We start from the raw sequence: 288,358 nt of genomic DNA on the forward strand, positions 1-288,358 counted from the left end.
TTATAAAGAAAAAATTAATTTTTTTTCGGCAAGACCAGAATTACATATTTTAGTATGCTCTATCCAAATATGCTAGCAAAAAATGTTTAAAAAATTTTTTTATATTATTTTTTAAACAAACAACAATTGCATCAATTTCATGCAAAAGATTATAAAATTTAAATTTACTATGTTTTTGTAATTTAAAGGTTAAAATAATATTTTTGAAACTGTTTGTATCTTTCGATTTTTTCTAAACAGTTTTAAAAAACTACTTCTTTTTACAAAAATTTTAAGCCTAATCCGGTCTTGTGAAAACAATTTTTTCAATATTTTCGGAATTTTTAAAAATTTTAAACCCAATAAAAGGAAAAAACCTGAAATTTTAGATCATTTTATGGTTATCACCATAAAATATATTTATTATTGTATTTTAATATTGTATAATATTTTATTTAAATATTATATTTATTATTATTTATTTATATATTTTTTTATTACGACAGGGAAAGTAAAAAAAATCCTTTATGGAGACCCAGCTTGGGTACTGTGGGACTGTGACGGTCTACTATTGCAACTGCCCCTACCACACTAAAAAATTCTTTTCCCTGGTTTTCTGGACCTTAACTTGCCTACGGAACTACCTTCCGGCTTTAGTCTTCATAGGCAAGGTCCCGTCTACGTCGCTTGCACGACCCTTCCTTGCCGTTCTTCTCGTGGCCTACTTCCTTTTTGTCCTTGCGAGAGTCTTCTTGGCTTCCTCGAGGGCCGACCTGAAGAGTTCGCACTGCCTGCATCCAGCAATGTGGTCCGCCTTTCCTCCGTTCTGCTGCTCCTTACAGAGGAAGCAGCAGGCAGTACTCCTGCAAACAGCGAACCTGTGGTCGGCTTCTCCGCACCTAAAGCACGCAGCCGACCTGTCCTTCCCCTTACAGTCTCGACCTAGATGTCCATAGCCGAGGCATCAGTGGCATCTAACCACCATTAAACGTCTTCTAATGGGACAAGATATAAAACCCACCTTTATGCGTCCCATCCTCTCCAGCCTGTCCGCTTCTTTCTGGTCGGTGACCACAACTGCGAGCTTCATTCCTGGCTTGTTGGGTCCTAAAACCGTAACCTTTCTGCTTCCTTGCTTCTCCAAAACGATTTTCAGCACTTGTTGGATCTCTTCTTCCTGGGGTTCACCTCCTTTCGGAGCTGCCTCAAAACGTCCGCATACGTCTTACACCTGGCGCAGTGGATAACCATCGTCGATCCACTTTTCCGCTTTTTGTCCGTTTCCAGTCGTTTTTGGTTCGGTACAACCTCTGCCCGAACGTCCGCCTTCCTTGGAGGAACTTCCTCCGTCTTCCTTTTGGAAGTTTTGCTTTGAGTCTCTTCTGGACTACTGGAGCTTCTTTTCCTTTTTTGCACATCAGTGATGGCACGCTTCATTTGGCGCTCTCTTCTACTTTTTCTCATATCGCGGTTGTCCTCCGCATTACGCAGAGTCACTTCCAGGTCATAGTCGGATCTGTCGGCAGCTTCGTGCCTACTCTTCGCCTCATTGACAAGAACTTAAAGAGTTCGAAGACTATCCTTGACCGACCAGTTGACATTCTTCTGGATGTCGCAGCACTTAGTCATCTTCACGATTTCCTCCTCAATCTTTGCGAGACACTCCACTTCTTCTTTTCTAAGCCTCAGGCAGATTTCTCTAACCTCCTACCCCCACAGCAGCCAATCTTTACTAAAAATTTCGTAAAGATTTCCTTGAAATCTTGGGAATATTTAATTGCAAAGTTTAATGAAAATTGCATAAAGATTTAAATCTCCCACCAAAATAAATAATTGGCGTAAAAGTTGACTAAAAATTTAAATGAAATTTTCAGGAAATGTTCGTCGCAAAAATTGAGTAAAAATTTAAATGAAATTTTCAGGAAATGTTCGTCGCGAAAATTGACTGAACATTTAAATTAAATATTCATTAAAAATTTATAGCGAAAGTTGAGTGAAAATGTAATTTAAATATTCACTCAATTTTTGTGACGAACATTTCCTGAAAATTTAAATTAAATTTTCAGGAAATGTTGGACGGAAATATCTGTAAAAAATACAAAAATAATATTTAAGAAGTATTAATAATAATAATAATAATAGATAGATAGATAGATCTTTATTATTATTATCAATAAAAAAAATTTACTATCTGGGAATAAAAATAAAATAAATAATATACAAACATTCTTGCTCTGCTTTGATGCTTTGTTTCACATTGAATCAAGCACTGCATGCTTGTTGAGCAAGAACTTTTGAAAACAAATTGTGGGGTGCTGGGGATTGAACCTACGTTCACCGCGCGCTAGCTAAAGACCCTAACCACTACACTACAGATATCTGGCTGAGAAAAAAATATCTTCCACAATCTCTACAACTTGCTGATAGAAAAGTAATCTTAGTTATCGACCTAAAAGGGCAGGCTCATTTAAGAAGGTTTTCACGGAGATATTTGAATATTCTGAATATTCACATTGCAGGTGAATATAAAAATTAAAAGTGAATCGAAATAATACTGTAAAATCATGACTGAAGGTCATGTGAAAAGGTTATTATAAAATTAATTATTTTTTTAAATATTATCAAAGTGGGACTGTAAAGGCCCGGACCGAAGCAAGCTATGCTACAAATGTGGAATGGATAGTCACCTAGCAAAAGATTGCGAGTCGACCCCAAACTGCTTTTTATGCACAGAAGCGAAAAAGCTTAAATGGATATAGCCACAAAACAGGATCAAGACGATGTGCTGTATTTCGAGAAATTCTAGAAAAAACGTCACGGTAATGGTAACCGTTCTCAAAGGAAACCTGAATCGCAGCAAGTTAGCAGACGAACTTCTAACCTAGATTAGCTTCGAAACGAGAGCAAACATAATTCTTATAAGTGAACAGTACAGAGTTGGACCTGGGCCTGGTTGGTATAGCGACCATCTTGGTACTGCAGCCATATGGATCCCAAATCCGCGGGACTTCCAAATCACAAGTAAAGGTGCTGGTCATGGTTTCGTCTAGGTGAAACACGACAACGTTAACTACGTCAGCGTCTACCTTACACCAAACGAACGAATAAATGAATTTCAAGAAAAACTTGACCTTCTTGAGGACACTATACGTGAGATGGAAGGAGAAGTTGTGCTCGGAGGTAATTTCAATGCGAAAGCACCAGAATGGGGCGAATTAGGACCTGATTCAAGGGGTAGAAGAGTGGTAAACATGATCTCCAGATTGGAGTTAATTGTTTTAAACACAGGACGGAAATCTACTTTCCGAAGACCCGGATACAGAGAAACAATTATAGATATCTCTTTTGCAAATGAAGACCTAGCATCAAGATTTGAAAACTGGCATGTAATTGAGGACTACACAGGAAGCGACCATCAATATATCAAGTTTAAAGTACGAAATATCAGTAATACATATAAGGGAAGAACAAAAGCCCCAAGAAGATGGAAAATTCAAAGGATGGATGCGGAAAGATTTGCTTTTGCTTTAGACCACAGGCAACCTGTTATTCGTGAAGCCCTAGCCCGCACAACCCCCAACAGAGCGAGCCAAATTATGCACTGAAGTAACAATGAGAACTGTTCAACAGGCATGCGCAGAAGCAGTACCTAGGACAAAACCCCCGAGGCATAGACGTCCTGCTTATTGGTGGACCACAGAGATAGTTGAAATACGAAAAAGACGTTTGCATCTGAGGCGCCAGGCACAAAGAAGTAAAAAGCGATGTCAAAGAAACTCCGATTACCTGACAAGAGATTATAAGATATCCAAAAAAGAACTAAGACAAGCCATTAAGTACAGTAAACGAAGGTGCTGATGGACTCTTGCGGAAGACCTGAACGCAGACCCTTGGGGCCAGGGGTTTAAACTCGTAACCCGTAAACTGAACGTTTTCGCCCATAACGTAGAGCAAAAGAGTGCGGATTTCATGAAGGAGGTCGTAAATACTCTCTTTCCTGAGCATCCTATACGGCCAAAACGCCCAGTGAAACCAATAAATGGAGAAATACCCCTCTTCACAGCTGTAGAAGTTCTTAAAGCAGTATCTTCGCTGAAAAACAAGAAATCCCCAGACCCAGACGGCCTCCTATCAGAGATTGTAAAAGCAATGGCAAGAACACACGTACACCTCCTTTTGAACATGTACAACTCATGCCTAACAGAAGGTATTTTTCCCGCCCGATGGAAAATCGCAAAACTCGTCTTACTATATAAAGGAAAAGGCCCAGTGGATGCCCCGTCATCACAAAGGCCTTTATGTATGCTGGACTCAGTAGGAAAAGGCCTGGAAAAGCTTATAAAAAACAGGCTTTTGGATGTTCTAAAAAAAGCTGGAGACCTCAGTCCTCAGAGAAAGGCAATACGGTTTCAGAAAAGGAAGGCGTACAATAGATGGAATCTTGGAAGTTGTAAACGCTGCCAAATCAACCGAATGTGGGAACCACTACTCTCGACCACTGTGCTTGCTGGTTACACTGGATGTTAAAAACGCCTTTAACTCTGTAAATTTGGGTCAAGCAATGGAAGCTCTTGAAAATGATTTTAATGTCCCTGAGTACCTACTAAGGATATTGGGAGACTACCTTAAGGATCGTTACCTAATTTACGAAACGGATGAGGGTACAAAGAAGAAGAAATTAACATCTGGCTGTGCACAAGGCTCCGTTTCGGGCCCAGAGCTTTGCAATATATCTTACGACGGAATTCTTCGGATGCCTATGCCTGAAGGCGCTTTCCTTGTTGGATACACAGACGATGTGGCAGCTATAATCATCGCAAGGAACGTAGAAGCGCTTCAGATGAAACTGAATCAAGTGATGAGACGTGTGAATTCTTGGATGAAAGCTCACGGCCTTGAAATAGCGGTAGCAAAAACGGAAATCGTTCTGTTGACCAAGAAACGAATTGATAACCTGATCTTGATGAAAGTAAACAACACCCCAGTTGAAACAAAAAATGCAGCGAAATACCTAGGAATGACACTTGATACTAAGCTTAACTACGGAAAGCATCTAAGAACGGTGGCCATTAAAGCAGGAGAAGTAACTACGTCTCTCAGTAAGATAATGGCGAATGTTAGGGGTCCAAGACCTAGTAAGCGGAGGTTACTAATGAGAATCGCCGAGACAATTATGCTATACGGGGCTGAGGTTTATCCTGAAGTACTACGACTGGAAACATATCGTAAATGCTTAGACAGAGTGCAACACGCTGGAGCTCTTAGAATCGCTTGTTCATACCGAACAGTATCGGGACCAGCAGTTTTGGTTGTAGCAGGAATCATCCCAATAGATCTGCTGGCAATGGAACGTCAATATATCTACAAATAAAGAGAAACGAGTAAGAGGGAAGCAAAATTGACTGCCAGAAGAAACTCTCTAGAAATATGGCAAAGTAGATGGACAAATGAAACCAGAGGAAGATGGACAGCTAGACTCATCCCTCAGCTAAAACCATGGGTGAATAGAAAAGAAGGGGAAGTAAATTATTACCTCACCCAATTTCTCACGGGGCATGGACTCTTTCATTCATATCTCTTTAAAATGGGGAAAGTCACAAGCGCTAGCTGCCTATATGGGGAGTCTTTAAAAGATGACGCAGAACATAATTTTTTCGGCTGTAAAAGATGGAATGTGGAAAGAGACAACCTCCAGCAGAGTATTGGTAATTTTACGCCAGACAATATAATGCAGAAGATGATTGAAGACACACAGCAATGGACAAAGGTGTCATCTTTTGTTGAGAAAGTTCTAAAACTGAAAAAAGAGGACATAGATCAATTGTAGGAAGCAGAATTAAGTGAGCCCAACTCCGGCCTTAAAAGTCGCCAACTATCTTGACTTCCATCGATGTAATGCGTAAGCGGTTTCCGGGGAATCAAGTCTGGCGAAGACAAAGGAACGTTTTTTTATTATGGCAAATTGTGCAGTTTACTTTAAATATTTTTTACTTTGAATGTATTTTTGTACATTACCCTGTATCTTTTTTATCGTTGCCTACAATAAAACATATAATATTATTATTAATAATAATAATATTAATAATAATAATATTAATACTTCTTAAATATTATTTTTGTATTTTTTACAGATATTTCCGTCCAACATTTCCTGAAAATTTAATTTAAATTTTCAGGAAATGTTCGTCACAAAAATTGAGTGAATATTTAAATTACATTTTCACTCAACTTTCGCTATAAATTTTTAATGAATATTTAATTTAAATGTTCAGTCAATTTTCGCGACGAACATTTCCTGAAAATTTCATTTAAATTTTTACTTAATTTTTGCGACGAACATTTCCTGAAAATTTCATTTAAATTTTTAGTCAACTTTTACGCCAAATATTTATTTTGGTGGGACATTTAAATCTTTATGCAATTTTTATTAAACTTTGCAATTAAATATTCCCAAGATTTCAAGGAAATCTTTACGAAATTTTTAGTAAAGATTGGCTGCTGTGAGGGTGTACAGTTTCATCATCTACTTCCGAGTGAACTGGGCTAAAAGCGGACTTCCCGCTACTGACAATTTAAGACACTCAGAAGGCTCGATGTACTTCCATGTCTGCTACTTTCCTTTACCACGGTGGTCTGTGGTACTCTTAAATCTCCCTCGTTTCCTTCAACAATTATGGATAGAACATTCAAAGCAATAATGTCCTCCTGCAACGCCATGCGCTTGACGGTCGGAACCGATAAGGGATTTAGCCGAAGTATTACCCTGCAGGTAGTCCTCGGAATTTTTTCTATCGCTCATCATGTTGTAGTCCTGTAGTTTTTTTGAAACTTTTTAGAAAAAAATTTTAAAAACAAGATTTTAACCTTTAAATCATCAAAAATATAGTAAATTTAATTATATATTTTTTTGCATTAAATTTTTGAAAAGTTCAGTTAAAAAAACATTTTAAAAAACAGAACTTTTAAAATTGATGTATTTTTAAGGGGTTAAACCCTCTAGAATTTTCAAAAAACAATATCAATTATAAGTAGAAACACTTTTTAAGTGCTTGAATTTGATCCGGATCGTGGTTATCTACTGCATGCTCGGCAGAGGTATTTTCCTATATAATCTAAATGTAAACCAATACATTTAATATTTCATATCCGGAACTAATAGTATGACAATGATAATACGAAAATTTGACAATACTGTTGGTGCCCGAAAGCTATGAAATTTTTAATTTTGAGCAATGTAAAAATTATTGATTCAAAATAAAATATTTCAAAGAAATAATATTAGTTTTTCAGTATATTTATGTTTGAAATTTTTTATTGAATTCAAATTTTTAAAAAATTCAAATATATAGAAGGTTTTGTTAAAAAATACTGTTGATACGAAATACTTTCGGCGGCGCATCACTAGATTTCGGAACCTGACGAAGGCGGGTCCGAAAGCTAATATATGATAAAAGCTGTAACTTGTGTTATATGTGTTCAAGCCAGAGCACATCAAACATGTTTATGAAAAAAGTATTTTAAATAATTTTTGTGCAGTGAATAAAGTGTATATTTTATAGTGATAGGAAAAAGTGAATATAATATTTACATAGCAGTTTTTGTTCTATTTTTACATTCCAAAGGAATTTAAAACATCTTAATACGGATAAAAAATTTTCTATCCTCAAAATAAGAAACTTTTAAAAAATGACGTCGTTATTTATTTTTTTTAACAATTCACAATTAATAGCTGTGTGCGTGTGTCTCAACCTGTATGTCAAATTATTTTTTGGACACAAATACCATATTCGGAAAATCAGACATAAATTTTTTATTTTAAAAAAAATTATTACTTTTTTAGGGAATGTTGTAGCGCTGGACAATACTTTTTGAACGGCATATAAAACTTTTTGTTAAATGTTTTATGTTTAAAAATTTTCACAAAAAACAAAACCCGTCTCAACGTGCACATATCTCCTCTAAATATCAGGAAGTTATCAACGCTAACTTGCATTCGGGAGGAAATTTAAAAGTTCCCTAAACTTAACAGAAAGTTAACCACGTTAACTTCCGAACTTAACATGGTTAATTTCCGGCAAAAAACGGTGCTATCTGGAAGGTTTTCTTATGGAATCACATGTGGTTTTTTCCAGTAGAGTAGCACATCGACTCGTGTGTGTTACTGGTTATTGCTTTTCTTAACAAAAATTTTTTAAACAATTTTTTTTGTAGATTGTTTATAAACAAAACTGATTTTTTTCAAAATGTTCCCAAATTTTCAAAAAAATTTTCTTTAATTTTCTCTTTGTCATGCAAAGCGTATTTGTGTATTTTGACGATAAATATTTGATTTTTTGATTTTGGTTGAGATTTGAGCCCTGTAGGTTGCACGGCGCAAAACCAAAAATCTAAATCAATTCAATAAACTTTACTACTTTTTTGTAAAAAAAATCTTTAAAAAATGTGCATTTATATGAGTTTCTCCTTTAACATAATTCACGAGCTAAAGTTGTAATCTTTTTTTGGTAAGAAAACGATATGTATTCTCACATGATCGATTTATTTTCAGCCTTTAATAAGATGGTTAAATAAACTTATCACATCCTATCTAACTAGTTTATGAAAGTTCCGCGAACTATTTTTTCCGTTATAGGAACCTCTAGGGATCCTTTAAGGATCCTGTACAAGAATTTTTAGCTGGGTATGGTTTCTTTCACCAAATCCTGTCCGAAATTCTGATGTGCTTTTATATGAAAACATATATAGATTCCCATACGGTTCTTCTAGTAGGGTATACTTGAAGTACTAACTGTATAAAGTAAAGTTACCGACTATATGAGTCGGTTAGTCATGTAGTAAAACAAGTTATACATTTCACATTTCACTTTTTTAATTGTATTTCATTTGGTTAATCGGCATTTTTAGACTTTAGGACAATCAGACATTTAATTTATATGAATTGTGAACTCTGATAAGAAAGTCTCAATTCGATCTCTACCAGAGAAAGGAATTCCACACGAACAGAAATAATTCTGGAAACATCCCTCTGCAGTTCAGTTACGAAACCGAATTCATCCAGCGTTTTTCCCCAATGCATAACGAATATGCTGAATTATTCTTCTTTACTGAGTGACTCAAATAGTATTAATTTGATAAATGTGAATATTTATTTGATAATAAACAAGTAACTAATTATTTGAATCAAATAAAATTTTTTCAATTTATAATAAAAAAGGATATGTGTAAATTGAAATACGTGGGTCTTCTATTTGAACGTCTTAACTTTAAAAGTTTTCAGAATTAGTAATTGATACTTGCTAAACACTTGAAAGATTGTTGTTTATATCAGACTCTTTATAAAAAAAACATTAATACCAAAAATACTATTGTACAAATATTAAGTTTCAAAACTAAAAGTTATTAAAGGAAAAATTGTATTTATTTGTAATTATTATTGATTTTTCTTAGTATCTCGTGAGTTGAAATTGCAATTATTATTTTATTATTAATATAGAAGAATTGTATTTTTATGTATTTTATAAAAGAACTAGTTACGAACATATAAATAAACTCATTAGAAAAAAACATTTTTCAATGTCTCTAAAATCCTGCGCTTCTGACAAATTATGAATAAAGAAATTGATTGTGTTTTTCTGAGAATTCTTTTCTATAAAAATTTCTTAATAATAATTCTTACTTAGATCTTATTTTACACTATAATTTATTTTAAATAATATTATATAACGAAACACATTTTAAACACAATCTTTAATTTTCATTTTAATAATTCTAAAGAAAACAATACTTAGAAAATTAAAAAACAAAATAATATATTTAAAGCATTAAAAGCTAGTATGACCTTCAAGTGAAAAATTATAATCAAGTTTTAAACGGCAGTTTTTAAGAAATATTTTTGTTACAAAGGTGCACAGTTTATCAAGTAACGTCAATATCTTCATTTTCTTCTGTATCAGTCTGATCTTCTGTTAGTTGTGGACTTGCCCTTGGACTAGTATAATCAATTATGTCCATTTTTTGTCTATCTCCATCTGCATCGCTTAAATTTGGATTAGGATTATTCTTGCTTGGCAAGGTTTGTTCTCGTGATCCACCATTTGCTAATAACTCTCGCTCTTTACTGTTCCTCCATTTCATTCGACGATTTTGAAACCATATTTTCACCTATAATTAAGATATATATTAAAAATATTGAGTAATAAAATTATTATAATTAAAATTTAAAACTGCAAACGGCAAAAGTTTGTAAAGTCATATTTTAATAATATTAAAAAATGATTTTGTAAAAGAAGATTTGACTATAAGAATAACTATAGTCATTCCGCAGTAAAAATTAGTATTTATCAAAAACCTTTCACATTCTTTATTTCATATAAATTAGGAAGAATATTCTATAAAATGTTAGTTTAAGGGAACGTGTGATACTTTCACGTGACCAAGTATGGGAAAATGTATTTTGCGTTGAATTAATAAAAAATTAATTTTGAAAGTAACAGTTTTAAACGAAAATGACAATAAACATGGCGGCATATACACAGACGTTGCGTGAGTGTGTCAGTGCTCCAGGAGGCACCGCCAACTAGAGCTAGTGACCGCTGAATTAACTATAATAAAATTCTTATTTATATTTATATTTACCATCTTAACTAAAATATTAAAATTCAAAAACAAAATTACCATCCTCACTATAATAAAATACATTATTTTACTATTTATTGCTTCATTTTTATTATTTTGCTTCCTCGTGGAGGAAGCTATGTAGTCCTTTCGTTTATAAAATTTTTAAAAATGGTGAAAACAAATTTTCCTCTATATAGAAACATGTTATATGAGATCCTGATCAATTGTCCGGATGTATGTGTGTGTGTATGTGTGTGGATAGTTTTTGTGAACACGATATCTTTATTATATTATTATATTTAAGGTAATATATAATATAATCGTCTTTTTTATGTCAAGATGAATCGATTAATATATATAAAGTATAGATTTGATTGAAATTTAAAGAATTAATGAAAGAAAGTTAAAAAATCAAAAATTCTCATTTTAGCTAAAAAATGATGTGTTTATTTAAATTCATGTTTATATATGAAATAATTTTATGCCCTGCATTGAAACGAATTGGTTGGTATATATAAAGTATAGATTTGATTTAAAATTTGAGAATTAATAAAAATTGAAAAATCAAAAATTCATATTTTAGCTAAATAATTTTGTGTTTTTTTAAAATTCAAGTTGATGAATAAAATAATTGTATTCCTTGCATTAAAACGAATCGATTCGTATATATAAAGTTTATGTTACACTCAAAATTAATTACAATTTTCTTTATTTTTCAAAAAATTTAATTAATTTATAACATTTTTAACTCGAAATTTTTTAAATCAATCAATTGAATTGGACAAATTTATTGCTTCCTTCACGAGGAAGCGAATTTTTTGCTTCACACAATGAGGAAGCATAATGTTTATGAAATAAACATAAAGAACCCCCTCCTTGTTTGAGTTAAGATATAGTAAATGAACTAAAAAATACTGCGCAGCTGTACATGCCATTGAAATTGAGATCGAATAGTGCGCAACATTGAAGTTGAAGATTTCCAAAATATTTCAATGAAATATTTATGCAACGATCGCTGAAATATTTCTTATGTGCAGAAATTACCCTGGTTTTAGCAATATTCCAAGTACTTCGCATTGAAATATTTGAAATCTTTAAATGAAATATTTCAGAAATGTCATGTGCTGTGTGAAGGTCAACCAATATAAATAGTAACTACAACTAATAAATTAGCAGCAGTACAATTGGTAACCCCAACCAATCTTTTCTCTCAGTGCACTCATTAATAACTTAAGGGGGCACCTAGTCACCTCAAATCAATGCAAAAGTGCAATTTTTCGGTACACGTTTCTCAAAAACTATTTAATTTATCACTTTGGGTCGCGCTGCATTCAATTACAGATATTGTCAAGTATTCAATCAAATAGTTACAAGAATTTAGATTAACAACAAATGCTTCATTTCCTGATTTTTTATTTTTCTATAATTTCGAGTTTTATACACAAAAATTATTAATTAATAAATAAGAATAATAAATAATTATAAAAATAATAATCTATTATTATTAATTAAGATAATATATTATTAATTAAATCTATTAATATTAAACTAAATTCTTTCAATAATTAAAGAATAAACTTTAAAGGACTATCCTTTTGTCCTAAGAGGAAATCCTTTCAAATAAATATGAAAAGAATTTAAAATTATTTTTTGACAAAATATCAGACATTAGTAATTTTGCATTTGTTTTTCATTTATCTTGTCGTTATTGATAATATGAAAACTTTGATATTAGGAAAATTAAAAAAAGTATAAATAATAATAATAAATTTAACACAAATGGAGTGTAAATTTTCTAAAAATGCAAAATATTCCTGACTCAAGACTTGTGACAAAAAAACGATGATATGTAAACTCCACATTACAATAGAGGATTTATTTAAAAAATTTTAGGGGAGGGAACTCTGAAATTTCAAACTTTCGAAATTAACCCAGTGGGCAAAAAACCATAATCGTTCTAAAAACGTTTTTAGAACTAACATGGTTTTTTGCCCACTTGGAAGGCTTTTTAAGGTTGTCAATTTTTTCTTCTGTTAATATTGCATATATTTAAAACTGTAAAATTGTAAAAATTTCTGAAATATAAAAAAAGTTGTGAAATTATTAAAAATTACTTTTTTCATTTTTGATAGTAAAATATGATTTCCGGTTCTGAATTTTTTTTTAAATTGTTACTTCTAAACCAAACCAATTATGTTTGGTTTAAATTTTATCAATTATTTCTTACAAATTCAACTCCTACAATTTTTATTATTTTTTATCTGTAATTTTTTTGTAGAAAAATTCGAAGAGAGTGAAAGCTCAAGTTCGAATTTGGATGCTGAGAATATGTCAGATGAAGAGTAAAGACGTCAATAATAATTGGTATATTTTTTAAAGTTGGTTGAATGTTTTGATAAGTTAAATATCCATGACATCAATTCAATGTCTTTTAAATTCTATGTTGATTGTTTTTATTTTATACTTTCTTCTTTTTGTCCAATTCTACACAAAAACTACTATTTTTAATCGTTTCCGATATTTTTTTTAAATAATTGGTCGATATTTTTCTAGGACCTTAATTTAAATTTAAAACTTAATAATTGTTAAAAAAAATTGAAAGAGATTTTTGAAGAAATTTTTTAACTTTTAGAAAAAGTTTTTTTTTGTTTTTGAAATCGCGCAATTTGAGCTAACCTCCTTGAAAGGAAAGCGATTTTTTCAGAATTTTTAAAAACTATAATTTAATGTATGTTTACTTTTCATTTCAAAGGCATCAATGTTATGTATCTGATTATGTTTAAGTAAAATACTTTACCAAATGCAAGTGGTTAAAAGTTTTTATTACGCATACTTGTGTCTGGTGTTATTTTCGCAAAAAATTATAAGACTGGTTACAATTGTGTATGAATTTGTGTAACCTGCCCTCTCGCGTAAAAGACAACAACTCTCTCTACAAAGACAGCAGTGTTCCTTTAATTTTTTCAGTGTAATACGAAGAAATAAATTTTATTTATTTTTTTTAATGAAACTTTATCTGTAATTCTTTAGAATACTTACCACAGATACTTTTAAGGGGGGAAACTCGTGTAAAAAAAATTTACAATTTTCTTTTGCTTTAAAAATTAATTTACTATCTGTAGAATATGATCCTACATTACTAATCTATACTGCCCTACAATGGAAAAACTGCGGTCAGTGACATTTTTATCAAAAATGAGTTTTTGGTATGTATCAATGGAATCGTAATGAAAATTCGCATCTACATTGTAAAACATTGTAAAAATTAAAAATTTGATACATTTTTAATAAAAAATTAATGTTTTAGTTTGTAGAATTAGTGAAAAATGACGAATTACAGTGGAATAAATTAGGTAAGCGCTTCTGCGCTTGCTAAATATTGGAACTTCTGTAAAGTACGTCACAATATATCGAATAGAAAAGTGAGCAAAATGCTTTGCGTACTTTTCGTTTGGGAAAAGTTGTCGAAATCTTAGCTCCGTACAAATGACGAGTTTGCATGTGCTTATGCAGAGTTCTTCCATTTGTAACGAGTTGGAGTTGAACTAAGAAATACAGCGAAATAGTGCGCAAACAGCAAATAAGCACTTCGGCTGAGTTTGAGAGAGTTAGCTAAGTGTCGGTATAAACCCGGAAAATGGCGTCGATTTTCATCTTTTACGTTGACAACACAACACACAACGTTTAGTGTTACAGTAAAAATGTCAATTTCATGTCTTCTATAAATAAGTAAATAGTGATTATTAAAATATTAAACCTTTTAATTATTATTCAAAATTCATAGATTAAGACTAACAGAAATTTTACATGTCTCTCAGAAGAGGTTATGTTGTTCAAAATTCTAATAAATTATGGATAAAAATTGACATTTATATTATTATACTTTAAATTTACAAATGTAATTTATTTAAATATCATCTTTTTTAGTTCCGGAAAAAAGAGATTCTTGAATTTCAGTCATGTGGGAAGAAAATACTTGTAAGTAACTACATTTTTTAATATATACATATATACCATTCGGCTTATTATATGTGTCTCAATGGTTTCATCTTATTAAAAAGTGAGGCTAGGTGTGACGTGCCTATTCGATTTTTCTAACAATTTATCAATGTTTTTTAAAAATTATTTCTAAGATCATTTTTTTGTAAAGCCTAAGATTTGTTTGGATAAAAAATATCTTATTTAAATCAAACATAATATATATATAATATATAAATGAAATATTAATATGTATTATTCAAATGAAAAAAAAACGCTTTTAAACCAGGGACGTTCACAAAAGTAAAATTGAGTTTACTTTTGATTTAAATATTTGAAACAAAAGTAAATTTCATTCACTTTTAATTTTGATGTTAAGAACAAAACTAAAACATAAATTACTTTTATTTCGCAATACACTGATTCAAAACGAAACAAAAGTGTTTTTGAATTTAATTTTAATTTTGTAAACGTCCCAGTTTTAAACAAAAGTAGTCGATTTTTTTTCTTTATCGTAGAATGAAAATTATAACTTTAATTCAAGAAAATCACCCAAAATTTCTATTAGTGCTTCTAAATAAATAATAGAAAATAAACAAATATTCTAAAAAAGTGTCTTACTTTCAAATGCTTTGTAAACCATTTCGAAAATATTGTTATTTTCAAGTTATTTGGACTATCTTACTTGAAAATGTTTGTTAGTAAAATCTCCGTAATAACACTTATCATATTTATTATGAAAAAATTCAAGATTGATTATAAATTATATTCATATAAATTATATTATATTCAAACCATTAAAAGAAATAATAAAATAATAAATACATTTTTATTTTAGATACGTCCAACTATGATGACATGGAGTCTTCTTATAATATTGGATTATCAATTACTGGGAATAATAATAATATTCAAAGAATTTCAGATTTTGGAAACGAGAAACTTCCTAATCCTTCGAACCTATTTCAGGAATTAGAATGTACTTAATCGAAAGTTGCTTGTGACAATTACAATTTTCAAGACCCATCAAATATTCCAAACGGGAATTTCGCTGACCAATCGAACGTAATTCACGAATCAGGAAATTTTCAGTCCACAGTTTCTCACCATGGTTACAATTTTCAAGGCACATCAAATATACCAAACAGGAATTTCACTGATCCATCGAACGTGATACAAGAATCGAGAAGTTTTCAGTCGATATTTGCTGACGACAGTTACAATTTTCAAGAACCTTCAAACATTTCAAACGGGAATTTCGTTGATCCATTGAACGTAAATCACAAATCAGGAAATTTTCAGTCAACAGTTTCTTACGATGGTTACAATTTTCAAGGCACATCAAATATACCAAACGGAAATTTCGCTGATCCATGGAACATAATAGAGGAATCGAGAAGTTTTCAATCGACAGATGCTGGCGACAATAACAATTTTCAAGGCCCTTCAAATATTCCAAACCGGAATTTCGCAGATTCATCGGCTTGTTTCAAAGAAAACTCAATTGAATTTGAACCGCTTAACCTACCTTCAAAGAAAAATTATCTGTATAACAGAATCGAAAGAATTGTTGATCAACAATTACAAACCGGTGGCGATAACGATAACCACAGTAATTCTGAAATTCCCAGATCTTCAGAAAATCAAGATGTACTTAACAATAGTAATCCTGAAATTCCTACCTGCTCAGAAGATAATGATGTTCTTAACGATAAAAAATTCTTTATATCAAGGCATGTGAAAAACAAAACCATTAAACGAAGAAAAGTCTCAAATGATAAATACACAGAAAAAACTTGGACTCATTTTTGTTGCAACTCATTTTCTTTTGGGTATCGAAATGAGTATGGGACAAACTTCATGTTATTCAAAATGATATTGGCTGGAATTTCAGATTTCTAAGTTGGCATCATAAGCAGAGTAATTTTGTATTTCAATTATTGTTTCTAATATTTCAACAACACCAGAAAGATTATTTTGACCAGTACGAATATTTAGAAGTTTTTAAATAAAAATTATTTATTATTATTTACGTAGATAATAATTAATTTCATAAGTTTTTAAATTTACCGCTATTATTTAAGTTGGCAGTACCGTTCCTGTTGTCAAAACACATGTTTTCATTTTTCTAACCTAAAAACATATTTCCTTTATTATTTTATTACGCGATTACAAGCAATTTTTAATCAAATATATTAAGTCTAGCGTGTTATTTACTTCTTTGTAATTATTATATTTCATTTTTTTGTGCAAAATTATTCGTTATTTCACAATATTTTTCCATTTTTCTTTTTCTCAAAATGAAACTTGCCTGTTTCATTTTGATACTTTTACCTTAGAACTCGAAATGAGACAACCAGTTTCATTTTTGTTGCGAATCAAATTGAGTATAGAATCTATACTCAATTTGAATTCAGGTTTTTTCTGTGTATGTAAGGAATAACACAGCCCCACAAAAAAAGTGTCATGTACTTTTGACCGGAATACCCTAACCCTATGTATTTTGACGCGCTGAACACGAATCCGAAGTCCGTTTTGCTCCATCACGTCAGGATTTTTTTGTAACCTCAAAAAACATGTCGGATTTTGAGAAGTAGGCGATTTTTCTAAAAATTGATGTAATAACTTCAAACTTGGTATCTGGGGGTTTTTTGTGTCGCTGATTACGAATCTGAAGTTAGATTTTCAAAATCAAAAATGGCGGATCCAATATGGCGGACGAATTTTGAAAAAATTTTAAGATTTACTTCAAACTTGGTATCTAGGGGTTTATTGGGTCGCTGATTACGAATCTGATGTCAATTTTCAAAAATTGATAATGGCGTATCTAATGTGGCCGATAGAAGTCCATGTTGAATATGCCATTTTGAATTTTTGAAATTTGACATCAGATTCGTAATCAGTCACCCAAAAAACCCCCAGATACACTATTGCACATTAATTTTTGAAAAATTTCGTAAAATAATGTCCCCCTACCAAAAAAAAATTCAAGGGGTATTTCCCCCCCATAAATCAGCTTTTGGGGAAAAACAAAACATACGTGTCAAATTGTTTTCAAAAAACTACAAAACTGCCAAGTTTCAGAAAAATCGGCGTATGGCACTTCCCTAGTGTTACTTGTCAGCAACTTAGAAAACCTGTAGATACCAAATTTCATAATAATCTGACAATTTTTTAAAAATAATTCCTTAATATTGAATCAGACATATCGAATTTCGGAAATCTGACATCAGATTTGTAATCAGCGACTCAAAAAACCCCTAGATACCAAGTTGCATAAAGATTATAATGATAAGTATCCTTCACAGAAGTGTTCCTACGAATTGTATCGTTCGATTGTACAGAAGATGAATATATCGTTTACAAAATTAGGGCACGAAGAATGTGAAGTATGCGAGGAGTTCAACGTGCATAATCCTGATCATTCGAAGGATAATTTAAATTTAGAATGCAGTATTTGTATTGACTGGTCAAATATATATGGATCACGTCAAGAAATCTAGTGAATTACCCGATACTGCTTATTTTTCTGTGGATTTGCAGAAAGTGATCATGTTACCTCGAATGGATGAGTTGAAAGTTTTGGTATTTACAAAGAGAATAGTAGCCTTGAACGAAAGTTTCGTGCCGCTAGGATATTCCAAGGGTAAAAATAAAGTTGTGGCTGTTATTTGGCATGAAGGAATCGCTGATCGAAAAAAGGAAGGTATCGTAAGCGCCTTTCATGCATTTTTTTGGAAAATCGCGACGTAAAACGTATTGTATTGTGGATGAATAATTGCTTTGGCCAGAATAAAAATTGGTGCAATTTTTCCTTTTTAATTTACATTGTAAATTCATTTGATGTTGAAACAAATTTTATTGAAATCAACTATTTCGAAAAAGGCCATACTTTCATGTCAGCCGACTCGTTCCATCATCAAGTGAAATCATCAATGAAAAAGATGGGTAAAATTTACGATTTTTCCGACTTCCAGTCAGCTGTGGGTAATGCTAATTCCGAGAGAGTTACTGTTAAATCTTTATTGCCAGCTGATTTTTTTAAGTGGAAGGATCATTCATCTGCACAAAAATTGAAAGCTGCTGATAGGCCGTATATACGAGATATTAAACAAATTAGAGTAAAACGAGAAAGTTACAAATTAGAGTATAACTTCACTTATGAGGAAAAAACTACTTTGCCTGAACTGGACTTTTTGAAAGCTAAATGTATCAAAAATGGAATTCCTCTGCCCGAGTGCACTAATCAATCTCGTGGTATTCCCAGTAGTAAGAAGCAAAACATTGTTGACAAGCTTCTTCCGATGATGCCGACAAGCAGACATCGCTTTTGGAAAAATTTGGAGGTCTTAGATGTTTTCGATTTAATTGAAACTTATGATGATGGTGAGAGCTAAAATGTTAATTTCGAAACGAGAAGCATAAGACTGTTACGTAAGACATGATATTACATTTTCAGAAAACTTTTGTGATCGTTCTTTGTTATACAAAAAAGTTATTAAAAATGTCAACATTTTTATTAACCCTATTAAATCAAATCTGCCATCATTTTTTTTTATAAAAATAAATGTATTATTTTGTTTTCTGTAATAATTAATTATTAATTTTATTTATAACAAAGGATTGTAAATCTAACAAAAAAAACATTTGAGTCAATAAAGTAAGACGTTTTTATTTTTTTCCATTCTATTTTACTCTCTAAATCTGAATTATTAAAAAACTACTAATTGATAGTAGTTTTCTACTAATTTAAACAGTGAGAAATCGTTTACCGCGAAATAGTAGAAATTGACTTTTTAAATTAATAAGTTTATGTGTCAAATTTTCATTACAAAAGGATATTTACTTTTTATTTAAAAAAATAATGTTACTACAAAATGTAAAGTATAATTTACTTTCAGTTTTACATTTATTAAAGTTTTTGTTTACTTAATTCAGAAATTTTTCTGAAAAATGCGTTAAAACTGAAAAATTAAAAATCTATTGAAAGTAATTATTACTCTCTAAATCTGAATTAGTAAAAAACTACTAATGAAACAGTGAGAAATCGTTTACCATTTGTATGAGTAGTATTTTACTAATTTTTAGTAGAAAACTACTAATTTAATAGTCAAAAACTATAATATCATCACTTATTAATGTAGTTAGTTAAAACAAAAATATTACTAATTAATTGGTCAAATTTTCAATAACTGATTAAACTAGTAAAAATTCTACTAATTCAGATTTAGAGAGTATATGAAAAAGACATAATAATTATTAATAAACAATATTTTTGTATTACTAACGTTTTTTTTAATATTTTTTGTATTTGAAAATAACTTTCTGTTACGTAAGATAGATAATTATAAACTTAATTTTTATCCTATTTCTATATCTGCAAAAATAAAAATATTTATTATAAAATGTAAGAAAAGTTTATTATTTATAATTAATAAAGTTGTTAAAAAATAATAATTAATAGGAAAACTATGGAAATTTAACTCCTACCACGTATATTAAAGTGTGCTATGCGTAGTTCTTTCGCTGTACCGTGAGCCGGTGCTCGAGACTTTTACAGCGCAAGGTACTTTGCTCACTTTTCAAATTGTAATTCGCTTATAAAAAACTAGCATGTCCATTTTTTATTATAGATTGTTTAAATAATTAATTTTTTTTGCAGAAATGGAAAACGTTTTGTTAAGAACACATATTCACATTGCTCATAATGAAACGTTATATACAAGTATTTTTGATAAACAGTTTTCTTTGAATATCTCGTTTCAACTCAAACTGCACATGCCGCAGTTTTTCCATTGTAGGGCAGTATAATAAGATGTATAAATGTCTATAGTAAACATAAGTTTAGCACTTCAGATGCTACCAAATGCAGCTAACTATGAGCACGAGATCCCTCTATTCTTTCGGTTTCTTGTCAATATAATTTTATTTATTGTCATTAGCAAGCACCATAAGCAAGTGATAGCAAATCTTTGTTTTAGTGCAATAGTTATTTTCGAATACATAACGTCTTAAGACAATAGTTAAAACACTACTTTTACACGGAGAAACTTTAGTTTATAAAATTTGATATTATAATACTAAATTTTAAAAAAAGCCAATAGTAAACGAGGATATAGCGTTACCTTTGGGAAAATTACTATTTAAATATTATACTGAGTGAGTATTCTTAATTTGGAAAGAGTAATATATAATAATTATGGATTTATATTTCTAAACAGTACGAAATTTAAAAAAAAAATAGGAAACTAAAGTTGGTGAGTTGTTGAAAACGAGCTTTATAAATATATTAATAACTGAAAAAGAATTATGAAATTTACAAAAACTATGGTAAATATCCATCCCGTGTGAAAATAAAATAAAATTACATACATCCGGAAAATTGATCAGGATCAATGAAACATTATTGATATTTCTATATACAGAAAAATTTGATTTAGCCATTTTGAAAATTTTTATAAACGAAAGGACTACAAAGCTTCCTCCACGAGGAAGCAAAATTCTATAAGAATTACATTTTTACAATGATTTCTTGATATGAGAGATTCTTTTTCAATCGCCCCAGCCCAAAAAGTCAATGTTCTGGGATTGGCTTCATACTTTGGTAAATTGTTGACGATAGTAATAAATCCTTAAAATATAAACGCATTAAAAAAAATATTCGTAGAAAGTAGAGGGGGTTGAAGTTTTGACGTTAAGGGTAACATTGTCATTTTCAAATCCGTATAACTATGACAAAAGTTAATGGATTTTAATTTATCTATAATGAATTTTAATGCATTTTTCACGTACTTTTCAAAAATGTATACAAAATAAAAAAAAAATTTTTTGACCTCTTTTTTTCAAAAATCAACCCTTATTTTTCAATTTTCACCTCTTCGGGTATTTTTTTTATTTTCATTGGAAAGCTGAGGTTTTTTCCCATGAGCTATGTAAAAATGAAAATGGGACAACAATAATTTTTTGAGAAACAGAATATTAAAGTAGGCGGTGCCGATAAGAGGTATACCTGGAGATCATCTTTGAGGATTTAGGTAGGCACCGCCTAATTTAATATTATATTTCTCACAAAATTATTGTTGTCCCACTTTCGTATTTACATAGCTCATGGGAAAAAACCTCAGCTTTCCAATGAAAATAAAAAAAAAAAAAAAAAAAATTCCCGAAGGGGTGAAAATCGAAAATTAAGGGTTGATTTTGAAAAAAAGGGGTCAAAATTTTTTGTTTTTTAATTTCGTATACATTTTTGAAAAGTACGTGAAAAATGCATTAAAATTCATTATAGATAAATTAAAATCCATTAACTTTTGTCACAGTTATACCAGAGTTGCCAATGACCCTACCTAAACGCTACTGCGCTTGCGTTACGACAACTCTCTTATAGGTCGAAAAACGCGCGCTTATATAAAATGCTTAATAATAAGAAAACTTTAATAAAGCAATATAAAAATATTTTTACTATTGAATTTTTTTTTTTTTGTTAATTATATTGCTTCCTAATAAAAAAAATACTAATTTCCTTAATATACTTAAGTATATAATAATAATAATAATAATAATAATAATAATTTTATTTTATTTATATCATTGTTGTAATTATTTTTTAAATAAAATATTCATAATCTATTATTATTATCATCAATATAATATTTATTATTATTATCATTATTTTTAATAAATTATTATTAAATATCTATGAATGTATTACATCTATATATTTCAAAAAAATGAATCGAATTTTTTTTGTACTTTTTCCCCAATTCAAATTTTCCTCATAAAAAAGTACAAAAAAATTTTGCTAAAGTTTTTAAAAAATATATATGTCATATATCATAGACAATTATTAAATAACAATTTAATGATAATAACAAAAATAAATAATATATTACATAATTAATTAATAAATATTAAATTGATAATAATAATAATATATTATATTGATAATAATAATAATAATAGATTATATATTTTATAAAAAAGTAATAACAATAATGATATAAATATAATAAAATTATTAATATTATTATTATTATTATTATTATTATTTTTACATACTTAAGTATCTTAAGTAAATTAATATTTTTTTATTAAGAAGCAATATAATTAACAAAAAAAAATAAATTCAATAGTGAAAATAGTTTTATATTGCTTTATTAACGTTTTCTTATTATTAAGCATTTTATATAAGCGCGCTTTTTTCGACCTATAAGAGAGTTGTCGTAGCGCAAGCGCAGTAGCGTTTAGGTAGGGTCATTGGCAACTCTGAGTTATACGGATTTGAAAATGACAATGTTACCCTTAACGTCAAACTTCAACCCCCTCTACTTTCTACAAATATTTTTTTAATGCGTTTATATTTTAGGGATTTAATACTATCGACAACAATTTACCAAAGTATGAAGCTAATCCCAGAACATTGACTTTTTGGGCTGGGGCCATTGAAAAAGTATCTCTCATATATACTTTTTTTGAAACTATTTTTTGTTTTGATTTTTTATTAAAATTTTTCAATATTTGATTTTCAGACATTTTTATGAAACACTTAAAATAAATAAATTATTTTCAATAAAACACAAAATAATAATAAACACATATTTAAAAATAATTTTTTTATATGAAACTAGAAAGCTTCGCCCCCCTGAGCGCTTCTTGCGCCAATCCCGTTTTTTTATTGTTTTTTGTAGATGTTTGGCCAATTTCTGGAATTTTAAACTATTATTAATATTTTATTATTTATTTCTTTAAATTTTATTTGCGATTTTTATTAAAAATAATTTTTATTATTTTCAATCTTCAAAACCAAAATTTATCTAATTTTTAAAATTTTTTAGATAAAATTCGACCTACATTTAAGGTTATGTTCGTTTTTTAATCATTTCTCTTCAAAGTTTTACTTAAATTTTGAGGTTATATTGGATTCTTGGTCGTTTCCCACCAAAATAACTTAACCTTAAAATTTAGTTCAATTTCGGCGGAAAATCCACCTCCCCTTCAACGTAAGGAAGGAGGGGGGGCTTACGACTATATTCACAGTCTCGAAACGAACATAACCTTTAAATTCAGGTCATTTTTTGCGTGGGAAGGAAGAGGAGAGGGGAGAGAAGGGGGGGGGACTTGCGGCTATATTCATATGGGTCATTCCATATCAAGTGTTAAATTTAAATATTAAATAAAATTTTTAAAATAGTCATTTCTGATATTTGCAAACTATATGGGCAAATCCACAGAACCGGCCGATTTTTACTTATCAAGATGAAAATTTTCCAAATAGCAAGCACACCTTTTATTTATGGTTTACTTTCTTTAAAATATATTCAAGAACAATTATCTTCTTGCGTGATTCATTTTATTTTAATGCCGTTTGAGTTAAAAGCCAAAAACGAAAATATTATTTTTCTTTTGGAAATTATAATTAAAAATGGCATTTCTTTGTTTTTTTTATATATTATTTGAAATATGTGCAAAACATTTTGAATAATAAAATATGATAAAATACAAATAATTAATTTTTTAATTATCAAAAATAAATTATTTATATTCTATCATATTTTATTATATATTTTATTTATTAGCATTTAATTTTTTATTTCTGTAAATTAAATTGTTTACTTACTAATTTTGATATTAACTATTTTAACCAACAAACTGACATTATTGACATCGATTTTGATATAACTTTGAAAATAAAACAAATGAAAGGATAATTCATTTTTCACGATTAACTAGTTAAATTTCGATAAATTTTTTTTTATTTTTAATTTTTAGACGTTATAAATTGAAAATATAATTTGGCGTTTGCATACAAGAATTATAGTAATGTCTTTATATAATCACACATGTTTTCAACTCATCATATTTTATCCTGTAGTTGTGCTACTGAAAAACGGCTAAGTTGAATATGGTTCACGCTTAAACATAGAGTGATAATTATTGGAATATTTTCTTTAATTCTGATTGCACTCTATTCTATGATACATACATTTGTGCGTCTGTTCACAAGCAATAAGCTCCAATTTGAAAAATTCAAATCGAATAATCGCCGCAAAAGATATTTACAAAAATGTATAGACATTTCATTATTATAAAATAATGAGTAACGCTACTTTCAACGACTATCATTTCTTTTTATTTAAGAGCACATATTTTTTATTACTTTCAAAACATTCTTCAATAAGTAAACTATAATTCACCACAGTTTGGAATTGTTCGGATCTATGCCGAACAAGTTATACCTATAAGAATTAAAATTTATACCTGGAGTAACACCGTAAATTTCATTTTTTAAGTTACTTAATTCGATTTTGTTTTTTATAAAAGACTAGAAGGTTCACATTTATTCAATTTTCTTATTTCAATAGGTTCTCAGAGATATTACAAAATGGTTGAAGTATGAAAATAATTAATATAATACTTCTAAAATAGAAAAATATGTGAGTAACATGAAATCGGCCGGTTCTGTGGATTTGCCCATATACTTAATACATACATATTGATAATATTACTATTACGTTATGAAACCTAATCGGTTATACTCGGCAATAACCGGATATTTTTCGTACATCATCGGTATAAAGTTCGACCAATCGAATGATACTAAGAAATAAAAATTCAAAAAACAATTTTAGATGTTACAATAACCAATCTTAAGATGAGCAATATTTTTAGCACCTCTGCTTTTTTCCAATAAAAATAGTAATATTTTTAAAACAGAGTGTAATATGTGAAATTACAACTCTTACTTTACATAATTATTCTAGTCAAAATTCTTTTTGTGAATATCTCTTTTTCCTAATTTACAATTTACAAACTAAAGTTTTTCCGTGTATGTATCGAAAACATTATACGCACTTTTCTAGAAAGGTGTTTTTTCGCGTCCCAAATTTTCAAAAAAAATTTCTTTTTAGTTTTCTCTTCGTCATACAAAGCGTATTTGCGTATTTTCACGGTAAAAATTTTTATTTTGAATTTTAGTTGAGATTTGTGACCTGTAGGCTGCACGGCGCAAAATCAAAGATGCAACTTTAAACGTCTGTAACGCCGCCTTTTTGTAATATTTTTTTATAAAAAAATTTTTTTATAAAGCTTATATTGTGTACTTTAAGGTATGATTTACTTTAATTCAATAAACTTTACCAGTTTTAAAAAAAAATTCCTGAAATAACGTGCATTTACACGAGTTTCCTTCCTTAAATAATCTTGGTAAGCAAACTTCTTTTAAACTAACAATTTAATATTTCACAAACTTTTCTCTTCTTTTTTTCAAAAACTTACTCCTATAACTTTTTGGAAACTAACACGGAAAAGTCAAAAGCTTAGGACATATAGAGCTACAGGGAAGCTAACAGGAAACTAACCGTGTTAAATTCCGAACTTAACTTGGTTAGTTTCCCGTTAGCTTCCTGACAAATATGGTGCTATGTGGACAGTTCAACCCACTGATAAAAAACTGACTTTTTCTCATGTTAATATGTGGGCAGGGGCGGCGGAAGCATTATGGATGGCATGGAGAACTCCATACCTAGATCCAGGCCAGGTATGGATTTCCATACCTCGAATTCTCGAATCCTGGTTCGAACACAGAGTCTGAGTAAGTCTACATGAATGTAATGTGCATTGTGCTTATATTTTGGTGCATTTGTGTCTTTCACTCCTTACTGCGACCAAAGTTGTAACTGCCTGCTTATGGTGGAATGAGTGATGGATCGTTTTATTGTTCGCGTTAAAGGTATGAAGAAAGGAGAAAGAGAAAAATTTCGTCAGTAGCAGACGTCCTAAACACACGTGTTTCTAACCTTCAAATGTAAACAAAACCAAATATATCAAGATTTTGAATTTATGTAAATAATATCTTTTATTATTTATAGATGTACATTTTACCGAAACTTCTTTCGAGGATGGTAGAAGTTAAATTGAGAATAACAACATTGATGTTGCGAACAAAAACAGTTTTGAAAACAAAACGCAAAGTGATCCTGAAAATTGTAAGTTTAAAATGATTTAATTTTATTTTCTATAATTTGCAATTTTTTAATAGTGCTTTTAATTATTTAAGAATTAAATTTTAAATTCTACTTTTAATTATATAAAATCAAAAAATTTCTCTAATTTTATGAAAAATAAAACATTTTAATTAAAATATATTGACAATTTTTCACAAACATGAAAGCAGTAATTTACATCGGTGTTCCATAAGCGCTAAGGCGAATATTAAAGACAAGAGTGTAGTCCAGCTTATTTCCACAGTTAAGTCAAAGAAGATGAAGGCAGCACGAGTGGCTTTGAACAAGATATTAACTACAGTAAAATTTTTACTCAAAGAAGGTCTAGCTTTGAGAGGGTCTAATAATGACGAAAATTCAAAATTAATATAGGCGTTAAATATAAGATCATAAGACGTTCCAGAAATCGCAACCTGGCTTAAACAAAAGGGAATTGTTTGGCTACATCACGATATAATTAACGAAATTATTAATACGTTTTCAAATGAATTAGAGCGACACAATCTAGAAAAAGTTAGGCAGAAGAAACATTTTGCTATAACTCTCGATGAAACTTCCGACATTTCTAAATGAGAGCAAGTCTCTATTTGCTTTAGAATCGTTGATGATAATTTGTCTATTCAAGATATTTTTATGGACTTTGATGAAACAAATAAAACAAACTCAGAACATCTTTTTAATATTGTGAATGACGTACTTCTTCGATATGGCTTATATTTTAAAAGCGTAAGAGGTCAATGTTATGAAAGGGCTGCCAATGTAAGTGGTTCTTTAAGTGGACTACAAGCTCGAATAAAAGTAGTAGAATGTAGAGCTGTCCTTGTTCACTGTACTGCACACAAGCTTAACCTTATAGTACAAGATGTTATGAAAGAAGCTGTGTTATGTGAATAGCTGTGCTCGAAATTTTATCGGCATCATCAAGGATTTGATTAACTTTATTCGTGATTCACTAAAGAGACTAGCTTGGTTCAAACAATTACAGTCCGCAGAAAGTCCTCAAATATCACAGTTTTGTCCAACGAGGTGATTTTTAAAATAATTGAAAATAATTTTAAAATAATAAATATTATTTATTTATAATAACTGGAAAAGCTAATAATGCTCTTGATTTGTTTTTTAGATGGTGTCTCAGAATAAAATATCTTCTTACAATTTATGATAAAAACAATTATGAATCTGATATGCATTTCTTTGACGAAGTATCCAAAAACCGTACAGTAGATAGCATCGCATCGACCAAGGCAATAGTATTTTTGAAGCAACTTCAAACATTTGAGTTCTTTTTTTTATTAACCGTCATGATTGAAATCTTTCGAATCGAAGTACTAAAGACGGAATTACAAAAATCTGATTTAATTATAAATGAATCTCACAAATTGGTGCAAACGGTCTTAGATAGTTTTACTGTAAACCGAGAGAATAAATTCGAAAAGGCTTGGGCTGATGCAATAGAAGGTGCAAATAATCTTGAATTGGATGAGAGTCAACTACCACGACAAAGAAGAGCTCCAAGAAGGTTTCAAACAAATGGTACTGCACATACTTTTTTAACACTCAAAAATTACTACAGTAATTTTTTTTAATTTACGACCAAGTTACAAGTTCAATGGAAAATCGTTTTCAATCTGAAACAATGAATCTTTTAAATTCTTTTAAGAATTTCGTGATTGAAGAGAAAGATTCTTCCGTCGATAAAATAATTTAATTTTATGGTAATGAAGATTTTAAGGGGCTGTTCACAAATTACGTAACGCTTCTAGGGGGGAGGGGGGGGTCAAGCTATTTGTTACGGTCAGCCAAAAAAATGGCGCTAATGTATGTAACTGTGCGTTACATGGGGGAGGGGGGGGTTGAAATTTCCCAAAAAAAGCGTTACGTATTTTTTGAACAGCCCCTAACAGAGAAAGGTTAAAGCTGCATCGTTAAATGTTTGTAGATATAGTTTCGCAGAGAAGTCGAATTAAAATGTCTAAAGGATGTAGTTACATTTTTAAAAGCTAATCCTGAAATAGAAAATCTTGCAGAATAACATTCCAGACCTGAAAAATCTAGGCTGTGCTCTGTAGCGTACTAAGTGAAAAAAAGTTGATTGGATCTGGCTATAACTTGCACATAATTTAGCCCTAGGGGTGAGTACTTTAAACACGAAGTATTGTTAGGTTTTTTCAAAAACTGTAGCAGTGGGAGGGGGCTGAATTTTTTAAAAAAATGTATGTTAAAAAATATAAATATTTTACAAATAAATAAAGTTATTGCAATTCTAAAGCTATCAATTGAAAGCTGATGTAATTCCGCATCCAACAAGCCATATATGAACTATTTTGGATTAGAGGATTTGTTTTAAACAATAGAAATGCTAGCCAATTGTTTATTAACAATCGACTAATCCGAAGTACTTCATATAGGGCTCGTTGGATGCAGAATTATGTCAACTATTATTTAATAAACGTCAGAATTACGATAACTTTATTTGATTATAAAATATATCATTTTTTATTAACACTAATTAATTAATTAATTAATATCTCGAAGACAACAAAAAAGGAACTTCCTAAAAAAATTTAAAAAATAAAAAAAATACCGATTTTGAAAAAAATCAAAAATTTTTTTGATTTTCAAAAAAGGGTTAAAATTTGAATTTTTTGAAAATTTTATTGCACCATTCGAAAGAGCAAGAAAAAACCTTTCGAAAACATACAGGTCAATTATTTTTTCATCTTTCTATTTAGAAGTTATAATTCTTCAAAAATTCACTGTTTAAATTTTTCAAAAAAATTAAAACTACTCCCTCTCTTACAGTTTTTGAAAAAACCTAACAATACTTTGTGGTTAAAATACTCACCGCTAGGGCTAAACTATGTGCAAGTTACAGCCCGAACAGATCAACTTTTTTTCACTTAGTACGATAAAGGAATTTTACCTTATGTATATATCTTTTTCAAAACAAGTCAGAATCATGTAAAACTATTTGATTGGTATCTTGAAATCATATTAAAAAAAACAAATTTTAAACAGATTGATTGATTTAGAAGAGATATGTACCGACCAACCATTAGTACCCTATTGAAAATCCCCACATGGGAAACCACATGGGAAACCACATGGGATCCTATGTCAAAAACTATGTAAAACCCCATTCCCCATATGGGAAACCACAAGGGATCCCATATAAAAACTCATGGGAAATTGGGACAGGAATTGGCATAGGAAAATATCAAAACGAGGTTCCTCCATGTCATTTCCTATGTCAAATCCCATGTTAAATATCATGTTAAATACCATGTTAAATACTAATTGAGATCCTTTATCACTTTTTTGAAAAATTTTCCCATGTCAAACCCCATGTCATTTCCCAAGTAAAAACCTTTATCATTTTTTTGAAAAATTTTCCAAAGCCATTTCCTATGTGAAATCTTTTATCATTTTTTTGAAAAATTTTCCCATGTCAAATCCTCTTTCGCCTTATCGAAAATACCCACATAGGAAAGCATATGGGAATCCACATGGGACACCATATTGGAATCCACATGGGAAATGGAATACGATTTCATGTGCATTCTTCCAAATGATAAAGCAAATAGATTTAAGCATAGGAAATCATATAAGATTTCATATATAGATTCTGAAATTTCAACCTAAGATTTCACATGGATTTACATATAGGAAACGATATAGGATTTTATTCGGGAATTTTTTAGTTGTCTGCTTTATGCAGGCGGCAGATTACAAAAAAAAATAATTATTTGATTAAATATCAAATAATAATACTTCAACTCATCTGAAAATAAAAAAAAGTTTACTTTACTTCTGCCTTAGACTCTCAGCTTTTATAGTATTCCAGACTGATCTCAACTGTGAGGGAAAAAATATTTCCACCATCTGGTGGTGAAACAATGAAACTATAATGACGATCAACATCTATATTGAAATTTCCTATGTCATTTCCCATGTGAAATCTTATCATTTTTTCGAAAAATTTTCCCATGTCATTTCCCATGTGAATTCCTTTATCATTTTTTTCAAAAAATTTTCCCATGTCATTTCCCATGTGAAATCTTTTATTATTTTTTGGAAAAATTTTCCCATATCAATTCCCACGTCAAACCTCATGTCATTTGCCATGTGAAATCCTTTATCGTATTCCATTTCCTCTGTGGATTCCCATATGCTTTCCCATGTGGGTATTTTCGATAGGGCGAAAGAGGATTTGTCATTGGAAAATTTGTCAAAAAAATGATGAAGGATTTCACATGGGAAATGACATGGGAAAATTTTTCGAATAAATGAAAGAGGATTTCACATGGGAAATGACATAGGAAATTTCAATATAGATGTTGATCGTCATTATAGTTTCATTGTTTCACCACCAGATGGTGGAAATATTTTCTCTCACAGTTGAGATCAGTCTGGAATACTATAAAAGCTGAGAGTCTAAGGCAGAAGTAAAGTAAACTTTTTTTTATTTTCAGATGAGTTGAAGTATTATTATTTGATATTTAATCAAATAATTATTTTTTTTTGTAATCTGCCGCCTGCATAAAGCAGCCAACTAAAAAATTCCCGAATAAAATCCTATATCGTTTCCTATATGTAAATCCATGTGAAATCTTAGGTTGAAATTTCAGAATCTATATATGAAATCTTATATGATTTCCTATGCTTAAATCTATTTGCTTTATCATTTGGAAGAATGCACATGAAATCGTATTCCATTTCCCATGTGGATTCCAATATGGTGTCCCATGTGGATTCCCATATGCTTTCCTATGTGGGTATTTTCGATAAGGCGAAAGAGGATTTGACATGGGAAAATTTTTCAAAAAAATGATAAAAGATTTCACATGGGAAATGACTTTGGAAAATTTTTCAAAAAAATGATAAAGGTTTTTACTTGGGAAATGACATGGGGTTTGACATGGGAAAATTTTTCAAAAAAGTGATAAAGGATCTCAATTAGTATTTAACATGGTATTTAACATGATATTTAACATGGGATTTGACATAGGAAATGACATGGAGGAACCTCGTTTTGATATTTTCCTATGCCAATTCCTGTCCCAATTTCCCATGAGTTTTTATATGGGATCCCTTGTGGTTTCCCATATGGGGAATGGGGTTTTACATAGTTTTTGACATAGGATCCCATGTGGTTTCCCATGTGGTTTCCCATGTGGGGATTTTCAATAGGGTACCAAAGTTGAGCCGTCTATGGACAACAAAGTTTTACCGACCATTGTCACACATCATTGGTTGGGTACCTGTGCAGAAATTTCCATGTTTGTTCCCGATTACCGACCAAGCTGTCGTCTATTTATATTTATAAAAAAAATTTTACTCCAATTATGTAAAATGCCGACAAAATATAATTTTCTAGTGCAACCGTCAAATAACCTAATTTTGCGATTTTTAATCGTTAATTATAAAAAATAGAAACCATTAAATTAAATAAAAATATACCAACAAAGTTCTTGTAATAAAAGGGTATATACGATATATGTACCCTACAGTCGGAAATTGTCGGTACGGCTGTCGTGCGAGGAGTAGAATTTTGGTGCTGATTTTAAAGCAAGATATTTTAAGTTAGAAAAAAGTCAGAGAGTTCTAATTAAGATGTTTGAAAAGCTGATAAAATTCTGCGTCTGCGTATATCGCTGATGGGTTGTAGAAACACATACTCAAACATTTTTTAACATATTTCAAGAACTACAAAAATTTTTTTAAATTTTCAAATTTTAACACAATCTTTAAGTTATTAGCTTTAATTTTCTTTTTTGAAACTTAAAAAATGTTTTGTAGTTCCTAAAATATGTTAAAAAATGTTCGAGCATGTTTTTTTACAATCCAGCAACGAGTCGGCGAAAAGTGATGATTGCCGGAAAACATGCTCGGATCTTTTTTAACATATTTATGTCCATACATTTAATTTTTTTTCTATTCGCTTCCACGAAGTTTGAAAACAAAAAACTTTGCGCATTAAGAAAAATAAGAAGATTGAATTCTTTTCTATTAACTTATCTGTACTGGGAATAGAAAAGAATTCATTTTTTTGATATTCATACACCTTAAAAAAAGTAATCTTCATTCTAGAGGATTCCTCTAAATGTAATGCATATTTTCCTCTTAATTTTGGTATCAAAAGTAATAATCTTAATTTAGAAGGATTTTCCTCTCGAAAAATTCCTCTTAAAGGAAGAATAATATTCTAATATTTTGACAAGTTGAAAATAACCGTAATACACAGGTTTTGAATAAATTATTAGACAATAATGGTTATGTAATGATAATAAAGTACAGTTTTGATACATTGAATGAAATGTTGATATCAAAACCGCAACAAAAAAAATTCCTAGTGTTATTAATGTCAAGAGAACCAATAATTTTTTTAAATTTGAATAATATAATAAATATTTAATAAGATTTAATATATTCAATATATCCACCCAGATTTAAATCATTTAGTAAATCTTCGAGTCTCTTTTCCATTTTGGTCTTTCGATTTATATAACACAACACTATTATGACAAAATACGAAAATTGACAGTTTCAAAAAACAAAATCGCAAATGTCAAACAGGAAAAAAATTTAATCGATATCATGTATTTACTTTTCCTTGTTTCAAATATACTAAATTTAAACAGGATAATCGTAATTGAAAAGGAAAATGCAAAAGTACTCCTTTTGTCATTGTTTTATTACAACAAAGAATAAAAATATTCTACAGTGAAATGGAATATTCGTATTTTAAGAGGAAATATTCAGAGGATTTTAGAAGAGTAATTTTCCTCTTTTAAGATTACTTTTTTTTGGGTGTATGTTCACTGGGGAATTGAGTAAAAACGTAAATTTGCCTATTCAGAATAATTGGAAATGATCAACTTATGCTTAATATATTCAAAATGAAATTAAAAAAAAAGAGTATTCATCACTTAATCTTGGATTTTCCGAATGGTTGACTCTGAGACTCGAACCCTCGACCATCATTACTCTCAACCGCACTGGGAACGCCTTAACGCGCTCGACCGGGGGAGGCTATAAAAATTTTTGAGAAAATGTCTTTTATAACGAATACATTAAACAGATACTTATATTATTTTGTAAAGTCATCAAACAGCTTTTCGGATGTTCATTAAAAATTACAAATTTTTTTTATCTTCACAACACAAAAATGGTATATGAATTTTAATAACTAATTTTAATGTAAAGTTTATTAACTTCGACATTTTAATTTAGAATGACATGGACATGAACTCCATGAACATTTTCTATTTTTCCAAATACGCTGTTACGAGCATATGGGTAATATTAACGTGCAAGCGTCACATACGCACGTTGATTCGTCGAGTTCTTTACTTCGGTTAAATCCTTAAGAGGAACCGGGAATTTCAAATAAATAAAAGGCAGAATTTCCAATTTAGGCGGAATGCGCATGATCGGCTATGACGCACATTCCTTGCTGGTGTATCCAGCGTTTCGACATTAACATTACAACTATGCTTATTTTTAGAAAGTAATATATGAAATATTACAAAAAGACCTTTTTGAGTATTACTGCAATATGTTTGAAAATCTAAGTAATTTTTTGAATTTATTTTAAAGAGTGCAGATTTGTTAAACATCATCACTTTATTATTTTTTTCGAATTTTATTATCAGAAATAATTAATTGAATATTGTAATTTGAACATTATTAATAAAGTTATTTTGTTAACTTGGAAGTTATTCATGAGTTATTCAATTAGGAAATTTTCAATTTCTACCCTCCAATTTCCTACATTGGACAAAAAACAAAAATTTTGTAAACTCACAATTTAAACGGTAGATAAATTAAAAAATTTTCTTGTCTTCCGGCTATTTGTGACTACGAAGAGTATAAAAATCTACCTAGTTAATTCCAACATATTTACATTGAGAACAAAATTAAAGAATTTAATTAAAAAAGGGACAATTTTAATAGATATAATTTTTATAAACGTAACACTAATATGATTAAATATTTAAAATCTAGAAGCAGTTAAAATTTTAATCTTTTAAAATATTGAGCGATCCTAATGCGGTCCAATTTAGTGATCCGGAAACCTAATAGGGTACGACAAATTTTCAATGGCACAAATAGTATAGGGTCCACATAGATTTCCTTACACGATCCCAATTAAAAAAATAGCCCTATATGAACCTTATGCCGAATAAACTTTTTTTTACGTGTTTACTTCCATCAACTGTAACGGTGATAATTTAAGAAAGATTAACTTTAAAAAAAATCACAAATATATATATTTACGTTTTAACACGTACCTGTGTAGTATCTCCTAAATAAATCTTCTTTGTGTTGACATTGAATACTTAGGTAATTTAAAAGCGTAATATTCTTTTTACATGAAGAACTTTTCTTAGTGTGCTTTTATAAAATGATTTTATGAAAGTTGATATAAGGTTAACTCAAATAGTGCCTTGTTAATGGTTACAAATTGATTTTACTGATGGAATGTAGGAAATTCTATACATTGTAATATGAACCTTAATGGTCAATCGATCTTAAATGTCAGTGCCAGGTTCACTGGAATAACAAGATTTGCTTTTATGAAATACTTTTACTGTACAATTTTTTCAACATTAATTCACCTTATACATTAATTTACATACAATAAACTAAAACATGATTTTTAAATAAATTAAATTAATATGTAAAATTAAATTGATAAATTATTTTTAAAAATTTGTTTATTTAATTTGCTAATTTTTCATTTTTTAAAGGATTAAGAAAAAAATAATTTTTTAAATAAACAAATAACTCCTGAACCAGGTGTTCATTTCATGACCATTTAGCTTCCTCATCATGATACACTTATACATATTCAAGATTAAAAGAAGGATTACAACTAAAATAGCGATCAATATTATAATTATTGGTAAAATGTAAACTGTATATACATCAATTGATTCATTTTCATGTCAGGAATACAATTTTGACAAGAATTAATTAAAATTTCTATATAAGAAAAAGTAATTTCAAAAAAATCAAAAAACGTTTTTTTTTTTAAATTCAAAAAAAAAGATTTAATCTATAGATTTCAGTAAAATATAAAATTTATATAGGTTAATCAATTCGTTTTAATGCAAGAAATAAGTATTTTTACCAAACAAAATTAAATTTACAAAGAAAAAAATATTTTGAAAAAAAAATTTTCAAATTTTGAAAACATTGTAAAAAAAATGTTGTGAATATATTCAGAAATCCTTGTGTCAGATTTTAGGTATTAATGATTACAATAAGCATACAAAATTTCAGGACAATCCTTTAAAATGTTTCCGAGATAATTTGTACACAATATTTTGTGACATACACACACATGTATATCTGGACATTTGTTCAGAACTTCATATATATTAATTCTAGATAAAAATGAGTCCATATAACCCAATTTCAAAGTATCGAAAATCGTCACGAATGCAAAGCTTCCTAACGAGGAAGCAAAATTATTTACTAATTAGTAAAATGATTCGTTTTAAGGGGGCACTTGCAGTTGTAACTTTCAAAAAATCGATTTTTTTTTGTCTTGCATTTTCTTAGAGTATATGTTGTCAGAAATGTGTCTACAAAATTTTAAAATGATCCGGTGAAAATTGAATGAGATATACTGGCTGAAAAGGAGGCGTGTCAGGTCGTCGAGAACAGGCTAACGGCCGTGTGGGTCTTTATACCTTTATATTTGAATTGAGATTTTGGAAGCAGCTTCATCTGCTGAAGAACTTTTATATAGTCCCGGAATTTTGATGATTCTATCTGATTTCCAAAAAAAAATTTTCATCTTTACGTAAATGTAAGTTAAAACTTTAAACACGATTTTCTCATAACTACATTTTCGAAGTCGGTGACCACTCTTATTTAAAAACTACTGAACCGATTGTCTGAAATTTAACATACTTTTTCAATATATAATAATCTAGTCTTTAACCGAAGGATTGATTTTTTTATGTAAAACTTTTTTTTACAGCTGAAAAACGACCGTTTTTTTTAAAGAAAATCGAACGTTTAACTTTTGACAGGTCGCCATTTTGTCAAATATTTTTTTTAAATCCTTCGATTAAAGACTAGATAATCTTTCAATAAATGTATAACCGTTTCAATTTTTGATTTAAGACGAATCATATTTCCATAGTGTTGGTCACCGCAAACTATGTTTTTCAGATGGACGTCACTTTGACGAAACATAACTTTGGAACTATTCAATATTTTTATTCTTTTTTTTTTAAATTCAAGTTTAAATTATGTACTTTTAGTTAATAAATCGATATTTTAAAAACACTTAATGGTTACGAGAAAAAAATTCATGAAAAATGTCTATTGTTTGGCGCTACAACTGCGAGTGCCCCCTTAAATGTTAATATAACTCTTTATCAGAAACTAATTTTAAAAACTAAGTTAATTTACATTTTGTTTAAACTAGGATAACTTAAAAGGAGCGCTGGATAGAACCCTATATTTAATTGGGCAAAGAGTGGCAACTTTTGTAATGAGGGATAAAGCAGTATGAAATTGGCATGTTTGTTCCAGACCGTATATAAACATAAAGGTGCTTTTATACCTCCAGTATTTTGGTCAAGCAATCGGCTGGATTGAATTTTCACGGAGAATCACTGAATTTGATTTGCTCTAAAAATATTCAATTTTCACGGTGGAAATGGAATATTAGTTAGAGCCAATCAAATTCAGTCATACAACTGTGAAAATTCAATCCAGCCGATTGCTTTACCAAAATACTGGAGGTATAAAAGCACCTTAACATAGAATATTATTACTTTTTGTTGTCAGTAAACTGTCTGAAAATAGGGCACTTAATTCAAAAGATTATTCACCCAAAGAAAAACTCATGTTCTTTCGCATCGCAAATTAAAGACTAGTAGCGTGATCTTGACAGCCTGTCATCCCAGTGTTACCTTAAACTGACGTTTACGTCGACCTGAATTACTTTAAAGATAACAAGCCCTCCGGGTTTTTTCAATATTTCACTTGTTAATTACGCTGAACTTAATGTACTTTAAAAAAGTTTTTATCATAAAGAGTTTCATGCATTTCACTTAAACAATTCCATGTAAGAGGCATTTCCTAAAAACCGTCACCCCACCCCAGAAAAAAAGTTTTAAAATATAAACTCATTTTAAAAAAATATATAAAAATTCAGGGTTGCTACGCTTTCTGAAAACCTGGAAAAGTCAGGGAATTTTATTTGGCATGGAAAAGTCTTGAAAAAAATGCAAAACACATGGAAAAAAATTAAATCATGAAATTCATTAAGATTATTTGATTATGGTGATTTCTCATGAAAATATTCTCCATAGGTTTTTTCGCAAAAGACTTAATAGATTGAGCTAAAATTTTGTAGAGAACTCGAAAAATTATTTTTTAAAAAATATTTATTATAATAATAAACTTTACTTTATTATAGAAAAATATCATATTAAGTCCTGGAAAACCTGGAAAAGTCATGGAATTTTGTTCGAGAGAAATCGTAGCAATCCTGAAAAAGTAGAGGGGGTTAATCAATATTGTTTAACCTATTATTTGTCATTAAGGCCATTAAGAAATTCGTGTATTTTTATAAACTTTCTAGCGCAGCAATAAAAACCTTAATATAAATAAAATAGTTTTTACAAAATCCACTTTTTTTTAAATTGGTACTAACCCCCCCCAAGTAGAAATGTGCCACTGGCATAGTACTGACCCAACACTGCCAGTCAGTATAATAGTACTGACTGCCGTACTGGGCCAGTAGTGGACCAACCCTGGCTGGTAACGCTGTCCAGTACTGATTTTGTCCCGCTCACCAGTACTAACGTAGTACTAGAATAATACTGGCATAATACTGGCAAAGTACTCATCCGGACTTAAAATCTCACTTTTTTACAAAATGCTAAAACACGCTTTCCAATGCAAATTTCATCCTTATTAGCTTATTACTCCCATTTTTACCACGAACAGGTAATGTGAAGCCAATAATAGTTAATGTTATTTAGAATATATAAAATATTATTAACAATAAATAATTAAAATAATAATTATCATTTATATTAATTAAATTATTTTATATTTAATAAATTATTTTACAAAAAATAATTTGTGTTGTAAATTTTTTTATTTTTTTAAATTCATAATATTTAATTTTTTTTACTTTGCACTTATACTTCATTTAATAATTATTTAATAATTGATATTACACATGAACAAATATTGTACTTATAACACTTAAAACTAAGAACGAAAAATCTCGCACGCATGGGGGATCGAACCCTAAACCCTTAGAACGCAAGTCAGATACGCATACCGCACAGCCGCGCTGGCTTGAAGTGCTGACTTGAAGTAGTTCACCTAATACAAAAGTTTTGATTTCAAAGTTTGTATTATCTATTGATCACGAAAATAAAATGAATTTATTCTTAAATTTTTTAAACTCACAAAATTTTTTCAATTTTTACAAAGATTTAATGAAATAAAACTGGATATCAATTTCAGTTAAATATTTTTAATAAATTATTTTTACCGTAAATAATATTAAAACAGACAAAAATGATTGATGAATTACATAATTAAAAATAAGTTAATAAAAGACGACTGTAAAATATGAAATGTGAAAAATTTTTTAAATTTACTATTTAATTATTAATAATATTTAAAAATTACAGTGAAAAAATTACATTTGCTTTATTTTTAAAACTATTAGAAAAAAATTCTCAACTTATTGTTATTGTATGCATGATAAATAACTTAATGCACATATTTCAATGAGTACTAAAATAACTAAAAAAACATAAATTTATTTTATATAGGTATATAATAATACATTACAATTACATCCAAAATTTTGAGGGAAAGTATTCGAAAGAAATTAATATACATTTTTTTAAATAAAAAATCATCGTTTTCTACCTATTGGAATAATTTAAAGACTTTTTCATTTAATGTTTTTTATCACCGACATAGTACTGATTCGGTGTGAATGACAGTGTACTGCCAGTACTGGTTTTAATATTTTTTACCTCCGACATAGTACTGATTCGGTGTATTAGTCAGTACACTGCCAGTACTGAAAGTCAATACCGACAGCCAGTATTGGATCAGTACCATGCCGGTGTTTAATTACGGCGAGCTACGGATATTTCTACTTGGGCCTTAAGAACGAATGTTTGTACTTTTCTCCTTTCCCATTTTTTAATTATTAATTATAGTAAATCAAATTTTATACAAATTTATGAAATGTCAACAAAAATTAGGTGTTAAAAAACGAATACTACACGCAGAAAAAAAAATTTCTTTGACAAATTTTTCTTTTATACATAGAAAATTTATTTGTTTCAAGCAAATTATCTTTAAATAAAAAAAATCGGACAAGTGCGAGTTACACTCCCATTAAAACCGAGGGTTCCGTACCCTTAAACCTAAAATTTAAGGGAGTTAAAGTGTGAAGGCAGGTGGAAAAATTCCAATTTTGCTTAATTTCTTATAATCTACACGTAAAAATACGTAAAAATGTATTTTGAAGCCCTTTAGATAAAATTTTCTACGTTTTTTGAAGAAAATTCATGATTTGATGATCAACTCCAATCGTTCTCGCTATATTTTTTTTGTTATCTACACGTAAAATAACGTAAAAATGTATAAATTTGAATCCCTTGAGATAAAATTTTCTTCTTTTTTTATTCGAAAAATCAATGATTTTTTCTAAAAATATGAGTTTTCCTTAAAAACAATATGATCATCAATTCCAATCGTGTTCGCTATATTTTTCCTGTAATTTTCACGTAAAACTACATAAGTGTACCAAATTTGAGCTCTCTATGTGAAAAAATGTGGCCACCAGGGGGGGTACATAGTCATTTTTAGGGATTTTTCGTAAAAATTCATGGTTTTTCCTTGACAACGCTATGATAATCAATTCCTACGAGATTCGCTATATTTTTCCTGTAATCTACACGCCAAAATACATATGTGTACCAAATTTCAGCCTTCTAGATAAATTCGTGTGGCCGCTAGGGGGGGGTACATGCCTTGCTTCACTAGTCTCATTAATAGGGTTCCCCCTTCGGGTACGGAACCCTAAAAAATTACATATCTTCGGTTCAAAATTTTTTTTTTAATTCAAATTAATTTAATTTTATTTTTATTTAATTAACATACGGGTCAATCCCTTTCGTTCATAGTACTCTTACAATCTAAAAGTTGCAGAACGCAACTTGTCTTATATAATAAAGCCATTCAAGTAACGCTAGGCAATCTCTGTCTGATTTAAAAAACTAAAATATTTCTACGTAGTAATGTGGTGAATCTTAATTCAATTTTCTTAATGCTTCTTTGATCCTATATATATATAGAGATTTTCGGGGTCGCTGATTACGAATACGATGTCAAATTGAAAATTTGACAGCAGAGAACTGTTAAACTGACTGTCAACAAAACTTGTGAAAAATGTATAATTTGTATTGAGGTTTACGAAAAGGTAAACAAAGATGATTCATAAACTACCGTCGGAAATTGTGCGACTTCTGCTTTTTCGAAGACTATAAACGATTTAAACCTTCAAAAATATTAAAACTAAAATGTTTTCCTTTTTATTTTCTAAAAGCTAATAAAATTGTGAAAGAAATGACACCTTGACAAAGAGAATATGTTAATTTTTCAATTAGATATTGTAATGAAAGTTTGAGAATTAAAATGTAAATATTTGTTAAAATTATTAGCGTTCGATAAACGAATTACCGACGGATCGACAGCGTCACATAGTACTAGTTTTCAACACGCGCGGTTATACCGCAATGTAAAGTCTTTTGGAAGCTGTTATACCGCATAACGTTTTGACGAATGGTGTTTAACCATAAATTAGATTTCTTTGAAAACGGTTATACCGTATTAAATTTATAATATTTTGTAGTGGTTATACCGCGATTTAACGTTATTCGAGTTGGTGATTTCGAATTGCGTGCGATTTTTCAGGTATGATCCTTTTTAGTTCGAATATTGCGTCCCGATCCGCACCTCTCTGTGTTTGAATTGCGTGCTGTTTCCTTCCAAATCGGCTTTGTAGCTAGGCGCAAGGCGCTATTGCTGTTTTAATTCATTTATTTATTTAACAAATGACAAAGAATTATTGCATTACTGCTGCCAGTCCTAAGCATGGACAGGGTTTCTGCAAATTTCTCTTCGCGAAATTCCATGATTTTTCCATGATTTCCAGGTAATAAATGATAAAATTTTCCTGATACTTTAAAACTCACTATAAATATAAATTATGACAAATTAAAATACTGAAAATGGGTATTAAAAATTATATATATAGGACAACGACCACCGCTCGCAATTCTAAGGGTTACCCGTGACACGCAATTCAACCTATACCTGCCATCCCTTGGTACGCAAATCAACCAAGCGCACGCAATTCGATATATACCACATGTAGAGTCTTGGCGGGAACTATTAGTAGAGACCACGTAAAAATACGTAATAAAAACGAATTTGTTCTCTTTTCAATCAACAAACCCGCGTATTTTTGTAAATCGTTAATTACGATATTATTCGCGCATAATATTGTACTCATTTCGTATAATTTCTTCGCGTAGAAATTATCGTTTTTAAATTACTTTAATCGTTTGTAAATAGTTAATTTCTTGTTTTGTTAATAAATATGTATATAATTGTAATTTTATTTGTTTAAAGCTTTCTTTCGAATCCTGGCACGGCGAGCTATTTTAAAATTAATAAACAATCATTACAATATCTAAGGAAAATCAAAATTTTCAATGTTTTTACTATATTTTTTATTTCTCTGATAAAAATTAATATTTTTCAAAGTTCTTGGGCTCATTGGAATGGTATTTTATTATACAATTCAAATTATATACAACAATTCATGTCCACCCTATTGTTAATTCCTATATGAGATCCTTTATAAGATCGCTTATAGTTTCTTATATGAGATTCTATACGAAATCTTATAAGGACATCACGTAAGAAGAATCTCATAAGTGTCCATATAGGATCCCATATGGGGTCGAAATTTGAAAAATAAAATTTGTAATTATCTCAAAAACGGTAAGAGATACGCAAAATCGGACAAAATTTTGAGTTCATTTTACATAAAACAAAAATATTTTATGTTTAGAACCTAAAATATGTCTCATATTTTTTGTTTTAAAATAACTACTACATATGGACATTCATGAGATTTTTCTCATGGGTTTCCATATAGGATTCTCGTAAAGTTTCATATAGTATCTCATATGAGAAACCATAAGTGACCTTATATGGGACCTCATACGGGAATTTACAATAGGGCACATTCTTCCTTAGCGTATGCTAGCCGTGAAAGATGACTTAAAGAAAGTCAAAAAATTATTATGATTATTCGAGGTGACACTGGGTGGTTTTCACCTATCAATATTTTAAACTTTTGATATTTTTTTTGAAAATTTGAAAGATTCATGAAATTTTTCAGATAAGATGGATTTTATATTTTTACTCAAAACATAAGGAAACAGATTTTAAAAACATTTAAATGTATCCATAAATTTTTGTGGTTTCTGTAAATTAACCATTTTCAAATTACAGTCACTTAAAAATAACTAAAGATGATAACCACCCAGTGTGACCTCTGCGATCGTATAATAAAGTGTGACCTTGAAGGGTTAAATAATTTGAATTGTATGACTAAATAACATTCCAATGAGCGCAAGAACGTTTAAAAATATTAATATCATTTCTTCCAGAAGTTTATTAGCTTTTACAAAATAAAAAGGAACATTTTTTAGTTTTATTATTTTCGACGATCTAATCCGCTTTATATTCATCGAAAAAGAAGGGGTTGCACAATTTCCTACGGTAGTATAGTCTGATTTATGAATTTTAGATAAGGAAATGCGTAACTCAAACTTTGGATCTTAAATGAAAAGGTCTATTCCACACCACCCTAGAGGTTCCATTAAAGGTGCGTTAAATTTTTGAATGGTGAATCTTCGCCTATAGCACCATACTTTATAATCCCTTTTTATCAGTTTGTTCGGAATTTACTGTTTCAAAGTGGATCGTCCTTTAAATTTAATTTAACATTCTTCAACAGATAATATTTTTGATGGTCTGTAAAGTCCTTTTTTGTAAGTTTAAGGGGGAAACCACATTACGGGGTTCAAAAGTATGTTGAAAAAGTTTTTACAGCGAAATTCGGTGTCCTCTCTGTGCTACAGGCAATGAATGAAGCTTGCTCCGAGTAACGAAGCAGGTTGGTAACGGCGTCGCTGAGAAAGTCCCTTTGTGAATTTATGATTTGACTTATGAAGAAGAGGAAGAACTAATGTATGGTGCAGAAATAGCGGATTAAAGTGTAAGCACTTTAAATGGTTTTTTTGTTATCATTATTTTCAAATTTTTGATATTTTTTTTAAACGCGTTTTTCTCGAAACAGGATTTTTGAAATTGCTGTGCAGGATAGCTCAAAATGTTATTGACCGATTTCAAAAAAGAAAATTGCAAATTGTTCGTTTTTAAATTTATTATTAAGTGAATTAAACGTTAGAAAGAAAAAAAAAATTTAATACCTTCTTTTTTAATCTCAAAGACGCAAAAAATATGCCAGAAATCAAACAACTTAAAAGTAGTGTCAATTTTCAATATTTTCACTTAAAAGTTAATTCAATTAATAGTAAAAATTTTATAAAATGTGAATAACCTTTATTTTTTGCTCTTAGATAAATATTGTGGATTCCACCTTGCACAGCAATCATAAACTCAGACGGCACAACTCCAAGTTTAATGGCTGCTAACTAGGAATGTTTTTAATAAAAATGTTTTAAAAAATATGTGAGACACAGATAAACATATGTGCAACATAATGTCATTATTGCATTTCATTTAAAAAATTTTATCCCTTTTAAAAAAAATCTTTAAAAAAAATAGTCTAATATTTTAAAGAGAAAATGGAGAAAATGAATGGATGGATATTGACGATATTGATGATGGATATTTTATTCTTTTTTCCGTACTAACTTCATTTGTTTCTTCCTTCTTTTATTAAGTCATTCATTTCTTTTTTAGTGATAGGGTGTAGAGATTCTCTGTAATGCAATTTAGAATTTTCTTTTGAATTTGTTTAGTTGTTCTGTATTGATTTCATTTTTCCTAGTAAGTTGAGGAAACCGGCCGTTTATTCATTTTTTAATTATTTAGTCTAGAACTGAATCCATACTCTCTAATGCAAGTTAGAATTTCTTTCTGGTGTTGTTCATATGTTTTTCTCCGTGCCGAGTTCATTTGTTTTTTTTTGATAAGTCAAAGATATATTAACTTTAACCTGTTTTTCATTTATTCTTTCGTGAAGTGGAGTAGAGATTCTTTATACTACCTATTACTGAGTCTTGTTGATCTTGAGAAAACCGGTAATTAATTCATTTATTACTTAGTGTTGTAAAGAAGACAATATCTCTATTACAAGTCAGAATTTCTTTCTGATGTTGTTCATTTGTTTTTCTACATTTTTAGTTCATTTGTTTCTTTTTCATTTTAACGAATCATAGGTATAAGAACTTTTAACCAGTTATTCATTCATGCATTTATTCACTTATTCATTTATTAATTATTAAGTGAGGTACTGAAGACACACTCCTAAATACAAGTTAGAATTTCTTTCTGACTTTATTTGCTGGTTTTTTTCCTATTGAGTTTATTTGTTTTCTTCTGATTTTATATTTATATTCCTCGAACATTTAAAGATTGAAGGGAATGTTTTGAATATAGGTATTTAAACCGAAAGGTTTATTCTGTTTGCTGTCAAGTTTTGATCTATTTTCGATTTAATTTTGTCACAAATATTCAATTAGGAACTAATAACAAGCGCAGTTATTAAAAATGGCGTTCAGAGTACGCTTCGCGTGTTATACGTGCAATACACAATTTGCAAGGCAACAATTGCGATTAATGGTTGGTGATGAAAACATTGTTAGACGCCAGATTGCTATCACAAGAAGGGATCAGCTGAATCATCCTCCACTTCACCTGAATGAAAATTCGAGATTATGTTTCCAATGCCATATGTCAATTTCAAACGAAATAGCACAAGAAAATGAGGATCCAAATTGTTTGCGATTAAATATTTTAACTCAAACTGCTAGCAGCTCTTGTGTAGTTTGTAACGAGCAAAATAACGTGAGTAGATTATCCGTAGGCTGTAGAGTAAAAGTTTTTGTAGCAAGAGATATTTACATGTCCCAAAATGTAAGAGCCTGTCCACATCATTTAGATGAAGAAGGCAACTTATTTAATGTTTTACTACCTGGTTTTCGTTCCATTAATGGACCTTGTAAGATTAACGGACTTATTCTGGCATCATTTTTACATGGTTTAAAAGAAGAAAGCGCTAAAAAAGATATATTTTCAAATGAAAATAATTTAAATGATGATGAATTTGCGTGCATTGCACCCATCACAAAAGAATAGTTTCAGGAACTGTTTACATTTTGTGATCCAGTTCCACAATATGGTAACATGAGACACATTTCTAAAAAAGATTTATTGTTCTTTCTATGTAAGTTAAGACAAGGTATAAGTGATGACTTCCTGAAACTTATCTTTCATTACCCAAGCAGACAGTGTGTGAGTTTGATTATAGATAACGTAAGAAAGTCATTAATGCTAAGATTTGTTCCTCACAATATCGGTATCAGATCAATAACACGTCAAGACTATATAGACCGGCATGTTACTGCTTTCGCTAATGCTTTATACAATCTTCAACCGAATGAAGCCAAAGCTATCATTGCCATTGACACCACATACGCCTACATGCAAAAAAGTACAAACTTCCGTGTATTACGTCAGTCAAATTCCCTTCACAAAGGAAAAAATCTTTTAAAACTACCATCATGGTGGCTCCCGACGGATATATTTTGGCAATTTTCGGTCCATATTTCTCAGATGCCAGAAATAATGATGCACAAATATTACGCTAAGAATTTGATAATAATGTCGATACTTTAAGAGACTGGTGTCAAGACGGTGATATCGTACTTGTTGACATGGGAAATCGTGATGTTCGGCCCCTTTTGGAGCGTTGGGGAATAAACATCAAAATGCCAGCTCTGCTTAATCGAGATGAGAGGCAACTTACAACCGAAGATGCTAATGAGTCTCGTCTGGTTACGAAAAGTCGATGGATTGTGGAAGCTAGAAATGCACATTTTAGATTAGTTTTCAAGTTTCTTGCTGGAACAATTAGTATCTGTCATGCGAAAAACCTTATGTTAGAGCAGTCTCGAGTGCCCAACATTGTGCAAGCAAGAGTTGAAATAGATAATCTTCGATTGCGAAATGGCCAATGGATACGCCTAAATCGAAATCATGCGGCAGACTTCCCAATTTTAAATGTGAGTTCTTTAAAAGATTCAATGTTTGGAGTGTATCAAGTTAGCTTAGCACCGTCGTACGTTCAAGATAAAGTAGAAAGAGAAAACGACGATGAATTCTAGTTGGATGAACATCTGAACGATCCTAAATTTTTGAGGATTAGAACATTTTCTCGATTCAGAAACGCAACAAGACACCAAACATTTATTTCTTACCAAACAAATGAACCTGATGAAGAGCCAAATGATAACAATGCCCGAATTAATGGATACTATTGCACGTGTCAAAGTGGAACAAGAACACTTGGCTCGTGTGCTCACGTGGCAAGTATCTTGTGGTTCTTAGGTTATGCACAACATCAGGAAAATTTAAAATACCCAGACTCATCCCTTTTAAACCATATCTTAGACGCAGCAAATAGAGGAGAAATCAATGTTCATCAACAAGAAATCGAAGTAATAAATGAATGAAACGTGTCATTATTCTCTTCTTGCCTTTGCTGAATGGATCACCTCTAAAACTATATTGACATAAAACGAAAATGGACATATGGGTTTCGATCCTACCTTTTCAGGCAAGGTCATTTGCTGATGTCGCCTTAAATGGTTGAATCAACATCTGATCTGGCCTTAAATGGCTGAATCAGTTACTAATCTTGCTTTAAATAGCTAGTTCACTATCTGATCTGGCTTTAAACGGCTGAATCAGTTACTAATCTTGCTTTAAATAGCTAGATCATCATCTGATCTCGCCTTAAACGGCTGGATCACCATCTGATCCGGCCTTAGACGGCTGTATCATTTACTAATCTTGCTTTAAGCAGCTGGATCACATTCTGATATTTTCCCATAGAATCCCATTGAACTACAGTGAGTTTTCGAGTGGATGACAGCGGATTTAATCTATATTGAATCTGCCATTTTGTATTTTTTAAATCTTACCTTATATTCGTAATTAACAACCCCAAAAACCCCTGTGAAACTCCTCCCATTTCTGCAAAATTGCAGTTCGTGCCATTAAAAATACAAAATGGAAATTTTTTTTAAAATATAATAACATTTAGTCTCATCCCCTAAAGAGAAAATGGAGATTTTTGTCCAATAAAGATAACTTCCAAACTCCTCCTATTTACTGAAATTCGAAGATTAGAAAAAAATAGAGAGAATATTTATTCATTTATGTAATGTTTTGTGGCAACCTCCAAAGAGGAAATGGAGTTTTTTTCAATATAAAGAAGATTCAAACTTTTACTACTAACTGCTGGCAGCAAGCTTTATACTAGCAGATTGGGAAAAAAGGACATTCATTTTTTAAAAATATTAATGTTTTGTCACAACCCCCCGATGAAACAGTGAAGATTTAACCACTAATTCGTAATCAGCGACCCCAAAAACCCCTGAGTAGAGAGTTTCAAGCAAATCCAAACGATTTTTTAAAAACAAGTCCGCCATATTGAATCCGTCATTTTTAATTTTTAAAAACTGACACCGGATTCGTAATCAGCGATCCCAAAAACCCCCCGAGTAAAGAGTTTCAAGCAAATCCGAACGATTTTTTAAAAAGAAGTTCCCCATATTGGATCCGCCATTTTGAATTTTTAAAAAGTGACACCGGATTCGTAATTAGCGACCCCAAAAACCCCCGAGTAACCAGTCTTAAGCCGGTTTAATTGGAGGTCACGGTTATAAGTTTTAATTGAAAGAAGTCAAATGTTTTAGGAAAAATGATGTTTTCCCTTTTAACTTCTACAATTTTTGGCATTGGGAGCTAAAACTTAGTACACATATGTACTATTACATGCAGATTACAAGAAACATATAGCTAACTGGTGGTCATGATTAAAAGTTATAAAGAAAAGAAATCAATTTTTTCAAACAAATTCCAAAAAATGACCCTGTGTCCCCTGTAACTATGTAACGATAGTGTATCGCAGTATTATCACCCGGCGAAGAGAGAGAAAGTACGTATTCTCTCTGCATAGGTAGTTCGTGCGATAACCAAAAATGATTTACTGCGCAAGTATATATAGAGCCATAATATAGCAGAAGAGAATGTGTCAAATCGCACAAGACAATGTTATGATAGAGAGGTTATAAGTAATAATAATATTATTAATTATTATTATTATTAATCAGAATAATATTGTTATTAGTTCTTGGCGAATTTTTGAACTGTAGTTCAAGGTATTATATATAAATTTCAGATCTCGGATTATACGAGTTTTACCAAATTTTTTTATAAAATACGATTTTTTTCGACTTATATTAATAAAATGCGATTTTTTAAATAATTTTTTTACAAATATTTAAATAAAATTACGGTTTTTTATTATACAATGCAAATCTTCCTTAGATCTTCTTTATTTAAATTATTTAATAAATTTTTAATTAAAATTTTAATTTTAAAAAAATTAGCAAATAAAATTATAAAGAAATTTTAATTTAAAATGACTTGAAATTTAATTAATTTCAAAAATTTCAACTTTTTTTTACCGTCAAAACTAAAAACTGACAAAATTTTAAATTCTAATATATTGCTTAAATCATACTTCCAAAAATTATAAAAATGGAACTTTAAGAATTTATTTTAGTGTTGGTACTTAAGTCGCAAGACTTATTGCACCTAATCCCGGCAAGCTCGAACCAAGTCTCTCTAGAGTCCTGTCCTATTCCAAAAGTCCAGTAACTCTTCTACCGAGAGGTCGCGAATCCTATCTGGATCTACAAAGGCATGACCCCAGCATTGATGTCTCACTGCAACGTAAGCTGGACAGTGACATAAAATATGAGTCGAAGATTCCTCTTCTCCGTCACACAATCTGCACCTAGGTGAGACGTTTCTACCTATTTTGTGCTGATGATATTTTAGAAGGCCATGTCCTGTGAGCAGCCTGACAACTGCTCTAACTCTGATCATGTTGATTTTTAGAAGGGACTCGGCAAAGCCCCTGTTGAGTTTTAATCCCAACAGAGCCTTGGCCGGTCTACCTACAGTAGTCTCCGCCCACTCTCTCTTATAACATCCCCTAGACCATCTTTCAATGGCCCCTTTCACCGCGCCTGGCATAATGCTTACCGCCGGTTCCGGGCCTATTATAGTCATCTCAGACCCTCTACGGGCTAAGATATCCGCTTCCTTATTTCCTCTGATTCCCTAGTGCCCTGGTACCCAAATTAATGAGAGCTTATTTTTCAAACCTAGCTCGTCCAATATCTTCCGACATTCCCAAACTAGCTTTGACTCTATAGTCGGATTACTCAAGGCGTTTAAAGACGCCTTACTATCGACACAGATATTAATTCTCTTGCCACATTTTCCTTTTTCAAGACAAATCATTGCGCAAGTCATTACAGCGCAGACCTCTGCCTGCCAGACAGTGGTGTAATTACCTAAAGATAATGTCACTTTAGTTGCATTAGACTTACAGTATACACCTAAACCTGTGCCTCTTTCCATCTTGGATCCATCCGTAAACCATACTTCACCTCCAAGTGGACAGCCCTTTTCCCAATCTTTTCTCAAAGGAATAATGGTCTCAAAGCGAGGTTTGAATTTCACTCTTTTGACCATTCCATCCTGTCCCATACTGATTTCTGGGATCTTCAGTATAAAGGCCGGGAGTTTTGTGTGTCTTCCCCTAACTGTCCATTTCCCCTGTGCTTGAAGTCTGGCCATCGTGAGAGCAGCCTTCTAAACCGTTAAATTGTGTAGAGGTTCCTCCGCCAGTAAGAAACCTAACGCAGAAGTTGGCGTGGTTCTCATTGCGCCTTTCATCCCTCTAAACACCATTGCTTGCAGTTGTTCAAGTTTCAATTTCACCGTTTTCAACTGGCTTCTAATCCATCAAACAACTGCTGCATGCAGAAACCTTGGCAACAGGACCATACGATAGAGCCACTGAACCATATCCGGTTTTTGACCCCAAGATGATCCAGTAGCCCTTCTGCAAACCCAAAAAGTAGTGCAAAACATACTATATTGATACTCTAAGTGCTTTCTCCAGATCAGCTTCTTATCCAGAATCACTCCCAGATATTTGACCGAATCGGAAAAAGGCACTTCTCTCCCATAAAATACAGGTTTTCTCAGAGTGAGAACCTTGTATTTCCTAGTAAAGATAACAATATCCATCTTGTCTGGATTAACAGAGAGGCCAGTTCGTCCACACCATCTCTTAACGATCCCTAATACCCTCTCTGTCAATTCTAAGAGTGTATCTAACGAGAGACCTCTTACCATAATCAGGAAGTCGTCCACATAGCTTTGCGTATAAAATCCCTGTCCGTTGAGTTCTACTATTAACTCATCTGCAACTAAGCTCCACAATAGAGGAGATAAAACCCCGCCTTGTGGGCAACCATAGGAAACTAGGCCATTTATTTTGGTATGCCACATCTTTTAGCCGCATTGCATATTGCTTTACTACAGGTGTTAGGGAAAGCACCCTCTATATCTAAAAAAGAGCCTACCGCATAACCCCCTGAGTCCATCTCTTCCTCTATTCTGCTAATCGCTGAATGAAGGGCTGTTTCTACAGAACAGCCTGCTCTATACGCGTGCTGTCCTGGATGTAAGGTTTGATTTATTAAACATTTCTGCTTGATAAAAGTATCGATCAATTTCTCCAACATCTTAAGGATGAAGGAGGTTAAACTGATCGGTCTGCAGTCTTTGGCTGCTGTATAACCAGCACGCCCAGCCTTCGGAATAAACACTACTCTGGTCATTTTCCATGCCTCAGGAGTGTAGCCTAGAGCTATACTTGTTCTCATGATTTTAACCAAGGGTATACGAACACACGGCCGTCTTTTTTGTAAGAGAATCGGGTATATGCCGTCTTCCCCTGGTGCCTTAAATAGCTTAAACAGGCCTAAAGCCCAATTCATCTTTTCCGGAGTCACAATGTCGGATGCAAGCCCATGCCTATTGATTCCTACTTTTCTTTGCTTTATGGGGTTATATACAGTCACGATTTTCAAAAAATCGATTTTTTTTGCTGCATTTTCTTAAAGTATATATATTTGTCTGTTGTGAAAAAAATTTTTATTAAGATTCGAGAAATATTTTCGAAGTTACTGACTAAACTAGAAAGGCGTGCCGTATACATATAATATATATTATATATTATATATTATATATATATATATATATATATATATATATATATATATATATATATATATATATATATATATATATATATATATATATAATATATTATATACTATATATAATATATTATATACTATATATAATATATTATATACTATATATATATATATATATATATATATATATATAATTTTCGTATACCTGAGTATGCAATTGGAATGGAAGATACATTATATGGTCCTGGAATAGACGATTCAATGTAAGTATGAAAAAAAATTTTAACTCAATGTAAACTGTTTGTGAATCTTAAAATCGCTTTTCTTCAAAACTATGTTTTTCAAATCGGTGAACACGATTTCTCGAAAACCACTGAACCGATTTAGCTCTAATTTTCACACAAGCTAAATAACTATTTTTTTCTGTCCTTAATCGAAGATCTTTTAAATAAAATTAAAATTATAATTTTAATCAACACTTGACGTCGATTTTTTTCCATGAAAATGAATCTTTTTTTTCTAGAAGCTGCCATTTTGTCAAAAAGTGATATTTTTTTAATTCCTTCGATTAAGGACTACATTTTTTAATACAATAACAGAATCTTTTTGACTTTTTGATTTCAGATGATTCTGTCAATTGCTATTATGTTCACCGCGGACCACTTTTTTTTCGAAGACCTTTGGAAGATTGGATATCGAGGCCAAAAAGAATAATATCTTTACAAATTAAATATATTTTTTTAAACTTAAAAACATGTAAAACAATATAGAAAAACTTCCGGTTTAATAAATAAATATTCCTTTGAAAAAAAATACCGAAAAACTGCATTTTTTTGACCGCCTGACTATATATAACCCCTTATGCAGCAACTTTCTCAACTTACCCCTAAGACTTTTCAACTCAGCATTCCACCAAGTAGTTTTCCTACTAGTTTCAAGTCTTTTGAGGTTACTGTTTCTCTCAAAAGCGGAAATAATTAAATCCTGCAGATTTGCTGCAAGTTCCAATTCCTCTTCTGTACCATAACTAGTAGGAAAGCATTCCATGGAGTTCCTAATGACTTCACAATATGAAGACCAATTAGTACTTCTAGGATTACGACCCTACTTATATTCACGATCAGCTGACTCTATTCTGAACGTTATAAGTCTGTGATCTAAAAGTGAGTCTTCATCCGACACTCTCCAATTCTGCAGTTCCTCCCACATTGACCTCGAACAGATAGTAATATTCAAAACCTCCCTCCTGTTTTTAGTAACAAAGGTAGGCTCGTTTCCCTGATTAAGGAAATCTAGGTCTGAATCAACTAGAAAGTCTAGAAGTTTCATACCTCTATCATTGATGTCTGTACTACCCCAAATACCATCGTGTGCATTGGCATCACAACCCAGAATAAGAAAAGTCCCTCCTGATGACAGTACTCCACCAGTCTTATTACCTCGTCTGGTGGTGAGGGTTCATTTTCTGATCGCGGAAAGTAACCAGAGGCAAGTTTGTTACAAGTTTGTTGTTCTTTGTTACTTCTATTTTTATCTCGATACATGACTTTTATAACTGCCAGATCTCGACTAGTTAACTCTAAAAGAGGAAACGCAATTACTCCCTTATAGGCGATACACGTCCTGGCTGACAATTCTTCTCGTGAACTTTTTTTATCAAAAAATGTATTTTTGACTTTTTGAAAAAATATTCCTAAAAAAAGCTTGTGTGGATATTTTTGGAAATCCTTGTGTCGGATTTTTGGTATTAGTAAGTAGAATTAGCATGAAAAATTTCAGAGCGATCCGTCAACATTTGTTTGAGATTAACATCTATGAGTACTACAAATGCCTCAAGTTTAATCGTGATCGGAGAAAAAAATTTTTTGAACCTTGATCACTTCACTTGTGACCCCCTTTATGTATTTTTTTATGTGTAGATAACAAAAAATATATAGATAAAACGATTAGTGGTTACAATTACAAGTTATTAAGAAAAGAAAAAATTGTTGATTGAAAAATGTTAAAGTGAAGCAATTTAGCTCCCCTGAACTTTTACAATTTTGAACCTAGTAAGCTAAAAATTGGTAAGAATATGTATAATTATGTGTTGATTACAGAAAAAATATAGCACATATGATTGAATTTTGCAGTATTGAGCTAAAATTTTGTACACATAAGTATAATTACATGTACATTACAAGAAAAGTATATCCAACACTATTGGAAGTCACGGTTAAAAGTTATAAAGAAAAGAAATCAATTTTTTTAAATCCCCAAAAATTACCCTGCCCCCCTCTTAACTTCTACAAATTTAGACCTGAGAAAATACAAATTAGTATACATGTGTATTTTTAAGTGTAGATTACACGAAAAATATAGCGAACGCGAATGGAGATTACGGTTATAAGTTAGTAAGAAAGAAATAATTTTTTTGTCCTACCTGCCCGAAAAGTATGTCATTTCGGGCACTTTAAGCGGGCCCAAAGTATCTCATTGTCGCTCGGGGTTAGGCAAGCGGGCGTAAAAGTACTTTTACGCCCGCTTCTTTTGGTCAAGAAGGCCTAATGGAATTTTACTGTTTATAATATATTACAGTATTATATTCGCACACATACATACACACACACTTATGCAACTTATACTTTTTGTCTAGTAATTTAATTTATATCAGAAGGGATATAAAACTGAAAGCGGTATAGATAATTTTTTTCGATCTTAAAAGTCATTAACGATTAAATTAAGTTATAAACAATTCTTCTAAATACTTGAATTACTGTTTCTATAACTGCAATAAAACTATTTTCTTAAAATACAGAGCTGTATAATTATTTTTTTCTTGTATTTTTATCTGTACTTTTCAGAACAGTCGTGCCCTCAAACGACATACTTTTCGTCCAGGCAGGACAAACAGGTACGTTCGTATCAAGGGTGCAAAATAGGTGATTGTGGCTTAGGCGAGATTTAGGGAACCTCGGCGATTCGAAGCGCCCTTGGCTTCGCCTCGGGCGCTTCGAATCCCCTCGGTTTCCTAAATCTCGCCTGTGCCACAATCACCTGTTTTGCACCCTTGATACGAAACTAACTATTTTTAATGCCGAATAAAAGCATTTTAGCCCTCCCTAACAAATTATCGAGTTTTTATTGGTGTATGGAACCTTCGGTTTTAGAGCAAGTGCAACTCGCTCTTGCCCGATTTTTTTCTAAATTGAAAAATTATAAATTATCAAAGGGCAAAAAAAAAAACCATATAGTAATTTAGAAACAAAAATTACAGATGATATTTTACAACCCGATGTAAAATTATCTTATGATGATTCTGATAAAGATATTGAATCTAATGATGATGGATGTGATCACCTTGTTAATGATTGGAATATACCATAGTGTTAGACACTGATGGTTATCTCTAACATAAATAAATTTTTTATAACACATGCACGATTTTGTCATTTTTACGCCCCACCGAGCGAGCTTAAACTCCAGCTTTTCGAGCGGCGTGCTCGAGTGCGTTTAAATTAATAATACTCTAGTGAGTAAAAACGTGAAATCACAAACATAAAACAAATCATTTATACACACTTTGCAGTCAGTCGTTGTTGCTGTGCGCATGCTCCATACCGGCGTACGCAGGTCAATGTTTTCAGTTAGACAGTACCCGCATGTCTGCTGGATATACTAATCGGGATGTCGTTGGCAATTATCTTCATATATTCTTCAAGTTGAGTTAAATACTTTTATCAAAAGTGCTTAAAATTTTTAAAAAAATCGTAAAAATGACGATTTCTGATAGTGAAACATTTAAAGATGACATTTAATATTTGTGTTTTGCACCGACTCAAAAAACCTGAAGTTTAAACTCGCTCGACGGGGTGCAAAACTGTCGAAATCATGCATTCGTGATAAAAAATATGTTGCGTGATATGGGGAAGGAACGATTTACGGAGAGGACTTCATTTTTAGCTCTTGTCGAGCAATGCGAATCGCCCTCGCGCCTTCGGCGCTTAGGCTACGGCTTCATTCATCTCAGAGCTCGATTTGAACTAGATGAAAATAAAGAAAAACATTAGTTTCTGCAGCTCAAAATCTAGCGAAATACGTATCCGTTTTAAAAAATGCATTTTTTGGAAAATGGCATCGATATGCTTTTATATATTACATAGATATTCATTCTATCATATTCAACAGTAATAACTTTTTGAGGTCAGAATTTGATAATTGCAAAAAGAAGTTCATCGCAGAGCAGGAAATGCATACGAATATGAATATTTCCTAAAATCAAAGGCAAAACCCGAAATGCCTAAGCAATTCGGGTTTTGCCGATAACATATATATTAAAAAAAAACTGTTGAAAACTTAAAGCTTGAAAAGGCAGAACTTTATTCCAAGCCATTTTATACTTGCTTTTGTTTAAAAAGTGTACAAATGGATTTTGTAAAAATTTCCATTGTCATGCAGAGACATTTTCATGCAATATGTGCGAAGCAAGAAAAAATTTAACCGTGCCTGAAAATGTACTTGAAACAAGTAATAAACTTTAAATTTTTCTACGCTTTATACGTTTAATTAAATACAATTTAAAATACAATAAAAATAAATCAGTTTGTCAGATTGTGATTGAGGTTAGTTCTTTTGTTTATTTTTGACACATGTCATTTCTACTGTGCTACTAAAAGTACTGTTTCGATGAATTAAAGTTAAATGCCTTTAAAATAATTTTGTAACTTCATCACTTGACATATAATTTCTTTTGATCCCTAGAAATAGAAATTAATAAAAGAAATACAATTAATAATCACTTTAAAAAAAAGTTTTAACTCCTTGAAAGTGACCGGTTTTTGGAAAATCACCCATATTTTGATTCGCACTTATTAATAAAAATGCATTTACGATCAAGGTTAGAATTTAAAGATTTTTTGATTGCCTTATTGGAAATCCATGTACAAGAAAATATACATGTTTAGCAGCTGAACTTGTACCTTTTCTGGTGAGAACATGTACAAGAAAATGTACTATTTCAACACCAGAATTATAAGATTAAAGAGGCGCTTCATACAATGAAGATAGAACTTCACTTACAGGTAAGTTCGTTTAATCTTATAATTGTATTACGCGCCTCTTCCTCAAGATCAATTGTAGTTGTTTAAAGTTAAACGGCAGGAAAAATTTTATTGATGTTACAGAACGAATTTTTTGTTTATTTTAATAGAACAAAAAGAAAAACAGAGTTTTGTCTGTTAAACCAAAAAAAGAAGAAATTATGTAGCTGTACTCAAAACAGATTTTGCAAATAAAGTTTTGTCCTTTACTAAAGAGCGATCATAAAACATAGCGAATGTTTTTGAACTTTCCGTCCAACCTGCAGCCTTTTTAATAATATCTACACTTAAACCATTTCTTTTTTCCCTTTTAGTAGATGCATGGCGTGTACTATAGGCATCAAAAGTTGTGGTATACACTCCGCTATCCGACAAGGTTTCTTTTATCCATCTACTTATTGTTTGGCTGGAAACTTGCTTATGCGGTTTTTTGATACCAATGAACAGCATGCTGTGATCTTGACGTAATTCCTCCGTTTTTTGTAGATATTTCTCTAAAGTTAAAGCTGGACAAATAATCTTGTTTTCGGTATAATATGGAATATTAAGCGTTGGTTGAATTCTCTTGGCGCTTGTTGTCTTAATTGTGGAAGGAATCTTAATTTCAATGAAATCCGGGTTTTTTACAATATTTTTAATGTTAATTAACGAGAGAGTCTGCATCCTTTGTCCTGCTATTAACGCTAACAATGTAACTAATTTAAGTGTAAGTTTCTTTAATGATAGGGAATCATTTAAACCCCATTCGATAAAATGATTCAAAACTATTTGCGGATCCCATGTAGAATCATATTTAGGCCTTCCGGGTCTTAATTTCGAAATACCTGTTAATAACCTTTTAACCTGCGGGTCATCACCTATGCCAGGGCCTTGTAATAGAGAAATCGCTGATCGACAACTGTTAATAGTTCCATGCGAAGCACCACTCTGATATTCTTGTGTCAGGAATTTTAGAACTTGCGAAATCTCACACTCATATGGGTTTACCATCTCGTGATAGCAAAATCTCCACCATTTTTTCAAACAAGTATTATATTGCTTAATGGACGATTCTGTCAACGAAGAAATCATTATTGTGATTGACTCTTCGGGAACTTTTCGAAATCTTAGCGCCTCCCGGATAACGTTCCTGCAACCAGGGTAATCCTCTTCCACAACGGATTTTCTTGCCTATCAAAAGAACGTAAAAGATTAATATTAGGCTTGAAATAAATTGGTTTACAGTCTAACAAGGCAGTAAATAGAGGAAACCAAGCTTGAGCTGGCCAATTCGGGACAACAAGTATACCTCTTGCACCTTCATTTTTAATTTTACGTAACACGCGTAGGATTATTGCAAATAGTGGAAGCGCATAAAAAAAATATTTATTCCACTCAATCGTAAAAGAATCGACTGCTACCGATCCTGGATCTCTCATCCAAGAAACATACTTTGAGCATTTTGCATTAATTCTCGTGGCAAATAAGTCAATTTCCGGTCTTCCGAATGTTTCGATAATTTCTTGAAATGCTGACTGGGACAAGGAATACTCAGTCTCTGGATCAAGTCGTCTTGATTCTAAATCAGCTTCAGTGTTATCTTTAGAGCGTATATAGGAAGCGAAGATCCAGATCTTTCTTTGCTCACACCAAGTCCAAATTGTTCTTGCCAAATTCCCTAATTTTGGAAATTGAATTCCGCCCATTTTGTTTATATAAGAGATGGCGGTAGTGTTATCAATTCTTAATAGCACATCGCAGTTTCTTAATTCGGCGGAAAAACACTTGAGGCCAAAGAAAGCTGATAAAAGCTCCAAATAATTAATATGACTACTTTTTTCATCTTCATTCCAATGTCCATGGGAACGTTGGCCATTGCAGTATACACCCCATCCTGATCGTGAAGCATCGGAAAATATCTCTATTACAGCCTTGAATTGCGTGATTGGACAAACAGCTTTGTCTATATTTAACTTCCACCACTGAAAGTAAGAATCTAATTCTTCAGGAAGTTTCATGTATGCTTCGAAATCACCTTGATTTTCTTGCAGAGCTAAAATTTTCACCTCTCAAAGGTTTTCATATGCACCCAGCCATATTTCAAGGTTGCACAGCATGAACCTAAAACATCTATTAAAGCTGCAAATTCTCGAATAACGCATTTTCTTTTATTTGCAAATTTCTCAATTTGATTTTGAATTTTTTCTTTTTTATCTTCCGGTAGTTCAATAGTCATCTGACTAGAATTGTAATTAAATCCAAGAAATTTGCATGTTTTAGACGGAATTAATTGGCTCATTTTTTATTAACAACGAATCCTGATTCTTCGAGTAACCGGCGTGTTTCCTTGACGTTTTCTAGGCACTTCGAATACGTAAGACCAAACAGTAAAATATCGTCAAGGTATATAACCGATAAAAACCCTTTTTCCCTTAATTTAGATATTAAGGGTTTCATCAACTTAGTAAACGTAAATGGAGCTGTGTTGAGTCCGAAGGGCAAGCAAGTATACTCATATAAATTACCTTCAAACAGAAATCTCAAAAAAATTCTATCAGATGTTTTAACACGAATTAAATGATACGCATCTTTTAAGTCAATAGATGCCATAAAGCAATCTTGACTTATTAATTGCTTAACAATCTTACCGTCTTCTAATTTAAAATGAACCGTTTTTATAAATGTATTTAAATTTTTTACATTGAGAATTAATCGATAAGATCCGTCTGGTTTGGGGACAATGAAAATTTTTGAAATAAACTGTTGCGCCACAGGTTCACATTTTTGTACTGCACCTATTTTACTCAACTGAGCTAATTGTACTTTAATTGCTTGTCGTTCTTGCGAAGACCAACAAGTTTCAGTCGGTATCTGTGTTTGGACAACATTAGAATAAAAAGGTATTTTGTAACCTTCAATCCAACTCAAGATGGTTTCATATGAGGTTAAAGCCTCCCATTTTGTTATAAAAAGGGATAATCTTCCGGCAATTTTACCTACCTTTAATTCTTTTTCTTCTATTCTGGTTGATTCCGCTTCGTATACGGAACTTTGTTGCGAGGAAACTGTCTGTGTCCCCGACTGTAAGGACGTGTTTGCCCGCCACCCCTCGAGTTGAAGTTCCGTCTGAAAGATTTCCGTAGAGGCGGGCCGCTGTAGTTTTTTGAATTTTTCTCTTTTTCAGAGTTAGACCTTTGAGGTATCACCAAATCTTTTGTCGAATTTTTTAATACCTTGGCAGCTTTGATTTTTTCCGACAAATTTGAACCGAACAAAAAACTATCTGGTGGAAGATCTTTAAGCACATCTTTAAATGACGCTTTTATGTTTTTTAGAATTAAATTTCTTCGAATTTCGGTCTCGTCATGTAGTAAGTCTGTTAACAGTCTCATAACAAAGTTAAGGGGTTCTAAATATTTAGCCCTGTCTGGTGGATTTAATGTCAACATTAAATCTATCGTTCGTCCTAACGCTGCAAGTGAAGCAACAATTTTTTCTTGTTTTTCAATAATCCTCTCATCCCTTTTCACAATTGTATTGTCTACTACTGCTTTAACTTCCAAATTAAGCTTTGGAGGATCCATTAACGTACAATTTTCTGGTGGAGGAAATTTTTTCAAAATCTTTTTTCGTTCTTCTAAAGGAAGCCCTTTTTTAATAATTTCCAACTAAATATCTGCTAGATGAGGATGAACTGCAGGTGCTAAAACTCGATCTGCCATTAAGCGCTCACCAAAAATTTTTAAAGTCTCGTCATCTAAATCTTTATGAGCATTTTCTGTTTCCGACTTAGATTCCTTATCGTTATTACTTTTTTCCCTTTTTTCGTCTGTTTTTTCGTGTGAAATTTGTCTTTCCACGGTTGGTGAGCGACGTATTGGGGAATTTTTCTCTAATTCTGAAAAAGCATTAAAATTTTCTCGATCTCTTGATGTCGATCTACTAACTGTACGTGAACGATTGTTGTATCAATTTTCCAAATAATTATCGTCATAATTATCATCATTATTGTTGTCATAATAATCATCACCATCATAATAGTCGTAGTACCTTCTATGAGATCGGCTTCTTGATCTACTGGACGATTTACGAGACTTTTTACGAGACGATTTACTTGACGATGAGCGGCTCGAATGACGACTACGTCTGCCTAAAATAAGCATTTTTTAGAAAAGGTTAATAAATTACTAACTATTTAAAACCGTTGAACGATATTAAAATGGTTTACTAATTTGTAATGTACACAAAGCGGTTGAAACCACAGTGTGAGAGCATTGAAGTTAAACATATTAACTGAAAAATGTATTCATAATATTTATTTTTAGTAAATTATTACTACTTATATTTATTTTATAATCATTGTATAATTACAATATTTATTGTGGTACACAAAGTAGTTGAACTTCAATGTGACGAATAATTTTTTGGTTAATCAGTTGAACTGAGAAACACACTCATGGCCATAATATTTTGCTCATTTGACCATTTTAATTTTATTTTCTATTCATTAAATGATTAGAAATTTTGGTCATTATATATTCCAGAAAAAAAAATCAACTTGTCACTTCGTTCATAAAAGACGTTTTCTTTTTGAGGTTATAATATCTTTATATACTCACTGTGCTGTTTATCTTTTTCTGCTTCTGAAATTTTCTTTTCTAGTGCTTTTATTCTTTTCAATAATTTATGTTTTTCATTATCATCAGTAGGAGAATGATCTCTATGTCTTCTTTTTGGCATTTTTTTAATCAATTTTTCAATTATAGTTTCGACGATATCGGCACAAAGAGAAAAAATCGGACAAGTGCGAGTTACACTCGCATTAAAACCGAGGGTTCCGTACCCTTAAACCTAAAATTTAAGGGGTTAAAGTGTAAAGGCATGTGGAAAAATTCCAATTTTGCTTAATTTTTCCTGTAATGTGAGCATAAAAACACATAGATAGAGACATAGTCACATATAACGAAAATTATCAGTTTTTCAAGTAAATTTATTAAATATTTGTATACATAGCCTAGTAGTTTTACGTGCAGGATCTCCCTGTACACGTATAGCCACAATCGCGGGGCCAAGATTTGCTCGGCGACCATCGATGAACCTGATGTTCTGCTCATTTACCGATTCCCACAAGGCTGGTAAGGACCTTGCAAACCTTCGGTTTGGGCCGGGACCTTTCCAATCCCTATTAACGGATATGCAGACCGCTTCCCGAGCTGAGACCGCAATTATTACATCGAGACCTAGAATGTAGAGCGACTTCTATAGTGCTAAAGCACCTAAAGAATCGTCAACTTCAATCAGCCTCTAACCAAAGCGATTTGGGCTATTAACCACTGCCACCGAGAGTCCAACCCAGTTGTAGAGAAATTATTGAATTATAAATAGGAGTTGATCCGCCTGTATTTAGGCAACTCGTTTGTTTCGTTAAAATCGACAAACTTCGGCGAATATTTATGTATTTCGGAGAAACGCGTAGTGGGTTCGTGGAATCGGCTGGGTTGGGAAAAATCGCGATACTAAATAGTCGCCCCTCTAGCTCTCTGCCTCATTTTACTTTGCAAAATTATGAAGGAAATTCCGTGCCATATGCGAAGTCCGATACCGTAAGACCTCAAGTGTGGCGCTTTATGTGATAATGGTCGGAAATTAAGTCGATCAGGGCGCTAATCGGGTTCTAATGTGGAGAGCTAGAAGGGCGGTTTTTTCAAACGAGAGAAAGACAGATTAAAAGAAGGATTCCGCATTTCGTCGTCAAAACGTAATTAACGGAGGAAAATTGATTAGCCTCATCTATATTGAAACTACCTCAGAGCCCAAGCCGTCTCCGAACCCACGCCGATTCTGACTTGCAACCAAATTGGAAAGTTTGAGTATTTTTACTATGTTATTTATTGTTCTTTTCAATATTTTATGCATTTATTCGACTCAACTTCTACTTTTTGTCCGAAAACTTTATGTGTGAATGTTGAATGCTATAGTGTTAACGCGGGCAACAATTTTGTAGATATTGAGATATTTAATTGACTCGAGTCATAATTGAAAATTGAATTAAAATATTTTATTATACATTTTATATTTGTCTTTTATTATTTTATTGTTAACTTAATTTTGTATTGACATTCTATTGATTGATTTACTTTTGTAATTTATTTTTGTGATTTTTTCTCGTGATTTGTTGTATTTAATATTTATAATTTTTTCTAAATAATGTAATATTACACAGTGATCCGGATGAAGTTTAATCTTCACGGGCCCTGGAACTTATTAGTACCGTTCATACTTTGGTATGAGTAATATTTTTATACAAGAAAATGTACATATTTTTGTGCAGGTTCTTTTATGCCTTCGTTTAGTAAAAATTAAAAACTTTAAAGGTTGCGTAGTAGTTTTCTTAGGACTTTACAGCTGTGCAATAATTTTTAGCATGCATAGTTAAAGAGTTTCATGTGTAAGTACTTGTACATGAACCTGCACAATAGTATGTACAAGACATGTACATTTTTTTATACAAATATTAAATATATATTTTCAGGTACAAGATCTTGTGCAAGTTCTGATACAAGAACTTGTTCTAAAGTCAGGTGATAAAATTGTACATTTTCTTGTACATGTCCTCACCATAAGGGGCTGTCTATAAACTACGTTACCTATTTTGGAGGGGGAGGGGGTCAAAAAATCTTAAAAAAATGCATTTAACGCAAGGGTAACGAGGGGGGGAGGGGGTCTAAAAAGAATGAAGAAGTGGTAACGTAATTTATGGATGGCCCCTAACAGGTACAAGTTCAGTTGCTGAACATGTACATTTTCTTGTACAAGGATTTTCAATAGTCTGTAGACTCCATATCCTAATGTATATATAACTTTTCTCTTGCTGTCCGGAGAAGAATAATTTGATAATATATGCAAATTTTATTGAATTAGAGAAAGTTTGTGGAAGTATCTATCAAGAAAGGTAGATTAGCTAAAAGCGTTGGTAATAATGAAAATTTATTTCCAAAAAAAATTTATTTAAATTATTAGATATTGTAGTCTTTACTCGAAGGATTAAAAAAAATTTATTTTTGACAAATTGGCAAACTCAACTTTTCGATTTTTACTAATAAAAACAGTGGTTTTTCTGCTGTAAAGAGTTTTTCATAAAAAATCCTTCTATTAAAGACTAGATATTTATGTATAAAAGAGGCACACAAAATTTCAGCAAAATCGGTTCATTATTTTTTGAGCAAGCGTGGTCACGAATTTGCGAAATTCTATACAATAGTATAATAGGGGAAAACCCCGACAGGCGCCAGGTGTTTCGGAAGCCGGCCCCCTAACGATCTGTAGCGCACTTCCCAGAGACTAAATATCTCACTCATCCAATCAACACACAAACTTTCAGGAAGCTTGCTGTGCAAGTTGTGCAAGATTGCAGTTAAAACATGCAGCAAGTTTGGTGTAAGTAACAAAATGTCCTCTTACGGCAAGCTCACTCCAAGTTTGAAAAAATTAACACGGTGTGCAGTTATAAACGGAAGCTCCTACGGCTGCGCAAAAAATGTTTTAACCTCCAAAGAGGGGTGCCCTTTACATTCATTTAAAAACAAATTGTTTGTTTTATTTCTAAACAAAATTTTTTTCATATTATACAAGCTTGCAGCAAGCTTTTTGCAAGTTTGCTGCAAGCTTGCTTAACTACCAAACTGGCTATATGTTTGCACTGCAATCTTGCACAACTTGCACGGCAAGCTTGCTGCTTACTGCAAGTTATCGTGTTGATTGGTCCTAGTATTTTATTTTAAATTGTATTTTTTTCAATAAATATATGCTTACCTGCGAATCTTTAAGACCAAGTTTTTCAGCAAGTTTTTTACGATCAGGTTTACTTATGTACTTCTGTTGCAGAAACTTTTTTTCAAGTCCTCGTCTTTGTAAATCAGAAAATACTGCTCTCCTCATCATACCTCTTCGCGGTTTTCCTCGAGCACAATTAGACCAAGGAAACCCTATGGCCATGCTAGCAACATCGCTTAATGCACCCTGCATTCCTCCTGGAAAGACTGTCCCACCACCACCAGGATTAACAATTTGATTTCCAGGACCAGGGTTGGGACCTTAAAAAAGAATAACTTATTTTCTTTTATTTAATATTTAACACTAGTAGAAATTTGTAATGGCACCACTAGAATTAGTCAAGTAACTGGATAGTTTTTTCGTGACGGCCTATTCTAGCTAAACTAGTAAATTACTGCATAGTGGCTAACCAAAATTCTTGGAAAAAATTTCAAGTTAAACTTGATATTTGCACGACTCAAAGCTGTTTATTTATTTTAATGGCACTGTCCAGTGCTGCTCGAAATTATATTCCTATGCTTGTCATGGTGATGGCGCTACAATAATTCTAGTAACTGGATAGCTGTGCTAGGATTTTGTGTATTGACATTTCGCTTGCTTGGTGTAAAAGAATTACAACTTGTTTATAAAAATTAATTATTAAATAAATTAATAATAATATTAATTGGGGAGTCTGAGGAGTTGCGAAGCACGATCTCAGATATCGCCTAGTAGTGTTTTGACAGCTCTTACCTATTGTCAACATTTTTTAAGGGGGGGGGGTAAGGTTAATTCCATGAAAAAAATGCATATTTTTACGAATTTTTTGTGGCTATACAGAAAGAGTTAATATATTTATTAAATTTTTATATAATAGTACAACATTTGAACAGTATTTCACCAAAGTTTCATTGCAAAATATTGAAAATTGATCGCGTGACAGTACATTTCCTCTGGCTCCCCAAAAAAAAGTTATTTTGCGGTGTTCACTGTAACTCGCAATAGAATCATCTAAAACAAAAGAATCAAAATGGATTTGTTAAAGGAGATGTTTTTCTAGGGATCCCTGAGAGGGTTTTTTTTTTTATTTTTGAATTTTACATTTGGTCGTGCTTCAAAACTCCCTAATCTCCTCTATTATATTATATTAATGATATTTTATTATATTATATTAATAATTAATTAAAATTATTTTATTTATAAAATTTTACATATTATAATTTTTGAGAATAATAAATAAACCCTCTACGGTACCCCCATGATTTTTTCGTTAAAATTGCGAGTAGTGTTCTCCCACATAGCACGACTTCTTGCTGTGAGGTTACTGTAATGATATCTGTAGGGTTTGTAAGGTTACCGTGTAAGCCTACAGTAACTTGAGGTCATCTTAAAACTTCCGCCATTACAGTAAGCTTACACGGTAAGGTTGTTGTAAGCTTTCCGTAAGGTTACTGTAAACATAGAATGTTATTAATAAATAAATTTTATTAATATTTATGCGCAGTAGTTTTCTATGGAACATAAAGCTGCGCAGTAAATTTTATTGAACAAACCATATTGAGGTTCATGAAGTACTTTACCAAATATATAATTTTTTTAAAAAAAAATTTATAATATAATATATATTATAAAATAATTATTTTTAATATATTTTCATATTACTCTATGTTTACAGTAACCTTACAGCAACCTTACAGTAACCTTACGGGAAGCTTACAACAACCTTACCGTGTAAGCTTACCACAACCTTACCATGTAAACTTACCACGACCTTACTGTGTAAGCTTACCTTAGCTTTACTGTTTAAGCTTACTGTAATGGCGGAAGTTTTAAAATGACCTCAAGTTTACTGTAGGGTTACACGGTAACTTTACAAACCCTACAGATATCCTTACAGTAACCTCATAGCAAGAAGTCGTGCTATGTGGAACTTATGTAGAATTTTTTTTAATCCAATTCAAAATTAAATAGTAATTTAATTGTATATAATAATAAATAATTTTTTAATTTAAAAATAACACAAGCCTGCAATAAAAAAATTTCTGTTGTCAGAGATCGAAAAATCATTTCCTGTAGTTTTTGGTGCGCTGAATCCGAATGTGGCAACAAAAACCTCCCATCACGTCAGGATTTTAAGAAAAGTGGGGGTAAAAGTCCCAAATATCACGTTTTGGGTAGTTTTTGAAAATTTTTACTGAGTAAATCAAGCGTGCTAGAGACTTGTTATAGGAGTCAAATTAAAGCTTGAACCCTGTACTTTACGACGATACAATGATATTGATAACAAACTAAATTAGCTGTAAAAAATGATTTTTTTAAGGTATTACTCACACGACTGGTAACATTCAAAAGTTTTTTCTAGTCACTGTACTTAGGAAACAGTAAAACATGCGAGTTTCAAATAAAACTTTTGCGCAGGTACAGTTTCACACATTAAGCATCTCAGTTCATATACACAGACACACACATATCACGGTCTAGAAAAGCGATCATGGCAACGTCGCAAGTTTTTGATTGCAAATGGCGTCTTCTGTTAAAAGATTTTTTCGCAGTGAAAGATAAAAGTTTTTGTTTTAAAGTGCGTGTAGATGTAATATCAAAATTTAAAAGATGGAAAAACAATTGAGATACAAAGGCAAATTTATTAAACAAAGCGTTCTTACCAAAAAGACGAGTTTTCTTGCCCAAATGACTCGGGGAAAACAACTTTGCGATGAATTAAATAATGTCAAAGACGTAGACGTAAATAAAGTGACAGAAATTTGTCCTGGTCGACGAATTGTTGAATTGGACGTCATAGCAAAAAATTTAAAGTGTATAAAGTGCAAGGAAGCAATTTTCCTGAATGATATTCAAAGTGAAAAGTGTTTTGGACTAAACTCAGTTCTAACCATCCGCTGTCAAAAATGTTTGACAGAAACATCAGTTCCAACTGGAAAATTCCACAAAACCCTGGAATCACACTCTCACTCTGACGTGAATACAAAAGCAGTTTCAGGTAAGATTTGCTGGTTTGTGAATTACTTTATCATCTTAATCTTAACCTAACCTCACTTTTTAAATATGCAGGAGCTGTACATTCAGGAATCGGAAACACGGCGCTAAATAAGGTGCTAGCGTGTTTAAATATTCCTTTAATATCAACAAACTTGTATAAAAGATATGAAAGGGAAGTTGGGCCTGCACTAGAAAAAATTGCAAAAGACAGTTGTAAACAAGCCGCTACGGAAGAACGCCAATTGGTAATAAACAATGTCGACCAGCTGTGTGAGGATCTGTAAGGTTTTTTTTAGTTCTTAAGTTTATTATTTAATTTAAAACAAAATATAATTTACTAGTGTTAAAGGTTTTACTCAAAATTTAATAATGGGACAGGGAAAGAAGTTCAGTGAAAAGGTCCGAAATTGAAATGTTTAAAATGTGTTTAATATAAAGGTTTAAATTAGAAAATAAAGTTTGAATACACTGAGTTGAATAATTTGGAAACTTAAAGTCTTTAGAAATACTCGATTTAAATAAACGATCTCGCTCAAAGTTAGTTAACACGCTCACGGACAAAAGGATCGATCTGTTTCGCTCGATGTGACGATCTAATCTGACTCTACGTTAAATTGACTCTAGCGTTCAAAATTGGTAATCAAAATTCGCGGTAAAATTTAAATCTCTAACACTAGTATATTATAAACATATAATACACTTATAAAATATTAAATAGAATTGAATGCTTTTATAATTCTTCATTTGATCTACAATATGTATATTTATATATGTGTTGCAAAGGTGTTAGCTGCCTACAGAGATTACAAACACAAAAACTCAGCACCCCCTCAGTTTCTCCCATCGACTCTATCTCTGTCGTGGGACAAGACCCCTCTACAATCAAGGCAATACAAAGCAGCCAAGCAGTCAATGTTGGAGCGAGAGGAGAAGGGAGAGACCGGCTTGCGAATCTCTTATCGTCGTGGAATACCCCAAATTGTTCCAATGCGGAAACCCCCACCTGCGTCAAACCAGTAAAATCCGCTCTTGTGTCTGATACGAGTTATGATTCTGCGCGTACTGTTCATAGCGACTGTGTATTAGATTTCAACACACGCAACCCCCCACCATCTAGTTTACCAGTTGCCTCTTCTGTCAATTCGTCTGACATTAGCATTTATTATCAAAATGTCAGAGGCCTACGGACAAAAATAAATCTTTTAAGAAATTCTTTTGTATTGCATTCACATAATATTTTAATTTTTACAGAAACCTGGCTTACTACTGCCTTTAAATCTTCAGAATTAGGTCTATCTAATTATGACATTTTTCGTTTTGACAGAAGTGAGACTCAAGTGATTATTTGCGTGGAGGTGGAGTGCTTATCGCTAGTGACTCAGTGCTACGTGCTTCATTTGTCTTAACAAATATTATATCCATTGAGCATGTTTTTATTAAACTCACCCACAGTTCAAATACATATATTATTGGTACTTTTTATATTCCTCCAAATTCAAGTTTACTCATTTACTCTACCCTTTGCTCAATATTAGATGATCTATATATATTATATCCCACAGCCATTTTTTGCATCATCGGTGACTTTAACTTACCACATGTGAGTTGGAATTCAACATCTAAAGATGGACCATCATGTGTACCGGATCCTGGATCTTCTAGTATTTGCAAGAATATAGCAAATCGCTTATCTGATTCTTTAGATTACTCAAACTTAATTCAAGTAAATTCTTTTGTAAACATTACTGGTTCTATTTTAGACCTCGCTCTATATAATTCTTTAAATTACTCCCTTGAATTATCCTTAGATCCTATCCTACCAATCGACAATTATCATCCCCCGTTAATATTTACTATACATACTGCTTTAACACAAAATGTTAATTTGATCCCGGAATTTAATTATTTTAAATATGATTTTGCAAAGGCAAATTTAGGCAGTATACATACTTTTCTAGGTAACGCTGATTGGAGTTCTATATTAAAGAGTGAATCATTAGACAACGCAGTCTTGGCTTTTTATAATTATGTTTATACTGCATTTAACCTATTCGTTCCTATTAAGAGAATCCATAATGATAATTCTATGTCATGGTTTTCTCACGAATTAAAACGATTAGTGTTTCTTAAAAAAAATAGCTCATCGTAAATTTAAATGTACAAATGATCCATTGGATTACATTGAGTTTTCTAGGTTGCGAGAAAAATGCAAGTCGTTGTCTAAATTAACATTTAAAAATTACATACACAAAGTAGAGAATTCTGTAATCTCCGATCCTAAGCAATTTTGGAACTACGTTAAAACTGTTAAACACGACTCACGTATCCCTAAAGATGTTTATCTCGGTGACTTATCTGCGAATACTAATTGTGACATTGCAAACTGTTTTCGTAAGCATTTTAGTTCTGTATATACAATTCCGTCGACTAATATTTCATCTGCAAATTTTGATTATATAAATTCTTGTCATATCAATACTTTCTTTATTAACAAAAGCATAATACTATCTAAATTAAAAAACTTAAACGTTAATAAGGGAGCAGGTCCCGATCATATTCCGCCGTCCCTCTTAAGGTCATGCTGCTCTGTTTTTGTTGAACCTTTATATATATTATTTAATCGTTCATTATCTACCAATATTTTTCCTTTGGAATGGAAAAGAGGTATTGTTGTTCCTGTACATAAAGATGGTGATAAGAGGAATGTAGCTAACTACAGACCAATAGTCATACTCAGCTCTATTTCCAAAATTTTTGAAAATATAGTTTTTGACGAATTTTATAGATTAACTGAACATTTAATCATTGATGAGCAGCATGGTTTTATGAGGCGCCGATCAGTATTGACTAACATGTCTTTGTTTACAAACTTCACATTTGCGAATCTTGAAAAATCAACCCAAGTCGACTGTATATATACCGATTTCGCTAAAGCCTTTGATAAGGTCGATCACGCAATACTGGTGGCAAAGCTTGAGGCTCTTGGCTTCTCTTCAAACGTAATCTGCTGAATAGAGAGCTATCTCGCAGATAGATTTTTATCCGTTCGCGTTGAATATGATTTTTCGGAAATTTTTTTAGCAACCTCTGGTGTTCCTCAGGGTTCGCATCTGGGTCCACTCTTTTTTCTGCTCTTTATTAATGATATACACCCTTTATTCAAACATAGTTTATTTCAACTTTTTGCCGACGACCTTAAGTTATACAAATCTATCACTTCTGAACAAGACTGTATTGATCTTCAGGCTGATCTTAGTAGGCTTGTTGATTGGTCCATCTTAAATAAGCTTTTCTTAAACATTAAAAAATGTTATGTTATCTCATTTACTAGGCAGAAAAAATTTTTCGAGCATTGTTACAAAATTGGTACTGTAGATATTTCTAGAGTGACCTCGGTGTGTGACCTTGGGGTAACATTAGTTTCTAACATGGATTTTAGTACACACGTATTTCAAACCATTAATAAAGCCAATAGAGTCCTGGGCTTTGTCATCCGTAATACTTCTTTTTTTACAAATATTTTGGCTCTAAAAATACTTTTTTTCTCACTGGTTAGACCTATTATAGAATTTGCTTCTCTCATCTGGCAGCCTTATCAAGATTCTTTACTAATTGAACTTGAACGTATTCAAAATAGATTCTTACGTTTTATTGCGAGACGTGCTGGCTTGCCTTTTGACTATTTCAGTCATGAATATTCTGACCTTCGACGAACTTTGCGTATCCCATCAATTAAACAAAGATTTTTGTATGGCGACTTGCTTTTTCTCTTTAAAATTATAAATGGCATTATAAATTGCCCTCCGCTTTTGTCATTAATGAATTTTTTTGTTCCTATGAAACCGGTTAGATATCCTATATTACTGAATCAAACTTTACATGTCACAAATTATGGACAAAATTCAGTCATATCTAGAATAACTAATGAGGCAAATCAGTTTTGCACAAACTTGGATTTTTACGGCATCTCTTTAAACATGTTTATTACTAAGCTACGTGAACTCGTATACAATTATGATTAAGCTATTGTTATCTTCGCTTAATTTTTATACTTTGTTATATTTTCAAATCCTTTATTATGAGTACAACTGTACGAAAGGGCACTGCCCGTAAATATGTTAAATAAATAAATAAATAAATTACGAATTAATTTATGTTATCATTTCTACAATATTGAATTGTATAAAATCAAAATTTTTTAAGTATACACATATTTATACATATAATATACGCATATTTCTAAGTGTCCAAATTATATTAAATGTTTTCAGAATATTTTATAAGATCTGACATAAGCCAAAAGTTTTGAACGTTCATATGAACGAAATTTTTTTTGCAACTTCCTTAAGTACGAATTTTAATACAAAATATTGTTCAAAATATTTAAAAAGAAGTTATTAATTTAATAATTATTTAATTTACTGTTTTATTTTACATGGTCATCATAATTTTTAATAATTTATAGTTTGAAAAAAAAATTTGTTCATATGAACGTTCAAAACTTTCGACTAATGATCTGACTGCATATTCATATACCATAAATTGATTTAAGTATTGATTTATACTAAATTTAATTGTATAAAATTTAAGAAATTTTAGCTTGAAATGTGTAACACGTTTATAGAATTCCGTAATCTTATAAAATAAAATAATGTAACATTATTTAAATGTTAATGTCCATATTTTAAGGCATTTACATTTAAGATAAAATGTAACAAACAATAAACATTTTGAATTAAATTTTTAAATCTTTTCATTTTCTTTCTTAATATGTAAAATTTGTATTTGAATTTTTTTTCAGTCCACTTGATATTGCGAAAGATATTTATCCGTTCAAAGAGATTTTGAAAAATACACCAGAAGAATTTGACTCGGCTTTGGGAAATATTGTCAATATCATAATATCATATGATATGGGATGGAGTAAACGCGGAAACGGAAGAAGTTATAATAGTTTAAATGGATACGGTTGTATAATAGGATTTTTAAGCGGGAAAATACTAGATTTCGGGACGAGAAATCGCAAATGTAAGCTTTGCGCAATAGGACGACAGAAAGAGGATCACGATTGCCGTCAAAATTTCGACGGGAGTGCCAAGGCGATGGAATCTGATTTGGGAGCTGAGTTAGTAAACAATAGTTTAATTTTAAAAGAAACTGGTGTTAAAGTCAGAGTTGTGATTGGTGACGAGGACAGCTCAACAATTGCGAACATTCGTAAAGGGAATGAGGAAACGATTTACAAACTCGCTGATCAAAATCATTTACGCAAAAATGTTGGTAAAGAGTTATACGCATTACAAACCGATTTTAAGGAATTGAGAAAAAAAGGTGTTATCCAACACATTAAAAAGTGCTTTTGTTACGCAGTTGCACAAAACGAAGGAGATCCTGATGGAGTGTCAGCAGCGTTACTCGGAATACCAGAGCATTTGTTTGGAAATTACGGAAACTGTGGAGATTGGTGTAGCAGAAAATTAAATAATGCTACAAAATCACAGACAGTTTTACTGACTGATAAAACTCTCAAGAAAGAATTGAAACAACTTTTCAAAAAATATGCGGATAGTGCAGAAAAATTTTCCATTGCTGCTTCAAGTCAAGCAAATGAAAGTGTTAATAATATTATGGCCCATAAAGCTGCAAAAAATCAATGTCATAGTCTAAGTGAATCTGCGGATTATCGTTTTGCGAGTACTGTATGCTCCAAAAATATTGGAGAAACACATTTGTTGAATGTCCAAGAAACATTAAATCTTTCTCCTGGTAAGCATACGAAAGCGTTTACAGAAAAAAAAGATAGAATTCGATTGGCAAGGAGGATCAGACAAAAATTACCAGAAACAAAAGCAAAAAGAAATTTATTAATCAAAGAAAAAGAAAATCAACGACAACAAAAAGAAAGAAACGAAGGAATCAAATATAAATCGAATTGTGGCTTTGACATTCCAGCGGTTGCTGACAAAAAAGCTATTCTACAGTCTTTAAAGAGTTTAACAGGAATTGTTTCTAGAACAATTATTCAAAAAATAGCTAATGCAGGTCTAGATTTTGAAAAACTTGAAACAACATATAAAAATGCAGGAAGTGTAGGTTTGGTACAATTGTTGACTGCATTGAATGACCAAAAGAAGGCATTGGTCACTAAACACAAAAATATTCTTGAAAAAATTACAGATTTTTTCAAAAATCATTGCAAATGAAAGCCAATGTTAATTTTATTATGTAAGTTGTTTGCAAAAATGAAAAACATTCAATAAAACTTAAATACAAAATTATATAATTTATTTTTGTTGAAAATGTTCAAATTCTATGAACAAAACAGTATTTTTATATATTATAACCAAATTAAAGATGTGCAAATGTGTAAGAATAATATATATAATATATTATTGTTTCCGTTGAAAGTGTTTATAAACAATTTAATATGTAAAGTGTAAAATTATTAATTTAAGAATAAATAAAAATGAATTATATTTTAAAATATTTGTAATTTTTATCATTTATAATTATCCTCATAGTTTTATATATTTTTAAATCTTTTTTTTTTAGATAATTTATAAGTTAAATCTTAAAAACCAATTTTATTTGTTAAATTATAAGTTTATGAAATTTTTATATAAAAAATAATTCAAAGTTTAGGCCATATAATCAAAGATAGGAAAAACATTTTTTTAAAAACTTTTCTATTTTAATTTTCATCATCATTTTCAAGAGATTAAAAAATCTATAAACCATTTTATTACATTTTGTAAAAAAAAGCAACTTCCAATTGTATTGAAAAATTATACATAAACGTGAGAATGTATAATATTAATAACAAAATATATAAACATGAAAATACCATCGAGATGTTTAGATAAAAAATAGAAAATTGATTTTGTTTTTTTAAACATTAGAATATATGGCTTAAACAAGAAAATTTTTATAATAACTTTTGTTTATGATATTTTATATTATTATATATTTAATAAGAAGTTGTGACTATTGAAAAGTAAGACAAAGAAACAGGATTTAATTCAAATTTCGCGCCTAAATCAGCAGATCACATGTATCGTTCAACAAGCGCTGTTGCCACATATACTCATTTATCCTTCAAAGACAGCAAAAATTTTATTAATTTTTCATCTTTGAAATTATATATTTTTTGAACAAAACGGTAAAAAATTCTCATTTTTTTTATATAAGTTCATTTTTCCACCATAAATATTGTGTTAGTTTTTTTTCTAAATCTGTCGAGTAGTAATGATGCAAAAAATTGAAACCTGTAATGAATACATGGTTTTCGTATCCCGTACATGTAAAAGATTGAAACTTTGATTTCATTTTTTGGGACTTAGAAACGGTCAATTTTATTTTTTTTGTATTGCTTTGTAGATAAATACCTAAGGAATAACCAGGCAAACTTTTAAAAAAATCTGTCGAAAAAAAATCTACGTGAGTAATACCTTAAGTTATGAAGCATAAAAATTGACTCACACTGTTTGTAAATAAAACTATTTTAAAAAATACTTGAATTCGTTTGGAATTTGTCACACGGGGGTTTTCGGGGTCACGGATTACGGATATGATGTCCGATTTTCAAAATTACTATATATAGTACATTATATTTTCATATAATAATTTTTTTTGATAAAAGGAAGTTTTTTTTGTTCAATTAAAAAAATTAATTTATCTATTTTTTCAAAAGTCTTGTTGATCAATAATTATTAAGTTGTGCTGGATAATAACTTGATGGAAAAGCGTGACATGACATTCAAATTGTTAGCGAGCTAATAGTAAAGTAACTAGACAAATTCTAACACGACTTGACAGTTCTTTTATTATAGCGAAGACAAATTTATACTAGGGAAAACAATAAGCACAGAGGCATTAGTTTTGTTTGATTCACAACATTTCTTGAAAATTCTACATCACCGTGATGTGCTAATATTATATTTTATATATATATATGGGCGATTTCACGTCAAATTTACAATCAAATTTTTAATTCGGCCAAAAACATTTTTTCTTCATTCCTTATTGAAAAAAAAGGATACGTATTTTTTTTTCTTTTTTTTTATGGACAAATTTTCTCACTATGAATTTTTGAAATTTCAGATTTTCAAAAGTAGACTTATTTTCAATCACATGTATCTTTAAAACTATCAACTTTAGAAAAATTTTGCTAAGAGAAAAAAAGTTTAGTTTTCACGACTTTTAAATAATTTAAACAAAAAAAAAATTTTGAATTTTTATAAAAAAAAATATTAATTTTTTATAAACAAATTAATGTTTTTTACATTTGGGCCCGATTTTTTCTTTTTTTTCGTATACCTACCTAGAAGTGTTAAGAAGACTTTAGAAAAGGTTTCAGAGTGGGCCTGATAAGTTTAAATAAATATTTAAACTCGAATTGCAAGTTTAATGCGCGCACGGTGCTTTGTGAGTCTATCTAGTTTGAAAAGAAATTTTCTTTAAGAGGCATTTTATATTTTTTTAACTTGTTACATCTGTTTATTACAAAACGGATTTGTTAAAACTTTAAATATAAACATATTTAAACATTTCAATTGTTTATACGATTAATTAAATAGTTAGATTAATGAATTTTTGTTTTATTTAATTTTTACGTATCACAATATTCTAAAAGAATTGTTTTTCAAATATTGTCACAAAAACACATATAATAATAAGCACAAAAGGTAAAAAAAAGTTATAATTATTTTTAAAATATAATAGGTATTTTAAAAAAACATTTTGAATCTACAGTATAGAACGGTTAATCGGATAAATGATAAAATAAACAAATTTTCGATTTATAAAGTAATTATTTAAGTATTTATTTATATAAAACAGACTTATACAAAACTAAAACTCTTAAAGTCAATATAAATAAATTTTATGTTTAAAAATAATTAAAATGATTCATATAAACATTTTTTCAAAATCCTCAAATACGTAAAACGACAATATTTCTGAGGAATGTAAAATACGAAATTACGTCAATTTATCGTATCAAATAATTAAAAATAAATCCTTCAATAATTACTTTATAAATCGAAAATTCGTTGATTTTATCATTTATCCGATTAACCGTTCTATACTGTAGATTCAAAATGTTTTTTTAAAATACCTATTATATTTTAAAAATAATTATAACTTTTTTTACCTTTTGTGCTTATTATTATATGTGTTTTTGTGACAATATTTGAAAAACAATTCTTTTAGAATATTGTGATACGTAAAAATTAAATAAAACAAAAATTCATTAATCTAACTATTTAATTAATCGTATAAACAATTGAAATGTTTAAATATGTTTATATTTAAAGTTTTAACAAATCCGTTTTGTAATAAACAGATGTAACATGTTAAAAAAATATAAAATGCCTCTTAAAGAAAATTTCTTTTCAAACTAGATAGACTCACAAAGCACCGTGCGCGCATTAAGCTTGCAATCCCAAGAAGCACGTAATATATCCTCAATATCAAGGTAATATTACACGTGAGATTCGTAATATAACGCTGTAATATTACAGTAATCTTACAGTGATCTTAAAATGTCCGCCTCAAGGTAATATTACCAGGAATATTACTGTAATATTACCGGGAATATTACTGTAATATTAACTGTAATATTACAGTAATATGAACGGTAATATTACAGTAATATTAACGGTAATATTACAGTAATATTACAGACTGATTTGAGTTATTCATAAAGCATAAAAAACGTAAATATGTTATAAGTCAATTTGGCTTGTTGGTAAAACTCTGGACTCGTGTGCTTTGAGTTCGGGGTTCGATTCCCTGGATGGGTAGATTTTTTTCGTAAAGAAATGTTCCCATAATATTACTGTAATATTCTCTTGTAATATTACCTTAATAATATTAATATTAATATTAATAATAATAATAATATTAATTAATATAATAATAATATTATTATTATTATATTATTATTATTATATTATTATAATAATATTAATATTACTGCAATATTACTGTAATATTACAGTAAAATTATCGGTAATATTACCTTGGGGCGGACATTTTAAGTTCACTGTAAGATTACTGTAATATTACAACGTTATATTACGAATCTTACATGTAATATTACCTTGATATTGAGGTTATATTACGTGCTTCTTGGGATCCGAGTTTAAATATTTATTTAAACTTATTAAACTTATCAGGCCCACTCTGAAACCTTTTCTAAAGTCTTCTTAACACATCTAGGTAGGTATACGAAAAAAAAGAAAAAATCGGGCCCAAATGTAAAAAACATTAATTTGTTTATAAAAAATTAATATTTTTTTTATAAAAATTAGATTTTTTTTTGTTTTTTTTTCTAAATACAATAGTTTTTGAGCTATTCTTAATTGAAAATAGGTCTGCTTTTGACTGAACAAAATTTTGAAAATTCGTAACTCAAAAATTTGACCATAAAAAAAAAAAAAATAGAGTAGAGTGTGTGGAAGATTTTTTTTTTCAGCCAGATATCTGTAGTGTAGTGGTTAGGGTCTTTAGCTAGCGCGCGGCGAATGTAAGTTCAATCCCCAGCACCCCATAATTTGTTTTCAAAAGTTCTTGCTCAACAAGCATGCAGTGCTTGATTCAATGTGAATCAAAGCAGAGCAACAATGTTTGTATATTATTTATTTTATTTTTAATCCCAGATAGTAATTTTTTTTTATTGATAATAATCATAATAATAAAGATCTATCTATCTATGTATTATTATTATTAATATTAATAATAATATTAATACTTCTTAAATATTATTTTTGTATTTTTTACAAATATTTTCGTCCAACCTTTTCTGAAAATTTAATTTAAATTTTTAGGAAATGTTCGTCACAAAAATTGACTGAATATTTAAATTACATTTTCACTCAACTTTCGGTATAAATTTTTAATAAATATTTAATTTAAATTTTTAGTCAACTTTTAAGCCAAACATTTCACGAAACTTTAATTTAAATCTTTACTCAATTTTCGCGTCGAAAATTTCTGGAAAATTTAATTTAAATCTTCCGTCAAGTTTTACGCCAAACATTTATTCATATTGGACATTTAAATCTTTATACAATTTTCTCTAAACTTTGCAATTAAAGTTTCCGAAGTTTGCAAATAAATCTTTAGGAAATTTTCAGGAAATTTTCGGTGCTGTGGGGGAGTAAAATTTAACCCACTGGTCTATTGTAATACACTAAAACCCAGATCGCTGGGTCGCTGTTTACATACACTGTTAGAAAAATCTATATTAGAATACATGTGTATTAAGCAAATATTATGCACTACAGGTATTAAAATCTAAGATACATGTATATTAATTTTAATGTGCCAACATGGCGGCCGCAGAGTCCTTTTTCACCAAACGGTGTTTATTTCCTTGATATTGATTTATTACAAACTGAAATAATAGTGCGTAATTCTTTAATTAATATGTTGTTTGTGTCCAAATAATGTTTCACAAGGGAAATTTTTTTTAAAAAATCATTCTAAATACTAGAATTTTAATACTTAGGATGTGACATTTAGGTTAAGTACTCTAAATGTTAAATTATATGCATTGTTACAATGTAATTTGATTTAAACTTGTATTTATATGAAAAAACTGGTACTGAAAACGTCACAAAATAGTTCCTCTTACAATGGGAAACCCTTGTAGCTGGTCAATATGAGCCAAACCAGATGTGACAAACTATTCAAAACGACAAAATACTTTGAACATGAGGAAAAATTTTTCTATCTATACTTTATAGAATAAATATTTCACAGTATATAATAATATTTTATGAACTTAAATAATTTATAGTAGTGCTTATTTATAATAAAATCGAAAAAATTAATTTTTAATTGCTTATTTAATAAAAGGTTTTTATAATACTTTTCCAAAATGATAACCTATTCTTCAATATAATTAAGAAATTCTTATTATATATTGTTCTTATTATTTACTATTCTTATTATTCAAGCGGCACGTAATATTACCTGAATATCATGATAAAATTCGTTTAAAATACTCCAGTGTTATTCTAGTAATAATTCACTAATATTAAAAATTCTTGTTATTAAATAAATGTGTAAGCAGTAATTAATGTTTCAATATTCTTTAGAAAATTTTCTAGATTTTGTTAGTAAAATATCTCATTTCAGTAGAAAAAAATCTTCATTTTTCTGAAAATTAAATTACGCAACAAAACTAGACTACACTCAAAACGTTTTGTTATAATTCATATTTAGTTAAGAAAAAATTCAAATTCGTGTAGAAAAATTTCTTACATTTTTCAAAAATTATTTAATCTTACTGACTTTTTGAAATTTTTCGTAAAAGTTTCGAAATTATTCTACACTTTTCGAAAAATATCGAAGTTTGTTTATGAAAATCGTTTTCTTAACGTTTTTCGAACTATTTCTAACTATTTCATAAAAATAATTTCCAAAAAATATTACAGTGTAACATGGTATGGTCATAGTAAGCTTACATGGTAACTTAACAGGATGCTTACCTTGTAAGCGAACTGTAAGAGGTTACTATGCATGTTTTCGGCATTCACTCAGAGTTAACTCTAGAGTTAGCAGTGGTGCTCAAATGTAAATTTTGATTTTTAGTTCGTCTGTTGGTTGTGAACGTTGTTGATTGGCAATTTGGCATAGACGATTCATTTTGATTGGCGCAAGGTTTGCAATTGTAACGACATGTGAAACGGGCCTTTTATTCTAGTAATGTAATGTTAAAATAAAATTTTTTGTTTCTAGATTTCATAAAAGTCCCCAAAAATTTATTACTAGATGACCCAGAGTTAACTCTGTTTTCTTGCGAGAGTAAAGAAAAAGGGTCAGTCCTAACCAGTAACCTTTGTTTGACACACTGGGGTACAAAATACCCCACGTTTTTTCATTCTTACCGCAATTTTTCTCGAAATACCTCACGTTTTCCAATTTTTTAAAAATACTTACTTTAAATATTCTACTATATAACTTATATAGTTTTCAGAAGATACCTCTCAAGAAAATGTAAAAAAAAAATGAAGTAGATATATTTAATATTTTATTTTTCATGATGATTTTTGTCGATGGGGTACAAAAAACCCCAATGTGTCAAGTATGATACTCAGAAAAAGTGTGTCAAGTAAAGGTTAATGGCCGACAAAATTTGTGAACGGATTGTTTGTTTTGAAAAGTGTAAAGTGAAACATAATAATTTATTTTTATTAAAAATTATTTTAACTTTTTATTTATAAAAAACAACTTTAATTAAAATAAATAATCAAGTTTCTAAAACAATTCAGATTAATTAAAGTTAGGTAAATAATAAAAATTTGAAAATTATAAACTTTAAAAAAATAACACGTTTATGGGTAGCAAAAATATGTTCCATTTTTTAATGAAAAACAAAAAATACGTATAAATTAAAAAAAAGTAAGCAAATAAGGACAACTAACTTCAAACTCAGGGTGATGAAAATAGAAAATCAATTATTTTATTTAGGTAAATAAATTTTCAAAGATAATATCATTGAGCACCACTGTTAACTCTGAGTGAATGCCGAAAACACCCCTTGTAGGCTCGCTGTAAGGTTACTGTAAGATTACACTGTAAGCCGTCAATGCTATTAATAAATTAATTTCATTAATTTTTATGCGCAGTAGTTTTCTATGGTACTTACGGCTGCGCAGAAAATTTTATTTAACAAACTCTATCAGGGCCTATAAACTACATTATCCAATATATCATTATTTATTAAAAAAGTATATAATATATATTATATAAAATAATTATACTTAATATATTTTCATATGACCTAAGTTTACAGGTAATCTTACAGTAAACTTACAGCAAACTTACAAAGGAATCTCTTACAGTTAGCTTACAGGGTAAGCTTCCTGTAAGCTTGCCATGTTAGCTTACGACGACCATACATGTATGCTTACAGTGAAGCGGACATTTAAAGTTAAGAGTAAGTCTACTGATAGTTTACGATGTTACCTTACAATTCCTACATGTAAGCTTTCTGTAAAGAAAATCTTTAGGATTTCATATGATATTTTTTGTAAGATTTAATGTAGGTAATTATGAAAGAAACTGACATGGGAAATTGATAAAAAAAATGTGTAAAAATTATATAAGAATCCGCATGAAGTTCTATGTACTGACCTGACCTGATGGTGCGTTTTATTACCTTTTTGTTCATTAGAAAACTGATTGCCAAATTCTCTTACTTTTTGAATCCTTCCTTGAAATTATACTTAAAAACTCAACCAATGTTGCCATATCCTTTTTTTGGCTCCAAATTCGCTATATTGGCAACATCGGATTTTGGAAAGGGTCTATGTACTGTATACTTGACGACCAGAAAGCATTCGAAATGTGAAATGTGAAGTTATTTAAAATTGAGATTTAATTTATTAATCTAAAAACTTATCCCAACAACTGAACGATCCCATATACATCCCTTTCGAGGAGTATTAAACAGCTTAATTTTTAAAATAGAGAATTTCTATTTCACAGATAATTTATTTGACCGCAGTTTCACTTATCTGTCAGATATTGTACCTCGATCATGTGCATACGCAGTACTAAAATCGAGTAGCAACAACGCCAATCGAGTACGGATTCTGAACTGACTTGTGGGACAAACGATTTAGTACAATCTTCTTACCCAGTAAAAAATAAAAGATACAAGAACGACGGATTGCGGTTACAAGTTCAATAGCTGGTAAATGAATCCATGATTAGGTTTTTTAATCAAGAAAAAGCAATTAAATGGATGCAGAAACGATAGAAAATTAAATTAGAAGCAAAAATACATAATTATTTATTAAAGAAACGTACATTTAAACAAAAACCAATTATTCTGACTAATTCTAACCTCTCCATTAAAAACATTGTAAAATCAGTGTTTTGTTGGTAATTTTATCTTGCTATTCGGAAAATATGGTTTTCTACCTTACCGACGTTGAATATTAATTTAACGAGGGTTTTTTCCAATTTTTCTATTTTAAAAGCAATCTAAAATTATTTAATTAAAAGGGGAAAAGGTAATTAAAAATGACTACCGTATTCTGTTTAATAATATTTTGATTATTATGAATTGCTTCTGAAATTGGAAAATCGAAAAATCCACGTTAAATTAAAATTTAATGTTGGTAAGGTAGGAAACCATATTTTCCGAATAGCAAGGTAAAATTACCAACAAAACACTGTTTTTACAATGTTTTTAATGCAGAGGTTAGAATCAGTAAGATTGTTTTTTGTTTAAATGTACGTTTTTTTTTGCTTCTAATTTAATTTCCCATCATTTCTGCATCCATTTAATTGCTTTTATAGATTAAAAGATCTACAAAAATCGTCCGTTTCAGTGAGTTTACAAGCTTATGATCATTTCGGATACCGAAAAGTGCTTGTATCCGAGATTTTCATGGATTCGTTTACCAGCTATTAAGCTTGTAACCGCAATCCGCCGTTCTTGTATTTTTTATTTTTTACTGGGTATTTAAGGGGGGAAAGTTTATTGAATTAAAGTAAAGCATACCTTAAAGTACACAACATAAGCTTTATTAAAAAAAAATTTTTATTAAAAAATATTACAAAATAACGGCGTTACAGGCGTTTGAAGTTGCATCTTTTATTTTGCGCCGTGCAGCCTGAAAGTTACAAATCTCCACTAAATTAAAAATCAAAACTTTTTCCGTGAAAATACGCAAATACGCTTTGCATGACGAAGAGAAAACTAAAAAAATTTTTTTTTAAATTTGGGACATTACACAGGTCTACAAGGTTTTGTTAGATATCAGAGTGCACTGAGAAAAAAAAACGACTGAGTAGCGTCCAAACATGAATGGTTCCTATCCAAAAGTTTTTTTCATTTAGACATTACTCTTTGCTGTCTGCACATGAACCATTCCTCTCTAGAAAGTATTCAGTGATGTCTTACACATTAATGAGTCGGACAGTAGTTAACGATGTCTGGACAGGAATCACTTCTGTTCAGACATAAATGATAACGCGCCGCGGTAAAAAAAATAAATAAAAAAATATATATAAAACCACAAAAAAATCCAACATTTAACCAAATCGAACATTATGATACAGAAATTATAAACTTCATGTTTTATAATGAAAAAGAAATGAAAGTTAAAATTTATTAACAGTTTTCACAGTTTATATATGAGAGACTCTCTGAAAAAAGGCCACTTAAAAAAATTTTTTTTTTAGCAATGATATATGTTTTAATATATATGTATGTAAAAACTAAAATAAAAAACATGATTTTAGGTCCGTTTTATGCGGGGTTCCATTCTGGCAGGGGTCAAACTTTTTTGAAAAATAATTTTCAAACCGCTATAACTTTAAAATGAATGAATGAATGAATTTTAAAACACTCAGAGAGTTTTTTCTGCAGAATTTCCTAAACTTTTATTAAACTATGTACCTAAAAAAATTTAAAAAAAATATTTCATAGAAAATTTTTTTTATTTTTAATCGTTTTTCCCCCTTTTGATTTTTTTCAAAACTACCTCAAAATGTTCCTTTTTTCATCACCTTTCTACACTCAAAAAGGAATTTTGGGACAGCAATATTTGTATGAGTTATAAATTAAAAACCAGCTCAGCGCAACGCTCTCCATCTGAGCAAATGCTGTCGTGTGTAGAATTTGAATACCCAAAAATACAACTGGGTATCCTTCTTTTTCTATTGACATATTTTAGACAAGAAAAGCATTTGCCCAGATAGAAAGCGTTGCGCTGAGCTGGTTTTTAATATATAACTCATACAAATAATGCTATCCCTACATTCCCTTTTGGGGTAGAAAGGTGATGAAAAAAGGTTTTGAAAAAAATCAAAGAGGGAAAAAGCGATTAAAAATAAAAAAAATTTTCTACGAAATATATTTTTTTTTAATTTTTGCGGTACATAGTTTAAAAGTTTAGGAAATTCTTCAGAAAAAACTCTCTGGGTGTTTTAAAATTCATTCATTCATTTCCCAGTAAAAAAAAAGAATTAGGAGTAAGCGAAAAGAATTGGTGGTAACTTAAGCTGAATGCGGTTTGGCAAAAAAACCGAATTGGAACGTTACGGTGAATTATTTTTTTCTTACCGTGAATTCTTTTCTCTTAAACATTTGAATTGACGTTTGTTTATTCGAGTTTGCATTATAAATGAATAAGAATAAATGTTTCTAAGTCTAAAAAAGCTGATTTGGAATAAGAAATGTATAATTTTTTAAAAAGAAATAAAAGTGAAATGTGATAGATTTACCGACAAATTTATCATATGAACTAAATAGTGAATTTTCAATTAAAGAAGTATATTTGTTCGTGACAAGGCCATGTACTAACTAGATCAGCGGCATTTCTGAAAGTTCTGGTTAGGCGAATGACATATACAAAACAACTTGTGATTTGTAGTGTAAAGTGAATTGAAAGTTAAGCTCATGTTTTTATCATAAAGTAATGAAACTACTATTGATGGATTGGTAAAAAATAAGTTAATATTTAAATTTTTATTTTATTATTAAGGAAAACGATAATTAAAACTCTAAATTCACCGTGTGTCAGTAATCGTCAGAGATGACGATAACTAAAAATTTTAAAGTACATAAATAACTGACTTTTTTTATAGAGTGATGTTAAAAACCTTTGTTTTCAATGTAAAAAGAAATTTTGTATATTATAATATTAATAGATTTTAGTTATCGTCAACAAAAAATTGGATGAAATGAAAGTTATTTTACATTTTCTTTTATGACGATAACTAAAGCAGGAGACTGTCGAAAACCAAAACATGTCGGTTTTGTGTAGTATTTCTTAGTTAATTATTTTAAAAAGAAGTAGGGGAATAGTGTCAGGGTTGGACACTTGTCAGGGTTGGACACTTGGCTTTTTTTAACTAAGAACACTAGCGCCACCTGTGTGCGTACGTGACGAATCTTCTAGTAGTATAACCTAACTTTTTGTGGCATTACATTTTTGGAGAATCAAAAGTAGCGTCTCTTGTGACTTCGGTGCAATCGAAGAGACAAAAAAAGTTTTGTTTGACTTGTGAATAAACCTAAAAAATGTGTAAAAAAAGCAAGAATTCGGCAAGATAAGCTTATTGAATGTATTGTGGGGTACATAATTTAAGAAGAAAAAAAGTGAAAAATCGAATCGCGACACATGTCTAGTTATGGTTAGCACAATTCGAAAATGATGCTTCTAGTTAGGGTTGGACACTTTATACAGTTAGGGTTGGACACCCATATTAATTATGAATTTGACACAATTTATAAATAAATTTTATTTTATTGATATTTCAGTGCAAAATTGTGCCAAAGATATTAGAAAAATAATACTTAAATTGTATAAATTTTGTTCATTATTTCATTGAGTTATTTGGAACAATAAAGCGTTATTTTTTATAATTTGAGTTCATTCCTTTTTTAAACCCATGAAGCTTTACAATTTGTAAACAATAAGTAAAGATAAACATGAAAAAATAAGAATAAAAAACATTACAAATGTTATTTTACGTTTTTACCAATAATGCGTTTCGATTTTCAAAAAGTGTCCAACCCTGACTGAAAAGTCCAACCCTGACTAGATTTTTTTTTTTTTTTAAATGTTTATAACTTTTTTAATTTTGGACCAATCAATTTACGGTCCACAGCAAAAGTGTTCCTCTTTTGTAGATCTTTCCACCCATATACCACAATTGACTGAATTTATCTAAACAAAATATTTATAAACAAAAAACCAAAACTGTGTCCAACCCTGACACTATTCCCCTATTATTAAATTTAATTAAAAAGTAAATTAAGAAAAATATTTTTGATAATGTTAAATGTTTTATTATATTAAAAATTTGTTTATAATTTCATATTTTTGATTTTTTATAATTTTTTTCTTTTTTTCAAATTATTTATTTTATTTATTTTTTAAGAATTTTATATTTATTTATTTATTATAGTCCGTAACTTACCTCGTAAATTGCTGAATGGATTGAGATGAAATTTTGTGTAGGAATTTAAAATATGATAACGAATGGTTGTGAAGTACGAAAATATTGATATATTGTTAAATAAATATAATAAAAGGCATAAAAATTGTTAGGAAATCGGACACTCCTAACCCCACATTTTCTAATTATATAGAATTATTTTATTCAAGTGTTTTATAATAATTATTTAACAATATATCAACATTTTCGCACTTGACAACCATTCCTTTTATCATATTTGGAACTCCTCCATAAAATTTCAACTCAATCCATTCAGTATTTTACGAGATAAGTTACTGAAAATTAACATTACATACATAACAGTCACATAACCTTAAATTAAATGTAAATGTATATTAATTTTCATTTCTAGTATTTCATATTTGCTTCATATACAATATATTAAATTTAATACAGATTTTTTGAACAGTGAATTGCTATAATTATACTATAATATATAAGAAAATCAATTTAAAAAGTTTGTTTTCATATTTTAATATTACAGCTGATTAGTAATGCTTTCACGTGACGATCACTAAGGTAATCAGTATTCATCTCTACTAATATAACTAACACATTTGCATGTTACAAACTTTATTTATAAATAATTATTAACAATAATACAATTTTTAAAAAACAAGAGTTAATTATGTTTCTTTAGATTTTAATTTAAAAGGCAATTTTCTTTTCTATTGAAAATTCTAATTTACAGGATAAATAAAAAAGAATACAATTTAGTTTTGAGTTTAAACCGAAAATACACCTCGAATATGCAGGTTTTTTTAATTTGAATGTTTAAATACATATTAACAGAAAGTTTTATTTAATAATTTGTGATTATCATCTGTTACTTAAGATGCAACAAATTAGTAAATAAAAATAATTATTATAATTCTATTAACAGTTTTATTAACCAAACTTTAACTGACAAAATCTTCTGTGATGTGTTCCATTTTTTATATAAACCCGACGTGTTATATTTTTTTAAAACAAACTGATGTGTCCTTTTTTAACAAATTTTATTACAAACAGAAAGAAATCTCGGCGACAGGGACTCTCGGACCTGTCGTAAGAAAAACGAAAATAAAAGGTAAAGGACCCCAGCGGTCGACATCTGGAAGATGCACTTGTAGAGTTCCGAAAACATGTTATGGTTGTATTTTGTAATTTTATTGCTTACAAATGTTTCGGTTTCTAAGATTTTTGGAAAAAGTGCATTCTGTATATGTTGACCACTTAAGGTTCCACGTTTCATTATCTTCTTAAAAGAAATCAAGAGAAAAAGTACAGATACATTATGAAGCGGTGAATGAAAAGAAAGAACATGATTTTTTAAAGAAACAGATGTTTTTTCTTTTAAAAAGATAAGAAACGCGGAAAAATTAAATATAGAGAAAAAAAATAAAGTTGAAAAATCTGGCAGCCCCCTGCGGGGGCGGCCACATTCTCATCACGCGCTTCGCGCGCTTTGTTTGTTTATTACAATTTGAAACCTATTAGCATTAATTACTTTTTAACTACACTCTGTAATACAAAAAATTTCCTATTAAATTTAAAAATTGTATTAATTATACTACCAGAAGGTAGTTGAATGACCCAAGAATCTATTTGGTAGAATGAGATTTTGTAGTTGTTTCAGACTTTGTAATTGATTTAATTAATTTTAAAGTAAAATGTCAAGAAGAAAGAAATTATTTTTATTAATTTTATTAAAAAGAGTAAAATTAATTACACACAGAGTTAAAATAAGTAAAAAAATAGTTATTTTAAAAGGAGATCTTCATATAATCGACTTGTTTTGAAAAATTTATTAGAAGCAACTCATAGCACAGCCCCACAAAAAAAAAAGTGTCATGTACTTTTGACCGGAATACCCTAACCCTATGTATTTTGACGCACTGAACACGAATCCGAAGTCCGTTTTGCTCCATCACGTCAGGATTTTTTTCTAACCTCAAAAAACATGTCGGATTTTGAGAAGTAAGCGATTTTTTAAAAAATTGATGTATTAACTTCAAACTTGGTATCTGGGGGTTTTTTGTGTCGCTGATAACGAATCTGAAGTTAGATTTTCAAAATCCAAAATGGCGGATCCAATATGGCGGACGAATTTTGAAAAAATTTTAAGATTTACTTCAAACTTGGTATCTAGGGGTTTTTTGGGTCGCTGATTACGAATCTGATGTCAGATTTCCGAAATTCGATATGTCTGATTCAATATTAAGGAATTATTTTTAAAAAATTGTCAGATTATTATGAAATTTGGTATCTACAGGTTTTCTAAGTTGCTGACAAGTAACACTAGGGAAGTGCCATACGCCGATTTTTCTGAAACTTGGCAGTTTTGTAGTTTTTTGAAAACAATTTGACACGTATCTTTTGTTTTTCCCCAAAAGCTGACTTTAAGGATAACATTCTCATCACGGCACTCGCGTTTCACGCTCGAAAATTAGAAACATACAATAGGAAAAGGAGGCATGCATTAACCCATTAACGAAATTTTTACAGGTAATTTGAGGCTCTATCAAATAGTGTCAAAGAAAAAAACATTTATAAATCTACAAATAAATGAATTTTAACTAATTCAAAAGTAAATAATCGAAAAAATACGAAATTGTGGTATAAACAACGCAATATAAAGTATTTTAAAATAGAGGATTTTTTGAAAACAATTGCAATGTTTGGAAATGGAAAACAATAGTTGGACTTATAAAAAAAAAAAAAAAAATCGGAACTTTATGAGTAAGTCACTGTTATTTGTGTTAATTTAAGGTGGTTAAAACAGAAATAATACATAGATAAATATAGTTTTTCAAAATAAAGTAATTTTGCTCTGCATTTTACCCATTTTTCATCCGTTTTTGTCTTTTTTTGTCCTTTTTTTAAGAAAAGTGTTATAACTTTTTTGTTTTAATCGCTATTGACAATTGTCAAAGGAAAAAAGTGTTTATTTTTAGTCGTAATTTTCGAAAAAAAATTGAAATTTTTTTTTTGAAAAATGCGAATTTTAGAACTTTTTAAAAACTAAAAATTTGAATTATTTTGTTGTTTTTCAACGAAATTATCTGGCCAATGAACTCAGGCGAGATTTTGGTACCCTTAACCCATTAACGCCCAAAAACTGAAAATTCTTTGTACACATTCAGGCTACGTTATTTTAAGTAAATCGGTCAACATTTTCTACGAGAGGTACATTTCCTATAGGTCTTGAGTGTGCTCTTTCCGATTCCGGTGTCAAAAATTAATTTCGTCTAAGACTACATTAAATATGATGGTTTAAATGTCAAAAAACACAAAAAAAGTTTCATTTTTTTAAGTTTGACATTTTTTTTCAATCGGAAAAAATGTAAGAATAAAATTAAATTGTCAACCATAGGTGCATAAAAGTTGTGTACTTTCGAGAAACGTAAAGTAGAATAAAAAATTTCAAGATGGCGGAGCAAATATGGCGGATAAAAATTTTAAAAATGCATTTATTTGGTCTGAATTTTCATACTCGGGGGTTTTCGGGGTTGCTGATTACGAATTTTATCTTCATTTCTAAAAATTCAAAATGGCGGATCCAATATGGCGGATAAAAAAAATTTAAAAATGTATTTATTTGGTCTACATTTTCATACTCGGGGGTTTTCCGGGTTGCTGATTACGAATTTGAACTTCATTTTTAAAAATTAAAAATGGCGGATCCAATATGGCGGATGAAAATTTTAAAAATGCAATCATTTGGTCTGAATTTTCATACTCGGGGGTTCTCCGGGTTGCTGATTACGAATTCGAACTTCATTTTTAAAAATTAAAAATGGCGGATCCAATATGACGGATTTTGAAAAAATACATCGTATTTACATGAAATCAGTTTCTCGGGGGTTTTTGGGGTTGCTGATTAAGAATCTGAAGTCGGGTTTAACAAATACAAAATGGCGGATACATAACCACTATCTCCATAAAATCCAATGTTTGTTCATGCGCACAGAAAAAAGTTGATGAATTCGTCAAAAAAGTTTAAAAATTTACTAACTTCGTGCCCATCCAGAAGATAATATCTAGTTCATGAAAGTTTTACTAACTATTTTTTTCTGTGTGTATGTCACTAGAAATATTCAGACATTTGAATAAATAAATTTTTAATTCAGTATTAATAATTAAATCTAAAATGAACAAATTATATTTAAAAAAAAAAAAAATAAGATTCTTAATTTTGTCTACCTCCACGTGGTAAGAATTGGTAAACGCCTAAATGGGCGGATAAGAAACAAAAACTTAAAACCCCTTCAGGCTATTTGAACGGATTTTTACATTTTTCATCCGCCATATTGGATCCGCCATTTTGCATTTTGGAAAACCGACTTCAGATTCTTAATCAGCGACCCCAAAAACCCCCGAGTAACAAAATTCAGGCAAATCCAGTTCCATTTTGTCAATTTGACCAATATTGCACAAAATTTTCACATTTTACAATGAATTTGACGCCATATTTGGTCCGCCATCTTGAAATTTTTTATTCTACTTTACGTTTCTCGAAAGTACACAACTTTTATGCACCTATGGTTGACAATTTAATTTTATTCTTACATTTTTTCCGATTGAAAAAAAATGTCAAACTTAAAAAAATGAAACTTTTTTTGTGTTTTTTGACATTTAAACCATCATATTTAATGTAGGCTTAGACGAAATTAATTTTTGACACCGGAATCGGAAAGAGCACACTCAAGACCTATAGGAAATGTACCTCTCGTAGAAAATGTTGACCGATTTACTTAAAATAACGTAGCCTGAATGTGTACAAAGAATTTTCAGTTTTTGGGCGTTAATGGTGTATACCAAATTTGAAGTCGATTCATTAAAATTTGTTCGAGTTATCGTCGGACCAAATTTTGTCTACAGACAGACAGACAGAAATTTTTTTAGGACCTATTTTTTCGGCATCAGAAAGTCTCAAAACGTCGAGATTTACTAAAATTAGAAAATGCTCAAAATCAGCCAAATGTAATACCATCTCATTATGATGAGAATGTAAAAAATGACCAGATGTAACATTTATTTTATAATAATTATTTAAAATTTTGTTTATTGCAACATGAAGAACTTTAATGGCATCGTGAGATGCACATAATATTTGCTTTAAAACAAGCACATCATCTAATTCTGCACTGTTGTTCGCTAATTTTGTAATTAAAAAATATTAATTAACTAATTAATTTAATTAATTTAAAAAAAACTCTGATCTCCACTTAGTGACTGAAGATATGCAGCTTCTCGTAAACTTAAATATTCACTCGTAGGCACGTCATTTATTAATAAAACCGTAGTTTCTACACTTTTTGTATCAGTACTGGGAAACCATCCTTTTATAAAACCGTGTTTTGTTCCAATTTGGTACACGTTATGTTTGAAGTCAGTTGTGACACCAAGAATATTATGAAAGTCTAAAGGTCTACGATCAACTGATGGTACAGCCAAAGAGATTGAATCGCCAATGTGCAAAAGTGGAAATGTAGCTTCAAAAAATGTGATCATCTTCTCTGTTGCTAATTTTTGCATTGATATACAGTTAACCAAACATTTGGTTGCATAAACCAAACGTTTATTTAGCTGAATTAAATTTTTCTTTGTTCAAAAAATTTATTAAAATAAACCAAACAGTTATTTAGATCAAATAAATATTTATTTGAATTAAACAAATTTTGTTTGAATTAACCAAAAAATTGGGTAAATATAAAAAAATGGTACATTTGGTTCAAACATATCTTTTTTCTGAGTGTGTCATCTAGAAATAAAGACGTATGGATTTTTTAAAGTTATGAACAATTTATTACTTATATTTTTACGGAAAACCTCTCTCTCTTTCTCATTTAGAATTAAACAAATCAAATGTAAAAAGAATTTAAAACTAGAGTTTAATTTCGATTAAGTTAGAATTTGATGTATATGCACTAACTGTAGTATTTTGCGTATTGACATTTCGAAAAGCATTGTGTTAAAGGTATAAATTTTCTCTTGTCTATTTAACTAGAACTTTAAAAAAAATCAATTTTTATATATCTCTCATTCACCTTATCCGACGCGACGAAACGTGCGATACTGTAGTTTTGTCAAATATCTCGTTGTAGTATAGGACATAAAGTAAATATGAAATGCTCTAAAAGCTCTAGCGTATTTTATACATGTATAAATGTATGCATAAATTTATATATACTACCGCAAGCTAAATGTATACATGCAACAAGTGCGTTCAGATATCATTGAAGCAGATAATATCAGTATGCTCCGTTTGACAGTATCGGTTTGCTACCAGCTTGCAGATACAATTGTTCGATTAGCAATAAATATATTTATTTTCACACTAGGTAAGTCAAATTATATTTATTAATCTAACAATATTAATTTACTTAAACAGTAATAATTCATGATAATTAAAATTTTTGGAAAACGCAGTCTGAAATTAAGATAATTTTAAATTTTATTTAAATATATTTTGATGTCGTGTGGCGCTTTTTAAATATTAAACATAAGGGACCACAAATGTTAAAAAAACTTTCAATATTATCAAAAAAAAGTAATATTTTTTTAAATACAAGGTTAAAAGTTTTTTTTTATACGATCCTACTAAGTTTCTAAGGTACTTTATAACAAAGAATATTCTATTAAAATATTATAAGTAAGCTCTAATAAAAAAACCGTGTTTTATAAATGATGATGATAGTATTACAAATTTTCAGAGTTGATCATACATAAGAAAATGCTTGAATTGAAATCCCAGCTGATTCTTTTTTTGAAAATATCGATATTTTTCATTTTTAATCGCGTAACCCTGGCGGATTTAATTTACCTAAATTCGACCCAGCTGGGGCGAATCTAAGTCGAATTAAGGTAATTATCAAAAAAAAAAGCTTTAAATTGATGAAAATTTATAAAAATTAGTATTGTGAGGTTAAATGAACATTTATAGAGTTAATTTTTGTAAGAATTTTAATTATTAACGTGATAAATAATAAATAATCACTTGATATGTGCAAATGGTAACTGTAGATTTTAACTCGTTGTCAGTATTCATAATATTTTCAAGAAATTAGTGTAAAATGTGTGAAAAAATAATTTATATTTAATAGAAATTGCAAATTTTATTAAATTATTTTATTATTTATCGAGCACAGTTTAAAATAATTGTAATTTAATTTAAAAAAAAAGTTTTCTTAAAAGTGATAAGATCTCTACTATACCGACAGCAAGAGGATATTTTCAGGTAAGTAAAGTTATTGTAGCGTGTAGTTTTGTTGTGACTAAAAGATGTCGCTTTAGTTTCTATAGTGATCAGACAGGAACATAGAATTTCATGATCAAATATTCATGAATATTCATCACTATAGAAACTAAAGCGACATCTTTTAGTCACAACAAAACTACACGCTACAATAACTTTACTTACCTGAAAATATCCTCTTGCTGTCGGTATAGTAGAGTTCTTATCACTTTTAAGAAAACTTTTTTTTTAAATTAAATTACAATTATTTTAAACTGTGCTCGATAAATAATAAAATAATTTAAAAAAATTTGCTATTTCTATTAAATATAAATTATTTTTTCACACATTTTACACTAATTTCTTGAAAATATTATGAAAACTGACAACGAGTTAAAATCTACAGTTACCACTTGCACATATCAAGTGATTATTTATTATTTATCACGTTAATAATTAAAATTCTTACAAAAATTAACTCTATAAATGTTCATTTAATCTCACAATTATAATTTTTATAAATTTTTATCAATTTAAACCTTTTTTTTGATAATTACCTAAATTCGACTTAGATTCGCCCCAGCTGGGTCAAATTTAGGTACATCAAATCCGCCAGGGAATAAGCATTTGTTTAGTATATTAGCAAGGTGCATGTATTTATCCTATCCCCTATTATCCTATCTCCTCTCCTATAATAATTAATAATAATATAATAAATCTCTAAATGTAACGCCTATCCCATTGCAATTGGTCGGTTGTCACTGTTATGCGTATACCATTGGTCAAAGTTATATTCATCGTCATTGTCTAACAGGCACATCAGACGTTCTCTTATCTTCCTCGTATAGGCACGTTAGAAACAGACATATATACGTATAGTCGTTTTTTTGTGTTTATCATAGAAGCACATTCTTACCGACTTATGGAAATTTAAAAAGTATGCACCACAAACGATTTAATATTAATGATTTAATTGTATATCAGATCAAGAAATCTAACAATCATTTTTAAAAATATTGTAAGTCAAATAGTTGACATTGTAATTTTTCAATTAGTTCAATATTTAAAGTATACATTGCGTAGAAGATAATGCAGTCGGAAATTCATTTTGTCCAACGCCTTCGGTGGAATTGAGCTATTGTACACTAGTGGAGGAATGAGAAAAACTGAGAGTAGAGTGGAGATAAAAGGAATAATAAAAACTTCAAAATTAATAATAAATATTAACCAACCAACTGAATGTTTTAATGATCGCTAATGACATAGTTAATGTTAAATTGTCAGTTTGACAGTTGTCAAATTAACTGTCAACTTATTGCCAAGTTAACTAAACATCAAATTTTTCACCAATGACACCAAAAACCCTTTTATTAAAATTTTTATTAAAACAATTAACTTTTTTATAAAACTTGACACTTGATTTGACAGCTGTCAAATTATATAAACAATCTACTATTTTACAATAGGGATAATATTCTTGTAGCGAACTAAGTGAAAAAAAGTTGATATTGTTAGGTTTTTTCAAACACTGTCGGAGAGGAAGGGGGTTGAATATTTTTGAAAAATTTAAACAGTGAATTTTTGAAGACTTGTAACTTTTAAACAGAAGGAAGAAGAAAAATTTGTCTTATATGTTTTCGAAAGGTTTTTTCCTGCTCTTTCGAATGGTGGAAAAAAAATTTGAAAAAATTTAAATTTTGACCCTTTGTTGAAAATTCAACTTTTTTCGAATTTTTTTTTAAGTTCGGTCCTTTTTATTTTTTTTATTTATTTTTTTTTTTTGAAAGCTAAAAATGTATATTTTCACCAAAAAAAATATGGAGATGTCCTTTTTAGGTTTCCGTACTCGGTTCGGAACCCTATTAATATCGGTTTGTTTGAAATCGTGTACCCCCCCCCCCCTAGCGGCCACACGAATTTATCTGGAGGGCTAAAATTTGGTACAAATATGTATTTTCGTGTGTAGATTACAGGAATAATATAGAGAACCTGATTGGAATTGATTATCATAGCGTTGTCAAGGAAAAACCATGGATTTTTACGAAAAATACCTAAAAATGACTATGAACCCCCCCCCCTAGCGGCCACATCATCTTTTTTTTACATAAAGAGCTCAAATTTGGCACACTTACGTATTTTTACGTGAAATTTACAGGAAAAATATAGCGAACTTGATTCGGATCAATTTACATAGCGTTGTCAACGAAAAATCAAAAATTTCGAAAAAAATGGTTTAATCTCCCTAGCGCACACAATATTCAACCCAGACTGTTCATATTTGCTGGATAAATGTATTTTTGCGTGAAAATTACAAGGAAAAAATGTAAGCACGATTGGAGTTAATGATCAATTTTTATCAAATAAAAAAAAATGATAATTTTAGGAAAAAAATGTATTTTTCCACCAAAAACGAACAAAATTTTATTTAAAGGGATTCAAATTTGTATATTTTAACGTATTTTACGTGCATATTACAAAAAAAAATATAGCAAAGATGATTGGAGTTGATTTTTCTGGTGCTATGAAGAAAAAACTGATAATTTTAGAAAAAATCAAGAATTTTCTCCCAATAACAAAAAAAATTTTATCTAAAGGGCTTCAAATTTATTATTTTCACGTATTTTTATGTGTAGATTATAGAAATAATTTAATAAACATTGTAAGAAGTGGAAAAAGTGGACTTTTTCCTTGAGTTGTGGCGCGCGAAGAACACTCCGTCGCGCTACGCGCTCCAAATGTTATGCTGACTCTACCCGTGTAGAAATTGAAACGTGGTTACAATCAGGCCCTGATCTGGCAAAATAGGGGCCTGAATATGCAATGAAACGCTTTTTATGATCAGGACCTGAATAGATATTTTCAAAATAAGGGCCAAATCAGGTTCTGATCAGGGCCTTACTTAGGTTAAAATAGTTTAATGTTTCGTCAATTTAAGTTTATTTTTGACATTTACATTATGATATATACGAAATGGAGGTTAATATAAATACAATAATAAACTTATTTTTATTAATTTATTAATATTAATTAATAATAAATTAAGGAAATAACTCATCAAATTGTATACTTTTTAAAGGTTTGTTATTTAAAATATCACTTTTAATAATTAATTCTTTAAACATAAGAAGAAAACGCAGCGTATATTTTTTTAATTAAAACTACATTATTTAAGTGAACTTTTCGGTGCATTAATCTCATGTGAATTTTTTAAAAAATTTTAATTTAATAAAATTGTTTGTAATAATTAATTTTGCTTTCTCGTGGAGGAAGCTATTTTTCAATATGGAAGGAAAACGTGTCAATTTGCTTTTTCAATTAAAAAAATTTTATTTTTTTGAACTCTTTAGAGCATTTATCTCATATAGAAAAACTTTTTTTATATTTACAACATAAATAACTTGTTTATTGAATATAAAAGGACAGAATAATAAAATAATAATTTTAATTATTCCACAATTAATTTAATTAAAATCAATAAGAATTTATTTAAATATAATTATATAAAAATAATAATAATAATAATAGTAATACAATATTAAAATTATTATTTCTATTAACTTCAATCTGAATTTAGTTCTTAACCTATTAAAATAATTGTTTTTTATTTAATAGATGTCAAAATTTCCTTCTCAATTTTTCAGTGAATAAATAAAACTATTAATTAAGAAGTAAGTATATGAATAATAATGTAAGTGAATAACTTAATTGAATTTCACATAAATAAGAATATAAATTTTGTTTTTATTTCTTTACGTATATTCTTTTAGATTTCAATCCTCACAATTGTAATCATTGTTAATGAATATAATAAAAATAAAATACAGTATGAAATTATATAATAAAATATAATAAGTTTAAGAAAAAAATTGGTAGTGAATTCATTTAGTTGCATTAATAGATTTTGTATTTAATTCATTTTTAAATTTTAGGATGGAAATGAGAATTTTTTTTATTACCCTTTTTTAAAGTAACAATTTTTTTCCTTAAATCGTCGTAGAATGACGTTTAAAAAATTGATTGTAGCTAAATGTGTTGTCAAAAACTTTAATAACCCCTTTTTAGAAGTAACCTGGAACCTGATCAGGCCCTGAAGACTGGCCGTGATCAGTCAATCCTGATCAGGGCCAAACCACAAATAAGATTTTCTTCAGACAATTTCTACACGGGATATACATTTAATATTATATTACAATATTTTAATATAAAAATTATATATAATAATTATATTATTATTATATAGGATTAATTTTCTTAAAGTTCTTCGACTTTAAAGATAACATTCTCATCATGGCACTCGCGTTTCACGCTCGAATGTATGATGCGGAATTAGAAGTGTTTTTGAGTATTTGGATTTTTCAAATATATGAAACATTTGAGCGAACGAATACATTTAAGGGGTTAGTATTACATCTCCATTATTGTTTTCAAATAGTTTTTTTAATTAAACAATTTACTTTATTTACTTCAAATTTGTTATACATAAAACTAAGGGTTATATACTATTCCCAGTTGAAAAATCTTGTACTAGATCATGTACATTTTCTTGTTCAGGTTCAAGTACTTGCACATTCGCGTGATCTTGTACAAGAGCAGAAAACGAACCTGCAAAAAGAATTGGAACAAAGTACAGGTACATGCAAGTGTACTTGTTTGTGACTTTGTGTGTGCAAAATTACAAATCGATTCGTTTCGATTTACAAAAGTTATTGTGTCAACAACATTTTATGTCTACATACATACATACAGACACTTTCGTCGGACCATGATTTTTCGACTCAGGGCATCTCAAAACGTGAAGATTTCATTGAAATAGAAAAAGTCAATTTTCGACCAATTATAATACCTTCTCATGTGATGAGAATGTAAAAATAAATGCTTTTTTCATTAAAATCTCAAAAACATAAAGAGATAGAGAAAAATGTTTAATAGCAAAGTTGTAGCTGATAAAATTTTTAAGAAAAATGTTTCTGGGGTCATTATGCCAAGATGAATACATTACAAGATAATTGAGTCAGAAAGTCTGATTTTTGTGTAAAAAAATAAAAATAATATGTACCTATATAGAGTAGTTTTTTTCTAAATTGATATTTTTTTCACTTGTATCATATTTTCTGAGTCTATTGTAATGCGAATGTGTCTATTTTAAGGACTGATTTTTCCACCCCATTAATAAAATTTAATTTTTCATGAAAAATGTATTTTTTTTGGCGTTTTTTAGATGTTTTTCGACAATTTAACCACTGTAACTTTTACAATTTTATTTTAATCAAAAAATTTTATTTAAAAAAATTGTTTTCTTTTTTCTGGACTATAAAGCTGTGTAATGAAAATTTTTTTTATTTTTGAACTTTATTTTACACAAAACATTTTTAAAAAAAATTTTGCATACATATAAATTTTATACATTTGAATTTAAAGTTGGGTCAATGAGCAACCAACTATCGATCAAATGAAGATTTTATGAGTATTTCAAGTATTTTAAATTTTTATAAGATTATGATTTGAAACGGCAATTAAGTAGTCGAAACGTTATTTATTTCAAATATTATTAATTTCTCTACAAAAAATTTATTTTTTGATATTAAAAAAATGAAAATTAATTATGCAACAACTTTATATATTTTTAAAAAAATTCAACAACTCTTTCTTTTTGACTAGGTACTAAACACCAACGAAAAAGGCGCGGTTAATAAAAATATACTCATATTATCTCATCTACTCATAGTCATAGGTCAATGGAGAATAGACTCAAATTTACGTCAAAGGTCATAGGCGTGGAGGCCAACATAAACTCAAAATTTGGTCAAAGTCATAAAAAAATACTGACATAACCTCAAAATAAGGGTCACAGTTTAGAAGGACGTCATCCGTGGTGCATCTTGGAAACAAATTCATTAAAATTAAATAATAAACATTTTTCTTAAAGATTTTGGCTCAAACCAATCTTTGAAAATATATAAAAACTTATTACTTAACTAATCTGCTAAGATTTTAATTCAAGCATTTTTTTATGTATGATTAACCCTGAAAAAAGTGGCGTTTTCACTTTTTTCGCCATTTTCATGCAACCTATAGTTGCTTTAAGCCTACCATATGACTTAACGTCCGCAGGCTAACACGTTAACCACTACGCTATCCTAACATGTAAATATAAATACAAAATTGATTTGACCAGGTGCCAACCGTCGGGCCAACCAAGGCCCAGAGTTTGGCCCAACTAAAATTTTAACTCGTTTAAAATACGTCTTGAAAAGTTTTGCCAACCAAGGCTCAGAGTTGGCCTGACAGTTGACAAAAATTCTCGAAACGTATTTTAAACGACTTAAAATTTTTAATGGTTGGACATTTTCTGGCCCAAAGTTGGCACAATTGCAATTTGGTATTGAAAACTTGCTGCAAACATATGTGCAATGAACACTAACATGGTAATCTTGTGAAGTTTTTTTCTATTCTGGTTTCTACATGAGATTATAAATAATACATTTATTTCTTACCAGAAAGAAAAGATCCTCGACACAAAAAATGTTCAATCGAATGATGTTGAGGTGGTGGTTGACGCGAATGCGATGGATGGTAGGGATGATAAGTTGCAACATGCCTGGCTATCGGTTTTGCAATACTGCAGCCCGTCGAATTTTGATAATTTTGAAAAATCATAGGTATCGCCACAGCAGGAATAATCGGAAAGTTTTCTGTAAAATAAACATGACACAAATAAATAAAATAAATTTAAAAGTTGGAAGTACAAAAAGGAATTGCTCTTTTTTATTTTTCAAGAATGGTCATACATTTTTTTATTTATTACAAAGCCACAGAAAAATAAGTGTCTGAATCAAAGTATGCTTTCCCTAGATACTTGAATGCGCTAAACATGAATCTAAGGTAAGATTTGTTATATAACCCAAAAGCCGCGGTATTATTAGAGATAAAAAACCAGTATGGAAATATGTATAATTACATATATAATACAAATTTTAAACTTTTAGTCAATAGGATTAAAAATATCATGATTTTTTTTATATAAATTATTTCATTTAGAAATAATTATATTATCAGTCGTTTAATTGCATTCGCAAGCGTAAAACAAATTAAAAAAACGAAGCGATATTTGCACATTGGTCAAAGTTATTTTCAAATAATTCCATTAAATTTGTGAGATCATCAACTTCCAAATCTTCTTCTTCATTGTTATTCGATTGGTCAGCGATTAAATTTCCGGCATATAAAGGTGCTTCATTCGCAGCATTTCGAGGTGTGTACATGGTGTGACTATTAAATCTATTGAGCATATCTTTTGTGACTATAAAGTCTTTGCAGCATTGACCAAAAACCTATTTTCCAACAGAAAAAATAAACCATTTATTTTTCTATTTAAAATGAAATAAAATTATAATTGCATATTCAAATATATATACCTGAAGGTAAACACGCAAGCGTAGAAGAGCTTCCAACATTTTCAACTGTAATTTATTCCTTCTTATAGTCTTAATATTGTTCATATAAAATGAAAATGCGCTCAACTACTGCATTGCTAACTGGTAAAGTCAGACAACGAAGAGCGAAAAGAGCCAGTTCCTTGAAAGGCTGTTCTCCAATGGCATTCGAACAATTTAAGACACATGCCCAAAAGTGATAGATATCAATAGTGTCAATATTTTCGTTTACCTCTGGATGCAAACATATTTCACGAAGTGGTAAAACACTCAGAGCTTGCCATTGAGACTCTAAAACTTCAAGATTGACTGCAGGATCTGGTAATCATTAAAACTTAAATTTTATGGATCAGATGATCGAATTAAAAAAAATATAAAATTTTTAAAAACATTTCTATTACCTAATTCTAATGGCAACTGATCAAACACAGGTCGACCTATTCTTGCCAAAGTTAACTTTGGTGTCAAGTTTTTTACTTTTTCAATGACTTTAAGGTTTTCAGTCGTCCTTTCAATGAGTTGGCGACAAAGAGTTAATAAAAAATTACCACAGTTCGACCTTACAAGAGATAAAGAGTTTTGAGGAATCTCGAGTCTTCTAGAAAGCTGAGTAAAATTGTCTCCAAAATTCACTTGGTCGATAGGTTTTAAATTGTCAACAACGCGCAAAGCAGTCTTTAACATCGTTACTTCATCGTTCCTTAAAATTCCTGGCCTATACGTGTCAGCAATCACTCTATCTATTAGAACACGTTTAGCTACGTTAAACATTAAATTTCGAAGATCACTATACAGTTTAGTGATGTCAGCATTTGTGTGCTCAAAAGCTAAATTCAAAGTGTTAACTTCTTTTAGTGTCGTCTTCAAAAAAGTCAAGTATAAAAGATTAGAATTATCTTTATACAAATTTGCTAAAGTGTTCACTTTGAAATCAGGCTGAGATGCGGCTTTTTGTACAAAAAAATCACGCAAATCATCCCATTGATCTACGACGATTGATGAAACAGGCAACCAAACAAGCCAACGCGTTTTAGACAAGGTTTGCAATTTTAAAGGAGATCTTCCATCGTTTCTATCCTAAAAATTAAAATTATTTTAGAACATTTATAATTTATAAATATTTAAGTAGGTATAAAAAAACATTTTTACTTTAAAGAAGTCAGTGTATTCTCCTTGTCGTTTTGCACTGAGAGCAAACCAGTTGTAGGTTTCCGTGAGAATAAAATCAAGTTGATAAGGAACAGTTTTGTAGGCGAACTTTGTACAATTGTCAAGACTGTGACAAACGCATCTAACCAATTGCAAATGAGGAAGCTCATTTTTCAAATGAGCATAAAAGGTATTACACATATTGCTAGCACTATCAGTGCCAATAGCATGTAATTGAGAAAAAGGCAATCCAATCGAGGAAAGATAAGTTTTAAGATCCTTAGCTAGATTTTCTTCAGTACAACTGACAACCTTGATAATTCCCAAAAAATCGGTTACCATCTGTTTATGCTTCAAACTGAAGTAACGAACGCATAAACCCATAAATTTTGTCACTGAAACACCGTCGATTCATCGACTATGAGTGCATATGAACGATCTCCGATATCCGTGAGAAGCTCTTGCAGTTGCACTGGTGCAATGACATTAGCTATTAACGATGAACATTTTGTTCGATGAAGCCTAATATTTCCGGGATGAGATCCTTTTCCTAAAATTTTCAACATTTCTCCTAGGTGATCAACACCACACGTATGGAACAATGCATTGCCATGAACACAGAGAGTTTAATTTCTACAATCTTGTCATCGTCTTGAATAACAACATCTAAGAAACACGAAAATGGTAATACGTATTTTAAAAATTATCAAAGGTGATAAAGTTACTATAATGAAAGAAGTTTAAAATGGCCATCAAAAATGAAATTCTATTTTTTCCGGACAATAAAAAAATGTTTTTTAATTGAAAAAATCTAAAGTAATTAATAATTACCATAATCATGTAGGCTTTTTCGTTGTGATCTGTTTAAGGCTTTTTCATTTTCCTTATGTTTTATGCGTTTTGAGTGTGCAATTAAATCGCTATGATGGGCACGTATGTGACATTTGCATAATTTGCAAAATGCTTCCGCCTTTCCGTCTATCACATCAGTCTCAGAGGAAGGAATAAGCCAATCTAAGAAGTCAATCTTTTTATTCTTTTAATAAACTAAGCACTTAAAATTAATTTTCAAAACATTATTTATTGAAAAAACAAAAAGCTCTCTCGAATTTGTAGGTTAAGTTGTAGATTTTATGTATACTTACTTTTCAGTTCCGGTTCAGATTTCCATCTCGAATTATAGTGTTTCAAATATTTTCCCCACTTTCCCATGTCTCTTAGAAAATTAAACTTTCGCGCTCAATAAAATAAATCTTTCAAACAACTACCAAATAAGTACAGAAATACGAGTGTGCTATTGCACCTTTGACATTCGTGTAACGAAGCAAAGAGCATGTAGTGATATAAATACCGACAGGGTAAAACATACGAATTAATATAAATTACTACCACGGTACGGCGCCAACAGATTTTTCTCATTTAAATAGTTGGTCAGCACAATACAATTTTATTTTTCATTGTGTTTTTATAAAAACCAACATTCCACCGTTGCAAAGCCCAAAATCGCCGTTATATACTTAATATATAGCCCAATCGCTACTTGTAGCGAAAATGAAATTTAGGCCGCGAAAGAGGCTCAAAAGATAGCCTAAAACGCGGTTTATAGCCCAATCTGGTAACTCTGCTCAAGGATATCCTTTTCGGAACGTTCTTGGGACATTGTTAAAAAGTCGTTCTAAAGATATCTTTAGGACATCCCAAAAATGTCCCTAAAAAGGCATCCTGTAGATGTCAGAAAGAATAAAATAAAGACATCCAGAACAAGTTCTATGTCTGGTCTAGAGCAGTTACAAAAATATCCTTAAGAAACCTTAAAGATATTTTTAAAATTATGGAAAAAATTTGATTCTTTTCAGTACATTTTTTAGACATATTGAGGATAATAGAAAAAAGTCTGTTGGACATTTTTTGGACATGTTTAGTACATTCTCAGAACATAATCCTTTTTCGGCGAATTAGCCCATAAGGATCAATATATATGACCAGTAATCGCGATATACTTTTTTTGTGTATTTGGATCTTCAAAAGAACTTCGGTGTTGTGAGTCGTTTGGCGTTTAAGACTTAATACCCTTTACATTACGCACTCTTTGGCCTATGAAGTATACATAATTTCAACGTAATATTCATTTTGGTAATCAAAGATTTTGAAACATTTTAGTACATTACTTAGCCATATTCAGCATATTTTTGATACATTCTCAGGATATGGTTGGAACATTTCTAGAATACTCTGTGAACATTTTTTGACATTTCAGGGATATTTTTAGAACATTCTGGGGACCTTCTGAAGACGTATTTAACACATTTTGGGGACAATTTCAGGACATTCTTAAGACGTTTTTTGACATTTCGGGGATATTTTTAGGAAATTTGGAACGTTCTAAAGCCATCCTAAAGATATCTTGGTGCCCACTGGGTTGACATAAAATTTATTAGATATATTAGAAGCATCATTACAAATTGGTATTAAAAACCAACATGGTCAGGAAGATACCTACATTTTGAATCAAATCAAACTTTACGTTACAAAAAACGTGGTTCATAACCTAACAGACAGAGCCATCCTTTTATCACAAAAAATTTCAAAAACAAAAATCTAAAATTAATAACAAAAACATTACAACAAAATGGTTACCCAAAATATTTCAAAAAAAATATCAAAATAAGATTAAAAAAATTACAATCAACACACAAAATCACACAACATAAAAACACTAACCTCTCAACAAATAATACTAACTTACAACAAACGACAACGCAAAATGATAAATTCGTTACAACACCGTATGTAAAAGGACTTTCCGAACAAATCTGAACAATGCTTAGACATTACAACATAAAGTCCTCTTTTACAAATAAGAAAAATCTTTCTAAAATTTTTACTAACAGAAAAGACAAAATTCAGGATGACCATCAATCAAATATAGTATATTCCATTCCTTGCTCTGGTTACTCCTCCTCATATATTGGCCAAACAAACCGTACTTAAAAGACAGAATTTCACAACACAAAAATGACTATAAAAATACTATAGACAAACAAACAAAATTTAAATTAAAAAAAATAAATATAATAACAACACACTTTTTTTTTTTTTTTTTTTGCTTACGGACTATTGGGAAATCTGTATACAGATACCTTGGCTTCCGCATGCCAAGGTTATGTTGGGTTGGTAAAAAAAAGGAGAACAATAAACAAAATAAGCTGGCGAACTACTACCAGCCCCGACCCACTAAAAACCCGTCAACCCTTCTTTTTGTTTTCTTCATTAACTTAATAAAATGTTATTCGCGGGACCTGATCCGACTGTTTAAATCAGAAATTCATTAAAATATAGATCTGATAGACATGCTTCTTACAATTAGCTGATTCATCACTAAATCATGACATTAAATGATACTTCCAAAAAGTTTTAAAAACCCAACAAAAACATCTTCGATGCAAAAAGTTACGCCAAGCAAAAATTATCTTAACCATCGAAATAATTCGTGAAATGAATGTTAGCCAAGTAAACTTTATGATTATGTTAAGTTTTAATTAATTTTTTTAATATAAATAATTGAATTTAAAAATGGGAAATTATAGGTGAGACTGGGGCAAACCGGCCTCGTGGGTAAACCGACCAGGTGTTAGTTTCTCAGAATTGGTCGAACTTTAAAATATGTCAATTATAAATTTAAAAAGACTATATTAAGAATAATTTATTTCTTCAGTTTGACATTTTTTAATTGTGTTTATGCAATTTTATAAACAAAAGTTTGTTTTTTCGCTTCCGCTAGAAATTTTTACGGATCTGTTCATAAGCAATTTGTGAGAAAATCGTGTAATATTTATTAAAATTGTGTTTTAAGTTTAAAAGGTGCATGCCTCAGTTAAATTTATCGGTATATTATTTAATGATTTTACTAAGCATTTTTTTATACAGGACTTAATTGTCAAAATGGGTTTGTGGGACAAACCGGCCTATGTCTGTCTTCCTTGCAACAGAAATTCACGAAGATTATCTATCGGCTAGAAAACATCGTGCACGCTTTCGTGAATCTTTGTCAACTTTACGGAGATTTACGAAGTTTTACAAAGTTCACCGACAGACGTTTCTCCGTAAAAGACAACAATTAGTTGAAAATATTTGTTTTATAATAAATAAGATGTTTCTTTAATTTAAATTTAATCCTATCTTATTATTTTCCTTATTGGGAAGATTGTTTATTGATATTTTTATATTTAATGACGTTTTCCTTACAATTAATTTTCTAAACAAAAAAAAATAAACTGGCCGGTTTGCCCCAGAGGGGTGGCCGGTTTACCTCAGGGGTGGGGTAAACCGGCCAGTTTTCAAATTTTTTTAAAATTGATTCAGCGGCTAAACAATACATTTTAAGGTACATGTGTCTATAGGAGAAAGTAGCGCAATTAGATGACCTTTCCAACAAGCTATTATAGAAGGGTTTTTACTAGTTTCTTTAGTTACTAGAAGAGTTGCCAGATTGGGCTATAAACCGCGTTTTAGGCTATCTTTTGAGCCTCTTTCGCGGCCTAAATTTCATTTTCGCTACAAGTAGCGATTGGGCTATATATTAAGTATATAACGGCGATTTTGGGCTTTGCAACGGTGGAATGTTGGTTTTTATAAAAACACAATGAAAAATAAAATTGTATTGTGCTGACCAACTATTTAAATGAGAAAAATCTGTTGGCGCCGTACCGTGGTAGTAATTTATATTAATTCGTATGTTTTACCCTGTCGGTATTTATATCACTACATGCTCTTTGCTTCGTTACACGAATGTCAAAGGTGCAATAGCACACTCGTATTTCTGTACTTATTTGGTAGTTGTTTGAAAGATTTATTTTATTGAGCGCGAAAGTTTAATTTTCTAAGAGACATGGGAAAGTGGGGAAAATATTTGAAACACTATAATTCGAGATGGAAATCTGAACCGGAACTGAAAAGTAAGTATACATAAAATCTACAACTTAACCTACAAATTCGAGAGAGCTTTTTGTTTTTTCAATAAATAATGTTTTGAAAATTAATTTTAAGTGCTTAGTTTATTAAAAGAATAAAAAGATTGACTTCTTAGATTGGCTTATTCCTTCCTCTGAGACTGATGTGATAGACGGAAAGGCGGAAGCATTTTGCAAATTATGCAAATGTCACATACGTGCCCATCATAGCGATTTAATTGCACACTCAAAACGCATAAAACATAAGGAAAATGAAAAAGCCTTAAACAGATCACAACGAAAAAGCCTACATGATTATGGTAATTATTAATTACTTTAGATTTTTTCAATTAAAAAACATTTTTTTATTGTCCGGAAAAAATAGAATTTCATTTTTGATGGCCATTTTAAACTTCTTTCATTATAGTAACTTTATCACCTTTGATAATTTTTAAAATACGTATTACCATTTTCGTGTTTCTTAGATGTTGTTATTCAAGACGATGACAAGATTGTAGAAATTAAACTCTCTGTGTTCATGGCAATGCATTGTTCCATACGTGTGGTGTTGATCACCTAGGAGAAATGTTGAAAATTTTAGGAAAAGGATCTCATCCCGGAAATATTAGGCTTCATCGAACAAAATGTTCATCGTTAATAGCTAATGTCATTGCACCAGTGCAACTGCAAGAGCTTCTCACGGATATCGGAGATCGTTCATATGCACTCATAGTCGATGAATCGACGGTGTTTCAGTGACAAAATTTATGGGTTTATGCGTTCGTTACTTCAGTTTGAAGCATAAACAGATGGTAACCGATTTTTTGGGAATTATCAAGGTTGTCAGTTGTACTGAAGAAAATCTAGCTAAGGATCTTAAAACTTATCTTTCCTCGATTGGATTGCCTTTTTCTCAATTACATGCTATTGGCACTGATAGTGCTAGCAATATGTGTAATACCTTTTATGCTCATTTGAAAAATGAGCTTCCTCATTTGCAATTGGTTAGATGCGTTTGTCACAGTCTTGACAATTGTACAAAGTTCGCCTACAAAACTGTTCCTTATCAACTTGATTTTATTCTCACGGAAACCTACAACTGGTTTGCTCTCAGTGCAAAACGACAAGGAGAATACACTGACTTCTTTAAAGTAAAAATGTTTTTTTATACCTACTTAAATATTTATAAATTATAAATGTTCTAAAATAATTTTAATTTTTAGGATAGAAACGATGGAAGATCTCCTTTAAAATTGCAAACCTTGTCTAAAACGCGTTGGCTTGTTTGGTTGCCTGTTTCATCAATCGTCGTAGATCAATGGGATGATTTGCGTGATTTTTTTGTACAAAAAGCCGCATCTCAGCCTGATTTCAAAGTGAACACTTTAGCAAATTTGTATAAAGATAATTCTAATCTTTTATACTTGACTTTTTTGAAGACGACACTAAAAGAAGTTAACACTTTGAATTTAGCTTTTGAGCACACAAATGCTGACATCACTAAACTGTATAGTGATCTTCGAAATTTAATGTTTAACGTAGCTAAACGTGTTCTAAAAGATAGAGTGATTGCTGACACGTATAGGCCAGGAATTTTAAGGAACGATGAAGTAACGATGTTAAAGACTGCTTTGCGCGTTGTTGACAATTTAAAACCTATCGACCAAGTGAATTTTGGAGACAATTTTACTCAGCTTTCTAGAAGACTCGAGATTCCTCAAAACTCTTTATCTCTTGTAAGGTCGAACTGTGGTAATTTTTTATTAACTCTTTGTCGCCAACTCATTGAAAGGACGACTGAAAACCTTAAAGTCATTGAAAAAGTAAAAAACTTGACACCAAAGTTAACTTTGGCAAGAATAGGTCGACCTGTGTTTGATCAGTTGCCATTAGAATTAGGTAATAGAAATGTTTTTAAAAATTTTATATTTTTTTTAATTCGATCATCTGATCCATAAAATTTAAGTTTTAATGATTACCAGATCCTGCAGTCAATCTTGAAGTTTTAGAGTCTCAATGGCAAGCTCTGAGTGTTTTACCACTTCGTGAAATATGTTTGCATCCAGAGGTAAACGAAAATATTGACACTATTGATATCTATCACTTTTGGGCATGTGTCTTAAATTGTTCGAATGCCATTGGAGAACAGCCTTTCAAGGAACTGGCTCTTTTCGCTCTTCGTTGTCTGACTTTACCAGTTAGCAATGCAGTAGTTGAGCGCATTTTCATTTTATATGAACAATATTAAGACTATAAGAAGGAATAAATTACAGTTGAAAATGTTGGAAGCTCTTCTACGCTTGCGTGTTTACCTTCAGGTATATATATTTGAATATGCAATTATAATTTTATTTCATTTTAAATAGAAAAATAAATGGTTTATTTTTTCTGTTGGAAAATAGGTTTTTGGTCAATGCTGCAAAGACTTTATAGTCACAAAAGATATGCTCAATAGATTTAATAGTCACACCATGTACACACCTCGAAATGCTGCGAATGAAGCACCTTTATATGCCGGAAATTTAATCGCTGACCAATCGAATAACAATGGAGAAGAAGATTTGGAAGTTGATGATCTCACAAATTTAATGGAATTATTTGAAAATAACTTTGACCAATGTGCAAATATCGCTTCGTTTTTTTAATTTGTTTTACGCTTGCGAATGCAATTAAACGACTGATAATATAATTATTTCTAAATAAAATAATTTATATAAAAAAAATCATGATATTTTTAATCCTATTGACTAAAAGTTTAAAATTTGTATTATATATTTAATTATACGTATTTCCATACTGGTTTTTTATCTTTAAATAATACCGCGGTTTTTGGACTACATCAGCGCCTTCTGATCGCGGTTTTTAGTACTGGCAATCTGGCAACTCTGTCCTTGGGACATCCAGTTGATGACTGTGCCTATTGAGAAGGAAGGATATATCATTATTGTATTCAATTTCATGGGTGAATTGTATTTTATTTAATTTGTTATTGACAGTGTTTAATACCAAAGTTATTTAATCTTTAGGTACTGCTGTGATAATATCGTCGACATATTTAAAAAAAGGAATTAAAACGGAAGTTGTTTTATGCAATCTTGTTCTAAGTTGTGCATAACTAAATCTGAAAGTATGAGAAATAGTGGAGACCCCATTGGTAGACCACTTTTTTGTGTGTAATGTGTGCTGTTGTATTGACAGTAAGAGTTTGTTAAGCATAATCTGAGTGCTATGATAAATTGAGTTTTTGGTACTTATGTACCATTTTGCAATTCATGCCACCAGTTTTAAATAGTACGAATTGCTAGTCCTATTTGTATATTAGTGTACATGGATTTAATTTCTAGGGAAAGAAGAGTGTAATTTTCAGGAAGTTGTATGTTGTTAATTTTCTCTATTACACTGAAAAAATTTTGGTTCAGCAGCTGCCTCAAACGTAAAATTTCTACATTCAGTTAACATCACTCATATAAAAACAGATGGCAAATATTAAGTATGAAGTTACTTGAATATAGAAATTTTTCGTTTGGGGCAGTTGCTGCACCAAAATTTTTTCAGTGTAGTTAAAAGCTGTTTTTTATGTTAGAAGTGGATGCTTATAAGTTATTTGAAATTGCTTTACTGAGGTATGTAGGGGGAATGTGTTTGGCTGCCCGTAAATGATACAATGGGTCTGAGAGGTATTCATTTGTGTAATTTGGGTAGACCATAAATTCTTGGTGCAGTAACATTATGTGTTTTTATAAATTTTGATATGTCTTCTGTTATGTAATTTCTTTTATGCCAAAAATAAGCGACTTCATTAACTTGTTTTGTATTTTTTGTGTAGGATCTGTTTATAGGTATAGATAAACTTTAGTTTATCCTCTTTAGTATCATTCCAACGAGTTAACATTGTGTAACAGGAGCTGCAAATTTTGTGTAGATCCCAATTTTTATCCTGATTGGCTATCTCAAGATGAAAACAATCCGTGTAGATCTGTTTGATATTTTCATTAATTGATTTACGATTTTTGGGGAAATCGAATTGTCCACATATGTAATAAAATGCATCTGCATTGCTGTCGCATAAGTGTTCCGACGATGTTACTGCAAAATTAACATCTGAAGCCTTTGGAGTTTTATTATTGTTTTTATTTTCAGAATTCATGATTTATGTAAAAACCTGGACGTTAGGGATCCTGGCCCGTTCGCAGGTGAGTCCGCCGTCCTAGGAGTGATAACCCTCATACCTCCCAGGCCTAAAAATGAGAGCTTTTCGACTTTGACGAGGACGAAGTCAACTCGTCGTCGGATACACTACGGCATCATTCTCACACCATAACGTCCCCCTGCAGGGCAGCGCGCCTTCGCTGGCTTCGTTATTTCGATGAACAGGAAGCGAATCTTTCTACACATCCCCTTTCAGGGCAGTTGTCATTGCCTACTACATTTATCGAGAATAGTAAACTGGTTCATTCCAAAACAAAAAGTTACAGCTCCCGCTGCACAATAGTCTATCAAAGAACGTTTCGGAGTAGCCTGGGGGCCAAGTTTGAAGTAAATCTATTAATTTAAAAAAAATAGCCTACCTCTCAAAATCCGAAAGGATTTTTAAGGTTAGAAAAAATCCTGACGTGATGGAGCAAAACGGACTTCGGATTCGTGTTCAGCGCGTCAAAATACATAGGGAATGACTAGTCTAGTCTGCCGCGCATGACACTTTTTTTTGTAGTGCTGTGTTATTCATGCTGATTCTGAAAAAAAATCGAAATTGATGTCCTTAATAATTTCTGTAAATCTGGATAGTCTATTATGAAAAGTTATTTTTTTGAATAAAACTACTGTACTAGATGTAGTACAGTAGTACTAGAAAGAAAAAGGTCAAGTCAAGTCTGTAAATGACTTCACGAGAAAGAAGGAGAAAACGGAAATAATAATGAATAAACAGTTTAAAATACAGAAAGAAAAATCAAAATGTGCGTAAAAATCTAGCAAGATTGATAGATGAGATATTTTTTTTCTTTTCTTCTTTTTACAATGAGTGATATGATTTTGTCCTCATAATAATGTACTTACGCTGAAAGAAATTTTTTTCGATGACTGACATAAATCTAGCTGCTTCAAAAATATCGTATTAACAAATTACCACATAGTGTAATTTATTAAATTAAATAAATATAAAAATAAATATTATATTATTTATAATAAATTAAATAAATTAAATATTATTATAATAAATATGATTATATAATAAATATTCCATAATTACCATTGTCAAACCGTTTGGTATTGTTTGGTTATTCCAACCGTACGATTGTCAGTACTAGAATTACACAAAGCATGACAACTAGCAGCCCAGCAGCAGTCAGGTTATGTGTGAACAAACCTTAATATTCTATTCCTTCCGTACCCTGCAATAAAACGTACCATTCTTTTCGAGCCCTGCCTGGGGAAAGTGGGTGAATTGTCCACTCCAATTAACATGTGTTTGACAAACATAACCTAACTGGTGTGTTTATGTAACCAATTCAACTGAAAATTTTAACCAGAATTTTCTGGGGTTTCTTTCTTTCTTCCTAGTATATCATTCCTTATAAAACATAATGGCTTTCATTTTCTGTCTTGGTTGCGAAAAACAGAAGAAAAAAAAGAAGATAAGTTTTATTTTCTAAATGACATACTGTTGAGTATTATCAACAACATAAGAAGAGGTAATGCAACCAAGTGAAAATTAGATGAACTAAGTGATATACTAGAAAAGAGCAAAATATGCAAACCATGTTACGTATTAAGCAGTAACTTTTTACTGAAGAGGCAAATGCTTCGCGATGTGTATCTAAATGTCGCTGGGTGATAGAACAAGTTTTTGGTCGTTGGAAAAAGAAATTCAAAAGCTCCGCTTTACCACATCATAATGCAACTTTAATGCACGATTTTAAATCTCTACTTATATCATTTGCACTCCTGAATGTATTTCACAAACCAATTCTAAGTGATGCAATGTATACGGATTTAGCATAAATTCTGAAATCACGATTGAACGTTCCAAATCGTTTACAACTTATTGTACAAGAGTTTAATTTTTCTCAACTCCGAGCACCGTTTCTCCAAGTTAAATATGATTTATTAGATAATGAAGAGAATAATCGACATATCAGAGTTCCAGAACTTACAGTGATGACCTTTACTATTTAAGTCTTGGATCTTATCCAATCAGAAATGCTGTTTCTTACTACACAGAACATCAAAAAGAAGGACTGTTTCTAGTGCAGAAGTTTAATCACAATCAAAGACATCCATCTGCAGCTGTGAACTATGAAAATTATGGAATTATTGTTGAACAACTAATCCTTATTAAAGTCTATATGAAATCTCGCTATCGTGGAGGTAAGCATCACTACATTTTTGTTTAAGGGGTTACATCACTTTGACCCGACCAAAAAATACGCTTTTTCAACAATTTTTATTGAAGAATAGAAATTTTTTTAAGAAAATTAAAATACAGTATACTGAAAAAACAGTCTATTAAACATAAGTTCCTTTTGTCTGTCGAGGATTATAATTTACTATTAAAAGTACAGATTTTAACATATTAAAACAACTGTCCTTTTCACATATAAAAATTTCGTTTGAAAAACAAAAGAAATCCTTTATTATTAAGATAGATAAATATATCACAAACAAAATAAAAAAACTAAGAGGATAGATTGAAATTTGTGGCAGCTAGAGTGCCCACCGATTTTTCAAATGCAGTTTTGAGAAAAACGCGTTTAAAGTTTTCTTAACAGTTTGGTCGTGATTAACAATGATTAAATTAAAAATTACCTATAATCAGATACGCTGGGTCCATATAGCATATCATATCATAAGGTGTACTTGGTTGTTTCATTCATGTAATGACAATTATGTGGTATCTTGGATATGCACAATATCGTGTAATAAATGTACCTAATCCTGATGTATGCAATATATCTATAACGATTCTGAAGGCAAAAAAGAATTAAATTGATTGATTATCATCATAAAGCTTACTATAGTTTATTTCTTCCTTTAATTTAACTAACAGAAGACCAAAATAAAAGTTCCATTTTTTTATATTTCTTTAAATAATTCAGTGTTCTAGTGTAACTAAGAAAACCAAAGAAACAAAAAAGATATAAAATTTTTAAAACTTTCGAATAGGATGTTTCAAGTAAAACCGAGTACTTAAAAAAAATCGTCCTCCATTTAAAATTTTTTTTAAACCGTTAACGGATTTGTAATCAACGACCCCGAAAACTCCCGAGTAACCAGTTTCAGGCCAATTGGATCGATTTTTTAAAAATTCATCCGCCATATTGGATCAGCCATTTTGAATTTTGAAAAACTGACATCGGATTCGTAATCAGCGACCCCGAAAACCTCCGAGTAACCAGTTTCAGGCAATTCTAAGCATATTTATTTTTGGTACTTTAACCCCTTTTAACGCCTCTAAAACCCTATTTTAACAGTATATCCAAAATACAAAGGATATGCTCCACTCAAAATAGTAGTGAAATCATTATCTATTCATATGAAGTACTTTAGAATATTTTTGATTGCAAAATTCGCGGTCCGAAAAATGGGCTAAAAAACAGATGTTTTTAGCGTCACTCTTTATATAAATTTTAAATATATACATAACGAAGTACTAAAAGTCGTTCTTATTATTTTTATCAAAAAGAATAATGGCATTATATAACGAAACTTAACCAGTTTTTTCCAGGTAAGTTGTTTTCTTTTTGCAAATTATTTTTTAAAATAAAATTGTTATTTTTTATGCCTTGAAGAATATTATTATTATTAATATTAATTAATAATATTAATAATATTTATAATAATTGCGTAGAAACCCTCAAAAACACTGTTTTTGAAGACTTTACCCCCTCTTTACTCAAAATCCTGACGTGATACGCAATTTTCGAAAAAGGGATCGTATTCAGCATACAAAAATACATTGAAAACCACTCGGACAACTTAAAAAAGTCTTATTTTGTAGACCTGTGTAATTAATAAAATTAAATTGACAAAAATGCAAAAGAATAGAATGATCTCGCGTGTGCATCGTTAACTGTATTTGGTAGCATTAGAAGTACTACACTTATGTATACTATAGACATGTATATTTAAAATTATCTATTAATAATGTAGGATTATATTCTACAGTCTAGATAATAAACTCATTTTTAAAGCCAGAAAAAAAATTGTAAAAAAAATTCTTTTTACACTAGTTTCCCCCCTAAATGCACTTGCGAGTCTTACATGAAACTCTAAGGGCCAATTTCACCAATTCCGGTTAAAAGTAAATCAGCGATTAAATTCCTATCCGACTAATCATGAGCGGTTAAATTGGCTTTAATCGCTGATTAACTTTTAACCGGAGTTGGTGAAACTGGCCCTAAGAGTGAAATTAAAATATTGATTTTAAGGGGAATAAACCCCAACGCATGACCAAATATAAGATTTAACCTAAAGCGCTTCAACTAAATCTACTTTTAAACTTTTACTAATTGAACATAAATTAAATAAATTTTTGATAATTATTTAAAAGGGGAAACTCGTGTAAATGCACGATTTAAGATTATTTAAGATTATTTTTACCAAAAATTGATAAAATTTGTATTTTTTCAGAGATATCTGAAAAAATAAGAGACACGATGGGATACGAACCCTCGACCTTTCTATTGCCGGTAGACTAACCAACTACTTGGTTAGAGCAGTCTACCGGCAATAAAAAGATTGTGAGTTCGTATCCCACCGTGTCCCTTATTTTTTCAGAAATCTCTAAAAAAAATATCAACAATACCTACTCGCATTAAGCTAATGTAAAGCTCGTAAAACCCAATTTACCAGTGATAAAGTTTGTTGAATTCAAATAAAGACAATATAAAAAATGTAAAATTTTTTTTTTATACGAGTTACTAAATTAGCCAGTACTAAATTAATTACTGGCGTAGAACAGAATTATTATTGATATTAGTACTGAGACATCAATACGGCGCCGAGACAGCAGTTGGGGGGATAGTATTAGTCCAATATAGCGCCTGTTGTTAATATCGGCAAATGAAAGAAATTTTTGCTTAGGAAATTAGACTTCTTTTAACCAAAAAAAGATGTTACAATTTTAGCAAAATTTTTGAAAAATAAAAAAATATGTTTTGAAAGTAATTTTTGTGATCTTGTTTGAGAAAAAATTGCACTACATAATGTAGAAAAATTTATTTATTTAATTGAAGAATTTTAAAACATAATCGTCAGAAATTGTTGGTTCGGCTAAATATCGAAAAACATACCTATTTTGATACTATGATAACTCAGTCAACATATATAGGATAAACTATATAATAGTCAGCTACTTTTTAATTTTTAATATCAACAAAACCATATAAGATAGAAACAATTTGTTTATTACTTAACATTTTTAATATCATCATAAACAAATAAAAAATATTAATCATTAATTTTTATATTTTGAATACGGCTTCAGAAAGCTTAGTTATCTAACGTAAAAAAAACATTGATTTTTTTGCAATTTGGTGTTTTTCATTTGAAATTATAGTTTTGTCGGAGGGAAATAACTACACGGAAAAAATAAGTTCGTAAATCATTAAGAGACATAGTCTGTCACTTTGAGACGGGACACTTTTTCCGTAGAATTTTAGTAAACTTTCTTTAATAACTTAAAAACATCGTTAAAACATTGAAAACGAATCATGGTATCTCGTCATGTAGTATATAAGAACAGTGACTTTCAGTGTTATCAACGTGCGTTTGTAGGTGTAGTTCTTAAGTATGTGAATATAAATCCACGAAACTTTTAACTTTTGTGATCCTCGAATCGAACACTTAAAAATCTGAATTATTTTAAATTAAAACTTTGGGTATCATTTTTTTTGCCAAATTATATACAAAGGAACATTTATGTACAATATTATAACAAAATATTCATTTGACAATTAGTTTTATAAGTTAAAAAGTGAAAAAATTCTTAAATTTCATTTGAATTTCTTGAAAAAGTTTATTTTCTTAACGTTTTTATTTTTGCGGCGTGTAAAATATCACTTCAGCTACTATAGAAATATCTAACAGGCATATTTTGTCAAAAAAATTTCACTATCCCATTAGTGTGCCACCACTTAAACTAAAAATACGAAGGTTTGATTGAGTGATAGCACTTATTAAAAAAAATTCAATTAAACGTCTTCTTATGAAAATATCTATTACGGTGTTGGATAAAAATAAAAGTTCAATGCATTTTTTTAAAGGTGATGAAAAAACAAAAATTTTAAGACCTTCTTCAATGATGTGCCTCTAATTGTATTCCTGTGGCAACAATTTAAAGATGATAATAAAAATCGTGATTTCATTTAAATTTATACATTTTTGAAAGGCACAACTGCATTTTTGCTTTAAACAGGTCAATCTATGGTGTGATCGAAACATTTTCATACATATATTTGAACACAAAAACGCCGCTTAAGGATTTTGAGTGAAATAAATTTTATTAGGTTAAGAATATGCTGAAAACATTTTTTTGGAGTCATTATCCCCTCTTTTTTCAAAATCCTGACGTGCTAAGCAAATTTGGGTGCCAGAATCGTGTTCAGAGGACGAAAATACTTTGGAAATCACTCTGATATCAAAAATAAAAAAAGTTAAATTTTTCAATTTCATATGTAATTTATTAACATTAAAGAGTTTAAAGAGTTAAACATTGACGGCGTAAGCTAAAAAAGAATCACGCATATGAATTTGTAGTACTAAAATGTACTTAAACGTGTATACAAAGTGACATCAATGTGCCTGCAAATTAAAAAAAGAAATTTTTTTTCTTGAATGTTAAAAGTTTCGTGGAATTGCCCATATGTAAGTTAGGTTTATGTTATATGCGTCAAAATTTGTAAATGTGTGTAGGTTTAAAGTGTAAAAAACATCGAACTGTAAAACGAGAAAGTGCGTATTATCATTCTGTGCTAATCAGTGTTTGAAATTACCAATAATTGTGAACAAAATAAAAATTTTTTTTTTATTTATCAGTCTAACCATTTTTTGTCAGTCATAGAAAATTTAACAAACCAGTTTTTGATGAACAATGTTCACTACTTCAGATTAGAAAAAAAAAATTATTGTCTCCAAGAACATTAAATACTTCTTGGTGATCGATTCTTGCAAAGTTTCTGCGAAAATATATTTCAGAAACACTTTCTTAATTCTTTAATAGGTATCTAACGTTAGTTTAATATTAATAACATTAGTAACGTTACTAACGTTAATTTTTTCCCGTATTTTTAAAACAGTGTTAATTAAAAAGATTCCCTTGAAACAATGTGAATTCAGAATTTTTTTGACTAGAAGAATAATCTATAAAAATTGTAAAGCCGTTAAGATTTATAACTTTCTTAGATCTTGGATTTCGAATTTTTTAAATCTGATTATAAATTCTTATTCAGTGACACAAAAAACATAAAATGATCATTAATACTCAACTCGAATGCGATTTAGTATTTTTTTCAAAGATGAACATATATGGCTACTGTCACAAAGATGACACAACATTTAAAATTTTAAATTTGCAATAACTTTTGTAAGAAAACGAATTTTTTATTTTGTGTAAATATTGTTAACGTAAAAGAACTGTTTTCAAAATTTTAAGAATGAAAAAGATAATAATTTTTTATGCTGGTTTCTGACCCTTCAAAAAGTACTTATCAATTTCTTTTATATATATATATCTAACTGTTTAATGCTAACCTGTTGAAGAATCTATTTAATACTACTACAGCCTGTCCCTTTAAGCCTTAGTAATAATAATCTATTGACGTTTTAAAAAAAGTTAAGCCAGCCCAGAGAAGACAACAACTGTAACAACACACCATATATATACTTGCTCTAACTTAATCCCAGACATGAGGGGTAAGATAAAATAGCGATACCTATTTAGTGTTTCCGTTGGAACTTAAATCGTTAATAGTTTGTGCGTTTCGCAGTTGATCTCTCATTGGCTCCCTAGGAAAACAGCGATAAAATACGATGAGTATTTGATGGGGCTTCTCTCACAATGGGTTGCTGTGTATAGGCTATTGTCAAGCATTGTCTGGCTAAACGCAAAGCAAACCCTTCGACTAAACTCCATTATTTTATTACTTTCAAATACGTCACTTTTTTTCTGTTGTGATGGGTGTGGCAGCAAAAGCAAAGGCAAGAAAAAACGACAAAAATTGTTTAATACTCACCAATACTAAACCCCGTATGCCTTATGGTTATTATAAAAAGGGGTAAGGGTGACTGAACCTATAATGTTTTCTATTTACTACCCTAAATAAGAAACGTAAATGAATTATTACATCTTATCATTGCTGTTTACACATAAATTGTCACGTAAAACACTACTGTAAAAAGTTTATTACATATTCAAGATTTCGTGCACATTGCACGTTTTAAATGATTCATTGCGTTATTAAATGAAAATTACAATTTTTCCATCTTTACAACACAAAAATGGTATATGAATTTTAATACATTATTTTAATTTGAAGTTTATTAACTTCGACATTTTAATTTAGAATGACATGGACTTAAATTTCAATCAAGTGAATTCTGCATACATTCCAATTTTTTCGAAAATAAATTAAGTAACAATCTTGATATACCAAATTTTTTTTAACAAACTAATGTAATTTATATAATGCTAATACTTAATCAGCACTCAATTTTTTACCTACATTTTCTTAAGTATATGGAAATCACTGTTAACTTAAAAATATCAAATTGCAACGAATTGATACCCAAAATGTAGATGAAATAAAAAATTGATACGAATTTCGGTATCAATTTGATACTTTCATGGAAACTGCGATAATGTGATTTAAAATAAATTAGTACAAATCTCCAATTAAATTTTTTTTTTAAAACAAGGAAAATCAGTTATATTAACATTGACATCAAGTTTTTAAAAGTTCTAAAAAAAGTTATCAACCCAACCCAGGTGCGAGTTGACGGTCGGCCCCAAGTTGGGCCAACCATGTGCTCAGTCGGCCCACCTTGGGCAGCCAGAGGACGGGCCAACTAACGAATTGATAACGTCAACCGACTTAGGGTCGACTTGGTTGGCCCAACTATGGGTACCCAAGTCGGGTCAACTGTGGCTGCCCTAGTTTTGCCGACTGTTGGGGACGACGGTCGGCAGCCATAGTTGGGCCCACTATGGTAAAGATTGTCGGCCCACCTATGGCAGCCAAAGGTCGGGCCAACTAGCGAATTGATAACGTCAACCGACCTATGGTCGACTCAGTTGGCCCAATTATGGCTGCCAAAGGTTGGCCGACCTTGGCATTAGAATTTTTGTATTTAAACACTAAACGCAATCTTATACATACATACATACATTTTAAAAATATTTATCGCTCGAAAGGATCGAACCCGCAACCTAACGCACCGAAATCTAACACGCTATCCATTACCCTACGCTTACATGAGAGTCTAAGGAAAAATTAGTCTTATAAGTTGCATCACAAGTCATGTCAACCGACGATCCCATAGTCAGCCCAACTAGGGCGACCAAGGTTGGCCCAATTAAAATTTTAATTATCATAAATTAATATAATAATATATAATTATATTAATACATAATATATTATATATATTAATTATGATATATATAATTAATATTATAGTATTAACAAAATAATTCTTAAAAAAAATTACCTATTTCAAATTATTTAATAAATATTCTATTTCATAATAAAATAATAATGAACAATTTATTTCATATCGAATCACTTTGGCGTTGGGAAAAAAATTATTATAAAAAAGACTTGAGAATCGTATCTTGTTTACAAACAATCTAAACAGTAAATAGAGAACTTATTTTAAATTTATTAGATTATTTTATAACAAAATCTTTTTTTTTAATGACAAAATAAATTTTTAAAACATATATACTCAGAAAATATTATAATATAATATAATTAAGTATTTTGTGAAACGATACGATTCTAAAATTACAAATTGTATCGTGTCGGTCACGACACTTTCAACCCATTACTAATCGTATACCCGATACTTTCCTTCTATTTACTAATCGTGTGTGGGCACGATACGTTTCTTTCACCAAAAATAGTATCGTGCCTGGGCCCGACACTTTTGCCCTCTTTACTAATCGTACACTGAAAAAAAATTTATTTGGATCAAATAAAAAGTATTTGATCCAAATACATCACTTACTTGTCTATTATCCAATAAATATGTATTTGAACCAAATCCACATTTACTAAACCTAAGTATTTTATTTTATCGTATCAAATAAATAGTTATTTAAATCAAATACAAAGTATGCAAATCAAATAAATGGAATATTCAAAGCTATAATAAATAATTATTTAAATCAATTATAAAAATTATTTCATTCAATACTGCATGTTTTTTAATTCAAATAAATATTTATTTGCATTAATAAAATATTTTTCTTGAAACAACTAAAAATTTTCTTGAATCAAATATTCGATTATTATTTGTCATAAGTAATTGTTTGAATTGAAACTAAAACCTCTTTAATTGCGGCAATAATTATATTATTTGATCCAAATACATAGTTTATTTGCATAAAATGTAAGAATTTTTTGATTCAAATAAATAAAATTTTGAATTGAATAAATAACATATTTATTTACAAATTCTTCCATTTCTAAATTAAATTCTTACTCAAATAAATAAATTAAAAAATATGTAATTTCTACATACTATGATCGGATATTTTCATTTTTCAACTAATTCATACATAGAATTAATGATTAAACGCAAACCTGAGAAATAAATAAATCTAACGCATGGGGGGAATCGAACCTACGGCCTACGGATTAGGAGTCTAACGCTTTACCAACTACGCTATGCACGCTACGTGAAAACGAATGTTAACTTCTTGATGTCGTTTAAACTTGCAAAAGACCTAACTGAGAAAAGTGCTTAACATCATTTAGTTAAAATTAAGATATTAAATTATATTTTCCAATTAAATGCAATTAATAAAATTTAATTAATTATAAGCTTCATGATTATTATCATGAATCATCCCAGGTGAATTTCCAAAAAAGTGTAAATATATTTTTATTAAAAACGCGTTTTTCGTTGTTCTGAATCATTGTAGAAAAAATATTTGACTTTTGGACTTAGAATATTAAATAATATATATAAATAAATGAATAGTATCAAATAACTCATAATTCTCATTACACTTAAATATTTAATTGGTCAAAATATTTTAATTTCCTTTAATAAAATAGTGTATTAACATTAAATAACGCATTATTTATATTAAATAATGTAATTAATTAGATTTAATAAATTTATTGTATCAAATACTTTTTATTTGTATCAAATAAACGAAATATTTGAGTTAAATAAATGAATGAATAGTTTCAAGTAACTTATTATTTGTATTAAATAAATTAATTTATTTAATTAAATTAATTATTTAATTGAACCAAATACAATTTATTTGGTTCAAATAAATGCGATTCAAATAATTCAAGTTATTTGAATCAAATACATATTTTTTTGATCAAAATAAAAAGTATTTGAACCAAATAAATATTTTTCAAATAATTTGAAGTATTTGAATCAAATAAATTTTTTTTCAGTGTATCGTGTGGGGACACGATACGTTCCATCTATCACTAATTGTATAGTGTCTTGAACCCGACTAGATACGATCATCATATACTGTATAGTTTCGTGCAGGTGACAGTCCCTGGATGATAGTAAAAATTGGAAGTCAATTTGTCACTATTTGCGAAGTCAGGAGTTTATTTTTGTAAAACGTCTGTTTTGATAAAATGTCAACGTATTGTTTATCATATCGTTTTCTATATTAGTGCTTTCGAATATTTATTTACGTAAGTGTTTTCCGGAGTGCGATTTCCTGCTGAATACGAATATCGTATTTATTTTAAAATTAATTTACGTCGTTCCTTAAAATTAAAAAAAAAACTGAAATATGGCCTCATGGGGCAAGGATAGTTAGAGCTAATACGGTTCGATAAAATCCTACTAATGCGACTGCAAATTATAAAAAAATGTTTAATTGTTCTTTTTAGGTTGATATACATAATGCTGCTTATTGACCAAGAAATTGGTGATCATCTGAAGAAAATTGGTTAAACCTCAGATTCTAGTTCAGACGAATTTTAATGCAATAATTAATATTTAGAAAATGTTCAAAACATGTTGTTAATACTTGATATATCAATATTGAATAGTCTAAATCAAATAAAATAAAGAAAACGAAAATTTACTGATTTTCTATGACATATTTAGCATTCGGATTGTTTTAACTATTCTTTCCCCGGTATGGGGCAAGGATAGTAAATTTTTTTTTTTAACTTTTTCATTCGTATCTCGTAGGGACTGCAGTCTACAACAAAATAATGTATACACGGAGAGAAATCTGGTGCGATTTACGCATGAGCATGTCCTTAGGAATATAGTAACAGACGCTTTCAAGCAAAAATCCTAAGTGAGCGAGGTATTATTGTATGAGTCTCACCTGATATTCAGATGGAATCTTATGGTTTTTGCTTGGAAGTGTCCATGCTATATTCCTATGGACTTGCTCATGCGCAAATCGCAGCAGATTTCTCTCCGTGTAGCAAAATTAAAGCTAAATAACCAGGCTTTCCAAAAATACTACTCGTTTGTAGATACAAATTCAGGTTTGGTCGCTAGATTCGAAAACATCTTACTTAACTATAATATTGCCCCATCCTCCCTTAATATTAGGAATAATTCATTTTTATAATTTAATAAATATATAGTAAATAATGTAAATAAATAAATATAAATCATATATAAATTATATTTTTATTACATAATAATAATATTATTATTAAAGTATGCGAGAAACTATGTAATTATTAATTTTCCTTAGCAATAAATGCTCTAATGAAATCCATCCTTGAAACTCTGTAGAGGCGATCGCTCACGCTCCGCGCGCTATTTGTTTAGACTAATATATATCAAAAACTAAACAAGGAATTTTCTGCAATTTTACACGAAACTTCATTATGTACCAATAAACAAATGTCTCACTGGAACTTCTTTTAATTTTAAACTTCCCCGCAGACATTTTTTCGGCAGAGGCAAGAAAACGTCGTAGCAGACATTTCTCTATTTATAATAAAAAATAATTAAACAATTGATGATTTTTAACTTTCTTGTTATATCTTCGTCATCTATGGACCCAAATGCGTGTGTATACACAATTCCAAAACGATTCCTTAATTATTGTCGAAGATAAGAAAATTTATGTTTTATATTTCAATGAAAATTGTAAATAAAATATTTACAATTTTTTAACTTTATTAAATAAAATATTCGTTCTACAAAAAAATGTTAAAAGAAAAAAGATGCGCCTTATTTACTATAGGGTAGTACTTTTGAAAAATCAAAATTTCGAATTTTAATTTTATGCACATTTTCATACCTTTGACTGGAAAGAAAGAAACTCGCCGAGCGTTCGTCCCTTTATTCTATAGGAGCCCTCAATTACTAAATTCGAAAAAAATATTAATTATTAAATGACAACTTACAGTACTTTATTATAAAAACAAAATTTATTAATGTTTATAATATTTAAAATGTATTTTGCTAAAAGCACTAGTGATATGTTGTACGGATATGAGTGTTTGTAGTATTCGACGTCAAGGACATTTTTTTTACGGAATCAGTGCCGACCTTAGCCTTTTTTTTGCCTCGTGCAAGAATTTCCCAGCGCCCTCTTTCCCGGAAAACTTTTTCATCTTTTTGCATAATTTTCTTTTTTAAACAAATTTTTATATCATTTTTGAACATAAAAACAATATATTGGATTAAATAATACTCTTCTCGGATAATGATTTATAGATAATATATAATATAATATATATTTTTATAGAAAATATAAATAGACACACCCAGAGAAAAAATTTATTAGTTTTGAATAAAAACGTATATTTAAATCATTTTTATTTATATCAAATAAATATTTTATTTAAATTAAATAAATAAATGTTTGTTTGAAATTGTCGTATATGTTTCTTACAAATAAACAATTTTATTAGTACTTTTTAAAAAGGTACATTTGTGGCAAATAAATAATATATTTAATTCAAATAAAAGTTTATTCGAGTTCAACGCAAGCATGCGCATCAGAATACTGTAGACGATATAACTTTAAAGATGTCGGACGTAGTGAAAACGAGGCGACAGATTAATGGCGCACTCACACCTTTTTTGGCTGCCTGCCTGCCTGCAGGTTACCATGGCAACGCACGAGTGTGAGTGATACAGAAAATTTGAATATTCAAATTTTGAAATTTTCTGTCGCACTCACTCTCATGCGTTGCCATGGTAACCTGCAGGCAGCCAAAAAGGTGTGAGAGCGCCTTAACGCGACCAAGCAGTTGTTTGTACAAGGATTGATTATTATTTGATTAAAACAAATACTAATTTCAGGATAATTAAAGAAATGTTTTTATTCGCGAGTGTTTATTAATTAAATGACACTTTCCTTTTATTTTGAGTGCCTTTCTCCCTGTTGTGTCTCAAATGTGAAGCAGAATTCAAATCAACTTATCATTGACACAGAGAAATGGAAATTGTTATGTTTCAACAATATCCACGGAACATACAAAAAAATAACCACGAAATGTAAAAATTTAAGATTTTCAATTTGAATTATAAATTTTAATTATATCAATTCCAGAATATTTGGCTGAATACCAGGCAATTTTGCAATTAAATATATTACATTCAAAACTTTTTATTTATTTGTCCTAAATATAAAATATATTTGTAGCAAATAAAAATTTATTTGTCTCAAATTTAAATATAAAAATTTATTTGAGACAAAGAAAACTTTAGTAGGCTCTGAGACAAATATCCATTTTTATTTAAGTCAAATATATTTTATTTAATTCAAATAAAACATTTCTCTGGGTGTATATGAGAGCTCATATCCTTCTTAACAATTTCCAATTTCGATCTTTTAAAAATATATTTTTTTGTATGCGTTATCCTCATTTGATGTTCGCGTTACAACACAAAACAGTGTTTTGAAGTCTAACTTCGGACACTTGTTTTTTACTTAAGAGAAAATAATAAAGATCTCACACAAGACATTAAAGATTGTATATTCCAAACATCAATTCTCCAGATGGGGTCATCCACATATCACATGATATCTTTAGGAATTGGAGAGGGGTAGGCAAACTATCAAGGTCCATGGAAATTTAATTTTTTAACAATTGAAAAAGTATCCGACAGGGGAAGAAGAGGGTTCAAAATACCTAAAATATGTATCACGTGATATGTGAACGACCGCCAAATATTAATACATATCATAAAAGATATTAATGAAACAAGAAATATAAAAAACTGTCCAACGTTATATTGATGCGTTTTAAAATAATTTACAAGCTAGCTGTAATAGTTTAAAGGCTATAAATGAAAATAATCAAATAAAAAATTCAAAAATATTCGGATTTTTCAAAAAGTTTTATTTTTGAAACGTTAATAATTCCTGAGATATTGAGGAAAATGTAACTACACGGAGAAAAAAAACTAGCTTTTATAGCATGATGAAGCATACGTTTAACGCATGAATCTTTTCCATTCTATTATAGTAGAGAAATTCTAGTAATATTAGTCAGAATTCATACATTATAAGTATGATTGGTGTCCATGCTTAAAAGGTTTGAGAACTTTAACTTGACTCAAACTTGGTGATCGCTAGTTGCAGGACTCTAATGCCGAAAAAGCATTAGTTTTCTGCAACAGTAGTAGGTTTTGGTTTCATACTATTTGCGCGTGGTGCTTATGCATTTAAAGTATTAAATTCATACTACGAAAGCATGTTCCTCAATCATACTAAGAACGTATGAATTCATGCTTTCTTTGTAGGAAAAATTCATGCTTTAATAGTAGGAATCATTTCCATGCTATTTTTCTCTCCGTGTAGAATATTTTTTGTTAACGATGTAGAGCACAAATAATTCTTCCGCGAACCGTTACAGGATCAGCTAATTTCTGATTAATAAAAAAAATTATCTCAATGACACTAATACCCTTTTACAGCAGTTAACTTCGTTTACCTATCGAAATGTAAGTTCATACATTTTTAGCGTTAAATAAATCCATGCTAACTAAGTATAATAGTCATAGTCTTATCGTAAGAATGAGGTACTTTAAAATTTAAAGATTATCTAAATGTGATTTTTTTGCATAAATAATCAGCTTTGTATTCAAAAGTGTGCTGAAAATGTTTTTACAGCGAAATTCGATGTCCTGTCTGTGCTACAGGCAATGAATGAAGCTCGTTCTGAGTAGCGAAGCAACGGCGTCGCTGAGGAAGTCCCTTTGTGAATTTATGATTTGACTTATGAAGAAAAGGAAGAACTAATATATTGTGCAGGAATATCAGATTAAAAGGTAAGAACATTAAATGATTTTTTTCTTATCATAATTTTCAAATTCTTGATACTTTTTTTCTAACTTTTTTCTGGAAACAGGATTTTTGAAATTGCTGTGCAGAATAGCTCAAAATGTTATTGACCGATTTAAAAAAAATTTGCAAACTGTTCGTTATTAAATTTATTATTAAGTCAATTAAACGTTCAAAACGTTAATGGCTTCCTCGCTGCAACCCGACTACCAATAGAGAGTGCGTCCGAGCGTCGAACGAGTTATAGAATTGGGACGCTTAATTAATAATAAAATATGCATAAAATGTGAATAACCTTAATTATTTGCTGTTAGATCAAATTTGTGGACTCCACTTTGCACAGCATTTACAAACTCAGACGACGCAGCTCCAGGTTTAATGGCTGCTAAGTTGGAATATTTTTAATTAAAATTCTTAAAAAAATTGTGAGACACAGATAAATATATGTGCCACATAATGTCATTCTTGCATTTCATTTAAAAAAAATTTTCCCATTCAAAAGAAATCCTGAAAAAGGGCTAAAAACAACGTCCAAATGGGGTTTCCTCTAAATCGCAGTTTGCAAGCTCTTGCTATTTAGGTAGACTCTATTTGGTTTGAGCTCTTAAAGTACGTCATTCTTACGATAAGAGGATAACTATTACACTTATTTAGCAGGAATTTAATTCACCCTAAAAATGCATGAATCGATAGGTAAACGATAAGTTAACTGCTGTAAAAGGATAAATCAGTTTCGTGCCATGAAAACTAGTTTGTTTTTTCCATACAGTCACTCAAAATAGAATGCTTTTACTGTATTGAAACTGGAATTAAAATTTAACTTGGGTCACAAATCATAACCTTTCATCAATGAATTGTGAGTTTGTTACTAAATATTTTTTCGCGCAATTATTTCACAACATTTCAACATGACATACAACAGTAAACGTGAATCTCAACGAGATTGGTTGGGGAAACAATATTTGAAGCAGAGCAATAGAGGGGATGAGAGTAAAACCGAGGCGAAGAGATGTAACACATGCACGTGGCACGGTCAATGCATCCGCTGTCCGACAAATGCATGAAACCCCACTTTATAAATCTGCGCAACTATATACCATCCCCTTGGGGTGCATGCAATTTACCAATGTTAAATGCAACATAGATATTCCTAAAATTCGTGGTGTTCAGCTACGCCAACGCATTTATGAATGCGCGTATATGAACTTTATCGACTCATGTCAATCACGCGAAAAAACCATCTCATCCCTCTTGGATTTAAATAATTATATTTCTCACGCCCTCCAAAACAATTTCATTTGAATTTTTTTCTATTTTAACTGGATAACTAAAATAATAAAAGATTAGTTTCAGTTTTGACTTTTCCATACGCTTAAGATGATATGGGCGATTCTCTAAAAAGGTCATTTTTATGTTTGTATTACATCATCATTGTATTACATGTTATCATTTAATTATTTGCTTTAAACAAAAATTATTATTTTAGGGCAAATCTAAAAAACAGGTAACTTTCGTGTGACTTGGGCTTATTTTTAATGGTACACATTATATTAACCCAGTTGCTTGTGAATTACATATATTTACTGATACTTGAATGATACGAAACAGTTTTTAAGTGATTTAGTAAATAACTTAAATGTTATACGAATGTAAATGCCAGAAAACAACAAAAAATTAAAAATTTGTGTGTGACTTATCAGATATGTAAAATGAAATGTAGAATAACTTTTGAAGCACTCCATATAAATATTTGAAATTTTACATGCTATTTGTATTTATAATAACATTTCAATTATACTATGTAAGTAAGTTGTGCAGTCAAAAATATCAAAATGATAAGGAATCGAAAAGATGTGACTTTACATTCCATTATTTTGAAAAGTTTCAGCTTTTCGCTTGTAGTTTTTGAAGCACTTATTTAAAAAACATTTCGAAGTATGCATTGAATTCTTCAAATAATTACGAATAAATCGGTACATTAACAAAAGTTGTGCTTTTAAAATAAACTTACATTTAAAGGTAAAATAATCTGCTACATACAGCGTAAACCTTTTTCCAACGACACTTTAATTAAAGGCACACTTACAAAATAAGTCAAAACCGCCTAAATCTTTTTGTAATTATCATTTTACTTATTTTTACATATATATGTAAAATGCTTCAAAAAAATCTTTATTAGAAATGTATAAAAACGTGATTTACTGCATCGTGTGATTTTTCACATATGCAATTTGAAGTTTACGCAAGGTTATTTTTTAAAAATTAGTCAAATTCTATGTTTTTTTTTAATAACGATGTTCAGACGAGTTGTCTATTGTAACCTGTTCACAAACGTCAAAAATCAAGAAAACACAATGTCTGCAGGTAATTTAATACTCTTTTTATATTTTTACAAAAATAGAGCTTTTCTAGAATAGTATTTACTTACTAAAATTTTTTAAAAAGAATAAAAATACACTTGAAGAAAATAGAGAAAAAAAGAAGAATACGAGTGCAATAACTCGTAAGCATGGTTATAACACAAGGCAAAAAATTTGAGGTTAATTTTTATAAATGTTTGTTTATGTTTTTAGTTCATAATTTGTTAATAAATAATAATAATAATAATATAAATCAAATTTTGATGATTTTTTTATTTAATATAAGCAGTTTGTGATATCTCTTGATATCTCGAAATATATAGCCGTGACGTAACAAATGCAGAAGTTTATTTTCGGTCTAACTTTTGAAGCACTTTATGAAAATGAATTACATTTATATTTTCTGATTTATTGAACGATTATGAGTAAAATGATATAAAAACCACATGTGTGCTTACAAATTTAAACATTTTACTTTTTTTTGTCGAAGTGTGCATGTTTTTTAGATTTGCCCTATAGCTCATAAAAGCAACTATTTTATATTGGTCAAATAATATTCTTGTGGTTTAATTCAAACTGTTTAATTTTGATCATCGGAATTTTCATTCAGATTAATATTCATAATAATAAGTATTATTAAAATGTAAATGTTCTCAAAATTCTTTATGTGGTCACGGAATCAAATAAACTGTTATTAAAAATTGTAAGGAGGGCACTTTTATCTTCAACTTATCAGGAAATTAAAGAAAAAACATCTGACTTCCCGAATTAAAAATAGATACTCATTATCAAGTATATAAAAAAGAACACTGCGTATTGTTATTAAATCGGATACCGCAGCACGTCATAATTTTAGTATTTTAATAGGAGGAACAGTTAAAAACTCATAAAAATTTAGATAGGCATGACCAAACTACTATATTAATATATTACCCATATATTGTTATTAGAATATATTATATTTATTACTTTGTTTATAGCAAATCAAAAAAATTTTCGTATAATATTTTAAGCTAACATGCAGATTTAATCTAAATGTGTGTATGGTATTTTTAAATTTTTTACAAGTATCTCTTAAAGCACTTATGTTAAAGTAAAAAATCTCATGTAATTAGAAATGCAAAACTACATAAAGCGTATATAATTAACATGTTCAACAATTGTTTTAGAGAGAATTTTACACAGAAAAAACTTGGGATCAATTTGAGTATAGTACGCTACTCAATTTTAAAAGCATCAATAATAAAACTCTTTGTTTCTATTTGAAACTACGCTAAAATGTATGATATTAAAACATACAAGATTGATTTTGAAAAAAATCGGACAAGTGCGAGTTACACTAGCAATGAAATCGAGGGTTCCGTACTCGAAGCGAACTTATTTGGTATAAAAACAAATATTTAAAAAATATGTGTTGTATGACAAATAATATAAGTGATACAAATAGGAACAATTTTGTAAAATTTAAGAAAATTGTACCTCTTCGTATCACTTATATTATTTGACATACAAAACATATTTTTTAAACATTTGTTTTTATACCAAAGGAGGAACAGTTTTCTTAAATTTTTGTTCCAAAATTGTTCCTTTTTGTATCACTTATACCCAATCAAAAATTTACTAATGGCGCAGTACTGGCGCAGTACTGACAAGTGTTGGCGCAGTACTAGCAACCAGTATTGGCACCAGAGTTGGCGTAACTTTGGGATGATAACATTTTACCAGTATTGGCTGCCAGAGTTGGCACCAGTACTGGTAAACCACTACTGGTTCAGTACTGGCTGAGTACTGGTACTTTTGTAATTTATTGTATACGAAAAGAAAGCTTCAACTGTGACAGAGATAAGTTTCGCATGCAATAGTGAAATCTCTGCTCCAGGTAATACTTTTTTTTTAGGAAAAAGTGTGTGAAATTTTTAGTAACCCAACACAAATTAAATATTAATTAAATTAGTCAACTAACTAATTCATATTTTATTATATATAAAATCGAAAACACCAACAGTTTTTATTTTTTATTAAGTATAAAATATATTGCAAATTATTATTTTAAAAAATCAAAAAATAAATATAAAAATATGTTTATTATAAAACCAAAGTTTTTATAATATATAAAAACAGTTCAGTAAAAATAAAAATGTTTATAAAATAATTATAATGTATATAATTATACAATTTAGCAATTTAATTATTTTATTATTCACTTTAATTATTTGCATCAAAATAAATTTTTGAAAAACTTTTTTCAGAAAATAAAAGTTGTTTTTTAATTTTTAACAAGTGTTGTCAAGAAAATTTTTTTAAATTTTTATTTTAAAAATTATTAATTTTTTTTATAAAAAATTTTATTTATTTTTAGTTTGATCGTTTAAAAATTTGTTTGGTTTATTGCATATATGAAAACAATAAAAAAAAACTTGCATAATGTTTTGGAATTAGTCTCAGGAAACTTTTTGTTTAAATAATTTTACCCACAAAAAAGAAAAATAAAATATCTTTTAATTTTCAAAAATAAAATCAAAGTGAAAAAATTTTTATAAACAAAATATTTATACAAAAAGATTCATCAGGTTCACTCTAGAACTTTTTGTAAACTAGTATTAATCAAAAAGAAAATCTATTTGAGCCAGTACTGGCTCAATATCGGCTCAGTACTGGTTTGTCAGTACTGGGAGGGTGGTACTGCACCAGTACTGATACAATGAAAATACCAGTACTGGATTAGTACAGACTGCCCAGCTTCGGCAGCCAATACTAAACCAGTACTGCGCCAGTAGTTAACTCTGGTATAATACTGAAATTTTTGGTTGGGTATTATTTGTCAGACAACACATATTTTTTAAACATTTGTTTTTATACCAAATAAGTTCCGAACCGATTACGGAACCCTAAAAAGGGTATAATATTGTGAAATAACAAATTAATTTGCACAAATATAATAAATACTAGACACCGTGTGGAAAAATATTGTCAGTCTAGACAGTAATGATTTCCCGATTCAGAATAATCAAGTCAGTCTAATCTAGACGGTCTATTAGAGATTGTACTAGCGACTTGTAAGACGGTCATACGGTAAACCATACAGTAGTCGGCCACTTAAGGAAATATTTTGAATTACCTAATACTGTTTAAAAAGTGAAATTCAGATTTTTTAAATTTCTTCCATGTGTGATTGTTCTGTACGATTATACAAAATTTTTAAACCAATTATGTCTGCAAAAATAAATTTCATTTTCGTTAAAAAAATCTGCAAATAAACAAGGAAAAAAAGATGGTAGTCGGCCTCCTTCGAAAACCGAATAAAATTTTTTTTTACTTTCAGAAGCTTAAGCTTGTTTATGATATTAAAAATCTTTAGTAACAAACAAATTGTTTCTCTTTCATATGGTTTTTTTGCTATTCAAAATTGAAAAGTGGTTAACTAGTGTCTGGTTTACGTTATTTGGAAAAAAATGAGTACAACTTTTTTCTACGGCTTCACAGTACCTAGCTAAATTCTAGTAAGCTTTAACCCTAGACAGCACAACATAGCTGGCTCATACGTAGAAGCACTTCTGGGGTAGAAAACCACCCCAAAATTTTTTTGTTGATAGATTGTTCACATTTAACGCAAAATAACTTTACAACAAAATCTGCAAAAAATACCGAAATTTGAATTTTTTCTGGGGTGGTTTTATACCCCAGATGTGCTTTCTAGGATTAATATCGAAGAAAGTAAGGGAATAACTGTAATGGCAAACCTGCTGCATGTGCAATTTGAGTTGAAACGAAATATTCAAAGAAGACTGTTTATCAAAATTACTTGTATATAACGTTACATTATAAATCAGTTTTAATAAATTGTATACGGTCTTTTCATTTCTGTCAAAAAAAAATAATTATTTTAACAATCTACATTAAAAAATGGACATGCGAGTTTTTTATATGCGAATTCCCACTTAAAAAGTGAGCAAAGTTTCTTGCGCTGTAATGGTGATTCCACAAATGGAACGCGCGACAATTGATCGTACGTATACGGAGCGTACTTTGCTGTACTTCAACAGACGGACTCTCTCGCATAATACGTATACTGCTCCGTATACGTACGATCAATTGTCGCGCGTCGGTCGCGCGTTCCATTTGTGGAATCACCATAAAAATCTCGAGTATCGGCTCACGATACAGCGAAGGAACTATACGCATAGCACACTGTAGTACGTGGTAGAATACGGACTGAACCAGTCTGACCACTACGTCAAAAGGTTTGTAGTGCTTTTGGCGAATCGCAAATGAGTAATGTATGAAAAAAAATCATAAATGAATCAAATCTATAATTTTAATTATTTAAGCATATAGATGTTTATGAGAACATGGATATGGTTATTCATGGTAACTAAAGAAATCAAGTTCTCGTGTACTTGTGTAAGATCGTGCGCAAGTTCATGTACATGATCTTGTGTTAATTTTTTTATTTTTGCAAAATTTGTGGGAATTTTTAACATTGGTCATAAAGACTCTTTGCTCATACATGCGAAAAACAACTGCGCAGCTATATAAGCTATAGAAACTACTGCACAGCCATTATAGATTTTAATTATAAACTGTAAGGAAAAACTCAAGATCATGTGCATGAACTTACGCACGATCTTACACAAGTAAACGAGCATGGACTCGAGAACTTGATTTCTTTAGTTACCATGAATAAACATATGCATGTTCTTGTACATATTCTTGTAAATGCAAGATCGGTGCACGATCGTGCACACGATCCTGTAAAAGTTTTTTCAACCGGGTAGCAATTGAGGCTCCGAATCTTGAAAGGGCCTACGCTCGAATTCGCATTACAAATTTTAGTCTATGAATTTTAAATTTGATCAACAACAAATTTTAATAATTTAATAGTTTTTGTATTCTACGCGTAAAAATACATAAAATTGAATAAATTGGACGCCCTTTATTCAGATTTAATTTTCTCTATTTTTAAGGGAGTAATACATTATTTTTATTGAAAATTATTAGTTTTTTGGGAAAAAGACTGTCCACTTGAAGATGAAGTAAACAGATGGATCCAAGATGGAAAGAGGCCACGGTTTGGCTGGCAAAGGTATGTGCTATAATGACTTGCGCAATGATTTTTCTTAAAAATGGAAAATCAGGGAAAAGAATCAACATTTGTGTCGATAGTGAGGCAACTTTGAACGCCTTGAAAAATCCGATTACTGAATTAAAACTAGTTTGGGAATGACAAAAAGTATTGGACGAGCTAGATTTGAAAATTAAGTTCTTATATTGATCTGGATACCAGGACATTCGGGAATCAGAGGAAATAAAGAAGCGGGTATCTTAGCCCGTAGACGGTTTGAGATGACTATGGTAGACCCAGAACCGGTGGTAGGTATTATGCTAGGCGTAGTGAAAGGTACCCTGAATGATGGTGTAGGGAAAGTCATGAGAGTTAGTAGGCGAAGACTACTGTCTTCTATTGGGATTAAAACTCAATTGGGGCTTTGCCGAGTCCTTTTTGAACCTCAACACAGAAAAAACTTGGACTCATTTTTGTTGCAACTCATTTTCTTTTGGGTATCGAAATGAATATGGGACAAACTTCATGTTATTCAAAATGATATTGGCTGGAATTTCAGATTTCTAAGTTGGCATCATAAGCAGAGTAATTTTGTATTTCAATTATTGATTCTAATATTTCAACAACACCAGAAAGATTATTTTGACCAGTACGAATATTTAGAAGTTTTTAAATAAAAATTATTTATTATTATTTACGTAGATAATAATTAATTTCATAAGTTTTTAAATTTACCGCTATTATTTAAGTTGGCAGTACCGTTCCTGTTGTCAAAACACATGTTTTCATTTTTCTAACCTAAAAACATATTTCCTTTATTATTTTATTACGCGATTACAAGCAATTTTTAATCAAATATATTAAGTCTAGCGTGTTATTTACTTCTTTGTAATTATTATATTTCATGTTTTTGTGTAAAATTATTCGTTATTTCACAATATTTTTCCATTTTTCTTTTTCTCAAAATGAAACTTGCCTGTTTCATTTTGATACTTTTACCTTAGAACTCGAAATGAAACAACCAGTTTCATTTTTGTTGCGAATCAAATTGAGTATAGAATCTATACTCAATTTGAATTCAGGTTTTTTCTGTGAACAAGATCAGAGTTAGGACAAAGGTAGGTTGCTTACGGGACATGTCCTCCTAAACTATCATCAGCGTTATCTGCACCTATAGGTTCAGATTGTGTGATGCAGAAAAGGAATCTTGTACTCATATTTTATATTACTGTCCAGCTTATGCTGCAGTGAGACATTAATGCTGGGGTCATGCCTTTTTAGACCCAGATTATATTCGCAACCTCTCGATAGAAGAGTTACTGGACTTTTGGAATAAGACAGGACTCTAGGGAGGGAGAGATATTCTAAATTTGAGATAAATCGATCAAGCAGTCTCTGAGAAAAATTGTCCACCATATTGAAAAAAATGTTATTTCGAGAAAAACGCGTTTAAAGTTTTAATTAGTATAAAGTGAAGTGTCATAAGAATACAACCATAATTTTTTTAACTTACTTTTTTACTTGAAAGTAAAAACTTACAATTAAATGACCAAATTATTCTGTAGAATGGATATGTATGTTGAAAGTACACATATTATCTTATTTTTTCGTAAATTAAATATTTTTAAAGAAAAGTCATTACGTACTCTTAGGCAGATCATGTCTAAGAGTACGCTTGGACTAGGTTATTAAATAGTATTAACAATAATGAATAAATAAAAGCAAAATATTTTTTTACATTTTTTATTTTTCTTACATTATCATTTTATGTATACTAAATACAGCAATTAAATTTTTTAAACGAAATTTTTAATATTTTTATAAATTTTTTATCGTTTATTCATCGATATGGTAAACAATTGATATATCGAAAGTTAAACATTGATCTCGAAACATACATGTCGATTCTTTTGAGATAAAATTTAAATATGCATAGTGTATAATGTATTTGAATATACTCGGTTTTGGCCCGCACTGCATTTTTTTAACAAAATGTAAAATTTTCAGCTTATTGTTAATAGTTTTACAATTACTTTTAAGGAAAATTACTCTTAAATAAATGCACAAAAAGTTTTATAAGTGATTTACTTTCGATAAAAAATGGATTTTCTTTTGACCTAAAATTTAAAAGTCGCTTAAAATATAATAAATAAATTTTTATATAGTGGTTATACAATTAAAATGATGTTGCTTGTAATATAAAAGATATATGTAAAGGGTGACACAAATGGAAATACGTATCATGGAAAACTGGGGGTACCTGGTTTGACCCACCTACTATCGGTCCAAAAAGTATAGACCCCTGTCTTTGAAAGCTTATAACTTGGGTAAAAAAAATCGTAGAATATTAAGACAACATGAAATCAGTAGCTACACTATTCCTACGTTCCTATACAGAATTGCAAATAACCAAAAAATGTTATGTATTTGTTACAGATTTTTAAAGATTAAAAATACATGGTTTTTTGCATGGCTTTGACAAAGGGCAACTTTGAAAGCTTGTAGCCCATTCAATTTATATAATATCTTTAAGCCAATTTTTTTAAATAATATTTGATTCCTTCTTAAACATATTGTATAAATAAAAAGTCATTATTTTATTAACTTTTCGCTGTTAATTAAAACAAAGATAAAAAGCTATCTCTATCAAAAATAAACGCACAGGTTTGAGACAAAATTTAAATTATGTAAAATATGAAATTGGTTTAAAAACAATAAAAAAAATATTTAAAAAAAATTTTTTCAAAGAATTATTTATAAAAATATTTTCAGTTTTTTGCTTTATTACCTCCATTAAAGCAAGGTGCGGGTCATCTTGAACCCTTTTGTCATCGGCAGACACAACGGTAACATTATTGTACTACTGTACCTTTTTTTTGACATTTTTCTATTCTTACCAGCTATTTACAACTTTAAAGAGTTTTTTCGAATGTTTCTTCAAGGGTGTAGGTAAAAAGATTTCAAAACTTGAAATATTTTGAATTTACTAAAAATATTGTAAAACCTCCATGGTAAGTTATAGGAAGTATGCTTTTCGTATAAGTCTGTCTCCCTCTTACTCACGGATGAAAACTAACATAGAGGTTTTTCTGTGGTATACCTGCGTAGGTTATAAAAAAATGGGTTGCTCAAAATTTTAAACTTCTACGCCTGTGAGAAATAGATTTATGACAGCCTGCACCTTGCTTTAATGAGGTAATAAAGCAAAAAACTGAAAATATTTTTATAAATAATTCTTTGAAAAAATTTTTTTTAAATATTTTTTTTATTGTTTTTAAACCAATTTCATATTTTACATAATTTAAATTTTGTCTCAAACCTGTGCGTTTATTTTTGATAGAGATAGCTTTTTATCTTTGTTTTAATTAACAGCGAAAAGTTAATAAAATAATGACTTTTTATTTATACAATATATTTAAGAAGGAATCAAATATTATTAAAAAAAATTGGCTTAAAGATATTATATAAATTGAATGAGCTACAAGCTTTCAAAGTTGCCCTTTGTCAAAGCCATGCAAAAAACCATGTATTTTTAATCTTTAAAAATCTGTAACATATACATAACATTTTTTGGTTATTTGCAATTCTGTATAGAAACGTAGGAATAGTGTAGCTACTGATTCCATGTTGTCTTAATAACGTACGATTTTTTTTATTCAAGTTATGAGCTTTCAAAGACAGGGGTCTTTACATTTTAAACCGATAGTAACCGGTTTTGTCCCACTCTCCCCTACTCTTGGACAATACAAAATAGTATCGTTCGTAACTTGTGTTAATATTTGCAGATTTTTGAAAAAGTGTTTTTTTTTGGGACAAGCTGTAGGCAATTTGCCTATTTGATAGAGCCAATTTGCCAATTTGCCTACAAGCTGTAGGCAATTTGCCTACAGCTTGTCCCAAAAAAAACACTTTTTCAAAAATCTGCAAATATTAACACAAGTTACGAACGATACTTTTTATGACAAGGTGCAAAAAAACGCACTTTTTAGCACGGCGTGCTAAAAAAGTGCCTCTTTTTTGCACCGCGTTATGAAAAAGAATATAATAATAAAAAAATACTTAACTATAAAAAATCATTTTCAGAATTATTTTACTGAATCCTTTAATTAAACGTTTAAAATATTTGACAATTGTTTGTAAAATAAACATACTCATTAATCACTTATTTTCATGAATATAAATATTACAAAGACACGCGGTTTCTAACCCTTAATATAAAAATTAAGTAATATAAAACTTTCACAAAATGTATAATTATAAACTACGACAGAATTTAATTCGCAGTATCTAGTGAAACTTTCGACTGAGACGGTGCGTACACGTAGGCTACCTGACCATATTCTGTATTAGAAGCTCTAATAGAAAATTTTCAGAAAGCTTACAGACCATGTGAAAATATTTGCATCGATGAATCATTAGTACCTTGGAAAGGTCGACTGCATTTCAAACAATTCAACCGTCTGAAACGTGCTCGTTTTGGCATAAAACTTTTCGTGTTATGCGAATCTAAGACGGGGTACGTTTACGACATTGAAACATATGTGGGTAAAGAAAATGACACTAATTATGTCAATAAGGGAATTGGCAAATCAGATGCAGTCGTGAAAAGGCTTCTTGGGAATCTCTTAGGACAAGGTCGATCTTTGCATATTGACAGCTGGTACACTTCACCACTGCTCTGTAAACAGCTTGTAGACGAAAAAACCAATGTTTGTGGAACAGTGAGACTCAATCGTAAATACATGCCACAGGTAAATACAAAAGGCATGAAAGTTGGCGACATGAAAGTGTCGCATACGCCTAAAATGTGTTTCTTAGCATGGAATGATAAAAAAGTGGTTACCATGTTGTCAACTATGCATGTGCCTACTATGATAGGTACCAAGAAAACGAACAGACTAACGCACCAGGAAGTCATGAAACCTAATGTCGTTGTTTCTTATAAAAATAATATGGGAGGTGTAGACTTAAAAGATCAGTCATTGAGTGCGTACAAAATCCTTCGAAAAACAATAAAGTGGTACCACAAGCTGTACTTTCATGCAGTCGATATTGCAATCCACAACGCATTGGCCCTTTACAACCACCTTCACCCTGAAAAAAAATGCAGCACTTAGACTTTCGACAAGCGCTAGTGAGTGAACTCCTTGCAGAACACTGTGAAATAAGTGAAAAAAATTAACAAACTCCTAGTAACAAAAATGTTCCTTCTGATTTTTCACAAATGCATTTCCCAACCGAAATTATAAACTCAAAATCAGGAAAAGTATCACGAAAATGATGTGCTATTTGCCTTGCACGTAATGTAAGAAAAGAGATAAATGTTATGTGTAAAGAATGTGGTAATGTTCCCTTATGTGTTATACCTTGCTTCAGAAAATATCATAATCAATTACAGAAGTAGGTAAAACCTACCATTTCTCCGATCTTTGTTCTTTGTTCAGAGGGCTGGCACAATAAATTTCAATTGGTTGTAGGAAAAAAAACACCCATCCTTGTATACCTTGCTTACGGAACTAGCAAAAGAACAGTGTGATACCGAAACAATGCTGCAACAAGTAGACGTGGGCCAAAAAGTAAGGAGAGGTTTGAATAAAGACAGAAAACGAAAAGAAGAGAAAATCTGGAACATTGTGTCGTCTTACAATGATTTTCGACATAGAAATGATGTCGTCGGATACTTGCAATTTATTGGTTGTAATATAATTTTTATATTTTTATATGAAATTTTTTTATATATTTTTTTACATCTATATATACATTTTTACATTTATATTTTTGACATTTATACATTATTTTATTAAATTTTTATTTTTTCAAATTGCCTATACGCAATAAACAAGTATTATATAATTTACTTATCTACAATTTACTTATCTCATGATTATTTTTATTTTGGGAAAAATGTATTTTGGGAATTGGATCTTTTGAGAAAAATGTCCCTTGCGAAAATTGGTTTGGGAAAATTGACCCCCAACCTTTCACAAAATAACCGTTCTCGACTTATTATTAAATAAAAAGGAAGCTATTATTTAAGGAAAGCGTTGTATTTTTTAACAATTGACCATATCTTTCTTAAAAATTATCGTATCACAATTTTTAAAAAAGCGTTTTGAAGGTAATGAAATTACTTTTCAAATGCTATGTGTGCAATTAAAATGTGATGATTTCATAAAAAAATATATTAGTTTAAAATTTACCAAAAAAATAGTAAAATTTTGTTATGCCATTTTTAATTTTTAAAATTTGACTTCAAATTCATAATCAGCGACCTAAAAAACCCCCGAATAACAGTTTTTAAAAAAATTAAGTAAAATAAAAATTTTTTTGTCCGACATTTCTTATTTTTGAAAACTGACATCATATTCGTAATAATCGAACCCAAGAACCCCCGTGTAACAATTTTTTGTCATACACGCCGGTATTTAAACTTTTTCAAATAATTCCGTTATCTTTTTGAGTGGTGAAATCTTAGCTTTTACACTGATGATGTTAATTTTTGGTTCGAGACCTGAGTTGGTCTTTTTTCGAAAATGACTGTTAGCATTGCGATTTAAGAAAGATTCATGAAGTTCCACTTTTGAAGATATATAAGATTTAGCCATCGAGGTAACAAGGTTTTCAAAGTTGAGAAAATGTATACAGTGTCCTTAACATATTGCTGTAAAATTACTGTAAGGTTATCTACACTGAAAAAAATGTTGCCGAGAAATTCAACTACCATTGGGTAGTTGACTAGAAAGTAGTTAAAATAACTACTTTTTTAGTTAATCTAATCATGTTCATGTATTTAATGTAACTATTTTTAAGAAGTTAATATAAGTAATAGTTGATTTTACATAAATATGTAGTTAAAGTACAACTACAGGTCGGTAACATTCTTAAGGTAGTAAAAACAAGTGGAATTGTAGTCAACTCAAAATTTGAAGAGTAGTAAATCCAACTACTATTCACCAGTTACAAAAAATGTAGTAAAAGGAATTATTTTCTTTAATTAATATAACTGCTTTTTGAGTAGTAAAATTTTTATTAATTTCTATGATTTTATAGGCTTCAATAAAATTCTTGTTGTAGAATTAACAAGTCGTCTGTAATTAAAACTACTACTTTAAGTAGTAGATTTTTACTATTTTAATTAATTCGATAAACTTAAAGAAGATTTTTTATGTAGAATTTACAAATCGTTTCCAGGTAAAACTACTACTGTAAGTAGTAGATTTTACTACTCAAAGTGGTTCAATAGGCTTTAAGAACATTTATGTCGTAGAATTAAAAAATCCTTTGCAATTATAACTATCACTTTAAGTAGTAGATTTTACTGCACTATGCAATTAAACAACTTACAATATAATTAAAAGATGAAAAATTTACAAGTTAAAACTTAAAAGGAATGGTTATAGCAACTAATAAAAGTAGTAAAAATGACTACTTTAAATAGTTAAATTACCAATTGGACAAGCAGAAAGTAGTCTTCGAGTAGTTTGCAGACTGTCGTAGCTAGCGTGCGTGGTTAGTCGGTTAAGGTATCGGATAGCGAGCGTTAGGGTCGAGGGTTCAATTCCCGTCGGTTAGAAATTTTCTCTGTTAGGTACATAATCGTTAGAGCATAAAATAAGCGTCAGTATAGGAGAGAGGATGAAAAAGTCAATTCTACTGATAATAAACAATTATAAATAAAAAATAATTTTATTTTCCTATTTTAAGTAGTAAAATCTACTACTTAAAGTATTAGTTTCAATTGCAAAAGATTTATTAATTCTACAAAAAAATGTTTTTCAAGCCTATTGAACCACTTTCAGTAATAAAGTTTTCTACTAAAAGTAGTAGTTTTAACTGCAAAATATTTATTAAATGTACCAAAAAAATGTTCTTAAATCCTATTGAACCACTTTAAGTAGTAAAATCTACTTCTTACATCTTGAGTTGTTTTAACATTTTTAAATTGAGTTAATACAATCACAAAATGTCATTCTACCAATTACATTTTTAATTGGTTTAACTATTTTTATATAGTTAATAAAACCGTTTAAATTCAGTTGAGGACCTATTGTACTACTCAGAGTAGTTAAAAAGTATTAAAACCTTCTAGTTTTTTTTCAGTGTATATTACTAGTAAGGTTAAGTCTAAAAACTGAAGTTGAATGAAAGCGAAGTAAACTTTTCTTCTCTAGAGTAATCAGTTTACGTTTAAAGATACATTGTAAGATACAATGTGAAGAGTAAGTTCACATTGTATGCTTGCATCATAGGGTTACAGTAGGTATTAGGCACCTTACAAATATTGAATTGACATTTTAATATGATATATATATATATATATAGTCGAGGCGCATGAATATTCCCCAAATGACAAGTAATCCAACTGTCAGTTATCCGAAACGCATGTAACTGAATTCAACTAATTTCAACTAAATAATCAATCACAATTTACAGGATAATTTTTAATTTGTCAATTTTGAAATTCGCGCTAAAATAGGTATGTTAAATAACAATTATAATATATGTTAGATCGGTTAAATGATGTTTTAGTTACATGACGGGTCGGTTAAATAACAATTCTGTTATATTGCAGGTCGGTTAAGTGACATTTCTGTTACATGTCATGTTGGTTGAATATAACTATTCAGTTACATGCGATTCAGTTAACTGACAATTCTGTTACTTGTCACTTTCCTCAGGATATTTCAGGATATCCTAGGGACGTCCCAACAGCTTTTTGCGGTTTGGATATCCATAGGTGTCCCTAGGACATTCAAGCCAATGGATATCCCTAGAACGTAGGATATCCTCAAATATCCGGTGCTGTGAGGTTTGGGGAATATTTATGAACCCCGAGTTAATCACCTCTCGAAAAACTCAAAATACGAGGCAGGGAATTTTAATTTAAATATTTATTGCAAACAATTTAAATCATATAGTTGATGAGTCTTGTGAAATACTATTTGAATCACAACTGCCCAAAGCAAAATTGTGGGTGCGCGACAATGCAAAAGCAATGTGCCGTTACTAGTGTGTAAAACGGCAATAGACATGTGAGACTATTTGTGTCAGATTCATGAACAGCAGCCTTCTGCAAACAAAGTCTATTCAACCAGAGATTTTACGAATATCATATAGGTGTTGAGCAGAACGCTTGTCCTACACATAGTTATTTGATTATTTATTATTATTTATATATAGTTATCTAGAATAATACTCACTTTAATATATATATATATATATTAGATAATTAATTTAATATTATTGAAGAATTTATATTATTATAATAAAAATAATAAAACAAATAATGAATTTAATTTATTATTCAAGATGTGCCAAGTTGATGCTTATTGGTATATTTGGTGTCAAAAAGGTTGCCAAGTTCGTTCATATTTGCAGTAATTGGAAAAGGAAAGGTAAGTAAAAATGTTTTGTAGAATTTTTAGAACATTCTACAAAATGGCAGATACATCGTATATTGGATTTATATTTAGAATATATTAAATGGAAAAAACTGCGTACAATTTTTCTTTTATTATACGTACTATAACAGCTAATAGGTATATAAAGGGGGTATACTCTCGATAAATTCAATCTCTTGGGGATACGAAAAAAGTTCAAATTATTGAGTTTTATTTATTGAATGTTTTAATTACCAACTGACGATCAGGAAAAATTCAAATTGCCTACTAATGTGCAATGTGTGAGGAATTTTTGAGTTACCGAGAAATTCAAATTATAGAAAGTTTGGTTTCATAGATCAATTTGCAGAGAGAAATTCAAATTATAGAGTTCGGTTCCATTGAATTCAATTTATAGAGTAAGCGGAGACAAGTTAACGTCAAAAAAAGTTCAATTTATCAAGGGACAAAAATTAATGGAATTTTTTCAATTTATTAAGAGTATAATAATGCATGAAGAACACTTCAATTTACTCAGAGATTCAATTTATTGAGAGCCCAGTAAAAAAAAAGAATTGGGAGTAAGCGATTAGAATTGGTGGTAACTTAAGCTGAATTCGGTTTGGCGAAAAAACCGAATTGGAACGTTACGGTGAATTATTTTTTTCTTACCGTGAATTCTTTTTTCTTAAACATTTGAATTGACGTTTGTTTATTCGAGTTTGCATTATAAATGAATAAAATAAATGCTTCGAAGTCTAAAAAAGCCGATTTGGAATAAGAAATATATAATTTTAAAAAAATAAATGAAAGCGAAGTGTGACAGATTCACCGACGATTTTATCAAGTGAGTAGTGTTCATATGATAAATTTACCATATGAGTAGTACTCACATGGTAAAATTGTCGGTAATCTATCACATTTCACTTTTATTTCTTTTTAAAAAATTATATATTTCTTATTCCAAATCGGCTTTTTTAGACTTCGAAACTTTTATTCTTATTTATTTATAATGCAAACTCGAATAAACAAACGTCAATTCAAATGTTTAAGAGAAAAGAATTCACGGTAAGAAAAAAATAATTCACCGTAACGTTCCAATTCGCTTTTTTCGCCAAACCGCATTCAGCTTAAGTTACCACCAATTCTTTTCGCTTATTCCTAATTCTTTTTTTTTTACTGGGAGACTAGTAGTTTCGCGGTACCGAGTCATGCAGTCTAGCACTCAAAATGCTACTAGAGATGGCAAAATGCTCTGCAGACAGTAGCAAATTGAAGCTGCAAATGACTCTATGTAAGTTGATTAATAATTTTTTTACTTATGCAAAAACGATAACGAATTTTCTGAAGTTTATCTTTATTATTTTTGTCATCTTCTACAAAATGTAGTAACGTAAGAATTTGTCGAAATCGGTTGTACGGCATTACTCTTTTGAAATACGGTGTTTCTAACATTTCGTTTTTAGTCCAGTACATGTCCAAAGACGGTTTCTTCACTATACCCATCAAGATTATAAGCGCATGAAATGCATAAATTTCGTCACAAGACGTTTCAGTAAACTTTAAATTTCTTGATTTTGGCTTCAATTTACCAGACTGGCGCAAATCGTTTACTTTTTTATTTGCATAAGCATTCGTTTCCAAAGAAATAGTTTCTACCATATCTTCTGTAAGAAATGTTTTGAAGATTTCTGACGGAGTACTGCTGATAGAAATACCGCTTTCTGCCTGAATACCCACTTTCGTATCAGTAAACGGATGAACTATCGGAGTAAAAATACCATTTTCATTCCATTTCAGATCTTTTCGAAAATTAGCTAAACACTCAGATAATGATACGTCAGATTCATCTTCCGAAACAAAGATAGCATCAAGCGGCAGAGTGTTTTTAATTACTTGTTCTGAGTCAATCTCAGAATCATTTTCACCAACTAACCATTCATCATTTGAATCATTATCATCGCAGTCGCTACTTGACATAGGCTCTGTAGAGCTGTCCTCTGAATCGGAACTGCTCATTTGTACCTGATTAATTTCTCTTTTTTTCGAATTCGTACTCATTTCAAATAATGTTTTATTTCAAAAGACACTTTATACAATTTGACTAAACTCACACCACCCTAGGTAGAATAAAATTATAAGCGCATCCGAAGAGCAAATAACCCGTGAATTAAGATGTGCACTTGTGTTAAATTATCCTGAATTATCTTGAAGTAGATGAATTATGCATTATTTGAATTACCGTAAAGTACCTTGAATTATTGTGAATTGTCTTGAATTACTTTGAAATAATTTTATATATCGTGAATTATTTTGAATTATCTAGTATTATATGAATTATTCTAAATCCTCTTCAAGTGTATGAACACCTTGCTGCAAAAACTGCACATAGATCCGAGAAGAAGTGGGGATTTGGTCTATAGAAATGAAAGTACAGGACTACGTGAGCAGCCGATGTAAGATTCGTAATCATAAAGACCAACAATTGATAAACAATGAGTTCTAAGCGAATCCGATCAATTTTTTTATCATATTAAAGCCGCCATTTTTAATTTTGAAAATCTGATGTCAAATTTGTAATCAGCGACCCCGAAAACCTCCAAGTAACAACTTTCAAGCGAATCTGATTAATTTTGAAAAATTTTCCTCCATATTGGATCCACCATTTTGAATTTTGGAAATTTAAAAATTTTGATTTCAGATTCGTAAACAGCGACCCCAAAAACCCCCGAGTACCCATTTTCAAGCGAATTGCATTATATTTTCAAATTGTCGTCCGCCATATTGGATCCGCCATTTTGAATGTTAAAAAACTAACATCGAATTAGTAATTAGCGACCCCAAAAACCCCCGAGTACCCATTTTCAAGCGAATTGCATTATATTTTCAAATTGTCGTCCGCCATATTGGATCCGCCATTTTGAATTTTAAAAAACTAACATGGGATTCGTAATCAGCGACCCCAAAAACCCCCGAGTACCCATTTTCAAGCGAATTGCATTATATTTTCAAATTGTCGTCCGCCATATTAGATCCGCCATTTTGAATTTTAAAAAACTAACATCGAATTAGTAATCCGCGACCCCTAAAACCCCCGAGTACCCATTTTCAAGCGAATTGCATTATATTTTCAAATTGTCGTCCGCCATATTGGATCCGCCATTTTGAATTTTAAAAAACTAACATGGGATTCGTAATCAGCGACCCCAAAAACCCCCGAGTACCCATTTTCAAGCGAATTGCATTATATTTTCAAATTGTCGTCCGCCATATTGGATCCGCCATTTTGAATTTTGAAAATCTGATGTCATATTCGGAATCAGCGACCCTGAAAACCTTAAGATATCAAGTTTCATAAAAATTCATTAAAATTTTTTTCAACACACTTTTGGCCCAAATAGTGGAAATCTCGTCGACAGTCAAGGGGTTAAAATCTTTGCCATACCCGATTAAAAAATTCTAATTTGTATGGAGGATATGCTACTTTTTTAAAAATAAAAAATTTTCAAATTATTCAATTCTCAATACATTGTTTCTAAACTTTCTATTCTTAGGTATTAAATGTTATTTAGTCACATTTTAGCATAATTTTATAAAAATTAAAAGGTAAAACTGAAATATAGCTATAAAACTGTTTTTGGGGTTAAAAAATTGAATCAATTATTGTTGTACACGGAAAAAATTAGTCGCGGAAATTTTCATCGACTTTGTAGAAGACTTTCGGATATAGTGGAAAGTGTTTAACTTTTTAAAATAACTCAGTTCTAAAAATCACAAAGAAGTAATTCAAAAAATAGAGTACATTCGAAGAGAATTTAGAAAACGTGTTCTAAACTTTCAGCGACAGTTGAGGAAAATAAAAACACCGCCGGTCAGTCTATTGAGACGGCGCGCGAACGATTCGGCGACAGTCGAGAAAAATTACGAACCTAAAATTTGCTCTACAGTGTTCTAAAGTTTCATCATCAGTCGCGAAAAACAAAAACTCTAAACCGACAAATAAAAAAAAAATTCTTATAATTCTTCTTTATTTTTTCTTTATTACTCCCTATATTTAATTATTTCTACATGTATACACAATCACGACACACAGGTTCAAACCAATCCCCTACCGCAAACTTAATACTAACACTAACACGCCTATACATTTATATTACACTACGCTTCTACTATTTAACTCGCTATGAATATACTTTTTTATCGTCCTTATATACTGAACGTAACATTTTTTCACCGCTTGCGAGAAAGAGTACAATATTTTGTAAATTAAAAATCTCAGCTATTTTTGCTTGATATGTTTTAGAATTTTAAATAGTATTTTAGTATGTGTTTAAGAATGTTTTACTGTTTTTTTTTCATTTTTTATTATTTATTTATCAAATGTGTAAAAAAAATTGGGTGAAGTTCCGAATTTATTAAATTATTAAATTCAAATAATAATTGAGTCAAACAAATTGTTTTCTATTAATTAATTATATTTTTTTAAACGATTATTAATTATATTATATGTATATTACTGTGTTATTATTATGTTTATAATTATTGTAGATTAAAATTGTTTAATACATTATATATTATTATAAACATCATAAAAATTTAATTTAATTAATGATATTTAAATAAGTAATTATGTACAACACTGTAGTGGGATTACGAATAGCGCTAGTCGCTATGTAGCACTTTTTACTATTTAGGGTTAAAAACTTACATATTTTTAGTGAAATTTGTTTTAAATGATGTCCAAAATAAAATAGAGTTGACAGTTTTTTAAAAACTTAAACTGCAAGATCGTAATTCCAAAGAGAATATAAACATAACCCCAGTAGATAAGACCTTTGACATAGAATTCATGTCAATTTCCTAAAAGATTTTATCTACGTAGCAAACCAATACGACATGAAGGTGGAAACAATTCTCTAACTTCATGTTTGCCAACTGTTATTTTACAATAAAATAATTTACAAAAAATTATTTGATTAAATATTATGATTATTCGAATAAATTTAACCTGAATCCATAATTTTTAACTTCAAACTTGCCGCTTTAAAAAGTACTTATAATATAATTTCTATCTTTGAATTTTACCTGCAAAATAATTGTGCTAACTTAAATCTGTAACTAAAAATTTTTGTTAAGTGAATGTTGCTTCAAATCGCTACGCAGCGAAATCTTCGTAGTCCTGTTGCTATTCGTAATCCCACTCCTGCACATTCGTCCAGCTAAATTTAAAAGGTTCAATTTAAGAGACAAGAATCACAAATATACACAAATGAAAAGACGAACCGGCTGAAATGTCGTCACTTCGTGTTTATCGCTTGAGAGTTTGCGCACCATTTTCTTCGACTCGTTGCCTAAATTTTGTATCAAAGTGTTGCAATAACTTCGCGACTTTTTTCCGCTACTAGGTTCCTAAAAAGTCATCGACTTTTTTCTAGAATTTCCTTTAAAATCGTGGAGTCCCTGGCGGATTGGGAAAACCGAGTTGTAACCGAATTGGGTTACGATTTGGTTACGTTTCGAAATATTGTGAAATATTATCGTTAATCGACGAAATATGTAGTAAATAACTATTAGGAATGGTTAATATACATTTAGAGTGCTTATTTATGCAATAATAATAATAAATTAAGATATAATTAATTAATAATAAGTGTTTTAAGTGTCCAGTGCATACAGTTGTTGAATTACCCACGGAGGAATAGTAAGGAGACCGATCTTGCTGTAGTAGAGCTTCTGAAAATGTCAGAAAAACATGCACGATAAATGCCAGTTTCACTCATAGAGTTATTATAAATAGAGTGGGGAAGGTATAGGAGCCACAGTAAGTGGCGATGAGACGCCCGAAGAGAGAGAAAGAAAACCGAAACCGTAGTTCTGTCCTTCTCTAAAAATGCGTCACTGCGCAAGCGCGGGCGAGTGACTGAAACACGTGGTTTCAAATGTATTTTTATTCATATTTTATTCAACTTTAAATCCAACCATTTAAATTTTTTTTAATTTAACGTTAAATCTCTTCATATATCTTTTATATTTGAAAATAACGCATTCATTCACTTGTTATAAAAATAATAAAACACTGAAAACTGCGACTTGAATTTAAAGGAACAGGTTCCTTCTTACAAAGCACACACTTTATTCGCATTTTTCAATAATTATAACAACATAAAAAAAGTACTACCACGTTTCATGCGTAAAGCAAAGGAATTTTCGTGAGTAGGCAGTCTGTCACTGCCAAAATCCAATGCTTTGCTCATGCGTGAGCAGAAGAGGACAGATATACGGTTTCGGTTGTCTTTCTCTTTCTATGCAGCGGACGATTAGGTACAGTCCTTCCCCACTCTATTTATAATAACTCTATGGTTTCACTGCATTCTACTCAACCACCAAAGTAGCTTAGCATGCGCATTAGCCATGTGCTGTCTCTTTTTCTCGCAAAAAGTGTGCGAGTGAGATCTGGCTGACGTATATTTCTCAAGTCTTCCATGCGTGTTGTGATGAAGGGGTTATGTGTTATTATTTTAATAATTATTATTAATGTTTATTTTAAAATGTCGTGCTGTGTGCCAGGATGTAAGAAAAATCTTTTTCATGACATACATAATAAATAATATGTTTGTAATTACTATGGCTCCATTATTCTTTTAATAATTACTTCAATTTATTGACACTAAATATTCCAATAGCATACATTATTATATACTTACACATGATTTTGGAGATACAATATCGTAATGGTAAATAAAATTTCTGAAATAAACACTGAATACTAAGATTTTTTTTGTGACATAACCACACTTTTCATCTGTCAAAATTGAGGTCCAATGCGCATGCTCAACTGCTTTGGCCAGTTGAGTACAATGCACTGAACCTGGCACTTATCGTATATGTTTTTCTGACATTTTCAAACGCAGAGATCGGTCTCCTTGCTATTCCTCCGTGGAATTACCATATATATGTATATTACCATCAACGGCAGCTGTGATACGCGCGTTAAACCCTAGATGGCGTTAAGGATGACTTTGTGAATGAATTTCTAAAATTAAGCCCTTGAGTGTCAAATGTGTAAGTGAATCTATAAGTTTTAAAAAAATAGATCAATTTATTAAAACAACTTTTTTGATTTGTACAAATATAAAAAAAACAAAAAATTTTCTCATTAAAAAAATTTTTGTTCGTTATAAAATTTTTTTTTTATATTTGTATAAATCAAAAAAGTTGTTTTAATAAATTGATCTATTTTTTTAAAACTTATATATTCACTTACACATTTGATACTCAAGAGCTTAATTTTAGAAATTCATTCACAAAGTCTTCCTTAACGCCATCTAGGGTTTAACGCGCGTATCACAGCTGCCGCTGATGGTAATATACATATATATGGTAATTCAACAACTGTATGCACTGTACACTTAAAACACTTATTATTAATTAATTATATCTTAATTCATTATTATTATTGCATAAATAAGCACTCTAAATGTATATTAACCATTCCTAATAGTTATTTACTACATATTTCGTCGATTAACGATAATATTTCACAATGAACCGAAACGTAACCGAATCGTAACCCAATTCGGTTACTAGTCGGTTTTCCCAATCCGCCAGGTAAAAAAACTCTGTAAAATATTTTATAATATCCGATAGTCTTTGATTAGTCGCCTAAAATTTACGCGACTAATTTTTTCATGTAAACAATTGCTTTCAAACTTAATTCAGGGGTATTTTTAGGATCTCTGATTAAGATTTTCACGTCAAAATAAGAAAATTCCAAATTGCAAATTGAAAGTATCTGGTTCAAAAATTTGAGAATCAAAAAATTGAATAATAAATAATCGTAATAATTGAATTTATGCGTCCCTAATTATTTTATTTACCACACTGTAGCAAAAAATCGACGAATATATTATAGAAGAGCCATAGAAAATGTAACCTATTATCGTTTATAATCATAGTATTCTTTTGAGTATATGTATTTTTGTGATGGAATATTCGATAAGTTTTTGGTGCTGTGTGACATTGATTAAATAACAATCAAATATTTAAATAATTTTTATGCAATGTAAATAAATTTTGAGCAATTTACAGACGTTCCTGATGAAAATACTAAGTAAATACTAATACTTTTTATACGAAAATACTATCGGTCACGTACCACTAGATGTCGAAACCCGCCGAAGGCGGGGTCGACAGCTAGTTATACACATAAAATGAACATTCTTTCTTCAACAATTTTTTCCAAAAAACAACATACATTTTAATTTTTTTAATTTAAAAATTTTTTAAATATTGGAGCCGCCTTTTTAAGGGGAAATCCTACTTTACACGGTCAAAGAAATCAAAACTATTTTTTTGCATAACTCTTTCGGTAATACATCTAAGAATATATATACCGAGGGCGGATCAAAGGGCTCCCAAGAAGGGTTGACGGGTTTTTTTAGTGGGTTGGGGCTGGTAGTAGTTCGCCAGCTTATTTTGTTTAGTGTTTTCCTTTTTTTTTACCAACCCCACATAACCTTGGCATGCGAAGCCAAGGTATCTGTATACAGATTTTCCCAAAATTCCCTAAGCAAAAAAAAAAAAAAAAGTATTTTTTAAGTTACGAAACTAAACGCAGGTATGAGCGCGTGCGGTCCGAGAAGAGCCGGTTCTTCGATCCAGCTCCTCAATTTTTTTAAAAATAATCTGTATAAAATTTGGAAGAGATCTAAAATGGCCGGATTTTTAAAATATTTTGTTAAACATTTAGAATGTTTAAAAAAATTAATTTTTTTTTTAAATTTTTATGTATTTTTTTGGAAAGAAGACTCTATTATATTTAAAATCACACAATTTTCACGTTGGAAGTTGAAAAAAAAGAAAAAGTTGTTAATATGTTAACCAAATTATGTATTTACATAGTAACTCTTCTGAAACGTGTTACTCGGGGGGTTTTGGGGTCGCTGATTACGAATTTGATGTTAGATATTCAAAATGGTGGATCCATTATGGCATACAAATTTTTAAAAATTCATTTGATTCGCTTGAAAATCGTTACTTGGGTCGCTGATTACGAATTCGATGACAGATTTTCAAAATTCAAAATGGCGGATCCAATATGGCGGCCAAATTTTCAAAAATTTATTGGTTTCGTTTGAAAATCGTTACTCGGAGGTTTTTGTGGTCGCTGATTATGAATCGTAAGTCAGATTTTCAAAATTAAAAAAAAAATTTAATTGGTTTAAACATTCTAAATGTCAAAGAAAATATTATGAAAATCAGTCCCCTATAGATCTCTTCCTTATACAGATTATTAAAAGAAAATCTATTTACTTAAAACTTTATGTGTTTAAAACCAATAAATTTTTAAAGAAAATAATTAAAATTTTTGAAAATTATATTATAAAATTTGCAGAATTTTAGTTAAAATATTTTATAAATAATAATAATTTGAAATTAAATTTTTTTTAAGTAATTCAATTTTCGAAAAATTTATTTATTACCGTAAAATGGGGTAAAGTCGGCCGGCGCTTTAAATCATTTTAAAGTTTAACTATTACTTTTTTCCAGAAGAAATCCGAGTTTTATTAAAAATGTAGTTAGAATTAATGTAAATTAATAAATGAAATACAATATTTAAGTGTTTAAAGCGCCGGTCGACTTTACCCGCAAACGCCGACTTTACCCCATTTTACGGTATTTTGCATTATTAAAATTACAGTTTTGAAAATAATTTAATTTTTGAACATATATAATTACAAGGACGTTAAATAATTTTAATTTGGTAAAATTTTACTGTATATATTTAAAATCATTGCAAAACAAATCAAATATTTCGATTTTTATGTTTTCGGACGTTAATAGTTCTCTTCAAATATTTGTTGAAAAAAACAACTATTGGGAAACTTATTTTGGGAAGTGTCCTCTTAACTATATATATATATATATATATGTCAAAATAGTGGTTTTTTCAGATTAAAAAATCAATCATGAAAGTCTGTTACATTTGTCACTGGAAGATCATTTACTGGATTTTATATTTCCGATAAAGGAGAGAAAATCTGAATTTATTGAAAAAATAACTTTTTATCAAGGTGTAAAATTAAATCGAATCGAAGTTGAATTCGCTGAGGAAATAGATGTTTTTGTTTTAAAAAATTAATATAATTAAAAAGTGCATTTTAAATTAATTTTAAATAATTTTTAAATTATTATTAGTATACATTTAAGATATTTTTATTAAAGGATGAATTGACCGAAGATTGAGAACATTCAAAACGACCGCCCAGCCCTGAAGCAGGAAATATCGTTTTAAAAAAAGCAAAATAAAACCTGCTGGAACACAACATCGATGAAGATCAATCAAGGAAACCAATAATTCATTAGTAAATTTTAATGATTATTTTTTATCAAATTTTCACTCTCTGGTAAGTACTACATATTTCATTATTTCTATTTTTCATTTAAAAAAACAATTTTAATTTTAAATTAATATAAAAATAAACTTTTATCTATAAATAAAATGATTAATTTATTTAAAGTTTCTAAATTATATACATTTTTAGGATTTGGTTGGACTTTTAAAGAAAACGGTCACTGGACACAAACTTTTAAATAAATATAAAACTGAAATTCTCCGAGGAAACGTCCGAAAAGTTTTAGTCGATTTAATAATTCGTTCATTGATGGAAATTCCTATATCAGTGAGCCAAAATAAAATTGAAGCGTAAGGAATAATTATTGTTAACAAATTTTTTAAATATTTCAAAAATTGTATTCGTTATTTTATTGTTAATTAATAATGTTATTTATAAATAAAAATATTTTTTTGACATTTTAGGCCTGAATTAAAACACTTCCACTTCGAAATTTTGCCAAAAAAATTTTGTGCTATATTCAAAAAAGAATCTCCGGGAACATATTAAGTTGCTCCAAAAACAACTGGAAAAAATCAAACTATTGCTCGTGGAAAATTTGTTGATAAGTAAAGAAATTGGAGGACTGCACAAAAAGAATTAGGGCTTGTGGAAAATAAACAATCTGCAAACGATGAAAATGAAGAAAATTCTGCAAACGAAGTGAATATTGATGGTAAGGAATTTTTAATCATTAATATAGATGTAAAGCTAAATATGCATTTGTCGTAATCATTAAAATTTTATTTTCCAGATGATGAACACATTCTTTAACTTGTAAATAATAATGCCCCGTGGAGATATGTTCTCATTGTCAGTCATTGGCAGTTAAGTGTAAAAATCGGCTTACCACAATTTAAGAAGTCGAAAGGTTCAGTAGAAAGTATTTTCGAGAAATTTTTAGTTCTAAAACAACCCTGTGGGTACGAATTGGTATGTAATTTATTTGTGATTATTATTAGTTTTATAATTGTTACTAATTAATTATAAATTGTTAAATATTTTTAAATTACTTAATTTATTGAAATTTAAAGAAGCATTAACTCTGTTTTTTTGATCGAAAGCGACTTTAAGTATGAAGTCGGCCGCGATGGAATTTTATATGTTACAATGGCCAGAAATATCTGATAAACTTTATTCGATGATGAAGACTGTTGCTTTTACCTGCTTTATGCCCACCAGTATGCAAAATAAAAAAGGCAAAAACTACGTGGAAGCCAACAATTGAGGAAGCGTATTCATCATTCATTTTACATGTGAAGGTATATGCAATAATTGATTTAAAATATTACACACTCATCAGATGTCACTTAAAAATTAAATTCTAATGAAAATTATTTTTAATTTCCGAAATTTTGTTTTTTATTATTTTTTATTATAAATTAAAATTAAATCCACTCACATTTTAAAAATTAAAAATTGTTTTGGGAAACTTTATTGTTTATTTTTTAAACTGAAATATATGGAAGAAAATAAATTATTTACGTAACTTTTTACGTTTTTTTTTAATATAGAATAAAAATTATGCAATTATTCTTTAAATTTAAAATGTCTATTGTTCTTTTTCAAATTATAGAGAAATTTTTTTAAATTGGAAATCATAAAAAAAAGCTAAAATAAGTATGATCATTTTTGTAGTCTTATAGATCTGCATTCCATAAACAACAAAATATTTATGATAATTAAAATATTTAATAATCACCATTTTCCACGTACATCAAGTTAGACAAACAACTTTCGTAAAATCAAAAATGCAATATTGGAGAATTTGCCGCTAATTTGCCGCTAATTATTCGTGAAATTCCCAATTTTGCCGTTTTTGATTTTTTAAAAAAAACAGGGTGCACTGCTAACTTGATATCAAGTTAGCAGTGCAACCACTGTAAATGAAAGGATAAAAAAAATCTGAACACACATAATTTTGCCGTAAATTTGCCGTAATCAAATCCCACAATTAGTTTCTCAAAATATTTAAAAATGACACTAAACTTCACAATATTCTATCAGAATTTTCTACAATTTATATTCTTTCATCCTCACAATCATTTTAATATAATTAGTAAGTCAAAAACGACTTATTTAAATGAAGCTGAAGTACGCAATGTTTACATAAACGATTTTTTAAGAAATAATTTTTTAAAATGCAAAATTCTATAATTTTTTGCTTAAAAAAAATATTTTTTTATAATTTCTTGATTAAGGGTATGTGGGAACATCTCACGTGACCTAGTATGGGAACATGTGTTTTGGTAGTATACGTATCACTCTAAAATGAAAAAAGATTTTTGTCTAACATTTTCAGTTATATAAAATGAGTAGAACTGCGAGATTCCTTGTACCGAACGAAATCATTTTTAAAAAATTTTAACCCGAAATTATTTTTTATTTCAGAGAAAGTTTAAAACCACAAAAAAACTTCCTTTGCCCACATTCCCTTAATGAAAACTACAAGAAATATTTTTTAGGCAAAAAATTATAGAATTTTTAAATTTAAAAACTTATTTCTTTAAAAATCGTTTACATAAACGTTGCCTACTTCAGCTTCGTTTATTTAACAATAAATCTATATACTCCACTATCACACTACGACCAAATTCCACATAAAAACATACTTATCGAATCTTATTTCTGACAAAGATTTTAGAATCTACTGTTAATGTTTAGGTTTATAATTCTTACAAACGTCAAATATTTTATTTGATGTACTCTTTCTTCACGAATAATTAAATTAGCTTCTACGGCAAATTCCCAATGCATAGAAAAAGTGTCAAAATTATTTCTGACCGAAATTTTCGACTGTTCTGCTAACTTTTTTTCATATTAATAAAATAAAATTATTAAACAATTTATTTGATGTACTCTTTCTTCACGAATAATTAAATTAGCTGCTACGGCAAAATCCCAATGCATAGAAAAAGTGTCAAAATTATTTCTGACCGAAATTTTCGACTGTTCTGCTAAATTTTCTTGATATTAACTACAAAAAATAATTAAACAATTTATTTGATGTACTTTTTCTTCACGAATAATTAAATTAGCTGCTACGGCAAATTCCCAATGCATAGAAAAAGTGTCAAAATTATTTCTGACCGAAATTTTCGACTGTTCTGCTAACTTATCTTGAGATTAACTACAAACAATAATTAAACAATTTATTTGATGTACTTTTTCTTCACGAATAATTAAATTAGCTGCTACGGCAAATTCCCAATGCATAGAAAAATTGTCAAAATTATTTCTGACCGAAATTTTCGACTGTTCTGCTAACTTTTCTTGATATTAACTACAAAAATAATTAAACAATTTATTTGATCTACTTTTTCTTCACGAATAATTAAATTAGCTGCTACGGCAAATTCCCAATGCATAGAAAAAGTGTCAAAATTATATCTGACAAGAAATTTTCGACTGTTCTGCTAACTTTTTTTCATAATAATAAAATAAAATCATTAAACAATTTATTTGATGTACTCTTACTTCACGAATAATTAAATTAGCTGCTACGGCAAATGCCCAATGCATAGAAAAAGTGTCAAAATTATTTCTGACCGAAATTTTCGACTGTTCTGCTAACTTTTCTTGATATTAACTACAAAAAATAATTAAACAATTTATTTGATGTACTTTTTCTTCACGAATAATTAAATTAGCTGCTACGGCAAATTCAAAATGCATAGAAAAAGTGCCAAAATTATTTATGACCGAAATTTTCGACTGTTCTGCTAACTTTTCTTAATATTAACTACAAAAAATAATTAAACAATTTATTTGATGTTCTTTTTCTTCACGAATAATTAAATTAGCTGCTACGGCAAATTCCCAATGCATAGAAAAAGTGTCAAAATTATTTCTGACCGAAATTTACGACTGTTCTGCTAACTTTTCTTGATATTAACTACAAAAAATAATCAAACAATTTATTTGATGTACTCTTTCTTCACGAATAATTAAATTAGCTGCTACGGCAAAATCCCAATGCATAGAAAAAGTGTCAAAATTATTTCTGACCGAAATTTTCGACTGTTCTGCTAACTTTTCTTGATATTTATTACAAAAATTAGTGAAACAATTAAAAATTTAAAAATTTAATACCAAAAATTATTTTGTACTAAAAAAAATAAATAATTTTTTTAAAAAATGTTTAATTTATTTTAAATTCAAATATTATAGTAACTATATTAAAAAAAATTTCTTCATTAAAACATTCAAAACTTAGTAAAAATCATAAAGATCATAAAAAAAATTTTCAATTAAAAATTAAATTTCTTTTTGGTTTTGGAATAAGATAATTACGCAACGATATAAATAAATTAAAAATGATATAACTCAATTTTCAGGGATTTCCTTACATCAGTGATTTATATTGTTAAGAAAGTCAAAAAGGGTCAAAAACCAAAAAATTTTTCTGGTTTTGATTTCCGCATTTTTTACATTTTTATATTTTTAATATCCAGGTTCTGCTATGAGATTTTGGCATAACATCTAATTTAATTATTCGAATTATATAAAATTATAATATATATTATATACTATGTAATTATATATTATATAATAAATATAATATAGGAAATATAAGTCAAATCAATGATTGGACAATTTTAATTATTCATAAACATACAAAGACACATTTCTTGTGCTTTCGGAATTAGCCGTATCAGCTAATTTAATTATTCGAAAAGAAAAAATACGTCAATTTAATTAATTAATTGATTCTTATAATTAAAAAATGAAAAAGATAGCAAAACAGTCAAAAATCTCGTTCTGAATTAAATTTGACACTTTATCTATGCATTGGGATTTTGCCGTAGCAGCTAATTTAATTATTCGTGAAGAAAAAGTACATCAAATAAATTGTTTCATATTTTTTTGTAGTTAATATCAAGAAAAGTTAGCAGAACAGTCGAAAATTTCGGTCAGAAATAATTTTGACACTTTTTCTATGCATTGGGCATTTGCCGTAGCAGCTAATTTAATTATTCGTGAAGAAAAAGTACATCAAATAAATTGTTTAATGATTTTATTTTATTATTATGAAAAAAAGTTAGCAGAACAGTCGAAAATTTCTTGTCAGATATAATTTTGACACTTTTTCTATGCATTGGGAATTTGCCGTAGCAGCTAATTTAATTATTCGTGAAGAAAAAGTAGATCAAATAAATTGTTTAATTATTTTTGTAGTTAATATCAAGAAAAGTTAGCAGAACAGTCGAAAATTTCGGTCAGAAATAATTTTGACAATTTTTCTATGCATTGGGAATTTGCCGTAGCAGCTAATTTAATTATTCGTGAAGAAAAAGTAGATCAAATAAATTGTTTAATTATTTTTTGTAGTTAATATCAAGAAAAGTTAGCAGAACAGTCGAAAATTTCGGTCAGAAATAATTTTGACACTTTTTCTATGCATTGGGATTTTGCCGTAGCAGCTAATTTAATTATTCGTGAAGAAAAAGTACATCAAATAAATTGTTTAATTATTGTTTGTAGTTAATCTCAAGATAAGTTAGCAGAACAGTCGAAAATTTCGGTCAGAAATAATTTTGACACTTTTTCTATGCATTGGGAATTTGCCGTAGCAGCTAATTTAATTATTCGTGAAGAAAAAGTACATCAAATAAATTGTTTAATTATTTTTTGTAGTTAATATCAAGAAAATTTAGCAGAACAGTCGAAAATTTCGGTCAGAAATAATTTTGACACTTTTTCTATGCATTGGGATTTTGCCGTAGCAGCTAATTTAATTATTCGTGAAGAAAGAGTACATCAAATAAATTGTTTAATAATTTTATTTTATTAATATGAAAAAAAGTTAGCAGAACAGTCGAAAATTTCGGTCAGAAATAATTTTGACACTTTTTCTATGCATTGGGCATTTGCCGTAGCAGCTAATTTAATTATTCGTGAAGAAAAAGTACATCAAATAAATTGTTTAATGATTTTATTTTATTATTATGAAAAAAAGTTAGCAGAACAGTCGAAAATTTCTTGTCAGATATAATTTTGACACTTTTTCTATGCATTGGGAATTTGCCGTAGCAGCTAATTTAATTATTCGTGAAGAAAAAGTACATCAAATAAATTGTTTAATTATTTTTGTAGTTAATATCAAGAAAAGTTAGCAGAACAGTCGAAAATTTCGGTCAGAAATAATTTTGACAATTTTTCTATGCATTGGGAATTTGCCGTAGCAGCTAATTTAATTATTCGTGAAGAAAAAGTAGATCAAATAAATTGTTTAATTATTTTTTGTAGTTAATATCAAGAAAAGTTAGCAGAACAGTCGAAAATTTCGGTCAGAAATAATTTTGACACTTTTTCTATGCATTGGGATTTTGCCGTAGCAGCTAATTTAATTATTCGTGAAGAAAAAGTACATCAAATAAATTGTTTAATTATTGTTTGTAGTTAATCTCAAGATAAGTTAGCAGAACAGTCGAAAATTTCGGTCAGAAATAATTTTGACACTTTTTCTATGCATTGGGAATTTGCCGTAGCAGCTAATTTAATTATTCGTGAAGAAAAAGTACATCAAATAAATTGTTTAATTATTTTTTGTAGTTAATATCAAGAAAATTTAGCAGAACAGTCGAAAATTTCGGTCAGAAATAATTTTGACACTTTTTCTATGCATTGGGATTTTGCCGTAGCAGCTAATTTAATTATTCGTGAAGAAAGAGTACATCAAATAAATTGTTTAATAATTTTATTTTATTAATATGAAAAAAAGTTAGCAGAACAGTCGAAAATTTCGGTCAGAAATAATTTTGACACTTTTTCTATGCATTGGGAATTTGCCGTAGAAGCTAATTTAATTATTCGTGAAGAAAGAGTACATCAAATAAAATATTTGACGTTTGTAAGAATTATAAACCTAAACATTAACAGTAGATTCTAAAATCTTTGTCAGAAATAAGATTCGATAAGTATGTTTTTATGTGGAATTTGGTCGTAGTGTGATAGTGGAGTATATAGATTTATTGTTAAATAAACGAAGCTGAAGTAGGCAACGTTTATGTAAACGATTTTTAAAGAAATAAGTTTTTAAATTTAAAAATTCTATAATTTTTTGCCTAAAAAATATTTCTTGTAGTTTTCATTAAGGGAATGTGGGCAAAGGAAGTTTTTTTGTGGTTTTAAACTTTCTCTGAAATAAAAAATAATTTCTGGTTAAAATTTTTTAAAAATGATTTCGTTCGGTACAAGGAATCTCGCAGTTCTACTCATTTTATATAACTGAAAATGTTAGACAAAAATCTTTTTTCATTTTAGAGTGATACGTATACTACCAAAACACATGTTCCCATACTAGGTCACGTGAGATGTTCTCACATACCCTTAATCAAGAAATTATAAAAAAATATTTTTTTTAAGCAAAAAATTATAGAATTTTGCATTTTAAAAAATTATTTCTTAAAAAATCGTTTATGTAAACATTGCGTACTTCAGCTTCATTTAAATAAGTCGTTTTTGACTTACTAATTATATTAAAATGATTGTGAGGATGAAAGAATATAAATTGTAGAAAATTCTGATAGAATATTGTGAAGTTTAGTGTCATTTTTAAATATTTTGAGAAACTAATTGTGGGATTTGATTACGGCAAATTTACGGCAAAATTATGTGTGTTCAGATTTTTTTTATCCTTTCATTTACAGTGGTTGCACTGCTAACTTGATATCAAGTTAGCAGTGCACCCTGTTTTTTTTTAAAAATCAAAAACGGCAAAATTGGGAATTTCACGAATAATTAGCGGCAAATTAGCGGCAAATTCTCCAATATTGCATTTTTGATTTTACGAAAGTTGTTTGTCTAACTTGATGTACGTCCATTCTCCTATATTTATATCCTAAAATGATGTATTATTATTAATATAATGTAAATTTTTCAGATTCCCGGTGATATTGATAAACTAATAAGGGCAATACGAGAAAAGTATGCAAAATTTGGATTCAAACTTCAACCTTTCATAATCGCAGTAGGACTAACCTTATCGACGTTTAATCATTTCTACGTAAACATTGATAGTACGAATTACAGTTTCAACAGAATTTTAGCGGCTCTTGACGTGTGTTTTAAAAGTTTCCACGTTTTACACGCGGAGTATCCAAAACCTAGTGAGCCAGTTTGGCTTTTTCTTCAAAATTCGGTTTACTCTTTAACTACTAAGTGGGATAAAAAAATACCTTGCATTATTTCTCTTCTTTCTGCAATAGTCAACAAGTAAAGCAACAGGGTTCTTTATTTATGTTAAACGAAATGCACAGATAGAGAATACATTTTCTCTAAATCCATTTTATAACGATTTTTTTTAAAAGGTGACTGATCAACAGCTTTTTATATATAAAAATTTTATTACAATTTTTTAAAATAATTTTACAGAAAAGAAAACACATTACAATGTTTATTTGCTATGTTTGTGAATTAAAATTAGATACGTCATCTCTTTTAGTGCGACATATAAAAATTTCACATTTTACAGTTACTCACAACAAATTCGTGCGTAAACAATCAAGCTGTATTACTTAATTTCAGGATGCAAAAGCGTTCAAAAAACATCTTGATAGAAAACATGAAATAACAATTGAAACAAGTTTACCCAGGAATAGTAATTTTTCAAATACAGAGACAAATGCTTCTTTTCCTGAATTGAAAAAAACCTCTATTTTACCATCTTCTAGTAAAGCAGAGTCTTCAAAAGATTTAAAAAATAAAAGTAAAAGTTTTATGTGTGTCGTACAAAATTGTATTTCGATTACTCAAGAATTTTTTCAATGCGGTATCTTTGATGAGATGAAAGAAATAATTTTTAATATTCTGGAAAAAAAGACATTTACTGAAGAAGACAAGACAGAGTTAGAATTTGTTTTTAGTATTGCTGCCGATCCCCTAAAAGATTTTGAAACGGAATATAAAAGAATAGAATAATTATTTCAAAAAATTGGATGCTTTATAAAACCTCAGTCATATATAATTGGTCAATCTCAAACGTACAAATTAATTAATTGCATCAATACCGAAGTGACAATAAATGTCGAAGGACAGTTTATTCCAATGTCGAGCGTTCTTGAAACATTTTTAAACTTACCAGGATTTTTGCAAATTGTTTTAAATCACTTAGATTATTTGTATAATGAAATTGACGAAGAATATATGTGTAATATTGTTCAAGGAGAATTATGGGGTCAAATATGCAAAAAATACGACGGTAAAATAGTACTTCCACTTGTTCTTTACTTTGATGAATTTGAAGCTAAGAACGCTTTAGGGTTTCACACTGGGGTTGATAAAATTGGGGCAGACTATTTCATGTTACCAATTGTTCCACCACAATTTTAGTCAATTTTAAAGCATATCTTTTTATCATTATTATTTCAGAATAATGACAGAAATTTTTTTGGAAATTTAGCTGTTTTTAAACCACTATTAGATGCTTTAATAGATTTAGAGGTAAATGTGTTACTTATTAATGGTGTTCGTATTTACTTTGTTTGCGTCCTTGTTACTGGCGATAACCTAGGAATTCATCAAATATGTGGATTTATTGAAGGTTTTTTAGCAAATCATCCTTGTCGCGTTTGTATTATTAGTAAAGAACAACTTCGAAAGGATACTGTCAAAAACCTAGTTTATTGCGAAAAAGTTCCGATTACGAAAAAAATCTTCAACTTCCTGCTTCTGAAACAGGGTTAACTGAATAATGCATATGGAATAATCTGCCTTCTTATCATGCCCAGGAAATTTTTTTTTTTTATTTAATGCATGACTTTTATGAGTTAATTGTTCCGAACGATTTGTCTGAAATAATTCTTCATTTGATTTCAAAAAAAGAATACAACATTACCTTACTAGATATAAATGACAGGATTCACGTGTTTAATTATGGTCCTATTGATCAAGGGGATACTGTCCGGTTGTTGACAAAAGAAAAACTCGAGCAGAAAAAACTAGGATTCTCAGCTTCAGAAAATAAAAATTTTCTTAAATATTTTGCAATTATAATAGGATATTTGGTTCCAGAGGGTGATGAGTATTGGGATTTATATTTACATTTGAGAGATATTAGTGATATTTTAAACTTGAGATATTTTCACAAGGATAATATTTATCTTTTAAAAACCCTGATCACTGAACATCACGACTTGTTTATAAAATTATTCGGTGAGATATTAAAGCCTAAATATCATTTTCTTTTGCATTACCCGCGAATTATCGAACTTTTGGGTCCAATTATATTGCTTTGGTGCATGCGAATGGAGGCTAAACACAAACCGTTTAAAGTGAGTGCTCACATTTGTAATTCACGGATAAACTTACAATAAACTCTTGCTTTAAAAAAACAGTTACAGCGATGTTATGATTTTATGTGCAAAGACTCTCTTATCGAAAAGATTGAATATGGTCGTATGGTATCATTTAGTAACGAAGAATTACAAGAATTAAGCCACTTGCTGGACACGAATTTTTATTTATATTCTAAAGTTCATTCAATTTCATGGATTACTATAGAAAATGTAACATATAAACCAAGTATGGTAATTACAGTAGGATACAAAGATTATTTGCCAATTTTTTCGGAAATAGTAGATGTATCAGTTAATGATAGAAAACAATGTGTTTTCTTAGTAAAAAAAATTATTAATAACGGTTGGTCACCGCACATCTGTGCATTCCAAGTTCAATTAATTAATTCGATATTTTCAATAAATTACGAAAAATTATTTAACAATTATATGTGTTTGTAATAAACAGTATTAGTTAAACCTGCGAAGCAAAAACTTGTGATATTATAACTATATTACAGATTTTAAAATGTATCGTGTAAGTTGGTTAATTTTAAAAGTTAAAATTTTTCTAAAAAATGTTATTATTAAAGTCTCTTGAGGCAAATATTTGTGATACCGTTGTACAAATAATACTGATTTAAAAGTATTTATAGTTATAGTATAAAATAAAAATACTGTATTTCAATAATGTTTTTTCATGCTTTCTACATACTTCGTTTTTAATATGTATAATATAATTCTAATAAAAAAATCATTTTAACAATTTTAATTAAGTGAAATTTTTATTTTTATTGTTTTTTATTTATAGATTAAACTTAACTTTAATTAATTTTATATTTTTTGATTTTAAATAAAAATATGAGACATAAATTAAATAATTTATTTATTAAAACAAAAAAAAATGTATCTTTGATTCAAACAAATTTACAAATTAAAATAAAAATTTATTTCTTTAACTTAAATAAACAATTTACTAATCCGAAGAAATATTTCTTTGACTTAAATAAAAATTTTCTTAAATCTAAAAAAATAGTTATTTAAGTCAACAAAAAACAGGTAAGGAAGTGATTTCTTTAAATCAAAGAAAAGTTTCTTTGATTAACTCCCTATAACAATGCACAAATTTCTTTGATTCAAAGAAACCTTCAAAGAAACTTTAAAAATTACATAAATATAAAACAAAGCAAATATTAAATTTCTAATAAATATAAATTATAAAAATGTACGAAATTCAAAACTATTAAAAGTTTGTAGAGTAAGGATTCCGGAATGTTTAATAAAAAGTTGAGAAAAATTCGATCCTTGGAAGGAATAAAATAATATAAAAAATGTATGTTTTGACGAACCAAGTCATCGAAACGTCGTTTCTTGTTTTGTGACAATAAACAATATTAATAACATACATTTTTTATGTTATTTTATTCCTTCCAAGGATCGAATTTTTTTCAACTTTTTACTTTTAAAAGTTCCCAAATTAATTTTAACCTACCAAAAATGACTAAATTTTGCAATTCGACTAATTTTAATTACTATATAGATTTGAGCAAACTGTATATTAATTCTTTGTTGAAAATCAAATAATTTATGTTTTGGTCAAGTTTCAATATACAATATTATTGAAATTCTATGTTATATAATATTCAAATATTAAAAAAATTGATGTTGGCATAAAAATTGACAAAATTACATTGCAAGGCATTATTAATGAAAAAAAATTCAAATAGGAATCTTACAACAAAAAAGATCAAACATTTAATGACATTTGTGACTGAAGTATTACAGAACATTTGCAGATTTGACATAATGTTATAATTCTAGAACAGATAGTTTGTAACGGGAATTTAATCCTCGTTACTTTGATTTAACGAATTCACCCGACGGATGGTCGCAAATAACTCAGAGACCCGATTCAATGGTTTCAAAAAAAATTGTATAATCTTTAGATTTAATTTTTTTGTTATTCTATTTATTTTTAATGTGGATACTTAGGATAACCGTCGAAGATTGCCGTTGGATTGCTGGTCAAAGCGGTTTCTCTATTTTCACCTTAACTCCTGTGGATTGCTATAGAATGTCAAACTTTGCTGAGAGGAATGTTCAAAAGTACAAGTTACAAGATTTGAATTTTCCCGCCTTTTGTCGTCTGCTGCGCTAACCTCAATTTATACTATAAATCAGAAAACGAGACACATGATGGATGTTCCAGATAAATCTATTCAAAATACGTCGCTGATAATGTATTTATTGTCAAAATAATAAATACAATTTGATTTATTCAAAAATTGAGAAGACATCTTCGTCATTTCCTGTCCATTGACCGGAGACTCTATTTCAAACGCCCTGAACACAACTCCGCTTGTTGCTCGATCCTAGGTGGTGGTTCCGTTCTTTGGTGAATCAACCTAGTGAAATCTAGTCTCGTTGGAAGAGTCTTGAGAAATACGGCAAGAGGTAATATCATAATTTCGATTAATTGGATATAATCTAATTACGACGACAATTGATAACACGGGGCCCATTTTTATCTTGATACTTCACTGAACCAGATTTTCGCCGGCGAGTGAGACCTAACCTGCAAGACAAAATAGGAGAGGAAAAGAGGAGAAATATTGCATGGGGTTTTTGAATTATTCTACCTTTTTACCCAAACAAAGAATATATAAATATTATTAAATATATAAACTTTAATAAAATAAAGAAACATTCAGATAAGTTACTTAAAATAACGGGCGCTGAATATATATCTTAGAATTAAGAAATTTTTGTATAACTTTAATGTACAACTTTTACTGATAAATAAATATGGAAAATTATTATTGTTGAGATTAGCTTGCTGTAATAATAATTAGTCATGAACCCTGATATTTACATTCAATTTTAATTTTATTTTGCGGTATCTTATATTTTTTTTATGACTTTTTCACTTTTTGCGAGTTTTTCCCATTTTCATGAAAATATGTTGTGAATTATTATTAATCGGTCTCTAAGTTGGCAAGAGCCTCTAATTATAATAATTAGAGTAAATTAGATAACCCTTTTCTGTTGTTTTTATTTCAATTCTGCTGTATTTCTTCGATTTGACTAATCATGTTATTTTGAGTGATCTTTTTTTTGTATGCAATTCGCGTAGGTATCCATTTTGCGTTTTCCCATAAAATTTATTAATTTGTTTTTCTTCCCCTTTTGAGAATTATGGTTATTAGGTATTCAAAATTTTGTACATTTTCCCCTATTATCAAAGATTGTTAACCCCGATTAATTTTTTTTTGAGAATTATTATTTGTTGAATTAGAGGTTTGAATTAAAAGGTTACTTTTGAATAAATTATGTCAAATTATTTAAAATAATGTTCTGTCAATTTTTAATGAACCTCCCCACTCTCCGCCTAATAAAATTGTAAATGGGCTAGTACGGAATAGCCGGGAAAAATTATTCTTTTTCTTGCTCGAAATTAAAATTTAGTTTTGATTTTTCTGTTGCTGTTGAAATTGAGATTTTGTCATTTTACCATTTTTTTTTGTTTTGCTGAAGGTGTCCCAAGAAAGGACTGGCGCCCACCTGACCTTGTGATTTTAATTTGAGCAAATTTATAAAAAGGAAACCCGTATAGTAACTAATAGATTATTTTATAATTTATCACGTTACAAGTTATTAATCATTTCTAGAATGAGACAAGCATTCTGATCTAGAAATGTCATATAATAGTCTTTCGGCACAGTTCTAGAGCAGAAGCGGGACAAAATTTCTGGAACATTTGTGACATCTATGTTTTACAACCACCCAGCAAACACTGTTATGTGACCTGAAATGTAACAATAATCAATTGTTATAAATTCTGTAACTGTTACATCACCGTCAAGAAACAGTGTTATATTACAGAGTTACTTTCTAATTATATAAATTATATAATAGTTACGTAACAATAACATTACAACGTGACATAATAATTTGACCTCTTTGTCACTATAACTTCACAGAAAAAACCTAGTCTCATTTTTGTTACATCTCAAAATGAGCCAATGCCAAACGACCTAGACAGTGGCGCCACCAACCTGGCTCATTTTTGTTGCACTTCAAAATGAGTAGTGTACGCTACTCATTTTAAGACCAGGTTTTTTCTGTGTTACTAAAAATGTACACAGAATTTTAATAAATTATAAGCAATAAAATATAACAAATATAATGACAATTTATTATTTAAAACCCATTGGAAACAAAAACATTACCCACACAGCATAATATCTTGGTGTATAAGCTTCCCTTGAGTTTATGTCTAATATTCGTTAGCTTACAGCGTAAACTACAGGTGAGCATAAGGAGAGTTACAAATCTACGCCTCCCGTTCATATAATGCTTATTGAAACTGCAATGCAATATAAGTCTTATTCAATTTTTTGTGCAATATAAGTCTTATTCAAATTTTTGTGCCATATAAGTCTTATTCAAATTTTTGTGCCATATAAGTCTTATTGAAAGTTCAGTGCTATATAATTCTTATTCAAGTTTCCGTGCAATACAATAATTGTATTGAATAAGAATTATATAGCACTGAACTTTCAATAAGACTTATATGGCACAAAAATTTGAATAAGACTTATGTGGCACAAAAATTTGAATAAGACTTATATTGCATTGCAGTTTCAATAAGCATTATATGAACGGGAAGCGTCGAAATGTCCGCTCTACCGTAAGCTGCAGTTACAAGATTGTAGTCAGCTTACAGTTAAGCTTACTATAACGTTACTGTAAGCTTCCCATAAACTTCCTGTAAGGTTCCTGTACTCTTAATGTAAGATTCCATGTACGATTACTGTAAGCCTCATGTAAACTTCCTTTAAGGGGGGAAACTCGTGTAAAAAAAATTTTTTACAATTTTTTTTTTGTTTTAAAAATTAGTTTCATCATAATCATCATTAGCAAGCACCATAAGCAAGTGATAGTAAATTTTGGTTTTAGTGCAATAGTTATTTTCGAATACATAACGTCTTTAAGGCAATAGTTGAAACACTACTTTTATGTGTCGAAAATTTTAAAAGCGTTTTTCTCGAAACCTGTTTTTTCGCGCGCCGTGCAATGTAGCTCAACCAATTTTTAATCGATTTTAATCAAACATACCACAAATCTCATTTAATTGGCTATTGCATGATGAGCTCCTTTTTAAAAAAAATTTTTAACAATTGTTTTTGAACATTGTTTATAAAAAAAAGTTTTTTTTCAAAATGGTCTCAAATTTTCAAAAAAATATTTTTTTTTAGTTTTCTTTTCGTCATGCAAAGCGTATTTGCGTATTTTAACGGTAAAAATTTTGATTTTTAATTTTAGTTGAGATTTGTGACTTGTAGGCTGCACGTCGCAAAATCAAAGATGCAACTTCAAACGCCTATAACGCCTCCATTTTTTAATAAAGCCTATATGGCGCACTTTAAGATATGCTTTACTTTAATTCAATAAACTTTACCAGTATTTTTTTAAATTCCTGAAAAAACGTGCATTTACACGAGTTTCCCTCCTTAAGCTTACACTACTGTTAATTAATATTAATAAATATTATTTATTAATATTTAACTATTCTTTTCACACCAGATGATATATATTGTGAAGTGAGATATACAACCCTAACGGAAATAGTTGATTAAAATCTACTACGCAGCCGTAAAAGCTATAATAATCTACTGCGCATGAATAATTGTTTAATTTATTTATTAACATTTATTAATAATAATGTAAGCTTACACAAAGCTTACAGTAAGTTTACGGGTAGGTTACAGTAAGGTTATTGTAAGCTTAACTGTAAGCTGACTACAATCTTACACTATGTAGCTTACGGTAGAGCGGACATTTTTAACTCAATTTAACTCACCTTAACTCTATCCAAAGTTTATGCTGTAAGCTAACGAATCTTAGGTTTAAACTCAAGGGAAGTTTGCACCACCCACACAGCACATAATATTTCATAAATATTTTTGAAATATTTAACTGAAAGATTTTAAATATTTGAATGAAAAGTTCTTGAAATATTGTTGAAACCAGGAAAATGTCCGCCTTTGAGGAAATATTGATGCTATAGTTGAGGAAATATTTCATTGAAATATTTTGGAAAATTTTCAATTTAAATGATGCGCACTGGTCAATCTCAGTTTCTATCCCTGTTGAAAATTCCTATGTGAGAACACATATGGGATCCCATCCAGGATCTCTCGTGAGTTCTTATGTGGGTTCCCATACAGGTTCACACATAAGATCCTGTATGAAAAGGTTCCTGGGATGAACTTGCGTGAGATCAAGCGCACGATCTTATGTCTCTGTAAAAGCAATAACACAGGATATCATGAGGTTTCCTGTGTAGGTTCCTATATGAACAACACGATAAATAGGAACACACATGGGATCTTATCCGAGATCTTGTATGATTTCTTAAATAGGTTCTCACATATAAGAAGATTAATAGCATATATATAAAAGCATTATATAAAATCTTATTAAGCTGCTATTAATCTTCTTATATGTGAGAACCTATTTAAGAAATCATACAAGATCTCGGATAAGATCCCATGTGTGTTCCTATTTATCGTGTTGTTCATATAGGAACCTACACAGGAAACCTCATGATATCCTGTGTTATTGCTTTTACAGAGACATAAGATCGTGCGCTTGATCTCACGCAAGTTCATCCCAGGAACCTTTTCATACAGGATCTTATGTGTGAACCTGTATGGGAACCCACATAAGAACTCACGAGAGATCCTGGATGGGATCCCATATGTGTTCTCACATAGGAATTTTCAACAGGGATGGCCTTTACAGCTGCGCAGTAGTTTTTAATTTTCTAGAATCCTAAGGTGTTGAACATGTTAGAAAATACCGATTGATTTTATATTTTGAAAAAATTTTAACTTTCGGTCAAATATTTCCTAAATATTTCAGGAGTTTTTATGTGTAATATTGCAGGAATCTTAATGTGAAATATTTCAGACAATTACATGGCAATATTTCTTCAAAAGCGGAGATTTTCCTGATTGCAACAATATTTTATGAACTTTTCATTAAAATATTTCAAATTTTTGAGAGAAATATTTCAAAAATATTTAGGAAATATTATGTGTTGTGCGGGCAAGATATTGTGCTGTGTGGGTAATATATTATTTCAAATAAACGCTCGTCATTTCAACAAATATATAAAATATTACGAGTATAAATATTTATAAAAGTGAAATTAAAATGATAACTACATTGTAAACAAACAAAATATAATAAATATGTTACATGAAATCAAATTTAAATTATCTTGCCAAGTACGCGCGTATAGTTTGAGGAAGATTTTTTCCCCTTTGAAGTTCGTTGTTTAGGTTAGTTGGTTAGGTTGCTTAGTTTATATCTTCGGCACGCGGTGTCCCGGGTTCTAACCCTGGTCCCTTCAATTTGTTTTCAAAATTGTCTTCGCAATGTTAGGTTCCAGAAAAGTAAGTTAGTTGGATATGAAGTTAGAAATTAAAAAATTTTAATTGATTTTTCTTTTTATATATTAAAAAAATATTAATGCATTTCCCAATAAAACAGCTTTTTATTTTTCACATTGCTTTAACACTAGAACTACCGAAAATCCTGCATACCTAGAACTACCACCGGTACATTTTGTCCCATTATTCATTTATTTTTTTATTTATCAACATTTACAAGTTAGAAAAATAAAATGATACATGATTTTCATAGATTTTTTTACGTAGATTACAAATCCGAAGTCGGAAATACTCCAGCATTTTAATTTTTCAATAAAAAATATGTTTGAGTGATAAAAAACGGCGTTTTTTATGTTAATTTTAGAGCAATATAGAAAATTATCCCGATAAGTTGCAAACTTCCGGTAGGCCTTAAAATAATAAATAAACCTTCAACAATAAATTATGTATATAAAAAACCCAAAACTTTAACTAAGATTTTGCCAAAAACGATTTTTTGATAAGCGCGTTTCACCAGCAGTTTTGTACACTAACCGTCCGCTGCGCTGCTTCCCATATGTACACTGAGAGAAGTTTAACGCAACATCTGCATTTTTTGAGGGACAGATATTGTACCATAATTATGTGCAGACGCAGTACTAAAATCGAACAGCAGTAGCGCCAATTGAGTACTGATTCTGACCTAACTTGTGGGACAAACGATTTAGTACAGTATCTGTCCACCAAAAAGCGCAGCTGCGATACAATTTAGAACCGATGTTGCTCGAAAGGTTAGGTACACTATCTGAACGTGTGTTTAGTACGAAATCTGTGTTTAACTTCTCTCAGTGTAGATATGTTTTAAAAAACGCTTGTTTTGTAAATATTAATATAGGCAATTACAATACAAAATAATCCACATATATTATTATCATTATTTATACTTTCTATTAACTATACAAAATGATTATTTTTCAATTTTGTAATAATAATTGTTCCTAAACAATATTAATAACCATGGTACAAAATGTCCCGTCGGTAGTTCTAGGTATGCCGGTTCAGATCTCAGGTTCTAATAATGATAAAAATCTGAAATTTGGTATACTGATTAGACTCAACAAAAAAAATAAAAGTCATAAAATTTCAGCCCTCTAGCTAGTCATTAACGAAAGATACACAAGAAAAACCGTGCGCCACGGGACAAAATCCACCGTCGGTAGTTCCAATGTTAAATGTAGGTATGTATTTCAAAATATTATTCATTGGATTATAATTTAAAATTTATTTTGAACTTCGATTCAACGGTATAAAAAATTATTTTCACACTGCAGAAATATTACTGCAATATTATGCAATGTTCCTTAAATATTGCCAAGAAATATTGCAGCAACATTCCCATGAATTATTGTAGCAAACATGACATTTAAAGATTGCTTCAATATTGCAGTAATATTACACTGCAATATTGGCAACATTACTATTAATCGAATATAAGTTACCAAGGTTTCCTTTTTTTCTATTAAGAAGTTAATATTATTTTTATCTGTTTAATTACACCGAAAAAAATCTTGGTACCCGTTTACCAAAATCTTACCAAGCGCAAGAGTTTATTAGAGTGATTACAAAGCTTCGCTGGTAAAATTACATTATAAATTTTAAGTTTTAGTCACTAAAAAAATTAGTCATTTCAACTAACTTTCATGGTACTCTTTACCAATGAAAACTTGGTAAATGCTACCTACAAAAATAACACAGTTCGACAAAATTTTGCCACAAGATTAAACGATGGTGATTCTTATAGGATTTTTGACGTAGATTACGAATCTGTAAATGAAATTGTCCCATCACGTCTCAATTTTGAGAAAAACGGGCTCAAAGTGTCAAAAATCGCATTTTTGGCACTTATTGAAGCACTGTAAAAAAAGAACGCGACGTGATAAACGGCTCAAATATGGCTTAAATAAGAGCTAGTACCCTCAACTTTCACTTCCAAAAGCAAAAAACCATGTACCAATAACTCAAAATTGTGGGCAACATTTTTTTACCTCGTGCGCGTCCAGCAGATATTGTTCCCACGATAAAATGAAATAAATTGCTGAAATCGTCGTCAAAGACACAAGATCGATTTAAATTAACTTCAAATTGGTTACTCGGGGGTTTTCGGGGTCGCTGATTACGAATCTGATGTTAGTTTTTAAAAATCCAATATGTCGGATCCAATATGGCGGACGATTTTTGGAATAACTTAACATCCCGCGTGAAAAACGAACTATGGGAAAAAGCTATCAAAAGCTGGCAAAAGATGGGAGAAGATTTTCGCCATTGTTTTTAAGTTTTATCCCATACTTCAAAGAATTGCAAAAAGCTCACAAACCATTGCTTATGAGCCTTTCCCATACTTTTTTTTAATATCATATAACATTGCTAAAATCTTGCCAAAGTATTGAAAAAATATGGAAATAAAATAAAGTCAATTTTTTCTAACTTACTTCTTATTTTTCTCATTTTTTTTCTGAAAATCATTGCAAAACAATGGGAAAGAAATGGAAAAAATAGAATTGGAAAGAAATGCTAAACAATGGGATTAAGAAAGAAAAAATTTATTTTTCTCATTTTTTCATCTTTAAAAATTAGATTTTTAAAGTATTGCTAAAACCTGGCAAAAATATACGAACAAAATGAATCAATTTTTCTCGTTATTTTAGCTTTAAAAATCTGATTTTTGAAGTATTGCAAAAATATGGGAATAAGATTTTGAAAGAAAAAATCAATTTTCCTCTATTTTTCAACTTTGAAAATTTGATTTTTAAAGTATTGCAAAAATATGGGAAAAAGATTGGTAGTGAAAAAATCAATTTTCCTTATTTTTTAAACTTTAAAACTTTGATTTTTAAAGTATTGCAAAAATATGGGAAAAAGATTTTGAAAGAAAAAATCAATTTTCCTCTATTTTTCAATTTTAAAAATTTAAGTTTTAAAGTATTGCAAAAATATGGGAATAAGATTTTGAAAGAAAAAATCAATTTTCCTCTATTTTTCAACTTTAAAAATTAAATTTTTAAAGTATTGCAAAAATATGGGAAAAAGATTTTGAAAGGAAAAATCAATTTTCCTCTATTTTTCAACTTTGAAAATTTGATTTTTAAAGTATTGCAAAAATATGGGAAAAAGATTTTGAAAGAAAAAATCAATTTTCCTCTATTTTTCAACTTTAAAAATTAAATTTTTAAAGTATTGCAAAAATATGGGAAAAAGATTTTGAAAGGAAAAATCAATTTTCCTCTATTTTTCAACTTTGAAAATTTGATTTTTAAAGTATTGCAAAAATATGGGAAAAAGATTTTGAAAGAAAAAATCAATTTTCCTCTATTTTTCAACTTTAAAAATTTGATTTTTAAAGTATTGCAAAAATATGGGAAAAAGATTTTGAAAGGAAAAATCAATTTTCCTCTATTTTTCAACTTTAAAAATTAAATTTTTAAAGTATTGCAAAAATATGGGAAAAAGATTTTGAAAGAAAAAATCAATTTTTCTCTATTTTTCAACTTTAAAAATTGGATTTTTAAAGTATTGCAAAAATATGGGAAAAAGATTTTGAAAGGAAAAATCAATTTTCCCATATTTTTGCAATACTTTAAAAATCCAATTTTTAAAGTTGAAAAATAGAGAAAAATTGATTTTTTCTTTCAAAATCTTTTTCCCATATTTTTGCAATACTTTAAAACTTAAATTTTTAAAATTGAAAAATAGAGGAAAATACTTTAAAAATGTAAATTAGAGGAAAATTGATTTTTTCTTTCCAATCCACTAATTTTCAACTTTAAAAATTTGATTTTTAAAGTATTGCAAAAATATGGGAAAAAGATTGGAAAGAAAAAATCAATTTTCCTCTAATTTACAATTTTAAAAATTTGATTTTTAAAGTATATAAATATATAAATAAAATATGGGAAATATGAGAAAATTGATTTTTCCTTTCAAAATCTTTTTCCCATATTTTTGCAATACTTTAAAAATTTAATTTTTAAAGTTGAAAAATGGAGGAAAATTGATTTTTCCTTTCAAAATCTTTTTCCCATATTTTTGCAATACTTTAAAAATCAAATTTTTAAAGTTGAAAAATAGAGGAAAATTGATTTTTTCTTTCAAAATCTTTTTCCCATATTTTTGCAATACTTTAAAAATCAAATTTTCAAAGTTGAAAAATAGAGGAAAATTGATTTTTTCTTTCAAAATCTTATTCCCATATTTTTGCAATACTTCAAAAATCAGATTTTTAAAGCTAAAATAACGAGTAAAATTGATTAATTTTGTTCGTATATTTTTGCCAGGTTTTAGCAATACTTTAAAAATCTAATTTTTAAAGATGAAAAAATGAGAAAATAAATTTTTTCTTTCTTAATCTTTTTCCCATTGTTTTGCAATGATTTTCAGAAAAAAAATGAGAAAAATAAGAAGTAAGTTAGAAAAAATTGACTTTATTTTATTTCCATATTTTTTCAATACTTTGGCAAGATTTTAGCAATGTTATATGATATTAAAAAAAAGTATGGGAAAGGCTCATAAGCAATGGTTTGTGAGCTTTTTGCAATTCTTTGAAGTATGGGATAAAACTTAAAAACAATGGCGAAAATCTTCTCCCATCTTTTGCCAGCTTTTGATAGCTTTTTCCCATAGTTCGTTTTTCACGCGGGATATTAGTCTGAAAATCGTTACTTGGGGGTTTTCGGGGTCGCTGAATATGAATCCGATGTTAGTTTTTCAGAATCCAATATGGCGGAACTAACATGGCTTGACTATTAAATTACTACAAATTTTTTTTAAAGGAGTTATTTAATGAATAATTTAATTTTTTCTTTTTTACGCAGTTACATGAAACTTCTTTTTACTAATCCAATATAAAAAAACTTTATTGAGATAAAAATGTGACGTTTCGTTTATTTTGCACCATTAAGGATTTTAATTTTATTTCTTCTACATTTTCAAGGAGTTCAATTGATGAGCTCGCTGTCAGTTTGTTTCTAATTTTTTGTGGACGAAAAAAGTAGCCGTTAAAAATGAAGCTTGATGTTTTCTGTTGTTTTCATTTTCACGCCGTATTAATTCGCTTGATCGTTTTTTGTTTTCAGTTCAACTTTTCTTGTGACATTTAAAAGCCTTTCAGTTATAAAAAACGAAAGTTACAACGCGTTTTTACATATTTTTTAAACTTTACTTAATTCGATGTCGTTGTTTTATTTAATGTGTAGTTAAAGTTGTTCTTTTCATTGTTCATTGTTCATTGTTCAGACTAATATGTTAAGTTATTCCAAAAATCGTCCGCCATATTGGATCCGCCATATTGGATTTTTAAAAACTAACATCAGATTCGTAATCAGCGACCCCGAAAACCCCCGAGTAACGATTTTCAGACTAATATGTTAAGTTATTCCAAAAATCGTCCGCCATATTGGATCCGACATATTGGATTTTTAAAAACTAACATCAGATTCGTAATCAGCGACCCCGAAAACCCCCGAGTAACCAATTTGAAGTTAATTTAAATCGATCTTGTGTCTTTGACGACGATTTCAGCAATTTATTTCATTTTATCGTGGGAACAATATCTGCTGGACGCGCACGAGGTAAAAAAATGTTGCCCACAATTTTGAGTTATTGGTACATGGTATTTTGCTTCTGGAGGTTAAAGTTGAGGGTACTAGTTCTTATTTAAGCCATATTTGAGCCGTTTATCACGTCGCGTTCTTTTTTTATAGTGCTTCAAAAAGTGCCAAAAATGCGATTTTTTGACACTTTGAGCCCGTTTTTCTCAAAATTGAGACGTGATGGGACAATTTCATTTACAGATTCGTAATCTACGTCAAAAATCCTATAAGAATCACCATCGTTTACTCTTGTGGCAAAAAAAAACCTAAATTTTGTCGACCAGTGTAATTAGGTATAATTAACCTGTTCAAAATAAGTCACAATAAATATTATAGTTATGGTTCAGGTATTTTAGTATTTATTCCTAATAAATTATTAACATCAGTCACATGTCCCTACGACGCGCAACACAAGTGATACTGCAATTCATCTCTGAAATGACATAAACATCGGTCATTTTTACCATGACTTTAGTGCGGTTAATTTTACTACATTTTTTTATAGTAGGTTGATATAGTTACATTTAACAAGTATCAGTAGTTAAATCAACAATTTTACTCAACTTTACTTTTAATCATTTACATTGGTAAATTTTACTTCATAAAATTAATTCACACTACTTAAAACTTGATTAATACAACTCAAAAAAATTAAACTAACGAAATATAATTAATTCTATAGCATCATTTTTTTCGGTGTAAATTGTTTATATTTTTAAAAAATTAATTAACTTTTTTAAAATAATTAATATCAATCGAAAGCAGCTTTACTTCTAAGTAAGTATTACTTTTTGTAAATTCATACAAAAAAATGTTTATAACAATAATTTGTATAAATATAAAAATTTCGCAAAACTGTTCAAGTTTTATTTTTTGTTTTGAATAGAAAAATGTCAGTTAAGTGCATCTTTATTAATGTGGGTTTGCTATGTATTTTTCTCATTTTTATTTAATTATATTTTTCATTTTTCCCGAGTGTCCGCGAAGAATCTTGTCGTGACTCATTATTAAAAGGATTTTTTTTTTGACTGTGCATTTGGAAGTTAGAAGAATTTCATACAGTATGATTTTTAAAAAATTATTCCGTATAGAGGTAAATAGCATCTCAGAAAATATTTCCCCGCAACAAAAATTCTCTAGCGTTTTTTCTGTGTCAATAATTTTCTTACAATTAGTTTCATCAAATTTTATTCGTTTGACAGAATAACAAACCTTTTGTTTGGTAAACTGATAATATTCTTTGTTTTTTTTTTATATAATAAGTCGAATTTTATTTTTATTTAATACATATTTTATTTATTCATTTTATTCTTTTTTTTTTTTTTTATTTATTTAAGGTCGCTGTTGAACAACTAGGGTCATAAGCGACCACGATCTTACAACATTAATTGATGATTATCATGACAAATTATTAAGATAAAAAAGGAAAATACATTTTCGTTAAATATCACCAATCATATTTATATTCGAAAAAAACTTTTGCACTTTTTTAAGACCTTCATCAGAGTTTAGTGAGTTTTTAATGTTTCCAGTTAGAGAAACTTTTCTTCTTTCTAAATCATAGCCATCGCAGTCGTGGATGAGGTGTATGACTGATATTGTTTCATTACACTTGGGGCATTTATTTGGGGGAGATTTTGTGATGAGGTGAATGTGACTAAAGTTGGTGTGTCCAATTCGTAATCTGGAGATGCGGCACTCTTCTGATCTGGATGTGGGATTGCCAGGAACCTTCTCAAAAACATTTGATCGAATGCCATGTAGTTTTGAGTGAAGAGATTGCCATTCTACATTCCATTTTTGCTTAACTACGTGTAAATTTCTTTTTTTAATTTCCTCTATGGAGATCGGAATTTGTTCGATGGTGGTCGATTTTGTTGCATTTTTGGCGAAATTATCAGCGATATCATTTCCTCTTATTCCTTTATGGGAGGGAATCCAGCAAAGTATAATTATATTATTTGTATTTGTTAATTCTTTTAAAAGAGATTGAATATTTTGGATGAGGGCTGATGTAGAGTATTTGTTTTTTATTGCTATTAGGCAAGATAAAGAGTCTGAGAAGATGACCGATTTGTTGGGAGTTACTAAATTTCATTTTATTCTTAATCAGGTGACTAATAACCTATTTTACTGTTTATATTTTTTCTGGAATCACAAAAAATGCAATTTCAAAGTAGAAAAAGATGAGAAAATTTCTTCACGGGATGGGCGATAAGTCATTGAATTCTACGCTTGTCTAATATAATAGGCACCAATCCTAAGGGCTTAATATTAGGGTGAAGGTAAGTGATCGAACAGCTGACGCCTGTTCCGCCCTGCACGCACGCTGCGACTCTTCTTGAGGGTGTGTGCATGAGATTTAGGGACCAACGATAGAAGTGTGCTCTCGACACTGATTTGTGGTAAGCTTTGTTTTAAATCTATATAAACTAAATCAAACCATTTCGAAATCTCTTTGTTTTGTTGTTTATCAGATGGGGAAAACTAAAAAAAGTTAAGGAATTGTGGGAATTCAATTAACTGTTTAAGGGAAAAAAATTATTTTTTTTACGAGACACATGAAATATAAATATAAATGAAATACTCCCCACAGTTCATTAGTTCCAATTTCTATTTAACCGAATTTTATAAAGTAGAATTTATTTTATTTAGAATTTTAAAATAAAATTTTCATATTACATGCATTTTTTTAACAGAACTTTTAGAGTAACTGTGGGTATTCCTGCGGGTGTACCAATTGCTGCAGTTTTTATAAAGTTATTATTATTTATCATTTATAAATATATGATTTGTTCAAAATGACTGCAAAAATTATTCTACATCATACTTGATGAAATAGCCAAGAAAAATGTGCATTTCGTTAATTATTAATGTAATTATTTAAGTTTAAAGTAGACTATGACTAAATTCCATAAAATTATGAAATATGGCAGCCATGAACATCTATCAGAAAACGTTTATATTTTCAACATTTTCAATAATATACACAATTTAGTGTTATACTATTCAATAAAGTAGGCTTTATTGTTTTAAATAAATATTTAGTTACCCATTTATTATTTGTTTATAATTAATATTCCTTAAAAATGTATTATGTACCAGCAATATTTTCATTGCTTGTGGGTATTCCTGCGATTTTTAAATATGTTCACTGCGCAACTCTTCGCAAAGACATAACCTAACTTCTTTGTTAACGTTACCGGTCACTCAGATCATTGTGTCATGCGCAGCCTGATTTTCTGCAGTTATAATCCCACAGGAATTAGTGTTTCGTTAGTAATAAACCTAACTGTAGTTGATTTGCAAAATTTAATAATAAAACCTTCATTTGTAATTGAAATAACGACATTTGGTTTAAATATGAGCTCAGACAAGCTTTGCAAAGTTAACCTACACTGAAAATCAGCAGAATTACCCACAGTTACCCTATATATCAGATTCTCTAGTTTATCTAACTTCCATTATTTTTAAAAGAATTTCCATTTAACAAAGTTACTATATAAAAGAGAATTTATTTTAAATAAAATTATTTTTTAATCAAATTTTTACTTATTTGAATATTTAATTAACAAAATTTTTATTTAAGTGGTTTCACATTTTACAAAATTTCTGTTTAATTGAACTCTTATTTATACTGAAAAAATTATTTGATCAAGTAATTCAAATTATTTGAAAAATATTTTTTATTTGGATCCAAAAAATGTGTACATATTTGATTCAAATAATTTGAATTATTTGAATCACACTTATTAGAACCAAATAAATCGTATTATTTAGTATTAATATTTTATTTTAAGGGAACAAATAAAAAATATTTGGATTAAATAAATAATTTATGTATATATGTGAAAATTATGGAAAATAAATGTTTCTAAAATCTTTTTACTTTTGCTGTATTATTAAAAAAAGCGTTTAAAGTTAGGTTTAGATCAGGAGCGATTGAGTTCAATCCCCGTATAGGGTTCGAATTTTAATTTAATTCTTAGAAGTTAATGTAACATTAATATTGAGTATATTGAGTCCTTAGAAGTTAAAGTCAATTATGAAGAATATTAATTTTTATTTACACAATCCTTTTTTCTTACAAAAACATTAAATTTTTCTGCATAAGTTAAATTAATCTTTAAAAATTTTGAATGAAATAAGAGGTTTACTTGAGTTAAATAATTTCTGACTTAAGTCAAATTTCGATTTATTTGGATCAAAAAATTTTCTTTTTTGGTGCAAATAAATTGTGTGATCAAGTAATTTTTATTTGATCCAAATAATTTTTTTCAGTGTTACCAAATTTTCATATAACAGAATTTTTATTTGACAAAAAAAAATTACTTTAAAATTAGTTAATAATAAAATTTTGATTCTCTCACTCGGTAGTATTTAATAATATAAGAAGATGATATCGATCATTCCGAGTCAAGGATTAGTTATTTAAGTCAAATTAGTTATTTAAATATCTTCATATATATATATATATATATATATATATATATATATATATATATACAGGGTGTTCCAAAAGTATGGAAACTTGCAAATATCTCGAAAAGTACGAATTTTCGTAAAAAATGTTCAATACAAAAGTTGTTCCAAACAAAAAGATCTACATTGTTGAAACCAAACAATTGGGCCCCGGGCCCAATGTTGGGCCCTACAATGACAAAAGTAGTTTTCTTAAATGAGACCACTAATTTTGAATATCAAATTCGTAATCCCCATGAAATTCTGCGTTCAGACATGTGGTATAAGTGCCGAAAATATTGGGCCCAATCCAAGATATCGGGCCCAACATTTTTCGACAAAGAAATAAATTTAAAAAATCGTATCTTTGGGGGTTTTTGGGGACACAGGATTAAAAAATTCAAAGCTACTTTTCAAATTGGGCACAGAGCCCAATGTAGGATTCCGCGGCCCAATGTAAGGCCCACAGTAAAAAAATTAGTTGTCTAAAATAAAACCCACTAATTTTTAGTATCCATTTCGTAATCGTACAATATTATTGCGCCATTTTAATTTTTTTTAATTTAGGTCACCATATCAAAGGTCAGACATTTTTGACGCGTTATTTGTATCTGGACAAGATATTTTAAAATGGTATATTGTCCAAAAATATTATAAAGTAAAAAAAAATCTTGAAAATTCATGTTCTTTATTAAATAATTATTTGTAATTTGTATATTTTTTAATTTACGGATTTTTCTGATGCACCATTTGAAACAGCAATTCCTGGGCCAAAAGAAATATATATTGCCAATTGTTTGGGTTCCGTTCACGCAGTGAACCAAAACGGAACCCTTATGGTTTTACTCATGTCCGTCCACAAAATCATGTCCCCTCCTTTAAAAACTTACAATTAGCCATTCCAACCGATTGAGCTCAAATTTGGTATACATACGTATTTTTGCGAATAGATTAAACGAAAATTATAGCAAAACCGATTGGAATTGAATTGAATATAGTTATATTCCAAAAACTCGAAATTTCGGAAAAAAACGTGTTCCCCCCTTAACTTTTACAGTTTTGGAGCTGGTATGTTCAAACTTGGTATACATACGTATTTTTAAAGGAAAATTATAGCGAATCTGATTGGAATTGAATTGAATATAGTTATATTCGAAAAACTTGAAATTTCTGAAAAAAACGTGTCCCTCCCGTCTTAACCCAATGGGAAAAATACCATTGGCGTATTAATGGCCCAATAATGGGAGCCAGGGATGCCAATATAATTCCAATAATGGCACCCAATAATGGACCATTATTGGTAAAGTCATGGGCTGTCCACGCCGATGCCAATGATTGGCAACCATCATTGGCAAATTATTGGCAACCAATAATTAGCCAATATTAAAAATTTTAATAATAATTTAAAAAATCAATAATTTAAAAAAAAATTTATATTTTTATTATTTTTTAATAGTTATTATTATTATTATTTTTAATAATTAAATTAAAATAAAAAAATGATCATCAAAGTATTAGTGAAACTATTTCTTCCAAAAAAGAGTTTGTCTCAAATCCAATTAATAGGAGAGACATCGGGCAGAAAAAAATTTCGACGAGGAAAAAATTTTAGATCACTGCTTATATACCAATCAAGTGGAATCTCAACTGCGAGAAACAGTGATGTTCGCCCTCCCTTTGCGGCGTTGAGTGAACTAAAGTCCAGAGCTGAGCCATCAGCGCAGCGCGGGAACATTTGAAAAATTTGATTTTATTAGATATTTTATTTTATTTTAAATATGACAAATAATTAACTTAATAAATAATTAATGTCATTAATAATTATTAATAACATAATGTCATACTTAATAATTCGTTAATTATTATAAAATAAAATATCTAATAAAATCAAATTTTTTAAATGTTCCCGCGCTGCGCTGATGGCTCAGCTCTGGACTTTAGTTCACTCAACGCCGCAAAGGGAGGGCGAACATCACTGTTTCTCGCAGTTGAGATGCCACTTGATTGGTATATAAGCAGTGATCTAAAATTTTTTTCTCGTCGAAATTTTTTTCTGCCCGATGTCTCTCCTATTAATTGGATTTGAGACAAACTCTTTTTTGGAAGAAATAGTTTCACTAATACTTTGATGACCATTTTTTTATTTTAATTTAATTATTAAAAATAAAATAATAATAATAATAATAACTATTAAAAAATAATAAAAATATAATTTTTTTTTTAAATTATTGATTTTTTAAATTATTATTAAAATTTTTAATATTGGCTAATTATTGGTTGCCAATAATTTGCCAATGATGGTTGCCAATCATTGGCATCGGCGTGGACAGCCCATGACTTTACCAATAATGGTCCATTATTGGGTGCTAATGGTTTTTTGATTGGCTCCCATCATTGGGCCATTAATACGCCAATGGTTACTCGTGGCAGTTTCCCATTGGGAACTTTTACAGTTTTGAAGCTAAGAAGCTGAAACTTGGTACACATATTTAATTTTACGTGAAGATTTCTCGAAAAATATAGCTAACCCTTTTGAAATTGACTTAAATATTGCTTCGCTATAAAAAATCAAATTTCCTGAAAAAAGCTCAAAATTCCTTTTTATCTTAACTTTAACAATGTTTTAGCCAACCATCTTAAACTTTGTACATATACATATATGTATATATTTACAAGAATATTAAAAGAAAATTATAGGAAAATTATTTTTTTTAAATTCATATATAAACGTTTAAATAATTGTTAATGGAACCCTAAGGTAAGAGTGTAACTCGTACTTGACCAATTTTTTTAAATTGAGTTTTGTTAGTTTAAAAAATTGCCAAACTTTAAGTTAAATTTTTGTACATTTGGTCCTTAAAGGGTTAATAACGTATAAGTAATCTATTTTGCCATAAAATAGGTTTTATAAACCTTTTGTCAATTTTAATTAGTTTAAAAAATCTTTCTTTGAAAAATAAATAGAAAAATGACTTTTTTGACTTAAAAATTCATACCTATCGTAATTTTTAATATTTTTTTCGTAATAATTAAATTGTAATAACACTTATAGAAAAAAATAGTGGAATACTGGTGATTCCAAAAAAGAAATTATTTTGTAAAATGAAAAGTTAGTTGGGAAAAATGTAACATTAAAGTTCACATGTTTAAAATATAATAAATGTCGTAATGTTTATATATTTCTTTTTCAAAATTAAACTTTATACTCCTGAGATGTAATGATTAAAAAATAGTTAAATGCCTAGTTGTACCTTGCCTAGTTTTAAAATTTATTTCAAAAATAAAGAGTCAATTTTTGTAAAAAAAAACATTGAATTCCATTATGGAAATCAATTTTATATTACCAAAAACTCTTATCAACATTAAAATGAATATAAAAAGTATTGAATTATCAGAAACTTCAAACACAAAGGACACAGTGGGTGTCCAGCACCCACGGAATTTAGAGTATCCACACGGTGGATAAAATTTTATAAATAAAGTTTTATATATTACTAATAATAATACGAAGAAAATCACGCGTACTTTACATACTGAAAGTGTGACTTTTCTTAAATAATTAGTTTTAGAATGAAGTTCTTACTCAAGAATACACTGAAAAAAAAATTTATTTGGATCAAATAAAAAGTATTTGATCCAAATACATCATTTACTTGTCTATTATCCAATAAATATGTATTTGAACCAAATACACATTTACTCAACCTAAGTATTTTATTTTATCGTATCAAATAAATAGTAATTATTTGAATCAAATACAAAGTATTCAAATCAAATAATGGAATATTCAAAGCTAATAAATAATTATTTCAATCAATTATGAAAATTATTTTATTCAATACTGCATGTTTTTTGATTCAAATAAATATTTATTTGCATTAATAAAATATTTTTCTTGAAACAACTAAAAATTTTCTTGAATCAAATATTCGATTATTTATCATAAGTAATTGTTTTAATTAAAACTAAAACCTCTTTAATTGCGGCTATTATTATTTTATTTGATCCAAATACATAATTTATTTGCATAAAATGTAAGAATTTTTTGATTCAAATAAATCAAAATTTGAATTGAATAAATAACATATTTATTTACTAATTCTTCCATTTTTAATTAAATTCATACTCAAATAAATAAATTAAAAAATATGTAATTTCTACATACTATGATCGCATATTTTCATTTTTCAACTAATTCATACATAGAATTAATTATTAAACGCAAACGTGAGAAATAAATAAATCTAACGCATGGGGGGAATCGAACCTACGACCTACGGATTATGAGTTTAACGCTTTACCAACGCTACGTGAAAAAAAATGTTAACTTCTTGATGCCATATAAACTTGCAAAATACCTAACTCAGAAAAGTGATTAACATCATTTAGTTAAAGTTAAGATATTAAATTATATTTTACAATTAAATGCAATTTATAAAATATTATTAATTATATGCTTCATGATTATCATCATGAATCATCCCAGGTGAATTTTCAAAAAAAGTGTAAATATACTTTTATTAAAAACGCGTTTTTCGTTGTTCTGAATCATTGTAAATATTAATTTTTTGTTGATGAAAAAATATTTGATTTTTGGACTTAGAATATTAAATAATATATATTATAAATAAATGAATAGTATCAAATAACTTATTGTTCTCATTACACTTAATTATTTAATTGATTAAAATATTTTATTTTTCTTTATAATAAAATAGTGTATTAACATTAAATAACGCAATATTTATATTAAATAATTTAGTTAATTAGAATCAATAAAATAAATTTATTGTGTCAAATACTTTTTATTTGTATAAAAAAAATGAAATATTTGAGTGAAATAAATAAATTAATAGTTACAATTATAACTCATTATTTTCGTTTCAAATAAACATTCAATTGATTAATATATTTTTTTATTTGTCTTGATAAAATAGTGTATTAGTATTAAATAATTTAGTTGACTTAAATCAATTAAATAAATTTATTGAATCAAGTAATTTTTATTCGTTTCAATAAAACGAAATATTTGAGTGAAATAAATAAATTAATTGTTTCAAGTAAATCATTATTATCTTTTCAAAAAAATATTTAATTGGTTGAAATATTGTTTTATTTGTCTTGATAAAGTAGTGTATTAGCATTAAATAACGAATTATTTGTATTAAATAATTCAGTTTATTTGAATCAATTACATAAATTTATTGTGTCAAATACTTTTTATTTGTATCAAATAAACGAATTGGCTTGATCTGAGAATATAAGAGGCTTGGTCGTTCAGGCTGTGTTGGCATAGTGCATTCTTTATATATTACAATTATAGAACGTGTTCAATGGGAAATTTCAACATATGATAAACGTAAGATTTAGACCCCTATAATCATCCATTTAAAAAATATCTCTCCTGAATACAAAATATCAGCTATTACATAGAATCACTTTCTATCTTAAAATAAAATACTCTTTTACTATGTGGTGTTATGTTTGTCGTTAAGATAACAGCATTAAGGGATATCGATTTTTCGCTGCTGCTTAACAAACGATAAAAAAAGTAATTCTATAAAATTTGAAATTTATTTCAAATCTGATATCAAAAATTTTGAATCAATTAAAATTTTTTAAATAATAATAATTGTTATTGATTTTATTTTTAGATTTATTTTTAAAAAATTAAATTGTTCATTATTAGTTTTTCAATTTTATAAAGTTGAAAATGTAGTATTTTTTTCATTTATAAAATACAAGTTGCAAAATTCTTAATTGTAAAAAAGAAAGGATGAAATATTCTACAACACTGAGAGAACAAAGCAGTTGAGGCAACTAATAAAATGGTTACGAATACCATTTTGATTAGTAAACTATACTGCTGCTAATTCGACAGTCAGGGATACCATTTATAATAGTAAAAAGTTAAATAGTTGTCGTTACCATTTTATTAGTAAGGAGAACTCACTTTAGTTAGTACCAACAACTAATAAATATTGTAAGAGATAACATTTAGTTAGTTAACCTTACTAATCAAATAGATAAATAAATAAAATAAAATACAAGCGCAATTATTTATTTAATATTATTCTTATTCAAAAAAATATGTTTATTATAAGGTTAATATAACTTTCTTGCTGTACCAAATAAGATTTAAATCTTATTATTAAACATATTTTTTGTATGATGAGAATAATTAATTAAATTATTTTACATTAATTATAAAAAATGTATAAGAACACAAACACAAAAGTCCACGTTTTCTGACGACATTGTTTCACGAGCATGAGTGTGCTTCACAGTGTTGCCAACCGAATTGCTAACAACTGCCAACTACGTTTACTAATAAAATGGTAAACCCAACTTCTCTGTTAGTTAAACTTTTGTATTGGTGTTTACTGGAACTATTTTTGTAGATGTGGTTGCGCTTGACATCGAAAATATTAAAATTCACTAAAAACATTACTGAATTTTACTAACTAAATAGGTAGGAGAATAAATACCTCATTTACTAATAAAAAAGTAGTAGCCCCAACCATTCATTTCTCTCAGTGAAGAAAATAGTATTCTTATAATCTCCCGACGCTAAAAAGAAGAAACCAAATTCTGCAAGTATTTTTGAATTTGCATTAAAAAAAACATTTTTTAAAGCAGAATTTTATAATTTAAATAAATCACTATTAGATAGACAAAAATTTATTTAAAGCAACCAAAAAATACACGTATATTAAACTTAACTTTTCGTTAATTCATCCAAATTATTCAACTGCATATATTCTTTTATTTCAAAAAACTAAATACGTTCTTAAATTAAGCTACGCACATTTATGTTCTGTTCCGTTAAACAAATATTTTGCTGCTTATAATAAATAAATTTGTTTCGATTCAAATAAAACGTTTTATTGAATGCATTTTGTATTATTTTATGATATTCACGCTCACAATCAAAGAAAAGTTTTATTTCAATCAATTTCAAACATTTTTTTATATTAACATAATGTTTTGGTTAAACAAAAAAAATTTTAAACAAAATTTGTTTGATTCACAATAAAAGAAATAATTCGTTGGTATAGCTAGAATTATTTCTAGTTTTCCCATAATGAATTGGTAAAAAGATGTTTGGCTACTGTCATATATTATATAGGCATCAGTTCAGCAATACATAATTCCGTTCCATACATATAGATGTTTAAGTCAACAAAAAAGTGGGTTACATAACCTAATTTTATCGCCAGTTCAAAATAAAACCCCAGCCATATTTATTTGTCAGTTCCCCCCAAAAGCACTTTTTTCAGTACAAATAAATATTTATTTGATCTAAATAAACGTTTGATTTATTTTAATAAATTTTTCGAACGAAGAAAGAATTTTATTTTATATAACTTTTTATTATTTCAAACAAAAGTTTGGATGGTGGCGCTCCACGAGAAAATGGATCTTAACGGCAAAAAATGTTAGGTTACGTTTAGTGATAATTTTATCTTGATTAAATGTTCATTTTTAATTATGTAAAATCAAAATCAGTTTCTTCGGAATATTTTGGATCTAATGAAGACATAAACATCAGTGGTTTGTATTAAGAATTCTCTAACTATAGAGACAAAAGAGACTTTTAGAATAAAAAATTACTTTTTATCATACGTCTTTCGGTCTTTTTTAAATTTTTTCAAATAGAAATAAATTCAAAGAAAATAAAATAATTTATATTGAATTAAGGCACTCTCACACCTTTTTGGCTGCCTGCCTGCCTGCAGGTTACCATGGCAACGCACGAGTGTGAGTAAGACAGAAAATTTGAATATTCAAATTTTTAAATTTTCTGTCGCACTCACTCTCATGCGTTGCTATGGTAATCTGCAGGCAGTCAAAAAGGTGTGAGAGTGCCTTTATTTTTTTTTTATTTTTGAAAAATGTTTAAATATAGTTGTGTACGTTATACAGGACGTCGCGGCATGAATGAAGTGATTCCCATTCATCTCTGATGTTACACTTTGTCACATTTGATCTCGTACCTCCAATAGCTCTAAATACGTGACTTCAAGTGTAAATGTTCTTAAATTTTAAGATTGTCACTTTTGAAAAATTTGATTCAATATAATTAACGACTTCGAAATTTTTTAACAATGAATATCTAGATCAACATCTCTTTGGATTCATCGCTAATGTAATTGGTATAATATTACATTATTATTTTTATTCTAGTATTTCCCATGACAAAGTTCGGGAAATATCTGCTTAATATTAAAATGTTTGCTCGCGAGGATGTACAATTAAGGTCTAAAGTTTAAGCGAATATTGTACAACAAAATTTCAGGCAATACTGACTAGTGTATACTATTTTTATACTTATTTTTATGTTAACATTTACTCAACATTGTACTGCTATATTTTCTAAACATTATTCTACAATATTCGTATAAATTTTGAGTTCGATATTTTCTTAAAAGTAAGCTTTGTTAACGTTAAGTGATTGATAGATAAAGAGGGGAAGTGAGGTGCGAGAATATTGAATTTTGTTAAAATAATTATTATTTATAATATAGTTGAAATTTATTATAATAAGCACTGCAGTGACGTCACTTCTAACACACATTTTCTTACAATTTACTAATGTTTTATAATAATTATTCTAACAAATATATCATTTTTTTGCATCTCATTGCCCTTCTATATCATATTTTAGATTTCTTTGCAAAATTTCAGCTCAATCTGTTTAATATTTTACAAGAAAAACGGTCGACTTATCACGTGACCTAACATCACACTCTGAAATTTAAAAAATTTAATAAATAAATTTTAAAGTACTCTTTTAAATAAATTGATGAACAATGTATTGTATTTCTTTTTCTAATTAGACATCAAAATATTTTTTTTGTTAATAATATTAAGTAAATATACAAATCGTTTAAAAATGCATTATAAATACATATTTGAAAATACAGTTCAAACGCTTCACGCAGAGTATCGCAACAAAAATTTTGAAGACGCTTTAAACGGCTCGACCAGATCGTAGATCTTTGGGGTTTATAGAAAAATGTACTTCTAAAAGGCAAGTTAAGTTAACCAAAACACACTCTCTTTCTCGTCTCCACCACCATCTCCGCCTTTTCTTCTTGAATAAAATGAGGATCCCCAAATATTAAAATACCTGCAGTTAAGGATCACTTGATAGGCTCTCTTTAAACACCAACAGTTCTTTGTTATATAATGGGGCATTGATATTTCTGACAATATCCGAAGGTAAATCCCTGAAACTCCTACCTGATCTAAATAACGCGTTGTTTGAAAAAAAGATTTATTATTGCAAAAAACATAAAGATTTAATGTAACTAAATCACTTAAAAATGTAACAAACTTATCATCAGAAATACTTTACATTATAGGTTTGATAAATAATCGCCACTTTGTGAGCACTTGTAAAATTCACTATACAAAACATTTCTGATTGCGTCAGATGTGAAAATATTTGAAACGTCTAATTGCGTGTACAATTAAACGCAAATAAAATAAAAACAAAACATCATGGATTTACCTTAATGAACATGAAATAGTGTCTCAATCCCTACTTTATTTGCCAAACATGTTATTCTAAAGTTTGTAAATTTAAGTGAAATTCATCTGGAAAGAAACATATATCTAATAAAAACCTTTGAAAGGCACTATTACCTGGATTTTGTCGCTTCTCGTGACTGGTCCCAAGTATCGCATTAACGCTGAACTTGAGGTGAGGTTTCTCCTTGTCCTGCACCCTTCTGCATCTCGAATTTGTACAATGTTCATCCCCACAAGTGCAAGTTTCCTTTTCTATCCTACTTAGTCTGTCAGTCTCTTGATCCATGTGCAAACCTATTTCATCCGACCTATTCATACTCCGTTCAAATTGTCCATGTATTGGCAATGTTAGTCTTTCTCGATTATTTCGCAGAACATCATTATGCATACTACTAATTAGTTCCATTGGTATTTGATCCTCGTCAATTGATTGTTTTGAAACTCTTTCAGAAAGTTTCTCTATCGCACTTAAACGATCAACTTGACTTTCCGTTTGATCATTCTCCAAGTCTATCTGTTTTTCCTGTGATTCTTTGTCTTGAAACGATATTATTTGTTCATATTCATTTATTCTAGTTCCTCCTCGATAATGTTTTTCAGCTACAATTCTATTTCTCTCAATGTCCACAGAAGAGTCCATAGTCCGAATAATCACTCCCGATTCTTTTTCTCTTCTGGACATCAAAGCCCAACCTAGAGTAATTCGAGTCAAGTCAGCGCTTGAACCTTTTGACCTGAGAAGGTTATCCACCATAAAGGATGGCGAAGTCATATCGTTTGGAGTTAGATTTTTCAGCATTGCTGATGTTGGGGGAAACATCATTTATTCATTGTTTGCAATTTGAAACCCATGGGCAACGAGATTTCTTTTTTGATGAATAATCTAATAATTATTTTTGAAAAGACGATGTTTCACAGAAAAACTATAAGTACACGTAAATCAATTCTCCACTTTGTTTCACTATGTATAATATTATCAAAACACGTTTGCACTTATCACAGCATGTATAACGGTATTAGCGAGGAAATAGATTTGCGATTTAGTTTCGGCACGAGCAACAATTCAACTAATGTATGGCAATTGGACACCACAATGTGAATGTGCAACCCTCGAATGAATGCCTGCAAAGACGTAGGTGGTTTCTAACCCCTCCTTTTGCATCCGTGAAGTGTGCTTAACGTGCAGTCCATTCCCCTCCTCTTTAACTGTAGTTCGCTTTCCCTTTCTCTCTACCTTCATAGGTGAGATAATGCGGACTATAAGTCGAGCAATTCGGGGTTTGGCTGGCTTGGTAATGCCGTAATAAAATCATACTCCTATCAAACGACGCTGCGCACCCCTTTAAAAGGAAAAGCTGGAGGGGTAAAAAAGCTTCAGAGACTCACATTCCTTTAGTCAACGATTGGGTTTTATTTGACGAAGCCACCTTCCTGTTGGCCAATCAGAGGAACAGAGGAAGATACCGGCCACGCCCTGCGACCCTAGGCAGTAGGGGCGTTCGCTGCACCCTTATCAACTTTATTATCTTCACTAGTTATACGTAATTCTACCTAGATCGTTTCCTGGTATGTGATTTTCTTGTAAGTATACACGTATTATCAGCGCATTCACATTTGGTCATAGCACGTCAGATCGGAACATTACAAACTGTTAGCAGTGATTTTGTAAGCAATGAAAATCATAAATGAAACACTAAAACTAAATAAGTGTATCTTTCTTTGACATAATATAATTACTTTCTATTGTATTATTTTACATCCGTTTTACATTAATAATACCTTTTTTAATAACATTTTTCTTTGTTATATTATTGAATAATATTTATTGATGAATTATTAAATGATATTCATGAAAAAACGTGAATAGAAAGATATATTAATTTTGTATATCATTACAAAAAATTGTAATAATTTACTTATAGAACAATAAAATTATATCATAAACGTTGAAATTTAAATAATTTAAATTTAACCCTCGGAGCACACACAGGGTCTGTGTGAACCTATCTTTTAGTTTAAACTTAAATTTCTTTTAGAAATTTTTACAATCACATGTGCTGTAACCTGAAAATAATTGTTCTAGTAACACGTTTCAATGCTCCCCGAATACAATGCTTCAGTCATTTGTCGCCTAGATGTCGTCAAAAAATAAAAATCACCTCCATTAACTTGCAAAAAATGTTTTTTCTACAAACTACAATATACAATTTATTTTTGTTTTGTTGTACCAATATTCGAGAACACAAAAGAAAAATATTAAAAATTATAGAAGAACTACAATCTTTACAAAATATAATTTTTTTCAAGTATCAAAACTTATTCTACAATGTTTAAAGAACATTAAAAGTTTAAGTAATTAATTTATTGAATTCAAAAGAATATATTAAGAAATAATATTAATGACGCTGTATATTTTATTATTGATGTAAACAAATTGAATAATTCATATTTTATTTTTTAAAATTAAGCTTCTATTTACTCCGAACTTTAAGAAAACATATGCCAGGTGAAAATGATCACGTGGAAATGTACATGGATATGCGACACGTGGAATTTCGCGTGGTATTTTAGAACAATTGAAAGCACCCTTATAATATTGTATACTGATCGCTTAGAACGATATTCTCGAAACGGGCTGCGTGAAAATCATTCTTATAGTGACAATATGAGTTAACTGTGTTTTTCCTTCATACGGCAGAATAGTGCATTGACTGTCTGTCCCAACGGGCAGACCACTTTTCGCCGCCAACTCATCCCCGTGTACCTGCTCAGCGGCAAATTTTCGTCCCCGTATGTTCCCCCACTACCGGCCGTACTGTACCCCTCCTTTCAGTTCATTTTGGGTAACAATTGAATTTTATTTGATTTTAAAATGAAAATTTTAATAAAATACATTTTTTTAGTATAAAATGTAGATCTTCTTCAGATCTTCTTCAATTCAATTTTTTAACAAATTTTAAACTAAAATAATTCTTCATTAAATTAATTATTTTTAATAATTTTAATGAAATTCATCACAAATTCAATTATTTCAAAATTATTTTTCAAATAAAATTTTTATAAAATTTAACAATTGTTTATAATTTTAAAAAAATATCGCAATAAAATTGAATTATTTTCAAAAATTCCAATTCAAAATAAACTAAAATTAAATTATTACCCAAAATTTCAATTAAAATTTAATTATTATCCAAAATTTCAATTCAAAATCAAAGAAAATTCAATTATTTTCAAAAATTTTCAATTTAAAATCAAATAAAATTCAATTGTTACCCAAAATGAACTGAACGGAGGGGTGCAGTACGGCCGGTAGTGGGGAACATACGGGGACGAAAATTTGCCGCTGTTGGCGGCGAATCGTGAATCGCCCGTCCCAACCGCAATATCTACTTCGAGTTGCGCGGAGCAGACTAGATCTGATCAATAATGGGACTAGATCTAGTCCCCCTCCATGAAACTCGAAGTAGATGGGACCGACAGGCATGGACACCATCAAATACACGTATACAAATTTTTTGCTAAACTAGTTTGTTTGAAAATGAGAAAGGTCGAAAAAGTGACAAAATACAAAGTAAAAAGATACATAAAGTATCTTGCAGGTCGATGAATTTGTAAACGATGTTTATGACGTCACCTAAATACAACATGAAAAGAACACAAAGTCACATGTGTTTCTTTTACTTTGTAATAAGGAGCTCGAGCGAGAACTGACTTTACAAAGTGAAAAGAATTTCTGCACTTGTGATGTTTTGGAATCGTAAAAAATCTTCTGAATGAATACAATTTGCAAAGTAAGAAAAACTCGATAACGTTTGTCATTCAATCGGAACACTTCGAGAGCCAAATTTTTAATATTATTATTGTTTTTCTTTGGTTATGTGAAAGAATTTTTTATATTGTAGTTCCTAAATAATTATTCTTTATTTTGGATAGAACTATTTCTTCTTAAGAAAAATACTTACAATTTTTGATATTTGGAACTTGATAAACACATTAATATTGGCAACATGTAGCTCCGCAAGTACACTGAAAAAAATTGTGACTGAATTTTACATCGATGCTCGAGGGTGAAACGTAAAATCACACTATCTGAGAAAATTTAATTTTCTGTAAGTGAAATTCATTTTCACAAATTTAAATTTTAGAGCAGTACACGGAGAGAAGATGTTACACTATATATTGTACCTGACATGTTAGTACACATTCTACAAAACTGATCCACAATCAAGCAGATTGTGGACAACCAATCATATTTGTGCATTTCGTTTCTGTCGATAAATTGTTTTTCATTTGATATACGTGTAAATGCTCCCTTAGATGTTACTAAATAAATTAGTAAATTTAGTCACAATCCAAAATTAACCACTCTGTTTATGAGATTATATACTGTCACAATAGTAGGATCTAATATACACCCTTTTTTCTTTGTATGGTTGAAATTTTCCAATATACACGGCGAAAAATGATTAAGCTGTAACAGTAAATATGCATACGGAAAAAAATAGTTCGTGAAACTTTCGTAAACTAGTTTTTCACTTTTAGACGGTCCCAAAGTTTGGAAATCTTTCATTAACTTTTTCCAAGATTTCACGAACTATTTTTTGTGCGCGTGCGCAGACATTGATTGTTATGAAAAGAGTGATGAACTTTTGTGAAATCTTGGAAAAAGTTAATGAAAGATTTCCAAACTTTGGGACCGTCTAAAAGTGAAAAACTAGTTTACGAAAGTTTCACGAACTATTTTTTTCCGTGCATTAGCTGAAATCAGTTAGCTGCCAATAGATATTTGCTACATTTTATGAAAAGTATTACCTTTAATCCTTATCTGTAATAGCTAAGGATTAGCAAGTCCGTGCGTATAAACCCGGTCTCCGGCCGGCATTGCGGCGTGACACCAATTTTACTTCGCGTCAAAAAGCAGGGACAGTTAAACGTGGAAAAGTTTTGTTAAATGCAGTGATATATATATATATATATATATTAGCCTTATTTCTTTCAGCGCTCCCGTGCAAAAATTTCACGTCGCCCTCTTACCCGGCAGTGTTTCTTATATTTTTTCTGAATGTTTTTATTTAAATAAATTTTTAGATCATTATTTGTAAATGAGAAGTAATATAATTAATCAAATAAAATAATTTTAATATAATTATTCACAGGTAATATATATTTTTACGCAAAATATTAATAGACAAAAATTGAGTATTAAAAGAACAATATAATTGTGAATATATAGTTAACTTTGCGAAATTTATGCATTTCGATCATTATTAATATCAGATTTAGCATAGATGGTGGGTTCACATATGTATCGATTTTTATATATTTTTCAAGGCTCATAGTTCATTCAGTGGAAATTTTTTTTACCAATCGAAAGGGCAGGAAAAAACCTTTCGAAAACATATAGGTCAAATTTTTTTCATCTTTCTGTTTAAAAGTTACAAGTCTTCAAAAATTCACTGTTTAACCCGAGTACGAAATGCCAAGACTGACAATACAGCCCAGTAACGTCTGCCGAAGTACGGCAAACGTTACTGGACCAGTACTGGCGATCAATTCGTCCCATTATTGGGCCAATATTGGCACCAATTCTCGGTTACTCTAATTTGCCATTATTAGGCCGAACTCCGTCACTTTACTGGGCCAATATTAGCACCAATAATTGGTAATTCTGATTTGTCTTAATTGGGCCTAACTCCGTCATTATTGGCACATTGACGGTTGAAATGTTAAATTTATTTTGACAAGTCATTTTTTCCAAAGTTGGAACGAATCTTAGACCAGTAATGCCGCATTAATGGCTGAAATTTTCTTCAAATGCAGCTTATCAAAACATTTTTGTGTTGAGATTCACATATCCGCGTATAGTGTAGTGGTTCGGTTCCCGCGAGCGTTAGAAATTTTTCAAATGTTAATACAATTGCGCTTTCAATTAGGACTTACATTATAAATGTATAATGAATGAATTAGTTAATTAATTAATAATTATAATTTAAAAAAAAAATTTAACTTTGACAATACTGAGCCACTAATGGCAGCTAAGACTGTCTGCAACGGCGCTGTGCCAGCTTTGCCAATACTGGGCCAGTATTGGGCCGTGTAGATTTTCGCACTTGAGAAATTTTTCAAAAAAATTCAACCCCTCCCTCTCCTACATTTTTCGAAAAAACCTAACAATACTTCGTGGTTAAAGTACTCACCCCTATCCTAGGGCTAAACATATGTGCAAGTTACAGCCCGATACGATCAACTTTTTTTCACTTAGTACGCTACAGAAATTTTACCTTTTACCCCATAAATATTATTTATTACAAAAAGGTGATATGTTGAATTATAAAAATATTACATTATAGTAAGTTCAAATCACCCCGGTGACACTCTTGAGTTGAAACTCAGACCAGATTTGACCGTTGCCACCGGTGGCGCTGGCTGTGTAGTGGGAACAATGAAAATTCATGGGATAACACACAAAAATTTACTTCTCACTTATTAAAGTTTATTTAATCGTGTTTATTTGTGCATATAATTAATTTAGAAACTTTTAAACATATTTTATAATATAATTAACTTTAGAAAAGAGTGAAGTTTTTTATTTATAACGAAAAATATGTACCAATTCCTGGCGGGAAATTCAAATTAAGTAATTATTATGTACTCATCAAATATCACAAATAAAAGTATTTAACAATTTATTATAAATATTGTAAAATATTATAGAATAAATATCAGCAATTAATAAAATAATAATTTATAATAATAAAAATTTATTTTATTTGAATTTCCCGCCAGGAATTGGTACATATTTTTCGTTATAAATAAAAAACTTCACTCTTTTCTAAAGTGAGTTATATTATAAAATATGTTTAAAAGTTTCTAAATTAATTATATGCACAAATAAACACGATTAAATAAACTTTAATAAGTAAAAAGTAAATTTTTCTGTGTTATCCCATGCATTTTCATTGAAATGTTCCCACTACACAGCCAGCGCCACTGGTGGCGACGGTCAGTTCTCAGCCGAGTTTATTCCTATAGAAAATGGTACAAGTGTCACCGGGGTGGTTCAAATAAATATTTTTTAATTTCATTAATATTTAGTTTATTCTTCCACAATTATTAAATAAATTAGTTTTTCGATTTTTGGAAGATGTAGGGTAAAAAAAAATTAAAAAATAATTTTTTTTACCTAATTAAAATCAATAAATAAACATCACATCAATAAATAAAATCAAATAAATAAACAAAATACAACAAAAATATAAAATATTTATAAATCACAAACATATTAATAGAAGTGATTAGTCAAACTGACTGACTCGATGACAATTTTCGCATTATATACAGACAATAGGGTCAATGACCAGCAATCGAAATATTATGAATTATAACCATTATTTCAATTTATTGAGTAAAGGAAAATAGGTGTTACTTAGAAATTGTACATCTTTCTTCTTGTTAATAGTAAAATTATTGCATTTAATGTGAATCATCTCAGATATTAATCGTTTTTTATAAAAAGTTTCATAATCTAAAATTTCTGCATCGTCAAAATTAAAAGAATGATTATATTCAGTTGTATGTTTATTGATTACGGTGTCGAGGTTTTTATTTCTATGTTCACTAATTCTTTTTTTCAAAGTATGTTTCGATTCACCAATAAACGTGGCTGAGCAGTTATTACAATTGAATTTATAAACAATATTAGTCTTATCAAACTTTCTCGTCAAGTCCTTAACCAATTTTATTACAGAACTTAAGCTTTTTTCCACAATAGGAATTGATAATAAATTTTTTTTTTTTAAATATTAGATAATTGGTAATAAATATTATTGAAAGGAATACAGACTTTGGGTAGATGTTGATAAATATTAACGACATTATTATTTTACTATTAACAAGAAGAAAGATGTACAATTTCTAAGTAACACCTATTTTCCTTTACTCAATAAATTGAAATAATGGTTATAATTCATAATATTTCGATTGCTGGTCATTGACCCTATCGTCTGTATATAATGCGAAAATTGTCATCGAGTCAGTCAGTTTGACTAATCACTTCTATTAATATGTTTGTGATTTATAAATATTTTATATTTTTGTTGTATTTTGTTTATTTATTTGATTTTATTTATTGATGTGATGTTTATTTATTGATTTTTATTAGGTAAAAAAATTTATTTTTTAATTTTTTTTTTGTTTAATGTTATAATTTTGAATTTAAATTTGTGTTGTATTTGTTTGAATATAATTTTTTATTAAAGTGACCTGATGATGGTGGCGAACCAGACCACCGAAACGTTGTCTTAAATTTTTAAAAAGGTGAAAGATTGTTTTTTCTTTTACCTTACATCTTCCAAAAATCGAAAGACTAATTTATTAAATTTTTTAATTTCAATAAACATTTCAAGTTTTGAAAAAATTCATAGTATTTCATGAAATACCTAAATATTTTGTGACTGAAATATTTTAATTGAATTAAAAAGTATTTACTGAAACTCATTTAAATAATATTTAATTCAATGAATTGTTATCATATATTTATCGAAAATAACATTTTATAAGTTTTCTTTTTTTAAATATTGCCTTCTAGTTCTTTTAATAATCTTTTTTGTAGATACTTTTATTATTTTTTCTGAAAAGAAATTTAAACTTTTACTGTCAATTAAAATTTTTTGAATTTACAGTAATATTTTTTAATCGAAAAGATTCATGGTAAACATCTATATATCTAGGTATACTTTTTGATAGGAATTAAATGAGGATCACATATGGTAGAGTCTTTTGTTTGAACATTATCTCAATATTCAACCCCATATATGATCCCAACTTGGAGTTTTGAATATCATACCCACTCCATAATATTGACATTTTTAAATTTATAATTTATATTTATTAATGTATAAAGTAAAAATTGTAAATATAATTATACAAATTTTTCTTATAATCAATATTGCTTGATAATACATTACTGCAACTCTGATTATATATCCGTCTTGAAGTAATATTGCAACAACATTGTCTGGCGACAAAAATTAAAAACTATGCGAAAGTTATGGGCAATATTACCTAAAGAATGGCATAATCAATGTTGCAGCAATATTTCTGTGCAATATTGTGTCCAAATATTGTGCTATTTTGAAAGTTTTTCCCTAAGGCGCTATAAAGGGGCTGAGCCCTGCACTGTTAATGTATCATAAAAACATCATATGTTCTCAAAGGGAAAATAATTACTAAAGTTATATATCTATTATAGGAATCATTCCCCCATCTGAAACTCAAGTTGTTTCTGAAAATCATTAAAACTTTGCCACATGGTGTCAATCCAATGCTTTTAACTTTTTTGTTTACTATTTTTCTTTCTCAAATTGATCTTCAAGATATTTTTTTGTACTTTAAATGAGCAAAAATTGGTCAAGTGCGTGTTACACTTGCTTACCTAGAGTTTCGTTCACGATTATTTAAATGTTTATATATATTTAAAAAAACAAATTTTCCTATAATTTTCTTTCAATTTGCTTGTAAATATATATATATATATATATATATATATATATATATGTATAAAGTTTGAGATGGTTGGCTAAAAAATTGTTATAGTTGAGATAAAAAGAAATTTTGAGTTTTTGTAGCGAAGCAATATTTAAGTTAATTTCAAAAGGGTTAGCTATATTTTTTGTGAAATCTGTACGTGAAATTAAATAAGTGTACCAAGTTTCATCTTCTTAGCTCCAAAGCTGTAAAAGTTAAGACGGAAGGGACACGCTTTTTCAGAAATTTCAAGTTTTTCGAATATAACTATATTCAATTCCAATTTCGACGACTATAAAGTGATTTAAATCTGCAAAAATATTAAAACTAAAATTTTCTCTTTTTTATTTTATGAAAGCTAATAAAATTCTGAAAAAAATGACACCTTGACAAAGAGAATATGTTAATTTTTCAATTAGATATCTAAGAAAAACCAAATTTTCAATGTTTATACTATTTTTTTTATTTCTCTGACAAAAATTAATATTTTTAAACGTTCTTTGCTTATTGGAATCGTATTTTGTTATACAATTCAAATTATTTTAAACAATTCATGTCCACATTCTTTTCTAGCGTATGCTAACCGTTAAAGTTGGCTCAAAAAAATTCAAAAAATTATTATAAATATTTACATGACAAAAAATGATCAGTAACTTATGTAAATCTTAAATTTACTTACAAAAATCAGAGAAGTTTAAGATGCGATCTATTTACTTGATTTTTAAACATTACATTTTGTTGTAAAACTAAACTTTAATTTTTTGAATTTTTTTTTATCCAACTTTAACGGTTAGCATACGCTAGAGAAGAATGTGGACATGAATTGTTTTAAATAATTTGAATTGTATAACAAAATACGATTCCAATAACCCAGATGCGAATTAAGGTTGGCTGCCAGAATTTGATGGGCCAACTTTGGGGACCAAACTACGCATGCCGAAGTTGGGCCAACTTTACCTGACAACTATGGCATGCAGAGTTATGCCAACCGTTGGCCTAACATAAGCCAGAGTTGAGTTAACCATTGGCAAAACTTCGGGAGCGAGAGTTTCAAACACACAAATCCTTATGTGGGCACAACTCTCGCATAAACTCGACGGGCCAACCAGTGGCAAAACTTTGGGAGCCAGAGTTTCAAATACCTAAACAGTTTGAGTGGCACAACTTTGGCAGAAGGTTGGGCCAACCGTTGAAAATACTTCGGGTGCCAGAGTTTCAAACACACAAATTCATATGGTCGGCACAACTCTGGCAGAAGGTCGGGCTAACCGTTAGCAAAACTTCAGGAGCTAGAGTTTCAAACACAAATTCATATGGTCGGCACAACTCTAGCCAAAGTCGGGCCGATGGTCGGTTAAACTACGACAGCCGGAGTTGAAAATTCAGAATTTCTGATGGTCGGGCCGACTCAGACCTAAGTTGGACCGATAGTCTGTTAAACTTCAGCAGCCGTAGTTCAAAACTCAGAATTTCCAATGGTCGGGCTGACTCTGGCCATAGTCGGGCCGATGGTCGGTTAAACTGCGGCAGGCGGAGTTCAAAATTCAGAATTTCCAATGGTCGGGCCGATGGCACAAAAAATCGTTCTTATGGATAATCTTGTTTTTATACTGTTTAATATTCGTCTACAATATTCTAATTTTATGTGGTAATAATTTTAATAATAATGATTGATTTACTATATGAATTACTAATAACAATAAGAATAATAATAATTAAATTTTATTAAGAGAAAGTCGGCCTGTTAGTGGCCCACACCCGTGTAGAAAATCGTGGCCGTCCTAATGTTAGCCTTAAATAATAGACAGAGTTTGTCGTGGAAATTTACCAAGTCAGAAATTATATGAGAAATTATGTAGGAAATTATATAGGAAATTATATGGGAAATTCCAATATAGATGTAGATCATCATAGTTCCACTCTTACGCCGCCAGGTGGTGTTAATTTTTTTTCTCACAGTTGAGATCAGTCTTTAATACTATAAAAGCTGAGACTCTAACTCAGAAGGTGTATTGCAAAGCACAATTTTTTTTCTTTTCAGATAAATTGCAGTAATATTATATGATTTTTAATTAAATAATTTTTAATTTTTATAAACTGCCGTCTGCCAACTGAAAATTCCTATATGAAATCTTATATTGTTTCCTTTATATAATTCTATGTGAAATCTTAAATATAAATATTTCAGAATCTACATGAAATCCTATATGATTTCTTATGTTCAAATCAATCATATATATGATCCCACGTGAGGATTTTTAATACGATTCCATGGCAGATTTTTTGTAATAATTTTTTATTCAAGAATCGAAAAAAGATTTGATGTATGATTTGATATAGGAAAATTTCTGGTTAAGGATTGAGCAATGAATTTTAGTATTTTTTTTAATGAGAAAACACGAAGGAAATTGACATAAGAAATTGAAGGAAAAAATAGGACCAGAAAAAATTGTAGGATTTCACATAGGAATTTACATAATTTATTACTTAAGAATACGTTTATAATAATTTACATCCAATCCCACTTCAAATCATGTCTCAATTTCCTATATGATTTTTCATAAGATCCTTTGTAGTTTCTTACATGACACATAGGATTTTATGTCGATTTTAATATATGAATTTATGTGAGATCCTATATAAGATCCTACATGAGAATTTTCAGTAGGGTTATTCTGCTCCTCAAGTCTTCATTTTCCTCAGTCGAAACTTATCAAATCAATTTTGTATTTATTTTCCCATGTTAAAGTGGCGTAATGTTTAGCGCGTTAGCCTGCGGAACGTTAGGTTTAGGGGTTTGATCCCACACGGTGGGCTTGGACTGACATTAACCCAAAAGTACTGGCACATCTCGGCTCTCTTCAGATATTAATTCGACATTATTTTCTGAGTAATTTGAACCTAAGATGAAAAAAATCGGTAGAGGGATTTACAAATAAAGTCGATTTTTGTGTATTTTTAACTTTTTATAGTATTTTTTTACTTTAAAACAGTTGAATATTAATCAATTCGATATCTAATCATGAATCAATTTTTTATGAAGTTGTCAAGTATTAAATTTTAAAGTGTCAGAAATAATACTCAATGTTTGTTAATAACATTGTTTAATTTTATTACTGCTCGCTCAAAAATGTCAAAAGCTAGAAGTCATGAAAAAAATCCGTACTGTGTTTGCCTTTTTTGTTTTGGAAAAACGTCAACAATAATTCTAATTAAAGGTGCAACAAATGATTTAGTCATAAGAAATCATTTGTTCCACCTTTAATTAGAATTATTGCTGACGTTTTTCCAAAACAAAAAAGGCAAACACAGTACGGATTTTCTTCATGACTTCTAGCTTTTGACATTTTTGAGCGAGCAGTAATGAATTTATGGGTAATTTTTCGCGTAGCGTTTAATTTAGTTATTGCTTTTATTCAAAATATATTTTTAAAATTTAAGAAAAATTAAAACATAATATAAATCCCACTAAATAACATACGCGTTTTAATGAATAGAGTTTAGTGTTAATATGTAGAGGAGAGTAGTCAGGGTTGGACAGTGGTCAGGGTTGAACCATCGCGTTTATTTTGTTTTATAACACTAGATCCATCTGTCTTTGTATGTAAGTATTTGTTAGCAATGTCAGCGAACTTTTCTCATACGTTGTAGTGAAGTGTGCGAACAATAAAGATATATATTATGCAAGTCAGTGCTGTACGCTCAACAAAAAACATTTTTCTTGTTTCAAAAGAAGACAATTAAGTGCAGAAAAAATATGTTAAAGACAAAGTAACTTGACTAAAATTATTTATTAAGATGTTATATGAAAATGTGGAACCTAATATGATGTTTGGATCACGCGTTTATTTTTGTGTGAGATGTCACGCTAAACGACGCGTGAGTCAGGGTTGAGCCACCAAAAAATTTTGCAATTATGAAGGGTTCTTGCAATGGAAATTCATTTCTCGACTTAAAGAGGTGTCATAAACTTCATTTCCATTGGAAAGGATAATAAGGTCTTTTTATTTAAATTTCGTGGTTCCTTTACACATTTCCAAGTGTATTTGAATGCCATTCTATCATTTAAAGGTCATTATTAATCACCCAATGGGAAACTGCCACGAGTAACCATTGGCGTATTAATGGCCCAATGATGGGAGCCAATGAAAAAACCATTGGCACCCAATAATGGACCATTATTGGTAAAGTCATGGGCTGTCCACGCCGATGCCAATGATTGGCAACCATCATTGGCAAATTATTGGCAACCAATAATTAGCCAATATTAAAAATTTTAATAATAATTTAAAAAATCAATAATTTAAAAAAAAATTTATATTTTTATTATTTTTTAATAGTTATTATTATTATTATTTTATTTTTAATAATTAAATTAAAATAAAAAAATGGTCATCAAAGTATTAGTGAAACTATTTCTTCCAAAAAAGAGTTTGTCTCAAATCCAATTAATAGGAGAGACATCGGGCAGAAAAAAATTTCGACGAGAAAAAAATTTTAGATCACTGCTTATATACCAATCAAGTGGCATCTCAACTGCGAGAAACAGTGATGTTCGCCCTCCCTTTGCGGCGTTGAGTGAACTAAAGTCCAGAGCTGAGCCATCAGCGCAGCGCGGGAACATTTAAAAAATTTGATTTTATTAGATATTTTATTTTATAATAATTAACGAATTATTAAGTATGACATTATGTTATTAATAATTATTAATGACATTAATTATTTACTAAGTTAATTATTTGTCATATTTAAAATAAAATAAAATATCTAATAAAATCAAATTTTTCAAATGTTCCCGCGCTGCGCTGATGGCTCAGCTCTGGACTTTAGTTCACTCAACGCCGCAAAGGGAGGGCGAACATCACTGTTTCTCGCAGTTGAGATGCCACTTGATTGGTATATAAGCAGTGATCTAAAATTTTTTTCTCGTCGAAATTTTTTTCTGCCCGATGTCTCTCCTATTAATTGGATTTGAGACAAACTCTTTTTTGGAAGAAATAGTTTCACTAATACTTTGATGACCATTTTTTTATTTTAATTTAATTATTAAAAATAAAATAATAATAATAATAACTATTAAAAAATAATAAAAATATAAATTTTTTTTTAAATTATTGATTTTTTAAATTATTATTAAAATTTTTAATATTGGCTAATTATTGGTTGCCAATAATTTGCCAATGATGGTTGCCAATCATTGGCATCGGCGTGGACAGCCCATGACTTTACCAATAATGGTCCATTATTGGGTGCCATTATTGGAATTATATTGGCATCCCTGGCTCCCATTATTGGGCCATTAATACGCCAATGGTATTTTTCCCATTGGGCATTTATCTGCATATTTAATTGATTTTCTACAGTGGCTCAACCCTGACTACCTGGTGCAACCATATTTTTTTTTTTTTAATTGACTATAACTCCGAAACTTTTGGTCAAATATTTTTACAATGTTCAGCAAAAACATTACATTTTAGTAGATCTTTTGAACCATATGCAAGAAATCTCAAAATATATGTTAAGGAGGTTCATCCCAAAATCGATTTTCTACAGATTTTTTAAAAATTTTTAAGATGTATTATTGACATCACTTTACATGTGTTGTTCAAATTTTATTGAATTTTACCGTATCATTTTCAAGATAAAAATTGATAAAGTTTGAAGTTTTACATGGGAACAGTGAAAAAACATGAAAAATGACCATGTTTTCATTAATTAAAAAAAACGGTTCTACAGATTTTTTTCAAAAACTAATATGTTTTAAATTATGAGTTTTAACAGTTTTTACAAAAATATGAAATTTTTTTACCGTTTGGTTGTGAAGTAAATGTTAATCAAAGTTAGCAACTTTTGAACTTATCCCATGTAAATAAAAGAAAGAAGAGGAGAAACGGCAAATTAACCTCTAAATTGGCCAGTGGAGCTCAACTTTTATGGACTATAGCTGTCGGTTTTAAACTTACGGAAAACCCCTAATAGAATGAGTACCGCTTGAAGGGATGAACCTCCTTAATTGTATAATTAATAATTTTTACATTTTTGACAAAGGTCGGCTCAACTTTGGGAAAAGTAGTTAGGCCAACCATCGACCCCATTAAGCGGCTGCCCGTTATCATTCCGCTAGTTGGCCCAACTTTGGGCCAACCTAAAATTCTCACCTGGGAAGCCCAAGAACGTTTAAAAATATTAATTTTTGCCAGCGAAATAAAAAAAATAGTAAAAACATTGAAAATTGGGTTTTTCTCAGATATCTAATTGAAAAATTAACATATTCTCTTTGTCAAGGTGTCATTTCTTTCAGAATTTTATTAGCTTTTATAAAATAAAAAGGAAAAAATTTTAGTTTTAATGTTTTTGTAGATTTAAATGCCTTTAAAGTCGTCGAAAAAGCAGAGGTCACACAATTTCCGACGGTAGTGTATAAATAAAATAGAATAATTAATAATATCTCGATTTATATAAATGAAATCTTTAACGTTCGATTAGTTTTGATAAATTGAAATAAATAAAAAACGAAGACTTTCGGACAAAGATTCTTTCATTGTTCTCCAACGTTTTGAAATCGAACTAATTTCCTCTTTATGGAATCTATTTCGACGTACAGAAATTAATAATACAATTAAAACAAATGATAAAAGTATCAGAAAACATAAATTAGTTTACAATAGTAAAATTGAAACAAAAATTTACAAACATTAAATAAAAATTAAATTTAAATAATAATAAGATAAAAGAAAAACAATAAAATAAATTTAATTAAATGTTAAAAAAATTTTTCTTTCTTAAAATAAAAGATATTAAAAGCAATAAAATACACAAGAAATAATAAAAAACTTGCACTAAACAAAATAAATGAAAATTAATAATTTAAAAACAAAATAAAAATAAAAAAAGAAAAATTTTCAAAACAACATACCCATCAAAAATGTTTTCTTATCTTTCTATTTTGTTCGTATTTTTTTGCGATGATAATTGTATAAATAAATTGTATATATATAAATTTTTTTTTAATTAATATGTTTCGATTTATGCTTGTTTTAAACACAATATTTATTACATATGTGTATGTATATAAAGGGTCATTCAAGCTGACATCAACACCCACTAAACTATCCCAGATATTTCAGTGATATATATGATGTATTCCACGCCAAAGTGAAAGTCCAACTGCAATTGCATATCCGATTTTTTTGAGATTTTTTTTTCTTTTAGTACTAATTGAGACTAGCTTCCATGAATTTTTTCAAATTTTTTTAACAAGCCGTTTTCGAGTTATGGAATTTTGAAAATTAGAGAATTTTTATGACTTTTAATTTTTGAATGCTCATAACTTCCTTAAAAATGCATCAATTTTAAAAGTCCTTTTTAAATGTATGTTTTTAAACGTACTTTACAAAAAAAAATCGATTTTTTTTTTTAAACGATATTACTATTAAATTTTTGAGTTTTAAAGATAAAAAATCATTTACCCAATAAAAGAAAAAAACCATAAATTTTTGGACTTTTTTTATGGTTTTCACCTAAAAAATGAAATTTGCGGATATTGTCCCAATGATTTTCGTAATCAGCGCATCAAAATACATAAAAGTACGTAGTATAAAAAAAAAACCAAAAATATTTTTAAAAAATTCAAAAATTTTTGAAAAATTCCGAAAATATTGTAAAAATTGTTTGCCTAATATCAAGCTAGGCTTAAAAGTTTCGTAAAAAGAAGTAGTTTTTTTGAAAAAATGTTGAAAAAAATCTATCAGTACGTTAAATGAGAAAAATGATATTTTATCATTAAAACTCAAAAATTTAATAGTAATATCGTTTAAAAAAAATTTCGATTTTTTTTTGTAAAGTACGTTTAAAAACATACATTTAAAAAAAAGACTTTTAAAATTAATGCATTTTTAAGGAAGTTATGCACATTCAAAAATTAAAAGTCATGAAAATTCTCTAATTTTCAAAATTCCATAACTCGAAAACGGCTTGTTAAAAAAATTTGAAAAAATTCATGGAAGCTAGTCTCAATTAGTACTAAAAGAAAAAAAAATCTCAAAAAAATCGGATATGCAATTGCAGATGGACTTTCACTTTGGCGTGTAATACATCATATATATAGTATTTGTATTATATCTCTGACATAACACTCATGATTCTTTATTATTAAAAATGAAAGGTTTTAGAAGTTAATATACAAATTATGACATTGCCCAATTCTGGGTTTTTTTATTATTAAAAATTGTATTTTGCTATCCAATTATGCCTTTTACTATTCCATAAACTATAAAGGATCTCCAGGTAAATATATATAAACACAATGCGTTTTGGTTTAAGAATAAATTTTTTTTCATAATTCGCAATAAATGAACTTTATTAAACAATGTTAAAATACATATATATAAATTAATTGAACCAAATTCACAAAGAAGATGTGTATCTTTATGTTTCAATGTGTACTATACTAGATCACGAGTTAAGAGGATTCCGCTTAATCGAACTCTGCTTGCGGTGTTGGTACAGAAAAGACAATGTGCGCTTATTCTGATCTTCTTCGAATTTTCCTTAAATTTTCTTTGTCCGCTTAAGTGGCGCTTCAATCTATGTTACAATAAACTACCTATATAGAAAAATAAAGTAATTGACAAGTTTTGTAACGAATCAACAAAAGGATTCATTTAATATATTTAAAAAAACAATGAAGTTAAATACTTACAACAAAAATAAACAAATGAAAATTGCATAAACAAAAAAGTCATTTAAAGATACGTTAACTATAATACCTTATAAAAACTATAATTTCTTACAGAAATATAGTGATAAAAAAGCAGTATTTCGGTATGTCCTAACCTCTGAGTTCCAAACTTTAAAGTATTATAAAAACAGAACTATTTCAAATTAATAAAATAAAATTTTTGCAGGCTTCATTGTGATCCTAAAAAATATTTTAAGGGAAATAGGGGACTTTTAGGGAACTATAAAAATTACAAAAGTAAAGGGTTAATTTATAGGCTAAGCCAAAAATGTAGTATACTGTTTTGAGGTATTTTTGTTTTGCAAAAACATATTTTAAAATTTTTCATTCACAAATTAGTGATACTGAGTTTTCTTAACTTAATTAATATCATCATTATGACATCACACTTTCATTTGTTAACTGTTAGAAAAAATTATTAATTAATAATTATTATTATTATTAATTATACCTATTTATTATTACTCTCTTTGTTAATAGAATTTTAATTTTAAATTAGAGTTAACAAGTTTAAAATATCTGATATCGGAAATTTTTTTATTAAATTTAATCCATTTCCTTCTGCTTAAATTATATATAGAGCTGGATTTTGTACAAATTTTGGATGTCATAACCTAGTTGTTACCATTAGACATTCTGTGAAGCAGGTACAAACTATAAAAAAATGTTGTCCGAGTCATTAATTTTCCTTAAAATAAGTTATAAACATGACATTTTTATACTACATATTTATGTATATATAAAATTTGAAAGACGATAAAGATAAAGTAGATAATTTAATTAGAAATACATACCCACACAGCACAATATCTTGCTGTAAGCTTCCCTTGAGTTTAAACCTACACGGAAAAAATTTTGGTGCATCAGATGCGCAATCTACGGTAGAACTGTTGTACTATGGGTTGCGGGCAACTGTTATCCTGATTTGGCGCGTCAGAGGCGCTGTAAGGGACATCAGACGCACTGTACGGGACATAGGTTGCACCAAACCGGGATAACTGATGTCCGTTTTTAAAGTACAAAAATTTTTTAACTAACCAGTACAACCGGTGCACCAAAATTTTTTCCGTGTAAGATTCGTTAACTTACAGTGTAAACTTTAGGTGAGGTTAAGGTGAGCTACAAATGTCCTGTCTACCGTAAGCTGCAGTTATCTTACATGGAAGCTTACATTAGGACTACATGAAGCTTACAGTAAGTTTACGGGAATCTTACAGTAAGGTTATAGTATAAGCTTAACTGTAAGCAGATTATACAATCTTAAGGCCTGAGCAGAATAAAAACTTAACCGGAATCGTAATCGCAAACGCAACCGGAAGAATGAGTTAGAGAAAGATAGATAGATTGTTTGTCCTTCTCTATAACTTATTCTTCCGGTTGCGTTTACGATTACGATTCCGGTTACGTTTCTATTCTGCTCAGGCCTTTACACTGCATCAGCTTACGGTAGATAGGACATTTGCAGCTCACCTTAACCTCACCTGAATTTTACGCTGTAAGCTAACGAATCTTAGGTTTAAACTCAAGGGAAGCTTACAGCAAGATATTGTGCTGTGTATGGGTATTAGAAGAAGATAAATATTTTAATACCCCTTTCCTCACAGCACTGGATATTTAAGAATATCCCTAGCACATCCTAGGGATATTTATTTGATTCCGGCGGTTTCGACATCCCTAGGATATCCTGGAGATGCTCTAATATTACCATGAGACGGACATTTTAATATTACTGTAATATTACGTGCTACTTGGGTTTGATTTGTTTAAATATAATGAAACTCTTTTGTGCACGGAAAAACTTTGTTTAAGAATCATTGCTGAATATGTTCCGGAATGGAGGATATGAGAAAAATTCTGCAAAACTTACAGAAAAGTTAAAAAATCATTAAAGAAAATACATGTATTTTTATTACATAACATTGAAAGACTTGTTAATACCGCGATCGGAATATCTCAGTCAATGAGCTTTGAAAGATTCTTGAACTATTTTAGAAGACGCAGTATAGTAACCAAGCGCTAGGCTGGGATTGGTTGCGTCAAATATGTTTCCAATGTATAATACCATAAGCTGCTAAGGTAGCTGAGAGACTTAAGGCGGAGACTTTGGAGTCTCGTGGACGTAGGTTCGAGTACTGATAGACTAAATTTTTTTTCTCCCAAACATAAAAAATTATTCCAAAACGAGTACAAGAGTTTTGTAGTAAGTTTAGGAAGTTGTCTTGAAATTCTCTGCAATTCTTATAGAAATACTGCTTAGAATTTTCCAAAAAAATATTAATAAGATTTCTTAAATTATTCTCATATCCTCAGTTCCCGAACAAATTTAAGAATAATTCTTGAACAAAGTTTTTCCGTGTGTATATTATAAATAAATCCCTAATTGTGAATATTTCTGATATAATTATTAAATGACAATTCGTATTTAAATTACGGTTAATGAAATTATTATAAGAAAAAAATGTGTTCTAATAATAATAATGTTTGAAGCCATTATTTTTTCACGGTAATGAATATAGTCTTAATTGAATTATGTAGAGGTCAAAGTCAATGTTATTTGCTTTTATCTTTTATAATTGATAAGCGTTGAAATGAGAATCCGTTGAAGACTAAAGTTGGCTCGCAAGCTTAGTCAGTAGGCTATAACGATGGTAGTTTCCATTCCACTACTTTTTCTTAAGGGGGGTTGCACGTAGGTATCCGCAGCAGTACTGGTTGGTGAGGGTGACGGCAGCCAACGAGAATGGTCCATAAGCTACCCCTGATATTGTTGGGGGTGGGTTATGTAGCCACGCCTCCATTTGAAATCACCTACCTCGTCGACGTCACGGTCACGACTTATCACCCTCTCTTGCTGCACAGACTGAGAAAGAGAGAAAAAAAGAGAGAATCAAAAAGACTCGGGAGAGTAATGTGGCAGGAGTTGAGAGTGAGGAAAAAATAATGAAATGAACATCGAAATGGAATCAGGAATTATTATAAGACCTGGCTGGGGTTGGCTTGGTTAGCTTATATAAATTGAGAAATGAGAGAAGGATGAATGAGGACGATGGTGGCATGGTGCGGAAGTTTAGCAAAGAATAAAGAGTGAAGGAGTGAACTTTGATAAGGAGAATATTTTTTATCACTGGAGAAGGGATAATTATGTATTCTTACTTGAATGAAACCTCCAAATATAGAAATATCACCAAGAATTAATTACTATTTGTACTGATCGAAGTTATGTAATAGAAGTTGTTTGTCATATGAAATAATCTTTACAGTTATGGATATACTCAAAATTTGCTACTAAAAAAATTTGATTTGTTGTTGTGACCATTTTTTTTTTTATTTGAAAACCATTTTTCTTTAATATTATGTTAAGTTATTTATTATATTATGTTTTAGCGATATATTTAACCCACGAAAAAAAATTCTACCCCTATAACAGCATTCAGATATTCAGAATATTCCTAAGACGTCCAATTGATATCCCAATATATCCGCTGGTGCGCATAAATGATAAAATTAAAAAAGTATTTGTTTTAATAATTTGGAGTCATTTAGAATTTTTATTAAATATTAGTACATGTTTACGAATGTCATTCATAAAAACTGTTTTCAAGTAACTGAAAGTACAATTTCTAAATTTCTATCTATGTCGTAACATCCTATAGATATCCTAATTTCCAAAAGTCTCTGGATATTCTTAAAACGTCTGTTCTCCACTAAATTTTCTTCTTTTCTAATAGAAGATAAGGGTAGCCATCATAATACAGATACAACGCAGTGGTTCGTTTTGATTGGATTATCTTATTCCCAACATATCCTAAAGCTATACACACATAAACGAAGAATAATGAAATGTGAAGATGTGGTGTTCGACTTCTACCATAAGAGAGGAGTGGAGATTCACTTTTCCTTGAAATTCTCAAAAGAATCTATAAAAAATTTTAACTTAATTTAATTTAAGTATTTAACATTATTTTTAGTTTATAATGTAACAATAAAAATTAATTTGAAATAATAATAATGTTATTATTTTTATTATTATTAATATTATTAAGAACTAGTTTTCGGACCCGCCTTCGGCGGGTTCCGAAATCTAGTGGTGCGCCACCGAAAGTATTTCGTATCAACAGTATTTTTTAACAAAACCTTCTATATATTCGAATTTTTTAAAAATTTTAAATCAATAAAAAATTTCAAACATAAATATACAAAAAAACTAATATTATTTCTTTGAAATATTTTATTTTAAATCAATAATTTTTAAATTGCTCAAAATTTAAATTTTCATAGCTCTCGTACTGTCAAATTTTCATATTATCATTTTCATACTATTATTAGTTCCGGATATGAAATATTAAATGTAATGATTTAGATTGGTATTTAGCCAATTTCATTGAAATTTTAAGTTCTTAAAAACTTTTTAAGGACATTGTTTCCAAGATGCACCACGTGGAGGTAACCACCCAAGTACGAAAATCTACACGGCCCAATACTGGCCCAGTATTGTCAAAGTTAAAAAAACTATAATTATTAATTAATTAACCAATTAATTCATTATACATTTATAATATAAGTCCTCACAGAAAGCGCAATTGTTTAAACATTTGAAAAATTGATGATGGTCGCGGGAAGCGAACTCGCAACCTAACGCATCGAAGTCTAACACGCTAACCACTACACTATACGCGGATATGGGAATTTCAACACAAAAATGATTTGATAAGCTGCATTTGAAGAAAATTTCAGCCGTTAAAGTGCCAATAATGACTTGTCAAAATAAATTCAACATTTAAGCCGTCAATGGGCCAATAATGACCCACTAATGGGACAGAGTTCGTCTCAATTATGGAAAATTAGAATTATCAAGTATTGGTTCAGTAATATGACGCAGTTCGGCCAAATTATGGCAAATTGGAGTTACCGAGAATCGGTGCCAATATTGGACCAGTAATGGGACGAATTGATCGCACTGGTTCAGTAACGTTTGCCGTATTTCGTCAGACATTACTGGGACAATGTTGGGCCGTATTGGCAGTCTTGACATTTCGCAATTGGGCAATAGTGCATCACAAAAAAAATTTTTTTTTAATTTTATTATTATTTTTATTTTATAATAATGTTTATTTTAAACTGAGACTTTTTTATTTTTCAAAAGCAAATAAACAGGCTTCAATGTTGACACTTCATATTCAACGTATTCAATGTATATTTTAATAGTTACCATATCAACATTTTTTGAAACTGTTTTTTATAATTATTAATTAATATTATTTATTATTGTAATTTAATATCATTTTTTGGTATTTTATAGTACATATCTACATACATTAATAAAATATTTTCATTTTTGCTTACAAAAAAGGAGTAATTAAAATGAGTAATAATAAAAATAAATAACATAAAAAACTTTTTAAAAATTTTCATTGCAAATTTTTATTTTCGTATGTAATAAATTTTATAATTCTAATAAACAATTGTGAATTAAGGATTATGTACGTTAATTCTATGAAATTTTAAATGACAATCTAAAAAATAAGAATTTCACAAGTTTGTGAAATTTGAAAATTAAATTTTTAAAAATCTTTGGATCTACCAATAATTACGTCAAAAATATGTTAAAATGCATTACAATGGCACTGAAAAAATAGGTATATAAAATTTAGTAACAATCTATCAAAAAATGAAAATTTTCAAAATTTTTGATTTTCAGTATTTTTAAAAAAAGGAACACTGAGAGAAGAAAAGGCCGGCCGTGTAAAATGGGTGTCAGTATCCGTTTTTTAGCTTTGTTCAGTTGGTGTCGTTCATAGTTCAGATACTAAGCTCTAGCAGCGCGGCAGCGGTGTGAACTAAGTTATACGGAATCTGTCTCATAGCGACAGACAGACACTGTATACTTCTGAACAGTTCATATCTGTGTACAGTATCTATACTCAAGCCAAGCACAACATCCATTTCACATTTTAGTACGGCATCTATCACACAGTGACGCTGCTGCTGCGCTCAACTTGGTGTACAGATGCTGAACTTCTCCATTTCAGATTCCGTGCTTTTCTTCTCTCAGTGAACGTATTTCCCGTTTTATTAAATATTTTTGAGTTCTGTTTTAGGATTTTAAGTTGGACCAACACCAAAAATTCTGCCAAGTTTCAGGTAAATCGACCTGATTTTATATATATATAGATATTCTTAATGAATCAATAAATTTTTGTGTTAAAAATATATTTAATGAGAGAAATAAATGTCTTACAATATACATCATCACGCAGTCTGCGCCATTGCATTTTTTATCCACAAAATTTTGAAAGAAACTACTATTTTTGAACATTTTCGTAACTTGTGATGATAATTTGATCATTGTCTATTTTTGTTTTCATTTAAATTTCATTATCTACTGGTAAATCCAATTTTTGGATCAATATTAATAAATTTTTTTATTTTTTGATTAACAATCAATATTATTAAAAATTTCCTTGTTTACTTCAACCTATAGTTATTTCTCATTTTGTATTGATTCACAGGATATCCAGGAAATATTTTATAGATATCCTCATTTCCGGAAACCGATGGATAATGTAGGAAGGTCTATAAAAAGTAGCCAGTTTTGTGAGGGACATTTTTAAAACGGATATTTAAGTGTAAAAGACATCCTAAATAAATCTTCAAGATAACCCATATGATAAATGATATGCTGGCTCAAGATAATGTAGCTAGCTAACAACTAGACCAAAATGTAACATTCATGATCATTACTTGCTGTATAGGGGACGCATGAATAAGCTCTAAACCAAAAAATTTAGAATTATGATTTGATAGAATCTTATTCTTTAGAATATTAATTTTGCAGAATCTTTATTTGTCCGAATATTAATGTTTTAGAAAATGAAAATGGTCGAAAATCAATTTGACAGAATTTTTATTTAGACGAAAATTAATTTGCCAGAAATACCAAAATTTTTCGAACTCGATTTTTTGATGTATCTTTATGTTTTTCGATTTTAGGAATCCAAAAATCAATCTTTTTAAAAATGTTGACGTCGTCGTCGTGTGTGTAATATATATATATATATATATATATATATATATATATATATATTATATGTCACTTTTTATAAATTTTTTTAGAGTGTATAGTTAATTTAACTATAGTTACTAACATTTTGTAATTGAAAAATTTTGAAAAACCTGACTTTATTGGATTATTGCTTTAAAAATCTTTATGTAACTTTAAAATTATCATTACCTACTCAGAGACTATTTAAAAACAAATGAATTGGTCTATTATTGAACCTTTTATTATAAAATATTACGAAGTTATTGATGTTGAAAATCTATCTCTGCAATCGCCCAGAAACTACAATTTTTAACACCTTTTTTAAAATTATTATGATACTAAATAAGTTACCATAAATTGATCACAAAAAATCTTTATTAGACCTTATTAGATATTTAAAAAACTTTTTAAAGTACTATGGTAACCATGACATTAGTTTTAATAGAAAAATAAATTTCATGAAGGATTATGTAATCAAAGAGTGTAGAAATAAATAAATTTCAATGTTTCTGGTGTTTGACTTTTAATACGATGATATGATATTTTTTGGAAACTTTTTTTTAACTGTTTTGGGCCCACAAACAATTTTTCTACTACACTGCGAAGGGGTTAAATGATTTGAATAAAGAAATTTTATGTTTACACTTGTAATTTAAAATTTTCAAAATAAATATAATTGAATTTCTCAATAATATTTTACATTTATAAACCTTTACTTGCACAAAGTGTCGGATTAGTGGTAGTCCGGATTAATACGACTGTACTGTATTTGCTTTCATTGATAAGTTATAATTACGTGTACATACATTTTTTGAATTAAAATAAAAAGAAGAAACCATTTTTTCCACAAAACAATAAATTTATTTTCAAATATTTATAAAGCACAAAATGTGAGTGGTAAAAAAATGTACTGTGCAGCTGAAGGTGTCATAGAATATATTCAATTAATATATTAAAAGTTAATATTATGGAGATCAAATCGCTCTCCAATTTTATTGTACAACACGGCGTGAATTATAATTTTATAAATTCTCTCATTCCATCTTACAACATAATTTTATTATCGACATTATTTTATTATTTGAAGAAAATAATTTCTGATCAGTATTCTATAGGCGTAGGTTAGTGAAATTTCTTAGTGTAAACCTTTTCAGTTTCCGTATTTACTGCTACAAGGGTGCGCCTTGTGTGACACTTGAACACTTGGCACCACACCTTCTGTGAAGCGCTCTGGTGCGAGAGAAGCAGCGATATTCGTCCTCTTCGGTCAGGTGCGATGTAGAGAGGGGAACAGTCGAAGGGTTCGTGTTAATTAATATCACGTCACACGCGTTGCCCGGTTAAAATCTGTCTCTACCTGCACCACCAAAATATCCATCTCTCATATACTCTAACATTCTAGTTACACACACGTTGTCACCGACCCTTCTCTACAATCTATGGGCTTGACTTATTATTTACTTTCTTTCTTTTTTAATAAGGGCACTTTATCTTTCATATTTTTTTACACACACACTTTTTAAAAAAAAAAAAAAAAATGAGAGAAGGAATATATTAATTTTAATGATTTTTTTATTTAAATATAAATGTCACAAAAGTTATGACAAAATACTACTAGATTTATAAAAAACAGGTTTTATTCTTCTTCTTTAATTTTTTAAAAGTAACCTAAAAAAGGCACTTCCGGAAAAGCGCCGAATCATTTGTATTTCTTTACACTTATAATTTTCAAATTACATAGGTTCAATTAATTATTTGTCTTGCCGAAAAATAAAGTTTAAAATACATGAATAATGGATGGATGTGAAAAAATATTTAAAGATTTATGATTACTCGATATTGTTTATAAATTCTCCATATTTATTCAAAAGAAATTTAAAAAAAAATTTAATTATAGATAATTATAAGGAAATTTAAGTTTTAAATTAAAAACACAAAACATTAACAATATCCAAAAAAAATAAAAGTCAGTCCTTGATTTATGTGCAGACAAATTTTACTTGAATTTATTATACTTAATTAATTCCCATAAGGGGTAACAAAATAGTGAGGGTATATTCTAGTCAGGTACAAGGGACGCCAACGTTGACTGCCCATTAGATACTATTTGAACTTTGGTTTGAGTTCATTTCATGATAATTGTTTGGAAGTGTTTTCAATAATAATTATTGCAATAAATTTTGTTTCGAAAATTTCAATCTTAAAATTTATTTTTATTAAGCATTGTATATGTCAAATTGTTTATAGGAATTGAAAATAATTAAATATTAATAATAATTAACTTAAAAAGCTTTACAATATTTTTTTACATTGAAACATTTTAATTCATTTTTAGTTATGATATGAAAGTAACTATTGTTTCAAGAATAAAGTAGTTCTTTTTTTCATTTATAAAGTCATTTACCACTTTTAGTTCTTAACAAGTGAGATGGTTAGTTGGCTTCCCTTCTGGATTTGAAACAGCAAGGTCCGGGATTCGATTCTTTATGACTGCGTATTTATCTGTTTCAAAATTTCGTTATAATTTAGATTTTTGTAACTTCATTACGGTATATAAAAGTATATTATTTTCTGGAATCAAAGGAAGTAGACAAACTTTTTGCGTTCATGGTATAACTGCATAATTGAAAGTATAAGAAAACAGAAGTAATCATAAAGTTTGTTTACGTTCTTATTTAATTTGAATTGAATGACTGTCGGATAAAAAGTGCCAGGGGCTTCCATACCTCGCTTTATTATTACCCTAAGCGATGATGCTTGAGTGTTTAGTTTGTGACAATCCTAAAATTTATATTTTTATTTGTTATTATCATTGAAAAAAATTAATATTAATAAAAGAAATGTAAACACTGAGATGCATACCCTGAAACTTCCAATTTAATTGAATTTTCAATTAACAGAGTATATGTTGAACTGAGTTTTTATAAAACAAAAATTTTAGATTACGGAATATTCTTTTCTCGGAAATTTTTAGGGTCGCTGATTTCAGTATATTTAAAGTACATATAACAATGGCTTATTTGTAAAATTTCAATTTAACTTAAAAAAAATGTATTGACACCAACATATATTTATCTCTAGTTTTATAGTTTTTCAAGGCCCATCTTTTGACCTATTAGCGAAAATCCTACTGTTATTTTAATTCAGAGTTATTAACATTTTGAAATTGAAAAATTTTGAAAAACCTGTTTTTTTGCAATATTTATTAAAAAATCTTCATGTATCTTTAAAATTATTATGAACCACTTGGAGAATATTTAAAAACGAATCAATTGACCTATGATTGAACATTTTATTATAAAATATTACGACGTTATTGAACTTACCGCCTTTTTAAAATTATTATAATACTAAATAAGTTATCATAAATTGATAACAAAAAAACGCTATGAGTATGAAAAAATGTGTTTTTTCATTCTCTAAGAGATATATTACTATTTGAATTTTTGTTACGATGCTCGCAAGCTGTTGAAACTTTTTTACAAAACACTATTGGCACGAAAACAATTAGTTTTCAACAATTAATTTACTATTCAAATGTGTAAATTAAACAAAGATGAACGTGTTTTTAATAAATTTTAATACTTATCTCCGCACCATCTAGGATATTTATGGTAAGTTTTATTTCTCGACATATTATTTCCGCATGGTAGTCGTAAAAAGTAGCAATATACTCCAAATATAGCAAGTATCGAAAACTCTGAAATTCAAAAGCTCGCGGACTATGAAAATATCTAACAGACATATTTTGTCAAAAAATTTTCACTATCCCATTAGTGTGCCACCACTGAAACTAAAGATACGAAGGTTTGATTAAGTGATAACACTTTTTAAGAAAATTCAATTGACCGTCTTCTTATGAAAATATCTATTACAGCGTTGAATAAAAATAAAAGTTCAATGCATTTCTAAAAAGATGATGAAAAAAAAATTTTTAAGAACTTTTACAATGATGTGCCTTAAATTGTATTCATGTGGCAACAATTTAAAGATGATAATAAAAATCGTGATTTCATTTAAATTTATAACAGGTCAATCTATGGTGTGATCGAAACATTCTCATACATATATTTGAACACAAAAACGCCGCTTAAGGATTTTGAGTGAAATAAATTTTATTAAGTTAAGAACATGCTGAAAACACTTTTTTGGAGTCTTTACCCCCTCTTTTCTCAAAATTCAGACGTGCTAAGCAAATTTGGGTGCCAGAATCGTGTTCAGAGGACGAAAATACTTTGGAAACCACTCCGATATCAAAAATAAAAAAAGTCAAATTTTACAAGTTTATGTGTAATTTATTAACATTAAAGAGTTTAAAGAGTTAAACGTTGACGGTGTGAGTTAAAAATGAATTACGCATATGAATTTGTAGTGTTAAAATGTACTTAAACATGTATACAAAGTGACATCAATGTGCCTGCAAATTAAAAAAAGAAATTTTTTTTTTTGAAAGTTAAAAGTTTCGTGGATTTGCCCATATACTTTATAAGTGATATTGAGAATAAATTAAGTCTTGTTCTCTTTTGAGAAAAAAGTATACACCGAGAATAATGTTTAGTCAGAGCAACCAAAATTTTGTTGGGCCAACAAAAAAATAAGCAACCAAAATATTTGTTTGAGACAATCAAAAAATTTATGTTGAGTGTTTTGGTTGGCATAACAAAATTGTATGGTTAGCTCAACCAAATTTGTGTTTAGGTAAACAAAAAAGTTTGGTTCATCAAACCAACAGTTCTTTTGTAACATTAACGTTTAATTATTTATATTTGTCTAAATATTTTTAGAATTTGAAAAATCTCATCTCCGCCTGGGATCGAACCTCTGTTTTTAAACTGCGAGTTGGGAGCTCGGACCACTGGACTAAAGGCGCTCTCACACCTTTTTGGCTGCCTGCAGGTTACCATGGCAACGCATGAGAGTGAGTGCGACAGAAAATTTAAAAATTTGAATATTCAAATTTTCTGTCTCACTCACACTCGTGCGTCGCCATGGTAACCTGCAGGCAGGCAGGCAGCCAAAAAAGGTGTGAGTGCGCCATTACCCATCATTGTGAAAAATTTAAACTAATTGTTCTCTTAAGGTACGAGATGAGAGCGAATTAAATTATGTGGTTGTCGTAACCAAATTTTGGTTAGGACAACAAACAATCATTTGGTTTGTTAGACCAAACTATTTTGTTGTGTTAACCAAATTATTTTGTTGCCGTAATCAAATTTTGGTTGGAATTTAAACATGTTCAACAAAATAATTTTTCTGTATCCCCTACCCGAAAGTACGGACTTCCCTGTCGGTAATCGTTCAGGGAAGAACGGCTTTTGTGGCCGGCCAGAAACAACGTGCGCTCTGATTGGCTACGAGACTTTAAAGGCTTGATGGCATAGCAACCACATAGCAACGCTTATTTCATGGCCTGTTTTGTGTCAAGTGCGGTAAATAACCACAAAAATAAGCAACCTAAGTTAAAAAAAAGTGACAAATCATGTATAAATAAGATGTACTTGTGTAAGTGTTATTGTACTTTCTCCTTCTTTTTAAATGTCTAAACTGAAAATCTTTCACTTTCATCCACTATTATAAAGTAAACAAAAATTTTCAAAGGTTAACTATATATACACAAAGACACAACACAGGTGATTAGATGCCTTATGGTTAATAAACTAAATTCCATATGCCAAATTATTATTCGTGCATTGGATTTTTGTGCGTTTTATTTATATTTTTCATATAATTTTGACGCCCGCCCCGACCAGCAAAACCTCGGCTTCGCCTCGGCTTTGCAAAAGTCGGGCGGGCTACCTGTCATCTGTAACTAAGCCTTCTGCTACAAGCTTCGCTACGTGGCCGGGAGGGCGCGCTGACGCGAGCCACAGCAGTAGACACATGGTTAATGCCATTTTATTAAAAAATAATAATTATTAAACGTACTTTCGAGTGGGGATAAAGAAAAATTGTATACGACACACGGCCAAAAAGTTTGATGCCCTGCTGAGCGTGATATAAGGCCTCGGCTTCGCCTCGGCCTTATATTTCACGCCCGCCAGGAAATCCAACTTTCTGGCCTAGTATCGTAATATACTATTGTTGGCCTGACCAAATGTTTTGTTGATATAACTCTACGACTTTGTTTCAGCCAACCAAAATTTGTTTACAAGAACCAAAATTGCCTAACCAAACGATTTTGTGGCAAACACAAAATTTTATTTTCAGTGCATAGAAAAAATAGTTGGATAACAATATAATAAAGTTGATAATGAGAAAATGAGAAGAAAATGATGGAAAACGAAGAATCAAATATCAGCAAGTTTTTATGGAATGCTTGTCTAATTTGTATTGCACATAGCAGTAATGTCAGAATATTAGGGGCAGTTATCGTAGCGTATTGCTCCTAATCGTTCCTCGCGAAAGGGAGATCGAATTTCTCTACCCTAACGATTACCAACCTCAACCAAGGGGTCGGTCGCGATGAGAAGAGAAAGAGGACTGAAAGAGATGGTTATTTGGTCGGGAAGGAAGGAGGGTGCCAGAGAGAGCGTAGGAGAAAAGGATAAAAGGATTGACTAACTCAGAATAGAAGAAAGAGAAAGAAGAGGGAAAACGCCAGAACGGTCAGGGAATCCAGCATGCACTGGTGTTTTTGACAGGCCGATGAATTGAATAATCGCAAGTCGAGTCGAGGGGGTCCACCAAATCTCAGTCCCCCAAAAGCTTTCTATATATATAGCAGTTCATATAGGTATATATCCGCTTATACTATACACCCGACGTATTTCGCGAGATCGCTAAACGCATGAAAGTGGTATTAAATTCACAAAATTATTCCAATTTCTCTTGTACGATAATATATTACTTATTTTTATACAAGTTATATAATAACAGTATTTATTCACTCATAAATAAGTAGTGGTATATATTTTACATAGTAATAGTAAAAGTAATATTAAAGTTAAGTTTTTGGAATTAAAAATCAAGTCCAAAAGAGAGTTAATATTATATTAACTACTTCAGCATTAACTCCCTAATCATCAACTACGTTTGCTTCAGCTCCAAAAGGATGTGACTTTCATAGAATCTCGTTTGGATTAAAATGGCGATAAAATCCTAAAAAGAAATATAAAGGATATGTATGTAAATTTCTAATCACCTTCACAGTACAGAAAGTTTACTAAACATTTAATGAAGGTTGGAGTGCAAGCTTCGGAGTTTTTAGTTGCTATGCTCAATAAAACTTGTTTTAACATACAAATGTCCGCAATAAGTCAATACTTAGGGCGAAGGTTGACTTAAAAAAAATTTTGTTTAATTTGTTTATATAAAAGTATATATTTTAAGCTTCATTCTAAGGGGCAAAAAAAGAAGAAAAGGGTCCTTTATTTAAAAAAAAACCAAAATTATTTTTTATTTTTAAAAAATGGGTAAATTTTTAATTAAAAAAAAATAATTCTGCACCATTCGAAAGAGCGGGAAAAAACCTTTCGAAAACATATACGTCAAAAATTTTTCACCTTTTATACAATAGTTATGATTTTTCAAAAAATCCACTATTCAAATTTTGGCTTACACTTCAGGAATATAATTGTAGCTACCAAATAATTTACTTCTACAAGTAATAATTATATTTGATGTTAATTATTTTGAATTAAAAATTATTAAAACACTCATACAACATTTATTTAATTATTAACTTTTATACAGCGGTAATCTTATAACCTTACTTTATTTAATTTTTTTAAATAAGAAAAACTATCAAGGTCCTGATCAGAGCCCTATCTTTAATCTAGTTAATATCCGTATTGAAAATCCCTACACAAGATCTTGTACAAGAAAATGTACATGTTCAGCAGCTGAACTTGTACCTGTTCTAGTGAGAACATGTACAATAAAATGTACAATTTCGACATCAGAATTTGAAATATTAAGTTCTTATATCAGAACTTGTACAAGATTTTACACAATATCTTGTACAAAAATATTTATTTATGATACATTTTTTGCAACACCCACCTTTAAAGTTAAGTACCTATTATGAAGAATTCAAACTCTCTATTAGAATAATTTTGATTGTATAGAATTAAAAAAATCAATCGAAGATCAGGAAAAATATCATTAAGCAGTAGGGTATAAATTTAAAATTAAATTTCTTTCTTTAATTTTGTGGTTTTGTATGGTCTAAAACAATCCTTATATTATGTGAGATAAATTCCGGTGCGTAAAGTAAATTTCAGTGCGTAAAGTGAATCACTTTACACACTGTTTTAAAAAGAGCTTCTTTACACACACTTTTCGGTGTGTAAAATTTAACTTTAGAGGTTAGTGTTGCAAAAAATATATTTAATATTTGTATACAAGAAAATGTACATGTTCTTGTACATATTCTTGTGCAGGTTTATGTACAAGTACTTGCACATGAAACCGTTCATGATCTTGTACAAGTTTATTTGAAAAATATTTTTTTTTAATTTGAGATTTTTATAATTTAGAATTATTAAAACGGTATTAAAAAGTACTCATCCGGAGTTCAAATCTAATTTTTTTACAAAATGCTATAATACTCTTTCCATTGCAAATTACATCCTTATAAGCTTATTACTCACATTTTTACCACGAAAAGGTAATGTGAGGGCAATAATAGCTAATTTAATTTAGATTATGTGACGCGCTCTGAAGAAAGGGACCTTAGAAGAAAATGAATTACAGGTTATATTTACAACATTGTTACCTTGATTAAAAGTTTCTTTTTGTTTCTGTAAAATCAAAATAAGGTTTTATTGAATGTTTTGGACGCAATCAATTATATTAAACGTAATTAATTTGCATTAAAGGTTGATCCTCTTTATGTATTTTCACTTCGAAATTTCAAAACATTTCCTATAATTTTTTACTTCTAAAGTTCCTTTCTTCAGAGCGCGTCACATATACAAACTATTTACAAAAAATATTTTTGTGTTGTAATTTTTTTTTAATTCATACTATTTAATTTTTTTTTACTTTGCACTTATACTTAATTTAATAATTATTTAATAATTAATATTACAGATAAACAAATATTGTACTTATAACACTTAAAACAGAATGAAAAATCTCGCACGCATGGGGGATCGAACCCTGAACCCTAAGAACGCAAGTCGGATACGCATACCGCACAGCCGCGCTGGCTTGAAGTGCTGACTTGAAATAGTTCACCTTAATGCAAAAGTTTTGATTTCGAAGACAGTATTATCTATTGATTACGAAAATAAAATGAATTTATTCTTGAATTTTTTCACCTCACACAATTTTTTAATTTATACAAAGATTTTAAAAAATAAAACTGGATATCAATTTCAGTTAAATATTTTTAATAAATTATTCTTACCGTGAATAATAATATTAAAACAGAAAAAAATGATTCATGAATTACATAATTAAAAATAAGTTAATAAAATACGACTGTAAAATATGAATGGTAAAAAAATTTTTAAATTTAATATTTAATTATTAGGTAATAATATTTAAAAATTACATTTGCTATACTTTTAAAACTATTAGAAAAAAATTCTCAACTTATTGTTATTGTATGCAGGATAAATAACTTAATGCACATATTTCAATAAGTATTAAAATAACTAATAAAAACATAAATATATTTTATATATATAATAATAATACATTACAATTAGATCAAAAATTTTGAGATTCGGTGTGAGTGACAGTGTACTGACAGTACTGGTTTTATTTTTTTTTTACCTCCGACATAGTACACTGAGAAAAATGTTTAGTATCATCTACCAAAGTTTGGTTCTCTCTACCAAATTTTTTATTTGATATATGTGCAACTAATCCGTTTGGTTCGGGCTACTAAATTTTTTCGTTGAATCATTTTGTTCGGTCTACCAAATTTTTTGTTTTGCACAACTAACTTATTGTTTTTAAGCAAACAAAAAATTTAGTTAAATGAAAATTTTTTTTTTGTTTTCTGAACCAACTTATTTTTTTGTTTCACCCTTTTCTCTTTATATAACCTATCTATGCCTACTTAAATTAATTTCTATCGCGGAAAAAACCTAACACTGCTGGGGCTTGAACCCTCAGACTACGCAACGCTAGTCGAGAACGCTGACCACTACTCTACGAATCCTACTAACAATTTGAGATTAAATCATTTTCACAATGTATAAAAGCTGGAAAAAACTTTCGTTCTTGTAACAAGTTTTATTTATTTATTTTCACTACACAAACTTTTTTTTTTAAAAAATGTCTGAAAAACATAAAAACTTCAACACTGAAACTTCACGACGCGAACGACATACGGTTAATGTTGACATCCCGTGAATGGGAAGCGACGCCATATTTACGAGAAGAGCGCGTGCGCAATACAGCATGTCAGCTATTTAGTACTGGGAACCAAACTATTTAGTTCGTAAACATGAAAGCTTCAAATATATTTTTTGGTAGAGCCAACTAAACTTCCCGATTTATTGCCACTTTCTATTCTGTTGTGACAACCATATTTTAGTAACGCCAACTAAAAAAGCTCAACTAAATTATTTTCTTATTATTACGAAATTATTTTTCTCAGTGTACTGATTCGGTGTATTGGTCAGTACATTGCTAGTACTGAAAGTCAATACCGACGGCCAGTATTGGATCAGTACCATGCTGGTGTTTAATTACGGCAAGCTACGGACATTTCTACTTAAGAGCCTTTAAAGTTATTAATTTTTACTAAACGAAGACATAAATAAACCTGTACAAGAATATGTACAAGAACATGTACATTTTCTTGTATGCAAATATTAAATACATTTTCTTGTCCACGATCTTGTGCAAGATCTTGTTCAAGTTCTGGAACAAGAACTTGTTCCAAATTCTGGTGCCGAAATTGTACAAGTGAGAACAGGTACAAGTTCAGCTGCTGAACATGTACATTTTCTTGTACAAGATCTTGTACAGGGATTTTAAATAGGAACCCGACCCTATTTGAGGTCACGGTAGGGAATTTTAGTCAATCCCACAAAATAAAATAAATATTAAAACTCTAGTATAAAGAATCCCTTACGTTGATAATAACTTTTTCATGAAAAGTAATCTTAAAAACTTAGCCCTACTGTTAATTCCCATATAAGATCCTTTATAAGATCGCTTCCCAATGGGAAAAATACCATTGGCGTATCAATGGCCCAATAATGGGAGCCAGGGATGCCAATATAATTCCAATAATGGCACCCAATAATGGACCATTATTGGTAAAGTCATGGGCTGTCCACACCGATGCCAATGATTGGCAACCATCATTGGCAAATTATTGGCAACCAATAATTATCCAGTATTAAAAATTTTAATAATAATTTAAAAAATCAATAATTTAAAAAAAATGTATATTTTTATTATTTTTTAATAGTTATTATTATTATTATTTTATTTTAAATAATTAAATTAAAATAAAAAAATGGTCATCAAAGTATTAGTGAAACTATTTCTTCCAAAAAAGAGTTTGTCTCAAATCCAATTAATAGAAGAGACATCGGGCAGAAAAAAATTTCGACGAGAAAAAAATTTTAGATCACTGCTTATATACCAATCAAGTGGCATCTCAACTGCGAGAAACAGTGATGTTCGCCCTCCCTTTGCGGCGTTGAGTGAACTAAAGTCCAGAGCTGAGCCATCAGCGCAGCGCGGGAACATTTGAAAAATTTGATTTTATTAGATATTTTATTTTATTTTAAATATGACAAATAATTAACTTAATAAACAATTAATGTCATTAATAATTATTAATAACATAATGTCATACTTAATAATTCGTTAATTATTATAAAATAAAATATCTAATAAAATCAAATTTTTCAAATGTTCCCGCGCTGCGCTGATGGCTCAGCTCTGGACTTTAGTTCACTCAACGCCGCAAAGGGAGGGCGAACATCACTGTTTCTCACAGTTGAGATGCCACTTGATTGGTATATAAGCAGTGATCTAAAATTTTTTTCTCGTCGAAATTCTTTTTTTTCCCGATGTCTCTCCTATTAATTGGATTTGAGACAAACTCTTTTTTGGAAGAAATAGTTTCACTAATACTTTGATGACCATTTTTTTATTTTAATTTAATTATTAAAAATAAAATAATAATAATAATAACTATTAAAAAATAATAAAAATTTTATTTTTAAATTATTATTAAAATTTTTAATATTGGCTAATTATTGGTTGCCAATAATTTGCCAATGATGGTTGCCAATCATTGGCATCGGCGTGGACAGCCCATGACTTTACCAATAATGGTCCATTATTGGGTGCCAATGGTTTTTTCATTGGCTCCCATCATTGGGCCAATTAATACGCCAATGGTTACTCGTGGCAGTTTCCCATTGGGTTATGGTTTCTTATATGAGATTCTATACGAAATCTTATAAGGACATCTCGTAAGAAGAATCTCAGATTCCATATAGGATCCCATATGGGGTCGCAATTTGAAAAATAAAATTTGTGAATATCTCAAAAAACGGTAAGAGATACGCAAAATCGGACAAAATTTTGAGTTCATTTTATATAAAGCAAAAAAATGTAATACCGAAATTTTTCAAACTCGATTTTTTGAAGTATCTTTATGTTTTTCGACCTCAGGAATCCAAAAATCAATCTTTTTAAAAAATGTCGTTCCGTATATATATATATATATATATGTGTGTGTGTGTATATACAGTACATTTTCATAAATATCTCGAAAAGTATAAGAGCTAAAATAATTTTTTTAAATTGTATAGGTCTTACTGGCGGACAAATAATGAGAGTTCTTGGAGCCATTTTAATGAAGATTAACTACTTTTTAAAAATCGTTTTTTGTTCATAACTTAAAAAAAATGTTAGGACACCTATATATATTTTTCTTTAATTTTGTAGAGGTTTTTATAAAGCATCTTTTGAGAAATTAGCGAACATTCTACTGTTATTCTATCCAACGTTATAGCAATTTTAAAAATTAGAAAAAAAACATTTTTTGCCCATAACTTTTAAAAATAGTATATTTCAATACGGATGATGAGCAAAGTATTTTGCACACTGTTAAAGGGTGCGCAAAATGACCAACTATTTTGCGCACTGTTAAGTACTGTACAAAATACTTTTGCTCATTTTCAGCGCGTAATGTGAGGGAATCGATTATTTTGGATAGTTCTAAGTGGTTTGCAAACGAGAGTTTTGCATGCATGAATAAAGAAAAACGCGTCTTTATATCGCTGCAATGTAAACGTAATGATGAAATAAGCTTCCATCAAATTATTGAGTTGAAGTATAAACTTTTTGTGTTCATTTCATGAACACTTTCCTTTCTCATAGATGTGGAGGTACCCTGGTTACAGAAGGAATGTTATAGATATATTTTAAATGTCAAGCATATATATATAAGATTAGTCATTTTTTCGAGTCAATATAATACAAGGTAGATTGTCTGTGTGACTATACTATAATGCAATGTAAGATTTGTAATCTTGGACTTCAAAACCTCTTGTGTGTTAAATTTGCAGCGGATCATATCAATTTAAAAAGAAATTTATTCACCATGTAAGATTCCCTATTTTAAATTAAAAAATTCTGAATTTTTATTTGCAATCAACGATCACAAAAACCCCTATGTACTAAATTTACATTTCTCAGCAGCCATATTGGATCTGCCATTTTGAATTTTTTAAAACTGTAGCCAGAGTCGTAATCAGCGACTCAAAAAAACACCAAGTACCAAATTTCGAGCGAATCGGAACTATTTGTAAAATATCCGCCATTTTTAATTTGAAGAATCTATTTAAGTGGTAAGCAAATATAACTTCTAAATTGTAATCCATGGTCATACTTTCAAAACTAGCTTACGCTTTTTCATCATCTCCCAAAATATATCGAAAACGTAAGTTTTTTGAGGTTAGAATAGAAAAATTTAAGGTGATATATAATAAAATCGTCTTCCTTACGTCAAGACTATAACAATTTCCAATTAAGCGTTATATTAAAAAATTAAAATGCCTTAATATTGTTATATGTATTTTTATTTTATTAATATTATTAAATTATTTTAATAATAATTGCGTCTATTAAAAAAGATTTTTTATTTATTTATTTATTTATTTACACAAAGATCCCGCGAATTATTGAAAAATATATCATTGTTTTTTTTTCTTTGTTTAGGTATGAGTGTCTTAAACCTATATTTTAGATTGTTGCTTTGCATAAAAGTAAAAATGCAGACAAATATGTATAAAAATTTTTCATCTCATAACCTTTGTTAAAGAATGAATGTAACGGATACGGATACAGCTATAGGACGTCCATACACGGAGAGAAATAGATGTTAAGAATTTATGATCTTAAGATGGTAAAAAGTAGATGTTATCCGGTACCATCATTATGCTACTCGGTACTATCAAAGATGTTACAAAAAGTATGGTTATGTTACCCACTATAATCAAGATGTTACATTGTACAATCTGGATAGTAACTGATAGAATCTAGATTGCTGTCCGTATATGTAAGATCAAATATGGTACCTGGTACTATCTAGATAGTATCCCGTACCATCTATTTCTCTCCGTGTACCCAATAAACACTGGTACAGGTCAGTTATAGAACTGTTAAAAATTTTTTGAGAACATGTTCTGTAACTGGTTACGCAAAATGTCGTACTCAGCGGATAAGATTCTGTAACAGATCTAGAATATGGTTACAAATGTATTTGTAACAGTTCTAGAACTGTTTTGTAACAACTATAAAATGGTACATAGCTATTATCGCACGATTATTAAGAAATTATTTAGAAACTCTAAAATAAACATAGTTAGGACAGTGTCAAATTTCAACTGTTCTATAACAATATCGCTCTACAGGCTAATACGCTAACCATTACGCTACCCTAACATGGGAATATAAATACAAAATTGATTTGATAACTTGCGCCTGAGGAGGATTTAAAAACTGTATTGCTTATATAAAGAAAAAACAATAAGATTATGTGATATATAAAAATTTTAGAGTTTTTTAAATTTAACTAAATACTTAAGTAAAATGAACTATTTATTTATTAATTCCACAGAAAATAGTTAAGCTACTTCTGAACTCTTCAAAATTTTTATCTCAGGTACAAATATATTCCAGAACTGAACTTCATCAAAATTTTAGAACAGTTACATATCGTTGTTCCGATATAGTTCTAGATATGTGATGGAACATTAGTTACAAAAAATTTGTGGCTGTAGTGTTATAGAAATGTTATGTAACACTGTTGCAGAATTGTTCCCATTTTTAAGTACAAATGTCATCCAGAACTAATCTGCAACAAAATTTTAGAACAGCTACGTAACATTTTTAGTTCTAGAACTACTTTGGAAAGTCAGTTACAGATCATTTGTGATGATTGTGTTATAGAAATGTTACATTACATTGTTACAGAACTGTGAAGTTAGCATAATATAGAACAGATCGGTAACTCCCTTGTTACAATGTTTTAGAATTCTGTTACAATGAGGTTATATAACAGATCCATAACCAGCTTGTAACAAATGTTCTATAAAACTGTAAATGTTATATAAAATTTATAGAACGTGTTTGCTGGATAGTATATCTTGTAATATCCGTTGCTCTTATGGTTATTTCAACTAATTTATAATTTACAATAATAACATCCTACAGATAACCTCAGAATATTCTATGAATTTCATTAGTATTTCAAAGTTTTGGAAAAAGTAATAATTTTGAATTTAAAAGTATAAAATTTTTCTTTTAATAAAAATGATTGTAGGTTAATAAATAAAACATATTAAAGTAATATAAACAATTTAATTTAGGCAATGCTTGCATAGAAATCCGCTAATTAGTAAAATATTATGAAAAAAGGTAGACAATATCCTTAACATATCCACAAGACATCCTAAAGATATCATAATGATGCCCTGGGGATTATATAGGGATATCCTTAGGATGTCTATAATATATCCTCAGGACATTGTAGGATATTTTTAGGATATCCCGGGATGTTCGGTTTTGTAAGGGTCTATCGTGAAGGACTTATGTCTGTTTATTTTTTCTGAATATATTAATAAATTAATAAATTTTTTCGGCATGTTTACCGTTTCATTATAAGTATAAATTACTTTTATATAAGAAATAGAAAATATAATTTAAAATCGTCTAAATTTTCAATTCAAGTGTCGTAATAAAGTAAAAGACTTACTATTTTATATGATGCCGACATGATGACACTAAATCCACAATTACATGACTCATGTATGTATTATTTTAGGCTGGATGAATGAAATACTACTTAAGAACATCTATAATATTTGAAACACGCGACTGATCCATGAAAACCCTTATGGCTGGGTGTGCTAGTGACACTTTGAACGAGTGTTTTTGATTGGCGACCGAATGCCCTAAGACAGATAGCAACTACCAAACTTTCCCATGACAAATTCTATACGATTAATGCTTTTAAAGAGCTCCTCGATTACTAAATTATAATACTATAGCTTGTCAACCAAAACATCTAACTGGTCATTCATTACAATTAATTTTTAATCTATTACATTTTTTACAGTCATTCACAATTGCATATATTTTTTAAATTTACTTATATTCGTTATATTTGCAAATAACACTGTGTGCAAGCGAAAGAAAACTTTTTATTGCACGTACTAGAGGTTGTAGGTAACAAAAAACTAAGAAGAATGGTATATTAAAATTTTCCCTAACACCCCCTAATTTGGATTTTAGAGCCAAAAAACCGTTTTCACGTTTATGAATAAAAACCCTTGTAACTTTTTAATTTTTGTACCTATTTAAAAGTTTTTTCATTTTGATGCTGAAAAGCAGAACTTTTTAACCCACGTAGAGATTTTTTGTTAAAAGTAATATTTATAAGAGAAACGTTCCAACAAAGTAAGGAAATTGTAATTTTTTCCTCAATTTTTCAAATTTAACTGATGTTTACGGCATTAATTATATTTTAAACCTTCTTTTTCTTCATGTAATATTCAAGGGTTCTAAATTCTGCGTCGAACAAGCCCTATTCGAATAGATTTCTTTAAAAATATTGACTAATTTATTGCAGTTTTTCAATTTAGAAGACCAGTAGCAAATTTAAGTATTTGTCAGTTTTCCATTCATTCTTAATTGTTTTATGAACAGTTTTTTTTAAGTTTTGACAATTTTTTTTATATCTGGGTCTTGCTAAGAATAAGTTTTTCTGTAAATATTAATTCTTAGTTTTTTATTATCTACAACCTCTGGTGCGTCAGATAAAAAGTTTTTTTCAACTTTTATTTGTAACAGAGTCTAATTTGCTAACAAACTAACTCTGAGCACAATATATGTGTGTAAAATTATTACCTTACATTTGCATACTTTAGTTAAGTGTATCACAAAATATTGTAAAATTAAATTGAAAAAGTACATACACTACCGTCCGAAATTGTGCGAACTCTGCTTTTTAAACAACTATAAAACTGTTCAAATCTTCAAAAATATTAAAACTAAAATTTTTTCCTCTTTATTTTATTAAAGCTAATAAAATTCTGAAAGAAATGACACCTTGACAAAGAGAATATGTTAATTTTTCAATAAATTAGATATCTAAGAAAAACCTAATTTTCAATGTTTTTACTATTTTTTTATTTCTCTGGCAAAAATTAATATTTTTAAACGTTCTTAGGCTCATTGAAATCATATTTTGTTATGCAATTCAAATTATATAAAACAATTCATGTACACATTCTTCCCTAGCGTATGCAAACCGTGAAAGTTGGCTCATAAAATGTCAAAAAATTTAAATTTAATTCTACAATAAAATATAATGTTTAAAAATCAAGTAAATATATCATTCTAAACTTCTCTGATTTATGTAAGTAAATTTAAGATTTATACATTTTACTGATCATTTTTTGTCATATAAATATTAATCACAATTTTTTGACATTTTATAAGCCAACTTTCACGGCTTGCATACGCTAGGGAAGAATGTGTACATGAATTGTTTTATAGAATTTGAATTGCATAACAAAATACAATTTCAATGAGCCTAAGAACGTTTAAAAATATTAATTTTTCCCAGAGAAATAAAAAAAATAGTAAAAACATTGAAAATTGGGTTTTTCTTAGAAATCTAATTGAAAAATTAACATATTCTCTTTGTCAAGGTGTCATTTCTTTCAGACTTTTATTAGCTTTAATAAAATAAACGAGGAAAAAATTTTAGTTTTAATATTTTTGAAGATTTGAACAGTTTTATAGTTGTTTAAAAAGCAGAGTTCGCACAATTTCGGATGGTAGTGTACCCCTGTAAAAATATAGCTAATAGAATCCTAAAAGAATTCTAAGAGATGTAGTTTTATATAACCGCATCTATTATACATTTGAATGAGTATTTTTAATTAAGTTTCTATTTAGATTCAAGTAGATTTTCATTGTTTTTCCTAGTTAGATTTAAAATGGTTCTATTATGGTTTTTGTTTGATTTCAATCAAACACCTTCACGTCCTACATCAAATTCAAAGAGTGAAATTAAAATTTGAATCCCACGGTGATCGAATCCCGAGTCATGACTTAATCTGAGACTTTCCTTTTTAATAGAAGTTATAGAATCCATCGCTCTGGAGGAGAACTATGCCGTTTTGAAAAAATTGTGAAAACAATATCATATTTCAAATGAGGTGAATTGTGAGATCACAGTTTATTACAGTTTATATAGATTTTGTGCTACATTAATATGCTCAACTGATGTTTACATGTTCATGACCTCAAAATGTATGTTAAAACTGGATAGTCCACCCTATTTTTGTCATTGAGCACTATATTTCACTTCCCAAAAGAGTGAAAATTTAAACATTATTTTAGTTTAACAATCTTATATAAACATATTAAAAAATTAAAATACAGTAAATAATTTAATTCTATTCGACCAAAGCAATAAAAATTTAAACATTTATTTACGTAATTACTTACGTCTGCAAAAGTCCTAAATTAACTGAACTACCATTACTAAAATTTAAATATCTATTATTTATTGCCGAAAAAAAATATTTTTTGAAGAATGGTTTTCAGAAACGTTTTTTAATTTAATCAAAATTACGAAAAATATATATATTTTTAAAGAAAATTCCGTCACTTATTCGATCTCATATCATCTCGTTCTATCCCATTGATTAAGCGGTTATATACTTTTATGCGCGTCAAAAAAGAGGAATTTTCAAAAAATTTGTTAGCCGTTATTAAAAATTTTTTAAAACGAAGTTTATTTTATCGAAAAGTGCATATTTCAATGTACTTGTATATAAATTTTTATTAAAAAATATTAATAATTGCGGAAACTGTAGACCTTGCAATAAAACACCTTTTTTTGATAGCTGAACCCCTGAAAATGTCAGCCTGATCGGTTTAGCGGTTTTAAAAAAATCACAGTCACCGTGACCGTAGTTCTCAAAAATCACGATTTCAAGATAATAGCCTTTAAAGTTTCAAGCGTATATACTCTTCTTTGAAAAATAGCGGATTAAAACAGCCATAACTTTATTAATGTTCCGATTTATTTATATTACACTATTTCTAATGTGTGCAAATATAAGATTAATATTGTGAATCAATTTATGTGTGGCGTACGTGATTGAGAAACAATCGGAGAATAAAATAATCTATATATGGGAGTTGCGAAAGGTAAGACAAACGTCTTTGAGGTGTTGCAGGCATCTGTGTGTATTGCATTTGTGTAAATATGAAACATCGTCGAAGCGCAAAGCTACGCTCTAAGCTGTGTAGTGCGCGGGATGGTTAGTTTCATTTGAGTCAGGAAATCGAGGTGTCAATAACAGCTGCTACGCTACATACAAGACCCCAGCCCATTGCACCCCTCTTGTTGTATTCATTTCACTTCTTTACCCTTATCTAGTACTTCGACCTAGAAAGGAATCGACATATTTATACCAACATATTTTCTATAAGGCAATTTTTTTTTGATTTTCTAGTTTGTCAGCATATATCTTTAATATATGATCGAGAAAAATCTTTTTTAATTCAGCGTCAAACAATATTGTATTCATTTGAGAAATGTAAAATTACATTTTATCTCGAATAAATAGATTAATAATTATTGGCATTTACTTAATGTAACCATATTACATCTTAACAATATTCATTTTAAATTTTAAATATTTTTGATAATTTTTTTCAAGTTTTTTAAAAGTGACTACCAATGTCACCACAAATTCATCAAAGTATTTAATTTATAAAAGAAGAACATAATTTAATTGTATGAAACTTAATATTTTTTAAAAACTTGGTTAGGTGACTAAAAAATTAAGGCATAATCATAATTTAAACTATGTAGAACACCCTGCTGTTTTTAAGCGTTGGCTACTAATTGGTGATGTCGTAGACAGGCGTTGAGATACACCCTTCATTCTCTCCTTTCACCCTCCTCTAGAATTCTATTCGCCTCTCTTTCATCCATAGGATATTGCCGCCATCCACCCTCGTTGCCACTGTTTTCAAAGGTACTTAGACCGGTTTTTATTATACTTTTCTAAAATGAGAACCTTGCGCAATAGTTAATAAATCTATAAAAATGTATCTAAATTCCATTCGCAGAAGAAAAGTGTTTGTTTAAGAGTTGTTTTATTTATAAAAATTATTTCACTTTTTTCACTTGCTCTAGAACGACTAATTTAGAAAAAACAATTTGTATATTATTGTACAATAATATTTATAGAGTTTTAAGTTTTCTTGGGCTATAAAAAATGTAATTTAACCGGCTCTCCATTATCATTGCGTTTTTTCACACCTATATATAAGAATTGCTTTTTTATTCAGCCTACTTCACTACCATCTTTTCATCAATAACTTTTTCACCAAAATATTCAATAGATATTACATGGATGTTAGAAGCTTTGTCCCATTGTAAATAATAATAGTACTGAATCATCTGTCATTTTTTTTGCTCCGTTGACAATGCGATCATATATAATAGAATAACACGATGACTGAATAGGTTTGATTCTCCTCTCTTAACGTAAAATCCAAAATTTTATTATGATGAATTACCTACCCATCATTACGGATATGTCAAAGAACTATATATTCGTTTATTTTCGTTTGTATACTTAAATAATAAAAATCTTTAGATAATTTAGTCATTATTATTACTCATATATTAAATTTCAGAATTTTTATTTAATCTATTTTGCATAAGACAGTCTTTGATTATGATTAATTTTGAAATTATTTTGACACGCTGCATAATAGTTAAAATATTTATTTGTAAATGGAAATGTCATAAGATGGGGACAAATCGCATACTGGGATATCGGTGCCAACTTTTTTCTCTCTGTGTGAAATTACAATACGGTGTACTGAGATCTTACAAAATAAACTTATATTGTCAAACTGTCATTGTAAGATCGCAGTAATACAATAATTAAAAATATGTAAGGTGTAAAATTCCTGTAGCGTACTAAGTGGAAAAAATGTTAATCGGAGAAGGCTGTAACTTGCACATAGTTTAGCAGTATGGGTAAGTACTTTAACCACGAAGTATTGTTTGGTTTTTTCAAAAACTGTTGGAGAGGAAAAGGGTTGAATTTTTTTTAAAAATTTAAACAATGAATTTTTTAAGTTATAACTTTTAAACAGAAAAATAAAAAAAAATTAGACCTATATGTTTTTGATAGGTTTTTTCATGCTCTTTCGAATGGTGTACAAATGTTTTCAAAAAATTCAAAACTTGCTCCTTTTTTTGAAAATAAAAAATTTTTTGTAAGATCTGTTATTTTTTAATTTTTTTTGAAAGTTAAAAATGTGTATTTTCACTACAAAAAATATTGAGATGTCTTTTTTGTTATTTTCGAGATATTCATTAATTAATTAATGTTAATAAAAATGAAATATTTTACAAATAAATAAAGTTATTGCAATCCCGGAAGGTACCAATTGAAACCTGACGTAATTCCGCATCCAACGAACCCTATATGAAGTATTTTGGATTAGTAGATTGTTAATAAACAATTGGCTAACATTGCAATTGCTTATTAAAAAATCCTCTAATCCAAAATAGTTCATATGAGGCTCGTTTGGATGTGCAATCACGTCAGGTTTCAATTGGTACCTTCCGGGATTGCAATAACTTTATTTATTTGTAAAATATTTCATTTTTATTAACATTAATTAATTAATTAATATCACGAAAATAACAAAAAAGACATCTCAATATTTCTTGTAGTAAAAATACACATTTTTAACTTTCAAAAAAAAAAAATTAAAAAATAACCGATCTTAAAAAAAGTCAAAAAATTTTTTATTTTCGAAAGCTATGTGTAAGTTTCAGGAACTACAGGAATTTTACCCCCTAAACACAAAAATAAAATTAATTCACAGAAGAACAATAAAGTCTCAAAGAAGATAACAACATATTTATTTTAAAATAGAAGAACTAGAATTTCGTGCTTCTAAAGCTCTTAGATGTGTGTTAAACTTAAATATAATCTCTATAGAGAAACATAACCACATTGCCGAAGGCGACGTACTGTACTAAAAGGCAAACTCCAATATTTGATCAGGCTGTTCATATATAAACATATACCATATACATATACATATGTATTCATATATCGGCAAACGAATTTTACTAACAAGCACACATTTTATGCGTACTTCTAAAATCTCCCTGTTGGCAAACATTTTAACAGAATTAACATATATTTATATAGATATTAGCTTTTATAAATAAATAAATGTATATGAATCAAAACATACGGCCGATATCATATATACGAAATTTGTAGTAACATTTTCGAATTAGGACGAAAGATACATTATTAAGGGGCGTACAAATGGATTTTTTCTGAGGGGAGATAAAACCATATATAGATATATATTTTGTATACGTATTTCCTTACAAACTAGGGAGGGGGTTCCTGTCTACACACAGAAAAAACTTCATCTCAAAAATATAGTCAGGTTGGTGGCGCCACTTTCTTTCGTTTAGCATTGACTCATTTTGAACTGCAACAAAAATGAGACTAGGTTTTTTGCATTATCAGACCAGTTCCTACACGACTGACTACATTTGAGTGGCCTGATATTATTAGAACCACATATAAAAGCAGGTCTCTACCGTTTAGAAAACAAGAACATATAATTTTCGACAAAGTTATGGTTTTTTCTTCAAAGTGGTTTCGACGGAAAATACTGAGCGTTAAAGAGTGAAAATGCAAACGAGCAGAACCAACGAACATTGTGTTCCGTAGACCGCGCTGCGGATCCCACTCGCAGAATACTTTCGGTCATATCCGATCTCCCCCGCCAAGGTATCATTAAAATCCAAGGCGATGTTTTTCTTGTTTGGGGCCGTACACAAATTACGTAAGCTATTAGGAGGGGGGGGGGTGTCTGATGGAATCTTACCATATCTTACATAGGAGGAAGGGGGGTACTGCGAAATCTTACGTAAGATATGTAAAGTTTCTTGTTTTAATTAAAAAAATAGTCTTTGTTAAAATATAATTAAATAAATTTTAATTAATTAATTAAATTTTTCGTAACCTTGAAAAAATTGATATTTCAGTGTACTTTTCATGTCATTATAATTATACTTATTTGTTCACATAATTAGTTCAATAAAGTATAGTTACGTAGTCTAATATATCAATTTACCATTTTTACAAAGAAAACGACAAATTTTTACTTTTTATTCAAATGAGAACTGCGAAAAAATAGGAGAAAATTGCTAATTCAGTGTACTTTTTAATTTATTATAATTATACTTATTTGTTCAGAAAAGTTGTTAAAAGAAGTATAGTTACCTAGTACAATATATCAATTTACCATTTTCACAAAGAAAATAACAAATTTTTATTTTCTATTCAAATGAGAAGTGCGAAAAAACTGTTCAAAATCTAAACAAATCATGCCCATTTTTTGGCACTTCTCATTTGAATAGAAAATAAAAATTTGTTATTTTCTTTGTAAAAATGGTAAATTGATATATTATACTAGGTAACTATACTTCTTTTAACAACTTTTCTGAACAAATAAGTATAATTATAATAAAATGAAAAGTACACTGAATTAGCAATTTTCTCCTATTTTTTCGCAGTCCTCATTTGAATAAAAAGTAAAAATTTGTCGTTTTCTTTGTAAAAATGGTAAATTGATATATTGGACTAGGTTACTATACTTTATTGAACTAATTATGTGAACAAATAAGTATAATTATAATGACATGAAAAGTACACTGAAATATCAATTTTTTCAAGGTTACGAAAAATTTAAGCATTCGAGTATATCTGAAGCACGGACGTTGAGGACCTAAGTGAGAGAAAGTGAGAGAAGGACACATCTTGGAAAGGGTAAAATTCTGAAATTTTACCCTTTCCAAGATGTGTCCGTCCAATGGCTCCACTCTTTCTCCCACCTAGGTGCTCAACGTCCGTGCCTCAGATATACTCAAATGGTTCTTTTTTTCGAAACCTTGAAAAAATTGCTAATTCAGTGTACTTTTCATTTTATTATAATTGTACTTATTTTTTCATATAATTAGTTAAATAAAGTATAGTTACCAAGTTTAATACATTAATTTAGCATTTTCATAAAGAAAACGACAAATTTTTATTTTCTACACAAATGAGAAGTGCGAAAAAATGTGCATGGTTTGTTTACATTTCGTGTTTGTTTACATTTCATATGTTGGACTTGCCCTTAATAATTAATTCAATTAATAATAATAATATTTAAATTTTCTGAGGAGAAAGTCGGCCAATTAGTGGCCCACAGTTGGGCCGACCATTATCGAGTAGATTTCAATATTACCATAATCAAAATAAAAAATTTTATGTATTAATCGATTTAGCTGTAATTGATTTACTGAAAAGTTACAAAAGGTTATCTCATTCATTTATCGTTATAAATTACAAATTTAATTTTTTTTTAATTGCACCTTATAAAATCATTTTTGTTCTTAAGTTCCAATGCGAGCGTAGCGTAGTGGTTAGCGTATTAATCTTCGGTGCGTTAGGTTGCGAGTTCGATCCCAGTAAGCGTTAGTTATTTTAAATATGTATGTATAAGATTGCGTTTAATGTTAAGATGTAAACAACACATAAATTATGAATTTAAGATAATACCCTATGTATATTAATTGTAGAAATAAATAATCATTTTTTAAACTTTTCTCCGAAGGTCGGCCAAAAACATTGGCACCCATAGTTGGCCCGACCATATTTACCAAAGGTGGGCCGACAAAGGCTGCCAATGTCAAGCCGACCTTCGTCACCATAGTCGGCACAACTTTGGCGCCCATAGATGGCCCGACTTTGGTACCGATAGTCGGTCCAACTTTGTCAGCCATTGGTTGGCGGCCGTTATCAATTCGCTAGTTCGGCCGACCTTTGGTTGCCAAAGTTGGTACGACCATTCACAAGGTTGGCCCAACCATGGCCCGACCGACAATTCGCACCTGGGTAATAAGAAAACGTTAATAAAGCAATATAAAACTATTTTCACTATTGAATTTATTTTTGTTGTTAATTATATTGCTTCTTAATAAAAAAATATTAATTTACTTAATGTACTTAAGTATGTAAAAATAATAATAATTATAATATTAATAATTTTATTATATTTATATCATTATTGTTATTATTTTTTATAAAATATATAATCTATTATTATTATTATAAATTTAATATTTATTAATTAATTATGTACTATATTATTTATTTTTGTTATTATCTTTAAATTGTTATTTATTAATTGTCTATGATATATGACATATATATTTTTTTATAACTTTAGCGAAACTTTTTGTACTTTTTTATGAGAAAAATTTGAATTGGGAAAAAAGTACAAAAAAAATTCGATTCATTTGTTTGAAATATATAGATGTAATACATTCATAGATATTTAATAATAATTTATTGAAAATAATGATAATAATAATAGATTATGAATATTTTATTTAAAAAATAATTATAATAATGATATAAATATAATAAAATTATTATTATTATTATATACTTAAATATATTAAGGAAATTAGTATTTTTTTTTATTAGGAAGCAATATAATTAACAAAAGAAAATTCAATAGTAAAAATATGTTTATATTTCTTTATTAAGTTTTCTTATTATTAAGCATTTTAGATAAGCTCGCTTTTTCGACCTATAAGAGAGTTGACGTAACGCAAGCGCAGTAGCGTTTAGGTAGGGTCATTGGCAACTGACCGTGACGCAAGCGATATTTTAGGTTATGATGATTGTTTTTGTTAGCAGTGTTGGAAGAAAGTTAATATCAATAAATCACTTTTCAGAAGAGTTACTAAAATAAAAGTAAAATTGTTGACAAGTTTATATGAATAAATTATATTTTACTGAATTATTTGTGTTATTATTTGTCGTTCAAAAAGTATTGGTCAGAGCATCAACATTGCCTAAGAAAATAGTAATTATTTTTAAAAATACAAAATTTAATATAATATCAACTGTCTCAACCTACATACATCTCCCCTATAAAATAATTAAATAATACTAATTTATATTACATAGCTGTATATAGTTTACGAATTTATAATTTTCTACATGGGCCCAATTAGCACGGAATATTGGTTAAATGTCACGGTGATATCGAGTTGGAATATTCCACACTGAAAAAAAAATTTATTTGGATCAAATAAAAAGTATTTGATTCAAATACATCATTTACTTGTCTATTATCCAATAAATATGTATTTGTATTAAATACACGTTTACTAAACCTAAGTATTTTATTTTATCGTACCAAATAAATACTAATTTGTATCAAATACAAAGTATTCAAATCAAATAAATGGAATATTCAAAATTAATAAATAATTATTTGAATCAATTATGAAACTTATTTCATTCAATACTACATGTTTTTTAAATCAAATAAATATTTATTTGCATAAATAAAATATTTTTCTTGAAAAAAATAAAAATTTTCTTGAATCAAATATTTAATTATTTATCATAAGTATCTATTTGTTTTATTTGAAACTAAAACCTTTTTAATTGCGGCAATTATTATTTTATTTACGGGGTTTCCTAAATTTTTTTGCCCTAAAATAGAAGGTTTTTAAAAGATCGTGTACTCATAAGTTTTAAAATATAATTGATCAAAAGTTTTTACATGTTACTATATACGTCAAGAACTATTTAAAAAAAAATAGCGATCTTAAAAAATATTATTATGCTCCTTCTACAGAGGTCGCTATGTACACTGGTCAAAATCAAAGTCCTTTACGGTAACCACTGTAGCTCATCGCAGAATCATCTAAAATAAAAAAATCAAACGTGATTTTAAAGTTTAAGACCTAATACAGGTCCTGAACCTCGAGATATTAAAAAAAATCAAAAATTAAAAAAATGGCAAGCTTTGGAACCCAAAAAACTGAAAAAACACAATTTTTTTGACAATCAATCACTCACAAAAACCTGATTATTGAATATTTTAAATATATTAGAGGTTTAGGACCTGCAAAAATTTCCACTGAATCGAATGCAACTTGAATTTTTGAAATCGGTCAAACGGTTTTTGAGTTCTACTGGTTACCATTTTTAAATATAGTGTTTTGAGAAAAAAGCGTTTAAAGTTTTGATATCAAAAGGTTATAATTAGTCAAGCAGAAGTAACTAAATCAGCTTGAAAATTCTTACTCAGGGGTTTTTGGGGTCGCTGATTACGAATATGATGTCAGATTTTAAAAATTCAAAATGGCGGATCCAATATGGCGGACATGAAAGTTAAAAATCAATTGCATTTACTCGAAACTTGGTACTCGGGGGTTTTTGGGGTCGCTGATTACGAATATGATGTCAGAATTTAAAAATTCAAAATGGCGGATCCAATATGGCGGACGAAAAATTTTAAAACTAATCGGATTTGCTCGAAAATGATGAAATGATATGAATATGATGAATTGTCCGTACTGGGTCCATGACCATGTCGGGTTTATTATCAGCAAACCAAAAAACCTTTTTTATATTTGAATTTTCGAATTCTGTCATCATATTCGTAATCAGCGACCCCATAAACCCTCTAAGTAAGAATTTTGAGCCAATCCAAGCATTTTTTAAATTTGTCCGCCATCTTGGATCCGCCATTTTGAATTTTTAAAATATGACATCAGATTTGTAATCATCGACCTCAAAAACCCCCAAGTAGTAAATTTCAAGCAAATCCAAGCATTTTTTAAAAACTCGTCCGCTATATTGGATCCGCCATTTTGAAATTTGAAAAATGGACACCGGATTCGCAATCAGCGACCCCATAAACCTCCGAGTAGGACATTTCGAGTCAATCTAAACACTTTTTAAAAAACTTGTCAGCCATATTGGATCCGCCATTTTGAATTTTTAAAATCTGACATTAAATTCGTAATCAGAGACCCCAATAACCCCCCCAAGTAACGAATTTCAAGCAAATCCATTCGCTCGGTTTATCGTGAACACGAAAGGGTTAATTATACGATCTGTAGACGCATATATATATATATGTATTTTGTTAAATAACTTAAGATTATGAGCGAATTACGATCTAATGATTTAACCACACATTCTTAACATACTTTCCTATCAAAAAATAAAGAAAAAAAAAATTCGATTTTTTTGACCAAAAAAATTTAGGAAACCCCTTAATCCAAATACATAATTTATTTGCATAAAATGTAAAAATTTTTTTATTCAAATAAATCAAAATTTGAATTGAATAAATAAAATATTTATTTACTAATTCTTCCATTTCTAAATTAAATTCTTACTCAAATTGAATTTATTAATTAACGTTCTAATTAATTAACTGGCGAATATAGATTAAAAGTAATAATAAATAAAAAAATTAAAAAATATGTAATTTCTGCATACTATGATCGGATATTTTCATTTTTCAACTAATTCATACATAGAATTAATGATTAAACGCAAACCTGAGCAATAAATAAATCTAACGCATGGAGGGAATCAAACCTACGGACTATGAGTCTAACGCTTTACCAATTACGCTACGTACGCTACGTGAAAACGAATATTAACTTCTTGATGTCATTTAAACTTGCAAAATACCTAACTCAGAAAAGTGCTGAACATCATTTCGTTAAAGTTAAGATATTCAATTATATTTTCCAATTAAATGCATTTTATAAAATATAATTAATTATATCCTTTATGATTATCATGAATCATCCCAGGTGAATTTTCAAAAAAAGTATAAATATATTTTTATTAAAAACGCGTTTTTCGTTGTTCTGAATCATGGTAAACATTAATTTTTTGTTGATGAAAAAATATTTGACTTTGGACTTAGAATATTAAATAATATATATAAATAAATAAATAGTATCAAAAAACTCATTATTCTCATTACACTTAAATATTTAATTAATCAAAATATTTTATTTTCCTTTAATAAAATAGTATATAAACATTAAATAACGCATTATTTGTATTAAATAATTTAATTAATTAGAATAAATAAAATAAATTGATTGAATCAAATACTTTTTATTTGTATCAAAAAAACGAAATATTTTAGTGAAATAAAGATATGAATAATTTCAAGTAACTTATTACATTGTGCTACAAAAAAAGTGGCATGCACTTTTATGGAGACCTATTAGACGTTGTAGGTCTAGTAGTACTAAAAAAGATGGTATATCAGGAATTTCTCAAACACCCCCAAAATTTCACTTTACGGTCAAAAAACCGGTTTTTGACTCATAACATTTTCAATTCTTGACCGATTTGCAAAAATTTTTTTTTTTTTTTTAAAGGGGAAAAACACACCTTTTTAACCGTGTATTGATTGTTTTGTCAAAATGAAAACTGTTGTGCCTGCAGGTAAAAGAATTTGCGATTTTTTTATTTTTTTCCGGTATAGTCAACTTTGACAAAGTTTTTCGGTTATTTTTCGATATTTTTTTTGATCAAAAGCATCGTTTACACTTAGAAAATAATGAAGACTTGATTGGTGTATAGAACAATTTTTCTTCAAACTTAGAATATTTTCCGTTTAGCTTAACATCCAGGAAACGACATACAACATTAAACACTGACTTTCAAAATTACAGTCTATACTTTAATATTAAAAAAATTTCAGATGCTTGTTTTTCGATGTAATCAATGGAATTTAGTAGAAATAGACTTCAAAAGCAAAAAAATGCGTATTAAACATCGCCCGTGTAGAAATTGATCTAGTTAAATCCTATTTGCTATCTGGCCCTGATAAGGCTTGTCTCATTATAGCCTGATCGGGGAATTACTGGGACCTGATAGGGCCCTAGACTACAAAAATCATTTTTAAAAAAAGTAATAAATGAAGTCTTTGGTATTTCTTTTTTTAATGACCACATTCAAGTAATAAAAATAAATGTCAGATTGTCAGTGAATGTCTTTCCTGAATGTTTAAAATAAAGAAGTGTTACAATAAAATGGCAAAGGAAAAAAGTACAAAAAGAGTGAGAAGATATCGATTTATAAAAGGACTTAAAAATGTAATGCAAAACACTAAAGAAAGTAAGTAAATATTTTTAATTAAGATTTTCTAACAATTAATTTTAGAAACTTCTATAATTTTTCTTTATCTAAATATCATGTTGCAAAGTTAAATTACACCAAAATTATCTATGCGGCCCATTTCTATGACTGCAAAAAATTATTTATTTTTTAAAACATGTTTCTTGAAATTATTTCTCTTTAGGTTAATGATACCTTTTGAAATTTTGCAAAAAGTTATTTTTAAACGAAACAAAATTATTTAATTTTTAAATAAAATATTTCAAAAAGCTTTAAATTTGCATTATATTCCTGAAATTAATATTGCTCAAGTATTTAACATTTTTTAAATTACAAATTGTTGAAACTTTTTAATTTTCTAATCATTAAAAAAATAATTCTAATAAGTAATTATATAAACATATAAAATTTTATTTTATTAAAATTTCGAATTTTTTTAATTATTCCAGATGTACTGATGGAAAAATTCAACTTGAGCGAAGATAGCGTTTTAGGTCTCTTCGCAATTGCGTTTAACAATGCAAAAGATTGGGAAGGAGTACGCAAGATGAGGATGAAGTTAGATTTTTAAAGTTCATTTCTGTTGTGTTACTTTTTTTCGTTTATATATTCCCTGGCGGATTGGGTAAACCGAGTTGTAACCGAATTGGGTTAGGATTCGGTTACGATTCGGTTACGTTTCGGGTCCTTGTAAAATATTGTCGTTAATCGACGAAATATGTTGTAAATAACTATTAGGAATGGTTAATAGACATTTAGAGTGCTTATTTATGCAATAATAAGAATAAATTAAGATATAATTACTTCATAATAAGTGTTTTAAGTTTACAGTGCATACAATTGTTGAGTTACCATATATGTATATTACCATCAGCGGCAGCTGTGATGCGCGCGTTAAACACTAGATGGCGTTCAAGATTACTTTGTGAATGAATTTCTAAAATTAAACCGTTGAGTGTCAAATGTGTAAGTGAATATAAATTTTAAAAAAATAGATCGATTTATTAAAACAACTTTTTTCATTTGTACAAATAAAAAAAAAATTTTATTAGGAACAAAAATTTTTTTAATAAAAAATTTTTTTTTCTGTCAAAATTAATCTTTCTCCTTTCATTGAGAAAAGAAATTTTTTTATTCGGAAAATTTTTTTTTTTCAAAATTAATATTTCTTATTTTATTGAGAAAAAAAGTTTCTTTTGTGTCATAATTACTTTTTCTCATTTCATTGAAAAAATAAAATTTTTTATTAAGAAAAATATTTGTTTGTGTAAAAATTAATCTTTTCATTTTATTGTGAAAAAAGAATTATTATTAAGAAAAAAATTTTTTTAGGGAAAAATAGATTTCTTTGTGTCACAATTAATTTTTCTCATGTCATTGAGAAAAAAAAATTTTATTGAGAAAATTTTTTTTTATATTTGTAGAAATGAAAAAAGTTGTTTTAATTAATCGATCTATTTTTTTAATACTTATATTCACTGACACATTTGTCACTCTAAAGTTTAATTTTAGAAATTCATTCACAAAGTAATTTTCAACGCCATCTACTGTTTAAAGCCCGTATCACAGCTCCCGCTAATGGTAATATACATATATGGTAACTCAACAACTGTATGCATTGTACACTTAAAACACTTATTATTGAGTAATTATATCTTAATTTATTGTTATTATTGTATAAATAAGACAATATTTTACAAGGAACCGAAACGTAACCGAATCGTAACCCAATTCGGTTACATCTCGGTTTACCCAATCCGCCAGGGTTTGTATCCTCTATAATCTCATTTTGTTCCCTAGCGGATGGGTCCAACGCGTTTTGAACGGAATAGCGTTGAAACAACGTTGGAAACACAACGGTCACTAAAAATGTTATTTAAACCATAAAATATGATAAAGTATTTATTAGGATTTGTAGAAAAAGTATTCATGAGTAATTTAAGACCTTATTTGTATCTATTTAATACCAAAAAAGTAAAATAAAAGATAAAATATGGAGCAATGTTATATTAGGGTATTCAATCAAATTTTTATATAATTCAATGAAAAATGTTTTATATATTATTTTTTAATAATAGAAAAACAGTGAAAAATTATTAATTTATTATTTTAAAGCATTTAAAACGGCAATAAATAGTGAAAATTAATGTTTTTAATGTGTACTTTTTGTGTGTATTAGACAACGTTTATCGACAGCAACTTACGGGTTACACCGGTGAACGCTAGATGGAACACAGTAAACAATTAATTAGAATTTGACAAGAAAAATATTTAACCCACTGAAAGTCGATGATCTCTCAAAGATAGTTACTTAGGGGTTTTTTCGGTCACTGATTACGAATATAATAACAGACTGAAAATTCAAAATAGTAAATCAAAGAAATTAAACACTTATCGAATTCTCTGGAATCTCGTTACTCGGGCTTTTTTTGGGTCGGTGTTTACGAATCTGATATTAGATTCTCAAAATTCAAAATGTCGGATCAAGAAAATTGTATTAATTTTTTATATTTAGCAAATTAAATAAAAGCTTAAAGGTGGTTTTGAGTATTTCGTCGATTGAGGGCAGAAACACGCCAATTCAGGTGAATGTTGAGAAACATGACAATCTAAAAAATATTAGGGAAACCTGCCATTCCAGTGAAGATTTCAAAAACATGCCATCTCAGATGTCAAATTTTTGTTGATTGTTTTAGGTTGGTAACACTGTAAACGAAAAATTGATGAGTCAAAATAATTAATATTTTGTTGAATATTGTTGGTTAAGTCGGTAGAACCTTTAATAATTTTATTATTAATAATTATACTTTTCTTAATATTTAATATTGATTTCAAGAATAAAATTTTGTTAACTATAATATAACATTCTCAAGAAAGTATTACCAACCTAAAACAATCAACAAAAATTTGACATCTGAAATGGCATGTTTTTGAAATCTTCACTGGAATGGCAGGTTTCCCTAATATTTTTTAGATTGTCATGTTTCTCAACATTCGCCTGAATTGGCGTGTTTCTGCCCTCAATCGACGATTTAGGCTTTTTTGCTTATTTTCATTTCGTTATGATGACTAAACATTTAAAATACATGTTATTAATAAACAGTGAACGAAAGGCTATTGAATAAACAACAAAACTTAAATTTAAACTACACTATCGTCGGAAATTGTCGGTACGGCTAAAATCTGCTTCTCAATGTATATCAAGAAATTTTTTTACTTTTTTGGGATTTATACACCGAAAAGCTTTTAAGAAAAAATTAGGCAAATTTTCTAATTTCCTACTAATGTTTTTTGACTCCCGGCATAATGTGGAATAATGGATGGAAAAATTGGACAATTTTACAACATAATCTTTAGGCTCTTAGCTTTAATTTGCATTTTTTAAACTTAAAAAATGTTTTGTGGTTTTTGAAATATGTTAAAAAAGGTCTGAACATGTTTTCCTACGACAACTCAGCCGTAAATCATCACTTTTCGCTGCCTCGCTGCTGGGTTGTAGAAAAACATTCTCGAACATTTAACATATTTTAGAAACTACAAAACATTTTTTAAGTTTCAAAAAAGCAAATTAATGCTAAAAACTTAAAGATTCTGTTAAAATTTAAAAAAGTAAAAAATGTTTTGTAGTTCCTGAAATATGTTAAATGTTAAATGTTCGAGAATGTTTTTCTACAACCCAGCAGCGAGGCAGCGAAAAAAGACGATTGAAGGCTGAGTTGTAGGAAAACATGCTTGGACCTTTTTAACATATTTCAAAAACCACAAAACATTTTTTAAGTTTAAAAAATGCAAATTAAAGCTAAGAGCCTAAAGATTATGTTGTAAAATATGTTGTAAAATATCTCAAATATTTTTAGCACGAACGGCACTTTATTAATTGCTGAGCTAGAAAATACATGCAAACGTGTCTTTTTTAATGATGTTAATGACAGGAAAGAGGTTATTAACTGAATTAATTAAACCCTATTTGGCCCTTAATTTCAAAATGTATTGTCAGGCCCAGTTCAGTTAAGGTGTTTCATTTGATCATTTCCCTAACAAGGGCCATATTTCGCCTGATCTGGTCCTGATCTGCACCATGTTTCAATTTCTACACGGGCAGCTAAGTACATAAAAATTTAACGCAAAATTTTCAAATCTGAAAATTCATACAATTCCTTCAATTTTTGGCCAATTTTATTCCACAACAGCTTATTTTACGCGGAATGAAATGTACCTTCAAACTATTGTTTTCAAAAAAATCTCCGATATCGAAAAATAACCGAAAAACTTTGTCAAATTTGACTATACCGGAAAAAAATCGCAAATTCTTTTACCTGCAGGCTCAACAGTTTTCATTTTGACAAAACAATCAATACACGGTTAAAAAGGTGTGTTTTTCCCCTTTTAAACAAAAAAAAATTTTTGCAAATGAATGAAATTTTGGGGGTGTTTGGGAAATTCCTGATATACCATCTTTTTTAGTACTACTAGACCTACAACAACAGTGTTATTTGTATTAATTAAATTCATTTATTAAATTTAATTCATTATTTACTTGAACCAAATACGATTTATTAGGTTCAAATAAGTTGTGACGATGTAATTCGTCACAATCCAATTTACGACTGAGGTTGAGTTTCGCGCTACTGGGAATTTGGGGGTCAGGCAGAACAGAAGTCCGGGACGTGGCGCTATCACTGCGGCCATTATTGGAACTAGACGAGGACGAAGGAGATCGAAATAAGAATCATAATCAATGTGGCGTCTAGAGCGTGGATCGATTGATGTGTAAAGAGTAGTGTAATAAAGTTGAGTTGGAAAATTGAGAATTGTGGAATCTCCTCTGAGATTGAATTTTTGGTATTTGAGTATTGGGGTTATTTTATGCAAATTTGTGGTTTTCCTGGTTTGTCAAGTCCATCTAAAAATTAGCTGGCGTCAGGGAAAATTATTTTGAAATTTGTGTGGCAACCCTGCCCCATGGGAAATGAACGATTGGTTCAATAATGGGCCATGCTTGGCACACAGCCGGCACGGAAAAAAATTTTCTGGTAATTCTTTAACATCGATTTGGAGATTTTACATGTTCCTAAATCTGTTAATTCTACAGATATTTTCTGTAAGGATTTAACGTATGCGCGAAAACAAAGCAGTGATTCGACTAAGGCTGAGTACGATTGAGTGCAAGAGGTTAAGGCGAATTTAGTGTTTTTATTATTATAATAGTGTCGGCAGGAAAGTGTATTTATATATATTTTGTTTAAATTATAATACATATATTGATTAATAGTTTTTCAATATGGACATATTTGTTCAAAGTCATTTAAAAGAATGGAACTTGTCTCATTTAATTGAGACATTTAAACGTAAGTATATTTTATATATATAAATATATATATTATATATATATATTTTATATATATATCTATATAACCTATAAGAAATACTCTACCAAATATATATTATCCCCATATAGTATACATAATTTGTTCACTCAACAGTTTTTAAGAACTGTAGCTCAAACTTGTAGAATTAACAGATTTTAATGCCAATGATTCTACAAATTTCTCTATTTGGTGAAACAACAATTTCCATCAGTAGATGGCGCAGGAGTTTCTGTAAATTCTACAGAAAATTTCTTTCCGTGTGCCATTATTCAGACAATGATTAGCAACCACTATTGGACTACCACTGGTTTTAACGTGGAATGATCACGCTACTGCTAATGATAAGCAGCCAAGCTTTGGGCCAATATATGGCTGCCAAAGATCGGCCAAGGATTGTCAACAATTATTGGCAATGATAGACAATATTAAGACAATATTAAAAAAATTTTAAATTAAAAGAATAAATTATTTTTTAATAATTATTATTTTATTTTTAATAATTCAATTAAAATAAAAAAAATGAACTGAAAAAGGGTTTGGTATTGACAACCAAACGTTTGGTTGCTATTTAAGCAACCAAAATTTTTTTGTTGAATCAACAAAATTTTAATTTTTTTAAAAATTTTTTTGTTAAATTTTTATCGAAAGAAGGTCTCTTTATCAAAAAACTACAATCAATATGGAATTCAGTCAAAATTTGTTTGGTAGGATTCGATGTTCTTACTATTGTCAATATTATCTGCCAGCTTGTCATAGAAAATAGACTTTACGCAACAGGCTGCCTATATAGAGGGATAATACTATATTAGTGTTTTTTGTTTAGAATATAACTTTAACCGGTTTTAATGGATTTAGATAAAATTTGGTAGTCTCATTTATCATATTAATATCTCAAATCTAACCAATGGATTTTGAAAAATACCCCAAAAAAAAAATTTTATCGTCTTTTTTCCAAAAATTTTTGTTAATCGAAAATTTTTTTACATAGACAAATTTAAGGTTATATATAATAAAATTGTATTCCTTACGTCAAGACGAATCGATCGATATATATATAAAGTATACATTTGAGGTAATTTTAAAGAATTAATGAAAGTTAAAAAATCAATAATTCACATTTTGGCAATAAAATTTTGCTTTCTCCACGAGGAAGCAAATTTTTTTGCTGATCGTAAAGAGAAAGCAAAATGTTCATGTAATGAACATCTGAATTTACAACTTGTTTATTATTATTATTTTCTTTTTAAAACTTTTATTATCAAAGAACGATTGCCCGCTTACAGAAAGAAGGGACAGATGGCGCAGTAGAGGTACTATCAGTAAAAAAAATTAGACAAATGCGAGTTACACTCGTACTACTCATGAAATCGAGGGTTCCGTACACACAACGACCTTATTTGTTATAAAATCCAATTTCTATTTTTCGAAAAAAACTCAATTAAAACAATTTCCTATCATGTTTGTTAACTTTTTCCTATATACTACACGTCAAAATACGTAATCTACATGTTAAAATACCGTAAAAATATATAAATTTGAAGCCCTTTATTCAGATTTAATTCTCTTTATTTTATGGGGAAAATTATATTTTTTTGACAACGTTATGATCGTCAATACCAATTGTGCTTGCTATTTTTTATAATCTACGAGTAAAACTACGTAAAATTGTATAAATTTGAAACCCTTATTCAAATTTAATTTTCTTCGTTTTTTGGAGAAAAATAAATTACTTTTATCGAAAATTATTTTTTTTGATGTTATGATCATTAACTCCACTCTTGCTCGTTTTTTTGGAATATATACTATAACATTTTTGCCTATTTTTATTTATTATTAATAATTAGATAATGATAATTATTCTAAATTGAATTATTTTGGAAAAATGTTATCTACACTTTGAGGTTAATTTGAGTTAATTTAATTTTATAAGGGAATAATTTATTAGCAACAGAATATTTTATATAAAAAATATACAAAAGTTATTTAGTTATTTAGTTCAAATATTTACCAGACTAGTTCAGAAAAATGTTAGGAAAAGTTCCTAGCAAACCGCGGAGAGGGTAAGGAGAAAAACACATTAATTAATTCACTGAATTTATTTTAATATTAATATTTATTAAAGTTCGATTTAATTTATTATTATTTTATTACTTTATTTTTTTTAAATGACATAACACAAGTTTACTTAATGTATTCGGCCTATGGCCGAACTTACAAGATTACTCCGCTTGCCATGCGGTGAGCAAACATCACTTAATTTATTTTTAAAACTTTAATTTATACTTTATTTTATGCCAATCTGGCGAGAAATGGAAATTATTTAGTCACTGGGACTCACCGTTGATGCGACGCCGTCCCCGCATTGCGCCTCGTCCAGACATGGTCAATCAACTTTTTTTTTTTAATATTTATTTTTTTCTTTAAAATCTTTGGCGTGCTGCCTTGATCACCATCAAAACGAGAATAAATTAAATGGCTGAACTTTTACTTTAGTCGGCGTCACCTTTCACGCTTTCTTTTTGGTGGTGAGTCCCAGTGAAACTAATTAATTACTTTCTATTTGTCGATAATCGATATATCACGCGTCGATAACTTTCATCGATGTCGCTTGTAAGGTAGATCGCAACTCTACCAGAGGGCGTAGTGGTGTCCTCTATTCCAAAATGGTTGCCCCCATTATTATGACAGGATCAAAACAATCAATATTATTTCGGCTTCCTGGTGCTCTTGAATATTCAGGAATCTCATCCAAATATATGCACCAGGAAGTACTTCCCTTGCTGACTTCGTAACAAATGAGCAACCACGGATTTGGATAACATGAAAACAATTTTTTTTTGGAACGCGAGTATACAAGTTTTATTTATCAAAATAATGCGAGAGTGATTCGACGAGTTGGCAGGTTTAGTCTATTATTTTACTTTAATTGTATTATTACATTCAAATAATTATTTATTTTGTCTAATTTTTTTATTTTATTTATTTTAGGAAAAGGAAGATTCCCATTTTGATGGGGTGATAAATTAAATAATAATTAATTATTGTGTGTGGCAAAATGCCACGTCACAACTCTCCCCTGCCAAGACTCGGCCCAATGGGGTCGAGCAGGTAAGCCCCAGATCTCGGAGCCACCCCTCACCAGATCAGCTCTCACAAAAAAAAATATTTATTTTTATTTTATTTTAATTTCACTAGTATTACTTGTTATTATTCAAATTTTGGTTCGTTTTAATCATCGAGAATAAAAAAAGACAAGAGGTTTATAAAAGAAAATTATTTTAATAGTGAGGGGTAATTTACCCTCCCTCACAAGGGTTTGAATGACACAAAAAAAATGTTACATGTATTTAATTATTATTATTTTTTTTATTAATGCGGGTCGGGCAATTAAAATAACTGTGGCCCTTCCTTAGGCAATAGCCGCAGCTACCTGCCTTTGCCGAACCTCCCGATCTTCGTGTGTGGGAGCAATATGCTCCGCCTGCACAGGCTGTTCCACCTGTTCAGGCTGTTCCGCCTGTTGGGGACTTTCGGGCCTAGGAAGAAGACCCTCCTCCTGTAGGGACAATAGCTGTGATGGAGAATTGGCCATTCGCCGAATCATTTGGTTCAAATCTTCCTCCGTAAAGTCGGAAGCTTCCGAAGGGGCCCTTCCCCTGAGCCACAAGCTTCTGGCTACCACCAGGCATTCTACCTCCTTATTCTCGTCTCCACCAAAAACTTGGCGAATTACTTTAGCTGTCAAAAGGACCAAATTAACACTTATCATCTATAACTATGGAACTTCCATGAGTCATCCAGAAAGGTTAACTTAAAATTTTCAATTTATGCCAAAACAAAATTCGTCTAATTATCTTAATAATTATTAGAGGTCATGGACCAATTAATTTAGTTGGTCCATGCAGCATCTTTACCGGATCAGACTGGATTAAAATCTCAACATAATCTAGAGCAAAAATCTGACCCAGTTTTTCCAATTCTATTGTATTAAGATAAATAACGGTCAAAAGTGGTTTTTTTAAGATGATTAACAGTTAATTTAGTTATAGATTTATTTACAAAATTATTTACAGACTCCATTTATGAGTTTTTCTAATTTCAACAAGATTTGGTTTTAGAAGGTCAAATTTTAAGATAACTCTCTCCCTCTTAATTATTTATTTTATAATCCTCTCTGGGATTAACTCATGGTCCCCTCTGACAGGTCGCTAATTTCACTCCACTTAATACGAAAACGAACGATTGCGCAATTTTCTGCGCTGATAGGGTTCGTCTGATCTATCAGGACTTCTTACTACTTCTGGATCATTTTCCGGATAAGTATTCTCTATTTCCGGTTCAGGATCAGACCAAAATATTTCGATACCTTCCAGCTAACCGGCCTTCTGTCGAGGACAATTCATATACGTTTGGCGAGACTACTTTTACTATCATAAACGGACCATGAAAAGCTGGAGCTAATTTACTAGCAAACCTATCTTGCCTACGGGACAACACGTGTAGAGGTTTCTTAACTAAATCGCCTATTTTGAACTGTAGATCCCGACGCCTACAATTATAATATTTCGCTTGTTTAAGGAATGCTTGATCCTAATTTTGACAGATTTTCTCTCGTAAGTCATTAAGTCTGGTCATTCGAGTTGTCCATTCTGCGACATCAGCGACTGGCTCGTTTTCCCCCTCTACAAGACGACGCATAGACCGCACTGGGACTGGCTCTCGGCCAAGGTTTAGGAACGCCGGCGTAACGCGATTAGTACTATGCAGCGCCGTGTTGTAAGCGAAACGAAAATCACCAACAAAGATATCCCAGTTCCTATGATTTTCGCCGATAAATGACCGAATCATTGTTTTGAGAACCCTATTGGTTCTCTCAACAGGGTTCGCCTGTGGGTGGTATAAGGGATTAAATGAATGATGTATTTGATAAGCCATAGTTAGGCTTTTAATAGCATTATTATGATATTCGGTACCACTGTCCGAATGCAATACATGCGGTGTACCCCAGCGATTTATTACCAATTCACGAAATGAATTTTTCACAGTGGTAGCATTTGCAGTACGAAGCGGTGCTACTCCTATCCACTTCGTGAATAGGTCTTGAAAAACAATTAAATATTCGAAATCTCGTGTACTCTTGGGGAACGGACCCATTATATCCATCGCTACAACATTCCAGGGTTCTTGTACTATTCTTTGCCCCATTATACCACGCGGTTTTGATTGTTCAGTTTTATTTAATTGACAAGTAATGCAAGTACGTACGAATTTTCCTACATCTTTGAACATCCCCGGCCAGAAATATCTTATCGCAATTCTATCATAGGTCTTTTGACCACCTGAATGCCCTGCCTGAGGATTTTCATGTGCCTCCCGCATAATCAAAAGTTGGTCTTCCTTAGGAACTACCAATTTCCATGCATTAAGGTCATCCATGAGGTCTTCGAGCAGAGGATTATTTCGGTAATGATATAACCTACCATTTATTACTTTCCACCCGTGGTATTTGTGTGGTTCATTAATTACCGATTCGCGACGTCTATTATACCATTCATCGTCAATAGCTTCCATAGCCGCGACTTTATTTTCTTCCGAATCCTCATACATTCGAGAAAGCGCGTCAGGGATATCATGCATCGATCCTTTCCTATGTAATATCTCAAAGTCATACTCTAATAACTCGAGTGACCAGCGGGCCAATCGTCCGGTCGGATTTTTAAGATTTTTTAACCATCTTAGACTACTATGGTCGGTTAACCTTCCAAATAGAATCGGAATTTTTTAATTGCCCAGATGACTGCCAGGCACTCTTTTTCAGTTGTAGAGTAATTACGCTCCGCATCAGAAAGAATGCGACTGGCATAAGCGATTACACGCTCTTGGCCATCTTGAATTTGAGTGACTACGGCTCCTATCCCGAAATTACTAGCACCTGTCTGAATGCAAAAAGGGATTTTAAAATCCGGATATCCCATAATAGGGGGAGGAGCTAAGATCTTTTTTAATTCATTAAACGCGTCCTCTTGCTCGTCTGTCCATTTAAACAGTTGATTCTTCTTCGTTAAACGCGTTAACGGATCGCAAATTTGTGCATAATTTTTAATGAACCTTCTATACCACGAGGTAATTCCAATGAATCGACGAAGTTGACGTAACGTTTTCGGTAGAGGATAATCTAATATGGGACGAACCTTTTCATTATCGACTGATAAGCCTTTATGATTTACTACAAATCCTAAGTATTTTGCCTCAGGTACACAAAAGTTACATTTATCTGGATTAAGAGTAAGGCCTGATTCAGATATTTTATTTATAACTCGTTCGAGCCATATCAGATGTTCCTCATATGTTTCAGTAGCGATTATTAAGTCATCTAAGTATGCGAATACAAAAGGTTTCATATCAAGAGTTATTATTTTATAAATTAGCCTTTGGAAGGTGGACGGTGCACCGCAGAGACCAAAAGGCATTCTTTTATACTGCATTAGGCCTAATCCCGGAACGAAGAAAGCAGTTTTTGCCCTACTTTCCTCGCTTAACGGTATTTGATGGTATCCTAATTTCAAATCCAATTTGGAAATATATTTAGCTGAGCTAAGTTTATCCAAAATCTCTGCCATGAAAGGTAACGCATATGAGTCTTTAACTGTTACCGCGTTAACTTTCCTGAAATCAATGCAGAGGCGGTAGGTACCATCCGGCTTACGAACTATTACAACCGCATTACACCAATCATTATTTGATGCTTCTAGAACTCCTATTTTTATGAGTTCTTTAACTAATTTAATGAACTCTTCGCATACCTTAGGCGACATTCGATAATTTTTCTGACGAATTGGGGCACTATCACCGGTATTTATTACATGCTCTACAAGTTTAGCAGGAGGTAGTTTTTCTGGAAACGGAGGAATAATGTTTTTAAGAAGACTTTCGAGATGTTTTCTTTCTTCATTTGTTAACTCAACTAATCCTGCACACAAATCCTCATTATTCGATTCGACTTGACTAAAATCTACCCTGACAATCGGTTTATCTGATTAAGTTCCTTTCCCTCTTGTCCGCTATGACATGCTAAGTCAGGACTATTAATATTATGCGGAATAGTATCAACCGATTCAATTTTACAATTAGTAGGTTGCTCAAAAACTTTATTCGATTTATGATCCGTAATGATCGATGCACTAATCAGGTTCGTTAATTTGTTATCCAAATTTTTAATAACTAGATTTTCTAACTTCGAACTAGATTCTACTATGTTATTTTCACGAGCCTCGTTAATCGCGGTTATTTTAGTCTTATCCGAGTGATTTGTTATTTTGTTGGCAAGGGTCTGTAAATCGACCCTATGGTTGATCTCCTTCTTTAGTTTTCCTTACAGTAAGCCGATTCACATTTATACTTCGTAGCACCTTTTTCTCCGCATATGTGGCAGAATCTTTCCCACTCTACTGGGCATTTCCTCCACGCATGATCATCCTTACCACAATTAAAGCAAGGAGGCTCAGGATTAGGTTCACGGAACTTTTTCTTTACCTCCGAAGACTTTTTACTTTGCGAATTATTTGGATTTGATTTATTTGCAAAAGGCTTATCGCTATTTTCTTTCTTAACATCCGCATTTTTTGTATTATCTGAAACTTTCGCTTCTTTTTTATTCGCGGAACTTGAATTTAATTTATTAACTAAAATATCTAAAACTTTAGTCATCTTTTCCATTACTACTACCGATTCTTTATTCTCCGAAACTGAAGTTGATTTAGATTCAAAATTTCCCGAATAAGCGAATTCTGTAAAAAATGAATTTTCCGGCTTCACCGGAGTTCTTTCGATTTTAAGCGACTCTAACATTCACTCAACTTCGGCAGCTATAACAGATAATTCATTTACGGTATTAAATTCGCGCCTACTTATTGAACGTTCCATTTCAGGGCGGAGATTAAAGTATATTCTATCTAATGCTTCAATTAATGAGACAGGCCGAGTGAATTTAGAATAGAGTCCTTGCATACTAATGATATAATTTGTAGTGAACTCATCCGGACCTTGCACTCGATTTAGAACTTGTTCTTCAAGTCTCCACTGATAATTTTTATCCCCGAAATTAGCTCGACACGCCCCTTTGAATTGGTCCCATGAGGACCAGTTATTTTTATTTAACCTAAACCATTGGAGCGCAATTCCATCTAAGAGCAACGGTGCTGCCCGAAGAACATCTTCACCCGGAAGTAATGAGATTTCCATGGCATCCTCTACTCGTGATAAGAAATCCTCAACGCTCGAGGTTTTATCGCCAAAAAATTTAATACCCCATTTTCGAACAATTGTATCTAATGGCTTTCTAGAATTAACCGAAGGTTGACTTAATTTATGTTTTTCCGAAAACAATTTATTATTATGATCTTTTTTTCGAATTTCTTTAGTTTTCGGGTTAAAACAGTCTTTCCTAGTATCTATTCGATTAAAACTATCGTTATTTGTTGGTTTAAATGCTGATGTATTCTCATTAATTTTTCTAGCTACCGTTTTTTCAAGTTCCGGTCGATTAGGTGTCAATAGACAATCATTTTGCTCTGTTGACTCAAAACCATAAGAATTATGACCGAAAATTTCTTTATCGAAATCTATTAAAGGCTTACTAGCTGGAATTGATAAATTCTCATAGTTAGCGGGTAATGAAAATTCCTGATTTGACTTTTGAATAGTCGCTGACAGTTTACCTGGTTTATGAGTTTCAAATTTTTCACGTAAGGGAGTACTACGACCCGAATTATTATTAAACTCATTCGTATAACTCTTTCTAGGGTAATAGACCGTATTCGCTAATGTATTTCCCACTGTTACAAATGAATAAGTCGAACTACTAGTTGTGATAGTAGGGATATTCGAATTTTGTGTACAATATACTGTACTCGAAAAAGGTATTGACATTTCTGATGTGGGAGTATTCGATATTTTTCCCATTGTAGAAGGGTTTTCTTCGCGTGAATCTACAACTGATTCTGAATCAGATACGTATGAGGCGATTTGTAATTCATCCGTTGGGGTCCATTTTATTTGTCTATCGCCTTGTGAAAATTTAAGATAGCGATAGGCACGATCGCGAAGGACCTCTAGTGAACCAACAGTATTAACCTTATGCGAAGCCAGGTGAATTTTCAGATTTGGCAAGGGCCAATCAACAAAAGGGTTTTCAAACCAATTTTCAATTTCCGACATTTTTAAATTTTATTTTGGACTTTTACTTTTTATTTAAATAGGAACCGGATCAATGGAAAAATAGCGAACTGTCAGAGTAAGGACAACCAAACAAAATAAACAAGTGCACTATCAGTCCTTAATTACAGAAAAAAATGTTGTATAAAAAAATGAAAAATTGTTGTCAACAATATAGTCAAGAAAAAGATTTTGTACAAAAAAAATAATCACGGTTCAATGTCTATTGGAGGAATAATGACAGGAAATAGTAAAGTCAATTATTATTAATTTTGACACAATAAAAAAAATAATTTTGTTATTTAAGAAATTACTATTTTGTTTCTATCAGGGAGAATATCCTCTCCTTATTTAATTATAGACAAAAAAAAATTTTATTTATTTTTTTTTATCACTTGCTAAAAAAAAATTTTGAGAAGAGACAATTGAAATATTTTTTTTTCGCAATCAAGAACTGAATACACAATTCAATTATTTTAATTCAATAACTTCAATTCAATAGAAGGCGGCGATGACTCAGCCAATTCCCTCTTAAAATTATTTATAATAAATGAAACTGATTTTTATGCAAATAAAAATCAATTTTATTTTTCACCGAATTTTACTGTCGTAATTTTGATTCTCGATAATGGTAGTAAACCTTGATGTTATGAGAAATCGTGTTTCTTTATGTGTGCGACCTTGACTCACTGAAATGATTATTATCCTGTATTTATTGTACTATATGGTCGTGCGTAATAAAACACGAGTTCTCACCACAAAACTTCAATAATTTATTTCACTTATTTTTTAAAAATGATGTTTGCTTTAAAATTAATGTATTTTTCTCGGGCCCCACGTTGGGCGCCATTTATAACATTTTTGCCTATTTTTATTTATTATTAATAATTAGATAATCACTGGGACTCACCGTTGATGCGACGCCGTCCCCGCATTGCGCCTCGTCCAGACATGGTCAATCAACTTTTTTTTTTTAATATTTATTTTTTTCTTTAAAATCTTTGGCGTGCTGCCTTGATCACCATCAAAACGAGAATAAATTAAATGGCTGAACTTTTACTTTAGTCGGCGTCACCTTTCACGCTTTCTTTTTGGTGGTGAGTCCCAGTGAAACTAATTAATTACTTTCTATTTGTCGATAATCGATATATCACGCGTCGATAACTTTCATCGATGTCGCTTGTAAGGTAGATCGCAACTCTACCAGAGGGCGTAGTGGTGTCCTCTATTCCAAAATGGTTGCCCCCATTATTATGACAGGATCAAAACAATCAATATTATTTCGGCTTCCTGGTGCTCTTGAATATTCAGGAATCTCATCCAAATATATGCACCAGGAAGTACTTCCCTTGCTGACTTCGTAACAAATGAGCAACCACGGATTTGGATAACATGAAAACAATTTTTTTTTGGAACGCGAGTATACAAGTTTTATTTATCAAAATAATGCGAGAGTGATTCGACGAGTTGGCAGGTTTAGTCTATTATTTTACTTTAATTGTATTATTACATTCAAATAATTATTTATTTTGTCTAATTTTTTTATTTTATTTATTTTCGGAAAAGGAAGATTCCCATTTTGATGGGGTGATAAATTAAATAATAATTAATTATTGTGTGTGGCAAAATGCCACGTCAAAATACGTAAAATTGTATAAATTTGAAGCCCTTTATTCACATTTAATTTTCTTCTTTTTTTTGGGGTCAATATCCTTTTTTTGAAAATTATCACAGCTTGCAGCTTACTGCAGTCTTCAAATGTCCCACCTGACCCTTGCCTGGTAATTTTAACGAAAGATTGCAGTGTAAGCACAGGATAAATAAGTTTTGTTTCAAACCCGAAAAGAAGCTAGTTTCAATATGGGACACAAACTAAACCGAATATAGTTTCTAACTCACTCATAGCATAAGTCTTAATTTAAGCCTACTGTAGGGGCTAACAATAAGCTGCCTTTCGAAATAGAAAGTAGCCACAAGCCCGAACCTGGGTTTAAATCAAGCCACTGCGCGGTATAAAAATTAGCTAACATAACTTTTATGAAACCTGTCAACACCATATTATTGAAATTTTACACAAGTTTTGAAACATCAAGCAACATTTTATTGATATAAATCATACTGTATATATAAAACATAAAGAGACCAATTAATTTTTGTATATAATTTATACATTTTTATATTTGTGAGAAAATTGTAATAAAATTATGTTGTATGTAACACCCCTCACACTAATAACAATTAAAGCTGAGTTTATAGGACCCAAACAATTCATGATATGAAAATGTTTTATAAACATAGTTTTTAAATTTTTTATTCAGGAATGAAGATGTGAGTCTTTTCAATTAATTCATTTAGTTCCGATTAACTATAGACGCGTCACATTTTTGGAAAGGCTTTACTTTACACTCGGGCACTTTCGTTGTACGTCTAATTATAACTCACTGGTATCTAGACCTCATGGGGTTGATTGAAGACTTTTAACGTCTCATTTCTAGCGAATAAAATTTTGTATTGAGTCCAAGACGACAAAGGCTTGATTTGAATCTAATAGAACTAAATATTTGTCATATTAATATCTTCTTTTTCATTAAGACCTTAACGGCTTATTTTTAAACCATTATTTGTGATTGATATTAGTTATCAACTACTTTCTAATCAAAATTAAAAATTAGACTATGCTCGGAGTAAGACTTTTTTTCCTGTGAGGTTACTGCAAAAATACACAATAAGATTCTCGGAAGAGTGCTCAGTAAGCTTGCACGAAAGTCTTATAGCAAGGTTGGTGCAAGATTGCCAAATAAACTTGCTTTAAACCTGAAAACTTTTTTTAAAAAATGTTTTGTCTAATTTATGTAATACAATTTACCCGAGGCGAAATTTAAGGCCTACTTTACAAGGAGTAAAGTAGGGTTAAACAGACCCTCTTTAGCTTCCTCAACTAGTCGCAAATTTCCCTTTCTTCCATGTTTGGATTCAAAGTAGGGTCTAAAAATTGATTAAAATATTAAAAATTTTGAAATTTCTGTAATTCTATTAATTTTTTGAAAATGATTCAAAATATGTTAATTCCAGTTTTTAAAGGGTAATTAAAGAAAAATTGTGTGAAATAAAAATTCATTTTGCTTTAATCAAAATAATTAAAAAAGTATTTTTTTAATCGAACTAGACCCTCTATAGCTTCCTCAACCAGTCGCAAATTTCCCTTTCTTCCACGTTTGGATTTAAAGAAGTGTCTACGGGTGTCTACAAGATCCAAAAGTGGTCCTATTTAGGTTCTAAGGGTAGCTACCCACATAGCACGACTTCTTGCTGTGAGGTTACTGTAAGGATATCTGTAGGGTTTGTAAGGTTACTGTGTAAGACTGCAGTAAACTTGAGGTCATTTTAAAACTTCCGCCTTACAGTAAGCTTACACAGTAAAGCTAAGGTAAGCTTACACAGTAAGGTCGTGGTAAGTTTACATGGTAAGGTTGTGGTAAGCTTACACGGTAAGGTAGTTGTAAGCTTCCTTTAAGGTTACTGTAAGGTTGATGTAAGGTTACTGTAAACATAGAATGTTGTTAATACATAAAATTTATTAATATTTATGCGCAGTAGTTTTCTATGGCACATACGGCTGCGCAGTAACTTTTATTTGACAAACCCTATTGGCCCTATTGGGGTTCATAAAGTACTTTACCAAATATATAATTTTTTATACAAAAAAATTTATAATATAATATATATTATAATATTATTATTTTTAATATATTTTCATATTACTTTATATTAGGGTCAATCCATTATATTTCGAATGAAGTGGTCGCTGACTAATTTTTAAAAATTATAATACTTTGCAGGAAAGATTTTGAAGTTATCAAGATCACGAAATGAAAAGAATTTTAATAAAATTTTAATTATTTATTGCAAAATATGACTTTAAAGTATATGAGGTGCTGAAAACTGTCAATTTTTTAGCCATTAGAAAATATGCAAAAATACGTAGAATTTACCATAAAAATAAAAAAAATTTTTTGTAATTTACTAAGAATGAATAAATTTATCATTATCAATTGATGTAATTATTTAAATATGTGAAATAATATATAAAATATGATTTTCAAGTTCGCCCGTCAAATAACCTAAATTTGCAAATTTCATCTATTAAATGTGAGAAAGAGAAGTCATTAAATTGAAAAAAACCTTACCAAATATAAAGTACCTGTGACTAACTTTTAGTTTTTCTTAGCACTTTTTTCCTTTTTTCTTCATAAATGTGAAATAAAAAGCAATAAAAATTGGCACTTTGCTTATTTTCACTATTTTCAAATGTAAATAACTTTCTTGGAGAAAACTGAAAAATTACAAAACTTGGGCAATATGTAATTGATCACTAAATACACACATTGGAAAAAAATTCGCTTTGGTCCCGAAGATACTTTTTGAGATAATTAAGTTTAAACTTTTCACAATTTTTATCAGGTTAATACATGTAGTTTTTTAAGGACGAATTTAGGTTTTTTTGGTTAAATATTTTGAACTAACTTCAATTTTATAAAAATCACATGCATTAACCTCATAAAAATTGTGAAAAATTTAAACTTAATTATCTCAAAAAGTATCTTCGGGACCAAAGCGAATTTTTTTCCAGTGTGTGTATTTAGTGATCAATTAGATATTGCCCAAGTTTTGTAATTTTTCAGTTTTCTCCAAGAAAGTTATTTACATTTGAAAATAGTGAAAATAAGCAAAGTGCCAATTTTTATTGCTTTTTATTTCACATTTATGAAGAAAAAAGGAAAAAAGTGCTAAGAAAAACTAAAAGTTAGTCACAGGTACTTTATATTTGGTAAGGTTTTTTTCAATTTAATGACTTCTCTTTCTCACATTTAATAGATAAAATTTGCAAATTTAGGTTATTTGACAGGCGAACTTGAAAATCATATTTTATATATTATTTCACATATTTAAATAATTACATCAATTGATAATGATAAATTTATTCATTCTTAGTAAATTACAAAAAAAATTTTTTATTTTTATGGTAAATTCTACGTATTTTTGCATATTTTCTAATGGCTAAAAAATTGACAGTTTTCAGCACCTCATATACTTTAAAGTCATATTTTGCAATAAATAATTAAAATTTTAATAAAATTCTTTTCATTTCGTGATCTTGATAACTTCAAAATCATTCCTGCAAAGTATTATAATTTTTAAAAATTAGTCAGCGACCACTTCAGTCGAAATATAATGGATTGACCCATTAACAGTAACCTTACATCAACCTTACAGTAACCTTAAAGGAAGCTTACAACTACCTTACCGTGTAAGCTTACCACAACCTTACCATGTAAACTTACCATGACCTTACTGTGTAAGCTTACCTTAGCTTTACTGTGTAAGCTTACTGTAAGGCGGAAGTTTTAAGATGACCTCAAGTTTACTGCAGGCTTACACAGTAACCTTACAAACCCTACAGATATCCTTACAGTAATCTCACAACAAGAAATCGTGCTATGTGGGTAAAGAGGATTCAAATTACGCCTCGGGAATATAATAAGATTATATAAATTTGACGAAACATTTAAGGTTTAAAGCACATTTTCTACAAGCTTACCGTGCAAGTTTACAGAGAAATCTTGTGAAAATTATATTGTACAATGTTGCAGTAACCTTACACTGCAATCTTTTGCTAAGCTTACCATGCAAGCGTGGGTCAGATAGGCATTTGAAGTTTGCAGTAAGCTTGCAGCAAGTTTGCCGTTTAAGGTTGTTAATATTGCGCGGCAAGCTTACGTGCTATCTGGGCAGTTTTTTTGACATCGTTATAATCATCAACTTGCTATTTTGCGTGCTATTTTCTTGTCATCTACACGTAAGAATACGTAAAATTGTATGAAACGACAAGCTTTAGGCAGGATGGCCGAGTGTTGTAATATTAATGTAAGTGAGGGGCCCACAATGTGTGTGTGCCGTGTGCTCAATGATTAAGCATGGTTTTGAGATGATAGGTTATGTTAGAAACAATATATATTCTGATCAAAATTTGTATATTTTTAATCTTTTTAAAATATATTTGAAAGTTAATTATTGTAGTAGTAAATATTGAATGGTTCATTAAAGGAGTGCAGAATCAGGGCTTATAAATGTAATAAATTTTTATGAAATTCAATATGTATGCGTTCTGGCTTTTTTTCTACATTCAGGTCTATTTTTCATGTTTTGTGTATAAAAATAAATGAAATAGTTTACTAATTGCATGAAGCATTTGTAGAAATATTGTAAAATAACTGGTTTTTCAAAACTCGTAATTATAAAATAACGTTTTCTTGTAATTCCTGTGAGTAACCTAAAAATTAGTTTTACAATTTTTCTAATTTATTCTGTATTATGGTCGAATAGGTAATAACAAAATTTTAAAATTTTGCTTTTTTATTAATTAATTAATTTATTTAAATGGCACATACATTAATAATAAATTGTGAAATTAAAAATTGATTTTTTCATTAAATTTTTTGTTTTTTATGTATGCCCGAAAAAAAATAAACAGGGTTGCTACAAGTCAGGGAAGTAGCAGGGATGTCAGTGAGATGTCAAGAAAATCAGGAAAACGTCTTGGTAAAAAGTTTTTTGTCCTGGAAAATTTTATAATTGAATGAAATGTAAAATGAAAAAAAATTTAAGATTTATAAAAATTGTAACAAAATTTTATAAAGTAGAATATTAATAAAATAAATTTAGAAATGTTCTTTTTATATATATATCATTTTATTTTTGTTAAAATTCATAATAAATAATAATATTTCACAATGAACCGAAACGTAACCGAATCGTAACCCAATTCGGTTACAACTCGGTTTTTCCAATCCGCCAGGGAATTTACTTTTATAAAATATTTTTTTATATTTATTGTGTTTATATTTATTTTAGGTTATCCTTATTTTCAGCATCTGTGGAGCTATGCGTTGTGATGAAATCACAAATTTGAAAATAAGTGATGTTGAAGATCTTGGAAATAAGTATCTAGTTTCCATTAATGAAACAAAAAATGATAAACCTCGACAATTCATAATTGGAGAGATGTTTTATGGAAAAGTACAGCAGTACACTTCACTGAGACCACAGGAAGCATTCACCGACAGATTTTTCATTCAGTATCAAAAAGGAAGATGTTGCCGTCAAGTAATTGGGAGAAACAAAATGGGCGAAATACCTCAGAAAATTGCTACCCCAGTCGAAAATCGTAAGTTTCCCTGAAGGGTTCACATGGCCTTCAGGTAACTGTTATGAAGGTTTCAAAAGCTTCATGGCAACTATTTATACATTAGACCTAAAATTCTGTGATATTTGCTTTCTGACTTCTTAACGGGAAGCTTTTTCTACAGCTTGTTGAATATCTGTGGACAGCTTCTAGCAAAAGGTCTACCAGTTTGCTTGGTGAATGCTTTCCTAATGCCTGGTTTAATGTGTAAGAAAGCAATTCTATTTGCTTTTCACAAGTTGCAAATTAATATGTAATTTAATTACCTTTTTTACACTTTCTGAAAACTAGAATAATTTCATTAAATTAAACTATATCGAAAAATCATAAAAATTCTATATAGTAATTTGTAAATCCGTTTTATACAATTAATAATTATTCTTTATATATTATATAAAAATTATTTTTCAAAAAAAACGTTTATTTTTAAACACTTAAATTATATACGAAAAAAATTATATATAACTTGAGCAAAATTTGGGGTTAGGAATACGAACACGGTGAAAACTTTTTATATTGAATAATGAATACAATTTCTTAAAAAAAAGACAAAATATTTAATATTTAAAAAAAAAGATTATTATTTTTATACTTGATATTTATTAATATTTTTTATAAATAATATATTCTTTATTCTTTTAGAATTTCATAATTTATGAAAATGAATTTATCAGCGTATTTTTATTTACAAATTTTGGTTGACAACAATATTTTTACGAGATAAATAAAGATGGAAAGAAAGGTTAAATTTAATTTTTGATCATTGTCATTTTTCGCTGTTTCCTGAAACATCCATGACGCTTCATTTAATTTTCGCCACCTGAACGCTTTCTTTTTATATATGCAAAATCCTGCAACTATTTGATAACTCTCTCAAAGCTACTTGAATGCTTTGTTTAAAACGTACAAAATTTGTTATTTTCAAGCTTTCCGTGGAAGCGAAAAATCGGCCATAACAGGCTTCCTGAAAGTTTTCTATAGCTAGTTATCTACTGTCTCACAATTCTCTAATGGTTATCTCAATACTTCAAAACAACTTTTTGTTCAGCTTAACATAGCGTAGGATTTTCGACTAGGACCTTTTTGAAATTACCGAATGAAAAAACGTATACCGGGCATTGCTTTCGAAGGTCTTCAGCAACCTTTCTATCGAATTTGAACGCAAACGTCACTATGTTGAAGCAACTAGGCGGATGGAATTCCTCGAGTATAGCAGAAGGTCATTTATTTATTTAATTAGTTTACAAATTATATGTATTATTTTTAATTAATTAAATTTTAAATGTGTTTAAATTTTATTCTTTATAAGATATTAAAATGATATTTTTTTATTATATTATGTTTTAATTTAATTAAATATATTGAATAAATTAAATAAAAAATTAACATATTTACAGGTTATGTCGAAAATTCCTTGAAAAATAGGGAACTAATTATTCAAGGTATAACAAATGCAGCCAGATCTAATAACGATTCTACGAATAATCCATCAACTAGTAAACAATGCGTAGAACCTACACCTGAAGTAGCAAATGTGAATCATCTATTCGATGACTTTGATGTAACCGAGGAGGAGCTGTGTGAAATTGATGAGTTAAATCTTTTAAAAGAAACTGCCAAAGCATCGAGATCTGAATTTAAAACTGCCAAAAATGAAAAATTGAATGTCCCGTGTATTCAGTCAAAAGTACCTACACATTTCATGTCAAAATCACCGATTAAAGTTCCTTTCACCGAAAATCAAAAAGAACCACCACTAAAGAAAAGAAAAATCCGAGAAGAGGGAATTAATACCAATGAGCAAACTTCAGGATCCTTGAACTCAGTGGAAAATGTTCACGATTTCTATAGAATCACTGAATATCGAAGAGAATATTCAACATGATCTCAAGTTAGATGTAAACAAAAATTTATGTAACAAATACATAAATTGTATATTTCATAAAAATATTATAAATAATTTGTACTTATAAACAGATTTTAAAAATAATTAATACAATTAATAAATTCATGGTATTTATGGTATAAGAAATAAATAAAATATTGCAAAAATTGACTATTTCTTTTCAAAAATGTGTAGCTATTTATTTCCCTATTCACATATTGTCTCGATCGAAAAAAGAGAAAGACAGAGAAAAAGTCAGAGCTTCGAGAGTGTCCGATAGAGGCGTTGAAGCGAGGAGCAAAAGTAATGATGGGCGCCTGTCAATTGGAATACAAAATTGAAATGTTTTTAATTAGTCAATTGTTGTGCGTACTTTCGACCGGATATAAAGAAAAATAGTATGCATTACACGGGCAAAAATTTCGACATTCCCGCACCGCGGGGAATGATGTTTCAAAATGTTTTGGATCTCTAAAATTTCTCAATGAATTCTCTAAAGTAAAAGACATTCAATTCAGGGTTCCCACTAGAATCGATTTTTCAATTTCCTGGACATTTCCCTAACTTTTATTATCGTTAATCGACGAAATACTCTAGATGGCGTTAAGGATGACTTTGTGAATGAATTTCTAAAATTAAGCCCTTGAGTGTCAAATGTGTAAGTGAATATGGGCGATTCCGGATCAAATTTACAATCAAATTTTTAATTCGGACAAAAACATTTTTTCTTCATTCTTTATTGAAAAAAAAGATAAGTATTTTTTTTATGGCCAAATTTTCTCACTATGAATTTTTGAAATTTTAGATTTTCAAAAGTAGACTTATTTTCAATCACATGTTTCTTTAAAACTATTAACTTTAGAAAAATTTTGCTAACAGAAAAAAAGTTTAGTTTTTTCACGACTTTTAAATAATTGAAACAAGAAAAAAAAATTTTGAATTTTTATAAAAAAAATATTAATTTTTTATAAACAAATTAATGTTTTTTACATTTGTGCCCGATTTTTTTTTCGTATACCTACCTAGAAGTGTTAAGAAGACTTTAGAAAAGGTTTCAGAGTGGGCCTGATAAGTTTAATAAGTTTAAATAAATATTTAAACTCGGATTGCAAACTTAATGCGCGCGCGGTGCTTTGTGAGTCTATCTAGTTTGAAAAGAAATTTTCTTTAAGAGGCATTTTAAATTTTTTAACTTGTTACATGAGTTTATTACAAAACGGATTTGTTAAAACTTTAAATATAAACATATTTAAACATTTCAATTGTTTATACGATTAATTAAATAGTTAGATTAATGGATTTTTGTTTTATTCAATTTTTACATATCACAATATTCGAAAAGAATTGTTTTTCAAATATTGTCACAAAAACACATATAATAATAAGCACAAAAGGTAAAAAAAAGTTATAATTATTTTTAAAATATAATAGGTATTTTAAAAAATCATTTTGAATCTACAGTATAGAACGGTTAATCGGATAAATGATAAAATCAACGAATTTTCGATTTATAAAGTAATTATTTAAGTATTTATTTTTAATTATTTGATACGATAAATTGACGTAATTTTGTATTTTACATTCCTTTAAGAGTTTTAATTTTGTATAAGTCTGTTTTATATAAATAAACACTTAAATTATTACTTAAAAATCGAAAATTCGTTGATTTTATCATTTATCCGATTAACCGTTCTATACTGTAGATTCAAAATGTTTTTTTAAAATACCTATTATATTTTAAAAATAATTACAACTTTTTTTTACCTTTTGTGCTTATTATTATATGTGTTTTTGTGACAATATTTGAAAAACAATTCTTTTCGAATATTGTGATATGTAAAAATTGGAGCGGTATCAGTTCTACCAAATTTAGTTCTATACAAGGCAACTCGATACGTTAAACTTAGCACATTTCAATTCTACACAGTGAGATTAAATTTTTTTAATGTTTATTTCGATACAGTTTAAATGGATATGGCTAAATTGTGCACCGTTCAACTCTACACAAGTGAATTTCAAAAATAATAAAACGTTCAACTCTATACAGTTTAATTGTACACAGATGCTTTTGATAGATAAAATTTTTTTATATTTGTTTAATTGAATACGGTTCAGTTCTGCGCAAACATTCTTAATTGAAAATAGGTCTGCTTTTGACTGAACAAAATTTTGAAAATTCGTAACTCAAAAATTTGACCATAAAAAAAAAAATAGGTGTCACTTTTTTTCATAAAGAATAAGGAAAAAGTATATTTACTAGAATTTTAAACCTCGACTATAAATCTCACGTGGAATCGCCCATATATAAGTTTTTAAAAAATAGATCAATTTATTAAAACAACTTTTTTGATTTGTACAAATATAAAAATAAAATTTTTATAACGAACAAAAATTTTTTTAATGAGAAAAAGTTTTTTTTGTGTCAAAATTAATCTTTTTCATTTTATTGAGAAAAAAAATTTTTTTATTTAAAAATTCAAAAAAAATTTATTCAAAAAAAGAAAAATAAGGAAGATTAATTTTGACACAAAAAAAACTTTTTCTGATTAAAAAAATTTTTGTGCGTTATAAAAATTTTATTTTTATATTTGTACAAATCATAAAAGTTGTTTTAATAAATTGATCTATTTTTTAAAACTTATATATTCACTTACACATTTGACACTCAAGGGCTTTATTTTAGAAATTCATTCACAAAGACATCCTTAACGCCATCTAGAGTTTCACGCGCGTATCACAGCTGCCGCTGATGGTAATATACATATATATATGGTAATTCAACAACTGTATGCACTGTACACTTAAAACACTTATTATTAATTAATTATATCTTAATTTATTATTATTATTGCATAAATAAGCACTCTAAATGTATATTAACCATTCCCAATAGTTATTTACTATATATTTCGTCGATTAACGATAATATTTCACAATGAACCGAAACGTAACCGAATCGTAACCCAATTCGGTTACAACTCGGTTTTCCCAATCCGCCAGGGTTAATTAAATTCAATAAATTATGTAAAATAAAGTAAATAAATTAAATTAAAATAAATGTTTATAAAAACCTTTGCCGCTAAATAAACAAAGTCTGCTGCATTGTTCAAGAAATCCATTATTTCTTGCCATTTTAACACCGCAGACTTTTTCGGCTTATATCCCTTGGAATTCTTTTCATGAGACTTTTTAGGTTTTGAAATGTACCAATGTCGATAGTGTGTCTCGCATTTAAGGTTTTTTTTAACATCGACCATATACTCCACAATGTGGAGAGTTCCAGTTTTGCACTCAGTTCCTTAAAGTAAACAATTAAATTGCTTTCATATGAGGTTGAAAGCGAACTTTTGTGCTTGCTTTCCCAACCCAGATAACAAAATGCCTGCATAATAGCAGGCCGTGTGCCGGACCTCAGTCCGATTGATCGGACCGACGTGCTGGCACATAAGCAGCGCAATGTACGCGCCATTGCTGGCGATATCGCCCACCCGCGGTCCGATCCATTAAAGTACAGAAAATGTTTTTTACTAAAATAAAAATTGAAACTGCGTCTATGTAGATACGTTTAATGATTATTTAAACAATTTCAGTAAAAAAATTACACGTGCTGATTAACATTTTGAAAATGTGCTCTGGTAACTTTTTTTATCAGATAATCAACCATCTCATTGATTAAATAGCTAAAAAAATAGTGTTCAAAAATATTTCATTAGTAAAAAATGAGCTGTTTTCGGAATTTAATCACGGAAATGCATATATTTAATTCAGTATGATTATTTACAATACTTATCTTAAAGTTAAATTATCTCACGCACGCAAGGGGAATCGAAACCGCGACCTAACGCAAACTAAACCTAATGCCTAACCAACTGATCTATCAACGCACTTGCTTTTATTTACAAGAATTCTGTCCTAAAAATGAACTATAAAATACTTTTATTTAAAATTATTGTTTTTCAAAATTTCATTTATTCAAATATTCTTCTTAGAATTAATTATTTTTATTATAAGTAGATCAAACATTTTGAATATTATTATATAGATTGTAATAATTTTCAAGATATTCTATGATTATTTTTTGTGTTATTAAGAATATTCGTATAATCGCATGATTGTTAAATGCAATATATATTATATTCATTAAAATTTAAATTCATTTAAACGTTTATATTGTGTCAAACTAACGTTGTATCCTTAAATTACTTTATTTAGACATTTGATATTGGCTTAAAATAAAAACATAGCAAAAGTTAAGAAAATTAGGTTGCAAAATTTTCAGATGAGTTTTCTATTTTTTTTCGTAAATAAGGGTGTTTTTTGTTTGCTCTCGCGAATAATGTGTTTTCATTTAGGAGCCATCGATATAAATTCTCAATGTAACATTAATAATTAAATCTATATTTATTTTATTAATTCATTAATTTATTTCTTTGTTAAAGTAAGACAAAATAAATATTTCGAAGTCTATTTATTAGCTTTATTAAAAGTTTTCATAGTTTTTTTTAAATTTATTCCATCCAATTTTCAATTTATTATTCAATTAATTTAATTCGTTTCATGAATTTTTATTTGTTTAATATTTAGTACAATTTTTAAAAACTTTTCAGTTAATCGTTTAATTTTTTTAAGGAATTTCTTTTTTTCCCACACATCAGATTATATTTCATAAACATTTCATGAATATTTCATTGAAAGATTTGAAATATTTCAATGCAAGGTTCATGAAATGTTGATGAAAACAGGAAAATGTCCGCCTATAAGAAATATTGCCGTGAAATTTTGCTGAAATATTACACATTAAGACTCCTGCAATATTACAAATGAAGACTCTGCAATATTCAGAAAATATTTCAAAGAAAGTTAGAAACTTTTTTAAAATATGAAATCAATCGTTATTTTCTAACATGTTCAACACAGCTTAGGATCCTTAGCATCATTTAAGTTGGAATTTTTCTATAATATTTTAATCAAATATTTCAGCAAAATTACACGGCAATATTACTTATGGGCGGACATTTCCCTAATTTCAGCAATATTTCAAGGACTTTACATTGGAATATTTCAAAATTTCAATGAAATATTTCAGAAATATTTAGAAAATATCATGTGCTGTGTGTGTTTATACGTTATTTTCTCATTTTGTTGTTAAGTTCCTTAATAATTTTTTATCATTCTTTGCTCATTTAATAAATTTTATAGTTTTTCATAATTTTTTCATTTTTTAGAAATGTTGTCCCTTCTCTAAACTGAATAACTTTTTCCTTATATTATTCTTATTTAATAAATTCTAGTCAGTTTTTTTGCATTTTTTCCTGTTTTTACAAATTTCTCAATCGTTCCTATATTTCAATAGTTTTTCGTTCTGTTATAACATTTTTTAAAATTTTTTAAAAATATTTCTGTAAATCATTTCAATTTTTTTTAATTTTCAGATTCTTTTTACATTCGTTTATAAATTCTTCTATTTTCTTACAACATTTTATTTTATACAATTTTTAACATTTCATAATTTTTCTAAAATTTAAAGCTGTTTAGTTTTTGTTTTAGGCATTTTTAAATATTTTAAGCTTTTTTCGTTTTTTAAAGCTTTGTTCTTACATTTTTTAAACTCCTTCATTTTATGAATAATCTCCTTAACTTTCTTATATTTTCAAAATTTTCTTTTCTTAACATTTCTATAATGTGTTTTACAAAACTTAAGTTATTAGGATTTTTACTTATTAAACTGCTTAATTTATTAAAAATTTGTTGGCTTATATTTTTCTCATCTTTTTGATAATTTACTTTACTTTTTAAATTTTTTATTCATGATTTTTTAGATATTTTAAAAAGTATTCTACATTTTTAAAAATTTGTGAATTATTTTTAAATAAATCTTGTTATTTTCTCTTATCCCTAGATTTATTCTTTTATTTATATTTTTAAATATTTTGAACCATAAAAAAAATTATTGCAAACTTGTTTTGCTTATCACTACAAAAAAATAAAATATCAATAAAAATTAATTTATTTATAAATTATTTCATTTTATTAGTGAAAGTAATACTTTTTTTATTTATAATGAAGATTCAAAAACATAAATTTAAACAAGCCTATTGGCAGATATATCCTGGACAAAAGATCCGGATAATATGTCAGGAATATTGCGAGCACGATGCTGGCACAGTCGGTCTTGTCATAAAGTAGGTGGCACAAAAGGTGCGTTACAGCAGGGACACGGTCCGCCGCTGGTTGTGCCTGTAACGTGCCAGACACGTTTGTTATCTGGGAAGATTTGTAAGTCTCATATACTAACATATATCTGTCAGCAGATTTCTTGGGTAGTGTTTCATTTTGCACAAACAATTGCGCTACGTCGTCAAAATTTCTAAAGACTTCTTCTTCATCCGCGGAATCGTCAGATGAAATAATTTGATCCATTGTTTCTTTTCACGTAAATCACAAAAAAGAACTTTTAGGTTAACTGTCAATCCCTATACGTCTGGATCACTCGCGCTTTGAATTCTCTGCCGGTAATACAGAGCAGCTAAATTTTGCTCCCGCTGTTATAGAGGGCGAACTTGTGCATCGACCAATGCACAAATATTCGACATTCTGCTGCGAAATCGATGCGGGACATACGTACTTTCGACCGAGGTATGAAGAAAAATATTTTATGTTATAAATTGAATGTTTTAATATCGTTAATTATTGAAATGAACGTTTAACCAATAATGTTTGTTTATTAATGTGTGTGACAGGCAAGAGGCAAGATTTTAATAACAGGTTTTTCGAAAAAATACAGTTTTGTTCTTCATGGCGAGAAGACCTATGTATATAGAAATAAAAGCTTATTAACCCTACTTTCAAATGCCGTATGGCCTTTTTGAAAAAACCAATATGGCGGTTATAAGTGCTATAGGTCACTCAAAAAAAGTAGTTTATCGTGTTTTAAAATTAAAAAAGTGATCCTAAAACATCGGGAAAATCATATTTTCGTGTAACTTTTATCAATGAACAAGAATCTAATATTTATTTTAACGGAAAAAATTATGTGTCGTCCCTAACCTAAAAAAAAACACAAAAAAGCCTATTATTGTGTTTCACGCTTAAAAAAGTCATCATAAAACAATGGGAAAAGCATATTTTCGTGTAATTCTTATCGATGAACATGAATTTAATATTTATTTTATCAGAAAAAATTTTGTGTTGTCCCTAACCTAAAAAAACACGGATTAATCAGTTTACCGTGTTACATGCTTAGCAAAGTCATTACGAAACATTATGAATAGCATAATATCATAAAAGTTTTATTGATTAACATCATTTTGAGATTGGCATCAAATTGAGTAAATAACAATCTCATTTGAGACCGCCTTAATTTCAAATTTTTAGGTTGGTATTGAAATGGTATTTTAATAGTCAAAGTTTAATTTTAAAATTGTTAGAAATTATTTGGAAAATTATAAATTAATAAATATTAAAAATAAAATTATATTGAGAAATAAAATTAAAAGTATATAAATTGAATTTCTGGAAATAATAGAAAAAGAAGTTAGATATAAATTCGAATTAAAAAAATTATGAAATTAATTTAATTTAATGAATTTTTTAAAGAGAATAAAAGATTTGCACAAGCATTATTTAATTAATAAATTATATTTAACATTTTTAAACATCTGGAAAATAAAATAATAAAGATTATTTTATTGCTGAAATTAATAATAATATAATAAAAAATTTTAATGATTTAATTAATTTTTTCTAATATTTGAATAATATTAAATAGATTCTTAACATCAGTGCGAATATTTAATATTTTTCAAGTAAAAATATTGATTATCATGTATTTATTTAAAGAATAATTAATGTTACTAGTTTTCAAATTTAGCGCCATCGTTTAGGTTGGCAGTACCGTTTTTTCTGTCAAAACAGATGTTTTCACGTTCATAACCTAAAAATATGTTTCTCTTACATGAGATCAGGTTTTTTCAATGAATTGTCCAGAATTGACTTACATTTTTTTGATACTGTGATACGCATTGCTAGTAAATTAGAGCTAAATGAATATTTTACAGGATAGATTCTAATTCTACGTCATGATATTTTATAAGAATTTCTCTATTTTCTTTTCAATTTACCTACACGATCCTTTCGCAGGATCGGTAAACATTTCTTTGTTCCCTATGTTCAATACTCTTGTAGGATCGAAAAAAAACCTTTCCTTCATCTTCACGACCTTTGAGGAGGATAGGTCAAATTTGATTACATTTTTAATCTACTATTTTCTTAGTTGACAAAGCGTTCTCCAATTTGGTATCACAATCTTCACAAGTTTTAAGGATGTTTATTTGTTCGAATTATGTCAATATTTTTAGATCAGAAGTTATAAAAATGTATTAGAATTATAATTGCATTTAAAGTAATTACTGCGATTTTTGATATAAGTTTATTAATTTCACATACAATATTATTTGCTTTGTATTCTTTTTATTCTCTTGATTGAGTTATTTATTTTACCTGAAGGTTTTGGCTGAGAGTTTCAGACTAAGTAATACATTATTCGTCTTATTTATTGCTTCCTCATGGAGGAAGTATTGTTTTCGCGAAATTTTTCGAACTCATTTTTTTGACATATCTTTATGTTTTTTGACCTCAGGAATCCAAAAATGACATTTTTAGAAAATGTCATTCCGTATGTGTGTGTGTGTGTGTGTATATACATTACATTTTCATAAATATCTCAAATTCTATAAGAGCTTTAGGGCTGAATTTTTTTTAAATTGTAGATCTCACTTGGGGACATAAAATGAGAAAACTTTGGGACAAATTAATACATAATAACTATATTTTTTTTGACTTTTAAAATTTTTGAAAAATCGTTTTTTGCCCATAACTTGAAACACATGTTTTGAAAGTTGGGATGTTTTTACTTAATTTTGTAGAGTTTTTTAAGACGCATTTTTTGAGCTATTGACGAACAATCTGCTATCATTTTATCCAAAGTTATTTACATTTTAAAAATCATAAAAAATCGTTTTTTGCTTATAACTTTAAAAAAATGTTATGACACCTACAGTTTTCTTAGTCTCATTTTGTAGAGATTTTCAAGACGCATCTTTTGACCTATTAACGAACAGTTTACGATTACTTTATCCAAAGTTATTGACATTTTAAAAATAAATAATATTGATAAAAACCTGTTTGCATGAAATTGGCTAAATACCAATCATTTTTAAATATAAAGTTATACACACATTATTTTATTTTAATTTTTAGTTTAATTTTTTACTTATTATTATATAAATAAATATAAATAAAAAATCGTAAACTGATCACAAAATACCTCCATGAGGAAGCAAAGTGTTCATGGAATGAACACAAAAATACATACTTCAACTTGGCATCGGTTTTTAGTTCTCTTTTTTTCTTGACAAGTAGATTATTTATCTACAAGATTTGTTCTGTATGGAAAAAATTTTATTTCTGTTACTTTTTTTTATTTATCAGTTTATCAGTAGACATGTTAAACAGTGAAAATGACAAATAAGCTTTCCAGAAACTCCGGTGAATATGAGACGCGAAAAACCGCTTCTTGGTTGTTTTTTGAAGATATAGCCAACACGTACCATTTTCCTGATTAAGAAATACCAAATTCGTCTTCACTGATAAAAGTTAAGCGAAAATATGATTTTTCCGATATTTTATTATGACTTTGTTAGGCGTGAAACACGATAAACTGCCTTTTTCCATGTTTTTTTAGATTAGGGACGACACATAATTTTTTCCGGCAAAATAAATATCAAATTTATGTTCATCGATAAAAGTTACACGAAAATATGCATTTTCCGATGTTTTATGATGACTTTTTTAAGCGTGAAACACAATAAACGGCTTTTTTGTTGTTTTTTTTGAGGTTAGGGACGACACATAATTTTTTCCGATAAAATAAATATTAGATTCGTGTTCATTGATAAAAATTACACGAAAATATGCTTTTCCCGATGTTCTAGGATGACTTTTTTAATTTTAAAACACGATAAACTACTTTTTTTGAGTGACCTATAGAGTCTCGACCTATAGCACTTATAACCGCCATATTGGTCCGCCATATTGGTTTTTTCAAAAAGGCTATACGGCATTTGAAAATAGGGTTAATAAGCTTTTATTTCTATATACATAGGTCTTAAAATACTTGAACCAATTTTGGGCAGGGGGGGTCTCCCGTTGACAGAGAATGTCCCATATACATGTTATTGAAATTATTACAGTGTACCAACTCCTCGTTCTCGATAATAATTCAGCTAGTTCTGCCTCAGTAATAAATGGAAACGTTTTGAAACAAACATTTCAGGAATGCGTTGTAATCGATTGTAATAGCTCAATCTTTGCAGAAAAATTTCAAGATCCATCACAAGGTAATTATAAAGGTTAATTAAATTGTATACGTTGTAGGATAAGAATATTTGTTCTTTATATGTATTTTTTAAAATCAGATAAAACAAATGAAAACTACATTCGTCAGATTTTAAGTTCAAATTATGAAGGTGATTTTTTGCTTGCGGCTTACGCATTTGAAGAAGACGAGGAAAAACTCGAAGAATTAATTGTGAAGAAAAAACACCATATTTTTGGAATAATAAAGTCGCAAAATTAGTAATAAATAACGAATTTTGGAGAACCAATAATTATAGGTAATTTTTTTCTTATTGAACGTTTATACATATAAATATTGTATATCTGATAAATATGAAATAAATTTTCTATTTTTGATCATAGTATAACATCTGATCGTTTAGAAGAGCTAGCTGATGCTGCGTGTAAACTATTTCCAACCCATTTAAAAGAAAGCTACTATTCGAGAGCAACGTCTATGAAAGGTGAAGGAGATGTTTTTCAAACTTATTACTCGAAACAGCAGAAAAAAGAGATCGCTATAGGACAATTAAAAGTAGAATTTATCGAGAAAAAAAAGAGAGCATTAAATGGTAAAAATTGTATAAAAGATACTCAAATTCGTATAAAAATAATTATGATTGAATTTATAAATTTATTTAATATTTTAATTGGAGAGGAAAAGGAATCCGCTGATTTTCAGAAGTTGAAAGTGTCAGTTAAAATTATATTGTTGAAGATTATAAAAAGTTGTGGATCAATACTGCTTTTCAGGAAAGAATATATTTTTATCAGAGGTCCGATATTACTACAATTTTTAATACATTTGTTAATCTCGATCATTCTGTGGGATATTATCTAGTAAGTAAATTATACTGACATATAGTTTACTTATAAGAACTATGTTATAAATATCAACTTGTAGATTCAGGAAGACTTCTAAAAAGTGTACGATAAACCGGGAAACACTTTTTTTGAAAATTGGTCTTCGATCGCCGATAAAGTTATTAAACTAGCGAAAAAAAAGCTTTTTATGAAGTTATTAGAAAAGTATTAAATGAGAATGCAGTTATTAAAGATGATGGTATATATATAAAAGTAAAAATAATTTCAAACCTCTCTTCAATGCTCTTCTCTCTTGAGTATTCCTATCTTTGAAGTTCATTTTTCGTTGCTGTAATTTCCTTTTTCTATATGTTTAGAGTAATACAAGACAGGAAAGTTTCAGTCAAAAAAGTTTTTTCCGTGAAATTTTCAAAATTTTCAAATAAAATCAAAAATACAAAAAACAATTAAATTTTTTTTTATTTCTTTTTGATTATAACAGAGAAAACTGTTTTATGTCAAAACCAATTGGAATTGAAATTTTCTTCTTGAACATAAGGTCTCTTTTAACTTTACAGATCACATGTTGAGACCCTTAAGTCTAATATAATTAACTTTACATTCTTAATTTTTAATATTTTAGATCACCATAACAATCTAGCTTTGATTTTGCTGCCTCTAATTTTCAAAAGATTAATGAAGGAGACCACAAGATCCAAAACGAAGACTACATGGAATCTACAGAAAGAGGAGATATTAAAAACATTTATTGTCCACATTAAGGTATGTACTTGTTTTTATTGTTATCTGGTTTGTCACGCTTTTCCGCTACAAAAATTCCCTGACTTTTCCAGGTTTTTTAGGAATTATTTAACTTACAAAAAGAAAAGTAAAAAAACAAATTGATATATAAAAATTTTGAAAGTAATATATTTACTTATTTTCTTTTTTTGGTCATCTGTTAAATCATTTCATTAAATTTTTCTGATCCATAAATAAAAAAAAATTACTAATTCATTGGTAAAATGTAACTAGCTCATAGAAAAAAGTTAGTCACTGTTTCAAATTAGTAAAAATATTAAATATTTTCCAGGTTTTAGAAGTTAATTTCCTGACTTTTCCAAGTCTTTTTAAAGCCTGAAAATTTCCCTGACATTTCCAGGTTTCCATGTAGCGTGACAACACTGGATATTTATTTTTTGTTAGTCACATAGTTATAAAATTTCTTACGTTCATAGGAAACTGAGAATACAACAGAAGCTGTGCAAACTGCTGAAAGCGAGTTGCAAGAGATGCATAATCTGCATAAAATAAAAGTCCAGCCATATGTCATTATTAACGGACCTTCCCTAACTGACATAAGATCTTCTTTGGTAGTCATCGAGAATCACGAGTATCAAGTAACTTTTCCTGTAGCTGAAATTGATCTTTGTTTTCAATCTATGAAAATGTTTGGCGAAAAATTTTCACCGGTTTGCAACCATGTGTGGCAGTTCATCGAACGTGAAATTTATAACTTTGAAGTGAAAGATTTATATAAAGCAAACGCAAATGTGATTGAAGGTATGCTAAAAGCATAATAATTTGTTTCTTCGGAATGTCGTTTAAAAGTTTTTAAATTTAAAACAAAAAATATTTGTATACGGCAATACCAAGAGACACTAAAAGTATTTTGAAAGTGTAATAATTTTATTCGTTATAATAATTATATTTATTGACTGACTGACAAAATTGTTTGTAAATTAAAATGGATTTTGTAAAGCAATTAAAATAGACTTTGGGTCCAAAAAAAAATTGTTGGACAAAAAAATGTTAAAATTTACTCTGAAACTTTATAATAATCCTTTACTTTCTAGAAAAGCAGTGGATGAAATAATTGCAACATTCGATGATTTCTTATCAGAACTATTTATTCCATTTATTCAAAATGAAATAATAAGTAACTTAGCACACTTACAACATGAGCAATCTATGAACCAAGTGCAATTCATCTTGGAAAATAGTAAGCATATCTCTTTAGTTCAAAAATTATTGTACGCAAAACAAAGATGAATTTGTTTTTCCTCTTATCGTTTATTTTGATGAATTCCAGACTGGAAATCCACTAGGGAGCCACGCACAGGAACAAAAATTTGGCAGGCTTTACGTACCTCTTCCATGTTTACCACCTCATTTAGTTGCGAAATTGAAGAACATCTTTCTTTTGTCTATTTCTTATTCGAAACATTGACCACAATTTGGAAATGAAAAGGTATTTTCGAAAGCAATCGAGGAATTGAATATTGTGTCCAAAGAAGGTATAAAGATCACTGTAAATGGAAAAGAATTAAAAATGTATTTTCATTGCGTTTTAGTACTTGGAGATAATTTAGGTGTAAATGAAATATTAGGCTTTGTGAAAAGCTTTAATGCAGAGCACTATTGCAGGTTTTGCAAAGCGTCTTTGAAAGAGTGCCAAGAGATGCTTTCGGAACATAAGAAATTGATGAGGACAGTCGAATCTTATACAGCGGATTTGTTAAAAAATAATTCGAAAGCAACAGGTATTGTTAAAAAGTGTGTCTTTAATAAGATAAACAAATTTGACGTTACAGAAAATCTATCTGTTGACATCGCGCATGATTTTGACGAAGAAATCGCAGTTTATACCGTTGGTGGAATTCTTGAGCACCTAATAAAGACTAAAAAAATAACACTGGAAAAAATAAACAACAGAATTGAAACGTTTCCTTATTCCGAATCAGAAAAATCGAATAAACCGAGACCTTTATATTTCGCTGCTGACATGACAGGCAGAATAAAATTGAAAATTAAACAGTCGGCTTCAGAGATGCTCTGCCTTGTCAGATATTTGGGTTTAATGATAGGCGATATGATTCCACCGAACAATGAACATTGGAAGCTCTACCTCGTTCTTCGAAAATTAATTGGTGTTTTAACGTCTCCAAGACTGACTGGAGGTGAAATTGAAAATCTCAGAGAAGTTATTCAAAAGCACAATGCTTTGTACATAAGTCTTTTTGGAGCTCTAAAGCCTAAGATGCATTTTCTCCTTCACTACGTAACACTTATGTTGCTAAATGGTCCAGTTATCCATTTTTCAACTTTGATGTTTGAGAGAAAAAATAAGGCTTTAAAAGAAATGGCTATTTGTTCAACGAGCAACATAAATTTGCCACAAACAATCGCTATCAGACATCAATTACAACAGTGTTACAACAAGGAGTTTTTGTCAAAATATTAAAAGTGATTTATCGCTTGGGCCAATAAAAAATGTGAATGAACTACTTGAGACAAAACACATCATTACAGACATACCGCAAAACACTATTGTGACGAGCTTGAAATTTATAGAAATAGCAGGAAAACGTTTTTCTGAAGGGACTTGTTTAGTAACTAAAATTGTAGGGGAAAATCCGAAGTTTGGTGTGATTAAGAATGTTTTCAAATGGAATGATAAGATTTACTTTAAAATTAAAGAATTTGATACGCTCTACTTTGATCACTATTACCATTCATATTAACTAAATTCTGATCAAAATTATTGCGACATTATTATTGATGTGAATCTGATTCCCAAATTACCGCCTTGTTTGTACATAAAAAAGAAAAGTGGTGAATATATATTGCAACAAAGTTCGACATTTAAATGTTAAATATAAAATGTACGTAATTTTTTGTTTTATATAGTGTTGTAATTGTTGACAAACGTCCATATTTAACGGGGGGGTATCGACTTTATACAATCTAGCTAAACACAGTGAAACTGTATACGTTTAATTGTACACAGTTCAACTCTATGCAGCTAAATTAAAAAGTTTTTAACTTTTTATTCGATACAGCTTAATTCTATACTGTTAAATTGTATGCACTTCGATTCTGCACAAAGCAAGTTTCGAAGTTAATAATAACGTTTAACTCTATACGGTCAAGCTGTACACACACAAATTTTTCATATTAAAACTTTTCAGGTTTGTTTAATTGCATACAGATTATTTCAATACATGCATTTAAAAAGTAAATGAAACTTTTAATTCGACACAGTTTAATTAGGTACAGTTAAATTGTATACAGTTCGACTCTGCACAAACAAATTTCGAAATTAATAATGTTTAACTCTATACGGTTAAACTGTACACAAACAAATTTGAAATATAAAAGTTTATTAGATTTGTTTAACTGCATACATACTATTTCGATACGCGCATTAAAAGTTTCATTTTACTTTTTAAATGCGCGTATTGAAATAGTATGTATGCAGCAATATGCTGAATACAAATTTATGTTCGTAAATTTATTTCACGTTTAATGATGAACGAAATTTAAATTTCTATTTAAATATCTTTGAAAAATACAATGTCACATAAAATAAATGACACAGAAAATAAATTAAATATTTCGCGTTAATAAGCAATTCATTTTTTTGATGTACAAAGTAATAATTTCCAATAAAAAAATTGAAAAAAAGTTGCAAGAATATAATATATTTATCTTATATATATTTTTTTCGTGTTGATTTTGAATTTAAAGAAAAACCTTAAAAATATGTTTAAATAGTTAAATTTTCTACAATTAATTAACACATTAAAATTATAAATGATTGAAATATAAAATATATTATTTAATATTGTAAAAATTATTAATTTTCATATAACATTTATTATGTAAAACATATATAGATATATAATATAATAATATATAAATAAAATATAAATAATGATAATATAATAAAAAATATTTTATATTTAAAATCCATGTGCTTTTCGGATATACCTATATATATATATGACTAGACACGTGAACGGGAGTCACGCATGTGCACTATCAGATGATAGTGCTTGCATCTCCGTTGCAAGAAATCCATCCGAAAAGCGCATGGATTTCAAGCAAATTTCGCATTGAGTGGAGGGGAGTACTCACGACATGGACT

The 288,358-nt window shown here is 29.4% G+C and overlaps 3 protein-coding genes across 4 annotated transcripts; 1 reads left to right on the forward strand and 2 right to left on the reverse strand.

Moving 5' to 3' along the window:
- Positions 1-9,719: 9,719 nt before the first annotated feature.
- On the reverse strand, positions 9,720-193,978 carry LOC127282122 (uncharacterized). 2 transcript variants are annotated; one of them, XM_051306206.1, is made up of 4 exons: positions 192,806-193,978; positions 100,630-100,827; positions 64,930-65,210; positions 9,722-10,140 (listed from the first exon to the last, which is right to left on the reverse strand). In XM_051306206.1, the coding sequence occupies exons 1-4, from the start codon at positions 193,512-193,514 to the stop codon at positions 9,895-9,897; spliced, it is 1,434 nt and encodes a 477-aa protein (XP_051162163.1). In that variant the 5' UTR covers positions 193,515-193,978; the 3' UTR covers positions 9,722-9,894. The 2 variants fall into 2 exon arrangements, with proteins under 2 accessions (XP_051162164.1, XP_051162163.1); XM_051306207.1 differs by lacking the exon at positions 100,630-100,827 and having other exon boundaries at positions 9,720-10,140.
- A 62,289-nt stretch (positions 193,979-256,267) lies between these two features.
- Positions 256,268-265,043, reverse strand: LOC127282123 (uncharacterized). Its single transcript, XM_051306208.1, has 2 exons — positions 264,012-265,043; positions 256,268-257,626 (listed from the first exon to the last, which is right to left on the reverse strand). Exons 1-2 carry the CDS (start codon positions 264,052-264,054, stop codon positions 257,298-257,300), a joined length of 372 nt encoding a protein of 123 aa, XP_051162165.1. The 5' UTR covers positions 264,055-265,043; the 3' UTR covers positions 256,268-257,297.
- Positions 265,044-271,097: 6,054 nt separating this feature from the next.
- On the forward strand, positions 271,098-272,229 carry LOC127282146 (uncharacterized). Its single transcript, XM_051306247.1, has 2 exons — positions 271,098-271,563; positions 271,742-272,229. The coding sequence occupies exons 1-2, from the start codon at positions 271,518-271,520 to the stop codon at positions 272,227-272,229; spliced, it is 534 nt and encodes a 177-aa protein (XP_051162204.1). The 5' UTR covers positions 271,098-271,517.
- Positions 272,230-288,358: the final 16,129 nt, after the last annotated feature.

This window comes from Leptopilina boulardi, unplaced genomic scaffold (assembly GCF_019393585.1).
Source record: "Leptopilina boulardi isolate dan_hultmark-lab unplaced genomic scaffold, ZJU_Lbou_2.1 LbouV2_281, whole genome shotgun sequence".
In the NCBI taxonomy this organism is placed as follows: Eukaryota; Metazoa; Arthropoda; class Insecta; order Hymenoptera; family Figitidae; genus Leptopilina; species Leptopilina boulardi.

Coding starts and splice junctions, on each gene's coding strand:
- LOC127282122 (XM_051306206.1), bottom strand. CDS start 193,514: ATGATGTTTCCCCCAACATCAGCAATGCTGAAAAATCTAACTCCAAAC. Junction 65,211..100,629: donor TCGAGGATCTTTTCTTTCTG/GTAAGAAATAAA, acceptor TTCTTTTTTAAG/GTCCCAACCCTGGTCCTGGA. Junction 10,141..64,929: donor TTGGTCTTAAAGATTCGCAG/GTAAGCATATAT, acceptor TCTTAATTATAG/GTGAAAATATGGTTTCAAAA.
- LOC127282146 (XM_051306247.1), top strand. CDS start 271,518: ATGTTGAAGCAACTAGGCGGATGGAATTCCTCGAGTATAGCAGAAG. Junction 271,564..271,741: donor TTCCTCGAGTATAGCAGAAG/GTCATTTATTTA, acceptor ACATATTTACAG/GTTATGTCGAAAATTCCTTG.
- LOC127282123 (XM_051306208.1), bottom strand. CDS start 264,054: ATGTCTGGACGAGGCGCAATGCGGGGACGGCGTCGCATCAACG. Junction 257,627..264,011: donor GGGACGGCGTCGCATCAACG/GTGAGTCCCAGT, acceptor TCCTTTTGACAG/CTAAAGTAATTCGCCAAGTT.